This window comes from Oncorhynchus mykiss, chromosome 12, assembly GCF_057628025.1.
Source record: "Oncorhynchus mykiss isolate SJ-2025 chromosome 12, ASM5762802v1, whole genome shotgun sequence".
Classification (NCBI taxonomy): Eukaryota; Metazoa; Chordata; class Actinopteri; order Salmoniformes; family Salmonidae; genus Oncorhynchus; species Oncorhynchus mykiss.
In genome coordinates, this window is record NC_143033.1 from 23770924 (window position 1) to 24059281 (window position 288358).

The window sequence follows — 288358 nt, forward strand, 5'->3', positions numbered from 1 at the left end:
GACAGTCTCCTGGATCTCCTCTTCAACGTGGTCACTCTTGATCCAGCGGAGTATGTGGGGAAGGTGTCCATGCTTTCCATCCAAGGTCTCCTGTCTGTCCTGAAAAAGAGAAGGCCATAGCTGGACTAGTATCCAACTTCAATCGTAGGGGTGACTGAAGCCAAGTGAGTGACTGCAACCTGTTTGATTGAAGCCGGGGACATGGGACCCCCTCATCTCCCGCTCCCCTCCCCATCAATCTATGTAGTTGGTTGCATTTCCTAAAGCACAAGTAATGGACTTTTATGTGATATTACATCACATTTTGTTACTTTGTGTTGAAGAAGGTGCAACAGCGCCTCTTCAACCTCAGGAGACTGAAGAAATGTGGCTAGGCACTTAAAACCCTGACAAACTTCTAGAGATTCACAATTGAGAGCATCCTGTTGGGTTGTATCACCGCCTGGTATGGCAACTGCACCGCCTGCAACCGCAGGGCTACAGCACCCGATGTCACAGGAAGGCCAAAAAGATCATCAAGGACAACAACCACCTGAGCCACTGTCTGTTCACCCCGCTATCATCCAGAAGGTGAGGTCAGTACAGGTGTATCAAAGCTGGGGAAGAGAGACTGAAAAACAGCTTCTATCTCAATGCCATCAAACTGTTAAATAGCCATCAGTAGCACCTTAGAGGCTGCTGCCCTATACGTAGACATTAAATCACTAGCCACTTTAATAATGGAACACTAGTCACTTTAATAATGTTTACATATTTTGCATTACTCATCTCATATGTATATACTGTGTTCTATTCTACTGTATCTTAGTCTATGCCGCGCCGACATTGCTTGTCCAAAACTGTATATATTCTTAATTCCATTCCTTTACTTTAGATGTGTGTGTATTGTTGTGAAATTGTTAGATATTACTTGTTATATATTACTGCATTGTTGAAACTAGAAACACAAGCATTTCACTACACCCACAATAACATTTGCTAAATACCTATATGTGACCATTAACATTTGATTTGATTTGGATTTGATACTATGACTCAGGCTTTACCAATTCTTGCGAAGTGTATCAGTGAACTGTATTCTGTAATTAGTTACAAAACAATATAATGCAATTGTGAATAGCTGCTGTTTGTCTGATATCCAACAGTCCATGATCAGCTCTGTTGACCATGAGAGCATTTTGCAGAGAGTATGGGGTGAAGCATACTATTTAGGCTCGGAATGAAATGTTTACCTTGTTACCTGGCAACAACAACAATGGTGTTTTAAAGAGCTGTCAGTCAAGGTGAGCCTGTTCTTTCAAGGCATCCTGATAGAGATGAGAGAAAAGCTACAATATCTTCAATTATGAGCATTTTACTAGGGTAAAAATATTATGAGTGATTTTGGTCATTCAAAGGCTATTATTACTTGGGTAATAGGATGACTGTGAGGGACCTTTAAGAGTTTAATTGGTTTCTGTTCTAATTATCTGGTACGTTCCTTGTTGTTATTTCAATAGCTAATTTACACATAATCCCTGGGTTTGGTTGGGGGGAAGAGAGGGTAATTACCAGTATTGTGGTGCTAGAGTCTAACCTACCACACATAATTCCTCTTAGCCTTTCCCCCCACCCTTACATCCACCCCATTTCACTGCATTGTTTTCCCATCTGGACACCGAAAGTGACACATCAGACAGGCTTTTACTGCTCAGTGCTGGGGTCCAGAGTCAGGACCCTATATCAGCTCTTCACAAAGGAACCCCAACACTCTCCATTTGAGCTCTCTATCACTCTCAGATAACAAAAATAAAACAGTAATACAATTATTTGAGGGGGAAAAAAGCAGGTAAATCCAACAAAAAAAGAAACGTCCTCTCACATTCAACTGCATTTTCTTTCAGCAAACTTAACATTTGGAAATATTTGTATGAACGTAATAAGATTCAACAACTGACACATCAACTGAACAGGTTCCACAGACATGTGATGGATAATGGATAATGTGTCTGAACACATAATAATGTGTCCCTGAACAAAGGGGGGGGGGGGGGGGGGTCAAAATCAAACATAACAGTCAGTATCTGGTCTGGCCACCAGCTGCAATAAGTACTACAGTGCATCTCCTGCTCATGGACTGCACCAGATTTGCCAGTTCTTGCCGTGAGATGTTACCCCACTCTTCCACCAAGGCACCTGCCAGTTCTGGGGGGAATGGCCCTAGCCCTCACCCTCCGATCCAACAGGTCCCAGACATGCTCAATGGGATTGAGATCCGGCTCTTCGCTGACCATGGCAGAACACTGACATTCCTGTCTTGCAGAAAATCACACACAGAACGAGCGGTATGTATGGTGGCATTGTCCAGCTGGAGGGTCATGTCAGGATGAGCCTCCAGGAAGCATACCACGTGGGGGGAGGATGTCTTCCCTGTAACACACAGCGGTGAGATTGCCTGCAATGACAACAAGCTCAGTCCAATGGTGCTGTGACACACCGCCCCAGACCATGACGGACCCTCCACCTCCAAATCAATCCCGCTCCAGAGTACAGGCCTCGGTGTAATGCTCATTCCTTCGACAATAAAAGCGAGTCTGACCATCACCCCTGGTGAGACAAAACCGTGACTCATCAGTGAAGAGCACGTTTTGCCAGTCCTGTCTGTCTGGCCCTCAGTCCAGCCACTCTCAGCCTATTGCGGACAGTCTGAGCACTGATGGAGGGATTGTGTGTTTCTGGTGTAACTCGGGCAGTTGTTGTTGCCATCCTGTACCTGTAGGTGTGATGTTTGAACGTACCAATCCTGTGCAGGTGTTTTTACACGTGGTCTGCCACTGCGAGGATGATCAGCTGTCTGTCCTGTCTCCATGTAGCGCTGTCTTAGGCATCTCACAGTATGGACATTGCAATTTACTGCCCTGGCCACATCTGCAGTCCTCATGCCTCCTTGCAGCATGCCTAAGGCACGTTCATGCAGATGAGCAGGGACCCTGGGCATCTTTATTTTGGTGTTTTTCAGAGTCAGTAGAAAGGCCTCTTTAGTGTCCCAAGTTTTCATAACTGTGACCTTAATTGCCTACCGTCTGTAAGCTTTTAGCGTCTTAACGACAGGTCCTGAAAAAGGGTTGTTTCTTTTTTTGCTGAGTTTATATTTGTTGCCTCTCCCAGTATGACTGCAGAAGCCGAGCGAGGCGCTGCCAGTGGTGTTTTCACGCTTTAATTAGACTGTGTGATTTCCCTTTCATAGCGATAAAGTCATAGAACACTGTTATTCTACCCACAAGCAAGCATTTAAGGCCCTCTCTCGTCCGTCATTCAGCAAATTAGATCATGACTCCATACTGCTCCCTATTTACAACCAGAAGCTCAAACTGGAAGTACCCATCACTCACTCCGTTGAGAAATGGTCACTAGAATCAAAGATTATGCTACAGGACTGCTTTGCTGATGCTGATTGGAAAATCTTTTAGAGACTCCGCCGATAACCACCTCCGTCACCGGCTTTATTAGGAAATGCATCAGTACGTCATCCCCACAGTGAAGGTTCTCTACTTCCCCAGATTAACACTGAGGTTGGTGCTAAACTAAAGGGCAGTGCTGTGCCACCACACATAGGGCTATTAGAGACAACCCTGAGGCTACAGTTGAGAACAATAATAAGTACAAGAAGTCCTGCTCTGACATCCAAGGAGTCATAAAACGAGCGTAAGGACAATATAGGACTATGGTGAAATCATATTACACAGGTTCTGACATCCACCGCATGTAACAGAGGCTCCAGTCCATTACGGATTACAAAGGAATCCATGACCTACCACACGAACTCAATGCATTTTATGCACGCTTCAACTATTATAACATCGTGCCGGGTGTGAAGGCTGCCACCGAAGCAGAGGACTGGGCGATCTCATTCTCTGAGGCCGACGTGAGTAAGGTCTTTGGGTCAACACCTGCAAGGCGGGAACATGCCCAAAGGTATTCCGTGGTGCGTTCTCAGAGCATGCGCAGAACAGCTGGCAGACAAATTAACTATAATTTTTTACCTCTCCTTGTCCCAGCCTGTAATCCCCAAGTGTTTAAAGATGACCACCATAACTCTAAGGATTCCTGTCACAATGACTACCACCCTGTAGCACTCACATCTGTAATCATGAAGTGATTTGAGAGGCTGGTTATAGCCTTCGTAAGGATCGGTGTCCTGGTGAATTCTGGTGAAACTGGAGGGCGCACAATTCAAATAAATAATCATAAATATTATGGATTTTAAACATTTTGCTACATACAAGTATCTATATCTGCTGAAAGCTTAAATTCTTGTTAATCTAATTCCACTGTCCGATTTACAGTAGCTATTACAGAAAACAGCTAAAACATGCCATGCGATTATTTGAGGACGGCGCCCCACATCAAAATATTTTTCCACCGGCACAAGTTTCATAGATTCACATATAACAATTAAATATTCACTTACTTTTCGAAAATCTTTCTCTGATTTGTCATCCAAAGGGTCCCAGCTATAACATGTAGTGTCGTTTTGTTAGATAAAATCCTTCTTTGTATTCCAAAAAGCCTGTTTAGTTGGCGCCACAGATTTGAGAAATCCACTCGTTCAACTTGTAGAGAAAGGAATCCAAAAATCTACCCCTTAACTTTGTTTCAACAAGTCAAAATATGTTTCTATTTACTCCTCAGATATCGTTAAATGTAATCAAACTACAATATTTATTTCGAAAGAAGTATGTTCAATAGGAAACGCGCAAACATGAATTTCCAAGACTGTGTCCTTCTACTAAAACTGATATTTCTTATTCGTTTTTGAAGTTACAAGCCTGAAACCTTGAACATAGACTGCTGACACCCTGTGGAAGCCATAGGAATTGCATCCAGGGAGCTAATTTTTAATATGACCTTTGTCTTGCATTTCTAAGAGGATGGTCTCTCTCTCAAAAAAATTCAATTTTCTTTGGATTTTCTCTTTCCATATCTATTGTGTTATGTTCTCCTATATTATTTTAACATTTCTAAAAACTTCAAAGTGTTTTCTTTCCAATGGTAACAATTATATTTATATCCTGGCTTCAGGGCCTGAGCTACAGGCAGTTTACTTTGGGCATGTCATTCAGGCAGGAAGTGGAGAAAAAAGGGGCATAGCCCTAAGAAGATTTATGAAGAAGATGTACAATCCCAAACACTCTAGACCCACTCCAATTTGCATACCACCGCAACAGATCCATAGACAACGCAATCACAATTCCACTGCCTTATTATCCCACCTAGATGAGAGGAGTACATACTGTATGTGAGAATGCTGTTTACTGACTACAGCTCAGCATTCAACACCAGTGTCCCCTCCAAGCTCATCACCAAGCTTAGGACCCTGGGACTGAACACCTCCCTGTGCAACTGGATCCTGGACTTCCTGATGAGCCGACCCCAGCTGGTGAGGGCAGACAACATCACCTCCGCAACTGACCCTCAACACAGGGGCCCCCCAGGGGTGTGTGCTTAGTCCCCTCCTGTACTCCCTGTTCATCCACGGTTGGGTGGTGATGCACCACTCCAACACCATTATCAAGTTTGCTGACAACACGACGGTGGTAGGCCTGATCATCAGCAACAATGAAACAGCCTACAGGGAGGAGGTCAGTGACCTGGCAGTGTGGTGCTGGAACAACAACCTCTCCCTCAACGTCAGTAAGACCAATGAGCTGATCGTGGACTACAGGAAACAGGGCGGGGGGGCATGTCCCCATCCACATTCGGGGGCTGCAGTAGAGAGGGTTGAGAGCTTCAAGATCCTCTATGTCCAAGTTACTAAGAACTTAAAATGGTTCACACACGCACACAATGAAGGCGTGACAGTGCCTCTTCCTCCTCAGGAGGTTGAAAAGGTTTGGCATGGGGACTCAAATCCTCAAAAAGTTCTACAGCTGTACCATTGAGAGCATCTTGACTGTCTGCATCCCTGCTTGGTATGGTCCTGCCACCCACCACTCGCCAACCCCTCTTTACGCTGCTCTCTGTTTATCATACATGCATTGTCACTTTAACCATGTCTACATGCACATACAACCTCAATCAGCACGACTAACCGGTGCCTGTATATAGCCTCGCTACTGTTATAGCCTCGCTACTGTTATTTTCCATTGTCTTTTTACTGTTGTTTTTATTTCTTTACTTACCTAGTGTTCACCTAATGCCTTTTTAAAAAATTGCGCTGTTGGTTAGAGCCTGTAAGTAAGCATTTCACTGTAAGGTCCTGTAAAGTCCTGTTGCACTGTTGAATACCTGTTGTATTCGGTGCACGTGACAAATAAACTTGGATTTGATTTATGGCAATAGCACCGTCCTCGATCGCAGAGGGTGTTGTAGACAGCCCAGTACATCACTGAGACAGAGCTCCCTGCCGTCCAGGACCTATACATTCCATCAGGTGGTGTGAAAGCATGGCACGAAAAATCCTAAAATACTCCAGCCACCCAACCCATAGACTGTTCTCTCTGCTTCCACATGACAAGTGGTACCGGTGCATCAAGTCTGACACCAACAGGCACCTGAACAGCTTCTATCCCTAAGCAATAAGACTGCTAAATAACTTAAAAGCTGGCTCTATGCACCCTCACAAGTCCCTGCACACTCACGTACACTGACACTGCAAAACACACACAAACACTCACTTCCTTTATCTAAAAATGGATTCAATAAAAAATGTTACTCATCAATCTACACACTACCCCATATTGACAAAGCAAAAACAGGTTTTTAGAAAATGTAGCAAATGTATAAACAATTAAGAACAGAAATACCTTATTTACATAACAATTCACAGTCTTTGCTATGAGCTCATGTGCATCATGTTTCCATTGATCATCCTTGAGATGTTTCTACAACTTGATTGAATTCAATTGATTGGACATTATTTGGAAAGGCACACTGTCCCACAGTTGACAGTACATCTCAGGATTGTGTCGAAGTAAAGATCTGAGGAAGGGTACCAAAACACGTCTGCAGCATTGAAGCTCCCCAAGAAGACAGCGGACTCCATCGTTCTTAAATGGAAGAATTTGGACCCACCAAGACTCTTCTTAGAGCTGGCCGCCAGGCCAAACTGAGCAAACGGAGTAGAAGATCCTTGGTTAAGGAGGTGACCAAGAACCCGATGGTTACTCTGAAAGAGCTCCAGAGTTCCGCTGTGGAGATGGTTGTCCTACTGGAAGGTTCTCCCATCTCTGCAGCATCCCACCAATCAGGCCTTTATGGTAGAGTGGCCAGACGGAAGCCACTCCTCAATAAAATGCACAACATCCTGCTTGGAGTTTGCCAAAAGGCACCTAAAGGACTCTCGGACCATGAGAAACAAGATTCTCTGGTCTGATGAAACCAAGATTGAACTCTTTGTCCTGAATGCCAAGCGTCACATCTGGAGAAAACCTGGTACCATCAATATGGTGAAGCATGGTGGTGGGAGGATCATGCTGTCAGGATGTTTTTCAGCAGCAGGGTCTGAGAGACTAGTCAAGATCAAGGCAAAGATAAACAGAGCAAAGTACAGAGAGATCATTGATGATCTCCAGAGCGCTCAGGACCTCAGACTGGGGCAAAGGTTAACCTTCCATAAGGACAACGACCCTAAGCACACAGCCAAGACAAGGCAGGAATGGCCTCGGGACAAGTCTCTGAACATCCTTCAGTGGCCGAGCGAGAGCCCGGACTTGAACCCGATCGAACATCAAATCAAATCAAATGTATTTATAAAGCCCTTCTTACATCAGCTGATATCTCAAAGTGCTGTACAGAAACCCAGCCTAAAACCCCAAACAGCAAGCAATGCAGGTGTAGAAGCACGGTGGCTAGGAAAAACTCCCAAGAAAGGCCAAAACTTAGGAAGAAACCAGGCTATGAGGTGCGCCAGTCCTCTTCTGGCTGTGCCGGGTGGAGATTATAACAGAACATGGCCAAGATGTTCAAATGTTCATAAATGACCAGCATGGTCAAATAATAATAATCACAGTAATTGTCGAGGGTGCAACAAGTCAGCACCTCAGGAGTAAATGTCAGTTGGCTTTTCAGGCCGATCATTCAGAGTATCTCTACCGCTACTGCTGTCTCTAGAGAGTTGAAAATAGCATGTCTGGGACAGGTTTGATAAGAACATGTTTGTTAATGAGAAAATTTTGTATTTTTTTCCTTTCCTGAAATATATATATATATACGTTTCTTTCACGCACATGCATGCATGCAGGCACACACAACTAACACAAACTAACAAATACATGCACACACATGCACACATGATGAAGCAGCACACTCACACTGACACATAGTCATGCATTTAATTAAATGACTCTTACAGAGGAGATTAATTTCATGATGTGTTCTTGTTTATTATAGGCGTCTAATGGGCCCTCATCTCACACACTTTAGATTAGATTAAACACTTAGGTAATACTTTCAAATGGATTCCGTGGTCAGTGTGGCACTAATGATGTGTTTTTTAGATCTACAGAGTGCCACAGTGTTTTGACAAAAGACTGCATCCTTCCTCCCCTCTAAGTGAGACTATTGATTTCCATGAATACAGTCAGTCTTTCACATATTGGTTAACAGTGAGTGTTGGACCACAACCTAAAAATAGGAAAACCCCAAAAAGTGCAGTCCTACATCAAACCTTACACAGGCAGCACAAACATAGAGATAAGTAAAGGTACACCTTTTAATCACGGAAATTGGGGAGTCTTGACATTGCAATAATGAATATTGACAGAAAATGTGTAACATTTTCCTGCTGCTCATCAGGTTGCATTGGAAATCAAATTAATTTCTCCACCCTGGACGACCACCTCACCAGCCTGACAAGAGTGATGGATGGCACATGATATTCATTTTCCCTCATGTTATGCAATCTCATACTCCTATGCACATTCTGTTCACCTAATAGCTGCACCAGAAGAACAGAAACATAGTTATCATTACTGTAAGTATAACCACTCACATTTTAACAAAGACTAGCTAGGTAGATGTTGAAGTAGTACATAACTTGATTAATAGCTGGGAACCCATTCAATCAAATGTATTTATGAAGCCCTTCTTACATCAGCTGATGTCACAAAGTGCTGTACAGAAATCCAGCCTAAAACCCCAAACAGCAAGCAATGCAGGTGTAGAAGAATGGTGGCAAGGAAAAACTCCATAGATAGGCCGGAACCAAGGAAGAAACCTTTTTATTTTATTTGTATTTCTCATTTACAATTGCAACCTGGCCAAGATAAAGCAAAGCAGTTTGCCACATACAACAACAGAGTTACACATGGAGTAAAACAAACAGAGTCAATAATACAGTAGAAAAATAAGTCTATACAAAATGTAAACAAACGAGGTGAGATAAGGGAGGTAAAGGCAAAAAAAAGAAGAAAAAAGGCCATGGTGGTGAAGTAAATACAATATAGCAAGTAAAACACTGGAATGGTAGATTTGCAGTGGAAGAATGCGCAAGGTAGAGTTAGAAATAATGGGGTGCAAAGGAGCAAAATAAATAAATACAGTAGGGGGAGAGGTAGTTGTTTGGGCTAAATTATAGATGGGCTATGTACAGGTGCAGTAATCTGTGAGCTGCTCTGACAGCTGGTGCTTAAAGCTAGTGAGGGAGATAAGTGTTTCCAGTTTCAGAGATTTTTGTAGTTCGTTCCAGTCATTGGCAGCAGAGAACTGAAAGGAGAGGCGGCCAAAGGAAGAATTGGTTTTGGGGTGACCAGTGAGATATACCTGCTGGAGCACGTGCTACAGCTGGGTGCTGCTATGGTGACCAGCGAGCTGAGATAAGGGGGGACTTGACCTAGCAGGGACTTGTAGATGACATGGAGCCAGTGGGTTTGGCGACGAGTATGAAGCGAGGGCCAGCCAACGAGAGCGTACAGGTCGCAGTGGTGGGTAGTATATGGGGCTTTGGTGGCAAAACGGATGTTCCTGTGATAGACTGCATCCAATTTATTGAGTAGGGTATTGGAGGCTATTTTATAAATGACATCGCCGAAGTCAAGGATAGGTAGGATGGTCAGTTTTACAAGGTTATGTTTGGCAACATGAGTGAAGGTAAAGAAATATAAAGCAAAGGAGTTTGACACATACAACAACGCAGAGTTACACATGGAATAAGCAAACATACAATCAATAAGACAGTAGAATAGTCTATACACAGCATTTTCAAATGAGGTAGGATAAGGGAGGTAAGGCAATAAATAGGCCATGGTGGCAAAGTAATTACAACAAAGCAGTTCAACACTGGAATGGTAGAATGTGCAGAAGATGAATGTGCAAGTAGAGATACTGGTTTGCAAAGGAGCAAGATAAATGAATAAATACAGTATGGGGATGAGGTAGGTAACCTAGAGAGGAACCAGGCTATGAGGGGTGGCCAGTTCTCTTCTGGCTGTGCCGGGTGGAGATTATAACAGAACATGGCCAAGATATTCAAATGTTCATAGATGACCAGCAGGATCAAATGATAGTAATCACAATAGTTGTCAGAGGGTGCAACAGGTCAGCACCTCAGGAATAAATGTCAGTTGGCTTTCATAGCCGATCATTCAGAGTATCTCTACCGCTCCTTCTGTTTCTAGAGAGTTGAAAACAGCAGGTCTGGGACATGTAACACGTCCGGTGAACAGGTCAGTGTTCCATAGCCGCAGGCAGAACAGTTGAAACTGGAGTAGCAGCACGACCAGGTGGACTGGGGAGTCATCAGGCCAGGTAGTCCTGAGGCATGGTCCTAGAAAAATAGAGAGAGAATTAGAGAGAGCATACTTACATTCACACAGGACACCAGATAAGAGGAGAAATACTCCAGATATAACAGACTGACCCTGGCCCCCTGACACATAAACTATTGCAGCATACATACTGGAGGCTGAGACAGGAGGGGTCGCGAGACACTGTGGCCCCGTCCGATGATACCCCCGGACAGGGCCAAACACCACTAGAGGGATATCTTCAAGCACCAATTTACCATCTTGAGACAAGGCTGAGCATATCCCACGAAGATCTCCCCATGGCACAAACCCAAGGGGGGGCGCCAACCTGGACAGGAAGATCACGTCAGTGACTCAACCCACTCAAGTGACGCACCCCTCCTAGGGACGGCATGGAAGAGCACCAGTAAGCCAGTGACTCAGCCCCTGTAATAGGGTTTGAGGCAGAAAATCCCAGTGGAGAGAGGGGAACCGGCCAGGCAGAGACAGCAAGGGCGGTTCGTTGCTCCAGAGCCTTTCAGTTCACCTTCACACTCCTGGGCCAGACTAAACTCAATCATAGGACCTACTGAAGAGATGAGTCTTCAGTAAAGACTTAAAGGTTGAGACCAAGTCTGCATCTCACATGGGTAGGCAGACCATTCCATAAAAATGAGCTCTGTAGGAGGAAGCCCTGCCTCCAGCTGGTTGCTTAGAAATTCTAAGGACAGTAAGGAGGCCTGCGTCTTGTGACTGTAGAGTAGGTGTAGGTATGTACGGCAGGACCAAATCGGAAGGATAGGTAGGAACAAGCCCATCTAATGCTTTGTAAGTTAGCAGTAAAACCAGGCAGCAAGCAGGAGGTAGCCTAGTGGATAGAGTGTAGGACTTGTAACCAAAAGGTTGTGTGATCAAATCCCCAAGCTAACAAAGGAAAAAATATGTTGTTCTGCTCCTGAACATGGTAGTTAACACATTGTTTATAAGCTGTGATTGAAAGTAAGAATTTGTTCGTAACTGATATGCATACTTAAATAAAGGTTAAAAACAGCAAGCCAGTGTAGAGAGACTAGTACTGGAGTAATTATTATGTTTTTTGAATCAACGCAGTGAGTTTCTGCGCAGCAGCTTTTTCTACTTTTAAGTGAGTTTTGTACACAACTGGTGGATAGAGAGACGTTTATTATGTTCAACATAGGAGGGCCAAGCACAGGAAGCAACTCTTTCAGTAGTTTAGTTGGAATAGGGTCCAGTATGCAGCTTGAACGTTTAGAGGCCATGATTATTTTCATCTTTGTGTCAAGAGAAATACTATTAAAAAACTTGAGTGTCTCCCTTGACCCTAGGTCCTGGCAGAGTTGTGCAGACTCAGGACAACTGAGCTTTGAAGGAATATGCAGATTTAAAGAGGATTCCGTAATTTGCTTTCTAATTATCTTTTTAAAATTGTATTATTATTATTATTATAAAAAAGAAAATCCCGTTATTTTACCAGGTAAGTTGACTGAGAACACGTTCTCATTTACAGCAACGACCTGGGGAATAGTTACAGGGGAGAGGAGGGGGATGAAAGAGCCAATTGTAAGCTGGGGATTATTAGGTGACCATGATGGTTTGAGGGCCAGATTGGGAATTTAGCCAGGACACCGGGGTTAACACCCCTACTCTTACGATAAGTGCCATGGGATCTTTAATGACCTCAGAGTGTCAGGACACTCATTTAACGTCCAAACCGAAAGATGGCACCCAACACAGGGCAGGGCCCTGGGGCATTGGGATATTTTTTTTTAGACCTGAGGAAAGAGTGCCTCCTACTGGCCCTCCAACACCACTTCCAGCAGCATCTGGTCTCCCATCCAGGGACTGACCAGGACCTTCATGATCTTTTCCTCAAAGAAGTTCATGAATTTATCACTGCTGAAGTGAAAGCCATCCTCTCTTGGGGAATGCTCCTTTTTAGTTAGCTTTGCGACAGTATCAAAAACACATTTTGGATTGTTCTTTTTTTTTCCTCAATAAAGTTATAAAAATAGGATGAGCGAGCAGCAGTGAGGGCTCTTCGATACTACACGGTACCTTCGATCCAAGCTAGTCTGAAGACTTCCAGTTTGGTGTAGTGCCATTTCCAATCCAATTTTCTGGAAGCTTGCTTCAGAGCTCGGGTATTTTATGTATACAAGGGAGCTAGTTTCTTATGACAAATGTTATTTTTTTTAGGGGTGCGACTGCCTCTAGGGTATTGTGCAAGGTTAAATTGAGTTCCTCCTCAAACTCATATATTTTCTGTGGTCAGGTGAGTGACGATAAGTGTCTCAACATATTTAATTGACATAGATTTTGGTTGGATAAAGAGACCGAGAGAGGGAAGGAAATAGACAGGCAGACAGACAGACAGACACATGGGCAGGAAGACAGACACACAGACAGACAGACAGACAGACAGACAGACGCCCCTAGCCACGAGACAGGTCATATTTTTATGCTGGTGGAGTTTAGCAAGGTCAGGGCTACATTAAGCTAGCTAATATAACCCCTGGCTGGCTGTTGGTGGGTGCTGTGTTTATGCTGACCAAATACATTTCACCCCATCACAGATAGTCAATCAGCAGCGAGGTTGACAGCGTGGATTGATTACTAGACATGGGTGGTACTTGGGTGTATATATGTATGTATCATTTGTGTGTATTGTGTTTATTTACTTAAGTATGTGAGACTATTCAAAGCCTGTCTACTGAGATACAATGCAGATGCTGTTCAACTGAATGCTCTGCGTGATTTTATGTTTGAGATAACACTTTATCATTATTCTGACAAAACAGTGACAGAACTGAAATGAAGTGGAAGTGAAGTGGAGTGGAATCTTGTTTGAATCTTTAAATCAGTTATTTGTCATATCAATTGAATTAAAGGGGTCATTTCATTCAATGTACTCAGCTAACAAAAAAAACCCTCATGAATTCTGAGGGAAACCAATGCAAATTAATTTAAGTTTAACACAAAGCAGAATCCAATTCCAAACCCTGCAACTTTTGATTGATTCATAAAAAAGGTGATCCTGTAAATGAGGGAATAGAAAGGATGCCCATGTGTCCAGACAACAATCTATATTCTTTGCCTCACCCTGTAGGGCCTGTGAAAAGACTTGCCTGTGAGTGAAGTTTGAGGTCTGGGGTGTATCTGCATGTGGGTGAGAGTGTGTGAGAGCATGGTGAAAGGATATGTTGAGGTGGTGTTAAATATACTGTATTTACAAGTTCAAAATTGTCTAAAACTGAGTTTGAGGGTGTGATCGGTGCTACCCGCATAAGAATTCTAAGTAGCTTGTATTCTAAGGATCATAAATATCATTACTTGGCTTTGCTGCTGCAGACTGCATCCCCAGCCGCATCCTCAGAGCATTCGCAGACCAGCTGGCTGGTGTGTTTACGGACATATTCAATCAATCCTTATCCCAGTCTGCTGTCCCCACATGCTTCAAGAGGGCCACCATTGTTCCTGTTCCCAAGAAAGCTAAGGTAAATGAGCACTCACTTCCGTCATCATGAAGTGCTTTGAGAGACTAGTCAAGGACCATATCACCTCCACCCTACCTGACACCCTAGACCAAATCCAATTTGCTTACTGCCCCAATAAGTCCACAGACGACGCAATCTCAACCACACTGCACACTGCCCTAACCCATCTGGACAAGAGGAATACCTACAGTGCCTTGCGAAAGTATTCGGCCCCCTTGAACTTTGCGACCTTTTGCCACATTTCAGGCCTCAAACATAAAGATATAAAAGTGTATTTTTGTGTGAAGAATCAACAACAAGTGGGACACAATCATGAAGTGGAACGACATTTATTGGATATTTCTAACTTTTTTAACAAAACAAAAACTGAAAAATTGGGCGTGCAAAATTATTCAGCCCCTTTACTTCCAGTGCAGCAAACTCTCTCCAGAAGTTCATTGAGGATATCTGAATGATCCAATGTTGACCTAAATGACTAATGATGATAAATACAATCCACCTGTGTGTAATCAAGTCTCCGTATAAATGCACCTGCACTGTGATAGTCTCAGAGGTCCGTTAAAAGCGCAGAGAGCATCATGAAGAACAAGGAACACACCAGGTAGGTCCGAGATACTGTTGTGAAGAAGTTTAAAGCCGGATTTGGAAACAAAAAGATTTCCCAAGCTTTAAACATCCCAAGGAGCACTGTGCAAGCGATAATATTGAAATGGGATGAGTATCAGACCACTGCAAATCTACCAAGACCTGGCCGTCCCTCTAAACTTTCAGCTCATACAAGGAGAAGAATGATCAGAGATGCAGCCAAGAGGCCCATGATCACTCTGGATGAACTGCAGAGATCTACAGCTGAGGTGGGAGACTCTGTCCATAGGACAACAATCAGTCGTATATTGCACAAATCTGACCTTTATGGAAGAGTGGCAAGAAGAAAGCCATTTCTTAAAGATATCCATAAAAAGTGTCGTTTAAAGTTTGCCACAAGCCACCTGGGAGACACACCAAACATGTGGAAGAAGGTGCTCTGGTCAGATTAAACCAAAATTGAACTTTTTGGCAACAATGCAAAACGTTATGTTTGGCGTAAAAGCAACACAGCTCATCACCCCGAACACACCATGCCCACTGTCAAACATGGTGGTGACAGCATCATGGTTTGGGCCTGCTTTTCTTCAGCAGGGACAGGGAAGATGGTTAAAATTGATGGGAAGATGGATGGAGCCAAATACAGGACCATTCTGGAAGAAAACCTGATGGAGTCTGCAAAAGACCTGAGACTGGGACGGAGATTTGTCTTCCAACAAGACAATGATCCAAAACATAAAGCAAAATCTACAATGGAATGGTTCAAAAATAAACATATCCAGGTGTTAGAATGGCCAAGTCAAAGTCCAGACCTGAATCCAATCGAGAATCTGTGGAAATAACTGAAAATTGCTGTTCACAAATGCTCTCCATCCAACCTCACTGAGCTCGAGCTGTTTTGCAAGGAGGAATGGGAAAAAATGTCAGTCTCTCGATGTGCAAAACTGATAGAGACATACCCCAAGCGACTTACAGCTGTAATCGCAGCAAAAGGTGGCGCTACAAAGTATTAACTTAAGGGGGCTGAATAATTTTGCACGCCCAATTCTTCAGCTTTTGATTTGTTAAAAAAGTTTGAAATATCCAATAAATGTCGTTCCACTTCATGATTGTGTCCCACTTGTTGTTGATTCTTCACAAAAAATACAGTTTTATATCTTTATGTTTGAAGCCTGAAATGTGGCAAAAGTTCGCAAAGTTCAAGGTGGCCGAATACTTTCGCAAGGCACTGTATGTGAGAATGCTGTTCATCGAATACAGCTCAGCATTTAAAACCATAGTACCCTCCAAACTCGTCATCAAGACCCTGGGTCTCGACCCCGCCCTGTGCAACTGGGTACTGGACTTCCTGACTGGCCGCCCCCAGGTGGTGAGGGCAGGTAACAACATCTCTACAAGGGTGCGTTCTGAGCCCTCTCCTGTACTCCCTGTTCACCCACAACTGCGTGACCATGCACGCCTCCAACTCAATCATCAAATTTGCGGACGACACTACAGTGGTAGGCTTGATTACCAACAACGACAATACGGCCTACAGGGAGGAGGTGAGGGCCCTCGGAGTGTGGTGTCAGGAAAATAACCTCACACTCAACATCAACAAAACAAAGGAGATTATTGTGGACTTCAGGAAACAGCAGAGGGAGCACCCCCTATCCATATCGACAGGACAGTAGTGGCGAGGGTAGTACATTTTAAGTTCTTTCTTTCTTCACAGACAGCGTCGTGAAGAAGGCGCAGCAGCGCCTCTTCAAACTCAGGAGGCTGAAGAAATTCGGCTTGTCACCAAAAGCACTCACAAACTTCTACAGATGTGCAATCGAGAGCATCCTGTCGGGCTGTATCACTGCCTGGTACGGCAACTGCTCTGCCTACAACCGTAAGGCTCTCCAGAGGGTAGTGAGGTCTGCACAACGCATCACCGGGGGCAAACTACCTACCCTCCAGGACACCTACACTACCCGAGCCACTGCCTGTTCACCCCGCTATCATCCAGAAGGCGAGGTCAGTACAGGTGCATCAAAGCAGGGACCGAGAGACTGAAAAACAGCTTCAATCTCAAGGCCATCAGACTGTTAACAGCCACCACTAACATTGAGTGGCTGCTGCCAACAAACTGACTCAACTCCAGCCACTTTAATAATGGGAATTGATGGAAATTGATGTAAAAAAATGTATCACTAGCCACTTTAAACAATGCGACTTAATATAATGTCTACATACCCTACATTACTCATCTCATATGTATATGTATGTACTGTACTCTATATCATCTACTGCATCTTGCCATCTTTATGTAATACATGTATCACTAGCCACTTTAAAACTATGCCACTTTTATGTTTACATACCCTACATTACTCATCTCATATGTATATGAGATCTATTCGAAGAACCTCCCTAAAGTCTAGAACCACATTTCTTTGAACCTGTAGCAAGTTGAGCACCAATGCAAGAAATACTCCCACGGTGAAAAGGACTAGATACCATCTACTGCATCTTGCCTATGCCGTTCTGTACCATCACTCATTCACATATCTTTATGTACATATTCTTTATCCCTTTACACTTGTGTGTTTAAGGTAGTAGTTGTCGAATTGTTAGGTTAGATTACTCATTGGTTATTACTGAATTGTCGGAACTAGAAGCAGAAGCATTTTGTAACACTCGCATTAACATCTGCTAACCATGTGTATGTGACAAATAAAATTTGATTTGATTTGTATTGGTCTACTCTTGCTTGGTTAGATGTGAACCAGCCATTGAGTCAATCTTTAACTCTTGTGATATTTAAATAGATATAGGCCTAGTTATGAAATGCAAGCATGAGATGATGCATAGTGCAGGCTTATGTATAGAAATGAGGTACACTGAGTGTCATCGGTGTTATCAAGGATGTTACCAGAAACTAATTTCTGTGAATTCTATGTATCTCTGTCGCTCATTGTTCCTGTGTCTTCATGCAGATTGATGTCATGGTAAAATTAAAGTTTAAAAAAATAGTCTTCAGTGAGCAACACCCGAGTCCCTTCTCTCTAAAGTAGGGTCCATATTAATGATGATTCACAGGGGGAATGTAGATGGTTTTGTTTATTGTTATAGGAAAATGTTTGCATGAATTAAACAGCTGCCTAATGAATCTCTCATCTCGATTCCTAATTCGGAGATATATTGCATCTTTGTGGAGCAGATATCAGTGGAACCATGGCTGGGCGGTGGGAGACTGGGGCTGTTTGGACTGGTGTTGCTGTGAGGGATGTGGATGTGAAGTGGACAAGCAGAGCTGTCGGGGCAGCTGAGGTGTTAGGTATGTACTGGGTGGATGAAATGTCAGGGAAGTGGCATCTAATGGGTGTTTCGACCTTATGGTTGTGACATTTTCTCATGATGTTTGGGTGTGGAGGTACTGTAAAGGTTTTGGATGACGTTAGTGTGTGTAGACGTGTTGATGAAGGTCCATTAAGGGGTACGAGATGGTGGCTGGTTGAGACTATTCCAATTATTGGTATTCGTCACAGGGAAGATTTGCCCAGAAATCCTGTAAATAACAACAAAAGCAACACAGAATGGGGACATTGTGTGTTAACTTCAACAATTAGGCTGGCATGGACACAAATATGTGGCAAAACGATGGTCGAAGGCACAACATATCATCACGCTATTGTGATAATCAGATGCAAAGCATTTGTTGGTATCCCAATCATTTTTAGGCCACTGCGAATGTAGTCCATGCATTCATAAATAAATCTATGCATAATGTGGAAAAATAGCCTTGCTTTTCAGCCAAATCCTGTCTTAATTAGCTGTAGCTCGCTACTGTTTCTCTGCTTGAGGGTGTCCTGTTGTTATCAAAGCATGGAATTATTTATTCACACATAACTAACACCTCTGTTTATTTTTAAGCTCCTCACTGAGAGACGCTAATTATCAAAGGATAAACTCTCCTTGCCTCAAAATGGGGATAAACAGTGAACCTATTATTTAGTGATGGATGGAATTAATTATTTTCTGGTAAGGTCATTAGACCTTGTAAACAAGTGAGAACAGGCTTTGAGGTGCTACACTTCATCAAATATATTTTGTTTTAAAAGGTAATGCAGTTACAGAATCTATAAATGTTAAATGAGTTTTATATATTTTGTTTTAAAAGGTGGGTCTAATGTAGCTCATTTCTTTCTTTTTTTTCTCCAAAACTGTGATGTTGTGGTAATAATTCCTTATCCTTCCCCAATGATTTAGTCATGATCTGATTATATGTTGTTCAATAATCTGGTTTTGAAGAGACCACAGCTTCAGCAGTAAACTGTTACTGTCACATGAACTGTCTGCTGGCTGTGACAATGTTTGATGGGATATACATTATTACACAATTATTTACATTTTTGAGCAACAAAGACAGCTCACTTCACTTGCATGTGAGGTGAAATTGTGTGCCTGTGCCATGTCCTGACCATAGAAAACCTGTATTTTCTGTGGTAGAGTAGGGTTTTTTGTTCTTGTTTATATTGTCTATGTGGGGTTCTAGGTTTGATTTTCTATGTTGGTGATTTGTATGACTCCCAATTAGAGGCAGCTGGTTATCGTTGTCTCTAATTGGGGATCATACTTAAGTGGCATTTCCCCCCCCCCACACCTATGGGATATTGTTTATGTTTAGTTGCCTGTTAGCACAAAATTTGTCGTCACGGTTCGTTTGGTCTTTATTGTTTTGTATTTTGCTTAAGTTTCACTTTATTCATTAAAAGTATGTGGAGCTGCGCCTTGGTCCGACCATCATTATTATGAACAACGTGACAGCCTGCCTTACATTATCCGAGATGGTGCCTTAAATATCTTGTCAATGAATTTGGGAATTATAAAAGTGGTGTTACACTTCCTGGGTGTGAGAGTAAGTTAGGGAGAGGCTGGTGGAGAGGATGATTGATATGTCTCTGAGAGCGTGTGAGGGAAACACTAGCAGAGAAAGACAGTGATTAAAATAGTCTTTGAGTCATAGAGAGCAAGTGATTGAGCAAGTGGTGGAAAGTGACAGAGTGAAAGTGATTGAAATCGAGTTAGTGTTGTTCCTAATGATGGAAAGACAAGTCGCAGGAGAGAGAGCGTATAGCTGCACCCCAAACCTAATCATCACATTGGCCCTATCACCATACTCACTTCATGTAGCACGCTACCTCTTCTAGCCGCTCTGACTGGAAGCCACGGGTAGCTAATCCTTAATGGAGAGATACGGTATTATTAATGCTGTTTAATTACACATGCTAATCATTTTATTGGATGGATTCGTGGACCTAAGCACGTTGGAAAGCTGTGACCTGCACATTAGTGAGCCATGCTTCATAAAAGTGCATTTGAGAGTAAAATAACTGCTGTTGAATTTCTGCCTGAATATTCATTATTATTGTGCAGTACTAAACCAAACATGGAAATACATGCACTGTATGATGATGTAAATAGTACTGCACTGCCTATTCAGATTAGAAATGCTGCAGGTAGAGTGCACTCATCTGTCTCAAATTGCTTTACAATTTACTTTGTAGAAGAAGTTGGTTCAATTTGACAGAGGTTAATGGTCTGTAATATGATAAGACACTGGCATAGGCATGTCAGATCACTTGTGAATACATAATCTGTCTTTACCTCTTGTGCATCACGAAAAGAACATTCTGTCATTGAGCAAGACAACACCAATCAACCATGTGCTTGACAATAAACAGGGAGTCCAAGTGGAAAATATTAATGCGGTTGTTGATTCGATACAGCCCATTGATTAAGACAGAGAAGCACATCTCAGCAGTCAGACAGCTCAATCTAGAACTCTCTTCACACCTCCCTCATATTTCCCCAACGGCACCCTCTCAGAACCAAATCAAAAATAAGCCATCAACAACACACAGTTCATTACAGGCCTGGAGACTGCATGCGCCCTTAGTCTAGAGTAGACTTCAACACAGCAACAGATATGTGATCTACAGTACCATAACATCGAAATGCATTTGCTTTTGAACCTGATCTTTAATTTCCCATGTCCTTCAATTACAAGTAATAGAAGTATGCCCTGTATGATGAAATGAGAGCAGTTCTGTTTGCAGTGTCTCTACAGGCTGGTGCTTATTGTGGAGTCTGAGAAGTAAATAGCATGGAGAGGATAAATAGGTCTCGCTGGCATATGCCTATATGTTGACATTTCTTATGCAGAAGCATAGTCTTTTTCCCCAAATAGACTGTATCAGAATATCTGTTGGCTGAAAATGAAAGCAGGTTATGTTGCTTTATTGTGCATCCAACTACATCTCTCACTGACGGAGAAGCTTTAGGCTGCCAAGGGGAGGCATTTGGGAAACGACACAGAGAAGGCAAAACTCATTTTTATTCGAGCTGGCTTACCTTTGGGACTTTTTTCTCTCCCATTCAGATACTATGGGATTTCTTGACAATGGGACCACCTGACAACAATACATTAAAGTGCCTGCTAATGGGTGCTACTGTGTTTGAATATTTGGTGTAAAACTGCTTGACGTCTTTGCAAGAGTATCATTAGCCTTAAAATACTGAAATACCATGCAAAAAGCCTGTCAAAATGTCTCACCCACAGTAGTTTACCAATCAATTCTAAGCCCGCTTTGCAATTTCAATCAACCAATATGGTATGAGTTGTCATTGTCATTTCCTCAGACACAACAAATGTCTCTTGGACGCTGCATAAGGCTCATGACACTGCATACGGCTCATGATAAGATCACAACAGCAAGCTGGTTTGGGTAGAAGACAGGGCTGGGAAACACCAACACATAGCCCAGGCACGGAGAACAAGTATATGGCTCAATTGATTTTGTTTCACTTAGCCCTGTCTTGTAAGAGATGAGGACTGGTGTGTCTATTTCAGCACTGGCATCATCTGGACCCAAGTCAGCTAATTTCCAACTTCCAAAAGACTAATCAAATCCAAGTGCCAAGATATACTGCCAAGTGCCATGCTACAGGGTTCTCCCTCACTGTGTGCAATTGGTTCAACACCTGTTGTAACTATATGCTTCACAAGTGACAGAGAAGTGGAATTAGGCTTTTGAAAGGGCTTTGTTGAGATTGGTGGGACGATGGCACTAATTGTGGGTTTCAGAGCTGTCCTCAGTAAACACTTGGACTGCAAACAAACCAGCACTCCTTAGTGTGGTTGAACTCTTAGCACGTATATCACGTTAGCACATAGGGCTCACCGATTGGTGTCACCTCGTTAGTCAGTATGTGTTACACCTGTGCTGGTTTGTCATCTCGTTAGTGGGAAGGTGTTTCACCTCTGCTGTCCCAGGTGCTATTTAAGAGTGGCTGGCCCATTGCTCCAGTTCTCTTGTGAGAAGTGGAGGGTCAACACCTTTACTTGGCTCTCCCTATTTGATTTCTAGAAAAACATGCATTTGTCTGATCTTCCCTGTTTTAATTTTGCAAAAGTTTTTGGTTTGCTTCCTGTCTATAATTTTGGTGTGGGTTTTCCTTTCGTTTGCCTCTTAGCGGGTAAATTTAGTTGATACTCATGGTGGGTGTCTTTTTTAGGTCCCAGTTGTGGAGTGTCTTTCCGTTGTGGAGTGTCTTTCAGAACCCCTCCTAACCCCACCTGTTTCGTTTGGTTGTCAGTGACTCTGTTAGTTCCCACTTCTGTTTGAGAGACTGAGAGACATTATTGGTTTTCTTGCTGGGGAATGTGAAACCTTTGACTGACGGCCTTTTGTCTACTGTGGTCCTAGTCCACCTATTGGGATATTTTATAGGTGTATGTTGTACAGTCTGTTTCAAATGGCCGGTCCCAAGGTCATGTTCCTTTGGTGATACTGGCATTTGTAATCACACTTAGCAGATGTTACTGTCTTCAACGTAAGTGTTAAAGTTATAGCTCAATTAGTTTGATCCATTCCACAGGCCATGTAGTCATTGAGGCATGATGGCATGTTTTATTTGAATGTGATTTCCACTGGTGCTGCAGTGAGGTGTCACTCAGTGCCATTTTGAAGCAGACGCCAACATAGATGGGGAATGAGGAACTTTTCATGTTTAATTAATAATGCTAATGAAACTTAATTAGTGCAGCTTATGAACCAAGCATTCAAATGAGAGATGAGTTTTATCCTTAAATAACAAGCCTCCTGCGCTGGATTTGTGTCCTATTAAATGCTAATTAGACTGCACTAGGGACAGTTACTTTAACGTGTGAAGATCTTTTAAATCTTCTGCACAGCGGCGGATCCTAAGCCCTGTTTGTGCATGTATGTTAACAGTATTTCTCTGTATGTGTGTAGATGTAGGTCAGTGGTCGTGTTTACGTATTGTGTGAGTATTTTGGCAGGGAGCTGATTCACACTACCGCTCACAATTTTCACACTAACTTGGCAGGGAATATTTTCAATGACAGCCCATGTCTTTAGACCAGTTTACAATGTACTGTAGCCTATTTATGAAGTAAACAACAACAAACATACTGTATGATGATCATTATCAACAGACATTTGCTTAGCCAATTTTTTTACTCACAAGCTTGTACAAGTGGAATCATCTGCAATTTTTTTTTTTTTAAAGATGGTATTTCACACTCCAATTAGTATTTTCATTAGCGAGCTAGGTCATCAGAGAGCTCTTTCAATGTGTGAATAAGAGAAAAGCTGTCTTGAGCTCAAGTGAATCGGATAACTACTAAAACTGACCCGGAGGGCATTTTATGCCATTTGTGCTCCAGTGCTACATAAATACTGTTTAGTGTACTCTACTGTTAGTCTAGATGCAACTGCTACTAATGCCATCAGTCTAATTATGGCAAATTGTCACACATGAGAAACTTTCTTAAGCAACTTAATCTACCTGGAAATTATTATTGATAGTTACTGACCTTTTCTAAGCATCAGTTGTACAGAACATTTATCAAATGCTATTATATTTATGCTTTGAGATGCTATGAAAAGAGCTATAGAAATATTTGTGATGATTAATACACTTATGCTAAAATGTGTGTTCTATTCTACTGCATCGTTTACTTTATATTTGTATTGCATTTTATTTCTTATTGTTGCATTGTCGAAGGAACCTGCAAACATTTCATTGGATGGTGTATACCATGTGTATCATGTACATACGACAAATGAAACTTAATTGTATCATCTGCTAAGAAGTGGTTGGCAGGCAGGAAGGCAGTTCACTGTTTGTAGACCTACTGCAGAAGGTGCTAGACTGTCACATTGAGTGTCGTTGTCTCTTGTTTCCTAAAAGCGCAGCGACAGCCCAGCTCATCTGTGGAAAATGCCATTACGCCCCGCAGGGAAGGTCTTGTGATCGGCTTCAAGTCTGTGATCCTGCCCCCAAGTGCTGATTCTATCTCAACATAAAGCCATTAGCCAGATCTGCATCACAAGATGTTGAATGCCGGAGGCCATTTACTTCTCCACAATTATTGCAAATTAGCCCTGGTTTTAGAAGATAGGAAATACTGGCTTTATTACAAATATATGACAAACCCCATAGCTGTTGCCAATAAGAGGACTTTACAAAGTACTAGTGTGTGTGCGTAATTCAGTGAGTGTGTGTGTGTGTGGGTGGATGGGTCGGTGGGTGAATTGGTGTATGTGTGCGCTCTGTGTTACATGGACTATCAGTTTGGCAGACGCCTGCGGGGTTTGGTGTGTTGCCATGGTGACATGAGGAAGGCATGAAAGAGCAGTAATGTTTGCCCAATAGGACCCGTTTCAATTGGACTGAAGTAATGAGAGCCTTCTCATCACAACTTCTTTGTTAATAATAATCCTCACCTCAGAGAAACTGCAAGCTTGAAAAATAAGAGGTAGGCAAAATAAAGTACAACGGAATGTACGTTTGCTGAAAGAAGTAATAAAAATGGGTTTGGTTTCCCAAAAGCATCATTGTTAGAACTATAGGATCCTATGGGCCAGCGTAACACATTGGTGCTCCGTTGCTGAACTACTCAGTGCATCTTTAAATTACTGATGACCTTGTATATTTGCCTGCAAACATACCCTGAAATATATCTGCTCTTTTACATTTAGTTTGATCATGATGTTATTTCAAGCTATCATGTATGACAAATGTAATGTAGTTTACCAATACTCTAACAGTGATAACACGAGTGAAAGTTTACAAGTGATTGTAACCTTTTCTGATATGCATTTAATCAATATTGCAAATCAACAGTGGTGATTTTTTTGACCATTTCCAGACAATCTTTTTAATCAAATCTGAATCAAAGGGTAACTAGGCAACAGACACAGCATGATATGACCACTTGGGTAAGTGTCTACAAGTGAGCTTCATATTCAGGTTTATTTTCTACCCTGTCTTACTTTTTTCTATGACAGGTCTCAGCTCTCTTTTCACAGCACCGCTGTACTTTTCTTTCTCAACCTAACACTTACCCAGCATGGCCCTGTAAATGGGTAACCATGGCACTCGGTCTGGGGGCTGCAATTCCACATGCTTTTTATAGGTGTTTTAAGCTAAACTATGGAAAATGTACATTATCACCATGGAGCTTCACTAAGATTGCTCTGAAGTCCTACCAGAGCATTAGTCAGTCACATTTTTAGTTGTGTATTCATATGGATGGTGATGAGAACATTTTCTAGAGTTCATCATATGGCTCCTCTCTGCCTCTTCGTCAAGATGATATGCATGCATTAAACATGGCTTTCAGCACCTGATTAGAAGGCCCATTGTCTACAGGGCTTGGGTAAGGAGCAGGCACAGATGCAGAAGATTAGTCAGGGTTACTTCTATCAACTCTTCCAAGATGTTATATGAGTAAAGTCTTTGGTCTGGTATAGATAAGATATGACTACTTCCAAAAGCTTTTTGGCTGTCTTGTGGATGTCTCTTAGTGGATGTGACATCTTCGTCAAGGAAGCGTTTATATCTTATAATGCTTTTATTTGCATTTAGCCAAACTGTGATTGGCGTAAAACTTGTTTTAGTTGTTTTTAGAAAACCAGTAGCCAGGTGCAGATCTGTGAGGATAGTGCTTCGGCAGAGATCCTCATGTGAGCAGCTGGAGTTGCATCATTTCCTCAGCGCGAACCCTTGCGGTTACGCAGACGCGCACACACAGCACCCCTCCTTTCCCCACCTCCATCCCCAAACCACGTGTGCCTGGACTGGAGGTAGGGAGGGAAGCCACTGGACTGGAGGTAGGGAAGGCCTAGCACATCTGGCCTCCATCAGCTGCCATGTTTATGGGAAGGTGAGAATAAGGACATTATCTCATATGATGTGACTACATTCATCAGAACTACTGATGGAATTTCATAGCATGCCTTTGATGCTATACAGTGGAAATAAGTCTAAAACAGTTTTTTTGGTATGTGCTCTGGCATTGACCTTTAAGTGTAAGGATGACTTAATTTCTTTCTGACAGGTGATTTGTGAGGTACAGTGCCTTGCGAAAGTATTCGACTCCCTTGAACTTTGCGACCTTTTGCCACATTTCAGGCTTCAAACATAAAGATATAAAACTGTATTTTTTTGTGAAGAATCAACAACAAGTGGGACACAATCATGAAGTGGAACGACATTTATTGGATATTTCAAACTTTTTTAACAAATCAAAAACTGAAAAATTGGGCGTGCAAAATTATTCAGCCCCTTTACTTTCAGTGCAGCAAACTCTCCAGAAGTTCAGTGAGGATCTCTGAATGATCCAATGTTGACCTAAATGACTAATGATGATAAATACAATCCACCTGTGTGTAATCAAGTCTCCGTATAAATGCACCTGCACTGTGATAGTCTCAGAGGTCCGTTAAAAGCGCAGAGAGCATCATGAAGAACAAGGAACACACCAGGCAGGTCCGAGATACTGTTGTGAAGAAGTTTTAAAGCCGGATTTGGATACAAAAAGATTTCCCAAGCTTTAAACATCCCAAGGAGCACTGTGCAAGCGATAATATTGAAATGGAAGGAGTATCAGACCACTGCAAATCTACCAAGACCTGGCCGTCCTTCTAAACTTTCAGCTCATACAAGGAGAAGACTGATCAGAGATGCAGCCAAGAGGCCCATGATCACTCTGGATGAACTGCAGAGATCTACAGCTGAGGTGGGAGACTGTCCATAGGACAACAATCAGTCGTATATTGCACAAATCTGGCCTTTATGGAAGAGTGGCAGGAAGAAAGCCATTTCTTAAAGATATCCATGAAAAGTGTTGTTTAAAGTTTGCCACAAGCCACCTGGGAAACACACCAAACATGTGGAAGAAGGTGCTCTGGTCAGATGAAACCAAAATTGAACTTTTTGGCAACAATGCAAAACGTTATGTTTGGCGTAAAAGCAACACAGCTCATCACCCTGAACACACCATCCCCACTGTCAACATGGTGGTGGCAGCATCATGGTTTGGGCCTGCTTTTCTTCAGCAGGGACAGGGAAGATGGTTAAAATTGATGGGAAGATGGATGGAGCCAAATACAGGACCATTCTGGAAGAAACCCTGATGGAGTCTGCAAAAGACCTGAGACTGGGACGGAGATTTGTCTTCCTACAAGACAATGATCCAAAACATAAAGCAAAATCTACAATGGAATGGTTCAAAAATAAACATATCCAGGTGTTAGAATGGCCAAGTCAAAGTCCAGACCTGAATCCAATCGTGAATCTGTGGAAAGAACTGAAAACTGCTGTTCACAAATGCTCTCCATCCAACCTCACTGAGCTCGAGCTGTTTTGCAAGGAGGAATAGGAAAAAATGTCAGTCTCTCGATGTGCAAAACTGATAGAGACATACCCCAAGCGACTTACAGCTGTAATCTCAGCAATAGGTGGCGCTACAAAGTATTAATTAAGGGGGCTGAATAATTTTGCACGCCCAATTTTTCAGTTTTTGATTTGTTAAAAAAGTTTGAAATATCCAATAAATGTTGTTCCACTTCATGATTGTGTCCCACTTGTTGTTGATTCTTCACAAAAAAATACAGTTTTATATCTTTATGTTTGAAGCCTGAAATGTGGCAAAAGGTCGCAAAGTTCAAGGGGGCCGAATACTTTCGCAAGGCACTGTAAATAGTCATTTTAAAATAGGAGTGGTCTTGTTCAGATTGATACTAAAACTCCCTCTCCTCCCAGTTGGTGAAAGGTGGGTGTGTGGGGTACAGACTTTAGCATTAGGTAATACACTGACACCCCGCTCCAGACTGTTCACATTATGAGATCAAAGGGGTATTGCTCATATAAACAACACAGAGCAAACATCAAAGCAGTAGCTTCCATGTACTTTACCCGTGCGATCGCCATTCATGCATTACCCCTCTTTTCTGTGTTTACCACCTCTATTTCACACACAAATATCTTGGTCTGCCATCCCAATCTTTCCAACAACACAATGAGTGTAATGTAAGGGAACGGTTATCGGTCTGAAATGCGGATTTGTTTTATCCTCATAGGGAAAATCAACACACATACCGGTGTATAAGCTATAGTATGAACATACTGGGATATTCACCTACACAATCATTTAAATTAATCCAGGCATGTTATAGTGCATTTTGTTGCAGTAATATGACAATTGGATTTTGTCTTTGATTATGTACCACAAAGACCCCTTAGGTAAGACACATTTATAGTTTAACTAAGTTCTCCCTCCCGAGTCGCTACATGCAGGAGTTTAAAAGTGAAACATAGCAATTCATAGTGTATGTGGTAGTTGTAAAGCTTTCTGCTGGCCTAGGGGTGATAATACAGGAGCAGGCTGACATTATGCTACTTTGAAATCTGTCAGTGATAAGGTGTGGGATGTGTCAGAGACAGGAACGTGTGGAAATGATAGACCCGTGCTGATACTGAAATAAGATATTCATTGTTAGAGTTTAATCTGTGCCTAGTGTATGGGATATTATGCCAAAATTGTACTGCATGGAGCCAAATAGTTGTTAAAGTAAATTTAGTTTACTTGTAAAACACAACAAGATGAAATAATACAGTTATCTGTTTCTCTGCAGTTAGCCTGATATTTATCATTATAAACCAGGTAGTTTGAGCCCTGAATACTGATTGGCTGAAAGCCGTGGTATATCAGACCATATACCATGGGTATGACAAAACATTACTTTTTACGTTGGTAACCAGTTTATAATAGAAATAAGGCACCTCAGGATTTTGTGGTATATGGCCAGTATGCCACGACTAAAGGCTGCATCCAGGCACTCTGCACTGCGTCGTGCGTAATAATAGCCTTTAGCCATGGTATATTGGCCACATACCACACCTCCTAAGGCATTTTTGCTTAAATATATAATTACCAACCAGCACCTGATGCTGCATAAATTAATGGGGTTTCCAACGGTAAGGATCAATCCAAGGCAAAAAATAAGCTTAGTAAGACTAATGACATCTAGAACTAGAAAACTATAATGAAATATACTGTATTTACTAATCCATTCAAATCTGTGCTGATTTAAGACTTCTGCTGGAAAACCATTTTAAAAGGAGGACCAAAACATAATTTGCTGGGGTTTTTTTCTGTGTTTGTTCAGTGTTTGGTATATGAGAGTAAATTAGTGCAGACAATACAGCCCCACTTGTTTACTATCAGTCATGTTCCTCTTTCTGCTGCACATCTGTTGCTGTGGGGATCATAGAGATCTAATCCCACTTAATAGCCCAGTGGCATATAGCCTGAGAGCTTAAAAACAAACGTATGTGAGACGAGTAAACAAAGAGCTAAAAATGGAAGGGGAGCACTAGCTTGCGGCATGTTCACACAATTACAATACATTATTGCTCAACACCAACCCTAAGAGAGAGTTATGCATGCATTATGTAGGCTATTGTGTGCAACACGGAGGCTACCTTTATTACAAAGAACTACAGACATAATGAAAGTTGGTGAGACCTGAGAAGAATAGCAAGAGATGATAGGGGGAGAGGGGAGACATCACACAAAGGTTTCAGTGTCTAAAGTGCCGCCCTAACATCTCCCATTCCTCCTGTTAAAATAAGATCACTGAAAGTGCATGTTTATTAATCCTATGTAAAGGGGTTCTGTTTAAGGTAGGGTCTCTGAAAACCCACTGCTCACAATGTGGCTGTAGCATGTCTCTCATTACCTTATGTCATGTACATGTTTATTTTTAGACCATTCTTTTTGATCCAAAAGGCTTCAGAGACCCCTCCATCTCAGAAGCCACAGGATCTTGCGCTCGCTCTAAACATTTAACTATGTTTAATAATACGTGGTCTAATGCCCCTCCCATACCCTTTTCATGGGCCACTTATGTGATTATCGAAAGTGCCCTTCCACTCAGTCTTTATAGGTTTCTTCGACTGATCTAAGTTCTCCTCCTACTATCAAAACGGTCCTATTAAAAAGCCCCCCCTTCATGTTCAAACTCCTTCCAACAACAATTCCACCTCAACCAGGCTATTCTTCATCCACATTGTCCTGTTCTTGGCTGAGGAAATGCCCAGTGCTCATTAAAGCTTAATGTCATGCCCTGATCTGTTTCACCTGTCCTTGTGCTTGTCTCCACCCCCTCCAGGTGTTGCCCATCTTCCCCACTTATCCTTTGGGTGTTTATACCTGTGTTTTCTGGCTGTCTGTGCCAGTTGGTCTCGTTTCTCAAGCTTATCAGCGGTTGTCCTGTCAGCTCCTGTCTTTCACAGCCTCTCTTTTTCCTCATCCTCCTGGTTTTTGACCCTTGCCTGTCTTGACCCTGGACCCACCCGCCTGACCACTCTGCCTGTCCTGTACCTTTGCTCCTACTCTGGATTATCGACCCCTGCCTGCCTTGACCTGTCGTTTGCCTGCCCCTGTTTTTACAATAAACATTGTTAAGTCACACCTTACCTTGATACCTGATACTTAATACAAGTTGAATTCATCAGAGGTGGGGTAGAGGAGCAGCACATGGTTTTACCCATTCCACTTTTGTAGTGGCTATTTAGTGTTTGAACTATAGCCCTACACCACACTGGTCCCACCATGACAAGGCCAAACCTGCCTCCCCCTGCTTTGATCAAGTTTATATTTGGGCCCCATATAGCAAAGCAGCTAGCAAATAAAATTAATTCCTATAGGATGCCATAACATGAGACCATTTGGAATAGGAGAAGTGATGCTCATTTAAAAACTCATCTGGCTGCCCTGACATGACGTTTCTCAGCAAGAGTAATGGTCAGGGGCTGCTGTCGGCTGGTAAAGCAATCACCCCAGTCTAGGGAAGTTCTGTTTCAGATATTACAGGAAAAAGCCCATACACATCTGTCTCCCTGCTAGACTAACACACTCTCATTGAGTCTTTTGGTGCCTCCTCGTCTAGTTCTGTCTTCTCCCATCCTTCCGCCATTCTTCATCCCACTGTCCTTTTATTCACTGCCAAGCTTCTCCCACCAAGGCTCTGTGGTTTTCTTTAGAAAAGGGAGGCATGTGTGTGTATGTGCCCAAGAGCATGTGAGGCAAGGTAATTAATGATCGACAGCTGCTGAACAGATTAGTGGGTAAATCATTCAACCTTTGAAGCTGTCAATCAGGGATGTCCCTGCCAAGCCCACCCCCCCACCCAGTACTAAACTGATAATTAATGTGTCAATATGAGGAAAGGAAATCAATAGAACATTCACACATTCCATTTGTTTTTTTTCACGACAACACAGGAGTATGATTACTAGGAGTAACTCTTACATTGATATTTAACCTGATTGTCTTGCATGATCCACAAGCATGATTGGCATGCAATACATTTAATCAGTGTGCTTGGTACTGACAGCATACTCATGTAATGATGGTATTGATTTTGGCAGACGTGGTTGGCTGCTCATCAGAATATAATCCATATTAGGCTGCTCAACCTGATATTTATATTTCTTAATTCCATTCTTCTAGATATGTGTATTGTGGTGAATTGTTAGATACTACTGCACTGTTGGAGCTAGGAACACAAGCATTTCGCCACACCCTCAATAACATCTGCTAAGTACAGTGCCTTGCGAAAGTATTCGGCCCCCTTGAACTTTGCGACCTTTTGCCACATTTCAGGCTTCAAACATAAAGATATAAAACTGTATTTTTTTGTGAAGAATCAACAACAAATGGGACACAATCATGAAGTGGAACGACATTTATTGTATATTTCAAACTTTTTTAACAAATCAAAAACTGAAAAATTGGGCGTGCAAAATTATTCAGCCCCTTTACTTTCAGTGTAGCAAACTCTCTCCAGAAGTTCAGTGAGGATCTCTGAATGATCCAATGTTGACCTAAATGACTAATGATGATAAATACAATCCACCTGTGTGTAATCAAGTCTCCGTATAAATGCACCTGCACTGTGATAGTCTCAGAGGTCCGTTAAAAGCGCAGAGAGCATCATGAAGAACAAGGAACACACCAGGCAGGTCCGAGATACTGTTGTGAAGAAGTTTAAAGCCGGATTTGGATACAAAAAGATTTCCCAAGCTTTAAACATCCCAAGGAGCACTGTGCAAGCGATAATATTGAAATGGAAGGAGTATCAGACCACTGCAAATCTACCAAGACCTGGCCGTCCCTCTAAACTTTCAGCTCATACAAGGAGAAGACTGATCAGAGATGCAGCCAAGAGGCCCATGATCACTCTGGATGAACTGCAGAGATCTACAGCTGAGGTGGGAGACTCTGTCCATCGGACAACAATCAGTCGTATATTGCACAAATCTGGCATTTATGGAAGAGTGGCAAGAAGAAAGCCATTTCTTAAAGATATCCATAAAAAGTGTCGTTTAAAGTTTGCCACAAGCCACCTGGGAGACACACCAAACATATGGAAGAAGGTGCTCTGGTCAGATTAAACCAAAATTGAACTTTTTGGCAACAATGCAAAACGTTATGTTTGGCGTAAAAGCAACACAGCTGAACACACCATCCCCACTGTCAAACATGGTGGTGGCAGCATCATGGCTTGGGTCTGCTTTTCTTCAGCAGGGACAGGGAAGATGGTTCAAATTGATGGGAAGATGGATGGAGCCAAATACAGGACCATTCTGGAAGAAAACCTGATGGAGTCTGCAAAAGACCTGAGACTGGGACGGAGATTTGTCTTCCAACAAGACAATGATCCAAAACAGAAAGCAAAATCTACAATGGAATGGTTCAGAAATAAACATATCCAGGTGTTAGAATGGCCAAGTCAAAGTCCAGACCTGAATCCAATCGAGAATCTGTGGAAATAACTGAAAACTGCTGTTCACAAATGCTCTCCATCCAACCTCACTGAGCTCGAGCTGTTTTGCAAGGAGGAATGGGAAAACATTTCAGTCTCTCGATGTGCAAAACTGATAGAGACATACCCCAAGCGACTTACAGCTGTAATCGCAGCAAAAGGTGGCGCTACAAAGTATTAACTTAAGGGAGCTGAATAATTTTGCACGCCCAATTTTTCAGTTTTTGATTTGTTAAAGAAGTTTGAAATATCCAATAAATGTCGTTCCACTTCATGATTGTGTCCCACTTGTTGTTGATTCTTCACAAAAAAATACAGTTTTATATCTTTATGTTTGAAGCCTGAAATGTGGCAAAAGGTCGCAAAGTTCAAGGGGGCCGAATACTTTCGCAAGGCACTGTATGTGACCAATAAAATTAGATTTGCTTTGCTTTGCTTCAGATCTAACGCCATCTCGTGTAAATCATCTTGTAGAATTGCACAAAAAGGAAAGGCAAGAACTTCAATAAATAATGATTTAATACATCATTCATAAATAGGCAACATATCGCTGATTGTCGAGCCAATAAGATAGTTATGGAGGATAACTAGGATAATGTCACATCTCGTTTGCCTAACACGCAATCATTTCAAGCAGCTGAAATGACAGCAAACTATGTGCATTTTCATTTGTTTGACCTTTGTTTCTATTGCCAATTCTTTGGATATACAGTGCCTTCTGAAAGTACTCAGATCCCTTGGTATAACTCTAAAAGCTTGGCACACCTGTATTTGGGGAGTTTCTCCCATTCTTCTCTGCAGATCCTCACAAGCTCTGTCAGGTTGGATGGGGAAAGTTTCTGCACAGCTATTTTCAGGTCTCTCCAGAGATGTTCGGTTGGGTTCAAGTCCAGGCTCTGGCTGGGCCACTCAAGGACATTAAGTGACTTGTTGCAAAGCCATTCCTGTGTTGTCTTGGCTGTGTGCTTAGGGTCGTTGTCGTGTTGGAAGGTGAACCTTTGCCCCAGTCTGAGGTCCTGAGTGCTCATCAAGGATCTCTCTGTACTTTGCTCCATTCATCTTTGAATTATACTTTTTTATTTATTTAACTAGGCATGTCAGTTACGAGCATATCCTTATTTACAATGGCAGCCTACACCGGCCAAACGCGGACGGCTCTGGGCCAATTGTGCGCTGACATATGGGACTCCCAATCATAGCCGATTGTGATATAGCCTGGGTGTCTGTAGTGACGTGTCTTAGACTGCTGCACCACTCGGGAGCCCTGATCCATTGCCTCGATCCTGCCTAGTCTCCCAGGCCCTGCCGCTGAAAAACAGCCCCACAAAATGATGCTGCCACCACCATGCTTCACCTTAGGGATGGTGTGAGGTTTTCTACGTACATGGCGCCTGGCATTCTGGCCAAAAGAGTTCAATCTTGGTTTCATCAGACCAGATAATATTTTTTCTCATGGTCTGAGAGTCTTTAGGTGCCTTTCGGCAACCTCCAAGCAGGATGTCATGTGCCTTTTACTGAGGAGTGGCTTCCATCTGGCCACTCTACCATACAGACCTGATTGGTGGAGTGCTGCAGAGATGGTTGTCCTTCTGGAAGGTTCTCCCATCTCCACAGAGGAACTCTAGGGCTCCTCCCTGACCAAAGCCCTTCTTCCTCGATTGCTCAGTTTTACTGGGTGGCCAGTTCTAGGAAGACTCTTGGTGGTCCCAAACTTCTTCCATTTAAGAATGATTGAGGCCACTGTGTTCTTGGGGACCTTCAATGCTGCATACATTATTTAGTACTCTTCCCCAGATCTGTGCCTCGACACAATCCTGTTTCGGAGCTCTCTGGACAATTCCTTTGACCTCATGGCTTGGTTTTTTCTCTGACATGCCCCGTCAACTGTAGGACCTTATATAGACAGGTGTTTGCCTTTCCAAATCATGTCCAATCAATTGAATTTACCTCAGGTGGACTCCAATGAAGTTGTAGAAACATGTCAAGGATGATCAATAGAAACAGAATGCTGCTGAGCTCAATTTAGGGTCTCTTATCAAAGGATCTGAACCCTTATGTAAATAAGGTATTTTTGTTTTTTGTATTTAGTATATTTGCGAATAAGGCTGTAAAGTAAAACAATGTGGAGAAGTCAAGGGGTCTGAATACTTTCTGAAGGCACCATATGCATTACAATGATCCTGATAAATGAATTTGCCTGGATCAGAGAAGTTGTCAGCACAAAGCAGGTCCGTAGCTTCAAACTAGGTCACCGAATGTAAAAAATGTTAGGAACTCAGTCGGTGTCTCATCTTACTGTTGAGAATTAGAATAGTAGAATACACAAGGTGCAATTTCGAAATTTGGTTGTGCAACAGAAGTTTTCCTCTTGTTATATGTGACTTACTGACAGTCATTCAATTATCCCATGTCTGTTAAAATGTTTTAGATTTTTGAAATAGGCTATCTGAACTTGTAGTAATTACCAACTGGGAACGCAGGGCATGTGCCCAGGAGCCCTGACCTTCAGGGGTTCACGATTGATTTGGTTAGTCACGCTCATTAACATAAGTCATGGCAAAATGTGTAGAATTGCAGGAAATTTGCTGTAAAACTGCAATAAAGAAATGTACAACTCAAGCATAGGGGGTGGGGATAACAAACAAAAAAGCAACATGTTGCACAGGTCGGATAGGCACGCAGCAAGGCTTATATTAACCCCACTGTACCAAACCAAATTCTAGGCAAGAATCATGGGGAAATATTGTCTACACACTTTTTTTCGGGGGAGATTAAGTTAATACATGTCTGGCCGGGCTGTGGATGCTCATTGAGACTTGAAATGTAATTATGGCATTATGGTGTCGTGTTAATTATCAGAAATAAATAACGGCTATCAACCAATCAACGTCCAGGATCCAAAATTACCGTTTTATAGTCATTCTATGAAACTTCCACTGTTTTTGCTGCCTATTCTTATTCGGTTGGATGACAATGATAATTTTTTTCTAATTGCTCTGCCTATTTGATAGAGTGCTAAAATACACTATGCACAATAAAACTTGTAGTAATCCAAACACAACGGAAGCATATTGAAAAATAGTTTGTCGGATGTCTGTCTCTCTACCGAAATGCATGAGCATTAGACTGGCGTGTGTGATAAAGTGTCATTTTCAGTGATAATTAACTCATGCCCTCTTCCTCTTCCTTTTCAACCTGGTTTGCTTACTCAAGCGTTTCGACACACTGCTTGGCGCATAACTACATGCCTGTTTGGACATGACACAACCTTATGACACTAGTCACGAGATTAACAGAATAACACCTGCCTCTACCAGCTCCTGCCATACATACTGTAACTTGACACAACACAACCCCCGCATGCCATCTGCAGAACCTGTATAGATTAGTTCCCTATAACCATTAGAATGAATCAAGGATAGTCTTTCTTCACATCTGAACTGAACAGGCATTAAAGCACAGATCTGTGAAGGCTATTCATTGGCTCACATAGAGTAGCCTGGTGGAATGCTGAAGGCAAACTCATTTAGAGAATCACCATGTGTCATTTAGGTGCGTTGAGACCTTCAAGGGATGTCAAAAACAGATTTCTTAGGTCCCAGGCCACCACACAGACAAGGTTATGAATATTTAAAGATATATTTAATCAAACAACTATCTTGGGTTCACACCATTCACACACGCATTCACACCAACCATATGTTCAGTCCCAGAGATATAGTCGTTAGGTAGTCGTTCCGTCATCAAGCGTCTGTGGAACCCAACCCATGGTCCGGTCCAATGCAGATGATAGAGAGGGGAGAGGAAAACATGCATGAGGAGGGAGACATGCTGAACAGACGTATTCAACCAAACTCACAAGTATGGTCCCCCTCTGGTTGCAAAGTCATCGGCGGTTGAGTGGGACATAGTCCCGGTGACGGTATCGCTTTCCCAAAAGCATCTTAAGGCTAAGTTCATCGTTAGAACCTTCGTGGGAGCATCGTTAAATCTCCAAGCTGTTTCCCAAAACCACTGTTATTAATGTTGCACTTGAAAACACTCAATCTAACGCCTGCCTCAGACCACTTGTAGAACAGCTAAGTGCGTTGTTAGATGCTTTTTTGCCCTCCCACATCACTTTCTACACAGAAGATCTCCGTTAAACATAGAATCACATGGTTTATCCATCTCTCTGATGCCATAACTTTAGAAAAAGGTTGATTATAATACAAAGTTACCAATTTCTTTGCAATTGATACAAACAAGCAGCGTATGAAAATATGCTTCAAATGAAATAACTGCATTAAAACATAAACAGTAGGCTTTAGGCCTAGCTATTTCAATCACACTGAAATACATTTCAAGTTCAATCAATTGAGTTCTAGTTGTAAGCTACTGTCTGTAATGTGTCTCAAGATATTTAATGATGTGTAGTCTAACGTGCGCAATGATGTGCTAAATTGTTTATTTAATGCATTTTATTGGGTAAGCATTAGAATAAGCTGCCTCAATATTTGCAGCCGTAGGTGGCAACATCTCTCTAGGAGCTAAATCATTGTCAGTATTGTGAAATAATTGTAACGTTAGGTAAGATTTGAGTAGAGAAAGCTGTTACCTTCTGCCGTTGTAGGGAAGTTGCATAATTAAAACACTTGTGAGCCTAAATGTAATCGCTATCGGGAAACCGGATCTCCAATTGGGAGAAAAACAAGGGAGAGCAACACGTGACACATACTCTCTGTTTCTGTTCTAATGTGTTGCTCTCTTCCCTTCCTTTGGGCCTCCTCTCATAATATGCAGATATGGGGACATCAGGAGAGCTGTGTGGAGAATCAAACAGCACTGTAGTATTTCAAGTGGCTAATCAAGAGATCAAACCAGCCACTGTCTCATCCCTTGTCCTGTCAGACCCAATTCTGCCTGGACCGTTAGCTATGGTTTCCACTTCTGCACTCATCTCTCTCCCTCTCCTTTTGCCAGTCCAAAACAATATCTTAATTTCAGTTGTGATCACTAATGCCAAGAGATTGCGCAAATTTATGTTGAATGAGCAAAAAGTGCATTTTCAACGGTACCCTGTCCCACGGTCTAGGTTTGAGAGGAAACAAGTACACATTATTAGGTAATTATGATGTTCAAGCTCAGGTATTATTTGTCACATGCAAGCCCTACCCAACAGTGCATTATTCAATATCAACTAACAATTAAAAAAAAAAAAAAAAAAAAAAGAGAGCAAGCTATATACAGGGTCAGTGCCAGTACCAAATGTACAGAGATACTGGAGTAGTGAGCAAGACATGTACACGCTGTATAGGCAGGGATTAGGAAGAAAGTGATAGGTACCAGGATAGATAATAATACTAATAGTACACAGCATGGCAGTAGCATAAGTGGTGGGTGGTTGGGTGTTCCCGTGGTGGTGAGTGTGTGTGTGATAGGCAGATATACAGTACATGTAAACAGGGCTGAAAAGTGACTTGTAGCAGGAATATCTAAATACTTGCAATAATATATACATGTAAACAGGAGCAATAGTGAAAAGTAGCAGCATAAATAGATACAGTGCCTTGCGAAAGTATTCGGCCCCCTTGAACTTTGCGACCTTTTGCCACATTTCAGGCTTCAAACATAAAGATATAAAACTGTATTTTTTTGTGAAGAATCAACAACAAGTGGGACACAATCATGAAGTGGAACGACATTTATTGGATATTTCAAACTTTTTTAACAAATCAAAAACTGAAAAATTGGGCGTGCAAAATTATTCAGCCCCCTTAAGTTAATACTTCGTAGCGCCACCTTTTGCTGCGATTACAGCTGTAAGTCGCTTGGGGTATGTCTCTATCAGTTTTGCACATCGAGAGACTGAACATTTTTCCCATTCCTCCTTGCAAAACAGCTCGAGCTCAGTGAGGTTGGATGGAAAGCATTTGTGAACAGCAGTTTTCAGTTCTTTCCACAGATTCTCGATTGGATTCAGGTCTGGACTTTGACTTGGCCATTCTAACACCTGGATATGTTTATTTTTGAACCATTCCATTGTAGATTTTGCTTTATGTTTTGGATCATTGTCTTGTTGGAAGACAAATCTCCGTCCCAGTCTCAGGAATTTTGCAGACTCCATCAGGTGTTCTTCCAGAATGATCCTGTATTTGGCTCCATCCATCTTCCCATCAATTTTAACCATCTTCCCTGTCCCTGCTGAAGAAAAGCAGGCCCAAACCATGATGCTGCCACTACCATGTTTGACAGTGGGGATGGTGTGTTCAGGGTGATGAGCTGTGTTGCTTTTACGCCAAACATAACGTTTTGCATTGTTGACAAAAAGTTCAATTTTGGTTTCATCTGACCAGAGCACCTTCTTCCGCATGTTTGGTGTGTTTCCCAGGTGGCTTGTGGCAAACTTTAAACGACACTTTTTATGGATATCTTTAATAAATGGCTTTCTTCCTGCCACTCTTCCATAAAGGCCAGATTTGTGCAATATACGAATGATTGTTGTCCTATGGACAGTCTCCCACCTCAGCTGTAGATCTCTGCAGTTCATCCAGAGTGATCATGGGCTTCTTGGCTGCATCTCTGATCAGTCTTCTCCTTGTATGAGCTGAAAGTTTAGAGGGACGGCCAGGTCTTGGTAGATTTGCAGTGGTCTGATACTCCTTCCATTTCAATATTATCGCTTGCACAGTGCTCCTTGGGATGTTTAAAGCTTGGGAAATCTTTTTGTATCCAAATCCGGCTTTAAACTTCTTCACAACAGTATCTCGGACCTGCCTGGTGTGTTCCTTGTTCTTCATGATGCTCTCTGCGCTTTTAACGGACCTCTGAGACTATCACAGTGCAGGTGCATTTATACGGAGACTTGATTACACACAGGTGGATTGTATTTATCATCATTAGTCATTTAGGTCAACATTGGATCATTCAGAGATCCTCACTGAACTTCTGGAGAGAGTTTGCTGCACTGAAAGTAAAGGGGCTGAATAATTTTGCACGCCCAATTTTTCAGTTTTTGATTTGTTAAAAAGTTTGAAATATCCAATAAATGTTGTTCCACTTCATGATTGTGTCCCACTTGTTGTTGATTCTTCACAAAAAAAATACAGTTTTATATCTTTGTTTGAAGCCTGAAATGTGGCAAAAGGTCGCAAAGTTCAAGGGGGCCGAATACTTTCGCAAGGCACTGTATACACTAGTGGTAATGGCAATCATTATTTAATTAACAGCAGCGTAGTGGTAGTACTAAACCTAATTACTAATCATTTTAGCAGCAGCATAGGTGTGGGGGAGCAGTACTTGTTAGCCATTTAACAATATTTTGGCCAGGGATAGAAACTTTTTAGGACTATTGGTCTGAGCCTTGATTCACTGGTACCACCTTCTGGATGGGAGCATGGAAAACAGTCCGTCTCTCAGGTGGTTGGAGTCTTTGGCAGTTTTTCTGGCCTTTCTCAGATACCGCCTGTACGTCCTGGATGGTTAGGAGCTCACCCCCAGTGATGTGCTGGGCTGTTCGCACCACGCTCTGTAGGGCCTTCCTGTCAATGGCGGTGCAGTTACCATACCAGACGCCATCTTTATCCTCTCTTGATCCTCTCCACTGCGGCCCCGTCGATGATGATGGGGGTGAAGTTACCGTTTTACAGTGTAATGTCTGAATTATTAGCAGGAAGGTGTAGCAAACTGTACAATGAAGCACAAACACAAACTCTTGAATTCCCTTCAAATTGTTAGTGAATTATACATTTTAAACAAATCGACAAAGCTCTTGCATGTAATAGCTTTTGTGATAAAGACACATTGCAAGAGATCATCAAACATATTTCGTGAAGAATTCTATTCTCCTGTTCGAGTGCAAATGTATATTGTGTGCTGAAATGTTAAACCCATCTCCTCTCTGAACAAATGCATAATCAAACAGCTTTGTTTGTGATTCACAAACTATTACAATGTTTTCCCTCTCTTCCTCATGCACGCGCACACACACACACACGCACACGCACACACACACACGGACTGAACACACTGTACAGTACATCATTATAAAGTATTTTTCCATTAAAATCTGAACTACAGGTGATTGACAGCAGGGTTGGCTGCCATTACCACAAATTGTACTGCAAATTAGTCACCTGTGTCACACAATCAGGAAACAAAAGCTTCCTGATTCTAAGAAAGTGTCATGCGGTGGAGTAGGTCATTTGTACTCAGACATTATCACTACCCACAATGAATCTGTTCAGTGGCTGCTTTAACCCAAAGAGATCTTGAAAAATGAACACCTGGCCGAAGTGTGGGAATCAAACATGGGGATGGTATATTTCATGGTTACTCTAGGAGCTCAAAATCTTGTGAACATCTTGGGGCTGTAATCAATGAGCATTGTCACCAAATGATTGTAAATAAATGTCCACCTACGTTGAGAGGTCTTTGGAGGAAGAATGTCCAAGGAAAAGCATGTGAAATGTTGTTGCTGTGTTGGAAACACACTTAAACTTTGCCCTTATTCATGACTCCAATTTAGCCTTGTGAGGAAAATTCCCCAAATCTCCAACACTGCCCAAATGCTCTGTCTAAATGCAAATATGCCTTGCACACATTACAGTTTCGGAAACATTTGGAACTTAACTTTCATATAAAATAATAATAGTTTAGGAAAATTGCACCCAGCTTTTTTTTTAAAGAACACCGCCTCCAACCGAGACTACACTTCCTCCCATCCATATTTTTTTTGCTTCAAACGTCTCCAGTGGAACGTAACTGGGGAGGAAGTTTGGTACCTCAGCTGGTGGTTGTGTTTTTTTTTATTCTGATGGGTGCAACCAGGATGCAGCTTTGCTAAATTGGGTACTGTAAGTGTATATTTTGTGTTCAAATGATTATTTCTCCCTGATGTGAAAGGTTTCCAAAACTGTAAGTGAGTGAGGATTATTAACTTTTCTAAATGTTAAAACAGAGCATCGGGATAATAGCTCATTGATCCAGCTGTGGGCCATACCATACGTTCAATTGAGAACTCAAGGGCTGGGTATACCTAGCCTGACAACTCAAACTAAATTCTTCCACTGCTCTGTCGTTTGCTACATACAGTGCCTTGCGAAAGTATTCGGCCCCCTTGAACTTTGCGACCTTTTGCCACATTTCAGGCTTCAAACATAAAGATATAAAACTGTATTTTTTTGTGAAGAATCAACAACAAGTGGGACACAATCATGAAGTGGAACGACATTTATTGGATATTTCAAACTTTTTTAACAAATCAAAAACTGAAAAATTGGGCGTGCAAAATTATTCAGCCCCTTTACTTTCAGTGCAGCAAACTCTCTCCAGAAGTTCAGTGAGGATCTCTGAATGATCCAATGTTGACCTAAATGACTAATGATGATAAATACAATCCACCTGTGTGTAATCAAGTCTCTGTATAAATGCACCTGCACTGTGATAGTCTCAGAGGTCCGTTAAAAGCGCAGAGAGCATCATGAAGAACAAGGAACACACCAGGCAGGTCCGAGATACTGTTGTAAAGAAGTTTAAAGCCGGATTTGGATACAAAAAGATTTCCCAAGCTTTAAACATCCCAAGGAGCACTGTGCAAGCGATAATATTGAAATGGAAGGAGTATCAGACCACTGCAAATCTACCAAGACCTGGCCGTCCCTCTAAACTTTCAGCTCATACAAGGAGAAGACTGATCAGAGATGCAGCCAAGAGGCCCATGATCACTCTGGATGAACTGCAGAGATCTACAGCTGAGGTGGGAGACTCTGTCCATAGGACAACAATCATTCGTATATTGCACAAATCTGGCCTTTATGGAAGAGTGGCAGGAAGAAAGCCATTTCTTAAAGATATCCATAAAAAGTGTCGTTTAAAGTTTGCCACAAGTCACCTGGGAGACACACCAAACATGTGGAAGAAGGTGCTCTGGTCAGATGAAACCAAAATGGAACTTTTTGGCAACAATGCAAAACGTTATGTTTGGCGTAAAAGCAACACAGCTGAACACACCATCCCCACTGTAAACATGGTGGTGGCAGCATCATGGTTTGGGCCTGCTTTTCTTCAGCAGGGACAGGGAAGATGGTTAAAATTGATGGGAAGATGGATGGAGCCAAATACAGGACCATTCTGGAAGAAAACCTGATGAAGTCTGCAAAAGACCTGAGACTGGGACGGAGATTTGTCTTCCAACAAGACAATGATCCAAAACATAAAGCAAAATCTACAATGGAATGGTTAAAAAATAAACATATCCAGGTGTTAGAATGGCCAAGTCAAAGTCCAGACCTGAATCCAATCGAGAATCTGTGGAAAGAACTGAAAACTGCTGTTCACAAATGCTCTCCATCCAACCTCACTGAGCTCGAAATTTCAGTCTCTCGATGTGCAAAACTGATAGAGACATACCCCAAGCGACTTACAGCTGTAATCGCAGCAAAAGGTGGCGCTACAAAGTATTAACCTATAAGGGGGCTGAATAATTTTGCACGCCCAATTTTTCAGTTTTTGATTTGTTAAAAAAGTTTGAAATATCCAATAAATGTCGTTCCACTTCGTGATTGTGTCCCACTTGTTGTTGATTCTTCACAAAAAAATACAGTTTTATATCCTTATGTTTGAAGCCTGAAATGTGGCAAAAGGTCGCAAAGTTCAAGGGGGCCGAATACTTTCGCAAGGCACTGTACATTAGACTGAGATTACCATGGAGTCGTTTGTGGTGATGAGGGGAGTTGTATAAAAAAAAGTAATCAGCGATTTGGATCGTCTCTAACAAATCCGCATATCAAAGCCAATGACAATTTTCAAACTCCGGTTTTACCCATGTGTGTTCTGGCTCTGGCCCAACCCATCAGACGGCCCTGAAAGTGTTCATATTCGGTGACGGGTTGGGGAGGTACTCAGATTCAGAGTCATTGCAGAGAAGAAACTGACGTCTGTGTGTATGGCGTATCATTTGGACGGAGCAAATAGTCTGGGTAGCCAAGCAAGGGTATACCCCCCTTGGGTTCTCAAGAGCAAACTTAAACTCAGATGCGCAGAAGAGGTGGGTTGTTGTATTTTCTAAATGAAACGATTGACTGACTGGACATAACAGTGGTCATAATTAACACCTTCATTAGGAATACAAAACACCCTCATCAACAGGTGGACACACATGACTGGATGGCAACTATTTTACATTGGGAAAGTGAGAGATCACCAGGCAGGACCTATCATGTCCACCCACAGGTGTTTCTGCTCATTAACGTAACCTATATGTGTCTGTCCTTCTCCAGAGGTCGTCACCACCAGCAAATGTTTGGGGGCTTGGAGTCAGACATGCAAATGTTTTAAGAATAACCGTGTGAGAGTCAGACATTGTTTAAGACCTGAATTTTGGCAACATGTCACTTCTGACCCCTCCGGTGTGCGTGGGTGGAAGCTTTGCCGTGATTGGCTGCGAGCCGCTATGCGTTTGAGTGGCAGCCCCTAATGAGTACCCTGGAGAGGTAACCCAACAGCGGTTTGTTTGCAGCTAATGAGAGACTGGAGGAGGAGTGTCGATCAGAGATGTGAACTCTGATAAAGGCTGCTTTTACCAGGGGTGGAAAGAGGGGAAATAATGTTTCCTCCAGAGTAAGACGTTCAGGACTCTCCTTTGTGTCAGAGCATTGTGTTTGACTCATTGTTCCTGGGCCACTGCTTATGCTCAGCAGCTATGATCACTGGTGTCAGTGGCAAGGAAGGAGTGTGGGGGGAGGACTGGGAGGCTGGGCTGTTGAGAGAGACATGATTTATAGCGCAAGGCAATGTTATTTAACTAAACCCACCTGCATCTTTTAATTGATAACTCACAGTATTAGGAGTTTGTGAGGTTCAGCAATGCAATGGTTGGTTAAGAACCTGTTCCAAATTGTCTGTTCACAGAGACCACTGATGTGCTACCCTTTCATCAAATGGGGACTAGGAGACACGTGACTGGGCTATAGATATACTGCCCCAATGAATCATCAAATCAAATAAAGATTCCATGTGTACAGTAGCCTGCCTATTTTCTATTATTTTGGACAAGATGGCAGCATGGTTTATTAATTCTGTTTCTCCCTATAAACTAGTCACCTCAGGGTGGCGCCAAAATAGCAAAAAGCACCTATTGTGCTTTTCTCTGTTGAATTGGATTCCATTACACTCAAACTAATGCCAAAAGCTGATAAATTGAATATATCAACAAGTAAATAATCACATATGTGAGTAGAGGTTTTTAGAAGTTTGTGAAAAACATTTATCATGAGGTTATTGACGCATGACATCACACCTGGAACCTATCCATCTAGAAACACCCTTCTGGAGATGGAATATATAACAAATAACTTATGAGCTTAAGTAGCCTAAAATAATAATTCATTTCAGCAACCCTTTGTTTTAACATATAGCCTAGTGTGGAAGTTCCAACATTATGATTTCGGTAGTTGATAAAATCCCAGTGTAAGTCTCAAGTCATTGTCCAGTGTTCAGCCTGTGGCATAAAGTGATGTGGATGAGAAGTTGCTGAGGCTGAGAGCGGTTTCGTGGCTGGAGCTCCACCTCCTCCTACGCTCTGATGCGCGGTCTAGAGAGCAGAGCAAGTGCTGAAAAATTATCCCAACTTGCTTTCTCATAGCAAACGTGCTTCGTTTAGGCTACTCCTCTCGGCGACATATTCCGTTCTGTGATGAAGACAAATTAGTGACATTTTATACGCGTTTTAAAATATCGTTGAATCTGTATTTCGCAATGGTTGAGAAACTTGTACCTTCGTCAAAGATGAGCGCATATCTTCGTTAAGGTGCATTTTTTTTTAGAGTAGAGAAAAGCAATTGAACGTCACGGCCAGAATCCCAAAGAGTTCATTAGTATTGACTATCTATAAAAACGAAATAAATATATTGATAGCTTGATTTGTGGTATTTTCCTCGGTCAGAAAAATAGCGTTTTTTTTGCCAGTGGTAACATTGATGGCTGCATAATGACATGGGAATGAATTCTTCGAATTTAAATGACAAGTTATCTATGGTCCTAATGGATTTTCTCTCAACTGGGGATTTTTCTCCGTGATACAGTATTTGAAATCATTCATTGAGACTGAGGTTTGAGGGTTAGATACCTGCCTCTCGGACTACAGAAGGAAAAACAAACCCAGGCAAGATTTGTGTTACGCGGAAGACCACCGGGGAAGAGGATCCTAAGTCTTTGGCTAAGGTAAATATATTTGCATAAAACCAGAATAATGCCATCCATGAGAAATGCTTGTGCAGTATGTCATGTTTAAGCTAAAAATCAGCCGTTCTTTCTCTATTTCTAAATGGATTATTATGTTAAGATCATTAATGGCTGTAGGCATAATTGCTAATACATTTGTTTTTAGGTCAGCATCTGTGTTATGTCCAAAAACCAAATAACCAAATACTGGTAAACAACCTAGTTCTATACAGATAAGGCTACAGTCAGTCACTATAACCTAGTGTACATGTTTACACATTAAAAGATTGATAATGCAAACCACTCCCCATTAGTTCGTTTCCCGAGAATCCGATTAATCAGGTGCAAGAGCTTGAATCAGACACTTGTGTGACTAAAAGCCCTTAAAGGTATGGAGTCATCACTCTACCCCCCCCCCCCCCCCCCCATCCCCCACCCCCCACACCCCCCTCTCACTTCCCGCAGTGAGGGCAAGAGATCTCCTATCGGTCAGCTCTCTGCAAATACTGACCAGACATTCAGACCACATTCGTTTAACATCGCCTATCAAGATAACCAGCGCACATATTAAAATTAATTTTAACAATAAATTATTTGTTATACATGACTCAAGACGCAGCTTTTCAGTGCATCATTTTATTTTACAGAGACTGGAATCATTTCATTAGTGATTCACACCTATGCTCTGTCCATACTGTACCTTCATAGGGGCTACCCCTCCCACATATATTGACCAACAATACACATGGGCAGAGTATGGGTAAGGATTTTTTCTCTTGGTGATTAGCTAACACATTATTGTTGTCTTGTCAATAGGCATATACAGTCTATAGGCTGGCTACTCAAATCAATTTGATGTGTATAAACTAGCTCTACAGGAATTAGTTTAGTCAGAGAATCTAAGGCTGTGTTTACACAGGCAGCCCAATTCTGATCTTCCGGTAATTGGTCTTAGATATTTTCACAATATATTTTTCAGAGCTGGGATTGGGTGGGGACAGGGACAGGGAGCCCAATTTAAGATATTTGTTTGAACTAATTGGTCATTTGACCAATCTGATCAGTACTGAAAAATATCAATATTGGTCCTGTACACAGATTCGCAGATGTTATTGTAGGTGGCGTGAAATGCTTGTGTTTCTAGCTCCAACAGTGCAGCAATACACAAATCTGAGTCAGGCATCCCAGAGTCACCTCTTCACTGTTGATGTTGAGACTGGTGTTTTGTGGATAATATTTAATGAAGCTGCCAGTTGAGGACTTGTGTGGCGTCTGTTTCTCAATCTAGACACTCTAATGTACTTGTCCTCTTGCTCAGTTGTGCACAGGGGCCTCCCACTCCTCTTTCTACTCTGGTTAGAGCCAGTTTGCACTGTTCTGTTAAGGGAGTAGTACAACGCGTTGTTTGAGATCTTCAGTTTCTTGGCAATTTCTCGCATATAATAGCCTTCCTTTCTCAGAACAAGAATAGACTGACAAGTTTCAGAAGAAAGTCTTTGTTTCTGGCCATTTTGAGCCTGTAATTGAACCCACAAATGCTGATGCTCAACTAGTCTGAAGAAGGCCAGTTTTATTGCTTCTTTAATCAGGACAACAGTTTTCAGCTGTGCTTATCAGGATATGGTAAGAGCCAGATGCAGACCGTGTCGAAGTAACAATATTTATTACAGCAACAGAGGCAAAGGAACACAACGGCAGGCAGGCTCAGGGTCAGGCATAATGTTCAGGGTCAGGAAATGCAAGGGTCAATAACCAGGAGGGTGAGAAAAAGAGTCTGGTAAAAGACAGGTGCTGACAGGACAAACGCTGGTAAGCTTGAGAAACAAGACGAACTGGGAACAGACAAACCGATAACACAGGTGTAAATAAACAGGAGATAATGGGGAAGATGGGCGACACCTGGAGGGCGGTGGAGACAATCGCAAAGATTGGTGAAACAGATCAGGGCGTGACAGTGCTAACATAATTGCAAAACGGTTTTCTAAAGATCAATTAGCCTTTAGAAATGATGAACTTGGATTAGCTAACACAACTTGCATTGGAACACAGGAGTGATGGTTGCTGATATTGGGCCTGTGTTGATATTCCATAAAGAATCTGCTGTTTTCAGCTACAATAGTAATTTATAACATTAACGATGTCCACACTGTATTCAAGGACATTTCTAGGTGACCCCCAACTTTTGAATGGTAGTGTAGGTATATATAAACACACACACACACCTATATATATATATATATATATATATATATATATATATATATATATATATATATATATTGTCACGACTTCCGCCAAAGTCGATTCCTCTCCTTGTTCAGGCGACGTTCGGCAGTCGACTTCACCGGTCTTCTAGCCATCGCCGATCCACTTTATATTTTCCATTTGTTTTGTCTTGTTTTTCCGCACACGTGTATTTAAACCTCTGTCCCCCCCATGTCTGTGTGTGGAATTGTTTGTTGTTTCGTGTATGTGTACATCAGACTGGTTTGCGCCGGGTTATGTCAACCCGTATTTGTTTATTGTTCTTAGTGCCTTGTGTCTGTTCGCCGTAATAAAGGGCTCCGTTTGCTACCCAATTCTGCTCTCCTGCGGCTGACTTCCCTGCAGCCGGTTACGCATACATTACATATATATATATATATATATATATATATATACATATACATATATATATACATATACATATATATATACATATATATATATATATATATATATATATATATATATACATATATATATATATATACATATATATATATATATACATATACATATATATATATACATATATATATATATATATATATACATACATATACATACATACATATACATATATAGGGTGAGCCATGACTAGAATACAGTATGTATGTACACTACCATTCAAAAGTTTGGGTTCACTTAGAGATGTCTTTGTTTTTGAAATATATATTTTTTTTTTGTCCATTAAAATAACATCAAATTGATCAGAAATACACTGTAGACATTGTTAATGTTGTAAATGTCTATTGTAGCTGGAAAAGACAGATGTTTTAATTGGAATATCTACATAGGCGTACAGAGGCCCGTTATCAGCAATGATCACTTCTATGTTCCAATGGCACTTTGTGTTAGCTCATCCAAGTTTATCATTTTAAATGGCTAATTGATCATTAGAAAACCCTTTTGCAATTATGTTAGCACAGCTGAAAACTGTGGTGCTGATTTAAAGAAGAATAAAACTGGCCTTCTTTAGACTAGTTGAGTATCTGGAGCATCAGCATTTGTGGGTTCGATTACAGGCTCAAAATGGCCAGAAACAAATACTTTTCTGCTGAAACTCTTCAGTCTATTCTTGTTCTGAGAAATGAAGGCTACTCCATGTGAGAAATTCCAAGAAACGTAAGATCTCGTACAACACTGTGTACTACTCCCTTCACAGAACAGTACAAACTGGCCCTAACCAGAATAGAAAGAGGAATGGGAGGCCCCGGTGCACAACTGAACAAGAGGACAAGTACATTAGAGTGTCTAGTTTGAGAAACAGACACATCACAAGTCCTCAACTGGCAGCTTCATTAAATAGTACCCACAAAACACCAGTCTCAATGTCAACAGTGAAGAGGCAACTCCGGGATGCTGGCCTTCTAGGCAGAGTTGCAAATAAAAAGCCATATCTCTGGCCAATAAAATTAAAAGATTAAGATGGGCAAAATAACACAGACACTGGACAGAGGAACTCTGTGGGTCCTGTAGATACAGTATACTGGAAGGCAGGCAATGTGCCCCCAGTGATGCATTGGGCTGAACGCACAACCCTCTTGAGAGCCCTGCGGTTGCAGACGGTGCATTTGACGACAAGATGCTCTCAGTGGTGCATCCGTAGAAGTTTGTGAGGGTTTAGGCTGTTGTGCCGCCTTCACTAAACTGTCTGTGAAGAGGGACCATTTCAGGTCGTCAGTGATGTGCACGCCAAGGATCTTGAAGCTTTTGACTCTCTCTACTGCTTCCCCGTCAATGTGGATTGGGGTGTGCTCTCTCTGCTGTCTCCTTTAGTCCACAATTAGCTCTTTATTTTGTTGACATTATGGGAGAGGTTATTTTCCTGACACCGCACAACCAGGACTCTCACCTCCTCCCTTTAGGCTGTCTCGTTATTGTTTGTAATCTGGCCTACCACTGTTTGAGTTGGAGATGTGCGTGGCCATGCAGTCAAGGGTGAACATGGAGTCCAGGGTGGTCTGAGCATGCACCCCTGTGGCGGAGGTGTTGTATGCCTACCTCAACCACTTGGGGTCGGCCCGTAAAGAAGTCCAGGACCCAGTTGCACAGGGAGGGGTTCAGACCCAGGGCCCTGAGCTTAAAGATGAGCTTAGAGGGCACTATAATGAAGGCTGAACTGTAGTTGATGAATAGCATTCTTACATAGGTTTTCTCTTGTCCAGGTTGGAAAGGGCAGTGTGGAGTGCAATAGAGATTGCGTCATCTGTGGATCTGTTGGGGCGGTATGCGAATTGGAGTGGATCTAGGGTTTCTCAGATGATGATGTTGATGTAAGCCATGACCAGCCTTTCAAAGCACTTCACTGCTACGGACGTGAGTGCTACGTGTCGATAGTCATTTAGGCAGGTTACCTTGGTGTTCTTGGGAAAAGGGACTATGGTGGTCTGCTTGAAACATGTAGGTATTGCAGACTCGGTCAGGGACAGGTTGAAAATGTCAGTGAAGACACTTGCCAGTTGGTCAGTGCGTGCTCTGAGTACATGTCCTGGTAATCCATCTGGCCCTGCGGCCTTGTGAATGTTGTTTAGTTCCGTTCGCTTTCTTGGGAACAGGAACAATGGTGGACATCTTGAAGCAAGTGGGGACAACAGACTGGGATATGGAGAGATTGAACATGCCCCTAAACACTCCAGCCAGCTGGTCTGCACATGCAATGAGGATGTGGCTTTGGATGCCATCTAGGCTGGCAGCCTTGTGAGGCTTAACCCGCTTAAATTACTTACGCACGTTGGCCACGGACAATGAGAGAACACAGTCCTCGTGAATTGCGGGTGCCCGCGTCGGTGGTTCGATTTGAAAAGATCTGATGTGATTGGTCAAAAGACCAATTAGTGGGAAAAAATAGCGGTATTGGGCTGCCTGTGTAAGCGGAGCCTGAATGAAGCAACTGACAGACTCGTGGTGTTGGGTTCCCTTTTCAACCATTGTGTTTAAAACATTTTTTTATGTGTTTATTGGTAAGCTGCTTCTGGTATGTTTTAGAGTCAGATGAGCTGATAAAGTTCTGTGTTTGTGTACATATTATATGTGAGGTATGGGTATAGCTTGAGGCTAAAGCCAGGGTTTTCATCGTCGGCCATTCAAACCTGTTGATTCAATCAGACTGCCATTCCCCTGATGTGTTATCTTCAGCCATTGATTCATCAAATGTTTTAGCATTTCCATCCATCCCAAAAGCAACACTGAACTACAGTACATATTTATATGTCAGACAGTAAGTCTTGAAAGGCTTTGCGGGACGAAGGCTTACCATATAAAAACAAACAAAATTTGACATGCTTATTAATGATTTAATTCAATCTTTCAATGATTGATTTACTCAACTTTGAGCTACACACATTCTTATAATTCAGTACTGTGTGTTTGTGACAGAGTGATTTAAACTCTACTATTTCTAAGGTAACAGGGTGATTTAAAGAGAAATGTGTTGCCATGTGGTATAAAGCCAAGGAATGAAAACCGTTATTTCCATAGCAATATAGGCCTACTGTATATTTGGAATGCAATCATTGTGAAGCAGAGGAATGATGAGTCAGTTAATGATGCATAGCTGGTGAGGCTCATCCCATAACCTGTTGATGATCATGATCTTTCAGTGAACAGGCTGTGGGGGAAGAGAAAAGGTCACTGCCACACGGAAGACAGATGTCACCAGAATGGCTTGTACAAGCTGTTGATAAAAGCTGCTCGTGTTGCAGCTGATAATGAAAATAGCTGACAAACATCAGGATAAGATCATTTTCATGTCTATAATTTTTCACTGCATGCCAAAGGTTATAATCTCTATGGCATTTTGATGAATGGAGAGACATGATTTCAGAGAACAACTCAACACACAGAATCCTTGGGTTGCTTTTCTGACCCAGTAATGGCTATTGCTATGGTTGAAATTATTCAACATGGTCTGAGTAGCTGATATTCTTCTTCGAATATTTTGTCTCACTCAATATGATAGAAATCCACTTTTAAACAGATTCTGAACTCTGGGACTACGTTTTATTAATATTTACTTGTAAAACAGCTGGAACTGCATGAGTAATTTAATATCACAATTTCATGAGATTTTGTTTATTTATTTTCTTTGGTGAATTTCACACAAGCCATTTCCCTCATTACCCGCTCTGGCTTTTCCACAATTCCAGTGCTGTTGAACTCACCCTCTGTTGAAGGGATGCTCCCAATTTGAAGTGCTGCGGCCCTCAAAAGCACGCTTCATTGCAGTCCAGGTTGAGTTGTAATTGTGTTTCTGCTCTTATCTGTTATATGAAAGCGTATAGACTCTTATCTGAAATGGAAACTAGGCTTAGACTCTTCAGTGGAGTAGAGTCCACTCATAGGTATGAGTAAACTATGTTTGTTACTTGGTGTAGCCTATAGCCTCTAATCTGGAATTGAGGATTCCATAGACTATCTGACAATGAATGTGTGACTATAATCCGAGTTGCTACTGTCCACACACTCATACAGAATACAATGTTTGTGTACCTGATCTGGAGTAGAGACTGTTGAAATACTATTGTTGTAATTATCTCCTTGTAAGTGATGATGTGATCACTTCTAATGAGTGTTTGGAGAGTCTCTTATCTAAAGGGAAGTGTGGTTGGTGCTTTATTAAGGAGACTTTAAATTACCTCTTAGAGACATTCATTCACTGTATGGAGACTCCTGACACTTATTGGGGGTGGGTATTATAGGATTTAGCTTAATTTAGAGGGTAGTATTTATAGTAGGGGGGTAGTATTTATTTATTATTTATTTATTTTAGCTTCTAGTATTTTGGATCTCTTTGGATCTGTTTTAGACAAGTCATCCAAGAAGCTTTTGAATTATTATCACGTTAGTTAATACAGTACTGTCGTTCTGGATATTAGGCCTATTGTTTGCAAATGGATGGCTGACTTGGAGGACGATGAGGCTTGTTTATGATTACTATTAGGTCTATCTACAAAAGGCATAGAGGCCATATTGTTTAGATCTTTCTAGTACAGTAGCTCAGTTCACTGCAGCTCTCATCATGCTCCTTAGTAAAGTAAACGGACGGTGGGACGAACGGAGACCGATCCACAGTTCCCTCCCCGATTTCATCGTTGGGGACAACAATTTTTAAGGAGATATTGTATGGGATCAGAACTTTTGAACTTGTTGACTGTCTTTATCAGCGAGGGTGGATATGGAGGATGATAATGCACTTTAGATTACCTAGCTCTCTTTGTCTTTAAATTTGTCTCCACATTGTCAGCGCATGGTCTATATCAGGCTAGAAAAGTAATATATTCTCTGATCTCCTCCGATTAAATGTTTATGTTACATCTCAATAGATTGCAACATATTTAGTTTGTGTGTAGTTGTAGTCTATGGTTTAAAAAATGGTGCTTTACATTGTACTTTCTAATCATGCTTTTACCTCACAAGCTATCATTCAATCCACATTGATTGGAGGCTGCCCTGCAAATGTAAAAAGGGACACATCAATAACTAAGCAATTAGCGCATCAATAACCTGCACTTCCAATCTTATTGGATCCAGAAGAATTGGATTTCTAATTGGATTTCTATACATGCTTGTGTTTTGCTGTTTAGTTTGAACACGTATTTGCTTTGCTCTGCTTTGGAACAATGTTACATGCACGGAGGTGTAGAATTCTGACATATACTGCTAGAACTCTCACACAGAAAATAATTAAAGTCTAAAGTTTGCAGCCCCCAAAAATAGTGAATTCTTTAGCTTGGAGAATATGGATCAAAGCAGAAGTTAAACTAGTGGGTAGTGATTAATGAGGAGGCATGGCAGGTTAGAAATAAAACATGAACATTACAATGTGTAAATTAGGCCATAACAGCAGAGTAGGATGGATTTCTCATCAGCTCTAAAGTAAAGCTGTATTTTGTGATAAGGCGTAGGCCAGGCCTGCTAATCTGCAACATGTTCCACATGAAGCCAAACAATGGTGTGCGGCTGCCTCTGGGAGACTCTGGGTGCTGCACCTGGAGTCTTGGGTGGAACAGACCTCTCTAGTATCGCTCTAGTATTCGATCAGTCCAATTCTGAAGCTTTCAGTCTCGTCGTTACATCACGTCTTCGAGGTTAAGAAACATAATGTGTGTTTTTTTTCCAACGGTGTTGGATCTTTTCTGTGGTGTTGGGTCCACAAGCTGCTTCTGAACACATTTAATGATGTCTAGGAAACTCTCTAACCTTGAACCATCACACTCTTCTAGCTCTTTAAGGCTCGTGCATTGGATCTGCATTGTATTGTACAGCTGCTGTAATGTACACTGGGCCTCTTTCACTTTACTTACTTTCACTTCTGTGTAAGCTCTGGAAATCAAATATGTATTACATATGTTTTCAATACAGGCTTTTGTCATTTTTGATATCCTCAGCACTGTGCTGAAGATCTGTCTTAGTGAATGAAAACAGTATAAAACTGCTGCAATAGCTACATTTTCAATGGGTTTAATTAATGTGGCAAAAATTAAGGAGGGGAAATCATCTGAAATTCTGAGCTGCTGTTACAGTGGGGCAAAAAAGTATTTAGTCAGCCACCAATTGTGCAAGTTCTCCCACTTAAAAAGACGAGAGAGGCCTGTAATTTTAATCATAGGTACACTTCAACTATGACAGACAAAATGAGGAAAAAAAAATCCAGAAAATCAAATTGTAGGATTTTTAATTTATTTATTTGCAAATAATGGTGGAAAATAAGTATTTGGTCACCTACAAACAAGCAAGATTTCTGGCTCTCACAGACCTGTAACTTCTTCTTTAAGAGGCTCCTCTGTCCTCCACCTGTTACCTGTATTAATGGCACCTGTTTGAACTTGTTATCAGTATAAAATAACCCTGTCCAAAACCTCAAACAGTCACACTCCAAACTCCACTATGGCCAAGACCAAAGAGCTGTCAAACGACACTGAATCTGCAATAGGTAAGCAGCTTGGTTTGAAGAAATCAACTGTGGGAGCAATAATTAGGAAATGGAAGACGTACAAGACCACTGATAATCTCCCTCGATCTGAGGCTCCACACAAGATCTCACCCCGTGGGATCAAAATGATCACAAGAACGGTGAGCAAAAATCCCAGAACCACACGGGGGGAGCTGGGACCTGCAGAGAGCTGGGACCAAAGTAACAAAGCCTACCATCAGTAACACACTACGACGCCAGGGACTCAAATCCTGCAGTGCCAGACGTGTCCCCCTGCTTAAACCAGTACATGTCCAGGCCCGTCTGAAGTTTGCTAGCGAGCATTTGGATGATCCAGAAGAAGATTGGGAGAATGTCATATGGTCAGATGAAACCAAAATATAACTTTTTGGTAAAAACTCAACTTGTCGTGTTTGGAGGATAAAGAATGCTGAGTTGCATCCAAAGAACACCATACCTACTGTGAAGCATGGGGGTGGAAACATCATGCTTTGGGGCTGTTTTTCTGCAAAGGGACCAGGACGACTGATCCGTGTAAAGGAAAGAATGAATGGGGCCATGTATGGTGAGATTTTGAGTGAAAACCTCCTTCCATCAGCAAGGGCATTGAAGATGAAACGTGGCTGGGTCTTTCAGCATGACAATGATCCCAAACACACCTCCTGGGCAACGAAGGAGTGGCTTCGTAAGAAGCATTTCAAGGCCCTGGAGTGGCCTAGCCAGTCTCTAGATCTCAACCCCATAGAACGTCTTTGGAGGGAGTTGAAAGTCCGTGTTGCCCAGCAACAGCACCTAAACATCACTGCTCTAGAGGAGATCTGCATGGAGGAATGGGCCAAAATACCAGCAACAGTGTGTGAAAACCATAATTTGCAAATAAATTCATTAAAAATCCTACAATGTGATTTTCTGGATGTGGGAGAACTTGCACAATTGGTGGCTGACTAAAAACTTTTTTGCCCCACTGTACATGATTCTACATTTCCATGACTGACATTATCATCCCTAATGGTTAAATTGTGGATTTCAAAATATAAGCTTGAGTGCTGATGTCACGCCCTGACCTTAGAGAGCCTTTTTATTTCTCTATTTGGTTAGTTCGGAGTGTGATTTGGGTGGGCATTCTAGTTTTTCTATTTCTTTGTTGGCCGGCTTGGTTCCCAATCAGAGGCAGCTGTCTATCGATGTCTCTGATTGGGGATCATACTTAGGCAGCCTTCTTTCCCACCTTAGTTTGTGGGATCTTGTTTTTGTGTAGTGCCTGTGAGCACTCCATTCGTTACGTCTCTTTTGCTGTTTATTTTTTTTGTCGGTGAGTTTCATTTTAATAAACATGTGGAACTCTATGCACGCTGCGCCTTGGTCCGCTCATTGCAACGAACGTGACAGAAGATCCCACCACCCACGGACCAAGCAGCGTGCCCAGGAGGAGTGGAGGACATCCTGGACGTGGGATGAAATCATGGCAGGAGACAGGAGCCTGCCATGGAAGCAGGCGGAGGCAGCAAATGAGCAACAGCGACGACGCCGGGGTTCGCGGCCACAAAGACAGCCCAAATTTGTTTTGGGGGGGCACACGGGGTGGTCGGTGGTGCTAAGGTGTGAACCAGAGACAACCTGGGAGGAGGTAGAGAGGTGGTCGGTCGACCCAGGAAGAGTGCCAGAGTCCGCCTGGGATTCAATAGAACTGTGCGAAGAGGGATACCGGAGAATGGAGTTGGCGAGGAGTATGTGGCGACGTAGGCATTTGGAGGAGCGTGTCACCAGTCCGGTGCCACCTGTACTGGTCCCACGCATCAGGCCTCCAGTGCGCCTCCACAGTCCAGTACGTCCTGTGCCTGCTCCTTGTGCTCATCCTGAGGTGCGTGTCACCAGCCCGGTACCACCAATGCCGGCCTCACGCACCAAGCTTCCGGTGACAGTTCCCAGTCCAGTGCTTCCGGCGACGGTCCACAGTCCGGAACCTCCAATGAAGGTCCACGGTCCGGAGTCTCCAGTGGTGATTCATGGCCTGAAGCCTCCAGTGATGATCCATGGCCCGAAGCCTCCAGTGGAGATCCATAGCCCGGAGCCTCCAGCGACGGTCTGCAGTCCGGAGTCTCCAGCGATGGTCGGCAGTCCGGAGTCTCCGGCAACGGTCTGCATTCCAGAGCCACCAGCGACGGTCGGCAGCCTAGAGCCTCTAGCGCGGGTTCCCAGTCCGGAGCTTCCTGCAAGGGTTCCCAGTCCGGAGTCTCCTGTGAGGGTTCCCAGTCCGGAGCCTCCGGCAACGATCTATAGTCCGGAGTCTCCGGCGACGATCTATGGTCCAGCGTCCCCGGGCGACGATCCATGGTCCGGAGCCTCCGGCGACGATCCACGGTCCGGAGCATCAGGTGAAGATCCACGGTCCGGAGCATCCGGCGACGATCCACAGTCCGGAGCATCCGGCGACGATCCTCTGTCCGGTTCCTCCGGCGGCAATCTACGGTCCGGAGTCCCCGGCGACGATCTACGGTCCGGTTCCTCCGGCAACGATCCACGGTCCAGAGCCTCCGGCGACGATCCACGGTCTGGTTCCATGGAAGCGGAGGGATCAGCGAGCGGAGCGGGGTCTACGTCCTGAACTGGAGCCGCCACCGAGGTTAGATGCCCACCCGGACCCTCCCCCATGGAGTCAGGTTTTGCGGCCGGAGTCCGCACCTTTGGGGGGGATACTGTCATGCCCTGACCTTAGAAAGCCTTTTTATTTCTATATTTGGTTAGGTCGGGGTGTGATTTGTGTGGGCATTCTAGTTTTTCTATTTCTTTGTTGGCCGGGAATGGTTCCCAATCAGAGGCAGCTGTCTATCATTGTCTCTGATTGGGGATCATACTTAGGGAGCCTTTTTCCCACCTTAGTTTGTGGGATCTTGTTTTTGTGTAGTGCCTGTGAGCACTCCAGTCGTTACGTCTCGTTTGCTGTTTATTATTTTTGTTGGTGAGTTTCATTTTAATAAACATGTGGAACTCTATGCACGCTGCTCCTTGGTCCGCTCATTTCAACGAACGTGACAGCTCCTTGCTCTCTTTTTGTTCCCAGTACAGCACTAAGATGAGGAGAAAATCTCCAACATCTGAACCATTGTGTTTCAATAACTGCAAAGATTTGCATTTTGGAAAAGGCCCTGTTATATATACACTTTTGAGAGTCAAACATTTTTACAGTGACAATATTGCTTGGGAGAAAACATGTTGTACTGCATGTATAACTGTTGTTTTCAGAGCACATTAAATATATCTGATAATCCCTTAAGCCCAAGTAAAAATTGAAGTGTTATTTTTTTCCCTCTTTCTTTGCAGGATAGTAATCTGGTGATGGACTTCATGGAACTGCACATGGGAGCGGTTTTGTTGTGGGTCCTGGTGTTGGATTTCTGTGGTTGGGCTGAGGCTGGTATCCTGTACCGTGTCCAGGAGGAGCAGCCGCCCAGCACGCTGATAGGCAGCCTGGCATCAGACCAGGGCCTGCCAGACTCTGGTCACCTTTACAAGCTAGAGGTGGGCGCTCCATACCTGCGTGTAGATGGGAAGACAGGGGACATCTTTACCACAGAAATTCCCATAGACAGGGAGACACTGAGAGCCTGCCGCAGCATGGTCAGGGGCAAACCCTGCTTCCTGGAGTTTGAAGTGTCTGTCACAGACCTTATCCACAACCAGAGCCCCAGGCTCATCGAGGGTCGCATCGAGGTCCAGGACATCAACGACAACACTCCGCAATTCCCCTCCCCCGTGCTCACCATCTCTGTCCCAGAAAACACCCACATGGGGGCGCTGTTCTCCATCCCCCTCGCCACAGACAGGGACTCGGAGAGGAACAGGGTGGCCGACTACGCCCTAACCGCGGGGCCAGATGCAGCGACTCTCTTTGGCCTGCAAGTGTCAGAGGACAGGGGAGAGAAGCTGCCCCAACTCATCGTCCTGGGAAGTCTGGACCGGGAGCTCAAGGACAGTTACGACCTGAACATTAAGGCTGTGGATGGAGGTAACCCCCAGCGCTACAGCAGTGCCTTGCTGAGAGTGGTGGTTGCTGACGCAAACGACAATGCGCCAAAGTTTGACAAGGCCACATATGAGGCTGAAGTGTCAGAAAACAGCCCTGTGGGACATTCCGTGTTGCAGGTAAAACGTTTAAATCTTGCAGAGTGATCAGTGTGTTGTGTACGCTACTGCATAGATTTATACAACTCTTACTATGAAAAGACATAGTGGTTTGTATATCCACAACTCTGGATATGGCATGTAGTGCTGGGTTTCTAAGCTTTACCATGATGAAATGCCTGAATTTCCATGTTCTCAGAATGGCATCTTATTGAACTGTTGCCAAAAGCAGCAGAGGCAATTTATTGAAAGTTTTTTGAACAAGTAGCCCACTCAGGAAATGTTCTTCCTGAGTGGGTGTTTTGGTTTACAGATTTTGAGCTGAAAAAAACCCTCAGTTGACATTTGCATCCTTTACAAGCATGTGTCTCTGAAGCTGAGATGGTGTGTTTACATATTATGGCAAAATATTTTTAATATGCACATTTAGACGCCCTTATCTCCCACCTGCTGTAAGCTAACTTCAATGACAAACCTAAACCCCTTACCCATACCTCCATTTGCTAACATAATCCCTGAATTCTTACCCTTATTCCAATGTTTTACATAATCCCTTGTCTCTGATTGCAGGTGAAAGCCAATGACTCTGACATGGGCCCCAATGGAGAGATAGAGTATACGCTACACCAGGCATTAGACCCAGTGCCAAAACTCCTGCGAATTGATCGTTCCACTGGCATCATCTATGTCAAAGGGCCTTTGGATCGGGAAGAAATCAGCGATTTGACATTCTACGTAGTGGCCAGAGACAAAGGTCCCCAACCCAAAAGTTCCAAGACCTTTGTTACTATCGAGGTGACTGACCAGAACGACAATTCCCCTGCTGTGGAGATCCGTGGGATCGGCCTGGTGAGCCACAGTGACGGTGTGGCCAACATATCAGAGGACATGCCCGTGGGCACGGCGGTGGCCTTGGTCCAGGTGTCTGACAGGGATGAGGGGGAGAATGCAGTGGTCACCTGTGTGGTGGCAGGGGACGTGCCTTTCCAGCTGCGCCCGGCCAGTGAATCGTCCACTGACAACAAGAGAAAATATTTCCTGCAGACCACCACCCTCCTGGACTATGAGAAGGTAAGGGAATACCGTGTGGAGATTGTGGCTGTTGATTCTGGCAATCCAGCTCTCTCCAGTACTAACTCATTAAAGGTGCAGGTGACTGATGTTAATGACAACTCTCCAGTGTTTTCCCTGACCCTGTTCGAGGTGAACTTTACAGAGGAGAACCAGCCAGGGGACAAGGTTGTGGACGTGGTTGCCACAGACCCTGACAGCGGCACTAATGCTGAGCTTGTCTATAGCATCGTAGCAGACACATCTACTAGAGGCCTGTTTGAGATTGACCCTGACTCAGGGGAGGTGAGGGCACAAAGCCCCCTGGACAGAGAACATAGAGCGCATTATGAGTTCAGGGTCACCGCAGCCGATAAAGGCTCCCCCAGTCACAGAGGAACAGCCACGGTCGTGGTCAATGTGCTCGACCGCAATGACAATGACCCTAAGTTCATGCTGAGTGGCTACAGTTTCTCTGTTCTGGAGAACATGCCCCCACTCAGCGCTGTTGGGATGGTGACGGTGCTGGACATAGATCAGGGAGAGAACGCAAGAGTGCAGCTCTCTGTGGAGCCAGACGGAGGAAGGTTTGTGGTTCAGAACGGAACAGGAACCATCCTGTCCAGCATCTCCTTTGACCGGGAAAAGGAGAGCAGCTTCAGCTTCCGTCTGAAGGCCGTGGATGGGGGAGAGCCTCCCAGGTCCTCCTATGTAGGCGTTACCATCAATGTCCTGGATGAAAATGACAATGATCCTGTGGTCACCAAGCCCTCCAACTCCTCCTTCAGACACCTGTCCCCTCTAGGTTCCCCAGACAGCCTTGTGGAGCTAGTGGAAGCTGAAGACCTGGACACTGGGCCAAATGCAGAGCTGGTCTTCAGCATCACTGGTGGAAACCCTTATGAACTCTTCAGCATCTCCTCCACTACTGGGGAGATCACCCTGGCCAAGGAGCTGACCCAGAAACATGGTGGGCTCCATCGACTGGTGGTTAGGGTGAGTGACAGAGGCAAGCCTACACGCCACACTACTGCCCTGGTGCACATCTTTGTCAATGAGACCATCTCTAATGTCAGCCTGGTGGAGGCACTGGTGGGACACAGTCTCTACACGCCTCTGGAGACAGACATCGCTGGTGACCCTGACTACGGCCTTGCCGCCCAGCGCAGTAACATCCTGTATGGCAGCCTGGCTGGAGTGGCAGGCGTTGTCATGGTGATTGTGGTGGTGGTGGTTATCCGCCACCGCATTCAGAGGGAGACGAAGAGTGGCTACCAGGCTGGCAAGAAGGAGACCAAGGACCTTTACACCCCCAAGCAGGGGCCCAAGAACGGCAAAGGCAAGAAGGGCAGGAAAGGAAAGCCCTCTAAGTCCCCCAAGCCCTTGGGAGAAGAGGAAGAGGTCAGCCTCCAGAAGAGTCTCAAGTTCAACCTGGATGGGGTCAACGACAGCCCCAGGATCCACCTGCCCCTGACATATCCCCCAGGTAGCCCTGACCTGGGCAGACACTACCGCTCCAACTCTCCCCTGCCTTCCATCCAGCTGCAGGCCCAGTCACCGTCGGCCTCCCAGAAGCATCATGTGGTCCAGGACCTCCCTGCCACTAACACCTTCGTAGGGATTGGAGGAGATGACAACTCAACAGGTTCAGACCAGTACTCGGATTATAGCTACAAGGCCAGCCAGCCAAAGTACAACAGCAAACAGGTAAGAGTCAGTTTATTTATTATTGTCTCTGACAATGGTAGGAGGTAGTGTGTTGTTAGTGGAACGGCTGTGATATTTAAGGCTATTGATGGGGGTCTTAAGCTTGGAAATTCCAGCAGAAAAATGATCAAGCAGTACTTTCAGAATGCTCTTGGCTGCCTACTTTTTACCGCTTGATTTACACACACAATCAGTACTTCAAAAAGGCTTTAGCAATTAGGATAATGTACATTCACTTTCAGGGAGAAAGGGCACAAGAAATAGCTTTTGGTCTCTTTTAGGGAGGTGGAGCGGAGCCTGCCTCTCCTGCCTCTTCTCTCCCCTTTTCCCCTGGATTCATTAAGCTAGCTGGTGAACAGAGGAGGTGAGGAATAGGGCGAGGTCCATGTCTGAGTGACTTACTCTTACACTTCTGCCTGACCTCGTGCCCTGCAGACCATACAGGTCATATGTTCTTATCTTCACACTGCACTTATCTTCACACTTCACACTGCACTCCGCCTAGGCTAGGCTCTGACCCTTCTACCATTGCCATGGAAACATAAATATTAATTGGCTCAGAGAGGATTAGAATGCAAAAATACATTAGGGACAGTATGTCTGTCCTTGTGCATACTGTATGTACTGATTGTGTGCGTCTCTGCAAGTCTATTAGCTTAACCTACATGGTACAGTATGTTCAAGAATTGATCATATTGTTAAGGGGAAATGGGTGACTGGGCTCTTTATATGTGTGTGACACTCTAGCCCAGTCAGTTACCACTGGTTGGCTAGTGGCTGGTTGGTAGTTTCAGCAGATGTTGTCTGACAGTTTGGCCGATTGCAAGCCCCTGTGGGTGAAGAGAGTTAGAAGAGAGAACAGCCACCCACTGTCACCACTGTGTCAGTGATGGACAGCATATGTGAGCAAAGTGACAATGGAATGCAGCCCAGCAGTGGGTTTGTTTGTTTGGGTCTATGTGAGTACGTCTGTGTCGAGGTAGGTTTTGGGTATATCTGAGGAAATAAATGTCTAGTCCAGCTACACGCTACTGCTACTGTGTTTTGTGCACCTGTGTATCACGCTAGCCTCTCCATCTCGGTGTTTGTGTTTCTCTGCGTGACTGTGTATAGTGTTCGAGATGTGTGTGATTTGATTGACAGGTGGCTTTAAAAACACGGACAGATGATGAAACTCATGTGACATACCTTAGCAGATGTTACCTCCATGTATGGCATCCCCATTCACATCAGGAAGAACAGATTTACCCAAATAAATAATTAAGTTGCTGCCTAGTGGAGTGACAAGTGTGGTGTGGAGAGCTTACTCTAGTCATCCAGGCTGCTCTCAACAATGGCTCACATTTTCAGTGGAGATGTGCTCAGGTGTCTGAGCTTCTCAAAGATTTTGGCAGTGTTGAATGTAAGCACACTGGTGCTGCCATTCTCTGTCAGCACATATTTATATCTCTGGTGGTTTCACCTCTTCTCTATTTAACTCCAAAACTGGATGCAGGGCAAGCATGTTTGACATGGAGGATGATATCTAAGAGTAAACAACCACTTCATTTTCCAGTGACATGATCTGAAGCCTATACAGAGCTGTGTGAGTGAGTGAGATGTTACGGCAAGGTGGGATCTTACGGTTGGGTTGAGGGATATGTATATATGGGTTTTCCCAACACGCTCTCCCTCATTCCAAATGTGTGAAATTACGTGGTGGTTAACGGGGAGACCACTAGCTCACATTGAGCCCAGAGTGTTGATAATTAGCCCAAAGATCTGACACCTTTTTTTTCAAATAGCATTTTAATGATGTGTCCCTCCTCCGTAGGAGAGAAATAACCAGTGTGAGAGATATTAGCACACAGAGAAAGATCAAGGGAAAGGCCTTCCCAGTTCATTTGTAAGTGGGCGTGAGGAGCACTTGTGAAGCTGTAAATCTGTACTTAAATTAAATCCACGCAATTAAAATGCCTTATTAGTCAGACATAGCTAAATGTTGTCCCCCTGTGGGGCTCCGCCATCATCTCGGCCACTGCAGCGGGCAGCTCCCTAACTCCATCTTCAGCCAACCTGAAGGATTCTCAGAGAGGATTCAGGGCTAGCCTTAATTAACCCTACTTTATTATTAAACTGGCCATGCAATGGGTGTACTCTAGGCATCCCTGTGAGCTAGGATTACCCCAGTTTGAGTTCGCTATCTGAGAGGTGAATAGATGCATTTCAAGGGGCGAGGCCAGGAGCAGAATCTCCTCTCCATCTCCTCAGATGTTTTACAATGCCGTCACGCCTAATACTCTGTTTATCACTTTCTCTCTTTCTGAGACCACAGAAACTCTCAGTTCAGAGCAAATCCATGCCATCCATGATGTAGACTTTCCCTCTCTTCTGCTCTCTCTTACTCTCTCTTACTCTCTCTTTCGCTCTGTTTCCACCCCCCCACCCTCTCTCTCGATCCATCCATCTGGATAGCACCCTTATCAGACACACACAGTGCAGAGACATCTTCTACTATCTGATTCAAAACACTACCAGACATTTCCCACTAACATCCTATGTAGCAGGAAACAATGTAGAATTAGGAGGAAGTATTTCATAGCAGACCAAGACCCTAATTTACCCTGAGTGGAAAGACGGATCAATTGTCAGCAAATATTTTGTTAGTAGATACTGGAGAGAGATGTCCCAGTGAGGGAAATTCACCAGGTAATGAGTCATTCTAATACACCTGGAGCCACAGCAAGCCTCCCACTGGGGTGATCGAGTCAACACAGTGAGGACAAGGAGGAAAGCAGAGAAGCAAACAACTTCAATTAGCACACTGACTCTAATGAAATTGAGGGTCTTCGAACCGGGACATAGGGATTGATTTAATTGACATAGCATTCTTAGAATAGTCGAGGCTTGCCATCTGACCTGGTTGGCCTGGCCTTGCATTAAGGGATTGGCAAAGACCTCAGAGATTGACTTGCCGGGGATGGTTGGTCTCGGAGACCCTATATTGGGTGTGAATGGTGAGAATGTAAAGTGAAATCACAGTGCACTCTGCACTGCCGCTATGTTGAAGTGGGCAATTTACAACTAACTTTCCTTTGATTACCTGTTATGAGAGATTACAGCTGGAGACCAAGTGAGGCTCCCAGGGCACATTCAAACCCACAGCCTAGCCAGAGCAAATGTACAGACAGGTTGTCATGGTAACTAATATGTGGCACCTGTACACAGGAAAAATGACGATGATAATGATCTTCATCCCCAATGTGCCCCCTTATAATATGACTCCCTTTTCCCCATGTTGATTGGATCAAATTACCTGGCAATGCAGGCAGAATAATATTAGAAAGTGACACTCTCCCAGCATCTATCTGAAACTAAAGTAAAGCTAAGCCTTTGGTTGCCTATGTTCCATTCTCATTTCTCTGCAGACAGATGCTTTCTGTGGGCTGCCCATGGTCAGATTCCCACTTTTATGTAAAAATACAAAGAGAAGCTCCTTTAGGTAAAACTCTGTGGAGGCTCAGGTCCCTGATGGCATTGCCTTTAGCTCAGATATTTTATCACCACACATCCCAGCCTCCTTACCTTCTGCCAGGCGGATTAGTGCTTTTATCAATAAGCAGCTTAGCGCCAAAGCGTCCCTCAATAATGTGCCACGGTATTTTCTCTCCTGCTGGTTTAACTTCTAGACTCCTCTCTCGTCCCCATCTCTCTCTATCTTCCTCTCTTTCTCTTGCACTCTTCCTTCTCTCTCTTCCTTAGAAAAACTAACTCTGAATATTGTTCATTCTCCTCTCGTCTGTAACTTGGAGCAGTATGAAATCTGTGTATTGTGTAACTAAGCTAATTTTCAAAAGAGAACTGTTTTCTTAAGGCCAGATAGCTATCGTGTTTACTTAGTCAGTGAACGCGCTCCCATCTCTGCAGTGAGGGAATTGAAAAAGATAAAAACCCAGACTAGACTGTCTCTAACCAAGCATCAGGATGGTGCATGCCAATGGAAACATACAGAACCTCCAGAATGTTTAACATTGCAGAGGTGTTTTATCCCTTGTACACAGAGAGAGTGATGGAGAGAGGGGGGGGGGGGGGGTGGTGGTGGTGGGATGAGACGAGGGGTGAATGAGTGAGAGGTGAAAAAAGGAAGAAATAGGGAAGGGTGTGTATTTGTCTACAGGTCATATTAGGAACCCAGACAGAGACAGAAAAGTGGGGAGGAGAACAACAGACCCGTCCGACATGTAACCCCATTAGAGGTCCTGTATAGAGCACCATAAAATCCATTTAGACCCATTAGGAAAGTATACAGTCACACATACACCTTGAAGGCCACTCAGCCACAGAGGTGCCCAGTTACACAGATTCAATCAAGCTTATTTATTTAATTGTAGATTTAAATGTCATATTTTGCATAATACCCAAGTCAGCATAAGGCTATATTTCACTGGAAATCTTTACACCCAATGGATTTTATTCGTTATGCTGTGATATCTGATTACATGAGGCTCATTTTAATACATATGTATTAATTTGATAATACCAATTCATACAGTGTTTCAATAAGTTAGCCAGGACATGGATTGTTGGCAGTAATTGTTGTGATGTAGATTTTATTGGTAACCGTTATGCACATGACTGATTAGTTTTCTCATGTGTTTACAGTGTTTTTATCTCTGAAGTTGATTCCATATTCTTCATTAAGGCTGATTTGCTTTCATGAGGTCTGGGCTTGGCAGCAACTTCGGTTATATGAGATGCCCGTAGTAAAACGTCATGTAACCAAGAAAAAAATGCCCAACATTAAAGATGAATGACATGAATAATGTAATATACTCTGACTTAAAAGCAGAACAGAATGCATCAGAAATAGTGTATTGTGTGCTTGTCCTGAAGTGTACCCCACTTAACTCCACTGCAACATACAGCACCTCCACTAGCATCTCCTCTAGCACCTCCTCTCTGTACTCATTTCTGGGGGAACACTGTATGCAGCTGTGAGGGCTCTGCCTCTCGAGTGATTAGTGCAATGCTAATTACGTTTCATGAGTTTGACCCAAATCTTTGAAAGGCAGACGTGTTTTAGGCAGCGATTGGGAATTTCTAAATCCAAAATAGCTGATTCCCTGACTTGGCCGTAAATGATTGTTTCCTGGTGCATCGCTGTGGATAATGATCCACTTTTCAAAATCACCCAAAAGCCCTGAAAAAAACCCACTCTTCAATAAGTAATTGCATAATTTCATTTCCCTTGCTGACCAATGCTGGCTGACATGAGAAGTGATCATTATTTCTTTCTGTGTCTTCGCCACACTAGGGACCAAAGATACTAAAACATTTCATAAATATTGAACCCTGCTGGCTCTTGGGTTGCTGCTGTTTCATGTTGGCCCTGAAGAACATGACTTAATAGCATAAATCTTTGAAAATGGGATGATAGGGAAGAACTTAGCATCTATGACAATGGGAATTGTTCTGATGGCTCGACCTGCCTGTATCAGTCATACACAACTTTGTTGAACTCAATATGTTCCAGCATGACAGATGAAAAGAATCCTTGGAATAGATGAAGACAAAACCTTCAATGCTCAGCTTTAATGGCCTATGCGACCAACTATTTAATTGTGTTTCTTAGTCAAAAGGACAGTTTATTGTGCATGCTGCTCTGAGACATGTTAATGTATTTCAATCTCTTTCGGCTTATAACGCATGAGAGTGGCTCTGAATGTATTTGTTTAGCCTACGGTGAAATGTAATGATCAGTGCATGTATTTTAATTAAAGGTGTTGGCTAATATTCCTCAGGCTAGGGCCTGTAGGGCATGCAGGTGTTATCAGGGTGCTCCAACTCAGTCTTGATTAACCTTCTGAAGATATCTGTCCGTTGCTTAATTGGTATGCAGCAGAATCATGATTATATTGGGGAATACTGATTTACTGTAGGTATGATGAATAGCTTGTGGCTGAAGTCTTTAACATTTCTCAATGTTAACGATTTTTCTCAATGTTATGGTTTCATCGCAATATCATGTTTGGAAATCCTTTTAATACAGTATGAAGTCATTATTTTATGTTATTAATGCATTTCTTCTCTCTACCAAATGGAGCTCCTTTCACTATATTGACATTACCAAACCATTACCTACTCAGATGTTTGTGCTTTAGGCCTACAGAGAGATTATTATGTTCATGGTGGTTTTACACTGTTATCTCCACACAGGGCAAATTTTAGAGGGAGAAGATCAGATATGAGTGGGTCTGTGTGTGAGAGAGAGATGGAAGAAACACCAGTGTTAATTATCTGTTTAAAAACACCTGTCTGGATGATGAAATCCAATTAAAGTGCTTTAAATCAAGCAAGAAAATCTGATAAATATTGTAGTATGTGAGGCGATAAGGAGATAGGATTGAATGGGAGAGACAGGCATGAGATGGGTAATTTGCCTCAGTGTCTCTGTCTATTGCTGGTAAAATACTCTTCCTCTTCCGCTCTCCCACCGTAGGACCAGCTCTCCCACTCTCCCACTGTAGGACCAGCTCTCCCACTCTCTCACTGTAGGACCAGCTCTCCCACTCTCTCACCGTAGGACCAGCTCTCCCACTCTCTCACCGTAGGACCAGCTCTCCCACTCTCTCACCGTAGGACCAGCTCTCCCACTCTCTCACCGTAGGACCAGCTCTCCCACTCTCCCACTGTAGGATCAGCTCTCCCACTCTCTCACCGTAGGACCAGCTCTCCCACTCTCACCGTAGGACCAGCTCTCCCACTCTCCCACTGTTGGACCAGCTCTCCCACTCTTTCACCATAAGACCAGCTCTCCCACTCTCTCACCGTAGGACCAGCTCTCCCACTCTCTCACCGTAGGACCAGCTCTCCCACTCTCTCACCATAGTACCAGCTCTCCCACTCTCCCACTGTTGGACCAGCTCTCCCACTCTCTCACCGTAGGACCTCCCACTTTCTCACCGTAGGACCAGCTCTCCCACTCTCTCACCGTAGGACCAGCTCTCCCACTCTCCCACTGTTGGACCAGCTCTTGGCTGGAGGAGACCACTATAGAGGACCCAACACAAACACATAACCTCTAATAATACACATACTATAAATCATAATACAAATATTACCCTAGTTGTTTAATTGCTCAGGAGACATCATTATCCAGCATGGCTGAATAACATATCTCTGGGTTTTACATATTACACAGTTGAGTGCACACCACAGACAATTCAGGTTAATTACCGTCGCTCAAGGATACACAGTGGTGTCCCCATCTGAGGATTGAACCTGCAGCCTCCAGCTCTTAAGTCTGGTTGCCACATATGCCATGCCAAATAGGTTTTTTCTCTGCTTCGAAACAGAGGACGCAGACTACACCATTCACTACATGGAGGTGGTCGCAGGCGACTCTCAGCCAATAAATGAGTTTGTCCAATTCTGCCTGCGATGCATCAGGAGTGCTATGTCAGCATCCACTCTGCTCCTGGACCAGGGATACATACAGGGAGGAGGGAAGGGGGGCCATGGGTGCACTGGGCAAACGGAACCGCTGTTTTACAGCTTCACCAAAGCAAAACGTCCATTTATCCTCTCCAACCGCCATCTTTTTTTCATTAGGGCATTCAGGCTTTGTAAGAATCAATGAGATTATATGGACATACTTTATTATCAAACACTTAACAAACACACTCCAATATGATAATTCTGTCAATTACGTTTTTATATTTGTGTTCTAAATGAGATGTCAATAGCATTGCTTAGCGGTAAAGTATTTTTTTACGTGGAACGAGGCTAAACATTCTAGGACTTTCCATTCTGGATATATGCCTATATACTGTACTGAGTGTCGTTACAATACTGTGTCCATGCAAGCAGAAAGAATACTGTGTGTACAAAATGAACTGTAGCTCAGGGTGGATCCTCATCTTCAGTTCTGGAATGAGGGGCAAGTGTAGGGAGGTGGATGGATGGATGGGAGTATGGTTGGATGGAGTGGAGGGTGGATGGAGTGTGTGTGTGTGTGTGTGTGGGGGGGGGGGGGGGGGGGGGGGCAGGGCCTGTCCTCGCTTTTATGAAGGAGAAGCAAACCAATCTGACAGTGACAAATGAACCATCTCCTCTCCCCCAACTGCCAGCCTCATCCCTCTCAACCTCCTCCATCACCCTTATAATCTTTATTTCCTCCCTCCCTGACTCTTATATCCACTATCCACCTGTCCTAGATACTGTATACTCCTTTATTTCCACTTCTCTCTTGCTTTTACTCTCTTGCATTTACTCTCTCGCTCCTGCTTCTGCTCTTACTCTCTCTCTCTCTCTCTTTCTTTTAGCCTCCCTCTCTCCTCTAACTTGCTCTCATTCTCCCTTCTCCTTCCTTGTTGTATAAGCACAGGAAGCTTTTGCCATGGAAAAGGTCTTTGTACATGATATATATATATATATATTATTCCCGTGTGACTAGCCTAATATTCGAGCTACTAATACAATTTAAATCCCATAGATTGCCTAAGGCTGTATCACAACTTATATTGCATTTCAATAGTATGGTTACAGTCTAGTGCTATTTGACTAAAGGCAGGATAAAAGGTATATTTCATCTGTGATTATTGTTGAGCTTTAATCATCATCCTGCTTCTCTAATAGACTTTCTTTGCTTGAGTGTTGAAATGGGATGCCAGGCAGAGAAGGCAATTAATTGCTTGGCTTCCTTTGCTGTTGTTCTTTCAGCCCTGTTGTTCTGTGTATTGGGCTGAAGCCTGATAAGGGAGAGAGCAGCAGGGCCACCGTGATATGCTGTGGAGCTGTCTGTCTTAATCTTCCCAGATCCACCATGCCCATGCTAATTCAGCAGCTCCAGTCTGCTGAAGACTACCCATTGTTAGGCAATAGTAAGAGGACTATAAAATCCAATATGATCAACACAATAGAGTAGAGCAGTTACAGTACAGCCTGTACAAAGCCTACACATTCTTGTTCATAAATGGAATACAGCGAGCAGGCAACTGATAGTTTATTATAATGCAAATTGTAGGGCCTATACTGCAATAGTATACCATGCAGTGCAGTGCATACAAGATGAATGCAAATCTATCAGAATTGCCAGAGAAACTATTGCATATACAGTATAATGAAATCCGAGTAAAGAAGTGTATGTATCAATCAACATATGGTCAAAACTACAAAGATTATAAAGATGGATCACCGGCCCAGTATGGACTTTCATTTAGAGAAGGGTCCGTTGTGGGCAATGGAAGGCATGACAGATATCACGCGAATATTGTTTACCAATTCTAGTGCAATTTAGCAAGGCTGATAAAAAAAATATTTAAAAAATAAACCGTATTTGCTTCCTACTTTTACATTGCACAGTCAATATTATGCAGCTCTCAATTTACTCATTTGTTGATCTCAGTGTTTTTTGTGTTTGCTATTGGCAACTGTTTCCATGTAAACCAACATTATCTTGACATGCCTACCGATTTAGAAATCAGATTTTATCTTTCGCCTCGCCTTCTTGTATTCATGTCAGTGTAAACAAAGCACTCCCAGCGAAGACTGAGATGGTGCACCATAGGATTTTTTTGCTCTCTCAACAAAATGAGTATCAGAAACTGCAGGAAATCTCCCTGGGACGGATTGTCTCTGATCTGCAGCCATATGAAATGTCACCTGAGATTTGATAAGTATTATATGAAGCAGCCAGTCCCCTTTGGAGATTTCCACTGAGCCACAACATAGTGTCTGCTATTGTTCTGCTGATAGAATTGTGCCTTTCTGTGTGTCATTGTGTGATAAAGCTCATTATTATCCCTGGAGATGATTGTCACCCTCTATTGATACATTACTGAAGGACTCATTATGCTGTTTAACTGTTGGCAGAAAAGCTATGGAACATGTTGACAGGGTTCATATATCTCATTCATACAGATCATTCATTACAGGTCACGGAACGGTTCAATTGTGTGCAAAGTTGTCAAGGCAAAGAGTGTCTACTTTAAAGAATCGCAAATATAAAATATATTTGGATATTTTTAACACTTTTCACTACGTGATTCCATACGTGTTATTTCATAGTTTTAACGTCTTCACTATTATTCTACAATGTAGAAAATAGTAAAAATAAAGAAAAACCCTGGAATGAATATGTGTCCAAACTTTTGACCGGTACTGTATATTCGTAAGCTATTTGTATACATTTGCAAAGATGTCTAAAACCTGTATTTGCTTTGTCATTATGGGGTATTTTGTGTAGATTGATGAGGATAAAGCTGTAACGTAACAAATGTGAAAAAAGTAAAGGGATCTGAAAACCTTCCGAACGCACTATACACTGTATATACAGCGAGGGGAAAAAGTATTTGATCCCCTGCTGGTTTTGTACGTTTGCCCATTGACAAAGAAATGATCAGTCTATAATTTTAATGGTAGGTTTATTTGAACAGTGAGAGGCAGAATAACAACAAAAAAATCCAGAAAAACGCATGTCAAAAATGTTATAAATTGATTTGCATTTTAATGAGGGAAATAAGTATTTGACCCCTCTGCACAACATGACTTAGTACATGGTGGCAAAACCCTTGTTGGCAATCATAGAGGTCAGGCGTTTCTTGTCGTTGGCCACCATGTTTGCACACATCTCAGGAGGGATTTTGTCCCACTCCTCTTTGCAGATCTTCTCCAAGTCATTAAGGTTTTGAGGCTGACGTTTGGCAACTCGAACCTTCAGCTCCCTCCACTGGTTTTCTATGGGATTAAGGTCTGGAGGCTGGCTAGGCCACAGAATAACTGGGACCATAGTCACTCCAGGACCTTAATGTACTTCTTCTTGAGCCTCTCCTTTGTTGCCTTGGCTGTGTGTTCTGGGTCATTGTCATGCTGGAATACCCATCCACGACCCATTTCAATGCCCTGGCTGAGGGAAGGAGGTTCTCACCCAAGATTTGACGGTACATTGCCCCGTCCATCGTCCCTTTGATGCTGTGAAGTTGTCCTGTCCCCTTAGCAGAAAAACACCCCCAAAGCATAAGGTTTCCACCTCCATGTTTGACGGTGGGGATGGTGTTCTTGGGGTCATAGGCAGCATTCCTCCTCCAAACACGGCGAGTTGAGTTGATGCCAAAGAGTTCCATTTTGGTCTCATCTGACCACAACACTTTCACCCAGTTGTCCTCTGAATCATTCATTGGCAAACTTCAGATGGGCATGTATATGTGCTTTCTTGAGCACGGGGAACCTCTTGGGCGCTGCAGGATTTCAGTCCTTCACGGCATAATGTGTTACCAATTGTTTTCTTGGTGACTCTGGTCCCAGCTGCCTTGAGATCATTGACAAGATCCTCCCGTGTAGTTCTGGGCTGATTCCTCACCGTTGTCATGATCATTGCAACTCCACGAGGTGAGATCTTGCATGGAGCCCCAGGCCGAGGGAGATTGACAGTTCTTTTGTGTTTCTTCCATTTGCGAATAATCACACCAACTGTTGTCACCTTCTTACCAAGCTGCTTGACGATGGTCTTGTAGCCCATTCCAGCCTTGTGTATGTCTACATTCTTGTCCCTGACATCCTTGGAGAGCTCTTTGGTCTTGGCCATGGTGGAGAGTTTGGAATCTGATTGCTTCTGTGGACAGGTGTCTTTTATACAGGTAACAAACTGAGATTAGGAGCATGCCCTTAAAGAGTGTGCTCCTAATCTCAGCTCGTTACCTGTATAAAAGACACCTGGGAGCCAGAAATCTTTCTGATTGAGAGAGGGTCGAATACTTATTTCCCTCATTAAAAAGCAAATCAATTTATAACATTTTTGACATGCGTTTTTCTGAGTCAGGTTTGTAGGCCTCCTTGCACGCACATGCTTTTTCAGTTCTGCCCAAACATTTTCTATAGGATTGAGGTCAGGGTTTTGTGATGGCCAATCCAATACCTTGACTTTGTTGTCCTTGAGACATTTTGTCACAACTTTGGAAGTATGCTTGGGGTCATTGTCCGTTTGGAAGACGAGCTTTAACTTCCTATCTAATGTCTTGAGATGTTGCTTCAATATATATATACATAATTTTCCTACCTCATGATTTAATCTATTTTGTAAAGTGCACCTGTCCCTCCTGCAGCAAAGCACCCCACAACATGATGCTGCCACCCCCGTCTTTCACGGTTGGGATGGTGTTCTTCAGCTTGCAAGCCTCCCCGTTTTTCCTCCAAACATAACGATGGTCATTATGGCCAAACAGTTCGATTGTTGTTTCATCAGACCAGACCAAAAAGTACAATCTTTGTCCCCATGTGCAGTTGCAAACCATAGTCTGTTTTTTTAATGGCGGTTTTGGAGCAGTGGCTTCTTCCTTGCTGAGCAGCCTTTCAGGTTATGTGGATATAGATACTTTTAAACCTGTTTCCTCTAGCATCTTCACAAGGTCCTATGCTGTTGTTCTGGGATTGATTTGCACTTTTCCCACCAAAGTACGTTCATCTCTAGGAGACGGAACGCGTCTCCTTCCTGAGCAGTGTGACGGCTGCTTGGTCCCATGGTGTTTATACTTGCGTACTATTGTTTGCACCGATGAACATGGTACCTTCAGGTGTTTGGAAATTGCTCCCAAGGATGAACCAGACATGTGGAGGTCTACAATTTTTTCTGGGGCCTTGGCTGATTTCTTTTGATTTTCTCATGTCAAGCAAAGAGGCACTGAGTTTGAAGGCGGGACTTTGAAATGCAGAGTTTGAAGGTAGGCCTTGAAATGCATCCACAGGTACACCTCCAATTGACTCAAATGTTGTCAATTAGCCTATCAGAAGCTTCTAAAGCCATGACATAATCTTCTGGAATTTTCCAAGCTGTTTAAAGGTAGTAAACTTAGTGTATGTAATCTTTTGACCCACTGGAATTGTGATACAGTGAATTATAAGTGAAATAATCTGACTGTAAACAATTTTTGGAAAAATGACTTGTGTCATGCACAAAGTCGATGTCCTAACCGGCTTACCAAAACTGTAGTTTGTTAACAAGAAATTTGTGGAGTGGTTGAAAAACAAGTTTTAATGATTCCAACCTAAGTGTATGTAAACTTCCGACTTCAACTGTGTATGTATGTATGTATGTATGTATGTATGTATGTATGTGTCACGGTTTTCTAGGTGTGAAGGAGAGTCAGACCAAAATGCGGCGTGGCTATTGAGATTCATGTTTAATAAAACAACGTAAACACGAATCAATACAAAACAATAAACGTACCGTGAAAACCGAAACAGCCTAAACTGGTGCAAACTAACACAAGACCGTTACAAGGACAATCACCCACAAAACCCAACACCAAACAGGCTACCTAAATATGGTTCCCAATCAGAGACAATGACGAACACCTACCTCTGATTGAGAACTATATCAGGCCAAACATAGAACTAGACATGTAACATAGAATGCCCACCCAGCTCAGACAGTAAGTATATATATATATTTAAATGACAGTGTATATAATACAATATAGGTGAGGGCATTGGAAATGCTTTTGGCTGTTAACCTGCTTCTGTTTTGTAGGTGGCACTGTGTGCGCTCTTTTTAAAGTATGGGTCACAATCTCTCAAAGGCCCTAGGATACAGGTGGACAGGGGTGGTCTGCCAGTCACTGGATCGACACGCTAACTTGGGATGGGGGGGGGGGGTTAGCGGGTGGATTAGTGGAGAACAATTTTAGGTTTTCTCAGCAGCAGTGAAAATATATGTACAGAACATGTACAGCTACTGTACATGGACACTCAATCATTATGGAATTGTTAAGTTTACAAAAATATTTTATGAAAAATAGTATTTAAACATGTATCTAATTTTGGTAAATGGGGAAATTAGTATAGCCAGTTATAATTGTAATGGCTAAGCAGATAATAAGAAAAGACGATCAGTATATATACCTGGCTAAAAGAGAAGGGGGAGGGGGGAGGGGGAATATACTTCTCCCATGGGCAAAGAAAGTCAAAAGGGGTAATGATATTAATTAACAATAATTTTCATCCGAATGTGCAAACTGTCCAAAAACAGCATCCAACAGATTCTGGATCATGGTGTTTCGGAGTCAGAGGTTTGTGTAAATCGCTGATGTGCCAGCTATTTTGCAGATCTTTGCCTTGATGACAGCTTTGCACACTCTTGGCATTCTCCTCAACCAGCTTCACGAGGTAGTCACCTGGAATGAATTTAAATTAACAGGTGTGCCTTGGAAAGAAATTCCACAATATAACTTTTCACTTAATGCGTTTGAGCCAATTAGTTGTGTTGTGACAAGGTAGGGGTGGTATACGCAAAGATAGACCTATTTGGTAAAACACCAACTCGATATTATGGCAATATCAGCTCAAATAAGCAAAGAGAAACGACAGTCCATTACGTTAACACATGAAGGTCAGTCAATCTGGAACATACATTTCAATAACTTTTATGGTTTCTTCAAGTGCAGCTGCAAAAACCATCAAGCGCCCTGATTAATCTAGCTCTCATGAGGACCGCCACAGGAAAGGAAGACCCAGAGTTACCTCTGCTGCAGAGGATAAGTTCACTAGATTTACCAGACTCAGAAATTTCAGCCCAAATAAATGCTTCATAGAGTTCAAGTAACAAATTCATCTCAACATCAACTGTTAAGAGGGGAATGCGTGAATCAGGCTTTCATGGTCGAATTCCTGCAAAGAAACCACTACTAAAGGACACTAACAAGAAGAAGTTAGACTTGCTTGGGCCAAGAAACACGAGCAGTGTACATTATTCCGGTGGAAATCTGTCCTTTGGTCTGATGAGTCCAAATGACTGTTGTGTCTTTGTGAGATGAAGAGTAGGTGAATGGATGATCTCCGCATGTGTGATTCCCACGGTGAAGCATGGAGGAGAAGGTGTGGGGGTGCTTTGCTGGTGGCACTATCAGTGATTTCTTTCAAATTCAAGGCACACTTAACCAGCATGGCTACCACAGCATTTTGCAGCGATATTATCACGCCCTGACCATAGAGAGCCTTTTTATTCTTTATTTTGATTAGGTCAGGGTGTGACTAGGGTGGGTGATCTAGTGTGTTTATTTATATTTTGGCCTGGTATGGTTCCCAATCAGAGGCAGCTGTTTATCATTGTCTCTGATTGGGGATCATATTTAGGCAGCCATTTCCCTACTGTGTTTTGTTGGATCGTGTTTGTGTGTAGTTGCCTGTGAGCACACCACAGCTTCACGTATCGTTTGCGGTTTATTTTTTTGTGCGTTTCATGTCAATAAACATGTGGAACCCATCACGCTGCGCTTTGGTCCGAATGGTCTTACGACGATCGTGACAGATATGCTGTTTTTCAACAGGACAATGACCCAACACACCTCCAGGCTGTGTAAGGACTATTTGACAAAGAAGGAGAGTGATGGAGTGCTACATCAGACGACCAGGCCTCCACAATCCCCTGACCTCAATCCAATTAAGATGGTTCGGGATGAGTTGAATCGCAGAGTGAAGGAAAAGCAGCCACCAAGTGTTCAACATATGCGGGAACTCCTTCAAGGCTATCGGGCAAAAGCATTACAAATGAAGCTGGTTGAGAGAATGCCAAGAGTGTACAAAGCTGTCATCAAGGCTATTTTGAAGAATCTAAAATATATTTAAAATTGTTTAACACTTTGATGGTTACTACATGATTTCATATGTGTTATTTCATAGTTTGATGTCTTAACTTTTATTCTACAATGTAAAAAAAAAAACTTGAATGAGTAAGTGTGTCCAAACTTTTAACTTTTGATATATATATATTATTTTAAACCTAACCCTACAATCCCTCCCCTAATTGGAGTAAACTATTAGACAACACTTAGGCTTCTACTTCCAGTTTATACATACTATATATATTTTACTGACACAGTATTTTACATTAGTTATATTTTGTTTGTTTTTTGTCCCATTCTTTAGCTATCCTCAACCCTTCCCATCTATCTCTGAACACCATCCAGTTGCCATATATTTTTCAACTGTGCTGTGATGTTTCACAAAAGTTCTGAACCTTTCTATTCTCATAGTTTCTACAGATTGTAAGTTAAATAAACATTTTTGCGAAGATTATTTTTATATTATTGATGGATTGACTAGGACACAGCATTGCAATGTGCAAAGTTATTAACTCCTAAACCTGCGACAAAAAACAAGCTACAAATGGAGTGTACCAAAACAAATTATCTAATGATTCTGTATCTTTGCAGCAATAGTTAGGATGGTTGTATCCCCCATATACAGTATATAACATTCTATTGGGTGTAATATTTTGTATAAAAATGTAAGTGGAAAAGCTCTTACACTGTTAAGGCTTCTAGGAGTAGTGGGTGGAGGAGTCAGGCTCAGAGAGCAGGTTTTGTTCCAAACGTGGATCTTTATTCCAAAGACAATGAACAACGGACATGTCAAACACAAGGGCGCATGAAATAACCAGTCCAAACAAACAGGACTAAACTGTCCGGAAAAATAGAATCCACAAATAATCCAACACCATGAACAGAAAACAAGCCCGCACAATAGCCGGCGGGCCTAGTGCCCTTAAATAGCCCACAAACAAAACTAAACTCAAAACAGGTGTAACCAATCAGACCAAACTAACAGAAACAAAAAAGGGAATCGATGGCAGCTAGTAGGCCAGCGACGACGACCGCCGAGCGCCGCCCGAACAGGAAGAGGCACCATCTTCGGCGGGATTCGTGACATACACAATATGACCCTAGATACATTTTTTTAGCAGTTCATAAATCATGTGCCATGGAATCGGTACATAAAAAATCTCTTTCCAGCCATGTTTTTGGCCCTAAATTAAACTAGAATACTTTTTTATTTATCACAATTTTCTTTACCCAATTTTGGTATGTAATGCAGGGCTGACAGACAAGTTCCTTACTTTCTTCCCCTTACACTTGTCTCTTACATTGTTGCGGTAATTTTGGGCAGACATTTCCATATATTTTTGTCTGTTGCGTGTGTGACAACTCCACCAGTCCTATTTATCATATAATTGACAATGATTATACCGTTTTTAAACATGTTTTTTTCTATCAATTAGTGTATTTGAGTTTAACCATAATATTTGTTCTGTCATTTCTGGTGGATTAAATAGAAATTGTAACCAATGTTCTATGACTTGTTTAAATAAATATTTTGTAGATTTAATTTTCAAATAGCCGAAAGTGAAAGGTTGTAATCTGAATAAAGGGAAAAAAAGGCCATTCCTACTAATCTGCTAGATAACCAGTTTGGTTACTTTTGTATGACTGAAGCCTTTAGTTAGAGGTCTAATGCTTTCATATTTAATAATTTCTTCCCCCTCGAGTTTATATCCGTTATATAAATAGCCCTATTTAATTTTAGGCAGGTATTTCCTTTCCATAGGAGCAAGATCTTATCTTCTTTTCTATTTATTTAATTTTTTACACCTTTTTCTCCACAATTTTGTGATGTCCAATTGGTAGTTACAGTCTTGTCCCATCGCTACAATTCCCATATGGACTCGGGAGAGGTGAAGGTCGAGAGCCGTGCGTCCTCTGAAACACGACCCCACCAAGCCACACTGCTTCTTGAAACAATGCTCGCTTAAACCGGAAGCCAGTCACACCAATGTGTACACCTGGCGACAGTGTCAGCGTGCACTGGGCCCGCCACAGGAGTCGCTAGAGCATGATGGGACAAGGACAAGCCAGCTGGATGAAACTGGGCTAATTGTGTGCCGTCTCATGGGTCTCCCCGTTGGGGCCGGCTGCGAAGCAGCCTGGGATCGAACCAGGATCTGTAGTGACGGAGCTAGCACTGCGATGCAGTGCCTTAGACCGCTGCGCCACTCAGATGTCCGATCTTATCTACTTTAGCTAACTTTATATTTATTTTGAGATATGAATACTGTCGTGGAAGTTCTAAAGAATCAGGAGAGACTTGGATAATTCTTCAAGCAATCAAACACTTTATTAAATTATTGTTAACAAGGGAGCAACACACACATATTTACCTTAATTTAACTAGGCAAGACAGTTAAAACTTCTTTGGGGTAGGGGGCAGTATTGGGAATTTTGGATGAAAAACGTGCCCAAATTAAGCTGCCTTCTACTGAGCTGTAAAAGCTAGAATGTGCATATAGTAGTAGATATGGATAGAAAATACTCTGAAGTTTCCAAAACTGTTTGAATGATGTCTGTGAGTATAACAGAACTCATATGGCAGGCAAAAACCTGAGAAGAAATCCAGCCAGGAAGTGGGAAATCTGAGGTTTGTAGTTTTTCAACTCAGCCCCTATTGAAGATACAGTGGGATATTAGTTATGTTTCACTTCCTAAGGCTTCCACTAGATGTCAACAGTATTTAGAAACTGTTTTGAGGATTTTACTCTAAAGGTGGGGCTCATAAGAGCTCTTTGAGTGAGTGGTCTGGCAGAGTGCCACAGCCTCCGTCTGGTGCTCATTTCTACAGACAAAGGAATTGTCCGGTTGGAACATTAATGAAGATTTATGTTAAAAACACCCTAAAGATTGATTCTTAAAAACGTTTAACATGTTGCTATGGACTGTAACTGAACTTTTTTTCACTTTTCGTCTGAAACTAGTGAGTGCTCTTAGTGAGTTTAGATTGTGTACTGAACGACCCAACAAAAGGAGATATTTTGGCATATATTATGGACATTATCGAACAGAACAAGCATTTATTATGGACCTAGGATTCATGGGAGTTCATTCTGATGAAGATCATCAAAGGTAAGTGAAAATTGATCATGTTATTCAGACATCTGTTGACTCCAACATGGATGAAATCTGTTTGGCTTGATTTTGTCAAATCAAATCAAATATTATTTGTCACATACACATGGTTAGCAGATGTTAATGCGAGTGTAGCGAAATGCTTGTGCTTCTAGTTCCGACAATGCAGTAAAAACCAAAGAGTAATCTAATCTAACAATTCTACAACTACTACCTTATACACACAAGTGTAAAGGGATAAAGAACATGTACATAAAGATATATGAATGAGTGATGGTACAGAACGGCATAGGCAAGATGCAGTAGATGGTATACAGTACAGTATATACATATGAGATGAGTAATGTAGGGTATATAAACATAGTGGCATAGTTTTAAAGTGGCTAGTGATACATGTATTACATGAAGATGGCAAGATGCAGTAGATGATATAGAGTACAGTATATACATATACATATGAGACAAGTAATGTAGGGTATGTAAACATTATATTAAGTGGCATTGTTTAAAGTAGCTAGTGATACATTTTTTACATAAATTCCATTATTAATGTGGCTGGAGTTGAGTCAGTATGTTGGCAGCAGCCACTCAATGTTAGTGGTGGCTGTTTAACAGTCTGATGGCCTTGAGATAGAAGCTCTTTTTCAGTCTCTCTGCCCCTGCTTTGATGCACCTGTACTGACCTCGCCTTCTGGGTGATAGCGGGGTGAATAAGCAGTGGCTCGGGTGGTTGTTGTCCTTGATGATCTTTATGGCCTTCCTGTGACATCGGGTGGTGTAGGTGTCTGGAGGGCAGGTAGTTTGCCCCCGGTGATGCGTTGTGCAGACCTCACTACACTCTGGAGAGCCTTACGGTTGTGGGCGGAGCAGTTGCTGTACCAGGCGGTGATACAGCCCGACAGGATGCTCTCGATTGTGCATCTGTAGAAGTTTGTGAGTGCTTTTGGTGACAAGCCAAATTTCTTCAGCCTCCTGAGGTTGAAGAGGCGCAGCCTGTGTGGGTGGACCAATTCAGCTTGTCCGTGATGTGTACGCCGAGAAACTTGAAACTTACTACCCTTCTACCCTCTCCACTACTCTCCACTACTGAGCGCCGTACTCAGATTATGCTTTTTTCGGTAAAGTAAAAAAAATATCTGACACAGCGTTTGCATTAAGGAGAAGTGTATCTATAATTCAGTGCATAATTCTGGTATTTTCATCAACATCTATTATGAGCATTTCTGTAACTTGATGTGGTTCTCCGCAAAAATCACCAGATGTTTTGGAACTACTGAACGTAATGTGCCAATGTCAAATTAGATTTTTGGATATAAATATGAACTTTACCGAACAAAACATACATGTAATGTGTAACATGAAGTCCTATGAGTGTCATCTGATGAAGATCATCAAAGGTTAGTGATTAATTTTATCTTTATTTCTGCTTATCGTGAATCCACTCTTTGGTTGGAAAATGGCTGAATGCTTTCTGTGACTTGGTTCTGACCTAACATAATGAATGATATGTTCTGCTTTCGCCGAAAAGCGTTTTTGAAATCAAAGACTGTGGTTGGATTAATGAGAATTGTATCTTTAAAATGGTGTAAAATACTTATATGTTTGAGGAATTTTAATTATGGGATTTCTGTTGTTTTGAATTTGGCGCCCTACAGTTTCACTGGCTGTTGAGAGGTGGGATGCTCACGTCCCGAACGGTCCCAGAGAGGATTTTAAGAACAAATTCTTATATTCAATGACAGCCTAGGAACAGTGGGTTAACTGCCTGTACAGGGGCAGAATGACAGATTTGTACCTTGTTAGCTCGGGGATTTGAACTTGCAACCTTTTGGTTACTAGTCCAACACTCTAACCACTAGTTTACCCTGCATCCTCAAATTCACTATATAGGGTGAATCGATTGAGTGCTCGAATAATACAGAAACTCAAGGGGTTGATATAGAAACCCCAAAACGGCTTAGTCATAGTTGGTTCCACCCCTCCCCGCAGATCAGGGCATCATAAGCTACCTTGTTTTCTTCTTGCCGCCAGGTGTATCATGTCATTGCGCACAAAAAAGCAATAACGGCAGTTCTGTTACTCTTTTCTCTACCAAGCTAGCTTCCATTCATTTCTTTCTCCCCACAGCTGTGCCCTTGGAAGATAGTAAATGAACAGGATGGACTGAAGAACTGTGGTCAATCTCAGAGGCTCTTTGTCTTATGCCGTGTGACCAGGTTACTCAGAAGCAAAAATGATTGGAAACAATACAGGTCTCAATCTTCCTCAAGTTTATCTCTATCTCATGAACTTGACTGCTTACCTAGACCAGCTGCAGGGAGTGAACATGGAAGAGATGGACCATCCTTTCTCAGAAGCACAGCATTGGCACTAAAGAAATGTCTTTACTATTTTTAAGGATATGAATAGTTAACTATTAATATTAAACAATTCTTTAAGTGCATGAGGGTGATAGGTTGTAATGTGATTTCCTTTACGATCCATTGAGGTATTTAAAACCATATTATAATCTCCCACCATAATAATAAAGTATTGTATTGCTTCTAGGCTTGATAAATTATTTTATACTGTATATATTTTCAAAGAAGTATGGATCGTGATTATTTGGACCATATAAATGAATGAACAAAATATGTTTATGGTCCATTAACAATACATCTAGCTTGCGGATCTGTTTTTGGACAGTTTGCACATTCGGATCAAAATTATTGTTAATTAATATCATTACCCCTTTTGACTTTCTTTGCCCATGGGAGAAGTACAGTGGGGCAAAAAAGTATGTAGTCAGCCACCAATTGTGCAAGTTCTCCCACTTAAAAAGATGAGAGAGGACTGTAATTTTTTGACTATGACAGATAATATGAGAAAAAAAATCTAGAAAATCACATTGTAGGATTTTTAATGAACTTATTTGCAAATTATGGTGGAAAATAAGTATTTGGTCAATAACAAAAGTTTCTCAATATTTTGTTATATACCCTTTGTTGGCAATGACAGAGGTCAAACGTTTTCTGTAAGTCTTCACAAGGTTTTCACACACTGTTGCTGGTATTTTGGCCCATTCCTCCATGCAGATCTCCTCTAGAGCAGTGATGTTTTGGGGCTGTTGCTGGGCAACACAGACTTTCAACTCCCTCCAAAGATTTTCTATGGGGTTGAGATCTGGAGACTGGCTAGGCCACTCCAGGACCTTGAAATGCTTCTTACGAAGCCACTCCTTTGTTGCCCAGGAGGTGTGTTTGGGATCATTGTCATGCTGAAAGACCCAGCCACGTTTCATCTTCAATGCCCTTGCTGATGGAAGGAGGTTTTCACTCAAAATCTCACCATACATGGCCCCATTCATTCTTTCCTTTACACGGATCAGTCGTCCTGGTCCCTTTGCAGAAAAACAGCCCCAAAGCATGATGTTTCCACCCCCATGCTTCACAGTAGGTATGGTGTTCTTTGGATGCAACTCAGCATTCTTTGTCCTCCAAACACGACGAGTTGAGTTTTTACCAAAAAGTTATATTTTGGTTTCATCTGACCATATGACATTCTCCCAATCTTCTTCTGGATCATCTAAATGCTCTCTAGCAAATTTCAGACGGGCCTGTAAATGTACTGGCTTTAGCAGGGGGACACGTCTGGCACTGCAGGATTTGAGTCCCTGGCGTCGTAGTGTGTTACTGATGGTAGGCTTTGTTACTTTGGTCCCAGCTCTCTGCAGGTCATTCACTATGTCCCCCCGTGTGGTTCTGGGATTTTTGCTCACCGTTCTTGTGATCATTTTGACCCCACGGCTTGAGATCTTGTGTGGAACCCCAGATCGAGGGAGATTATCAGTGGTCTTGTATGTCTTCCCTTTCCTGATAATTGCTCCCACAGTTGATTTATTCAAACCAAGCTGCTTACCTATTGCAGATTCAGTGTCGTTTGACAGCTCTTTGGTCTTGGCCATAGTGGAGTTTGGAGTGTGACTGTTTGAGGTTGTGGACAGGTGACTTTTATACTGATAACAAGTTCAAACAGGTGCCATTAATACAGGTAACGAGTAGCCTCTTAATGAAGAAGTTACAGGTCTGTGAGAGCCAGAAATCTTGCTTGTTTGTAGGTGATCAAATACTTATTTTCCACCATAATTTGCAAATAAATTCATTAAAAATCCTACAATGTGATTTTCTGGATTTTTTTCTTCTCATTTTGTCTGTCATAGTTGAAGTGTACCTATGATGAAAATGACAGGCCTCTCTCATCTTTTTAAGTGGGAGAACTTGCACAATTGGTGGCTGACTAAATACTTTTTTGCCCCACTGTGTGTGTGTATGTATATATATATATATATATATATATATATATATATATATATATATATATATATATATATATATATATACACATTTGAAGTCGGAAGTTTACACACACTTAGGTTGGAGTCATTAAAACTTGTTTTTCAACCGCTCCACAAATTCCTTGTTAACAAACTACAGTTTTGGTCGGATAGCACATCTATTTCATGCATGACACAAGTAATTTTTCCAACAATTGTTTACAGACAGATTATTTCACTTATAATTCCCTGTATCACAATTCCAGTGGGTCAGAAGTTTACATACACTAAGTTGACTATGCCTTTAAACAGCTTTGAAAATTCCAGAACATATGTCATGGCTTTAGAAGCTTCTGATAGGCTAATTGACACCATTTGAGTCAATTGGAGGTGCACATGTGGATGCATTTCAAAGTACTGCCTTCAAACTCAGTGCCTCAAGCCTCTTTGCTTGACATCATGGGAAAATCAAAAGAAAACAGTCAAGACCTCAGAAAGAATTGTAGACCTCCACATGTCTGTTTCATCCTTGGGAACAATTTCCAAATGCCTGAAGGTACCACGTTCATCTGTACAAACAATAGTATGCAAGTATAAACACCATGGGACCACACAGCCATCATACCACTCAGGAAGGAGATACGTTATGTCTCCTAGAGATGAAAGTACTTTGCAGCAAAAAGTGCAAATCAATCCTAGATCAACAGCAATGGACCTTGTGAACATGCTGGAGGAAACAGGCACAAAAATATCTATATCCACAGTAAAACGAGTCCTATATCGACATAACCTGAAAGGCCGCTCAGCAAGGAAGAAGCCACTGCTCCAAAACTGCCATAAGAAAGCCAGACTATGGCTTGCAACTGCACATGGAGACAAAGATCGTACTTTTTGGAGAAATGTCTCCTGGTCTGATGAAACAAAAATAGAACTGTTTGGCCATAATGACCATCGTTATGTTTGGAGGAAAAGGGGGGGCGGGGCTTGCAAGCCGAAGAACACCATCCCAATCATGATGAACGGGGGTGGCAGCATCATGTTGTGGGGGTGATTTGCTGCAGGAGGGACTGGTGCACTTCCCAAAATAGATGGCACAATAAGGTAGGAAAATTATGTTGATATATTGAAGCAACATCTCCAGACATCAGTCAGAAAGTTAAAGCTTGGTCGCAAATGGGTCTTCCAAATGGACAATGACTCCAAGCGTACGCGCAAAGTTGTGGCAAAATGGCTTAAGGACAACAAAGTCCAGGTATTGGAGTGGCCATCACAAAGCCCCAACCTCAATCCTATAGAACATTTGTGGGCAGAACTGAAAAAGTGTGAGCGAGCAAGGAGGCCTACCGAACCTGACTCAGTTACACCAGCTCTGTCAGGAGGAATGGGACCAAATTCACCCAGCTTATTGTGGGAAGCTTGTGGAAGGTTATCCGAAATGTTTGACCCAAGTTAAACAATTTAAAGGAAATGCTACGAAATGCGAATTGAGTGTATGTAAACTTCTGACCCACTGGGAATGTGATGAAAGAAATTGAAGGGGAAATAAATAATTCTGTCTACTTTTTTCTGACATTTCACATTCTTAAAATAAAGTGGTGATCCTAACTGACCTAAGACAGGGATTTTTTACTAGGATTTAATGTCAGAAATTGTGAAAAACTGAGTTTAAATGTATTTGGCTGAGATGTATGTAAACTTCAGACTTGCATATCTTCATTTATTTCCACAATGAACTAATAATATGTCTAATAATGTAGGCAAGTCATATGAAGGAATGTTATCTATAACCAGGACTGGCATTACATTTTGTTTTTGTTGGCAAGCAATTATTGTGATTCATCCTATACAGTCTCTAACACTATTACCCCTTAGCAACAGATGTGGATACATACACACACACTCTCACCACCCTTTCCCCACAAACAATCACAAGCTCAGATGTTCAATAGTTTTTCCTTTCCCGAGCCCAACTCGAGAAGAGTTGATGTGCAAGTGCATACAGTTGTAGCTGTATGTATCTTTAGCAAGAATGGGGAGATTTGCTTAACCAATGTAAAGTCCTAGCTGATGGAGCTCAAATACACCCCTTTCCCCTGAAAGACACACATGCTGTACTCCGTTGTGACCATTTTCCCAAGCATCTCTGAGCAGTCAGACCTTTTGATTATTTTGTGCCACCAGGGACACAATAATTTGCCCCCTCTCTGATTGTTCGAGTGTGACCCCCTCCCCATGGGTTATCTGCAGCTAGTGTTGCCAGCACTGCCGCTACCTGGGTGGGAACTCCACCAGACTACACACAGGCTAGGTACAAGGTTGTCAAGCTTTGAGAAATTCCTTGTATAATATGCTCATCCACCCGGGGGCTTTGGCTTTGTTGGACCAACCCTGCCAGGCAGGCTCAGACTCTTGAAGGGGCTGTGCTGTTTTAGTCGGTCTCTGACCGTGTTTATCTTTTTGTCTTGGCTGCGTTTAGGCTACTTGCAGTATGCCTATAACACATAAGGTCGCTCAGGTATGTGTCTAGGGTATAGGGTTGGGGACCGTTCCATCATGATAGGATAATAAATAAATAGACTATTTGTAATTTATTTTAAAATGTATGTCCCATATCTGCACAAAATTGAAAACTCTCTTGGTCATGGGCTCTGGCATTTGTAACCATTTTCCTTTTTCACTCACTTAACTCACCACACTTTTCCAATCACAAAAACACACACCCCCTCTTCCATCACAATACACCCACACATACCAACATACTGTGCCTTCTATGTCCTCTGTTTGCTGTGTTTGTATCACTACCATGTTGATTGTTACGTAATTTCCCTTTTCTGAGTGCTTTTGTGTTCTAGTTACTTATATTTGAAGATGTATTATTTCAATAATTGTCCTTCTAATGCTATCTTTTCTATTTTTCTAAACACTATCAATAAAGTTGAATACTAATTATTTTACAACACTCCCTGTCTTGAATGGCATAGTGTATTTGTAGTTTATTTCTTTATTCATTGTTGTATTTTGTTTCCCATTTTTTTTGTACAATTCCTACCATGGATAGTATTGGGTGTTCCATTAGTATTTAGAATAGCCATGGAGTAGTCTTGGTGTCTCAGAACAGTTGGGTTGTCAATGAACATTTATCATTGCTACAGTTGTATACAGGAGATTGTTATTATTATTTGTATTTTCTTATTCACATTTTTTTTACCTGCACTGTAGGAGCTCGGAGCATAATAATTTCACTGTACCCTGCGACTCTGTTCATTTGACTAATAAACTAATTTAATCTAATCATACAACAGCATCATTGTTAAGTATGAGACATTTTAAAAACCATCTCATAAAGGTACTTACTGTCTGTCCATATACTCAGTCTGGGTTCTGTTCCTCATCCATGTGTATCTGAGGCTATAACTAGATACACTTGCCATACACCTGGCCCACTGACCCAGAACGTTCCGGGAAGGATGTGTGAACAAACAGCAATTTATTTCCAGAAACAAGGCAGCATTATGAGAAAACGTCTCCTACTAAACACCAGATAATGGATACAGCCTCAATTAGCTTCAACCTATTGTATCAGTGGTGGCCAACATTCAGTCGATTCTGTCAATAAAGCCCAACAGCTACTCTGATTAAACCAGAAATCAGTAGAGCAGGGAGAATGTTGTTATCTGTGTGTTATCGGGCTGTCTAGAAAACATTGTCCCCCTGATATCAATCAATCAGCTTAATCAAATGTTTGTGTAGAGATCTTTAACACACTCATTTGGCACAGAGAAGTAGAGTTAATAGAAAGATGCAAAGCAATGTTTGGGCTGTGAATTCGAACACACACAGAAACCTCATCAAATGAACACGCTGTCAACTACACTCTGGGACCCACCCTGTGAAATACATAAACTCCCTCAAACACACCCATATCTGTGCGTGCAATGCTAATATGTCAGATTTGAGTTTCGACACACAGTTTGTGTTATATGTATGAGTGTAATAAGCCACTGTGTTTGATTATTACTCTTCATAAAGCCAAGTGTCTTTGATCAAGGTTCTCTGTGAATTTGTGTAAATGTCTTAAAGCCTATGTATAGGCCACATTACATTTGAGTCATTTGGCCGACATCCTTATCCAGAGTGACGCTCAAGGGCACATCAACATATGTTTTACCATGTCGGCTCAGGGATTCAAACCAGCAACCTTTCGCTTACTGGACCAATGCTACTTGCCGTCCCATCTCTGCCTATAGTGTATCTGTTATCATGGCACTGTATGCGTACGTTTTGGGTCAGCCTGTTAATTTGTTTCGGGTCTTTGTGTGTTTTTGACAAAGCCCAATTTACGATTGCCTGCGTGAGCACACACAACCAATGAATCTGATAATGACTTTTGGTTTATTTCATTAGCTGTGTGTTTTTGATACAATCTGATAACAGTTCAGTGTGTGTCTAGGGCTCTGTGCGCGTTTGATACAGCCTGCATATTTGACTATAGCAATTTGTGCATTGCTTGATTACGGTTCTGTGACTATGTGCTATTTATTTTTCCAGCTGAGGGCTTGTTTGTCTCTCTCAGCCTTTGTGCTCTGCTGTTGGCCACAGTCACTGGCTCAGAAACAATTACCTATGGGGAACCCTGATGACTTGAACATAATTCAATTCCTTCTCCTTGATTTCACTGGTAATAATGCTTACCAGAAAATAGTGTGGTTATATCTGCTTGGAAAGATACCTCCAGAGAGCCCCAGTGAATGCTACCACCTTTCCCTTTTAAAGGAGAACTTCATCTCTAGCTCACCTGGGGCGGGGATAGCATAGAGCACTCAGAGAGACAGAGAGGGTATGTGTGGTATTACTTGATCAATAGAGAGACAGTTGGGTATGTACAGTATGTTGAAGAGGAGAGTTTATATTGTGTTTAAGGGTATGTGTGTTTGAAAGGATTGATAAGAACCACCATGGAGAGTGGGAGGAGGGTGAAGAGAGACAAGCACAGACATGGCCATGTGGAACTACAGGATTGTAGCTTTTCACCTGAGGATTGGGGTCAGATAAAGGTAGAAGGATGGAAGTTAGAGGACAAGGAGCTGAGGCGAGAACGCGTCCCTCACGTCTGAAATGGAGGGGTTGCTAAGATACTGGGGAAAAGAGAGGGGGTGCTTTCTCAGTGCATTAAAGAGAGACTGTGTGAATGTAATGTCATGCAGACCAGGGCAAATTATTGTAGAGTACTTCAGCCTAGGATTGAATGGTAAACATGCCCAGAGTAAAGCAAAGGGTGGTTGGGGTATATAGCCTAGTACTGTTTCATCATGGGAACTGAAGCAGACAGCAGGTATCCAGGAGCCTTTCCCTCTCTCACATGTGAATTGAACTGGACACAGTAGAACACACTGGGATGGTGTCAAAAGGAAATGACCATTACACACAACCTTAGAAGCTCTGTGTATGCATCATTTAAAGGGAATATGTATCAGTAATTGGCAAGGTTTAAACATCTTGAGCTGAGCTAATAGAACAGTCTCCTCTCTAATGTAAGTGTGTCAGACATGGTCTTCCACCCAGCGGGCAGTGAGTGACAGAGAGCTGAGGAGAGTTGGGAAAGCCTGTGAGGAGAGGGCGGAGAGAGAAACAGTGGAGAGAGAAAGGATAATAAAGAAAATGCACTCTTATTATCCTCTTGTCTGGGTGGCAGGTAGCCTAGTGGTTAAGAGGGTTAGGCCAGTAACCGAAAGGGTGCTGGTTCAAATCCCTGAGCAAACTAGGTAAAGCATCTGTCGGATGTGCAAGGCACTTAATTGCCCCTGTAAGTCGCTCTGGATAAGAGTGTCTGCTAAATTACTAAAAGGTCTGTGTACCTGAAGATGTTGTGATGACCAGGAGCTGGGTAATGTCTCTGCTGTTTAGCTACTGTGGTTTATTCCACTCCCTTTCTTCAATATTCATCTGAAGGATAAACCCGCTGTTAAAAGCTCCATAGCAGCCCAGAGTATTATTTGCTTTTCTGCTCTGATCTTAACCCCCTAGACCTTTACAGCAGCACTATTAGGTATATTAATTCATGCATTCTCCCATCTTCTATTCTGGCTCAGCAGTGTAACTGTGCATGCGTGCCTGCCTCACCCGAGCAGTCATGTAATAACAGTAGATGGGGGCAGTGAATATCCTTAACAAAAAATTGCTTTCCAGATAAACCAAGCAGCTGGCTAGTGTCTTAAAGAAAACGTTATAGCATAGCTACACTGCAGTGCTTTACTTGGACTGAAATATGTGCGTATATTAATATCTGGGTTCTGGTACTGTTTATATTTAGTTGCAGGAGCTCAAGCAGTAGAAATTCTGAGGTTCCCGTCCTCAGCGCCGGTTAGCTCCAGTCCAAGTCAAGCACTGTCTATATGCATTTACTGTAGCAGCAGTGCACCGCCACTGCTATATTGTGGCAACCCCAAAAAATAAATATAAAAAATATCCTGTTGCCGCTGAAAAAAAACCTAGGGGAAACACTGACACTTTTAGAGCATGTTGAGTTCACCACTCAGCAATTTGGGAAGGCTCTTGAATGGAGTCACATGTAGAGTTAAAAGGGAATAGGAAAGAGTTGTTGTTGGACCCTTATTGAAGACGCTCCCATTACACCTCTAATGCAGGCCGGGGCTGTCCAGTCCATTCATGAATCACATGGGTGAGGAGGGAGGCGCAAGAGAAAACCACCAATTTAAATTAAGCAGGAAGCTGCTAGTTTCTGTCGCTGAGTCACCCAGCCCAGCACTACTCCCAGTTACCTGCTTTATGTCCGCCAAATGCTTGCTCAATGAGGAGAAATGCTCTCTTTATTTATGAAAGGATGGGGGAGTTAGTATAATGCAATGTTAAAGTACATACATTTAATTTCTCCCTATTGATTTGAGATGGTCACCTGGATTTGGGTTTAGGTATTGATCAAAGATGTTAGGGATGGGATGGTTAGCTGGTGCAGGGAAATCGTTGTTTATAATGTCTGTATTGGATTTAGCACACCCTCCTGGGACACTCCAGACACCCTCACATCAAAATGCCACTAAAATGCCAGCAGCGAAATAGAGGCATTTTTCCTAGACTCTACTAACGTTTGAAAAAAATAATTGGCAGGATTCCTCGAGTGGTTCATTATCTCCAGCAAATATCAACATCCTCTTCTGAGCCACATCAGTAGATCTGATTAGCAATGGCATCAAATCAAATTTAGATTAAATATAAATTATTTTAAACAAGCCGATTGTCTCGTATTTTTTTTCTAGTATTGTCATCCATATAATGGAGTTGGAGCTGCAACTTTATTTCAAAACGTGCTTTTTATTTGATGAAGTGTATCGAAGGCAGCAGCTACTCCAGTCAGAGGCAGCAGCTACTCTTCCTGGGGTCCGAATAGTTCCTCTATGTTTTTTCATCTTTTGTCTTTTGAAATTAACTCTTGCAGTGTATCTTCTCGTATGTCTTTCTGTGCGTTAATGGTGAAGTCATATGTTAGGCTAATACACAGAAAACACTTCTAGAAATGTCACACTGACTGGTTTAATCCTTAAGTAGGATGCTTTTGGATGAGAAGATTGTGGTCTATGAAAAAGTTTTGTAGATTTAATGAAAACAGGAGAAGCTAGCCAGTAAACTCAACCAACCTTCCCCTAGTGAAACCTCAGTTGCACCTTGCTCATGCGTGTGTGGGGATGTCTTCACCCTGCTGTGTTGGGAATTACCAGGGATGTCACGGTACAGTATCATCCCGACACTATATTATCACAATACTTAGGTGCCGATGCGAAATGTATTGCGAATTCTGTTGCGATTTGATATTACAAAATATTGTTTGCTATATGTCTGCTGCAGAGACATGAGAGCATGAGTTTTGATTAGTCATTGAAAAAAACAGCTGAAAACACATTGGCTCGCTATTTAAAAATAAGTTGGAGAACAAACTATAGGATGGTAAATATCGGAGTTTTGGTGAAGGTACAGCCAACTAGCGCTACCGAATGCTACATATTTGTATATATATGAAGTCACAGTGTCGATATATTGTTCAAAATAATTGTGTTTTTTTCCCCCCCATCACTAATAAGAATGTCCAATTTGTTGTGTTTCTCTGCTAATAAAATTGGGGTAATGTCACTTAATACCACTGATGTGGATTTTTCACAAAATACTGGTATTGTATTGTACATGCACATTCCCTATGTTGTCACTAATTGCAGCCTAACTTGTCACCTAAATGATACCTCTATAAAGAGCTGTAACACAGTGTACTGTAATACTTTTTGATATGGCAACAATCCACACAATTAATACATGACTGATATCACACATGGACCTTTGCACACACACTTCCAGAAATCCATATCATCCGCACATATTGAGGGATCTTTGTGTCAGTTGAGTGTTTTCCAAAGAGTCCCAGAGGGATATTCTAGCCTCTATTTCCATCACCATGAATATACAATGACAGCCTAAATGACTGAGGATATTTATCAAGAATCCAATCAGCCGTAGTTCTGTTAAATTGGCCCTCATTGTTCTATGGGTTTCAAAACTGGTCCTGTTGTTGAGAGTGTATCACGGATCAAGGTAAGACCCAAATGCAGACTGTGTGAAGTAACAATGTTTATTGTAACAGGGGCAGGCAAGCGACAGGTCAAGGCAGGCAGGGGTCGATAATCCAGAGCAGGAGTAAAGGTACAGAACGGCAGGCTCAGGGTCAGGGAGAGGCAGAGTTCAGTAATCCAGGGGTGGAGCAAAGGAACAGGATGGCAGGCAGGCTCAGGGACAGGCAGAGTCGTCAGGCAGACGTGCTCGGAGTCAGGACAGGCAAGGATCGAAACCAGGAGGGCGAGAAAAGAGAAACTGGAAAAGGCAGGAGCTGAGAGACACAAAATGTTGGTAGGCTAGAACAAACAGACGGAAACCCAGTGGGGAAGATGGGCGAAAGCTGGAGGGGGTGGAGACAAGACAAGGACAGGTGAAACAGATCAGGTTGTGACAGTACCCCCCCCCCCCCCCCCCCTCTCTAGGGATGCCATTTGGCATTCCACCTGGGCAGATACCTGGTTGACTGGGGTGCTGGCGGTGAAAGTCTGCGATGAGGGCCAGGTCCAAGATGTCTTTACAACACCTCTCTTCCGGGCCATAACCCTCCCAGTCAACCAGGTACTGGAAACCCCTGCCCCTTGGTCAAACCCTCGGGAGGCGTCTCACCGTGTACGCTGGCTGGCCATCGATGACACGGGGGGTGGGATGAGCTTAGAAACTGAAGACACGTGGCAGTCAGACATGGTTTTGACTCTAGATACAGACAAGGTAGGAAAAATACAGAGGACGAACAGCAGAGGTGCTGATGATCTTGGAGCGGATGGGAAAGGTCTCGGCTTCTGGGGTTGTAACCGTGGCACTATAGCGGCGTGCCAGCCCCTCAGGCTTGACCTTCTTGGATACCAGTTGGTGCTGCGGAAGCGAAGTGGCCCGGATCTTACTGAACCCCTCCCGGAGTTCCTGGTCCTCTGCGAAGCTGGCGGAGAGGTCTGGGGCAATTTCCGTGCCCCCAGGAAGACGTCCTGGTGCATGCAGAGCTGTCAAAAGGCAATGAGTGTGGCAGGACGGGCTCCAGCCCATGATGGCACCAGTAGCCCAGTCAATGGAGGGATTGTGTCGCTGGAGCCAAGAGAATCCCAATACCACGGGAATCTGTGGAGACTCAACCATCAGGAATTGGATCGTCTCGCAGTGGTTCCCTGACACTCGTAGGTTGACGTGGGTGACCCGGTCTATATAGTGCCCATACCACCCATGGGAATAGAGAGGGGTTGAGTGGGATGCCCAGCTTGGATGCCAGGGAAATGTCCATGAGACTCACATCGGCTCAATGAGTACCTGGAGAGACTTGGACTAGTCACCCCCACAGTAGGGTGGTATGGGAGAGGGGGGCGAGTAAGGGGAGAAGAACAATTATATTTAAGACCCACCAGTGTACTCACTCTCTTGAAGGGACAGGTAGACACAAAATGACTGGCAGCACCGCAATACAGACAACTCTGGGTCTCAAGTCTGCGTACGCGTTTGGCTGGAGACAGCCTAGCCCTGCCGAGCTGCATCGGCTCAGGAAGAGGTGAATCAGCAGTCTCCGGAGGCTCTTGGAGGGACTTGGGTAAGCTCGGATCCTCTCGGGGATGTAGACACCGGGGACTTCCGGAGTTCATCAGCTGCAAGGTGGGATCCCTGAGTGAGCGATTGGGACCTCTTCTCCCTCCTATGTTCCTGTAGCCGACCATTGATCCAGATGGTTAAAGCGATGATTGAGTCGAGATCCATTGGTAGTTCTTGGGCTGCCAGCTCATCCTTTACCTCCTCCGATAATCCGTGCAGGAACGTGTCGAACAGCGCTTCCGCGTTCCAGGTAGCCTCCGCTGCTAGTGTGCAGAACTCCACCGCATAGTCTGCCACACTGAGGGTGTCCTGCCAAAACTACTTCAGGGCAGCCTCTCTCCCAGACCGGCTCCACACCGGAGCCTCAAACTTTTCTCACCTCCGCCACGAATACCTCCAGACTGAGGCAGATGGTGGATTGTTGCTCCCACACTGCCGAAGCCCAGGCGAGTGCCCTACTGGACATCAGCGTAATAATGTACGCTATCTTCGATCGGTCCGAGGAGAATGAAGAAGGCTGCTGCTTGAAAACGAGGGAGCACTGGGAAAGAAAGGCCCGGCAGGTTCTGGAATTTCCATCGTAGCACTCTGAGGGAGGTAAGCGGGGTTCCGGGAAACAGGGGTGACTGCGCTGCTACCAGCAGGGTTACAGAGGGGCTGAGAGGTTACCGTCATGGTAGCCTGCCTAGTAGGCAACCCACAGAATTGCTCCCACAATGTGTCCAAGGTTAGGTCGGGACGTTCAGCCACGTCCTGGAACCCTTCCATCAGACCGCGAAGAATCTCCTCGTAACTACCAATGGTGGCTCCTTGGGAGGAGATGGTGTTGCGGAGCTGGTCCAAGTCTGCTGGGTCAGTCATGGCCAGTTCGTACTATCACAGATCAAGGTAAGACCCAAGTGCAGACTGTGTGAAGTAACAATGTTTATTGTAACAGGGGCAGGGGTTGATAATCCAGAGTAGGAGCAAAGGTACAGGACGGCAGGCAAGCTCAGGGCAATGGACGGGCAGAGTGGACAGGCAGGCGGGCTTGGAGTCAGGACAGGCAAGGATCGAAACCAGGAGGGCGAGAAAATAGAAACTGGAAAAGGCAGGAACTGAGACACAAAACGCTGGTAGGCTAGAACAAAATAAGACGAACTGGCACAGACAGACAGACAGAAAACACTGGTATAAATACCCAGAGGATAAGTGGGGAAGATGGGCGACACCTGCAGGGGGTTGAGACAAGGACAAGGACAGGTGAATCAGATCAGGGCGTAACAGAGTGAGTCCAGTGCAGGCCTATGTGAATGAGGCCCTTTTAGTTTGCACTGACACGCTTTAGCCTCTGACTGACTGACATAGGAAACACATCTATCTACATGGATGCAGTGGACAGTTTAGAAATCAGGTTGTGTAAATGTGCTGATGGACAGGGTCTAACACTATGGTCTTTATTTACGTGCCTCCTTTGCTCTGCAGTGGTGGGCATGATGCTCCTGGAAATGTGATTTTAATGTCTTGTCTATCCGCTTTTTAGGATTTGCAGTATAGTGGATCACATGCATTTGAGTCTTGCCACACTTAAGAGATCAGCAGTCCAATGGGATGCCCATAACACCGAGAGCCCTCCCCTTTTCTCTCACATCCATCTGTCAAGTGTCTTACCTTCAGATTGGCAAGGTGCATTTAGGACTTCATAGAATCCCAGTAGTCTTTTCTAATGCACATGGGGAAATGGAGCCAGATTGACACTTGGGAGAATAGAGCTTTTATTCATCCATTATAACGTGGAAAACAGATCATAGACACTGATGATGTGAGGCAGAGCAAGGATTATAGTTGTTGTTGAAATTGAAATGAAGGCTAAAGACAGTCTTTTTGTTTCCTAATTCATGTGGCGACAGCAAGCATACAGCACCCTGTTCAAAATTCAATAGCATAATGAAAGCATTGTAAATTGTAAAGAGAACTTAGGCCCAGTATTTATAGGGAAAACAGGCTGTGGAGTACCCATGGTAATTATAAAGCATTTCAATGCTGTTGATATACTAATGACTATCCATTTTATTAGGCTTTGATCCCATGGGCCACCTGCTCTCTCCATTCACTGGCCTGTTGTCAGAAGAGGCCTTATTTACTACAAATGGTTAAAAGAAAAGCAGCCTAATTGCCCAGGGCATAACTTAACATATGTATAGGTGGCCGTTTGGATGGATGGGGAAACTCACTTTCCAGGAACTGATTACATATACAGTGGGGCAAAAAAGTATTTAGTCAGCCACCAATTGTGCAAGTTCTCCCACTTAAAAAGATGAGAGAGGCCTGTAATTTTCATCATATGTACACTTCAACTATGACAGACAAAATGAGAAAAAAAAATCCAGAAAATCACATTTTTAGGATTTTTAATGAATTTATTTGCAAATTATGGTGGAAAATAAGTATTTGGTCACCTACAAACAAGCAAGATTTCTGGCTCTCACAGACCTGTAACTTCTTCTTTAAGAGGCTCCTCTGTCCTCCACTTGTTACCTGTATTAATGGCACCTGTTTGAACTTGTTATCAGTATAAAAGACACCTGTCCACAATCTCAAACAGTCACACTCCAAACTCCACTATGGCCAAGACCAAAGAGCTGTCAAAGGACACCAGAAACAAAATTGTAGACCTGCACCAGGCTGGGAAGACTGAATCTGCAATAGGTAAGCAGCTTGGTTTGAAGAAATCAACTGTGGGAGCAATTATTTGGAAATGAAAGACGTACAAGACCACTGATAATCTCCCTCGATCTGGGGCTCCACGCAAGATCTCACCCCGTGGGGTCAAAATGATCACAAGAACGGTGAGCAAAAATCCCAGAACCACACGGGGGGACCTAGTGAATGACCTGCAGAGAGCTGGGACCAAAGTAACAAAGCCTATCATCAGTAACACACTACGCCGCCAGGGACTGAAATCCTGCAGTGCCAGACGTGTCCCCCTGCTTAAGCCAGTACATGTCCAGGCCCGTCTGAAGTTTGCTAGAGAGCATTTGGATGATCCAGAAGAAGATTGGGAGAATGTCATATGGTCAGATGAAACCAAAATATAACTTTTTGGTAAAAACTCAACTCGTCGTGTTTGGAGGACAAAGAATGCTGAGTTGCATCCAAAGAACACCATACCTACTGTCAAGCATGGGGGCGTAAAGGAAAGAATGAATGGGGCCATGTATGGTGAGATTTTGAGTGAAAACCTCCTTCCATCAGCAAGGGCATTGAAGATGAAACATGGCTGGGTCTTTCAGCAGGACAATGATCCCAAACACACCGCCCGGGCAACGAAGGAGTGGTTTCGTAAGAAGTATTTCAAGGTCCTGGAGTGGCCTAGCCATGATCTCAACCCCATAGAAAATCTTTGGAGGGAGTTGAAAGTCCGTGTTGCCCAGCAACAGCCCCAAAACATCACTGCTCTAGAGGAGATCTGCATGGAGGAATGGGCCAAAATACCAGCAACAGTGTGTGAAAACCTTGTGAAGACTTACAGAAAACGTTTGACCTCTGTCATTGCCAACAAAGGGTATATAAAAAACTATTGAGATAAACTTTTGTTATTGACCAAATACTTATTTTCCACCATAATTTGCAAATAAATTCATTAAAAATCCTACAATGTGATTTTCTGGATTCTTTTTCTCATTTTGTCTGTCATAGTTGAAGTGTACCTATGATGAAAATTACAGGCCTCTCTCATCTTTTTAAGTGGGAGAACCTGCACAATTGGTGGCTGACTACATACTTTTTTGCACCACTGTATACCACTAGCACAAGGTAGGCTATTCATAAAGGACATATAAATAACCACCATGCAGATGGGATGTAATATTACTACAATAAGGAGGTGTCAATCAATGCATGTGTTTATTGATTGTTATGTCTCTGGAGTCTACAAAGCCCTGTTATGTTGTAAGGTTTGCTTTTCTAACATGACATTATACAAGCTTACAAAAGCAAAGGTAATACATAAATGAATCTTGTTTGTCAGTGTGTTCTGTAAACCCCCCCCCCCCCCCGTACATACTTCATAGATAATAAAGAGGCTGGAGGGGGAGGCAGCAGCGACTGAGGAATCATGGGCTGTCAGAACCATGTCTGTCTAAGCTTCCGGAATCCAGGAAGCTAATGCTGTTTGATGTATTAACCATGAGGGAGGGGGCAGTGTGTGTATGTGTCCGTGTATGCAGGTAAGAGGGAGGGCAACTGATACTTTTTGTAAAAATGATGTATTAATCATGAATTTGTGTGATTGAGAGGCTCAGTGTTGGGTTGGTTGAGCACTGAATCCACCTTCAATCAATATCTCATTAGGGTCTCTTTGAGTAAACACTGTTTGATCAGTTCATTGTTCAGTGTGAAATTAACAGGGCTTATTTGTGAGCAGCATAGAATGAGAGGTGTGGATGTGCGTGAGTGGGTACATCTGTGTATGTGTGTGCACGTGTGTCCATCACATCACGGGGCGGCAGGGTAGCCTAGTGGTTAGAGCGTTGGACAAGTAACCGGAAGGTTGCAAGTTCAAACCCCCGAGCTGACAAGGTACAAATCTGTCGTTCTGCCCCTGAACAGGCAGTTAACCCACTGTTCCTAGGCTGTCATTGAAAATAAGAATTTGTTCTTAACTGACTTGCCTAGTTAAATAAAGGTAAAATAAAAATAAAATAAATAAAAAAAACTTGTCAGCTCGTCAGTTATCTATTAATTTTATGGTTGAGTCATGGTAATCTCTTATGCACTCTGGACATGTGTTAGTAGTATCCAACTCACTAATGACCATCAAGTGGCTAATGGCCTGGTACTCGGGGCTCTATTGTCCCTCTAACCACTCTGACATCAATACAAATGAGATCGAAAATCACGTCAAACACTAATCATCAACACAGTATTGCGCTTTTAAAGCTGACCTCACTGTAATTGATCAATTTGAAGAAAGAAGTTCAACAACAGGTTGAAACTGAGGGGAAAGCATGGTCATTGTGGATGTTGTTTCAAAGCCTTACACAATGAAATGGACAGCACTTTCCAAGGTGATGATTAATTCAAAACATCAATATGCATATTAGAGCTTATGCATACACATAGGCTTATACAGTATATGAGCCAAAAACGGAATTAAAATAATGATTGTGCAATACATAGCCTATCGCATATTACGCATGGTATACATTTTTTTAAACAAAAATGTAAGATGTCTTTGGTACATAATTGGTCTAGTATACTCTAAAATTAAACTAATTGTAGTATTCACCTTTGACTGTGGACTATGTTATTATGCATACTGGATGGACTGGTTATCTTATGCCATTTGCCAAACTTACTATCCATGAGTCCGGGAGAGAAGTATGGGCCTAGGCGATGCTGTTGGTTCATTGATTGTGCAGAGCCGCTTACGGAGTTAGCCTACAATTACAGTGAATTTGATTTTGAATTGTCGAGTAATTGGGCATTTTTTATATTTCCATAATTAATAGGCTGACATTAGCTTTAGCAACATATCTCACCGCCGTGCGTTTCCAACTTCTCTCTCTCCTTAACTCCATTCTCAAGTGCACAGAGAGAGGGACTGGCTTAATTGACATTCACGTCATCGGCGCCCGGGGAACAGTGGGTTAACTGCCTTGCTTGGGGGCAGAACAACAGATTTTTACCTTGTCAGCTCAGGGATCCGATCAAGCCTGTTACTATTGATGTTCACAAACAGATTTCAATTGATTTCCCACATTAACCACTGGGTAGCTGCAGGAACAGGGTTGGAGAGCCCATGGCATGCAGAGTTTGGGCGGAATATCACCTGTCATGAAACGAGAGTCTGCATGCTCCTCAAACAGTGGCTATACAAGAGCATGCAGATTACGTCTTTATTCCCCTGCCCCAGGGAGCCATTCTAAATCCCCCCCAAAAAATCAGGTATTAGTAAAGACAAGATTAAATTCAGAATAGTCTGATAGATGAAAATGCACTGCTCAAAAAAAAGGGAACACTTAAACAACACAATGTAACTCCAAGTCAATCACACTTCTGTGAAATCAAACTGTCCACTTAGGAAGCAACACTGATTGACAATACATTTCACATGCTGTTGTGCAAATGGAATAGACAACAGGTGGAAATTATAGGCAATTAGCAAGACACCCCCAATAAAGGTGTGGTTCTGCAGGTGGTGACCACAGACCACTTCTCAGTTCCTATGCTTCCTGGCTGATGTTTTGGTCACTTTTGAATGCTGGCGGTGCTTTCACTCTAGTGGTAGAATGAGACGTCTACAACCCACACAAGTGGCTCAGGTAGTGCAGCTCATCCAGGATGGCACATCAATGTGAGTTGTGGCAAGAAGGTTTGCTGTGTCTGTCAGCGTAGTGTCCAGAGCATGTAGGCACTACCAGGAGACAGGCCAGTACATCAGGAGACGTGGAGGAGGCTGTAGGAGGGCAACAACCCAGCAGCAGGACCGCTACCTCCGCCTTTGTGCAAGGAGGAGCAGGAGGAGCACTGCCAGAGCCCTGCAAAATGTCCTCCAGCAGGCCACAAATGTGCATGTGTCTGCTCAAATGGTCAGAAACAGACTCCATGAGGGTGGTATGAGGGCCCGACGTCCACGGGGGGGGGGGGGGGGGGGGGGTTGTGCTTACAGCCCAACACCGTGCAGGACGCTTGGCATTTGCCAGAGAACACCAAGATTGGCAAATTCGCCACTAGCGCCCTGTGCTCTTCACAGATGAAAGCAGGTTTATACTGAGCACATGTGACAGACGTGACCGAGTCTGGAGACGCCGTGGATAACGTTCTGCTGCCTGCAACATCCTCCAGCATGACCAGTTTGGCAGTGGGTCAGTCATGGTGTGGGGTGGCATTTTTTTGGGGGGGGCCCTCCTTGTGCTCGCCAGAGGTAGCCTGACTGCAATTAGGTACCGAGATGAGATCCTCAGACCCCTTCTGAGACCATATGCTGGTGCGGTTGGGTTCCTCCTAATGCAAGACAATGCTAGACCTCATGTGGCTGGAGTGTGTCAGCAGTTCCTGCAAGAGGAAGGTATTGATGCTATGGACTGGCCCGCCCGTTCCCCAGACCTGAATCCAATTGAGCACATCTGGGACATCATGTCTCGCTCCATCCACCAAAGACTGTCCAGGAGTTGGCGGATGCTTTAGTCCAGGTCTGGGAGGAGATCCCTCAGGAGACCATCCGCCACCTCATCAGGAGCATGCCCAGACGTTGTAGGGAGGTCATACAGGCACGTGGAGGCCACGCACACTACTGAGCCTCATTTTGACTTGTTTTTAGGACATTACATCAACGTTGGAGCAGCCTGTAGTGTGGTTTTCCACTTTAATTTTGAATGTGACTCCAAATCCAGACCTCCATGGGTTGATAAATTTGATTTCCATTGATCATTTTTGTGTGATTTTGTTGTCAGCACATTCAACTATGTAAAGAAAAAAGTATTTAATAAGAATATTCCATTCATTCAGATCTATGATGTGTTATTTTAGTGTTCCCTTTATTTTTTTGAGTAGTGTATGATCACTTGATGAAGAAACAATGTTTGCAGCAGAGGCACAGAGCACAAACTTTTTTTGCGATGTTCCTTAAAACTTCTTAGGGCTGCAATCCCGTTAATGGGATCGATATGACAACAGCCAGTGAAAGTGTAGGGTGCCAAATTCAAAACAACAGAAATCTCATAATTAAAATTCCTCAAACATACATGTTTTAAAGGTAATCTTGTTGTTAATCCCACCAAAGTGTCCAATTTCAAATAGTCTTTACAGCAAAAGCACCACAAACGATTATGTTTGGTCACCACCAAGCCACAGAAAAACACAGCCATTTTTCCAGCCAAAGAGAGGAGTCACAAAAAGCACAAATAGAGATAAAATGAATCACTAACCTTTGATGATCTTCATCAGATGACACTCATATGACTTCATGTTACACAACATGTATGTTTTGTTTGATAAAGTTCATATTTATATCAAGAAATCTGAGTTTACATTGGCGCGTTACGTTCACTAGTTCCAAAAACATCCAGTGATTTTGCATAGCCACATAGATTCAACAGAAATACTCATCATAGATGTAGATGAAAATACAAAATATACACATGGAATTATAGATATACCTCTCCTTAAAACCTCTTGGGGATAGTGAGATGCTAGCGTCTCAAGTGGCCAATTGCCTCGGGAAATGCAGAGCGCCAAATTCAAATAAAACGCTATAAAACTCAAACTTTCATTAAATCACACATGCAGGATACTCAATTAAAGTTACACTCATTGTGAATCCAGCAAACATGTCAGATTTTAAAAATGCTTTTTGGCGAAAGCATGCGAAGCTATTATCTGATAGCATGCACCCACCTGAACCAGTTGTAAACAAAAGAACTAGCGTAGCAGGCGCTACACAAAACGCTGAAATAAAATATAAAACATGCATTACCTTTGACGAGCTTCTTTGTTGGCACTCCAATATGTCCCATAAACATCTCAATTGGTCCTTTTTTTTCGATTAATTCCGTCCATGTATACCCAAAATGTCCATTTATAAAGCAGGTTTGATTCGGAAAAAAACAGCTTGCCAAAACACAACATCACTACAAAACATTTCAAAAGTTGCCTATAAACTTTGCCAAAATATTTCAAACTACTTTTGTAATACAACTCTAGGTATTTTTAATTAAACGTTAATAATCGATCAAATTGTAGACAGGGCAATCTGTATTCAATACAGCAACAGCAAGTAAACAAAACATGCACCTTTTCCCCTCTTGCGTAACTCTCAACAGTGTAACGTTGTTCCAGGATGTGCTTCTTCTTCGTTGCACCAATGATTAACTTCAACCCAATTCCAAAGACTGGTGACATCCTGTGGAAGTCGTAGGAACTGTAAAATGGTCGCTATCAAATATCCCTTGGAAAAGACAACTGAGGGAACGGTCAGAGGCAAAAAATAAAAAACATTCGGAACAGTTTTTCCTCTAGGTTTTGCCTGCTACATAAGTTCTGTTATAGTCACAGACATGATTGAACCAGTTTTAGAAACTTCAGAGTGTTTTCTATCCACACCCAATCATACGCTTATAATATATTCCTGGCATGAGTAGCAGGAAGTTGAAATTGTGCACGCTATTCATCCAAAAGTAAAAATGCTGCCCCCTATCCTTAAAAGTGTGTCAGATTTCAAAATAACTTTATGGAAAAAGCAAGCCATGCAATAATCTGAGACGGTGCTCAGAAAAATAATAAAATTATCGGCCATGTTGGAGTCAACAGAAACCAGAAATAACATTATAAATATTCCCTTACCTTTGATTATCTTCATCAGAATGCACTCCCAGGAATCCTAGTTCCACAAAAAATGCTTGATTTATTCGATAATGTCATTTATTTATGTCCAAGTAACTACTTTTGTTAGGGCTTAAGTATACAAATCCAAACGCTCGTGCAGGTCCCGCATAACTTCGGAACAAAAACTTCAAAAAGTTATATTACAGGTCTTAGAAACATTTCAAACTAAGTATAGAAATCGATCTTTAGGAATTTTTCATCATAAATCTTCAATAAAGTTCCAACCGCAGAATTCCTTTGTGAGTAGAAAAGCCATGGAACGCATTTCGATATCATGTGAAATGCGCGTGACCAGGAAATGGCTCTATGCAAGTAACCATTCAGCCCCACAACACAGTAGAAGCCTCATTCAAGTTTCTAAAGACGGTTGACATCTAGTGGAAGCCCTAGTGGAAGCCCATCCATATCCCACTGTGAATTCAATAGGGGCTGGGTTGAAAATCGACCAACCTCAGATTTCTCACCTCCTGTTTGGATTTCTTTTCAGGTTTTTGCCTGCCATATGAGTTATGTTATGCCCACAGACATCATTCAAACAGTTTTAGAAGCTTCAGAGTGTTTTCTATCCAATACCAATAATAATATGCATATATTATTAACTGGTACTGAGGAGGAGGCCGTTTACTTTGGGCACCTCTGGGCACCTTTCATCCAAGCTACTCAATACTGCCCCTGCAGCCATAAGAATTTGAATCAATCAACAGCCTATAGTCACATCATGCAACACATATAAACTCAGCAAAGAAAGAAACATCCCTTTTTCAGGACCCTGTCTTTCAAAGATAATTCATCAAAATCTAAATAACTTCACAGATCTTCATTGTAAAGGGATGAATTTTGCTGAAAATAAACGCAGTTGACAGTGAGAGGACGTTTATTTTTTTGCTGAGTTTGTATCATTCACAAATAAATGGCCAAATTACTCTAAATCTACCGTATAGCACCTGTTTCTAATGATCCCTTTCCCGCACAACATAGTCACTTCATATGCGCACTCGCTCCAGAATGGGAAAAATATATAATATCTTAATATAAATTAAAATCATGGGGCTTATAAGCATATCTTGTCTGCTACATTAACAATTCTACAGCCTATGGCATGACGCATAGCAAGATAACATACAGTAGGAAAATACATTTTCTTCAGACCTGCCTAAAATAAATAATGGAACTATTGTGATGGTGTATATTACATTTATTTATTATACTTTTTAAAATGTATACTTTTTACTTTTTAAAATGTAAAAAAAAATGTACTTTTTAAAATGTATAAAAATATAACTACAACCATGTAAAGTGTTGATCCCATGTTTCATGAGCTGAAATAAAAGATCCCAGAAATGTTCCATACGCACGAAAAGCGTATTTCTCTCAAACAGCATGATAGTTACACAGGGGCACCTTGTGCTGGGGACAATAAAAGGCCACTCTAAAATGTGCAGTTTTGTCACGCACCACAATGCCACAGTTGTATCAAGTTGAGGGGGCATGCATTTTTTTATTTATTTCACATTTATTTTACCAGGTAAGCTAGTTTAGAAAAACTTCTCATTTACAACTGTGACCTGGCCAAGATAAAGCCAAGCAGTGCGACACAAACAACAACAGAGTATATCGAGCTCACAGTCAATAACACAATAGAAAAAAAGAAAGTCTATATACAGTGTGTGCAAATGCCGTGAGGAGGTAAGGCAATAAATAGGCCATAGTAGTGAAGTAATTACAATTTAACAAATTAACACTGGAGTGATAGATGAGCAGATGATGACGTGCAAGTAGTGATACTGGTGTGCAAAAGAGCAGAAAAGTAAATAAAAACAATATGGGGATGAGCTTTGTAGCTTTACAGATGGACAATGTACAGCTGCAGTGATCAGATAGCTGATGTTTAAAGTTAGTGAGGGAAATGTAAGTCTCCAGCTTCAGTGATTTTTGCAATTCGTTCCAGTCACTGGCAGCAGAGAACTGGAAGGGAAGGCGGCCAAAGGAGGTGCTGGCTTTGGGGATGACCAGTGAGATATACCTGCTGGAGCGCGTGCTACGGGTGGGTGTTGTTATCGTGACCAGTAAGCTGAAGTAAGGCGGAGCTTTACCTAGCAGAGACTTGTAGATAACCTGGAGCCAGTGGGTTTGGCGACGAGTATGTATTGAGGGCCAGCCGACTAGAGCATACAGGTCGCAGTGGTGGGTGGTATAAGGGGCTTTGGTACAAAAAACAAACAGATGGCACTGTGATAGACTGCATCCAGTTGCAGAGTAGAGTATTGGAAGCTATTTTGTAGATGACATTGCCGAAGTCGAGGATTGGTAGGATAGTTAGTTTTATTAGGGTAAGTTTGGCGATGTGAGTGAAGGAGGCTTTGTTGTGAAATAGAAAGACGATTCTAGATTTGATTTTGGATTGGAGATGTTTGGTATGAGTCTGGAAGGAGAGTTTACAGTCTAGCCAGACATGTAGGTAGTTGTAGTTGTCCACATATTCTAGGTCAGCACCGTCCAGAGTAGTGATGTTGGTCGGGCGGTCGGGTGCGGGCAGCGAACGGTTGAAAAGCATGCATTTGGTTTTACTAGCGTTGAAGAGCAGTTGGAGGCCACGGAAGGAGTGTTGTAAGTCATTGAAGCTTGTTTGGAGGTTAGTTAACAAAGTGTTCAAAGAAGGGCCAGATGTATGCAGAATGGTGTCGGCTGCGTAGAGATGGATCGGGGATTCACCCTCAGCAATTGGCATGCTGACTGCAGAAATGTCCACCAGAGCTGTTGCCAGAGAATGTAATGTTCCTTTCTTTACCATCAGCTGCCTGTTTTAGAGAATTTGGCAGTAACCGGCTACAGTGGCAAAAATGCACCTTCGATTGCCGCTGGCATGCTGGAATAGTGTGCTCTTCACGGATGTATCCCGGTGCATGGCATTGTGCTGGTGAGCGGTTCGCTGATGTCAACGTTGTAAAGAGAGTGTCACATGGTGGCGGTGGGGTTATGGTATGGGCAAGAATAAGCAAAAGACAAAGAACACAATTGCATTTTATCAATGGCAATTTGAATGCAAAGAGATACCGTGACAAAATCCTGAGGCCTATTGTCATGCCATCACTTCCTGTTTTAGCAAGAAAATGCATGGCCCCGTGTCACAAGGATCTGTACACAATTCTTGGAAGCTGAAAAGTATTCCAGTTCTTCCATGGCCTGCATACTCAGACATGTCACCCATTGGACATATATGACAGCGTGTTCCAATTCCCGCCAATATCCAGCAGCTTTGCACAGCCATTGAAGAGGAGTGGGACAACATTCCAGAGGCCACTATCAACAGCCTGATCAACTCTCTGTGAAGGAGATGTTGTGCTGCATGAGGCAGATGGTGGTTACACCAGATACTAACTGATTTTCTGATCCACACCCCTCCATAGATTCAGGCCTAATGAATTTATTTCAATTGACTGATTTCCTTATATGAACTGTAACTCATTAAAATCTTTGTTGTATGTTGCGTTTATATTTTTGTTCAGTGTAGATATTCCAAAGGCACGCATCAGCGGCTTGTATGCAACTTGAATGTGCTTTTAAAAAAGAATGGTCATTTTGCATGACAGGAACCGACTGACATAATTTCATGACCAACACAGCCCTATCAGCAACGATATTAACAGATGTACAGTTGTATTTTCTGATGAAGCCCTGTTTTGATGTGTAATTTATTGAATAGTTATTAGGGGACACATGCAGAATGAAAATACATTTGTTTTACCTACAGAGTTCCTATCCTGCCGATCACTCTTGTCACGATGTTGGCCTGTGGGTAAAGGTTTATGACCCCCCCATGAATACCTTTCTCCCTTCCCTCTCTCTCTGACTCTACTGAAGGACTCTTGAATAGCCTTTGTTAAACATAGAGTCTGGGAATATCAAACAAGTGGGGGAAAGGAACCATATTTCGGTAATAGATCCAGTTGAAAATATGCGTTGGTACTTAATGAATATCTCCTTTGTCCAGCTCGAAGTCGGTAACAAAAAGGGAGACAACATGGAAATGAGGAATAACAAAAATATATGTATTGACTGAAGTAACCTAAGACAATTAACAATGTTGTGTGTAGTCAGTAATCTGCAGTGTAAGTGAGTGGTTGCGTGCATAGATGTGATAATGAGGGGTGTTGAAAGGTGTCAAACCAAACAAACAAAAAATATACACAATATAACAATTGGTTACGGGATCGTAAAATGGCAGCCATCTCCTTCGGCGCCATTATTGTTTGATGTTGCCAATTATTTTAATGATTACTTAATTGGCAAAGTGGGCAAATTTAGACAGGAAATGCCAACAACGAACAGTTAGCCAACTTACTGGTGCATAAAAAAAAGCACTGTAAGTTTGCTGGTGGTGTGGTAGAGGTGGAAAAATAATTATTATCGATCAATGACAAACCTCCTGGCTTTGATAACATTCATAAGATTGTCATATAGCAGATGATCTTCTCCAGAGCACATTACAGCTTTCCACAAAGTCTGCTCAGGGAATCAAGCCAGAAACCTTTTGGTTACGATCTCAATGCTCTTAACCACTAGACTATCTGCCACTCATAGGAGTGGCTATAGAGTAAGCTACCATCCTCAGTAGCTTTCCATCTATCTTTCATATACGAGCCTAAAGCACAGTCTTTGTCCTCAGGCCTGGACGGAAGCCAAAGTCATTCCAATACCCAAGAGTGGTAAAGCGGAATGTACTGGTTCAAACAGCAGACCTATCAGCTTGCTGCCAGCTATTAGCAAACTGTTGGAAAAAATTGTGTTTGACCAAATACAACCCTATTTCTCTGTAAACAAATTAATTGACTGATGATTGGTTGAAAAAAAATGATAATAAGAAGATTGTGGGAGCTGTACTGTTAGATTTCAGTGCAGCTTTTGATATTAATGACTATAACCTGTTGTTGAGAAAACATGTGTTATGGCTTTTCAACCTCTGCCATATCGTGGATTCAGAGCTAGCTATCTAATAAAAGTCAAAGGGTTTTGCCTGTTAAGGTATAGGGGGCAGCATTTTCACTTTTGGATAAATAGCGTGCCCAATTTCAACTTCCTGCTACTCATGCCAGGAATATATGCTATGATACGTGTGGATAGAAAACACTCTGAAGTTTCAATCATGTCTGTGACTATAACAGAACTTATGTAGCAGGAAAAACCCAGAGGACTAACTGTTCAGATTTGTTTTTCTTTTTTGCCTCTGACCGTTCCCTCTGTTGTCTTTGCCAAGGGATATTTGAGAGGGACAATTTTACAGTTCCTACGACTTCCACTGGATGTCACCAGTCTTTGGAATTTGGTTGAGGTTAATCATTTGTGCAACGAAGAAGAAGCACATCCTGGAACAAGGTTACACTGTTAAGTGTTGCGCAAGACGAAAAAAGGAGCATGGTTTGTTTACTTGCTGTTGCTGTATTGAATACAGATTGCCCCGTCTACAATTGGATCGATTATTAACGTTTAAAAATACATAAAGTTCTATTACAAAAGTAGTTTGAAATATTTGGGCAAAGTTTATAGGCAACTTTTGAAATGTTCTGTAGTGACGTTGTGTTTTGGTAAGCTGTTTTATTCTGGATCAAACGTGCTTTATAAATGGACATTTTGGGTATACATGGATGGAATTAATCAGGAAAAAAGGACCAATTGTGATGTTTATGGGACATATTGGAGTGCCAACAAAAGAAGCTCGTCAAAGGTAATGCATATTTTATATTTTATTTCAGCGTTTTGTGTAGCGCCTGCTATGCTAGCTCTTTTGTTTACTATTGGTTCAGATGGGTGCATGCTATCAGATAATAGCTTCTTATGCTTTCGGCGAAAAGCATTTTAAAAATCTGACATGTTTGCTAGATTCACAACGAGTGTAACTTTAATTGAGTATCTTACATGTGTGATTTAATGAAAGTTTGAATTTTATAGCATTTCATTTGAATCTGGCGCTCTGCATTTCCCCAGGCAATTGGCCAGTTGAGACGCTAGCGTCTCCCTAACCTCAAGAGGTTAATGGAAGCTTCTCTAATGTCAAACATGTAAAGTGTGGTGTACCGCAGGGCAGCTCTCTAGGCCCTCTACTCTTTCTATTTTTACCAATGACCTGCCACTGGCATTAAACAAAGCATGTGTGTTCATGTACGCTGATGATTCACCCATATATGCATCAGCAACCACATCTAATGAAGTCACTGAAACAAAGAGTTGCAGTCTGTTTTGGAATGGGTGGCCAGTAATAAACGGGTCCCGAACATCTCTAAATCTAAGAGCATTATATTTGGTATAGATCATTCCCTATGTTCTAGAACCCAGCTGAATCTGTTAATGAATAGTGTGGCTGTTGAACAAGTTGAGAAGACTACATTACTTGGTGTTACCTTAGATTGTAAACTGTCATGGTTAAAACATAAAGATTCAATGGTAAAGATGGAGGTCTGTCTGTAATAAAGATATGCTCTGCTTTTTTGACACCACACTCCACAAAGCATGTCCTGCAGGCTCTAGTGTAACTTGTCTTGATTATTGTCCAATCATATGGTAAAGTTAAGCTGCAGCTGGCCCAGAACAAAGAGGCTCGTCTTGCTCTTAACCTTTTGTGACTAGGGGGCAGTATTTTCATAACGTTCCTGTAGTAAACGGGATATTTTGTCAGGACAAGATGCTATAATATGCATATAATTGACAGCTTAGGATAGAAAACACTCTAAAGTTTCCAAAACTGTAAAAATATTGTCTGTGAGTATAACAGAACTGATGTTGCAGGCAAAAGCCTGAGAAAAATCCAAACAGGAAGGGACTCTTATTTAGAAGGCTGTGCGTTCCTATGCGTCCCTATTGAGCAGTGAATCAACCAGATTACTTTTTCTATGGCTTCCCTAATGTGTCTAGTGTCACAATACATAGTTTCAGGCTTTTACTTTGAAAATGAGCCTGAATGTCAACATAGCGTCAGTGGTCAGCTGAAGTCTCTCATAGTGTTTGATGCGTAAAGGACAAATACGGCCATTGTTTCTCTCACCTACTAAGAAGCCACCAGTCCCGGTTGATATATTATCAAATAGATATTTGAAAAACACCTTGAGGATTGATTATAAACAACGTTTGCCATGTTTCTGTCGATATTATGAAGCTAATTCGGAATATTTTCGGCGTTGTAGTGATCGCAATTTCCGGTCGATTTCTCAGCCAAACGTGAAAAACAAACGGAGCTATTTCACCTACAAAAATAATATTTTTTGGAAAAAAGGAACATTTGCTATCTAACTGGGAGTCTCGTGAGTGAAAACATCCGAAGCTCATCAAAGGTAAACAATTTAATTTGATTGCTTTTCTGATTTCCGTGACCTAGTTACCTGCTGCTAGCTGGACAAAATGCTATGCTAGGCCATCAATAAACTTACACAAATGCTTGTCTAGCTTTGGCTGTAAAGCATATTTTGAAAATCTGAGATGACAGGGTGATTAACAAAAGGCTAAGCTGTGTCTCAATATATTTAATTTGTGATTTTCATGAATAGGAATATTTTCTAGTAATATTTATGTCCGTTGCGTTATGCTAATTAGTGTTAGATGATGACAACGGTCCCGTTCACGGGATGGGGTGTCACTAGAGGTTAATTGTAATCTGATGGCAATATTAATACTATGCATTCCAGTCTCTCTCGGCTGAGATTTGAGGAAAGACTGACTGCATCACGTCTTGTTTTTATAAGAAGCATGAATGTGTTGGAAATTCCAAATTGTTTGTATAGTCAACTTACACACATCACTGACACACACACACTTACCCTGCCAGATATGCCACAGGGGACATTTCACAGTCCCCAGGTCCAGGACAAATTTAAGGAAAGGTACAGTATTATACAGACTCATGAGTGCATGGGACTCTTCCATCTTATATAGTGCAAGTGAACAGCAAACCTGTTTTCAAAAAACAAACAAAGCAACACCTCACGGCACAACGCCTCTCCCACATGTGACTTACATGTATGTGTAACTGATCAATACACACACACACACACACACACACACACACTACAGAATGTTTTTCAATATATGTAAATTGTAAAGTCTTTTTCCGTATAACACATACAACACGTACCCAAGTAAGACTAGCTGTATCCATTGGCTTCGGCTAATGGGGATCCTAATAAATCAAATCAAATGATTATACCATATGAATGGATGTTACCGTCTGAGATCTCAAAACTGTGTTTTATATACCATGCCCATAGGTCTACATCCCCTTGGATTTCTTGACATTTTATTGTGTTACAAAGTGGGATTAAAATGGATTGAATTGTAATTTTTTGACAACGATCTACACAAGAACTCTGTCAAAGTGGAAGAAAAATTCTAAATTTTTTTAAGATTTAGGAAAAATAAAACACTAATATACCTTCATTAGATAAGTATTCACCCCTCTGAGTCAATACATTTTAGAAACACCTTTTGTTGCGATTATAGCTGTGAGTCTTTTTGGGTAAGTCTCATAAGAGCTTTGCATAGCTGTATTGTGCAATATTTTGGCATTATTCATTTGAAAAAATTAATTCAAGCTCTGTCAAGGCGTTTGGGATCATGGCTAGACAGAAGTTTTCAGATTTAAGTCAAAACTCAGGAACCTTCACAACTCCAGTGTAGATTTGGCTTTGTGTTGTAGGTTATTGTCCCGATGAAAGGGGAATTACTTTACCAGTGTCTGGTGTAAAGAAAGGCTTAACTTGTTATGGCTGCAATCCCACTAACGGGATAAGTGTCATCAACAATCGCTGAATAGCATAGCGCCACATTCAATAAATATTACTAAAAATATTTATATTCATGAAATCACAAGTGCAATATAGGAAAACACAGCTTAGCCTTTTGTTAATTCACCTGTCATGTCAGATTTTGAAATTATGCTTTACAGCGAAAGCAATCCAAGCGTTTATGGAAATGTATCGATCGCACGATAAACCATTAAGTACACTTAGCATTAGGTAGCTTGGTCACGAAAATCAGAAAAGCAATCAAATTAATAGTTTATCTTGGATGATCTTCGGATGTTTTCACTCACGAGACTCCCAGTTACACAACAAATGTTCCTTTTGTTCCATAAAGATTATTTTTATATCCAAAAATACCTCCATTTGTTTGCCGCGTTATGTTCTGAAATCCACAGGAAAGAGCGGTCACGACAGCGCAGACGAAAATTCCAAATAGTTTCCATAATGTCCACAGAAACATGTCAAATGTTTTTTATAATCAATCCTCAGGTTGTTTTTAAAATATATAATCGATAATATATCAATCGCAAATGTCTTTCACAGTAGGAGAGGGAAAAGCACTACCTATCCGAAGTCTGTTGCGTGAGCAAAACTCATGTGACCACTTGACGCGATGTTATCGTTCTGGCTAATTTTTCAAAATAAAAGCCTGAAACTATGTCTGAAGACTGTTGACACCTTGAGGAAGTGATAGGAAAATGAATATTTTTCATATCCCTTTAAATCCAGCAAAGGGAGGCTATGTAAGATGGAGTTTTCAAAATAGAAGCCACTTCCTGTTTTAATTTTCCTCAGGGTTTCACCTGAAATATCAGTTCTGTTATACTCACAGACAATATTTGGACAGTTTTGGAAACTTTATAGTGTTTTCTATTCAATACTAATAATAATATGGATATATTAGCAACTGAGACTGAGGAGCTGGCCGTTTACAATGGGCACCTTTTCATCCAAGCTACTCAATACTGCCCCTGCAGCCATAAAAAGTTAAGCAGGTTTTACTCTAGGATTCCAGTCCTACAGCTCAGTTCTACAGCTCAGTTCAGGCGGACATCATCTTTGATGTGTCTGGGTGGTTTAATAGATCATCCACAGCGTACTTATACACGTAACCTTGCTTACATATATATTAAATGTCTGATTTGTTATTTTTACCCATCTACCAATCAATGCCCTTCTGTATGAGGCTTTCTAAAAGCTCCTTCAAATACAGTACTTGACTGAGGGATGTTACAGATGTATGTATGGGGGACAGAGGAAAGGGTAGTGTGGTGGAATATTCTATTCAAGTACAATCATCTTTTTTCAATATTGATTAATTATTGCAATAATGAGACTAGTCACACCAAGCAGCCTACCCTTTACAGACCATGCTATTTCTTATATAGCTGATACCAAGAAGGCTTAGTCATGGCTGGTTCCACCCCTAACATATAGATTGGGTCACCATAAGCCACTTTAGGTTCATATCCTGTGGTTATCTGCACGGGGCTGTTGTTTAACCCCCAACCCGGCTTAGTTTCCAAGATTCCAGGAAGATGAGACAATGAGGGATTGTTCTAAACTCTTCCAGGCTATCACACCACATATTGTCTATGGAATGGCATATTTAGGTATTTATCACCAAGTCATTGTCAGCTCAAGCTATCTCTAGCAAAGCCCAATTTTCCTTGACCATACAACCAGACTAACTGCAGGAAGCTAGAGTGGAAACCACCACTTTACAGAAACACAGAATTAAACAGAACAGAAATGTCCTACTATTTGTTAAGTATATAATCATTAACTATTAATATCAAACAAATCAAGTAAATATGTAATATTTCTATCACAGTAGTCATTGTCAACCCCTATTATTTCACTCACAGTGAGTCCATATCACCTATTATATGATTTGTTAAGCCAAATTTTACGAATTGTAAAAATGTGTAAAATGTTATTTTCTCTTTGACATTATGCAGGTCAATGACACAACGTTACAATTAAATCTATTTAAGGTTCAAGGGTGTGTAGACTTTCTAGCCACGTTTTAAGATGACCTCCATCATTCCTGCTCCCAAGAACTCTAAGGCTGCATGCCGCAATGACTACAGCCCTGTAGCACTGACATCTGTAATCATGAAGTGCTTTGAGAGGCTGCTTATGGAACACATCAACTCCATCATCCCAGACACACTAGATCCACTCCAATTTGCAAACTGCCGCAAAAAATCCATAGACGATGCAATCTCAATTGCACTCCACACTGCCCTCACCCACTTACATGAGAAGAATACCTATGTGAGAATGCTGTTCATTAACTCCAGCTCAGTGTTCAACATCATTGTCTCCTCCAAGCTCCTCACCAAGCTTAGGACCCTGGGACTGAACACCTGCCTCTGCAACTGGATCCTAGACTTCCTGATGGGCTGACCCCAGGTGGTAGGGGTAGACAACATCACCTTCGCAATGCTGTCCCTCAAATCAAATTGTATTTGTCACATACATTGGCAAGAAAAAGTATGTAACCCTTTGGAAATACCTGGATTTCTGCATAAATTGGTCATACAATTCGATCTGATCTTTATCTAGGTCACAATAGACAAACACAGTCTGCTTAAACTAATAACACAAACAATTATATGTTTTAATGTCTGTATTGAACACACCGTGTAAACATTCACAGTGCAAGGTGGGAAAAGTATGTGAACCCTTGGATTTAATAACTGTTTGACCCTCCGTTGGCAGCAATAACCTCGAACAAATATTTTCTGTATTTCCGATCAGACCTGCACAATGGTAAAGAGGAATTTTGGACCATTCCTCTTTAAAAAACTGTTTCAGTTCAACAATATTCTTGGAATGTCTGGTGTGAACTGCTCTCATGAGGTCATGTCACAGCATCTCAATTGGGTTGAGGTCAGGACTCTCCAGAAGGTGTGTTTTCTTCTGCTCAAGCCAATCTGTTGTTGATTTACTTCCATTTTTGCGTTGTTGTTATGTTGCATCACCCAACTTCTGTTGAGCTTCAATTGGTGGGCAGATACCCTTACATTCTCCTGCAAAATGTCTTGACAAACTTGATAGCAAGTTGTCCAGGCCCTGAGGCAGCAACTTTGGTGCGAAAAGTGCAAATCAATCCTGAAACAACAGCAAAGGACCTTGTGAACATGCTGGAGGAAACCGGTACAGAAGTATCTATATTAACAGTAAAACAAGTCCTATATCAACATAACCTGAAAGGCCGCTCAGCAAGGAAGAAGCCACTGCTCCAAAACGACCATAAAAAAAGCCAGACTATGGTTTGCACCTGCACATGGGGACAAAGATCGTACTTGTTGGAGAAATGTCCTCTGGTCTGATGAATCAAAAATAGAACTGTTTGGCCATAATGCCAATCGTTATGTTTTGAGGAAAAAGGGGGAGGCTTGCAAGCCGAAGAACACCATCCCAACCGTGAAGCACGGGGGTGGCAGCATCATGTTGTGGTGGTGTTTTGCTGCAAGAGGGACTGACGCACTTCACAAAATAGATGGCATCAGGTGGAAGGAAAAGTATGTGGATATATTGAAGCAATATCTAAAAACATCCTTCAGGAAGTTAAAATTTGGTCGCTAATGGATCTTCCAAATGGACAATGACCCCAAGCATTCTTCCAAAGTTGTGGCAACATGACCTAAGGACAACAAAGTCAAGGTATTGGAGTGGCCATCGCAAAGCCCTGACCTAAATCCTGTTGAAAATTTGTGGGAAGGCTACCTGAAACGTTTGACTCAAGTTAAACAATTTAAAGGCAATGCTACCAAATACTAATTGAGTGTATATAAACTTCTGACCCACTGGGAATGTGATGAAAGACAAACAAAAAAAAATCAATCATTCTCTCTACTCTTATACTGACATTTCACATGCTTAAAATGAAGTGGTGATCCTAAGTGACCTAAGACATGGCATTTTTACTTGGATTAAATGTCAGGAATTGTTTAAAACTGAGTTTAAATATATTTGGCTAAGGTGTATGTAAACTTCCGACTTCAACTGTATGTATAAGATGAGTAAAGCAAAAATATATATCTTTTTTTTAAGTGACTAATGTTCCATTATTAAAGTAGACAGTGATTTCAAAAGCAGCCTCTAAGGTGCAGGGTTACGTAACCGGGTGGAAGACGCCTACGGATGGCTATTTAACAGTCTGATGGCCTTGAGATAGAAGCTGTTTTTCAGTCTCTCGGTCCCAGCTTTGATGCACCTGTACTGACCTCACCTTCTGGATGATAGCGGGGTGAACAAGGAGTGGCTAGGGTGGTTATTGTCATTGATGATCTTTTTGGCCTTTCTGTGACATCGGGTGCTGTAGGTGTCCTGGAGGGCAGGTAGTTGACCCCCGGTGATGTGTTCGGGAGACCGCACCACCCTCTGGACAACCCTGCAGTTGCCGTACCAGGCGGTGATACAGCCCGAAAGGATGCTCTCAATTGTGAATCTCTAAAAAAGTTTGAGGAGTTTAGGTGCCAAGCCAAATTTCATATGTCTCCTGAGATTGAAGAGGCACTGTTGCGCCTTGTTCACCACACTATCAAATCAAATGTATTTATATTGCTTTTTCTACATCAGCTGATATATCAAAGTGCTGTACAGAAACCCAGCCTAAAACCACAAACAGCAAGCAATGCATGTGTTGAAGCACGTTGGCTAGGAAACACTGACTAGAAAGGCCAAAGCCTAGGAAGTAACCTAGAGAGGAACCAGGCTATGAGGGGTGGCCAGTCCTCTTCTGGCTGTGCCAGGTGGAGATTATAACAGAACATGGCCAATATGTTCAAATGTTCATAAATGACCAGCATGGTCAAATAATAGGTCTGGGACAGGTAGCATGTCCGTTGAACAGGTCAGGATTCCATAGTCGCAGGCAGAACAGTTGAAACTGGAGCAGCAGCACGGCCAGGTGGACTGGGGACAGAAAGGAGTCATCATGCCAGGTAGTCCTGAGGCATGGTCCTACGGCTCAGGTCCTCTGAGAGAGAGAAAGAAAGATAGAAAGAGAGAATTAGAGAGAGCATACTTAAATTCACACAGGACACCGGATAAGACAGGAGAAATACTCCAGATATAACAAACTGACCCTAGCCCCCCAACACATAAACTACTGCAGCATAAATAATGCAGGCTGAGACAGGAGGGGTCAGAAGACACTGTGGCCCCATCCGATGATACCCCCGGACAGGGCCAAACAGGAAGGATATCACCCCACCTACTTTGCCAAAGCACAGCCCCCACACCACTAGAAGAATATATTCAACTACCAACTTACCATCCTGAGACAAGGCCGAGTAAAGCCCACAAAGATCTCCTCCATGGCACAACCCAAGGGGGGGCGCCAACCCAGACAGGAAGATCACATCAGTGACTCAACCCACTCAAGTGACGCACCCCTCCTAGGGACGGCATGAAAAAGCACCAGAAAGCCAGTGACTCAGCCCCTGTAATAGGGTTGGAGGCAGAGAATCCCAGTGGATCCTACTATCTGTGTGGGTGGACCATTTCAGATTGTCTGTGATGTGTACTCAGACGAACTCAAAGCTTTCCACCTGCTCTACTGCAGTCCCGTCGATATGGATAGGGGTCTGCTCCCTCTGCTTTCCATGACCAGCTCCTTTGGTTCGTCGACATTGGGCCCTCACCTCCTCTCTGTATGTTGTCTTGTCATTGTTGGTAATCAGGCCTACTACTGTTGTGTCATCTGCAAATTGATGATTGAGTTGGAGGCGTGCGTGGCCATGCTGTCATGGTTAAACAGGTAGTACAAGAGAGGGCTGAGCACTTACCCTTGTGGGGCCTCTGTGTTGAGGATCAGCAAAGTGGAGGTGTTGTTTCATTCCTACCAGGTACAACCCCAAATCTGTAAACACGGACACCCTTATAGATATCATCCTAACTAACTCGCCCTCCAAATACACCTCTACTGTTTTCAATCAAGATCTCAGCGGTCACTGCCTCATTGCCTGCATCCATAATGGGTCTGTGACCAAACAACCACCTCTCATCACTGTCAAAGGCTCCGTGAAACACTTCTGAGAGCAGGCCTTTCCAATTGACCTGGCCGGGGTTTCTAGGAATGACATTGACCTCATCTCTTCAGTAGAGCATGCCTGGTTATTCTTTAAAAGTGCCTTCCTCACCATCTTAAATAAGCATGCCCCATTCATTTTTTTAACTAGGAATAGAAAAAGTCCTTGGTTCACACCAGACCTGTCTGCCCTTGACCAGCACAAAAACATCCTGTGGCGTTTTGCATTTGCATCGAAATATATACTCAGGCAGTTAGGAAAGTTAAATATACACAGGCAGTTAGGAAAGCTAAGGCTAGCTTTTTCAAACAGAAATTTGTATCCTCTAGTACAAACTCAAAAAAGTTCTGGGACCCTGTAAAGTCCATGGAGAATAAGAGAACCTCTTCCAGCTGCCCACTGCACTGAGGCTAGGAAACACCACCGATAAATCCACTATAATTGAGAATTTCAGCAAGCATTTCTCTACGGCTGGCCATGCTTTCCACCTGGCTACCACTACCCGGTCAACTGCCCGGCACCCTCCACAGCAACCCACCCAAGCCCCCACCATTTCTCCTTCACCCAAATCCAGATAGCTGATGTTATGAACGAGCTGCAAAATCTGGACTTCTACAAATCAGCCGGGCTAGATAATCTGGACCCTCTCTTTCTAAAATGATCGGCCGAAATAGTTGCAACCCCTATTACTAGCCTGTTGAACCTCTCGTTCATATTGTCTGAGATTCCCAAAGATTGGAAAGCTGCCGCGGTCCTCCCCCTCTTCAAAAGGGGTGACACCCTAGACCTAAACTTCTACAGACCTATATCTATCCTACCATGTCTTTCTAAGGTCTTCGAAAGCCACATCAACAGATTACCGACCATTTCGAATCCCACCGTACCTTCTCCGCTATGCAATCTGGTTTCAGAGCTGGTCATGAGTGCACCTCAGCCATGCTCAAGGTCCTAAACAACATCATAACCACCATCGATAAGAGACATTACTGTGCAACCGTATTCATCGACCTGGCCAAGGATTTCGACTCTTGTCAATCACCACATTCTTATTGGCAGACTCGACAGCCTTGTTTTCTCAAATGATTGCCTCGCCTGGTTTACCAACTACTTCTCTGATAGAGTTCAGTGTGTCAAATCGGAGGGCCTGTTGTCCGGACCTCTGGCAGTCCCTATAGGGGTGCCACAGGGTTCAATTCTCGGGCCTACTCTCTTCTCTGTATACATCAATGATGGTGCGCTTGCTGCTGGTGATTCTCTGATCCACCTCTACGCAGACAACACCATTCTGTATTCTTCTGGCCCCTCTTTGGACACTGTGTTAACTAACCTCCAGACGAGCTTCAATGCCATACAACTCTCCTTCCGTGGCCTCCGACTGCTCTTAAATGCAAGTAAAACTAAATGCATGCTATTCAATCAATCACTGCCCGCACCTGCCGGCCCGTCCAGCATCACTACTCTGGACGGCTCTGACTTAGAATACGTGGACAACTACAAAAACCTAGGTGTCTGGTTAGACTGTAAACTCTCCTTCCAGACTCACATTAAGCATCTCCAATCCAAAATTAATTCTAGAATCGGCTTCCTATATCACAACAAAGCATCCTTCACTCATGCTGCCAAACATACCCTCGTAAAACTGACCATCCTACCGATCCTCGACTTTGGGGATGTCATCTATAAAATAGCCTCCAACACTCTACTCATCAAATTGGATGCAGTCTATCACAGTGTCTTCTGTTTTGTCACCAAATCCCCATACACTACCCACCACTGCGACCTGTAAGCTCTCGTTAGTTGGCCCTCGCCTCATACTCGTCGCCAAACCCACTGGCTACAGGTTACATACAAGCGTCTGCTAGGTAAAGCCCCACCTTATCTCAGCTCACTGGTCACCATAGCAGCACCCACCCATAGCACGCGCTCCAGCAGGTATATCTCACCGGTCACCCCCAAAGCCAATTCCTCCTTTAGTCGCCTTTCCTTCCAGTTCTCTGCTGCAAAAATCACTGAAGCTGGAGACTCATATCTCCCTCACTAGCTTTAAGCAGCTTACAGATCACTGCACCTGTACATAGCCCATCTATCTACCTCATCCCCATACTGTATTTATTTATTTATCTAGCTCCTTTGCACCCCAGTCTCTCTACTTGCACATTCATCTTTTGCACTTCTGCACTTCTACCATTCCAGTGTTTAATTGCTATATTGTAATTACTTCATCACCATGGTCTATTTATTGCCTTAACTCCCTTATCTTACCTCATTTGAACTCACTGTATATAGACTTTTTGTTTTCTTTATTTCCACTCTATTATTGACTATGTTTTGTTTATTCCATGTGTAACTCTGTGTTGTTGTATGTGCCGAATTGCTATGCTTTATCTTGGCCAGGTCGCAGTTGCAAATGATAACTTGTTCTCAACTAGCATACCTGGTTAAATAAAAGTGTATTTAAAAAAAAAACAGATGGGATAGGGCAGTGTGCTGTGCGATGGCAATTGCATCGTCTATGAATCTATTGGGGTGGTAAGCAAATTGAGGTGGGTCTAGGGTGTCAGGTAAGGTAGAGGTGATATGATCCTTAACTAGCCTCTCAAAGCACTTAAAATGACAGAACTCTCCTTCCGTGCTATGGGGAGATAGTCATTTCATTCAGGTACCTTTTCTTTCTTGGATACAGGTACAATGGTGGACATCAAGAAGCAAGTGGGGACGGCAGTATGGGATAGGGAGAGACTGAATATGTCCATAAACCCTCCAGCCAGCTGGTCTGCACATACTCTGAGGATGCGGCTAGGGATGCCGTCTGGGCCACGGAGAAGGAGAGCCCAAAGTTCTTGGTAGCAGGCTGCGTCGGTGAAACTGTGTTATCCTCAAAGTGGGCGAAGGCGTTTAGCTTGTCCAAAAGCAAGACGTCGGTGTCTGAGACGTGGCTGGATTTCACTTTGTAGTCCGTGATTGTCTGTAGACGCTGACTCTCATGTCTGAGCCGTTGAATTGCAACTCCACTTTGCCTCTATACTAACGTTTTGCATGGGGGGCCTCATAGGGGTGTCTGCTTGGTCCCCTCCTATACTCCATGTTCACCAACGACTACGTGGCCACGCACGACTCCAACACCATCATCAAGACACAACAGTGGTAAGCCTGACCTACAGGGAGGAGGTCAGGGACCTGGAAGTGTGGGGATGGAACAACAACCTCTCCCTCAACGTCAGTAAGACCAAGGAGCTGATCGTTGACTATAGGAAAAAGGGGGGGTCATGCACCCATCCACATCGACGGGAGCAGGTCGAGGGCTTCAAGAAATGAACTTCAAAAATCTATACATAACAGTAAATAAGGTTATCCAAACAATAATTACATCCCTAGAGCAGTAAAAAAATATACATGCACTTCCGTTCAAAAGTTTGGTGTCACATAGAAATGTCTTTGTTTTTGGATGATGTTTTAAAATAACATCAAATGGATCAGAAGTACAGTGTAGACATTATGGCTGCAATCCCGTTAACCTGTAGTGACGCCCAGCCCGTGAACGGGACCGTTATCATCATCTGACACTAATTAGCAAAACGCAACGGACATAAATCTTCCTAGAAAATATTCCTATTCATGAAAATCACAAGTGAAATATATTGGAACACAGCTTAGCCTTTTGTTAATCACCCTGTCATCTCAGATTTTCAAAATATGCTTTACAGCCAAAGCTAGACAAGCATTTGTGTAAGTTTATCATAGCCTAGCATAGCATTATGAAGAACTTCAAATCAAATCAAATCAAATTTTATTTGTCACATACACATGGTTAGCAGATGTTAATGCGAGTGTAGCGAAATGCTTGTGCTTCTAGTTCCGACAATGCAGATATTTTCACTCACGAGATTCCAAGTTAGATAGCAAATGTTCCTTTTTTCCAAAAATATTATTTTTGTAGGCGCTCTGTTTGTTCTTCACGTTTGGCTGAGAAATCGACCGGAAAATGCGGTCACTACAACGCCAAACTTTTTTCCAAATTAGCTCCATAATATCGACAGAAACATGGCAAACGTTGTTTAGAATCAATCCTCAAGGTGTTTTTCACATATCTATTCGATAATATTTCCACCGGGACAATTGGTTTCTCATTAGAAGCGATTGGAATAATGGCTACCTCTGTACTTTACGCAAGATTTACGCAACTACTACCTTATACACACCAGTGTAAAGGGATAAAGAATATGTACGTAAAGATATATGAATGAGTGATGGTACAGAACGGCATAGGCAAGATGCAGTAGATGGTATCAAGTACAGTATATACATATGAGATGAGTAATGTAGGGTATGTAAACAAAGTGGCATAGTTTAAAGTGGCTAGTGATACATGTATTACATAAAGATGCAGTAGATGATACAGAGTACAGTATATACATATACATATGAGATGAGTAATGTAGGGTATGTAAACATTATATTAAGTAGCATTGTTTAAAGTGGCTAGAGATGTATTTTTACATGAATTTCCATCAATTTCCATTATTAAAGTGGCTGGAGTTGAGTCAGTGTGTTGGCAGCAGCCACTCAATGTTAGTGGTGGCTGTTTAATAGTCTGATGGCCTTGAGATAGAAGCTGTTTTTCAGTCTCTCGGTCCCTGCTTTGATGCACCTGTACTGACCTCACCTTCTGGATGATAGCGGAGTGAACAGACAGTGGCTCGGGTGGTTTTTGTCCTTGATGATCTTTATGGCCTTCCTGTGACATCGGGTGGTGTAGGTGTCCTGGATGGCAGGTAGTTTGCCCCCGGTGATGTGTTGTGCAGACCTCACTATCATCTGGAGAGCCTTACGGTTGTGGGCGGAGCAGTTTCCGTAGCAGGCGGTGATAATCCCACCACAGTGTCCGATTTCAAATATACTTTACAGCAACATAGCCATTTTTTCCAGCAAAAGATTTTCCAGCCAGAGTCACAAAAACCACAAATAGAGATACAATTAATCACTAACCTTTGATCATCTTCATCAGATGACACTCATAGGACTTCATGTTTCACAATACACGTGTGTTTTGTTTGATAAAGTTCATATTTATCAAAATATGAGTTTACATTGGCGCGTTACATTCACTAGTTCCAAAAACATCCAGTGATTTTGCATAGCCCCATCATTCAACAGAAATACTCATCATAAATGTAGATGATAATACAAGTTATACACATGGAATTATAGATATACCTCTCCTTAATGCAACCGCTGTGTCGGATTTAAAAAAAACTTCACAGAAAAAGAAACCCATGCAATAATCTGAGACGGCGCTCAGAAGTAAACGTCACAATAGCCGCAATGATGGTGTCAACATAAACAAGAAATTACATGATTAATATTCCCTTACCTTTAATGATCTACATCACAAAGCACTCCAGGAATCCCAGGTCCACAATAAATGTTTGTGTTGTTCAATAATGTCCGTTATTTATGTCCAAATACCTTCTTTTGTTGGCGCGTTTGGAATACATATCCAAACGCTCATTCTGGTCAGCGTTACATCGGACAAAAACTTCAAAAAGTTATATTTCAGGTCGAAGAAACATTTCAAACTAAGTACAGAATCAATCATTAGGATGTTTTTAACACATAGCTTCAATAAAGTTCCAACCGGAGTATTCCTTCGTGTCTTCATGAGCAATGGAACGCAAGTGGGTACCATGAGAAATAAGCATGATCAGAAAATGGCTGACTGCCAGACACCTGATAGATTCTGCTGTCATTCACTCCCACAACACAATAGAAGTCTCATTAAAATGTATATTGATGGTTGACATCTAGTGGAACCCCTAGGCAGTGCAACATCATTAATATCTCAAGGGGATTTCATCAGGGACTCTGATGAATACATACAAAGCTCAAATTTCTCCCTTCCTGTTTTGATTTCTCCTCAGGATTTTGCCTGCCATATGAGTTCTGTTATACTCACAGACATCATTCAAACAGTTTTAGAAACTTTAGAGTGTTTTCTATCCAATACTAATAATAATATGCATATATTAGCAACTGAGACTGAGGAGCAGGCCATTTACTTTGGGCAACTTATTCATCCAAGCTACTCAATACTGCCCCCCAGCCATAAGAAGTTAATCTTGTAAATTACTATTGTAGCTGGAAACAGCAGATATCTTTATGGAATATCTACATAGACGTACAGAGGCCCGTTATCAGCAACCATCTCTCCTGTGTTCCAATGGCACGTTGTGTTAGCTAATCCAAGTTGATCATTCGAAAACCATTGTGCAATTATGTTAGCATAGCTGAAACTGTTGTTCTGATTAAAGACGCAATAAAACTGGCATTCTTTAGACTAGTTGAGCGTCTGGAGCATCAGCATTTGTGAATTCAATTACAGGCTCAAAATGGCAAGAAACAAAGTGCTTTCTTCTGAATCTCGTCAGTATATTCTTGTTCTGAGAAATGAAGGATATTCCATGCAAGAAATTGCCAAGAAACTGAAGATCGCGTACAACGCTGTGCACTACTCCCTTCACAGGACAATGCAAACGGGCTCTAACCAGAATGGAGTGGGAGGCCCCGATGCACAACTGAGCAAGAGGACAAATACGTTAGAGTGTCTAGTTTCAGAAACAGATGCTTCACAATTCCTCAACTGGCAGAATCATTAAATAGTTCCCGCAAAACACCATTCTCAATGTCAACAGTGAAGAGGCGTCTCCCGGATGCTGGCCCCACTGGTGGACTCCAATCAAGTATTTGAAACATCAAGGATCATCAATGGAAACTGGATTAACCTGAGATCAATTTCGAGTCTCATAGCAAAGGGTCTGAATACTTATGTAAATAAGATAGCTTTTTTTTTTGCAAACATTTCTAAAACCTGTTTTCACTTTGTCATCATGGGGTATTGTGTGCAGATTGATCAGGATTTTTAAAATCCATTTTAGAATAAGGCTGTATTGTAACAATGTTGCTTCTACACCTGCATTGCTTGCTGTTTGTGGTTTTAGGCTGGGTTTCTGTACAGCACTTTGATATATCAGCTGATGTACGAAGGGCTGTATAAATAAATTTGATTTGATTTGAATGGGTCTGAATACTTTCCGAATGCACTGTACATTTATACTGACTCTACAAACACCCACGTACATACAATCATCAAGTATGCTACTGCTACTCTGTTTATCATATACAAAGGTTTGTTGACACCCCTTCAAATTTGTGAATTTGGCTAATTCAACTGACTGGTGTGTAAAATCAAGCACACAGCCATGCAATCTCCATAGACAGACACATTGACAATGTTATTATTGAAGAGCTCCTTGACTTTCAACGTGGCACCATCATAGGATGCCACCTTTCCAACATGTCAGTTTGTCAAATTTCTGCCCTGCTAGATCTACTGTAAGTGCTGATCAACTGTAAGTGCTGTTATTGTGAAGTGGAAACGTCTAGGATTAACAACAGCTCAGATGTGAAGGGGTAGGCCTCACAAGCACACAGAAAGGGATCGCTGAGTGTTGAAGCGCGTAGCGTTTACAAATCGCCTGTCCTTGGCATTGTCAGCACAATAACTGTTCATTGAGAGCTTCATGAAATGGGTTTCCATGGCCGAACAGCCACACACAAGCCTAAGATCACCATGCGCAATGCCAAGCTTCAGCATTAATCACGCTTCATCACCTGGCAGTCCTGAGGATGAATCTGGGTTTGGTTGATGCCAGGAGAACGCAACCTGCCCGAATGCATAGTTCCAACTGTAAAGTTTGGTGGAAGAGGAATAATGGTCTGCAGCTGTTTTTCATGGTCTGGCTAGGAACGTTGGTTCCAGTGAAGGGAAATCTTAACCCTACAGCCTACAATTACATTCTAGATGATTCTGTGTTTGCAACTTTGTGGCAACAGTTTGGGGAAGGCACTTTCCTGTTTCAGCATGGCAATGCCCTGTGCACAAAGCATACAGAAATGGGTTGTCTGGATCAATGTGGAATAACTTGACTGGCCTGCACAGAGCGCTGACCTCATCCCCATCGAACACCTTTGGGATGAATTGGAACGGAATTGGAATGGACTGCGAGCCAGGCCTAATCGCCCAAAATCAGTGCCCGACCTCACTAAATCTCTTGTGGCTGGATGGAAGCAAGTCTCCGCAGCAATCTTCCAACATCTAGTGGAAAGCCTTCCCAGAAGAGTGGAGGCTGTTATAGCAGCAAATGGGGGGGACCAACTCCATATTAATGCCCATGATTTTGGAATGAGATGTTCGAAGAGCAGGTGTCCACTTTTGATCAGATAGTGTGTATCCTGATGCCTAGTCACCTTACCACTATACATATCTACCTCTATCGATCCAGTTTCCCTGCACATTGTAAATATGGGATTGGAACATAGTGTATATTGTATGTATATAGTATGTGTATATAGTATGCTTACTTATTTTATCGTGTTCTTATTTTTATATCTTGTGCTTTTTTGTTCTACCCTGTTATTTTTAGTATTACATTGTTTTTCGATTACTGCATTTTTTGTTAGATCTTGCAAGAAAGGCACTTCACTGAACTTGTGCATATGACATTAAAACTTGAACCTGTAGGCACTGTAATGTCCCCAGCACAAGAACTGAGTCTGGTAAGAGTACTTTTAGCTTTGCTGCCCCATCTTTGAACACTTTTCTGAAGGACCTGATGATTTCAAATCCCAGATTGGAGGGCTGCTGAACACGAATTGCACATGTTTTTATGCCTGGTTTTTGGAGATCTTTATGCACTTTGCACTTGTTTTAACTTGTGTTGTATCACATGTGTTTTCCTAAATGTGTGCTGCTTTCTTGGCCTGTGCTCACTTGTAAAATAGATGTAAATCTCAATGTGACCTCTGTTGTTAAAATTCCAAAAATAAATATATATATATACAGTGCCTTGTGAAAGTCCCCTTGAACTTTGCAACCTTTTGCCACATTTCAGGCTTCAAACATAAAGATATAAAACTGTAATTTTTTTGTGAAGAATCAACAACAAGTGGGACACAATCATGAAGTGGAACGACATTTATTGGATATTTCAAACTTTTTTAACAAATCAAAAACTGAAAAATTGGGCGTGCAAAATTATTCAGCCCCCTTAAGTTAATACTTTGTAGCGCCACCTTTTGCTGCGATTACAGCTGTAAGTCGCTTGGGGTATGTCTCTATCAGTTTTGCACACCGAGAGACTGACATTTTTTCCCATTCCTCCTTGCAAAACAGCTCGAGCTCAGTGAGGTTGGATGGAGAGCATTTGTGAACAGCAGTTTTCAGCTCTTTCCACAGATTCTCGATTGGATTCAGGTCTGGACTTTGACTTGGCCATTCTAACACCTGGATATGTTTATTTTTGAACCATTCCATTGTAGATTTTGCTTTATGTTTTGGATCATTGTCTTGTTGGAAGACAAATCTCCGTCCCAGTCTCAGGTCTTTTGCAGACTCCATCAGGTTTTCTTCCAGAATGGTCCTGTATTTGGCTCCATCCATCTTCCCATCAATTTTAACCATCTTCCCTGTCCCTGCTGAAGAAAAGCAGGCCCAAACCATGATGCTGCCCCCACCATGTTTGACAGTGGGGATGGTGTGTTCAGCTGTGTTGCTTTTATAGAAATGACAAAGTGTAACCCTATAGCTGGTGCACAGCAGTAGCAATATATATTTTACTAAAAAATCTAAACTCCACATGTGTATCCACAATTCATTTTCATCAGAAAGGAATGTTTATGGTTAACTTTGTGTGTGAGAAATATTACTGTTTTCAGATTTTTTCTTCATAGATTTTCATTGTGTATTAAAATGGCTTTTGATGCAAAACGCTATATATTAATTGTTTAGCCGGAATGGAATGTTCGTATCATTAATCTATTCTCATGCTATGGTGTTTAGTTAGAGTAAGGCCCAGTCCCAAAAGGCATGCTATTACTTATATATTGCACTACTTTTGACCAGAGCCCCGATTTAATTTTACTGTACTGCATTGATGAATGTTTTAATGTATATATTTTTAAATATTGATTTCACAAATGTATAATTTGTACAATTATTTGACTGTGTAAAACTTTGCCTGCAGTGCACGTTTTTATATTAAAGAGTGAGGTGGAAATATATTTTTTTGCAACAGATTGTGATAGTTTAATTTCAGAGAGACAAACAAATACTTCTGTAATTTAGCAACCCCATGACATGATTGGATGGTGAAAAAACACAACAATCTCCTTAATAAGTTCTTTAAAGAAATAAAGCTAAATTACCAGCATTTCAGAAAATGGATATATAGCGTTTTAGAATTATACTCTTCAATTACAGTCAGCTATGGACAGCTTCTTTACCACCTACACCAGTCGGCAATGTTGCTTTGCTGCTATTGTAATTACCATGCAGAACATAGAGGATGCTCTTTCTTCAAGTCTTTCCCCACCTTAGCAAATAGTTTAAAGGCTTAAGTGTAACAGTACATGCATGTTGTAGCCTGTGGGTAACAGGGACGTATTAATAGTTTGACATTTTAATTCACATGAAAGGAATTCTGTTTATGAGTGCAGTGATAACTTGTACCTCTAGAGTCCCTAATGCATCCAACTGCGTTCATTAAAAGTTCAAGAAAAACTTGACATGCTGGCTATATCAACTGCAACGTGATACTGTATATGCATTGAACTTAAGTGGATAACAATCTTTCCACCATATGAAACAGTATGCTTTGCCATATGATGACTCCTGTACCCTGCCTTATACACCATAGACATTATAACATGAGTTAACCTCTCAGAACCACTGACTCATTCCACACCCTGTCCTACTTGACCATACTTAACCACTCACTAAATCCATAGTGATGAAACTAACTTTTCAAGCATGCATCAATCTGAACATCAAAGACTCAAGTCATTTCTGAAGCTTCAGCAGTATTTTTCTAACAGGAGATGACAGAATGGCCCACAGTACTTATAGGGTTCATCATTCTTGTCCTCTGATGACCAGCATTTGACATGATGAGCCATGAATATGTCAGATATGACTCAAATGAGCTTTGAAGGGACATTGGGATAGAATATGTATGCCAGATATTGTGCTTAGGGACTTCCACCATGGCCCAGTGTCATTAGTTCAGCCATCATTTAATCAGATCTGTCATCAATCTCATGCTGGATCTATTTCAACACTATCACATTTTTATCCTACAGCCTAGCCTGCACACTCTTATTAGTTATTGTGACCAACTCAAACTACTCACCTGAAGACATAAGTTTCATTTTTAAAACCATAGCAATGCTCCCAGCAAAAAAGATAATATAGACTATTACTATTATAGACTATAGACTATTACTACGTCTGTCCATTTAGTTTGCTTTTGTGGCTTCATGGCCAGACGATAGTTGACATGTTTGTGTGGGTTTATTTAACAGACTCTGAGCACGTCGCTAAATTACGCAACTTACGTTTTAGAGAGATAGTAAAAATCCTTTCTTAATTGCAAAGCCCTCAGAGATTTACTGCACCCTGCAAACGCATGCACATGAGTGAGCACTTGTCCAAACCTTTCAGCCCTACCTGCATTCACACTTAATTGAAAATACTGAATCAATGCATTCTGATTACAAGGCTTCACTGTATAGTTTGTTTCTCGCTTACGACAGTGCTTTGAAGCCTTAACCTGTATTTTTCCTCGCTGAAACTCGTCACCTCCTACTCCCCACAGCCAGCCCTGTCCCTATCAATCATTAATCAGCTTTTAATTCATCAAAGGGCTACTGTGATATTCTGGCAACGTCATGATACCATACCAGTAGACTTCCATTCATTGTGCTAATGCTAGTTAGCATTGGCTCGCAAATCTACAGTACCGCTAACTTCCTTCATAGTGGATGCAGAGACATGTTTATTTAAATCCATGAGGTCATCTGACTCTGGGTAAGTAAATTCCAGAATCTTGCAGTATCCCTTTAAGTAGAGAAAGTTGCAGATTTATCAGCCTGGCATCTATCTGAGCCTGGCATCTGTGCAGCATGCTGGATAAACACTGCTACAATATACTGTATGTACCACTGGATCATCTGGTCTATTTGTTTTCTAGGCTTTGATACTTCTCAGGCTTTGATACCCTTGCTTTTTCAAGACTAGATTCTATCTAGCCTGCCCAGTCATGTGATTGATTGGCCATAGACAGACACAGCACATCTCGCTAGCTCATATAGAATAATCTCTTGATCTGATTACTTTGGTATGTCATTTGGGGCCCCGCAGAATCCCCTGGTCTGCTGAGATAGTGAGGGAACATGTCCCACTGCTTTGGCAGTGGCAGGGTGCTTGTAGCCAGAAATGAAAAAAGCCAGCTCCGGAACTAATTAAGCCCTATTGTTTTTGTCATCAGTTCCTTGATTTGATAAGATGAAGGGACACACAGAATGCCCGTCAATTGTTTCTAACGGATTACTTAGAGCGCATGAATGAGTTGCAGAAGCATTTCCAAGAGTCCCTGTCTTTTTAAATGACTTGTCAATCAGAACATCACATCTCCTATGCAGGCTAACAAATGAAGAAGGGTGCCAAGGCTATGAGAATCTATTAATAGAGTTACTGGGAAAAAAAGATGAAGAAAAAAAAGACAATACCCGAGGAAGCCCAGAAGAAAAGTCTTAAGCATGCTTGAAGGCTTTGTCATTTCACTTCGCAATCCCATTATGTTCCACTTTTAAGCAATTGGAGTCTATGTGCATGTCTCCCAGCCAGATGCTGCAGGAATAGAGATATTCACTCTGAAAGATGGAATAAGGTATCCACTGGAGAGTGAATATTGAGGATTCATTTATCTCTCTCATTCCCTGCCCTCTCTTTCTTTCTTCCTCGCTCTTTCTCCCTCTCCAACTCTCTCCTGCTCACCATCTTGCTCGTTCCCTATCTGACATGATATTTAGGCTGCCTCCCCTAATCTGTCACTCAGCATTTCAAAATGGGGGGGGGGGGGGGGGGGGGGGGGGGGGGTTGGGGGGGGTGGTGGTGGTCATGTTGTACAGAGGGTTTTTCTACTATTCTCGTAATGTTTAAGGTATTGTCAATGATGACAATTACTGTAATTTTATACTTTTGTAGATTTATACAGCATTTTCTCTTCTTCTATAAAAGCCTCCCTTGTTTGTCATTTCAGCCCTAAGTCTCTTAAAACAAAACGATTGGAGATTGAATGAGACCCACTGCCTCATATGGAATGCCTCATATGCCCCAGGGAGAGGCAGAGAGAACAGGAGTGGGAGAGATAGGAGTGAGGTCAGGAATAAGACACTCAGTTCCACTAAGGTTGGAATGGAGTGTTCCAAATGTGTTGTGAAAGCAAACATATACAGTGCATAGTACTAGTATGTTTTCACCTTTTCAAGTTGCAGAGTCCAATGCTGCCCTCTTTTATCATTCAGTGTTGAGGAATACATACGGTGCTGATGGAAGTCTGACTTTTCCCATTGAATCACAGTTTGTGCCTTTCGGATGTTATGAAATGGGTTTTCTGCTCATCTTAAAGAAAACGGCAGATGTCTCAGTGGACTTGTGATATGAAAAATTCAATTTAAAAGGATGAGAGAAAGAATGGGCACGGCCTATTTTCATTCCCCCACACCAAGAGATATGAGAATGATGTTCTATTGTGAGGGGGAAATGATGCCAATCGTACTGTAGAGAAATTCCTTCATAATTAAATTCAATTTCCTCTAAATCCCAATAGCAAGCTACTCTGCCAAAGAGAGCAAGAGTGACAGACACAGAAAGGGAGGGATACAGAGGAAGATGGTGCGGGAGAGCGGTGTGGAAAGAGATTGAGACAAAAGGAGAGAGAGAGACAGGGAGGCACATAGAGATGGAGGGAGGGGAGGATTTTTACAGAGAAGTAGATAGAATTGCATGGAGCATGGAAAAGACAGCAGAGAGGGAGAGAAAGAGAGAGGGGTTTATAGGGGTAATGGTTTAACTAGGGCAATCATAGCAAAAGTACACATTTTATAGTGAAGTGGCAGTAAATGGTCTATCAAGTAATGTAAGCAGAGCTTTTTTTGGAGACCAGTTGTTTACCAATTTACCCTTATTCCAACTGATCAAAGTCAGATGATTCACTTCCGAGCAAGTTCTAGCATGGGGGATGCCGCTTGGGATCTATTTTGGTTCACAGTATGTGTGTTAGAAGGTCAAGGATTTTTCTTGAAAGTTAATCTGACAAATTGGATTAGATTAATTATACTCATTTGACATAGATTTGCCAAGATCAATTAAATCATAATATAACAACATTTAACACCTGTGTGTAACTCTCCACACCTTTGAGGAGTTCTGTAAAGCAAAACTTGTCTCTTATGTAATACTGTCATATAGGTTTATAGCAGTATATACAGAACCCTGTTCAATTCAAACTCATGCATTAGTTAGAGAGACCCTGTATGTATTGCTAATTCTAACAGTTTGTTAGTGGCCCTGCATGTAAATCTTAGCAGCATTACCAGTTAGTTGTAGAGTGTTGTGAGTGCGCTGTGGCTCTGGCACTCTGGGCGTGTACGCGGGGATCAATGAGCCGCTTCCTCTGAATTCATGGAGGAGAGCACAGGAAAAATGAGCTACACGAACAAATATGACAATGAAGGAGTACACCTCTGAAGAGATGCAGCAAGCATAAAATCATAGAAAGTGAAGCAGAAGCGTAAGAATTGCATACGGTTCTGTTTTTATTTTCGATTTCACTCCTGTCTCCTCTGTTACCACCACAAACCCCTCTCGTTTTATTTCCTGCTCCCTCTCTCTTTCTCTATCATATAGTTCTGTTTGTACTGTAGGTGCAATAGCTTGGAGGCAAGCAGTGTGAAACGGGAGTCTTCAAATAATCCAGGCTTATCAATGAGACACAGCTACCAGAAAACTAGAGGACAAGAGGAAGAGGGGGGAGGGGGACAGAGTCAGGAGGCAGGGACAAGAAGCAGATAGGGGAGGACAGGGGAGGACAGGGGTAGGAGGCTGGGTTAACAAGCAGAGGGGGAAGGGAGGGGGACAAGGGCAGGAGTCTGGACCAACAACCAGAGGGGGCAGGGAGGGGGGCAGGAGGCTGGGGCAACAAGCAGAGGGGGGAGCGAGGGGGAAAGAGGCAGTAGAAAACCTAAACAGTATATTTTACCTTCAGCTTCCCTATCAAATTAAAAAAATTCAAACAGAAAGCTGAAGAAAATGAACAACAATGACATATGGTTGGATGAAGAATGCAAAAACCTAAGAAAGAAATTCAGAAACCTATCCAACCAAAAACATAGCGACCCAGAAAACCTGAGTCTACGCCTTCACTATGGTGAATCACTAAACCAATACAGAACTTCACAACGGAAAAAGAAGGAACAGCACGTCAGATATCAGAACTACAGCAAAAACATATACATGATCAAATACAAATCTTAGAATCAACTATTAAAGACTACCAGAACCCACTGGATTTTCCAATTACGACTCTCTTGATGCGGATCCTTTGTTCAGACCTCCACCCTGGACATGGGATCTTATCCCAGAGGCCGAACGAAAATAACGCTGTCGCCGCAGGAGAGGCAGACAGAGTGGCCTACAGGTCAGACTTAGAAGGCGAGCACACCATCCACCGCTTCTGAGCATATTACTCGCCAATGTCCAATCTCTAGACAACAAGGTGGACAAAATTAGCGTCACGAGTTGCCTTCCAGAGAGACATCCCTCCAGGACACCTACCGCACCCGTTGTCACAGAAGGCCAAAAAGATCATCAAGGACAACAACTACCCGAACCACTGCCTGTTTATCCCGCTATCATCCATAAGGTGAGGTCAGAGCAGGTGCATCAAAGCTGGGACCGAGAGAATGAAAAACAGCTTCTATCTCAAGGCCATCAGACTGTTAAACAGCCATCGCCAACATACAGACTCAAATCTCTGGTCACTTTCATAAATGTAATAAATGGATTTAATAAAGGTATCACTAGTCACTTTAAATAACGGCACTTTAATAATGTCTACATATCCTACATCACTCATCTCATACCATCTACTGCATCTTCCCTATGCCGCACAGCCTTCGCTCATCCATATATTTATATGTACATATTCTTATTCATCCCTTTACATTTGTGTGTATAAGGTAGTCAGTGTGAATTTGTTAGATTACTTGTTAGATATTACTCCACTGTCGGAACTAGAAGCACATGTATTTTGATACACTCGCATTACCATCTGCTAACCATGTGTATGCGACCAATAACATTTGATTAAATTGAATGAACTACAGGACAAAATACAAACCCTCCAACCCAACGCCTGTGGTGTTGATGGTATCGTCAATGAAATGATAAAATATACAGACAACAAATGCCAATTGGCTATACTTAAACATCATCCTTAGCTCTGGCATCTTCCCCAATATTTGGAACCAATGACTGATCACCACAAATTTGATCCCAATAACTATCGTGGGATATGCGCCAACAGCAACCTTGGGAAAATCTCTGCATTATCATTAACAGCAGACTTGTACATTTCCTCAGTGAAAACAATATAGTGAGCAAATGTGAAATTGGCTATTTACCAAATTACCGTACAACAGACTACATATTCACCCTGCACACCCTAATTGACAAATAAACATGCCAAAACAAAGGTAAAGTCTTCTCATGCTTTGTTGATTTCAAAACTCAATTTGACATGAGGGTCTGTAATACAAATTGATGGAAAGTGGTCTTGGGGGGGGGGGGAAACATATGACATTATAAAATCCATGTACACAAACAAGTGTGCACTTAAAATTGTCAAAACACACACCTTTCTTTCCACAGGGCCGTGGGGTGAGACAGGGACGCAGGTTAAGCACCACTCTCTTCAACATCTATATTAACGATTTGGCGAGGGCACGGCCAGTATGCAGCACACGGCCTACTAGAATCTGAAATCAAATGTCTACTGTTCGCTGATGATCTGGTGCTTCTGTTACTAACCAAGGAGGGCCTATAGCAACATCTAGATCTTCTGCACAGATTCTGCCAGACCTGGGTCCTGACAGTAAATCTCAGTCGCCAGGACCACAAATAGAAATTCCATCTAGACACCGTTGCCCTAGCGCTCACAAAAAGCTATTCATACCTCAGCCTAAACATCAGCGCCACAGGTAACTTCCAAAAAGCTTTGAACGAGCTGAGAGACAAGGCAAGCAAGCCTTCTATGCCATCAAAACGAGCATAAAATTTGACATACCAATTAGGATCTGGCTAAAAATACTTTAGTCAGTTATAGAACCCATTGCCCTTCATAGTTGTGAGGTCTGGGGTCTGGTCACCAACCAGGAATTCACAAAATGGGACAAACACCAAATTGAGACTCTGCATGCATAATTCTGCAAAAATATCCTCCATAAAACACCAAATAATGCATGCCGTGCAGAATTAGGCCGATACCTGCTAATGATCAAAATCCAGAAAAGAGACTTTAAATTCCCCATCCACTTAAAAGGAAGTGATTCCCAAACCTTCCATAAAAAAGCCATCACCTACAGAGAGATGAACTTGGAAAAGTGTCCCTTAAACAAGCTGGTCCTGGGGCTCTGTTCACAAACACAAACAGACCCCACAGAGCCCAAAGACAGCAACAAAATTAGACCCAACCAAATCATGAGAATACAAAAAGATAATTACTTGACACATTTTGAAAGAATTAGCAAAAAAATAGAGCAAACTAGAATATTATTTTGTCTTAATCAGAGAGTACACAGTAGCGGAATACCTGACCACTGTGACTGACCAGACTCAGTGAGCATAGCCTTGCTATTAAGAAAGGCCGCCGTAGGCAGACCTGGCTCTCAAGAGAAGACAGGCTATGTGCACACTGCCCACAAAATGAGGTGGAAACTGAGTTGCAGTTTCTAACCTCCTGCCAAATGTATGACCATAGAGACACAGATTTCCCTCAGATTATACAGATCCACAAATAATTAGAAAACAAACCCAATTTTGATAAACTTCCATATCTACTGGGTGAAATACCACAGTGTGCCATTGCAGGAGCAAGATGTGTGACCTGTTGCCACAAGAAAAGGGCAACCAGTGAAGAACAAACACCATTGTCCATAGAAACCATATTTATTTATTTATTTTCCCTTTTGTAATTTAACTATTTATTTACTTGACACATTACTAACTAACTAAATAATCACAGAAACAAACAAACAGTAAAAAAATGGTTAGTAACAATGACAGGAAAGTCCCTAGTGGGATAAGCAGATATGACAGCTTGGTAGACAAAAGGAAAGGGACGGGACTGTGAAAGAGCGGGAAAGATAAAAATAGATTCATTACACAGTCTATAATTATATTAATTGAAATGCTAATCACTTCACACATCAGCATCACATGTTTTGGTCTTAGAAATTCAACCACTTGCATGGTCTGGTGTGAATTTCATCAAGAGTAGGTTTATATGTTTCAGTAGGAAAGGGCGGTTCCATGATGCTGACATAATGTCTATGCTCACGTGGTCATGGCCACTGATTAGTTAATCTTTATGAAAATCTATACTCTAATTTAGAAGGTTAAAATCACATTACATCTTTTCACAAATAGTTTAATGTTTAATCACATACGTTTCACAATATTTAGATGTAAACCTGACAGCTGGGAAATGTACACTTTAAGAGAAAGTTATTGTCACACCCTGATCTGTTTCCCCTGTCCCTGTGCTTGTCTCCACCCCCTCCAGACGTCTCCCGTCTTCCCAATTACCCCCGTGTATTCATACCTGTGTTCTCTGTCTGTTTGTTGCCAGTTCGTCTTGTTCGTTCAAGCTTACCAACGTTTTTCCTGTCAGCGCCTATCTTTTTCCCAGCCTCTCTTTCCTCGTCCTCCTGGTTTTTGACCTTTGCCTGTCCTGACCCTGTACCTGCCTGCCTGACCTCTCTGCCTGACCCTGAGTCTGCCTGCCGTCCTGTACCTTTGCTCCACCTCTGGATTACTGAACTCTGCCTGACCCTGAATCTGCCTGCCATCCTGTACCTTTGCCTTACCCTGGATTTTTGACTCCTGCCTACCTTGACCTCTCTTTGCCTGCCCGTTGCTACAATAACCATTGTTACTTCGACAGTCTGCATCTGGGTCGTACCTTGATCCCTGATAGTTATGTGTTTCCTGTCCTTCATGAGATCACCAAATGAAACACACTCAACATAACTGTCCCTTAAGTGTCCACGGATCATTCCCACATTCTCAAAAGTAGAAAGAATGTTTAATTATCCCATTTTTGGGGATTTAGGAGTTTGGTCAAGTGAAGTCCTTTGTTCTCTCTCTGTGCTCCAGGGGGAGAGAGTCTTTGCCAAGAATTTATGACCTTAGATAACAAAACCTGGGTTTAAGAGAGAGTGTGAGAGAGAGAATCTACACCAAGAAAGGGCCACGTCATGACACGTGTTAGGACAAAGGAAGAGAAAACCTTTGTTTATGTAAGGGGATATGGAGGGAGGGGCCCCATTATATGGAAAGAGAGGAGAGAAGGAGCAAGTAGATGGCTAGATTAACCATCTGCTACATCTTGCCATTCAGTGAGGTATTGTATTGTATTCATGCTCTTCACTGTCCCTGAGAATACCGTACTCTCCATGGGAAACCCTTTCTATGCCGAGGAAATGCACTTAACGAGTGCACCGGCCTTGAAATGCCATAATGTTGTCACAGTGCTACCATGCATTACTGCAGCCAGCCTCAGCGAGTGTGAATGTAGCTGGCACATCTAATGACGAATCTCACAGTTCACACCGTTTCATATGACAGGATGCAGGAGTAATGGTGTGAATGAACTTGCATACAAAAAAGCTCTCCCACCAGCCTCCCTGGCCAATGCTGAGCTGAGAATGTCTCTCCTTCCATTAGAGCAGCACTTCAAATCAGACCACACCTAAAGTGAGAGGAACATACTGATCCCAGTCTGTTCCATCAGCCAGCTATTGGCTACAGGGCATCATTTACACTCTACTGTGCCAGGTCAAGCAACTCCTCAGTCTGGGACTCAAACTCTCTGATTCTGACAAATTCCATCTGTATGTTCTCTTTGCACTCCTATCATGATCATTCCATGTGACATTGATCAACTCCTGATCATTCTATATGACAACGATCAGATTATCAGATACTCATTTTACATCAAATCAAATCAAAGTTTATTTGTCACGTGTGGAATTCCACAAGTGTAGATCTTACCGTGAAATGCTTAACCAACTGTTAAGAAAATATTTACCAAATAAGCTAAATTAATAAAAAAAAGCATATAAACTCAGCAAAAAAGAAACGTCCTCTCACGGTCAACTGCTCTTATTTTCAGCAAACTTAACATGCGTAAATATTTGTATGAACATAACAATCAACAACTGAGACATAAACTGAACAAGTTCCACAGACATGTGGAAATGGAACAGAATTGGAATAATGTGTCCCTGAACAAAGGGGGGGTCAAAATCAAAAGTAACAGTCAGTGTCTGGTGTGGCCACCAGCTGCATTAAGGACTGCAGTGCATCTCCTCCTCATAGACTGCACCAGATTTGCCAATTCTTGCTGTGAGATGTTACCTCACTCTTCCACCAAGGCACCTGCAATTTCCCGAACATTTCTGGGGGGAATGGCCCCTAGCTCTCACCCTCCGATCCAACGGGTCCCAGACGTGCTCAATGGGAATGAGATCCGGGCTTTTTGCTGGCCAGAGCAGAAGATCGCTTGTCTTGCAGGAAATCACACACAGAACGAGCAGTATGGCTGGTGGCATTGTCATGCTGGAGGGTCAAGTCAGGATGAGTCTGCAGGAAGGGTACCACATGAGGGAGGAGGATGTCTCCATCTCCCCTGGTGAGACAAAACCGCGACTCGAGAAGAGCACTTTTGGTGGGTTTGTGCCCATAGGCGACGTTGTTGCAGGTGATGTCTTGTGAGGACCTGCCTTTACAACAGGCCTACAAGCCCTCAGTCCAGCCTCTCATGGACAGTCTGATCACTGAAGGAGGGATTGTGCGTTCCTGGTGTAACTCGGGCAGTTGTTGATGCAGTCCTGTACCTGTCCCGCAGGTGTGATGTTTAGATGTACCGATCCTGTGCAGGTATTGTAGACACATGGTCTGCCACTGCAAGGACGATCAGCTGTCCATCCAGCTGTCCATCCTGTCTCTCTGCAGTGCTGTCTCAGGTGTCTCACAGTACGGACATTGCAATTTATTGCCCTGGCCACATCACAAATTTATTTGTCACATACACATGGTTAGCAGATGAACCTGTTGAAGCGAGGCGTTAACTCCCTCTAAACTTTCAGCTCATACAAGGAGAAGACTGATCAGAGATGCAGCCAAGAGGCCCATGATCACTCTGGATGAACTGCAGAGATCTACAGCTGAGGTGGGAGACTCTGTCCATAGGACATAAATCAGTCGTATATTGCACAAATCTGTCCTTTATGGAAGAGTGGCAAGAAGAAAGCCATTTCTTAAAGATATCCATAAAAAGTGTCGTTTCAAGTTTGCCACAAGCCACCTGGGAGACACACCAAACATGTGGAAGAAGGTGCTCTGGTCAGATGAAACCAAAATTGAACTTTTTGGCAACAATGCAAAACGTTATGTTTGGCGTAAAATCAACACAGCTGAACACACCATCCCCACTGTCAAACATGGTGGTGGCAGCATCATGGTTTGGGCCTGCTTTTCTTCAGCAGGGACAAGGAAGATGGTTAAAATTGATGGGAAGATGGATGGAGCCAAATACAGGACCATTCTGGAAGAAAACCTGATGGAGTCTGCAAAAGACCTGAGACTGGGACGGAGATTTGTCTTCCAACAAGACAATGATCCAAAACATAAAGCAAAATCTACAATGGAATGGTTCAAAAATAAACATGTCCAGGTGTTAGAATGGCCAAGTCAAAGTCCAGACCTGAATCTAATCGAGAATCTGTGGAAAGAACTGAAAACTGCTGTTCACAAATGCTCTCCATCCAACCTCACTGAGCTCGAGCTGTTTTGCAAGGAGGAATGGGAAAACATTTCAGTCTCTCGATGTGCAAAACTGATAGAGACATACCCCAAGCGACTTACAGCTGTAATCACAGCAAAAGGTGTCGCTACAAAGTATTAACTTAAGGGGGCTGAATAATTTTGCACGCCCAATTGTTCAGTTTTTGATTTGTTAAAAAAGTTTGAAATATCCAATAAATGTCGTTCCACTTCATGATTGTGTCCCACATGTTGTTGATTCTTCACAAAAAAATACAGTTTTATATCTTTATGTTTGAAGCCTGAAATGTGGCAAAAGGTCGCAAAGTTCAAGGGGGCCGAATACTTTCGCAAGGCACTGTACATATGAGATGAATAATGTAGGGTATGTAAACATTATATCAAGTAGCATTGTTTAAAGTGGCTAGTGATATATTTTACATCCATTTCCATCAATTCCCATTATTAAAGTGGCTGGAGTTGAGTCAGTGTGTTAGCAGCAGCCACTCAATGTTTGTGGTGGCTGTTTAACAGTCTGATGGCCTTGAGATAGAAGCTGTTTTTCAGTCACTCGGTCCCTGCTTTGATGCACCTGTACTGACCTCGCCTTCTGGATGATAGCAGGGTGAACAGGCAGTGGCTCGGGTGGTTGTTGTCCTTGATGATCTTTATGGCCTTCCTGTGACATCAAGTGGTGTAGGTGTCCTGGATGGCAGGTAGTTTGCCCCCGGTGATGCGTTGTGCAGACCTCACTACCCTCTGGAGAGCCTTACGGTTGTGAGCGGAGCAGTTGCCGATACCAGGTGGTGATACAGCCCGACAGGATGCTCTCGATTGTGCTTCTGTAGAAGTTTGTGAGTGCTTTTGGTGACAAGCCGAATTTCTTCGGAGGCATCTTCACGATGCTATCTGTGTGGGTGGACGAATTCAGTTTGTCTGTGATGTGTACGCCAAGGAACTTACTACCCTGTCCACTACTGTCCCATCGATGTGGATAGGGGGGTGCTCTCTCTGCTGTTTCCTGAAGTCCACAATCATCTCCTTAGTTTTGTTGACGTTGAGTGTGAGGTTATTTTCCTGACACCACACTACGAGGGCCCTCACCTCCGACCTGTAGGCCGTCTCGTCGTTGTCGGTAATCAAGCCTACCACTGTAGTGTCATCCGCAAACTTGATGATGGAGTTGGAGGCGTGCATGGCCACACAGTCGTGGGTGAACAGAGAGTACAGGAGAGGGCTCAGAACGCACCCTTCTGGGGCCCCAGTGTTGAGGATCCGCGGGGTGGAGATGTTGTTACCTACCCTCACCACCTGGGGGCGGCCCGTCAGGAAGTCCAGTACCCAGTTGCACAGGGCTGGGTCGAGACCCAGGGTCTCAAGCTTGATGATGAGCTTGGAGGGTACTATGGTGTTAAATGCTGAGCTGTAGTCGATGAACAGCATTCTCACATAGGTATTCCTCTTGTCCAGATGGGTTAGGGCAGTGTGCAGTGTGGTTGAGATTGCATCGTCTGTGGACCTATTTGGGTGGTAAGCAAATTGGAGTGGGTCTAGGGTGCCAGGTAGGGTGGAGATGATATGGTCCTTGACTAGTCTCTCAAAGCACATCATGATGATGGAAGTGAGTGCTACGGGGCGGTAGTCGTTTAGCTCAGTTACCTTAGCTTTCTTGGGAACGGGAACAATGGTGGCCCTCTTGAAGCATGTGGGAACAGCAGACTGGGATAATGATTGATTGAATATGTCTGTAAACACACCAGCCAGCTGGTCCGCACATGCTCTGAGGGCGCGGCTGGGGATGACGTCTGGGCCTGCAGCCTTGCTAGGGTTAACACGTTTAAATGTTATACTCACGTCAGCTGCAGTCAAGGAGAGTCCGCAGTGAAGTAGAGTCTGCATGTTTTGGTTGCGGTCCGTGTCAGTGGCACTGTTTTGTCCTCAAAGCGGGCAAAAAGTTAGTTAGTCTGCCTGGTAGCAAGACATCCTGGTCCGTGACGGGGCTGGTTTTCTTTTTGTAATCCGTGATTGACTGTAGACCCTGCCACATACCTCTTTTGTCTGAGCCGTTGAATTGCTACTCTACTTTGTCTCTATACTGATGCTTAGCTTGTTTGATTGCCTTGCGGAGGGAATAGCTACACTGTTTGTATTCGGTCATGTTTCCGGTCACCTTGCCCTGGTTAAAAGCAGTGGTTCGCGCTTTCAGTTTCACGCGAATGCTGCCATCAATCCACGGTTTCTGGTTTGGGAATGTTTTAATCGTTGCTATGGGAACGACATCTTCAATGCACGTTCTAATGAACTCGCTCACCGAATCAGCGTATTCGTTGTTGTTGGACGCAGTGCGGAACATATGGAATCAGATTGGTCGGACCAGCGTTGAACAGACCTCAGCGCGGGAGCTTCTTGTTTTAGCTTCTGTCTGTAGGCAGGGAGCAACAAAATGGAGTCGTGGTCAGCTTTTCCGAAACAGGGCGGGGGAGGGCCTTATATGCGTCGCGGAAGTTAGAATAGCAATGATCCAAGGTTTTACCAGCCCTGGTTGCGCAATCGATATCCTGATACAATTTAGGGAGTCTTGTTTTCAGATTAGCCTTGTTAAAATCCCCAGCTACAATGAATGCAGCCTCAGGATATGTGGTATCCAGTTTGCAAAGAGTCAAATAAAGTTCGTTCAGAGCCATCGATGTGTCTGCTAGGGGGGGAATATGTACAGCTGTGATTATAATCGAAGAGAATTCCCTTGGTAGATAATGCGGTCGACATTTGATTGTGAGGAATTCTAAATCAGGTGAACAGAAGGACTTGAGTTCCTGTATGTTGTTGTGAACACACCACGTCTCGTTAACCATAAGGCATACGCCCCCGCCCCTCTTCTTACCAGAAAGATGTTTGTTTCTGTCGGCGCGATGCGTGAAGAAACCAGCAGGCTGCACCGATTCCGTTAGCGTCTCTCGAGTGAGCCATGTTTCCGTGAAGCAAAGAACGTTACAGTCTCTGATGTCCCTCTGGAATGCTACCCTTGCTCGGATTTCATCAACCTTGTTGTCAAGAGACTGGACATTGGCGAGAAGTATGCTAGAGAGTGGTACGCGATGTGCCCGTCTCCGGAGCCTGACCAGAAGACCGCTTCGTTTCCCTCTTACGATGTCTTTGTTTTGGGTCGCAGGCTGGGATCCATTCCGTTGTCCTGGGTGAAAGGCAGAACACAGGATCCGTTTCGGGAAAGTCATATTCCTGGTCGCACTGATGGTGAGTTGACGTTGCTCTTATATTCAGTAGTTCTTCCCGACTGTATGTAATGAAACCTAAGATGACCTGGGGTACCAATGTAAGAAATAACACGGAAAAAAACAAAAAACTGCATAGTTTCCTAGGAACAAGAAGCGAGGCGGCCATCTCTGTCGGCGCCGGAAGTACTACAACTAACCTGTACCCCCATGCAACATCACGTCAGCATGGCAGACGTGCTGTTGCCTACCCAGTCCTCAAGCCTTCTTGCAGCATGCCTAAGGCACGTTCACGCAGATGAGCAGGGACCCTGGGCTGATTTCTTTTGGTGTTTTTCAGAGTCAGTAGAAAGACGTCTTTAGTGTCCTAAGTTTTCATAACTGTGACCTTAATTGCCTACCATCTGTAAGCTGTTAGTGTCTTAACGACCGTTCCACAGGTGCATGTTCATTAATTTTTTATGGGTCATTGAACAAGCATGGAAAACAGTTTTTAAACCCTTTACAATGATGATGTATGAAGTTATTTGAATGTTTACGAATTATCTTTGAAAGACAGGGTCCTGAAAAAGGGACGTTTCTTCTTTTGCTGAGTTTATTAATACAAACATTTGAAAATGCAACACAATAACATAACAATAATGAGGCTATATACAGGGGGTACAGATACCGAGTCAGTGTGTGGGGGTACAGGTTAATTTAAGTAATTTGTACATGTAGGTAGGGGCTAAGTGACTATACATTGATAATAAACAGCGAGTTGCAATAGTATACAGACAAATGGAGGAGGGGGGGCAATCAATGTAATAGTCCGGTTGCCATTTGATTAACTGTTCAGCAGTCTTCTGGCTTGGAGGTGGAAGCTATTAAGGAGCATTTTGGTCCTAGACTTGGCGCTCCGGTACCACTTGCTGTGCGGTAGCAGAGAAAAAATTCTCTGAATTGGGTGAGTAGAGTCTCTGACAATTTTATGGTCTATCCTCTGACACCGCCTGTTATATAGGTCCTAGATGGCAGGAAGCTTGGCCCCAGTGGTGTACTGGGCCGTACGCACATCCCTCTGTAGTGCCTTATGGTCAGATGCCGGGCAGTTGTCATACCAGGCGGTGATGCAACCGGTCAGGATGCTCTCGATGGTGCAGCTATAGAACCTTTTGAGGATCCATGCCAAATCTTTTCAGTCTCCTGAGGGGGAAAAGTTTTTGTCGTGCCCTCTTCACAACTTTCTTGGTGTTTTTGGACCATGACAGCTCGTTGGTGAAGTGGACATCAAGGAACTTGAAACTCTCAACCCGCTCTACTACATTCCCGTTGATGTTAATGGGGGCCTGTTTGGCCCGCCTTTTCCTGTAGTTCACAATCAGCTCCTATATATTGTTCGCATTGAGGGAGAGGTTGTTGTCCTGGCACCACACTGCCAGTGCCCTGACCTCCTCCCTATAGGCTGTCTCATCATTGTCGGGGATCAGGCCTAAGAACTGTTGTGTCGTCAGCAAACTTAATAATGGTGTTAGAGTCATGTTTGGCCACATAGTCGTGGGTGAACAAGGAATTACAGGAGGGGACTAAGTACACCCCCCTGAGGGGCCCCAGTGTTCAGGATTAGCGTGGCAGACATGCTGTTGCCTACCCTTACCACCTGGGTTGGCCCGTCAGGAAGTCCAGGATTCTGTTGCAGAGGGATGTGTTTAGCTTAGTGATGAGCTTAGTGAGCACTATGGTGTTGAACGCTGAGCTGTAGTCAATGAACAGCATTCTCACATAGGTGTTCCTTTTTTCCAAGTGGGAAAGGGCAGTGTGGAGTGCAATAGAGATTGCCTCATCTGTTGGGCTTGGTATGCGAATTGGAGTAGGTCTAGGGTATCCGGGAGGATGTTGTTGATGTGAGACATGACCAGCCTTTCTAAGCACTTCATGGCTACCGGCATGAGTGCTACAGAGCAATAATCATTTAGGCAGGTTACCTTTGCTTCCATGGGCACAGGGACTATGGTTTTCTAATTGAAACATATAGGTATTACAGACTTAGTCAGGGAGAGGTTGAAAATGTCAGTGAAGACACTTGCCAGTTGTTCCGCGCATGCTTTGAGTACACGTCCTGGTAATCCATCTGGCCCCGCGGCTTTGTGAATGTTGACCTGTTTAAAGGTCTTGCTCACATCGGCTACCGAGAGCATTATCACACAGACATCCTGAACAGCTGGTGCTCTTGTGCATGATTCAGTGTTGCTTGCCTCGAATCGACATGAAAAGCATTTAGCTCATCTGTTAGGCTCACGTCACTGGGCAGCTTGCATCTGGGTTTCCCTTTGTAGTCCGTAATAGTTTTCAAGCCCTGCCACATCTGATGAGTGTCAGAGCCAGTATAGTAGGATTCAATCTTAGTCCTGTATTGAGGCTTTGCTTGGTTCGTCTGAGGGCATAGCGGGATTTTCATATATTGCGTCCGGAATGGTGTCCTGCTTCTTGAAAACGGCAGCACTAGCCTTTGGCTCGATGCGGATGTTGCCTGTTATCCATGGCTTCTGGTTGGGATATGTACGTATGGTCACTGTGGAGACGACGTCATCAATGCACTCATTGATGAAGCCGATGACTGAGGTGGTATACTCCTCAATGCCATTGGACGAATCCCGGAAAATATTCCGTTCTGTAGTGTAGCATCTGCGTCATCTGACCACTTTCGTATTGAGCGAGTCACTGGTACTTCCTGCTTTAGTTTTCGCATGTAAGCAGGAATCAGGAGGTGTCAACAGTGTGCGCAACTGGTTAACTGAAGTCAGGTGCAGGAGAGCAGAGATGAGTGAACAGGCACACTTTATTTTTCAGAAGGAAAACAGTCTGACACAACTGCTTAACGACACTCCCACCAAAGGCAAAAGCGAATAGCACACTCGTCACACAAATAATGTACAGCATACAATACCACGGGTTCCAAACAAGACCCGGTGAAAAAGACAGCATGATGCGTCACACATGACATGTAACAAACAATTACACACACAGACATGGGAGGGAACAGAGGAATCCCAAGATCCAATTCTTTGAGTTTCCAGCCTCCAGTCCTACACAATCTCCTCCAAGTCGCCTCTAGCCCTCAGAATTGACCCCGACTGCCAGCGCAACGCCCCCTCTGTCTCCTCTCTGTACCCACTCCAGCCCTGGTGGAGTAGCTGTGTTCTGACTAAAAATGAATCTTATTTCCCATCTGCGTAGCCCTAGCCTCCCAGTCTACCATACATAGCCTACCCAGGGAAATGCTGACTCTCGAGCAATGCCTACAAGAGCAGTTTTAGCAAGAATCTATATTTAAACAACGCACCCTTATATTTAAATAGTAATGTGTCTGCTTAGGATACCCTTAATCACAGTTTGAGAGGTCTCCTTGAGAATACCATTACCTCAGTCCGTTCTAGTAAAGCAATAAACGGCTTGATTGAAATATCACAATAACAATGCTAACCCACGTCCCAATAAAAGTCTGTATACTAAGTACATTATATCCGAGTTGCAAGGTACTTGTAGGCCTTAACACAGATCAAACAATGCAATTTGCATTCTTCATGAGGCATGGTATTCTTTCATACAGTCGATCAAGCAATTCCATTTGCAATTCTCCACATTTTTCACGGTAGATAAAATAATGTCACTTACATTTACGTATCACCAGAAGTGCGGCGTGCATGTTTTTATTACAGATAAAAATCAAAATAAATGTATGTTTATTTATTAACTAGGCAAGTCAGTTAAGAACAAATTCTTATTTACAATGATGGCCTAGAAACTGTGGGTTAACCGCCTTGTTCAGGGGCAGAATGACAGATTTTTACCTTGTCCGCTCTGGGATTTGGACTAGCAACCTTTTGGTTACTGGCCAAATGCTTTAACCACTAGGCTATCTGCCCCCCCCCCCCCCCCCCCCCCTTCAAATAATGTAATTAAGGGAGGAAACACATGTTATGCCCTAAGACACACACGTGCACATTCAAGCACAGACTCACAAACACATACTGTACATATACACACACATACATAGAGAGTTTTTATTAAGTGTCTGCATAGTTAGAAAGCATCGTGTTCAGTTAGGTTTAAATTGATGGCTAACACTTAATTGTCCCAGGGCAAATGGGCCATGTGGGAGGAAGAAGTGTACATGCAGTGGATGTGGGGCCACACTTCAGAATACAAATAGGAAGTACTGATTGTGAGTGAAAGAAAGAATGAATGAAACAGAGAGGAAGAGCAAATTAATGGTTGATAGATAAAAAATGATTGATAATAATAAAACCATCCTGAGAGCATTAGTGGTCCGGTAGACTTGATTAACAACCCAGTGTTGATAGCTCTATGAACACTCCAAAAGCAGCCCTGTATGGTTCCTGTATATGTGCTAAAATGACTGGCATATCGCTTCCAATCCCTGCTAAAATGGATCTGTTCTGCGTAAGAGAACAAGGGAAGAAAGAGAAGGGGAGAGTGGAGTACAGACCTGGGTTATTGATCTCTACCACAAACTCTCAGCAGAACAGAATAGGCAATAAGGACTTTTCTGCTACACCAGTGGTTTCCTCAGTTTTACGAGGGGTGTTTGTGTGCGTGGGGGTGGGGGAGTGTACTGTATGTGGGCCATGAGTAGTCATCTTTCCATTGTTGAATATGGCGACTGGCCATTTAGTAAACTGATCTCTGCAAGGGGGGAATTCATCTATTAAGAAGGTTTATGTTAGACTTTTATGTTGATGGAGATATTTTCTGATTTCAGCTACCCCATCGCAGAGTGACATTCTCCACAGCCAATCCGGTGCAGAATCTGCAGGATGCATCTCAGCACAGTTACTATGACAGCGGCCTGGAGGAGTCAGAGACGCCCAGCAGTAAGTCATCGTCTGGCCCCCGTATCGGGCCCCTGACCCTGCCTGAGGATCACTACGAGAGGACCACCCCAGACGGCAGCATTGGGGAAATGGAGCACCCTGAAAATGGTACGATCCTGTATTCTCTGTGAGTTTCAGTGTGTGTTGTATGTAATAGTAGTTGTTAGTCTGGTGTTTGTAAAGTGTTTTGTGATTCGGTTCAGGGTTGTGACCTGAGGTGGGGATGTGTTTGTTTGTGCTGTGTGTGTGTGTGTGTGTGTGTTTGTTTGATTGTTTATTAAAGGGTGGTGATGTGCAGACAGTGTTAGTGACAGTGATGTGTGTTGTGTTTGCAGAGTGTTGTATTGATATGTTAGCTGTTGTTTTGGCTGCTGGGGCAGATAGATAGATTAATAGATCTGTGTGTTGTGGAGTCAGCATTCAGTGTCTCTGTCTTTTACCTCAGCAGCCCCTCTGCTCTCCTCTCTCAGAGCTCTAAGTCATTCCTAATGACCCTCTCACACAAGCGTGCTAATTTAAAAAACAGACTACTGGAGTATCTGGGTAGACAACATTGTGTTTGTCGTAAACATTTACCCCTCCTTTACGCCAAGCTTTCTCTCTGCAGCCAAATGTAGCTAGGTGTTCCAGATCTAGAGATATGCATTCCCTTTGCTGTGTACCGTATACAGTGCTCAAACAACAAAACTAAATCCATATAAGCTGTGCACTATGCATAATACACACAGATGTCTAGGTCCATGGAAAAACCTTTACCCATAGTAAAGAGTGATAACCCAATCAAGATCATCCATGCACCCGTAATAAGAACCATAGGTCCTTAACTCAAACATGTCCATAACGGAAATAAAAAATGACCTTTGTTACACTTGTTCTCTGAGCATACTGATTGACAAATCTGACTGTTTTAAGTTGGCCAAAGTGTTTGTCTACAATGTGAGTTCTTGATATTGTACTATATTTAGTCTTTGGACGAATGGGGTTACTGTTTTTTTACACATTTCATGAATCAAGTCATGTGAATACATGTTCACATGATCAGATCTTAATAATATTAATACAGGCAAGCCCCATATTATTTTGGAAGACTTCATTCTTCTTCTTCTTGCTACCGCGGATATGGTTGGGACAATGTTGGGGGAAAAGGCCAGAAAAAACTATACAGACAATGCCTTCATCAAACAACACTATTTCACGACTCATCAGTGACATAGCAGTAGATATTTTTGAAACAATTACTGCTTAGCATATAAGCCAGTGAATTGTATGCGTTACCGCTGGATGAGCCAACAGACGTGGCGGGCCTGGCACAGCTCCTGGTATATGTCCGTTACATTTATGGGGGGTCAATTAAGGAAGACATCCTCTTCTGTAAACCAGGACAACAGGAGAGGATATTTTAAAGTTCAGGACAGCTTTGTGACATCAAATGGACTTTGGTGGTCAAGATATGTTGGTATCTGTACTGATGGCGCAAAAGTCATGGGAGAATGTGGAGTGGTAATGCGCGTGCAAGCAATTGCTTCCGACGCCACTTGGGCCACTTGGGTACACAGCGTGCATCCAACCAAGAAGCCAGCCGCACCAATGTGTCGGAGGAAACACCGTGCACCTGGCAACCTTGGTTAGCACGCACTGCGCCCGGCCCGCCACATGAGTCGCTGGCGCGCGTTGAGACAAGGATATCCCTACCGGCCAAGCCCTCCCTAACCTGGACGACGCTAGGCCAATTGTGTATCGCCCCATGGACCTCCCGGTTGCGTCCGGTTACGACAGAGCCTGGGCGCGAACCCAGGGTCTCTGGTGGCCCTTAACCACTGCGCCACCCGGGAGGCCTCATTGTATGAGTTTTTGTGTGCAACTGAACTCAAGTTTACAGACAATGTCAAATGTGATATAACGAAGCACCTGAGTGAGTTGGGTGCGCAATTATGTAAGTACTTTCCAGAAACAGATGACACAAACAACTGGATTCATTATCCCTTTCATGCCCAGCCTCCAGTCCACTTACTGAACAAGAGAGCCTCATCGAAATTGCAACAAGCGGTTCTGTGAAAATGTAAATGAATCAGAAGCCACTGCCAGAGTATCCTGCCCTTTGCAACCACGTACCTATGTGCGAGTGGATTCTCGGCCCTCACTAGCATGAAAACTAAATACAGGCATAGACTGTGTGTGGAAAATTATTTAAGACTGAGACTCTATCGAATACAACCCAACATTGCAGAGTTGTGTGCATCCTTCCATGCACACCCTTTTCATTAATCTGTGGTGAGTTATTCACAATTTTATATGTAAGATGGTTCAATGAAGAGCAAAATTATTGATTATTATATTATTATTTGTGCACTGGTCCTATAAGAGCTCTTTGTCACTTCCCACGAGCTGGGTTGTGACAAAAACTCACACTCATTCTTATGTTCAATAAATGTATTGTATAGTGTGTGTGTGGCAGGCTTACAATGATGGCAAAAAAATACATTTGAGAGTGCGCTGGCCCTGGTGCTAGAGGGGGTACGCAGCTGGATGTTTAATGTTTGAAGGGTTAAACGTTTGTGAACCACTGGCCTAGACCTATATACTGTATATATACAGCATTTTCTCTTATTCATAGATCTCAAACATGTTTTGAATAATTGTCTGGACAAATATATATAAACAAAATCAAAAGAAATCTACACACACACTCTCTCACACACACCCCTAGAGTATATGCAGTATAAGAAAACCCAATGCAAGTCAATGTCAATGGTATATTTCCATGGAAACGGCAGATTTTTTATGGAATATCTACATAGGCTTATAGTTTGAGAAACAGACGCTTCACAAGTCCTCACCTGGCAGCTTCATTAAATAGTATCCGCAAAACACCAGTCTTAACACCATACTTGTTCTGCGAAATGAAGGCTATTTCATGCGAGAAATTGCCAAGAAACTGAAGATCTCTTACAACGCAGTGTACTACTCCCTTCACAGAACACCCCAATCTGGCTCGAACCGGAATAGAAAGAGTGGGAGGCCACAGTGCACAACTGAGCAAGAGTACAAGTACATTAGAGTGTCAAGTTTGAGAAAGTGATGTCTCACAAGTCCTCAGCTGGCAGCTTCATTAAACAGTACCCTTAAAACACCAGTCCCTTTGCCAACAGTGAAGAGGCAACTCCAGGATGCTGGCCTTCTAGGCAGAGTTCCTCTGTCCAGTGTTTGTGTTATTTTGCCCATCTTAATCTTTTCTTTTTATTGACCAGTCTGAGATATGGCTTTATCTTTGCAACTCTGCCTAGAAGGCCAGCATCCCAGAGTCCCCTCTTCACTGTTGACTTTGAGACTGGTTTTAAGGCTATTTTGAGCCTGTAATCGAACGCACAAATGCTGATGCTCCAGATACTCAACTAGTCTAAAGAAGGCCAGATTTATTGCTTCTTTAATCAGAACAACAGTTTTCAACTGTGCTAACATCATTGCAAAATGGTTTTCTAATGATCAATTAGCCTTTTAAAATGATCAACTTGGATTAGCTAACACAAAGTACCATTGGAACATAGAAGTGATGGTTGCTGATAAGGGGCCTCTGTACGCCTATGTAGATATTCCGTAAAATATCTGCCATTTCAAGCTACAATAGTCATTTACAACATTAACAATGGCTACACTGTATTTCTGATGAATTTTATGTTATTTTAATGGCCCCAAAAATGGCTTTCTTTTAAAAACAAGGACATTTGTGACGTGTGCTCCCTCCCCAACCTCTACATCATCAGGCTGCTTGTTATGGCGCACACCTGTCACTATCGTTACATACACCTGCGCGTCATCAGAGTCACCTCTACTCCAACACCTCCTTGATTACACTCCCTGTATACAGTTGAAGTTAGAAGTTTACATACACTTAAGTTGGAGTCATTAAAACTTGTTTTTCAAAAACTCAACTGTAGATTTGGCAAGTCAGTTAGGACATCTACTTTGTAGATTTTTTTCACTTATAATTCACTGTATCACAATTCCAGTGGGTCAGAAGTTTACATACACTAAGTTGACTGCCTTTAAACAGCTGTTAAAATTCCAGAATATGATGTCATGGCTTTAGAAGATTCTGATAGGCTAATTGACATAATTTGAGTCAATTGGAGGTGTACCTGTGGCTGTATTTCAAGGCCTACCTTCAAACTAATTGTCTCGTTGCTTTACATTATGGGGAAATCAACAGAAATCAGCCAAGACTTCAGAAAAAAAATTGTAGACCTCAACAAGTCTGGTTCCTCCTTGGGAGCAATTTCCAAACGTCTGAAGGTACCACATTCATCTGTACAAACAATAGTATGCAAGTATAAACACCATGTGACCACGCAGCCGTCATACCACTCAGGAAGGAGACACATTCTGTCTCCTAGAGATGAACGTACTTTGGTGTGAAAAGTGCAAATCAATCCCAGAACAACAGCAAAGGACCTTGTGAAGATGCTGAAGGAAACAGGTACAAAAGTATCTATATCCACAGTACAACGAGTCCTTTATCGACATAACCTGAGAGGCCGCTCAGCAAGGAAGAAGCCACTGCTCCAAAACCACCATAAAAAATACAGACTACGTCTTGCACATGGGGACTAAGATCGTACTTTTTGGAGAAATGTCCTCTGGTCTGATGAAACAAAAATAGAACTGTTTGGCCATTATGACCATCGTTATGTTTGGAGGAAAATGGGGATGCTTGCAAGCCGAAGAACACCATTCCAACCGTGAAGCACGGGGATGTCAGAATTATGTTGTGGGGGTGCTTTGCTGCAAGAGGGAATGGTGCACTTCAAAAAATAGATGGCATCATGAGGGATGAAAATAATGTGTATATATTGAAGTAACATCTCAAGTCATCAGTTAAAGCTTGGTCGCAAATGGGTCTTCCAAATGGACAATAACCACAAGCATAATTTCAAAGTTGTGACAACAAAGTCAAGGTATTGGAGTGACCATCGCTACGCCCTGACCTCAATCCCATAGAAGATTTGTGGGCAGAACTGAAAAAGCATGTGCGAGCAAGAAGGCCTACAAACCTGACTCAGTAACACCAGCTCTGTCAGGAGGAATGGGCCAAAATTCACCCAACTTATTGTGGGAAGCTTGTGGAAATGTTTGATCCAAGTTAAACAATTTAAAGGCAATGCTACCAAATACTAATTGAGTGCATGTAAACTTCTGACCCACTGGGAATGTGATGAAAGAAATAAAAGCTGAAATAAATAATTCTCTCTACTATTATTTCACATTCTTAAAATAAAGTGGTGATCCTAACTGATATAAGACAGGGAATTTTTACTAGGATTAAATGTAAGGAATTGTGAAAAACTGAGTTTAAATGTATTTGTCTAAGGTGTATGTAAACTTCCTACTTTAACTGTATATCGCTCCCTTTGGTTCCTTCCACAGGCGTTATTGTTTCTGTTTCAGTTTCCTGTTTGTGTGTAGTTCATGTTTCTTGTTTTGCATTATGTTTCATTTATAAAATTATTCACTCCCTTAACTTGCTTCCCGACTCCCAGCGCACGCACACGTTACAACATTTCTAAGTGACCACAAACTTTTGAGCGGTAGTGTGTGCATGTGTGTATATATATGTGTATATTTACAGTTCCAGTCATAAGTTTGGACACACCTACTCATTCAAGGGTTTTTCTTTATTTTTAATATTTTCTACATTGTAGTATAATAGTGAGGACACTGGTATGGCCCCTTGGCAGATGTTGAAGAATGAGCTGGCTGCTTCTTGTCCACTGACTGGGTGGTCGAAGATTTGTCACACCTCAGCATTGAAAGCTAATATTCAGCTGCAGGATGGTGGCTGCTGTTCCCACAACGCCGTTGCCCACGCCAGGGCCTTGCCTGAGAGTACAGAGATTATGGTTGCGATCATGGCCCGACTGGTGTGGAACGAGGAGGACCGTAGTTCGAACACCAGAGAGCACTGAGAGAGGAATCCCTTGCATCCTCCCGGGTGGCCGTCATACCGCTCAAGGGCTGGGATCTTGGTACAGGTCCCCTGGAGGAAATACGGCAACGCCTGTAGCACTGGATGATGAACATTGGGCATTGGCTCCTCCTGGGTTGGAGTTGGACTGTGTTTGGAGGGAGTCGGTAAGTGCCCGGAAGGTTTCTGATATCTGGAAGAGTTGTTCTTGCTGCCACCCCAGCAGTGCTCCTTGGTGGGTTACAACATTCTTGATCTGGGTGATCACTTCTGGCTCCATGTTGTGGGCTGAAGCTTGCTGTGTCATGGGGAGGTTGGAGAAGAGACAGGTGCAGAGAAGAGACCAGATGAGGAATCATAAATCAAGCTTCAGCAAAGGACAACAGAAAACACATTTAATTTAAGTGGGAAATCATAAGGGTCTATGTCGCCCAATGGTGACAGGTGGAACCATGACAATGAAGGTCAGTCAAGAACTTTGAACATTTCAAGTGCAGTTGCAAAAACCATCAAGCATTATGATGAAACTAGCTCTCATGAGGACCACCACAGGAAAGGAAGACCCAGAGTTACCCCTGCTGCAGATAAGTTAATTTGAGTTAATTGCACTTCAGATTGCAGCTCAAATAAATGCTTCCCAGAGTTCAAGTAACATCTCAACATCAACTGTTCAGAGAAGAATGTGTGAATCAGGCCTTTATGGTCAAATTGCTGCAAAGAAACCATTACTAAAGGACAGCAATGAGAAGAAGAGGTGTTTGGGCCAAGAAACATGAGCAATGAACATTACACCGGTGGAAATCTGTCCTTTGGTCTGATGAATCCAAATGTGAGATTTTTGGTCCCACCTGCCGTGTCTATGTGAGACGCAGAGTCGGTGAACCGATGATCTCCACATGCGTGTATCCCACAGTGAAGCATGGAGGAGGAGGTGTGATGGTGTGGGGGTGCTTTGCTGGTGACAATTATTTAGAACTTAACCAGCATGGCTACCATAGAATTCTGCAGCGATACACCATCCCATCTGGTTTTGTTTTTCAAAAGGGCAATGACCAGACATTCCTCCTGGATGAGTAAGGGCTATTTGACCAATAATGAGAGTGATGGAGTGCTATATCAGATGACCTGGCCTCCACAATCACCTGACCTCAACACAATTGAGGTGGTTTGGGATGAGTTGGACCCCAGAGTGAAGGAAAAGCAGCCAACAAGTAATCAGCATATGTGAGAACTCCTTCAAGACTGTTGGAAAAGTATTCCAGGTGAAGCTGGTTGACAGAATGCGAAGAGTGTGCAAATCTGTCAATGCAAAGGCTGGCTACCTTGAAGAATGTCAAATATAAAATATATTTCGATTTTTTTTAACACTTATTTGGTTACTACATGATTCCATGTGTTATTTCATAGTTTTTCTACAATGTAGAAAATAGGAAAAATAAAGAAAATACTAAACTATTGACTGGGACTGTACATAAAAGCAATATCTAAGGAAATCCACTCACACACACTCCTAGAGTATATTGTACAGTTTTAACAAATCCAATGCAAGTCAATGGAGAGTGAGGCATTCTAAAGCATTCTCCCTCTTTCTCTCCCTCTCTCACAAGCACACGTGCACATGCTGTAGCATGCCTCATTCTCTATGGATTTGCATTGGATTTGCTTGTACTCTATAATATACTTTAGGAGTATGTGTCTGTGTGTGAATTTCATTAGATTTCGTTTTTTTATATTGGTCCAGACAGTTAAGATTGGAACATGTTTAAGATCTGAGAAAGAGAGAGAGAGAGAGAGAATGCTGTAAAATCACTCATTCTCCAGTCACCATTGAATTTGCTTATACTGCATATAATCTAGGGATGTGAGAATGTGTGGACTTCTTTCGATATATATACCGAACAAAAATATAAAACTCAACATTTGAAATATTGGTCCAATGTTTCATGAGCTGAAATAAAAGATCCCAGAATTTTTCCATACACACAAAAAAATGTATTTCTCTCAAATTTTCTACAGAAATGTGTTTACATCCATGTTAGTGAGCATGTTCTCCTTTGCCAAGATAATCCATCCACCTGACTGGTGTGGTATATCAAGAAGCTGATTAAACAGCATGATCATTACACTGGTACACATTGTGCAGGGGACAATAAAATGCCTCTCTAAAATGTGCAGTTTTGTCACAATGCCACCAATGTCTCAAGTTGAGGAAGCATGCAATTGACATGCTGACTGCAGACACGTCCACCAGAGCCGTTGTCAGATAATTTTGTTAATTTCTCTACCATAAAGATGCTCCAACATTGTTTTAGATAATTTGGCAGTACGTCCACCCGGCCTCGCAACCCTCAGACCACGTGTACTCCCCGTGGAGTAGAAAAAAGGTATGTGATTGTAGGTGCGGGTAAGGATGACAGAGGCAGAGATTATTACAGTTTACAGGGAATTTATTCTTCCTTCACACGATAAGGTGGGGAAAAAGGGCTGGACGGAACCAAAGCAAAGGTTAAAGTTTGCCCTTCTCCTGCCTTACCTGCCTACCCACTGGTTACCTTTTCTTAGCGCCACCTGGCGCGCTAACCAAAATACAGGGGGTGGTCCGCCCAGTCATACCTAGTGTGCATAGACATAGTAAATACTACAGGTATATGTATGCCCGCAGGGCTCTTGCCTAAATACAGGGGGGAAGGCGCACACACACACAAGGTGCCTTCCCCCCCTGGGAACAAATGAAACAGAATCATTCAAATTTAGTGAACAATTTAAATAAACCAAAAACACCAGGTACTATGGTATACACATACCACTAAAGGAGCAGCTACCAAAAAAAAAAAAACAATTCAACAAATTTACCAGCTCAACAACCTTCACAGGACATACAAAGAAGCTCCCTCTCCTAACAAAGGAACACTGGCTTTTCAAGCTGCAGAAGAAGTCAGTAATTGCAGACAGTTGTATCCCCTGACGAGAGGGTGGGGTGAGAGCTCCAACTAGTGATGGGCCGACCAATCAGCTGCTTTGGAATCCAGGAAGCCATTTCCTGAAATACACATATACACAAACACAAACCCACAACAACACAGAAACTGGGGAATGTTACAACAACTGAAAAATGTATGCACAAACTGTCAGAAACCGTCTCAGGGCAGCTCATCTGCATGATCATTGTCCTACCCAGGGCCTTGAACTGCCGGCAGTTCGGTGTTTTAACCGACGGTGAGCAAATGCTCACCTTCGATGGCCACTGGCATGTTGGAGAAGTGTGCTCTTCACGGATGAATCCCGGGTTTCAACTGTACAGGGCAGATACGGCGTGGCGTGTATGGCGTCATGTGGGAGAAATGTGGGTGAGCGTTGATGTCAAGGTTGTGAGCAGAGTGCCCCATAGTGGTTCTGGGGTTATGGTATGGGCAGGCATAAGCTACAGACAACGAACACAATTGCATTTTTTTCGATTGCAATTTGATTGCACAGAGATACCGTGATGAGATCTGGAGGCCCATTGTCATGCCATTCATCCGCAGCCATCACCTCATGTTTCAGCATGATAATGCACGGCACCATGTTGCAAGGATCTGTACACAATTCCTGGAAGCTGAACATATCCCAGATGGGGGTCACACCAGATACTGACTGGTTTTCTGATCCAAGCCCTTAACCTTTTATATAAGGCATCTGTGACCATATCTGTATTCCCAGTCCATAGAATAGGGCCTAATGAAATTATTTCAATTGACTGATTTCTTTATATGAACTGTAACTCAGTAAAATCTTTGAAATCGTTGCATGTTGCATTTATATTTTGGTTCATATATTGGTTCAGTGTATATTGGTCCAGGCAATCAAAAAACCAAAAATTATTAAGATCATTTTGACTTGATTCTTGAAAATAAAATCTGTAACCCTAAATACAGTACTATACAGAAACTACTGACAATTGAATAATAGATTTGTCATATTTGGGCTTTGAACATTTTAAATAACAAAACTATAGGCTTTTAAACTATTTAATACATTTAATGTATTTCAAAAGTCATTTTTAAGATTTTTTAAATATAATATTATAAATAATGACAAACTTAAAATGTCAATGTGGCCTGTCTAGACACATGTACTAACTATGTTGACTCCAAATGTAATGCTTTTACACCAAACAGAATTTGTTCTGTTGCTCGTTTTGATATTGTACTAAATATAGTACAGCACATGTCAAACTCATTACATGGATGGCCAAGTGTCTGTGGGTTTTCGCTCCTCCCTTGTGCTTGATTGATGAATTAAGGTCACTAATGAGAAAGGAACTCATCCCCTCACCTTGTTGTCTAGGCCTTAATTGAAAGGAAAATCAAAAATCTGCAGACTCTAAGACCTCCATGGAATGAATTTGACACCCCTGTAGTACAAGTACACAAATGGGTTTTAAGTAACTCAATGTAATGCATTGTTAGTCCTGTACCACAATACACTAAATCATCCACTGGTTCAGTTATCTTTACATGCCAATAGTTTACTGTTCCACAACATGTTCTCATTGGTTTCATCTCCAATATTTCGCCTTTTTACCCATTCCACTGGTTTTATCTCCAAAGCAGTCTTTCTGTTTCCCATTTTTCTGGGTAAAACAAGGCTTCCTGTGGCCTTCTCCCAGAGCTTCAGTCTCCCCAAGTGGGGAGTGGCTGTCATCTGCCCAGCAGCAGACAGAGGAGAGAAAGGACATTTAGGGAGAGAAATGTCAGCTCCACCTGGGAATGCTATGTGTTAGTGGAGAGGATGAGTGATGGGCTAACAGTTGGAGTCAGTCTCCTGTTCGGTTTGTGAATTCACAGCCACTGCCCTCACACATTATATATTAAACATGCTTTAGTTTCTGGTGTGTTGTTGTGTTTTATTCTTTTACAGGCAGCTTATTGGCTGAGCATTAAAACAAAACTCCCTTCAAGGAAAATAGGACTTTGTTAGGCAGGTTTGCTTTGTTGTCGATTGCAGGAAGACAAGATTGTGATCGGAGCTTGAGCGGTTAAAGAATGAAAAGTCTGAGAGATGAGGGAGATGTTGGATCCTGACAGGCAGCTGGGACTGAGTCATCTTTGATAAGGATGCAAAGCCCACAGGGTGAGCACGTAGCAGCACGTAGGGACTGGGAGACTGGAAAATGAACCACTAACCATAGATAGACCTAATTAAAATGTGATTCTCACTTCAGGGAGATTACAGAGAAGGCCCACAGAAAAATGATGGATGAGAAATGAATGAAAAGAGACAGAGGGATTCCTCCCTCGCCAGATCCACCTGAATGGTGGTGGGGAGTCGTGTCTTTTTTCTGTTCTGTTAGAATGAAATTGAGTGACAGGGTGACAGGGTGTACTGATGCCTGGGATCATTCGTGGCTCACAAGATGATTGACAGATGGAAAGCAAGGAGGTGAGCACTCTGTCTCATAGCATTTAGAATGGATGAAAAGCAATATGTGAATTCGAGACACTCACCTTAAGCGTCGTTGGTCTGCAGACGACTGACGTGAATGTCATATACTATGCAGGGTGGCCTTTTGTCATGGGAAATCTGTGGAACAGCAGAATAAAACTGTTGTTTATGATCGACTTAGGGCTGGCACAATTACGTATAATCATGTAAACGATTATTATAGATGAAGACTGTCATGGAAATTAAATGAATCTGGGCAGCTGACTGAAGACAGGACAGCCAGGCATTCGTGCAATGGAGTCCGTATCCAGGGTAACACGGACTCTGTAGAACATGATGAAACTTTGTTTTTCCTTGTTTAAACAAGCAAAGTGTTGTAGAAATGAGTATTTGGTGGCCTGGACAATGCCCCCTCCCTGCAGCATCAGCACATGCGGTCAGGAGCAAATGAGAGGAGATAATGTGCATTTTAAAAATTATATATATATATATATATATATATATATATATATATATATATAGTACCAGTCAAAAGTGTGGACACACCTACTCATTCAAGGGTTTTCTTTATTTTTACTATTTTCTACATTGTAGAATAATAGTGAAGACATCAAAACTAGGAAACAACACATATGGAATCATTTACTAACCAAAAAAGTGTTAAACAAATCAAAACATATTTTATATTTTAGATTCAAAGTAGCCACCCTTTGCCTTGGTGACAGCTCTGCACACTCTTGGCATTCTCTCAACCAGCTTCATGAGGTATTCGCCTGGAATGCATTTCAATTAACAGGTGTGCCTTGTTAAAAGTACATTTGTGGAATTTCTCTCCTTATAATGTGTTTGAGCCAATCAGTTGTGTTGTGACAAGGTAGAGGTGGTATACAGAAGATAGCCCTATTTGGTAAAAGACCAAGTCATTATTAATTGCAAGAATCAAATCAAATCAAATGTATTTATATAGCCCTTCTAACATCAGCTGATATCTCAAAGTGCCGTACTTAAACCCAGCCTAAAACCCCAAACAGCAAGCAATGCAGGTGTAGAAGCACGGTGGCTAGGAAAAACTCCCTAGAAAGGCCGAAACCTAGGAAGAAACCTAGAGATGAACCAGGCTATGAGGGGTGGCCAGTCCTCTTCTTGCTCTGCCGGGTGGAGATTATAACAGAACATGGCCAAGATGTTCAAATGTTCATAAATGACCAGCATGGTCTTATAATAATAATCACAGTAGTTGTCGAGGGTGTAATAAATCAGCACCTCAGGAGAAAATGTCAGTTAGCTTTTCATAGCGGATCATTCAGAGTATCTCTACTGCTCCTACTGTATCCAGGGAGTTGAAAACAGCAGGTCTGGGACAGGTAGCACGTCCGGTGAACAGGTCAGGGTTCCATAGCCGCATGCAGAACAGTTGAAACTGGAGCAGCAGCACGGCCAGGTGGACTGGGGGACAGCAAGGAGTCATCATACCAGGTTGTACTGAGGCATGGTCCTAGGGCTCAGGTCCTCCAAGAGAGAGAAAGAAAGAAAGAGAGAAAGAGAGAATTAGAGAGAGCATACTTAAATTCACACAGGACAACGGATAAGACAGGAGAAGTACTCCAGAAAAAACAGACTGACCCGAGCCCCCCGACACATAAACTACTACAGCATAAATACTGGAGGCTGAGACAGGAGGGATCAGGAGACACTGTGGCCCCATCCGATGATACCCCCTGACAGGGCCAAACAGGCAGGATATAACCCCACCCACTTTGCCAAAGCACAGCCCCCACACCAGTAGAGAGATATCTTCAACCAACAACTTACCATCCTGAGACAAGGCCGAGTATAGCCCACAAAGATCTCCGCCACGGCACAACCCAAGGGGGGGCGCCAACCCAGACAGGAAGATCACGTCAGTGACTCAACCCACTCAAGTGACGCACCCCTCCTAGGCACGGCATGGAAGAGCACCAGTAAGCCAGTGACTCAGCCCCTGTAATAGGGCTAGAGGCAGAGATTCCCAGTGGAGAGAGCGGAACCGGCCAGGCAGAGACAGCAAGGGTGGTTCGTTGCTCCAGAGCCTTTTCCCATTCACCTTCACATTCCTCGGCCAGACTAGGTATGACCTACTGAAAAGACGAGTCTTCAGTAAAGACTTAAAGGTTGAGACAGAGTCTGCATCTCTCAAATGGGTAGGCAGATCATTCCATGAAAAAATGGAGCTCTATAGGAGAAAGCCTTCCCTCCAGCAGTTTGCTTAGACATTCTAGGTACAATAAGGAGGCCTGCGTCTTGTGACTGTAGCGTACGTGTAGGTATGTACGGCAGGACCAAATCGGAAAGATAGGTAGGAGCAAACCCATGTAATGATTTGTAGGTTAGCAGTAAAACCTTGAAATCAGCCCTTTCCTTAACAGGAAGCCAGTGTAGGGAGGCTAGCACTGGAGTAATATGATCACATTTTTTGGTTCTAGTCAGGATTCTAGCAGCCGTATTTAGCACTAACTGAAGTTTATTTAGTGCTTTATCCAGGTAGCCGGAAAGTAGAGCATTGCAGTAGTCTAACCTAGACGTAACAAAAGCATTTTTCTGCATCATTTTTGGACAGAAAGATTCTGATTTTTGCAATGTTACATAGATGGAAAAAAGCTTTCCTTGAAACAGTCTTGATACGTTTGTCAAAAAAGAGATCCAGAGTATTTTATTTTATTTATCTGTTATTTTACCAGGTAAATTGACTGAGAACATTTTCTCATTTGCAGCAATGACCTGGGGAATAGTTACAGGGGAGAGGAGGGGGAATAATGAGCCAATTGTAAACTGGGGATCATTAGGTGACCATGATGGTTTGAGGGCCAGATTGAGAATTTAGCCAGGACACCCTACACAGGGCAGTGTCCCCAACCACTGCCCTGGGGCATTGGGATATTTTTTAGACCAGAGGAAAGAGTGCCTCCTATTGGCCCTCCAACACCACTTCCAGCAGCATCTGGTCCCCCATCCAGGAACTGACCAGGACCAACCCTGCTTAGCTTCAGAAGCAAGCCCGCAGTGGTATGCAGGGTGGTATGCTGCTGGCTAACGCCAAGGTCCTTCACAGTTTTATTTGAGACGACTGTACAACCATCAAGATTAATTCTCAGATTCAACAGAATATCTCTTTGTTTCTTGGGACCTAGAACAAGCATCTCTGTTTTGTCCGAGTTTAAATGTAGAAAGTTTGCAGCCATCCACTTCCTTATGTCTGAAGCACAGGCTTCTAGCGAGGGCATTTTGGGTCTTTCATTGAAATGTACAGCTATGTGTCATCCGCATAGCAGTGAAAGTGAACAATATTTTTTCGAATGACATGCCCAAGAGGTAGAATATATAGTGAAAACAATAGTGGTACTAAAACGTGTCCGTGTAGACCAATTTGGGTTTCTAATCTCTCCAAAAGAATGTGGTGATCGATAGTATCAAAAGCAACACTAAGGTCTAGGAGCACGAGGACAGATGCAGAGCCTCGGTCTGAGGCCGTTAAAAGGTAATTTACCACCTTCACAAGTGCAGTCTCAGTGCTATGATGGGGACTAAAACCAGACTGAAGCATTTCGTATACATTGTTTATCTTCAGGAAGGCAAAAAAACAAAGAAATGTTAGTCCATCATTCCTTTAAGATATGAAGGTCAGTCAATGTAGAAAATAGTAAAAATAAAGAAAAATGACAAATGGAATGAGTAGGTGTGTCCAAACTGGTACTGTATGCATACACAGTATATACAGTACCAGTCAAAAGTTTGGACACACTTACTCATTCAAGGGTTGCTTTTTGTTGTTGTTGTATTTTCTACATTGTAGAATAATAGTGAAAACATAAAAACTATGAAATAACATATGGAGTCATCTAGTCAACCAAAAAATGTTAAACAAATCATATTTTATATCCTTCAAAGTAGCCACACAAAGTAACTTTTCCAACAGTCTTGAAGGAGTTCCCACATGGTTAGAGCATTGGACTAGTAACCGGAAGGTTGCAAGTTCAAATCCCCGAGCTGACAAGGTACAAATCTGTCATTCTGCCCCTGAACAGGCAGTTAACCCACTGTTCCTAGGCTGTCATTGAAAATAAGAATTTGTTCTTAACTGACTTGCCTGGTAAAATAAATAAAAAAATATGTTGAACACTTGTTGGATGAACCAACTCATCCCAAACCATCTCAATTGGGTTGAAGACTGGTGATTGTGGAGGCCAGGTCATATGATGCAGCACTCCATCACTTTCCTTGTTGGTCAAATAGCCTTTACACAGCCTGGGGTTGTGTTTCGGGTCATTGTCCTGTTGAAAAACAAATGATAGTCCCACGAAGTGTAAACTAGATGGGATGGCATATTGCTGCAGAATGGTGTGGTAGCCATGCAGGTTAAGTGCGCCTTGAATTATAAATAAATCACTGACAGTCTCACCAGCAAAGCACCCCCACACCATCACACCTCCTCCTCCATGCTTCACGGTGGGAAGCACACATGCAGAGATCATCCGTTCTTCAAAAGTTATAGAAATTTTCCGGAATGTCATTTCTCTTTGCTTATTTGAGCTGTTCTTGCCATACTATGGAGTTGGTATTTTACCAAATATAGCTTTTTTCAGTATACCACCCCTAACTTGTCACAACACCACTGATTGTCTCGAACGTATTAAGAAGAAAAGAAATTCCACAAATGTACTTTTAACAAGGTACACCTGTTAATAGAAATGTATTCCAGGTGAATACCTCATGAAGCTGATTGAGAGAACGCCAAGAGTGTGCAGAGCTGTCATCAAGGCAAAGGGTGACTACTTTGAAGAATCTAAAATATATTTTGATTTGTTTTTTGGTTACTCCATGATTCCATATGTGTTATTTCATACTTTTGAATGTCTTCACTATTATTTTACAATGTAGAAAATCCCTGGAATGAGCATGTGTATCCAAACTTTTAACTGGTACTGTATATGCCAGTATGTATGTATATCGTCTCCAAGATGGCATAGCAGTTCAGATGTATTTTTGTCCTCGTCCTGTCGTGTATATAAATATATAGATATATTTACAACTTTTTTTTCACATACATTTTTAATTTTCCAAAAACTAATCTTCAGAACACTCTCCTGCAATCTGCTTCACCAATTTATATTTATATAAAAAAGTATTATTTACCTCAGATCTGTAATCCTCCGAGAGGCTAGCCAGAAATTAGCCAGAAGCTAGCCGGGAGCTAGCCAGAAGCTGGTTCAGAAGCTACTCTGAAGCTGGTTCAGAAGCTAGTTAGCTTATTTACTGGCTAATCGTTAGTACTCAGCTAACCACGGTTTGTGATCATCGGCTGTCCTTTGGCTCGAGAATCTATCGCCAGTTTTGTACGGCGCGGTGCAGCGCAGCGCGGCTCGGAACATACCGGATTTCGGCCGCTGGCTCTGGACATCCATACCTGGATCTCACAGCTAGCTTGCTGCTATCCGTGTGACTATCGGCTTTCGTCGATTCCGGAGCTAACATCAATTGTTCCGGAGCTAGCCAGCTGAAGAGTTCCATCAATCACTCCTGGGCTGCAGTCACCTATCCGGACCCGTTTTGCTGCCTACGCGGAGCCCCACCGGGCCTTCACAGTTGGACTGCCGACGTTGTCTACCCGAGGGAATTGTCCGGCTGGCTCCTCCGGCGCAACGTTGCCTGGACGCCCATCTGCGGCCTGCTAGCCGTTGGCTATCTTATCGGCTGCTATCTGAATAGACAATCGGACAATTTTTATTTTATTTTATTGTTATTTATTTATTTATTTTTCTTCTTGGGCCTCTATAACTATATCTATTGTTTTTATTTTTGTTGTTGTTGTGTGATTTGGATTAATCCCCTCTACCACACGGAAACCCACTAATCTACTGACGGAACGCAAGAGTTGGCTAATAACAGACCTCCATTCTATGCTAGCTTGCTCCTATGCTAGCTTGCTACTGATTTAGCTGCCTAAATCGCCGTGACCCCCAACCAACCTCTCCACTCACTGGACCCTTTTGATCACTCGACTGAGCATGCCTCTCCTTAATGTCAATATGCCTTGTCCATTGCTGTTCTGGTTAGTGTTCCTTCCAGTTCTCTGCTGCCAATGACTGGAACGAACTACAAAAATCTCTGAAACTGGAAACACTTATCTCCCTCACTAGCTTTAAGCACCAACTGTCAGAGCAGCTCACAGATTACTGCACCTGTACATAGCCCACCTATAATTTAGCCCAAACAACTACCTCTTTCCCTACTGTATTTTATGTATTTATTTATTTTGCTCCTTTGCACCCCATTATTTTTATTTCTACTTTGCACATTCTCCCATTGCAAATCTACCATTCCAGTGTTTTACTTGCTATATTGTATTTACTTTGCCACCATGGCCTTTTTGCCTTTACCTCCCTTATCTCACCTCATTTGCTCACATCGTATATAGACTTGTTTATACTGTATTATTGACTGTATGTTTGTTTTACTCCATGTGTAACTCTGTGTCGTTGTATGTGTCGAACTGCTTTGCTTTATCTTGGCCAGGTCGCAATTGTAAATGAGAACTTGTTCTCAACTTGCCTACCTGGTTAAATAAAGGTGAAATAATTTTTTTTTTTAAATACAGTAAGGGCGGAAAAAAGTATTTGATCCTCTGCTGATTTTGTACTTTTGCCCACCGACAAAGAAATGATCCGACTATAATTTTAATAGTAGGTTTATTTGAACAGTGAGAGACAGAATAACAACAAAAAAATCCTGAAAAAGGCATGTCAAAATGAGAGAAATAAGTATTTGACCCCTCTGCAAAACATGACTTAGTACTTGGTGGCAAAACCCTTGTTTCTTGTAGTTGGCCACCAGGTTTGCACACATCTCATGAGGGATTTTGTCCCACTCCTCTTTGCAGATCTTCTCAAAGTAATTAAGGTTTCGAGGCTGACGTTTGGCAACTCAAACCTTCAGCTCCCTCCACAGATTGTCTATGGGATTAAGGTCTGGAGACTGACTAGGCCACTCCGGGACCTTAATGTGCATCTTCTTGAGCCACTCCTTTGTTGCCTTGGCTGTGTGTTTTGGGTCATTGTCATGCTGGAATACCCATCCACAACCCATTTTCAATGCCCTGGCTGAGGGAAGGAGGTTCTCACCCAAGATTTGACAGCACATGGCCCTTCCATTGTCCCTTTGATGTGGTGAAGTTGTCCTATCCCCTTAGCAGAAAAACACCCCCAAAGCATAATGTTTCCACCTCCATGTTTGAAGGCGGGGATGGTGTTCTTGGGGTCATAGGCAGCATTCCTCCTCCTCCAAACACAGCGAGTTGAGTTGATGCCAAGAGCTCCATTTTGGCCTCATCTGACCACAACACTTTCACTCAGTTGTCCTCTGAATCATTCAGATGTTCATTGGCAAACTTCAGACGGGCATGTAAATGTGCTTTCTTGAGCAGGGGGACCTTGCAGGCGCTGCAGGATTTCAGTCAATCACGGCGTAGTGTGTTACCAATTGTTTACTTGGTGACTATGGTCCCAGCTGCCTTGAGATCATTGACAATATCCTCCCGTGTAGTTCTGGGCTGATTCCTCACCGTTCTCATGATCATTGAAACTCCACGAGGTGAGATCTTGCATGGAGCCCCAGGCCGAGGGAGATTGACAGTTCTTTTGTGTTTCTTCCATTTGCGAATAATCACACCAACTGTTGTCACCTTCTCACCAAGCTGCTTGGTGATGGTCTTGTAGCCCATTCCAGCCTTGTGTAGATCTACAAACTTGTCCCTGACATCCTCGGAGAGCTCTTTGGTCTTGGCCATGGTGGAGAGTTTGGAATCTGATTGATTGCTTCTGTGGACAGGTGTCTTTTATACAGGTAACAAACTGAGATTAGGGGCACTCCCTTTAAGAGTGTGCTCCTAATCTCAGCTTGTTACCTGTATAAAAGACACCTGGGAGCCAGAAATCTTTCTGATTGAGAGGGGGTCAAATACTTATTTCCCTCATTAAAATACAAATCAATTCATAACATTTTTGACATGTGTTTTTCTGGATTCTTTTGTTGTTATTCTGTCTCTCACTGTTCAAATAAACCTACCATTAAAATTATAGACTGATAATTTCTTTGTCAGTGGGCAAACATACAAAATCAGAAGGGGATCAAATACTTTTTTCCCTCACATTTTTCCCTCATTTCTATATTTTTTTGCTATTCAAATGATTAAAACCGTTACCGTGGTCATTTTGCTGAGCAATAACCGTCATCTAAAATTCCATGACCATCAAAGCCCTAGATCAGGGTCCCCAACTGGCGGCCTGTGGTTGGTTTTATTTGGCCCCCCAAGTTTTCCGAGCAAAACATGTATGTTTTCTGTATCTGTTTTTGGATAGGGGGGTAGTAGTTTATGTCCCACTTTGACTTTGGCTGGGTGAACTGATATTCAGTCTGCATAAGCAGCTTGAAGTTAGGATGACTCAGTAATGATATGATTCACCATTGTCTTTCACATGGAGATCATATTAAATTACTTTGAAATTGTTTATTAGTATTCTAATTCCTAATTTTGTGGTCTTTTGTAACATGTTCCCCTTTGTTCGTGAAGGTTGGATGAAGTTAGTCTTTCTGAAAAGAAACTGAAAATAGACCTTCAATTAACTTTGCTACAGTACAAATCACAAATCTTTTTGAGTGCCAACGTGCATCTCAAACTACTGTGGTAGAGCTCTAAAACACCTTTCAATTTCATAAAGCTTTCTTACAAGTAATATCTACCCTAATACAAAACATGCTCTCCATATGTGAAACAATTTTCTCCTAGTTTGCCCTGTCTTGTCTAATCTAAATGACCCAAGGAACTATGTACGCTGTTTCTTGTAGCTTTTTAATTGGTCACTATATCAGTGCTGGTTATGTGAAAGCATTGGGGTTGATACTGTGTAATGGAATGTGTTCTCTTACTCCAATGGAATAGGCCTGTGTAGTGTTGTATGGTTGGGAGTATGCGGTCCTTGACTCAGGCTCTGGATCACTGATAGAGATGGAAGCATCCACTCTCCTGGCGCTAAGACTCTTGTCTTCAGAGAGCAGGTTCAGACAGAGTTAATAAAATCTGTGATATTTGATTTATGCTACATAATCTGCAGCTATTGATTTCTCTAGTTGACCTTAGCAGTAGGCCTCTGTATTTCCATTCTTGACTCCGGGTCTGTGTTGGAGTGCCCAACATTAAGTTTCTTTCTCCTATGTGCATGTGCATAAACACTGCTTTATTCACCCTCTTCACACTATAGTCAGTGTTTCCCTTGGGGAGGGGGGGTCTTCCTGGGGCATACATTTATACATCTATTAATAGGGTTGGCTACACTTCCAGGATTATAAGCAAACTTGGAGCTTTCCCTGACGATCTGATGTTGTAATGACCCACTGTGATCTTAAAAGTACATCACGTCAAAAACAAAATATATTTTTAAATGTTTTTCTATAGACACGCGCCTTTAAGATCAGAGTGACACATTACAACATCAGATTGTCTGACCAACATCAGAATATAGGGGAAACACTGCTATAGCACATCTAAAATAGTGGGAGTGATTGTTTGAGTGTGCTTGTGCAAGTGCGTAATTCGATTTCTGAATATTCTGACACTGTTCCTAATCCTTAGCAGTTTTCAAAGCCAGACTTTGGAGAATATCATAACTCATCTACCATTGTCTGAATGTGAGTTTTCTCAGAAAATCATTAGGCATATTAGACAGCTTAGACCTGTCAAAACAAAATCAGCGATGAAAGTCAAGGAATGGCATCCAGCTAGTGACAGCATTCCATTTCCACTTCCTTCAACACTTAATTGAGTTGTTGTGACTTTGTTTCATACAATTTGTGAAGTGCCTCCAGTCTTTTTATGTCATGATTATTAGAAGACTTGATCATCACAGCTTTTATTTGCTAATTTCCATCGTCTCTAAACCAATGAAGCAGTAACCCAGACCAGTAATGAGCCACAGCGCAGCCATTGCCTCACATTACTAATGACCTGTAGTGTCTTTGACACTACACTGTCCCAATTACATCCTCTCTGTCTAGGTCACTGAGAGTGCCCACTGCCCAACAGCCTGAGTGTGCCCACTGCCCCCACTCATATATGATACAGTCTGGGTCAGCGATTGCAACATTATACTCTGTGCCAGTGGTGACCAGCAGTATACTTAGTATACTCATATACTCTGGGTCAGTGATAACAGTACTCCCAGTATTCCAGTCATGTTCTCCTCTCCCCCGGGTTGATGATGACTCCCACTGGGATCATTGCTCAGCCTCCTGGCTGTGGTGGCATGGGCGCTGGCACTGATAGGACCCGTGGTGTACACACACACACACACACACACACACACACACACACCCACACACACACACACACACACACACACACACACACACACACACACACACACACACACACACACACACACACACACACACACAGTCACTCTGGGTGCCCCAGATGGAGGCATTTCCATGTGGCTAGGTGCCCAGCATGGGGCCTCACTGTGCTATGTCTGCCTCTGTGCGGACTCACTGCACATATGGGCCAGTGAGAGGGAGAGATAAAAATGGAATTTGCATAATAAAGAGGATCTTTAGCGATGCTGTGTGATTCTTCTCCCTCAAATGTATCAGATGATGTGTGTAGCCTAATATTTTTTTATTTATTTTTTTGTCAGAGATTTTTACCTGTGATTGTTGTAAAGCACTGAACCTCCCTTCTGCCCAACAGCCTAGATATACAGTAACTCATTAATGGCCCCATGCAGTCTTTTTAATGTTATTTTAAAATCACCACTGTATGTCTAATAACACACTGTGTGTGTTTATTGCATGAAAATAACTCCAAATATGTTTTTATCATTTATTTTCCTCAGCTTCATTTTGCTATTGAAATGCTCAGTCTGATTGTGTGGGCATGTTGATATTAATGTTTATATATTTACATATAGAGTCCTGATTGGCGGATATGATAATCTGGACCAGGGGTGTCAAACTAATTTTGTGCCGGGGGCCACATTCTGTTCGGAAGGCCTCACTGAAGATGTGTTATATTTCAAACAAAAAAATCCCAACTTGGTTTGCTTATCGCTGTATTCTCGCGTGGACAAATTTTGACGGGAGTGGAGCATCTCGCATCACCTCTTCGTCTCAGTCTCGAGCTGGACAGCCTCTTCGTCTTGAGCCTGACAGTCAAGAAACTGTATGAATGTAGGCCCATTATCATTTCTACACAGATTAAATTTGTCTTTAGTCATTTTTAAGTGTATTGACTTCATTCTTTTGCTCAAACCACCCTTGGGCCGGATTGGAGCCAAATAAAACCACCCTCAGACCAAATTCAGCCAGTTGGGGAACCCTGCTCTACAGTTTACCCATTCAAAGTAGGAGGATCCATATGCAAATAAAAGATGACTGGTCATTTGTCAGAATAAACAGATCCGATTGTGACATGCTGTTGGCCAATTTAGTTTTCTCCAAGGCTCTTACACTAATCAAATCAAATCAAATCAAATGTATTTATATAGCCCTTCGTACATCAGCTGATATCTCAAAGTGCTGTATAGAAACCCAGCCTAAACCCCAAACAGCAAGCAATGCAGGTGTAGAAGCACTAAAAGGGCATTGTCATTTTCACAATTACAGAGTGTTATTTCTCGGCATCATAGTGTGTTAATATCTTAAAAACAAATAAGAAAATCGCATTTTTTGACAGTACTGCCACTTTAATGTAACACTGTGGTGCCATTCCTTGGGAATGTGTCTCTGAGTGCGTGGGTGTGGGTGTATTCATGTTTTTCTGTCTGTGTGTGTATGTGTGTTTCCCTGTGTATGTACTGCACTGCTTTGTGTTGTGTGTGAGTTTAGTAGAACAGTGAGTGTGATATGGAAATGGACAGAAGGCGAGAAAAAGAGGGAGAAGAGGGGTACATGGAGAAAGAGACAGACTGAGAGACAGAGTGTGAGTCTGAGGGGGCTTGTTTGTCTTGCGGGTGCCAGTTTGGGCTGCTGCCTGGGTGCCAGAGTGACGTGGCGATCCGGGGGAATGGTTTTGCTCAGGCAGATGGCACTGGGCCTTGTCAGAGTCCCGGCCTGTTAGTAGAATTGATTGCAAGGGCCTCTGCCAGTCTCTCCTAGGACTGTGGCCTATGCCAGCATATCCTGGGACTACCATCACCCTAGAGGAGACAGGTCATGTGATTCAGAGCTTTTTTGGGGGCTGGGTGAAAATGTTTGAACAATGGCCTCCCATGCAAAGGGTCCCCCGAGGCATGTTGTCATGGGCAATCTGGTCTTAATACAGAGCACATTCTAGCACAGCCATTCTGTTCAGCTCCAATCAGCTGCTGCTGTTTGTTGCCCCTATTTGTATCTTTACTGCAGAGCCAGCAGGTCGGTGGTAGAAAAGTGCCTTACAGTAGCAGAATTACATTCTCTAACCTGGCAAGCGCTTTGACACTACTGACAATGATTCACCCTGTCCTTTTCTGGTTAGTTTATGGGACAATAGAGCTGAATACAAAAGTCTCACGTAGGGGCAGCAGGTAGCCTAGAGGTCAAGAGCACTGTGCCAGTATCCAAAAAGTTGCTAGTTTGAATCACTGAGCCAACTAGTTGACAAATCTGCCAGAGTGCCTTTGAGCAAGGCACTTAACCATTTTGCCCTGGATAAGAGTGTCTGCTAAATGACTAAAATGTTGTGATGTGTCATATTTATAGATGTCTCTAGAGGCCCCTCTATGGGTCTGGATAACTCCTATCTGTCTGTGGTCACTGGCAACATGATCCTAACCCACACACTCAGAAAATTCATCGAACCACTCACTGCAATGGCTGTAAAACTATACCCCCTAAAGAGAAGAGAGAACATTAGGATCTACCGTATCATATAGGAAATGATATGGCTCATTGTCCTTCATGGTTGATTGGCATGAAAGCACATGACACAGATTGCAGTAACAACTACATTAGGATGCTTTATTATCAAATTATACCCATTGCCAGAAATTCACACTATTTTGTCTTCCACTTAAAAATATTTCCCCAAAGTTTCATAAGTCAGTGAGGCCAGTCCAGTTTGCTGTAAGACTATAATAACACTGTTTATAATAGCAATATTTTTGACAGAACCTTGAATTCATTTTGGCTGCATTCCATGTTGCATTTGAAATGGATGTCAGGAAGATTGCTCTGTGTTTCCATTTCTTCACTGTTGTGTTCATCAAAGACACGTTTTGGTTTTCATCCACAGTATTACCAGAAGAACACAAGTCAGGAGGGACATGATTGACTCAAACAGGGCTTATTAACATTCTTATGTTCTACTTCTTGACATTCTTTCTGTTTCTATTGATCCCAATCCTCTCCACTTGAATTTAACACTGGGTGAAAAAATAAGCTTCTTTAAAGCCATGCCAGTGCTGTAAAACATAGATTATCACTATAAATTGATGTAGCTATTTGTCAGAGCACGTGAATATGAATACACATTAGCTCCCCTAAATAATCTTTCTAACTACAGTCTCCAAGTATTAAATGACTGCTCTTAATACCACACACACACTATAAATGTCCGGCTTTACCGCTAAGCTTGTAAAGTGGACGAGTATGCCAGTATCTCTAAGCTCTATATACTGTACAGTCTGTTTGCATATATTATTTTAAGAGGAATCATTCTCTCTGTCCATTGAAAGCTTGGATAGGTTTGCGCCTGCTAACACCATATCAGTAGGGACTGGCGAGCTGAAGCTGCAATTTTGGAAGTGATGAGATGTGTGCGAGCTGGGTCCTGACAGTATGTGGTTATAATGAAAAGGGGAGAATAATGTCTCCATTAGTCTAACTCTGCTCTCAGCCACTGGAGAGGGCCTATTCGGCTTGGGGTCCCACCGTAGCAACAGGGGTGCAGAACCAGGGAGGGGGTAATTAGAGGATCAGAAATAGAGAGTGGTGGTGAGTCTTATTGGCGCTGACTTTCCCAGCCCAGTCTCACCCATCCCTGGGATCATAGAGTGTTTGCTGCCCCAGTTGGGCTGCTCAAACGGGGATCAGAGAGAGGGCCCAGGGATCATCTCTCCATCACAGTGAGACGAGGACCGAAAGCTGCTCAATCGCTCTCTAACTAGTGCACTGCCATGCCATGATGGATGGCACTTGAGGGACTGGAACTGTGTGGGTCTGCCATGTACTTCCTTATTTCCAGCGAGTCACAGAGGAATGGAGACGCTCTGGCCTTTAAGACTTTCTCACAGCCAGTGGAGGGTGTCCCACAATTCACTGTGGTTCATGACCCCTGCAAATGTTCCCAAAACACAAAAAACTCTCAAGTTTTGAGGCTGATTATACAATGTTTCTTTTAGGGTGCAAAAAAAACATTTACCTGAAGTTACAAGGACGTTACCAGAACACATTTCGTCTGTTCTTTGAAGGTTCCCAGAATGTTTCATTAGGTTGTGGGAACAGTCTAGTGGGAACATTATGGGGACATCCCAAAAGACAAGAATGTTACCAGAACCATTTTCTCTGTTCTTTAAAGGTTCCTAGAATGTTTATTTAGGTTGTGTGAACATTGTGGGGATATGACAAGAGACCAAACACTAAAACTGTCCAGCTGTGCTGACATTGAGGTAATGTTGGTATCAGGGTTCACAAAACATTCTTTTGATGTTGACATAACAGCATTTGAGTTCTTTAAACGTTCCCAGAATATTTAATTTGGTTGCGGGAACATTAAAAGAGAGAGATTCCCATAACACACAATATGCTCAGGTGTGATGACATTCATACAGTTTAAGTTAGGTTGCACAGGACATTCCCTTAATGTTGCAATAAGATTGTTGTGATATTCACAAAGGTTGCACAGTACATTCCCACAATGTTCCACAATTTCCAAATGAGACCGTTTTTAAATTTATTTTTGTATTTTTTATTTAACCTTTATTTAACTAGCCATGTCACTTAAGAACAAATTCATATTTACAAGACAGCCTACCAAAAGGCAAAAGGCCTTCTGCAGAGATGGTGGCTGGGTTTAAAAATAAATTAATCTAAAATATAGGACACTACATAAAGAGTGACCTAACACAACAACATAGCATGGCAGCAACACAGCATGGTAGCAACACAACATGACAACAACATGGTAGCAACACAAAATGGCAACAGTAGTGGCACAAAACAAACATTATTGGGCACAGACAACAGAACAAAGGGAAGGAAGTTAGAGACAACAATACATTGCACAAAGCAGCCACAACTGTCAGAAAGAGTATCCATGATTGAGTCTTTGAATGAAGAGATTGAGATAAAACGGTCCAGTTTGAGTGTTTGTTTATGATGTTCATAGAATATTTGTTTGAGGTTTAACTTGATATTCCATTGATGTTCACGCAATATACATTTTACCCTGTCTTGGAGGACCTAAGAACATTTCAAGACCATTTCGAAAATGTTATATTTAAATGTTATATACCTAATATAACCACAACATTCTCAGCATGCGAAATTGTCGCTCCTTAAAGCATAAGAAAGCAGATTGGAATACATCCCCACTTGTTTCTCTCCAGATGTAATGGCAATTTCTATTTGATAACTGTATTGTAGGCCCACTACAAGGTGATACAGACACACACTGCATTTTAATTTAATTTAACACAGCATTTAATCAAACAAGCACAACCATCCATATTTTTTACACTTTGTATGTTGACAAACTGCCCATTATTTAATTAATAGAACATTTGGACAGCATTTAATCATACAAACGCAACCATATTTTTTACAATTTATTTGTAGTCGGCAATGTTTGGCTCCCAAGTGAGGTCTTTTATCCTCTGTGCCACCAGGGAAGCTCTCTTGCGTCTTCTTTTTTTTCGGTATATAGCTATGGCAGTACTGTCAATCAGGAATTCCATGCTTCCTTTTAAGGCTTCTTAGACATAACTAACCCAGGGAAATACTGGTAACTGGGTTATTCACCATCACGTCACCCATTCTCTTAAATACTGCATACTTCTGGGCCCATATTTGCAAGGTATCCAAGACTATGAGTGCTGAAATAGGATCACTTTTGCTTTTCAGATCATGAAAAAATTGACAGCGGGGACCATGTCAAGCGTCTCAAAGAAGGAATTATATTGGGTGTCTTATTTTTTACAGTTAATCCAAATTCTGCATTTCTGACTGGATTTATTAATCTGGATAAAATAATTAAATCCGCTTTTAGTAGAGTGTTTCTGAGTCTCAGTTTCACCATATTTTTTCAAAAGAAACATGGATCTGCAAGCAGGTCATTAACCCTCTGCTCACCAAGGGATAGTGCAGCGGTCTAAGGTGCTGCATCTTAGTGCAAGAGGTGTCACTACAGTCCCTGGTTCAAATCCAGGCTGTATCACATCCGGCTGCGATTGGGAGTCCCATAGGGCGGGGCACAATTGGCCCAGGTTTGGCCAGGGTAGGCCGTCATTGTAAATAGGAATTTGTTCTTAACTGACTTGCCTAGTAAAATAAAATGAAATAATAGCTGTGCCCTTGCAGGGTTTTTGCAGTCAAATATGGTCAATTAGGACACAGAACAATTTCTTAAAATGTTTCCATCTTCCTCGTGTGATGTGTACTTGTAACACTGTATTTTATTTATTTTTTCTTATCCAAAGTGACTTACAGCACTGAGTGCATGCATTTCTTCCATAATGGTCCCCCATGGGAATCAAACCCACAACTAGGGCTGTGGCGGTGATCGTATTACTGCCACACCGGCGGTCACAACTCATGAAGGCAGTCATATTCCATGTGACCGTTGAGTCACGGTAATTAGGCTTCTCCAAGTTCTGATATGGCTGATGGTCATTAGTAACCTACCAAACTTGTTAACTGCCTGATACTCAGCACTCTATTATCCTTCTAATCATTTTGACAACAATTAAAATGTTATCGAAAATCTAATCAAACACTTTATGAGAGCCCATGAGCTCATGAACTCTATAGGCTATGCAATTGCGAGAGAAAACATAGTGACGGCCTCTATTTAAAAGAGGAGGATCCCTTTAGCTTTCTGTAGGCTAGGCCTACTATAACTTTCCTAATATTAAGCACATTGCTTATCTTTACAACAGCAGTATCACCTACCAGGCTGGTATGAAAACGAACCACAGGAAAAGCGTCCTCCAATTCTTTTCATTTTTTTTGGTCCATTCTAAATCAAGACAAATTTTACAAATACTGTATATGATTTAATATAGGCCCATAGGCCTACATGTTTTGATAAGATTTGTATCACAACTAAAGTGTCCAAATAACTTAATCCGCTTTACAAGGGGTGTAGAGCCTAACTGGCATACATAAGCAGCGAATGAGTTTCAAGTTTGGGGAAGAATATTTTCACCATAAAAATGCACCTTTATAATAAAAGCATTGCGTGCATAATTGTATTTGTGGTGACTTTTGATAATGGTGTTTTCCCCTAATGGAACATTCGCACATATAGCCTACTGTCGTGTGCACACTGCTGCGCTTATAATGTGAAGAAATAGCCTTATACTTTATCAACATTTTAAGCTAAACATTCTGATCTGTTGTGTCAGCCACATTGCGTAAAAAAGTGGTTTTGATGCTAGTGGTTGTATTAATTTGGGATCTATCGAATCCAACAACTGTCCCAGACTATGTTTGGAATATTTATTTCTTGCACAGAACAGGTCGACTTTTCTACTATGGGGAATAGACGATTGACTTAGGCTTAGGCTTTTGCTGTTCGTTAGGCCTACTCATCTTGTTGGATGACAAAAAGTACATGTGGACAGTTCTTCCAATTTCTTCAATATGCGCCTCGGAATTGGATAAGCACGCATGCAGTTGCATCTCCGATGTGTCTGTCTTCACTTGTAGCCTGAGAGAAATACCCGATCACGTGATGGAGAACCATGTGAGTGAGAGCTGATTCAGAGTGCGCAACACTTAGGGAGAAGGGCACAAAGGCATGCATTTTTTTAGGGTGCATTATGGCCACATAAATGGGATGCCGCCGTGAAATTCGAGGCATTATCATGTGCTTGTCAAATTGTGAATGGGTGACTGATGAAGTGTGTACAGCCTGTGCAAAGAAACAAACCAGAGCTCATGCCTTTCAAGACACTTTTTTTCAAATCATCATTAGAGTTGCATCATGCAGTCAATGTATTAAAAATCTAAACATATAGTCCAATGTTTGTAGAACAACCACCAGTGAAGGGCAGGTGGGAGCTTTGTTATGGTTTTAAAGGCCATTTTAACTAAACATTTGGCCTCACAGAAACACCTGAGCCATTGTGTCTCAGTTCTGCCACATCTGAGCCACACTTAGATGTGCAGTGGTTTTTGTACTTTATGATTATTTCTGTCCCAGGATTCCAAGGATTTCTCCAAAGGACTTCTGCGCTGACCTCTCTTCCTCATGGCTTAAAGTCGGTCAGAAACACAGGGAGCTGAATGAAAGGGATTAGTCCACAGGTGGGAACAACAAGGGAGGGTGGGAGGGGCGGGCTGGCTGGCTGGCAAGGGATGACTGGACTTCAGAGGAGATCTAATGAAGCTAAATCCCAGAGTTGCTGCTGCATTTCTCAGAAGATCGTTATGGGTGAGAAAGTAGACCAACAATTAATCAGATATTCTCTTGAAAGTTACTCACTTCTCATTTTTTGTGTGAAAAACTTAACATGCTGAGTTTTGCTTCCTTAGCCTGAAGAAAGGATGCACAGAGCAGCTAAAGACTGGAGGACGGGCAGGAGTAATCACTGGGAGGATATGTTGCTTTGCCTCTCCTCTCAATCAGTGTCTCAAGATCTCAAAGAGCTTCCCCAAAATTCCCATGGCAATTTGGACGGATATTTAATGAGAGCGTATGCAGAATTTATATGCTGTCCTAAATCCACCTAAGCACATCAGAATTATATTTATTGAAAACAAGGAATTTCTTGTATGAATTAGATAAGTGAAAAATGTGTATATTTCTTGTGCATTTGTGGTTATTTGTGTGTTGTTATGTAAAGATAACTATCAAAATAATGGAAACACCAACATAAGGTGTCTTAATAGGGCATTGGGCCATAACAAGCCCCCTTTATGCTCCTTTGAGACCCCTCTTTCAAAGTCATTGAGATCTCTTACTCTAGCCATGGTAGCCAAAATAATGGTTAGCTGGAAATGTTTATACATGAATCTAAGTATGGTGGGATATTAATTAATTAATTGATTAATTAATTAACTCAGGAGCCACACCTGTGTGGAAGCATCTGCTTTCAATATACTTTGTATCCCTTATTTACTTAGGTGATTCCTTTATTTTGGCAGTTACCTGTACATATGTGTTTAGCCACAAATTGTATTCCCCTCTTTTTTCCTCTCTCCCTCATTTTGAGGGTGAGAAAATGTCAGGTATCTCTGCCTACCAAAGGGAACTGTTGTGAATGCTTTAGTAAACACACTCAATGTCACTGAAAAACTAAAAAAACAAGACCCAGGAATGTTATTTTTCCCACTATGCATGAACAAATCACTATCTATTTACAGACTATTTTGATATCACACACCATCTCTATATTTAGAATACCTAGAGTAACAATATCTGCATGAATGGGGTCTTGTTTCCACTGTCTGTGGGTTGCCTTGAATACATGTTTAATTCACAAATTAAACATTTTGCATTAACCACAATTCTATATACAGTACACGTCAAAAGTTTGGGTATACCTACTCATTCAAGGGTTTTTCTTTATTTTTACAATTTTCTACATTGTATAATATTAGTGAAAAGATCAAAACTATGAAATAACACATGTAGTAACCAAAAATGCGTTAAACAAATCAAAATATATGTTATATTTGAGATTCTTCAAAGTAGCCAGCCTTTGCCTTGATGACAGCTTTGCATTCTCTCAACCAGCTTCATGAGGTAGTCACCTGGAATGCAATTCAATTAACAGGTGTGCCTTGTTAAAAGTTAATTTGTGGAATTTCTTTCTTTCTTAATGCATTGTGTTAATCAGTTGTGTTTTGACAAGGTAGGGGTGGTATACAGAGGGTCCTCCTCAGAGGAGGAAGTGGAGGACCATCCTCCTCAGTGAATTTCCCAAAACTAAAAATGGTAAAACATTGAAAAAGTTATCCATTTTTTATTAAACTATTGTAAATGTATTCACGTCACCAATAATTGATTAAGACACTGTTTTGCAAAAATGTCTACAGTAGCCTCAACAGCACTCTGTATGGTAGCACCATGGTGCAGGACAATACAAAACCCAGGAAGCTCTTGGTTAGACCCCCATCCCTAGACTAATGACCAATTCCAGAGGCCCGCCTGTTTAACTGCTTACTGATTATTTACTGCATGATTGAAGCTGGTTGACATTAGTTCAATTAGCTATGTTGACTAGGACATTACTTTAGCTAATATGGGGACAACGATGTAGGCTGTGTGTAGCAGTTATGATATGGTTTGGGGAGAAAAAATTGCCTTGTCATATACAGCTGATGTGTTGTTCATTGAAGTCCACAAAGGGAAAAGGTGATAGGAGGAGAGCATAGAGGCTAGAATGAATACAACGTGGCTGCTACGTATTAAAGTGAACTGTGTTTATGTGTAATCAGGGGTGTATTCATTCTGCCGATTCGGTTGAAAAACATTTCTTAAACTGAATCAAACAAAACGGGGATAAAAATACATTAATTTGTCCAATAGAAACTCTTGTTTGCAACTGTTGGGCTAATGATTACACACTAGATATGCTAGATGCAGGCAAGAGTGTAAAGGCGCTATTGAATGTGCCACTGTCTGTCATCTAAAAATGTATCTCGACCTGTGTGCACCTACATTGTAAACTTTAATTCATTGGCTAGGTTGTAGCAACCTCATGATGGGTATAGGGAAAATGTGAGTTTCATGTAGTAGCCTAAACCTATCAATGTTACATTGAACTGGGTGAATGGAATATGAATGACAGTCATCCAACATGCTGTAATAGAAATAAGGCCATAGTCATGAACAAAAAAATTGTCCTGCCTCATCATCAACGACACTGGCTGCCACTGGCGGTATACAGAAGACAGCCCTGTTTGGTAAAATACCAAGTCCATATTATGGCAAGAACAGGTCAAATAAGCTAAGACAAATGACAGTCCATTGTGACATTACAGTCAGTCAATGCGGAACATTTGAAGAACTTTGAAAGTTTCTTAATTTGCAGTGGCAAAAATCATCAAGTGCTATGATGAAACTGATTCTCATGGAAAGGAAGACCCAGAGTTACCTCTGCTGCAGAGGTCATTAGAGTTACCATTCTCAGAATTCGGCAATTAACTGAACCTTAGATTACAGCCCAAATAAATGCTTCACAGAGTTCAAGTAACAGACACATCTCAACATCAGCTGTTCAGAAGAGACTGAGTGAATCAGGCCTTCATGGTTGAATTGCTTCAAATAAACTACTACTTAAGGACACCAATAAGAGGAAGAGACTTGCTTTGGCCAAGCAATGGACATTAGACCGATGGAAATCTGTGGTTTGGTCTGATGAGTTCAAATTTGAGATTTTTAGTTCCAACTGCCGTGTCTTTGTCAGACGCAAGGCAGGTGAACGGATGTTCTCTGCATGTGTGGTTCCCACTGGGAAGCACGGAGGAGGTGGTGTGGGGGTGCTTTGCTTGTGACACTGTCTGTGATTTATTTTGAATTCAAGGCCCACTTAACCAGTATGGCTGCCACAGCATTCTGCAGCGATACACCATCCCGTCTGGTTTGCGCTTAGTCCCACTATCATTTGTTTTTTCTACAGGACAATGACCCAACACACCTCCAGGCTGTGTAATGGCTATTTTAAGAAGAAGAAGAGTGATGGAGAGCTGTATCAGATGACCTGGCCTCCACAATCCCCCAACCTCAAACCAATTGAGATGGTTGGAGTGCAGAGTGAAGGAAAAGCAGCCAACAAGTGCTCAGCATATGTGGGACCTCCTTCAAGATTGTTACAAAATAATTATAGGTGAAGCTGGTTGAGAGAATGCCAAGAGTGTGCAAAGCTGTCATTAAGGCAAAGGGTGGCTACTTTGAATTATTTCAAATATAAAATATATTTAGATTTTGGTTACATGATACACCATAGGTTACATGATACACCATAGGTGTTATTTCATAGTTTGAAATAACACCTTTCATAGTTTGAATGTCTTCACTATTATTCTACAATCATAGAAAATAATAAATAAATAAAAACCCTTGAATGAGTAGGTTTTTACAAACTTTTGACCGGTACTGTACATATGCAATTGGAAGACCACACGGTCAATCCCAAGCCATAATGTCTTTATTTTGTTTTCTTCCATCTCTCTATGAATTGTGGGTATCTAAGGACTATTCCCTATCAATCACAAGTGTTGTGGCACACACTGGAAAGCAGCCGGTGGGGAGAGGGAGCATTTGCAATCAGACAGTGAGGAGCAGTGTGAAATCTCTGGAAGAGCAGCTTCCCCCAATGCCAGTGGACAGGGGATCAGTCGACGAGAGAAAGCCTGCCTCAGACACCCAACCCCTCCCACTGGCACCCTGATGCAGCATGCATGCAAGCCCACCCCTCCCATGTGTCTATCAGCTGAGGGGGTTAAGCTCTGCACGCAGCCCCCTCCCTCTTCTCTCCTCCATGGCCCTGCATGGTAGAGTGCATGTTACACCAGTGTGAAGGAAGTGCATTTGGAATCAATGATGAAGTTCACTGGGAATCAAAGAACGAGAGGTGGATGTGATAGTGAATGTGGCTCAGCAGGGTTTCCTGTTGTTCAAGGCTAAGTGTGTCTGATGTAATAAAAGGAATATATGAAATGTAAAATTAAAGAGACTAAGTGAATGAGCGAGAGTAAGAGCTGCATTGGCTGAAACTGTCCAGAACACATCCGGAGAGTCCAGGATTTTATGTGCAGGGAGAAAAATAGCATTGAGTCACCTCTCTTCAAAACCAAATCACCTGCTCTCTAAATCCAATCACCTCCCTGTTAAACCCAGTGCCCTACAGTGCTGTGGCTCGCCCATCCGCTCTCTCTGGGCTGCCCGCTCTCCTCCTGCTCCCGGCCTATTGGAGCTGCACTATCCAGACTGTAAACTCTAAAGGGTTTGTTCCAGACATAGACCTTGATTTACTTCAGGCTCCACTCCAGGAGAAAACAGGCTTCCAAAAATCCCCTTTTTCACTTGCCTGTCTTTGGCTGCTCCTTTAATCTACTGTGCAACTCCTTTGATGTGTCTTCCATGTCCACTGTGTGTTTGGGGTCTGTTTATTTCAGCATTGTGAGCTGGGCTGAGTTGATGTGCACGGTAGGTAAAAGGGTTAATACAGTGGCTTTGTGTTAAAGGGAACTGGGAGGCTCCTGTTCCCTGTGTTGTACAGGTGGAACAGCCCAGAAGTCCTGCCTAATGCCTGCATCAGGGCTGGCTGTGGGTATAGACACAGAGAGACTGTTTGGGAACTGGTCCCCCTGGGGCTTTTCTGCAGGCATACAGACTTCCATCTGCAGATTCAAGGCAAACACATCTGTGTTACTAAGTGTTGCTATGCTAGCTCTGCTTGTTTCTATGTGAATTGAACATAAATCTGAACTGACAAAATTATGTTATTTGTGTTTTGGGGGTTCATAGCTAGGTATTTTCAAGCTGAGGTACAAATTTACTGAGGGGTTGTTCCCTTTGACCCAGTCACCATACCTTGTATTTTCTGCCCAAAAATGGTGTAGGTATACAGTACAGCTATATCCAGCTATTGATTTGAATCAACGCTGTTTGGAAGGAGGTCAGTAGGTCGTGGACCTATTTAATAATTAGGAATGGTACAATGAAAAATGGATCAGAATCAGGGACATGGACTCATTTCAGACCTGCCAGTCAATAACTGCCATACCACAATGGATTTACCCTGGGGCCCCACAGGGATCTCTCTGGAGCCACATGTAGCATTGTGCGTTGTCTGATCATTACGCGTGATTGTGTGTTAAACTTTTATTTTATCCTTGGAAACACATTGGGGGCACCATTTTTACCCAGTACATACTAGATGGCAACCTACATACAGCACAATACAGCCACGGGGCAGCACAGAACATGCAAACAAGCACACACAGATATACAAAAATAGGATCTTAATTTGACCTGTTTTGTAACGGCAAAAGAATCCTGCAGCAACAGGATTTTAACGTTTAGTCCATAATGTTGCTTGATCGGTGGTTAGGCTATTAGCTGGCCAAAAGTAGGCTATTGTGTGTTTTATGCGGTGCAGGAAAATTCTCAGCAACAAAATAGTGATCAAATGAAGATTCTGTATCAATCAACACTAGACACACAGTCGTAATCATTGCTCAATACTTATAGCAATGATTGCCCAATGCAGTGAAGGACTTCATAGAACACATTAACTACATCTCGGCTCCTCTAATATCAACCACCGGACTGCACATGCTGTAGCATCCACGTCACAGTGCATAGCAACAGCTACATAGCAACAGTTGTACTGTGCATAGTAACAACTGTAAGTTAATTAGCAAACACGGGGTTATGAGAATAATTTTCTACTCCTCATGTTTTCTACTCCCGATTAGATGTCACAGTAACCTTGTTGTTTATTCTCAGTCAACAGTGAGGGGCTATATCTGCAGTTAAACTCCCTCTGTTGTCTTTTTCTGTTAAACATTTGAACCTCTCTGAACATGGGTGTTTATCTCTCCTCTCCATGTAGATATGCGTTCCATTCCTGATGTGGCCATGACTGGTAACTGTACTCAGGAGTGCAGTGAGCTGGGTCACTCAGACGCCTGCTGGATGCCTGGGCAGCCCTCCCCAGTGCGCAAGACCAGGAATCCCCCCAAACTCTCCACCTTCGTGCCTTACCAGGAGAGAGGGAGCCTGGGCCGCCTGGCCAACGGGAGCGCCAGGCCGGGTGGCGAGGAGTACCGAGCCAGCATTCTGCCCTCCCGTAGTGCCTATTCCAACAGCGGCCATGCCCCTAGGCAGGACTGCCCAAAGGAGGAGGTGCCCCTGAGCGTGGCCTCTGAGTTCCTGCCCACCTCCCCTCCTAGCCACACCCCCAAACAAGAGATCTACCTGTGAGAAAGCCCCACCTCCCACATCTGATTGGTGCACAGATAGAGGAGGAGCCACAGAGACACACCCACTTTAGAAAAAGAAACATGCTCTTAGAGGATCTGAAAAGTCAATTTATTGAAATAAATACCCATTCTGTAGGAAATATGGGATGTGATTTGTGGAATCATTGGTATGTGCAATAGGAGTTTTTCATTTTATTTATTTACATATTTATTGGTTTATTAATGTATTAATTAGTTAATGGATTTATTTATCAATGCAGTTTCTTTGAAAGCATTGGTTAAACACTTGTGGTAATATCACACTAAATCAACATACAATCAATCCCTAAAACACTAGTGATTTTCTTAGCTAAGCCCTAACCTGTTGTGATATGTTCTCTGGAACATCCAATGTGTGATCAGTGCCATAACCAGATAACATTCATCTGACAGGCAATGAAGCCCTAAGGGTAGACTTAACATTTTTGATTAACAATCAAATGGAATGATCTTTCTTAATGTACAGTGCTGTAAATACATGTGAATGGTGTACACTGTATCTTGTATATATTTCTGTCTGGCTCAAGCTGATAACAATAGCCTCAGAATTTTAGCATTTGAGCTTTTCTTTGCTGCTGCTGTTTAACACTTGATTGAAATGTTTTCCAAAAACTTGGACGGAGAGTGTGGAAAGGCACTTGAATTAATTAATCAACTACACACACATCTGTGACCCCCAATCATGATAGAACCATAGCATGTTACCTCATGCTCCCTGGATAGCTATTAAGCCAAACCCCTAGCTCACATTCTGATAGTGTTTGCCCCTCTCAGAGTAGAGCCTCTGGTTCCCCACCTACACTGTAGATGAGAATATATATATTCTCTGTTCTGTGTGAAAAGCTCCTCTTCAATGCCTCCCTATGCCTGAATAACACTGAGCTAATCAGTTGCTCTCCACATAGAGGTCACCATTACATTCAACCTTGTGTCTCTAGCCTCGTTAGGTTTTCTCCTCACGATCCGCGTGAATTTCAATAGTTTTACTCCGCCTAAGGAGTTATTCACACGAGTTTCAGCGCAGCACTTTTCAGTCCTGAGAGCCACTAAGGTGACTTAGAGTGCTGTGACTGAATTCCTCTGTCTCTCAGAAACTATGCTTTTTACATCTACATCCTGATAGGTCTCCTTGTGTTGGTCTCACGTCTTTAAAGGAAGGCTACAGTAATCATCTGGGACTAATTTTTATTTTACCTTTATTTAACTAGGCAAGTCAGTTAATTAAGAACAAATTATTATTTACAATGATGGCCTACCCCGGTGACGCTGGGCCAATTGTGCACCGCCCTATGGGACTCCCAATCATGGCCAGATATGATACTGGATTTGAACCAGGGACTGTTGTGATGCCTCTTGCACTGGCATGCAGTGCCTTAGACCACTGCGCCACTCAGGAGACCTTTTGTTTTGGTGAAGAAGAAAAGTGGTCACTCAGGTCACCATTTTGTTTAAACATAATTTACCTGTTGCATCCATTGGTGCATGTTATAAACAATGATGACATGTTGCCATTTCAAATAAAGTTAAATATTGGTTGCAGGAGTCATATATTTTCAGTCCAGTTGACATTCATAGAGTTCAGGTTATGTTACGTTGTTCCTCATTTTTCAATTGACAATTAGATAGAGGACATTCCTGTTGGATACAGCAGCAGTCTTTGACAAATACTTATTTTCAAAGTCATTTAAAAGCAGACATCTGGAGGACACAGGAACAGTAGTATGTAATTGGATGATGATAACGCCACTGGCCCGCCTCGCAGCACAGTAGTATTACTCATAGCTTTTGATTTGTACACTGATTCGATTCGATTTGTATCTTAGCCCCTGTTTTGACCACAGTGTATTTCTATGGAGAGAGAGACAGTGGGTCTGGTCTGAGCAAGGGGTGGAAGGGCCTGGAAGGGAATGGATGCTGGGCTCCCATAATTAGTTTGTGTAATGAGTCCTTAGCCAGGGCATATGTGAGCATACAGCCTGAAGACAACACAGCAGCCACATAATCCAAATCCATCTGCAAAACTACAGTAATTTAAAAAGCGGTATTTTTATCTGGACTTACCTCATCCCACCGCCGTTGGCAACACATGTAGAATAATTCAACTCAAAACATGTGGAAATTACTGGACATGGCTATGAATAAATAAGGCAGGTGATTATCCTAGCCTTGAGGGGTGAACAAGCACATTATGCTGTTTTCAAAGCCATTTAGCCACTGAAATAAAATCCAGCAAGAGTCATAAAACACGATGATGAAGCCTTTTGGTCCCCCCCCCCCCCCCCCCACCACCACCCAACCCCCTCTCAAAGCAGCTTCACTGAGCTAGAGCAGCGGGTGAGTTCACTGACCTGGAATTATTAATATGTGTGAAAGATTGCGATGAGTGATAAAGCCAACGTCATACAGCCTCAACACTGCCTTTGTCTCCTATGCTCTGTCTGACTCCTTTCAGATTCGCTGATTCATCTGACTCCAGCCTGAATCTGGCATAAATCAACAGGCTTATCTCTTTACTAATCACTTGGTCTGGCTGAATAACTTGGTGTGGCTTCTCTCTGGCATGTCTGAACAACTGATTTTGACTGAAGCCCTTATTCAAATCAAACCACTGGGTTTGAGTGCTTACCAACACCCGTGTTTGCATACACATTTTTTTTTCAGCCAGAATAACTGTGTTATACCTTTTTCTCTCCAGCCTATATCAATTAGTATGTTTGAATATCCTGAATCACATGGTTTTACCTGTCCTTTGAACTCATACTTAATTTATTATTTGTGTTGACTGCTCTCTAGAAAGCAGGATGGTTGTCAAGTCCTGGATCAAAGCATTAATAGTATGAAAACCCTTGATACACTCCACAGTATGTCCAATCATGTGTAGTTTGTATGTTTTATGTAATGTCAAGTTCACCTGAGTATCCTCTGCCTCTCTGTAGTGGTCTTGTAAGGTGATTGTGGCTGTGGACTGATGGACATGATGAGATACTGGAGAATAGGCAAAGGAGTTTTCTCTAAGACTAAGGGCTGGATTCAATCCATATCGCCGAAGTATCGCGGAAGATCCCCGTTAAAATGTAAAGGTAATGCCGACATATGCAGCGTTTACCGTGAATGCAGTCTCTGGAACATTGCCTATTGTCAGTCGTGCTATAAAGTGGGTCTTCAGCGCTACGGATTGAATAGAGCCTTAAGCCTCCTTAAATAGAAAATCAAAGTGAGCTATGACAAATCTCTCTTGAAAGTGTACTGTACATAGATCTACACATCCCCATGTGTGCTGTCAAGCAGGCTATGAGTTTAGCATGAATTCCAAAGATAATTAGTAGTGTTTTTGATGAGATCTTAGTGCTGGTTTTGGTTCAAGAACCCTCTCCCCAAGGAGCTGACATTCACTGCACATTTCATCACCATCAGAGACAGTTCTACACAGTAAAATAAAGACAAGCTGCCTTGAAAGTGTGTCGTTGCAAGAGAGTACCAAGTTGTTATCCTAATTGTTGGTTATATTTATATAGAACAAAATGCTTGTGATGCCATGTTTTTGTACAGTTTTATGTACATGCAAGTGAAGCTTTTTAAAACGTATTACAAAAGCCGATGGCATATAAAAATTGTAATGTGTTTCTTGATATGTGCACATTTTGCCTTGGTTGGATTGATCTTTGCTGAGTCGGTGTGAATGTGGCCGTTCTATGCCTGCACCGTAGTCCTTCACTGGCTCCCTGCTCCCGAGGACTTTATCAGACTTTATGTTGATCGTGAACAGTGGATTGTCGGATCCTACCTATTTGTTCAATTCCAATGTGTTCCATTTCGTTCTGTTTTTGGCATGTTGAGAAAATTCCCTTGTAATAAGTCCTCAAGAACTTTGTAATAAAATTAGTCCAGGAAAAATAATGCTTTCAGTGACTTATTGAGTGTTGAGTATGTTTATTGATAGAATAGCGGAGTAATTATTTCCAGTGGTACATGTGTCAACTACGTTAATTGTGTAAATTAACTACAAATCCCATCATATGTAGCTTGGTAGTGTTTTGTATGTATATAGCATCCATAGGTCATGACTCATACCCTCTACTCCTGCAGTTTGCAATTTTTAATTGTCCCCAAATGTTGTCTGAAAAGCATGTTCTCTCTCTCTGCTATTATCCATGGCTTTTTTGACTAGGTAGGTATTACATTTCAGCATTGTGTTGAACGACGACTTACCTGACACCTCCAGGACCTATCTGGGCCTGCAAATGGCTCCTGTATAAGGACAAGCCATTGGATTTCAGAATTACACTGTAGTGCTGACTGTCTATCAATCAATTATTAATGTGTCTGCGCTCTGCAGATATGAAGGAAACTCTCTCAGTTGAGGGATGTGCTGGCTCAGTGTTAGGGATATTATCAGATTTTAGGACTCATGAAAGTGTCTACATTGTTATTCAGAGAAGTCACTATGTGTTTTGCTAGATAACCATAGAGAGAAAGACCTAAGAACTCACAATAATCAACCATAAAATAAAGATTTTATAACATTGTTATTCAGAGAAGTCACTATGTGTTTTGCTAGATAACCATAGAGAGAAAGACCTAAGAACTCACAATAATCAACCATAAAATAAAGATTTTATAACATTGTTATTCAGAGAAGTCACTATGTGTTTTGCTAGATAACCATAGAGAGAAAGACCTAAGAACTCACAATAATCAACCATAAAATAAAGATAAGACTATGAAGATTGCACTGTCAAAAATTGATATCTTCATCCATACTACATGCAGTGGTTTCCGATACTTTTTAGTATGTAAAAAATTACTTCCCAGTCTTATGATGAATACTATTAGAGCTATTTACAAAAACTCATAGAATAAACTCAAACTGGTCAGAGATTTTTAAAAACAGTGGTCAGAAAAGCACAGTGCAACCTCAAAGCGGACCATGGAAGTTGAGGCAGACCAAACTGACCCCTTCTGGATGCTAAAGAGACTACAATGTGAGCTTTTGGACACAAATAATGAGACAATCAGAGAGGATATGGAGGAAAGGTACAGTCATCCAAACTTGGGACTCCCAGACAGCTATATATTGCATTTATTTTTCTCTCTCTTCACATCCCTATTCATTAGATTTCTCAACGTGAAGATAGAGTTTGTGAATGCCATTAGATGACTACTGTTGGTGATACAACGTCATGTTACATATTGTGTTGCAGGAATTCTAGCAGGGAAAACACGGTGATCCTGTAGCCTTTTCTTCAAGATTAAACTACCCCTTGGCTACTGCCGCTGTTGATCTGCCGTTGCTATGGAAACCTGGCCGCTATATCTCTCTTTCACCCACGCTCTTCTCCCCTCGCTTCGTTAAGTGCTTTGCTGCTGGCAATTAGAAATAAAACCAGCGGCAGGGCTGGCTGCTTTGAAACATACTCTCCAATTAAACACTGTCGAATAGAAATGTTTCTCAGAGCTACATCCTCTCTATATATAATACACCATTTGCCCCACAGCCATGTTTCTAAAGCCTGAACTGTGTGCTGCTTGCTTTGGAAGATGAATGTGTCCAAAAGCCATATTTCTTACAAATATACTAAAACAAATCAAATCAAATCAGTCACAGGCTCCGAATACAACAGGTGTAGTAGACCTTACAGTGAAATGCTTACTTACAAGCTCCTAACCAACAATGAAGTTTCAAAATTAATACAGATAAGAATAAGATATAAAAGTAACAAGTAATTAAAGAGCAGCAGTGAAATAACAACAGCGAGACTATATACAGGGGGTACCGATACAAAGTCAATGTGCGGGGCACAGGTTATTTGAGGTAGTATGGACATGTAGGTAGAGTTATTGAAGTGACTATGCACAGACGACAACAGAGAGAAGCAGAGTAGAGAGGGGGTGGGGGGGGGCACTGTAAATAGTCTGGGTAGCCATTTGACTAGATGTTCAGGAGTCTTATGACGTGGGGGTAGAAGCTATTTAGAAGCCTCTTGGACCTAGACTTGGCACTCCGGTACCACTTGCCGTGCGGTAGCAGAGAGAACAGTCTATGACTAGGGTGGCTGGAGTCTTTGACAATTTTTAGTGCCTTTCCCTGACACCGCCTGGTATAGAGGGCCTGGATGGCAGAACCTGGGTCGTTCGCACTACCCTTTGTAGTGCCTTGCGGTCGGAGGCCGAGCAGTTGCCATACCAGGCAGTGATGCTCTCGATGACCGCATTTATGAAATGGATCAAGTTCCAAGTTTAGCATGTTATTGTTCCAAATGCCATGTTATCAGAAGGGCAAACCATGCTCTTTTAGGCAGTGACATGTTTCTAACACCACGTAATAACACCTACATTTATTTTGGGAAAAAACAACTTTTCTGGTTGATTGATCCAGATGTGTGTCCATGTGTGTCCTGGTAATGCACATGTAAACATTTTGTTTTTCTTTTTTCCCCCTTGGGGATTTATACAGTAGTTACAGTACTTACCACATGCAGATAAACATTAATTCAGATGTACCTTCAATTACAAATATTTAATCATGCATGACTGTACTAACAGAGCATATATTTTAGTAAAGGTTTGTGGTTCGTAAACCCTGGTGTATAGTTGTAGCCAGCCATTTGTATTACTGTCTTATGTATTGCCTTCCATACACTAAAGATGTAATTGCTGCATTAAAATCAATGGAGCCATTTAAAGTGGATCATCATTACAGGAGTTTTTGTGTAAAGTCGATAACTACACTTGAGAACAGCATGTCCTGCATAAACCAACTTCATTTTTTAAAACACACACACACATAGAGAAACACTACAGCACACACAAAAGCCACTGAGCACAGCCTGATTTACATTTGGTTGAGTTTTCAACTAACGTGAATTCATTGTGAAATCAACAAACATTTCACCATGTCATTGGATTTAGGTTAAATGTGGGTGAAAAAAGCCTAAATGTCCTGAAGTGAATTACTTTTTGCAAATCCAATCAGTTTTCCACGATGATTCAACATCACAATGATTGTTTTGGTTGAAATTGGAAACAGCGTTGATTTAATCAGTTTTTGCCAAGTAGGAAATTGGTTCTATGAGGAAAAAAACACATTTATCAGGCCTTTTCTAAAACGCATGAAGTTCAGCCTCTACTTTGTTGTGTCTATGAACGCTCTCTCCTGCTCGTGTAAGTCTATTCGTGCCCACCTGATCTACAATCTCCCAATCATCTGTGATTCCTGAAATACCTGTGAGCCTTCTATTGGCTGTGACACAGCTCCCCTATTATAGTCACAGACCACTCGGAGAGAGGTCCCAGCTCACACCCAACACTGTTCCCTGACTTATATACAACCATCACCACTAGACCCAAAAACATCAGGAATCAATCACATGTCCAATTGACCACTGTCAACATCGTGTGTACAGATGGGATCCAATGGGATCACCCAGAGTCAGGTTCAGTCTCCGAGGCACTCAGCCAGGCCCACACACTCAAAGTTGTTAAATTGTACAACTGAAATATTCACCAGTGAAAATGCACACAGCGATGAATCTCTTATGACATTGGATTGTTAGATTGGAATTGTGTTAGCAGTCCGCAACATGTAGGCCTATTGCTTTTCCATGATGATTTTAAACTGTAGTATATCCTATTCCCAGTGGCGCGTATTCATGTAAGCCAAGCTTCACCCCAAAAAAATGTTTAAAAAAAGTTATGAAATAAAAAACATACTAAATAATGTATCTTTTGTTTCTCTGTGTTCCAGAAATGTTCTTCAATTTGCAGAACTGAATTTATCTCACCTGAAAAAGCTGTATAGCCCATCTATGCCTTATGGTTAAAAAGAGTATGACACTGTTGCAGCCTGTCACATTGAATGCAAGGGAAATCAGCAAGCATTTGGCCTCCTCTGATTAAACAAGTATGAAATAATAGCCAATTAGCGTTGAGCTAAACTGAGTGAGCTCAGCTGTGAATGGTACTGGCACACCAAAAGAAAGTATCAAGGGAAGCGAGTTTGGATTTGGCTTGTTAACTAGCTGGCCTGGTGCAACGTTACCCATGAATCAAAGTTAGGCTTGCGAGCAAGCATTTTAGTCAGGTAGCCTAGGAAAACTAAAACTAAAATTGTACATGACAGACTCACAGACCGTTTTGGCGACATGAAAGAGGAGACAGAATTGGCATTTCTCTACAAGTAGGGTGAGTCAATGTTATTCTACTTGTATGCACGCACGCACGCACACACGCACGCACGCACACACACGCACACACGCACACACGCACACAGAAATCAGTTCCATGGGACAGCCATATCATATTTAGCTTATGTGGACTAAATGGACTAAATTGTTTTTCTTATCTTTTAGTTGTCATTGTATTAGACTAACCTGCTTGACTATACTGTAGGTCATTTAACTGTTTGGTACATGCAATATGTTTTGTAGACTTCACAGGGCAGAATTTGCTCTCTGGTTTTGAGATAAAAAAAATAAATACGTATATATATGCAGTATATATATATTTAACTTTTATTTAACTAGGCAAGTCAGTTAAGAACAAATTCTTATTTACAATGACTTTCGAGAGACAATTGGTTAACTGCCTTGTTTAGGGGCAGAACGACAGATTTTTACCTTGTTAGCTCGGTGATTCGATCTAGCAACCTTTCGGTTACTGGCCCAATGCTCTAACCACGTGCCGTGATGAAACAAAGGTGTGGTTGAATTTATTCTGTCACTGTTTCTTCTTATTGTCTCGACCTTAGAGCTATACAGTACCAGTCAAACATTTGGACACACCTACTCATTCAAGGGTTTTTCTTTATTTTGACTATTTTCTACATTGCAGACATCAACTATGAAATGATTCTTCAAAGTAGCCACCCTTTTTCTTGATGACAGCTTTGCATACTCTTGGCATTCTCTCAACCAGCTTCACCTGGAATGATTTTCCAACAGTCTTGAAGGAGTTCCCACATATACTGAGCACTTGTGGGCTGCTTTTCCTTCACTCTGCAGTCCAACTCATCTCAATCCATCTCAACTGGGTTGAGGTCGGGTGATTATAGAGGCCAGGTCATCTGATGCAGAACTCCATCACCACACATGCGCAGATCATCCATTCACCTACTCAGCGTCTCGAAGAGACACGACGGTTGGAACCAGAAATCTCAAAAAGGACAGATTTCATAAAGTCTCTTCTGAACAGTTGATGTTGTGCAGTGTCTGTTACTTGAACTCTGTGAAACATTTATTTGGGCTGCCATTTAGGAGGCTGGCAACTCAAAATAACTTTTCTGCTAAAGCAGAGGTAACTCTGAGTCTTCCTTTCCTGTGATGGTACTCATAAGAGCCAGTTTAGTCATAGCGCTTCATGGTTTTTGCGATAGTGAGAGAAAAAAAGTTCTGGAAATGTTCCGTATTGACTGACCTTCATGTCTTGAAGTAATGATGGACTGTCATTTCTCTTTGGTTATTTGAGCTGTTCTTGCCATAATATGGACTTGGTCTTTTACCAAACAGGGCTATCTTTTTTTTTTTTTACCTTTATTTAACTAGGCAAGTCAGTTAAGAACAAATTCTTATTTTCAATGATGGCCTAGGAACAGTGGGTTAACTGCCTGATCAGGGGCAGAACAACAGATTTGTACCTTGTCAGCTCGGGGGTTTGAACTTGCAACCTTCTGTTTACCACCTCTACCATGTCACAACTGATTGGCTCAAACACATTAGAAAGAAAGAAATTCCACAAATGTACTTTTAACAAGGCACACCTGTTAATTGAAATGCATTCCAGGTGACTATCTCATGAAGCTGGTTGAGAGAATGCCAAGAGTATGGAAAGCTGTCATCAAGGCAAAGGGTGGCTACTTTGAAGAATCTCAAACATAAAATATATTTTGATTTGTTTAAGACTTGTTTGGTTACTACATGATTCCATATGTGTTATTTCATAGTTTTGATGTCTTCACTATTATTCTACATTGTAGAAAATAGTACAACAATACAGAAAACCCCTTGAATGATTAGGTGTGCGCAAACCTTTGACTGGTACTGTATATCACGGTGTCAAGGCATATGAACTAACATGTTACATGGATTGCAATATGGCTTTTTCGTCTGGCTTAGCTTCCCCAGTGATTTTACCCACTCACTGCAACTGACTATTCCCACTGTGTGCTGTCTCCTATCCGTTCCACTCCGTTCCCCCACAGGTTAGCTCTGTCTGTATTGCTTAATTGTTGTAGGATCTGAATACACGGTGCATTAAGGAGGTATGGCTGCAATCCCCAATTTATTGCAAACAGCTAATGTTAGGCCATTGTAATTATGTGTCTTGCTGCAGTAATCAAAAGATGACGAAATCACCTTACATAAAAAAACACAATCCATTTTTGTTGCAACAAAAACTGTTACTGAAATAATTTGTTTTCACAGTACTTACCAATTCAGAAGACATCCATTCACATTCACATCACATTAAAGTTGATTAAGTATTACAAAGTGACTGTTAGCCTCAATTTCCACTCCTGTGGCCTCCAATCACCGGCAGCTGGTGGCACCTTAAATCATAGTAATGATAGTAATAGTAATCATAGTAACAGTAAATCATAGTAATGGCTGGAATGGAATCAATGGAATGGTATCAAGCACATCAAACACATGGCTTCCATGTGTTTGATACCATTCCATTCACTCCATTCCAGCCATTATTAATAGCCGTCCTCCCCTTGCCAGCCTCCTGTGCCTCCAATAGGATATTGTCACACGCAAATAATATTGAAGCACAAAAAAGTGATTTTGTCCTGGATTTGATTAGCATAGTATGCTTAATTAATTACTTTATTGTGTATTTCATATTTCTTATTCTTATTTCTCGTGTGCTTTTTTCTAGGAGTACAATGTTATTGATTACTGAATTGCTGAGTTTTGAGTTTGCAAGAAAGGCATTTCACTGTACATGTGCATGTGACATTAAAACTTAAAACATATCAGGGCCAACAGTTTTCAACAGGCAGCAAAAAGCTGTTTGTACAGTAAAGTAACAAAAAATTGTGTTTTGCAGGCAGTTCTCCTCCATTGTACTGTTTATAAAGAACAAAGTGAAACAGTACAGCTCTAACATCACTACAGATCCCACATTAATGAATATGACCACACTTTAATGAATTCAATGCCCTGTGATTCAGACAGACCGATGGGATAATTTAAATCTCATTATGGGGTCTATGTAAGATGTTTACATTATGTTTTTTTATCGCCCTCTACCCAAGGCCAAGGTTTAGCATTATAAATCATACAGGGTTATCAGCTATACGTTAGGGATTAACGTGCAGTACTATAGCCTGAAAAAAGGCATGTTGAACACTACAGGATCTCTGTGTCAGCTGGGAGAGCTTGCTTACCACTTCCCTCCCTGCCTGCCGTGGCCTGCCTCGCAGGATACACTTAAACTGCTCCACATTTACATCTCCAAACCTGAGAAACATGACACTTAGGCAGTAATCTAATTAACCACAACTATAAATCAAAATGGAATTAGTGCTGTGTACCTTTTGCAAAGATGTCGTACTTTGCAGCCACAATGTATGCAATAACACAGACAGGCTCAGGATATACGGTTCTGACTCATCATCTGGTCTTTACTAACATACTTTCAGGGCATAATATTCTCATGTAGTGGAAGAATGAGAAAAGGTGATACTCGCGACTGGTGGCTGGCTGGTGTGGGAGCACAGCGTGATGACTCAATCACGATTTATGGCATTGTTTGAATGGTAGGCCATCTGTGGGCTATCACAGGGGTCAAAAACACCATATCTGTGTCAATTTCAATGAAGAAACGTTCCCACGGAAGTCCTGGGGTCACTAACGCCAGGAGAGGTGCGATGACTGATGAAACCTTGAATTGACTAAATTAATGTTACTGTGTGAATTACATAGTCATGTTTGGATTGTTTCAATAGTTCATAAAGAGTTATGCATTTTGATATACTTTAAGTGCTATGGATTTATTGTTACAGAGAAACTGTGTTATTCTGTTCGTTGGATGGCAGATAGTTCAAAGAGGAGCGACATACGGTGTTGAGGTGTGATGATTAGATCAAAGAATGTGTGTGTTGTTTTCATGCCTTTGTTTGAATGTTTTGGGCCATGCAAAGGGTTGTTATTTAGAAGATGGGAGATACTGGGATTTGGCACTCTGGAAGAATAAAATATGGGATTGGTAAACCAACCTCCTGATGCATGTCATAGTGGTGAATTATCTAAGCCATTAAGACAGGATATTTTGTATTCCTTTTATCATGAAGATTTCTCATATGTACCATTTGTTAATTGTAGTCTTATTGTGTGACTGTAAAAAATCGGATTACTTTACTTCGGATAATTCCTTTAATTATTATTTGGTGAAATGTCTAATGGTAAATGTTATTCACAATATAGCATGTATGCTCGCAACTTTGGCTATACCCATTGGATACGATTATGGGCCTATAGCATTCACATAATAATTGAGTCAGATTGATAAATAGAGTTTATTATTATTCAACACAATGGAGACCCCACAAACCTACATAATGGTTGGATAATTTCCAGCAAACTATCAATAATGACTCACCAGTTGATGGGGAATTATATATTACACATCATCATAATGCATACCCATAGAGGTTCATAATCTACCATCACAGTTCATTATGTTCTACCTCCATAGTCTTGCATCCTCTCATGGCCATTTGGACTCCCCTCATCATGCTGTCCCCAAGCCTCATATAATGTATTCACAGTTCCATCTTATAAATTCACAGTCACCACAGTGACATCTGAAGAGCTACCTACTCTACGCTCTTGTATCAGCTACAGGCTCTGTCAGTGGCACTCCACAGACTCTTAATATCAGCAGCCGATTGATATTAATCTCTTCCAACAGCTGACCTGGCTCCTCTGGAGTGGCAGACTCTAACCTTTAGGAGTGGCTGACCCATATCTTCAGGGACAGCCAGCTTGGACTAGGAGATGAGACTGAGCATGTACTCACAGTAAAGCCACTGAGTTCAAGAGATGCCCACGGCTGTCAAGCCCTCTGAGCTAAGCCCGCGCCTCACTTGATGGTCAGTCATCTATTTCTCCTCCTTTGGTCAACGGTTTAGTTTCAGCTCTGTGGCCAATCATTTATTTCTGGTCTCATGGTCAGCCATTTATTTCTGGCCTCATGGTCACTCATTTATTTCCGGTATTGTGGTCAGTCGTTTACTCTATTTATTTCCAGTAGTATTGTCAGTTACATATTTTTGGTTTTGTGGACCATGATGGAACCTTGTGCTGCAATACATTATGGTGTTCTATGTATCTATGGGAACCATTTTCCTGCTAGCTTTTATTAATCGGAAGGGAACTTTTTTAATCCAGTGGTGTTTCTGTCAGAAGTGATTGCTTTATGCATCTCTCTAACGTCAATATGCCTTCTATAGCCCATGTCCCACACCCCATACATGCGGATACCGCACCTAGGTTTACTGGTGCCTCCAGAGATGAAACCTCTCTCATCGTCACTCAATACCTAGGTTTACCCCCACTGTACTCGCACCCTACCATACCTTTGTCTGTACACTATGCCTTGTATCTATCCTACCACAGCCAGAAATCTGCTCCTTTTATTCTCTGTTCCCAAAGCACTGGACGACCAGTACTTATAGCCTTTAGCCGTACCCTCATCCTACTCCTATTCTGTTCCTCTGGTGATGTAGAGGTTAACCCAGGCCCTGTGTGTCCCCGGGCAGTCTCATTTGTTGACTTCTGCAACTCATAAAAGCCTTGGGTTTATGCATGTTAACATCAGAAACCCCCTCCCTAAGTTTGCTTTATTCACTGCTTTAGCACACTCTGCCAGCCCTGATAATCTAGCCATGTCTGAATCCTGGCTTAGGAAGGCCACCAAAAAGTCTGAAATTTCCATCCCCAATTACAACATTTCCGTTGTAGAGACTGAACTGAAAAAGGGGGTGGAATTGCAATCTACTGTAGAGATAGCCTGCAGAGTTCTGTCATACTATCCTGGTCTATGCCCAAACAGTTCGAACTTCTACTTTTAAAGATCCATCTCTCCAGAAACAAGTCCCACATTGTTGAGCACTTGTTATAGACCCCCTCAGCTCCCAGCTGTGCCCTGGACACCATAGAGGAATTGATTTCCCCTTATCTATCCTCAGTTTGTACTTCTAGGTGACCTAAATTGGGATATGCTTAACACCCCAGCCGACCTACAATCTAAGCTAGATGCCCTCAATCTCACACAAATTATCAAGGAACATACCAAGTACAACCCCAAATCCGTAAACACGGGCACCCTCATAGATATCATCCTGACCAACTTGCCCTCTAAATACACCTCTGCTGTTTTCAACCAAGATCTCAGCGATCACTGCCTCATTGCCTGCATCTGTTATGGGTCCGCAGTCAAACAACCACCCCTCATCACTGTCAAACGCTCCCTAAAACACTTACAGACCTACAGTTGAAGTCGGACGTTTACATACACCTTAGCCAAATACATTTAAACTCAGTTTTTCACAATTCCTGACATTTAATCCTAATAAAAATGTCCTGTCTTAGGTCAGTTAGGATCACCACGTTATTTTAAGAATGTGAAATGCCAGCATAATAGTAGAGAGAATGATGTATTTCAGCTTTTATTTCTTTCATCACATTCCCAGTAGGTCAGAAGTTTACATACACTCAATTAGTAATTGGTAGCATTAGCCTTTAAATTGTTTAACTTGGGTCAAACGTTTCGGGTAGCCTTCCACAAGCTTCCCACAATAAGTTGGGTGAATTTTGGCCCATTCCTCCTGACAGAGCTGGTGTAACTGAGTCAGGTTTGTATGCCTCCTTGCTTGTACACACTTTTTTAGTTCTGCCCACACATTTTCAATAGGATTGAGGTCAGGGCTTTGTGATGGCCACTCCAATACCTTGACTTTGCTGTCCTTAAACCATTTTGCCACAACTTTGGAAGTATGCTTGGGGTCATTGTCCATTTGGAAGTTGTCGTGGAAGATTCAGAATTCGTTGGTAACATATGTAAGATGTTTTATATTCATCAAATGTGTGTCAATTACTTCTCATCGAGAATGTTATTTTTGTATAATACTGTGGCAGGGTTTGTAGTATCTGTTCTATGTCAAGACTAAGTTGCATGGGCCGCAGAGAGGGGAGAGGTCAAAGTATCATCATGTGTAAACATATCTCTTTGCTCCACAATGTCTGTGTACCAGTCAGTGTGTCTCTGTGATCTTGTCAAGATAGGATGGATTTGATATATGCCTGTTGATATGGAGGGTTGGTTTATGGTTCTGGGGTTTGAGTAAGGAGACAAAGCTGAACGATTTATTTGGTCTATGCTGTCTTATCCTGTGTGTGTCTTTACTATAAAGGACCTCATTTGAAATGTGGAAGGGGCTCTCAGAGAATTCATTGTTAGACACTGAATTGCCTGAGAGTCACAGGATTGTGATAGAGCTCATATAATTAAAGATGGACTTTGATAACTAACTCTGACTTGTGTGTGTGGTTTGCTCCCATGATTTGGTAAATAGAGGAAATTTCCACGACAAAGTCCTATTTGCGACCAAGCTTTAACTAACCTCCAGACGAGCTTCAACGCCATACAACACTCCTTCCGTGGCCACCAACTACTCTTAAATGCTAGTAAAACGAAATGCATGCTATACAACCGATCGCTGCCCGCACACACCCGCCCGACTAACATCACTACCCTGGACGGTTCTGACTTGGAATAATGTGTACAACTACAAATACCTAGGTGTCTGGTTAGATTGTAAACTCTCCTCCCAGACTCACATTAACTTCTTTGGGATAGGGGGCAGCATTTTCACTTTTGGATAAATAGCGTGCCCAATTTCAACTTCCTGCTACTCATGCCAAGAATATAAGATATGCATATTATTAATATATTTGGATAGAAAACGCTCTGAAGTTTCTAAAACTGTTTGAATCATGTCTGTGAGTAGAACAGAACTTATGTAGCAGGCAAAACCCCGAGGACTAACCATTCAGAATTACTTTTTTTAGGTCACTGTCTATGAAATTCTCATTGGGAAACGAGATTTCTAAGGCACTTGTTTGCAGTTCCTACCGCTTCCACTGGATGTCACCAGTCTTTGGAATTTTGTTGGGGTTATTCCTTTGTGCAATGAAGAAGTACAGCCATCTTGGAACAGGGTAACGTAATGTGTAGTGTTTGAGAGTTCCGCAAGACTTGAAAAGTAGCGTTAGTTTGTGATCCTCCTGTATTGAAAACAGATAGACCGGTCTTCAATTTGGTCGATTATTAACGTTTAAAAATACCTAACGTTGTATTACAAAAGTAGTTTGAAATGTTTTGGCAAAGTTTACAGGTAACTTTTGAGATATTTTGTAGTGACGTTGCGCAAATTGGAAGCTGTTTTTTTCTGGATCAAACGCGCCAAATAAATGGACATTTTGGATATATATCAACGGAATTAATCGAACAAAAGGACCATTTGTGATGTTTATGGGGCATATTGGAGTGCCAACAAAAGAAGCTCATCAAAGGTAAGGCATGATTTATATTTTATTTCTGCGTTTTGTGTGGTACCTGCAGGGTTGAAATATGCTATTCTCTCTTTGTTTACTGTTGTGCTATCATCAGATAATAGCTTATTATTATTATTTTTTAAATCTGACATGTTGGCTGGATTCACAACGAGTGTAGCTTTAATTTGTTATCTCACATGTGTGATTTAATGAAAGTTTGAATTTTATAGAATTTTTTTATTTTATTTGGCGCTCTGCATTTTCCCTGGCAATTGGCCAGGTGGGACATTTGCGTCCCGCCTATCCCAGAGAGGTTTAATAGCCCATCCAACCAACTACCTACCTCATCCCCATATTTGTTTTGTTTTTTCTGCTCTTTTTCACACCAGTATTTCTACTTGCTCTTCATCTGCACATCTATCACTCCAGTGTAAATTGCCAAATTGTAATTACTTCGCCACTATTGGGCTATTTATTGCCTTACCTCCTGACTTCAACTGCACACACTGTATACAGATTTTTCTATTGTGTTATTGACTGTACGTTTGTTTATCCCATGTGTAACTCTGTGTTGTTGTTTTTGTCACACTGCTTTACTTTATCTTGGCCAGGTCGCAGTTGTGAGAACTTGTTCTCAACTGGCCTACCTGGTTAAATAAAGGTGAAAAAAAATGTTGTTGATGGATATGTACGGACAGATAGTGTAGGATTGTGTCCACTAAGTGGTGTATATAAGCTTAGGTCTCTGGAAGTGGATACATGAACAATTGGACAGCAGCAGCCTTGTCTGTTGAAGTGTTTGTTCAGACAAGAGGAAGAGCAACTTGTTAGCTCTTAGCTTTGTGTTTATGGAGACAGTTGGGGAGTTCAAACAGCAAAACTGTGATTGGTTGATGCCTGGCTAATGGGTTTGTAAAGATGTTTGTGTGGGATACAGATAGAGAGCACTGCGTTAGGTTGGGGATGCTGTAACTGCCAGAGAAAGCAGAATTGACAGCTCCTGCAAAAAGGACAGACAGCCTACATGATGGAGGGGAGAAAGGATTCTCATTTAAAAGATGAATGCTGACAGGGACATTCCCAGAGGACCTGTTCCTTCTGTCCAAACGGAAATCAAAAGGAGCAGCGCTTCTGATTAACTACATACCTGGGCTGTTAAGCAGCTTTATATTAAACTATTTCTACAGGTGTGTCTGTATCATAGAAGCTCATCAGAGGTGGAAGGGGAGGACCATCCTACTTATCATTTTTAGATAAAACTATACTAAATATATTCACCAAATAAATGTTTAAAACACACTGTTTTGAATGAAGATCTACAGTAGCCTAGTCAGCACCCTCTAGGGTAGCAGGAGGACAGCTAGTTTCTGTCCTTCTCTGGGCACATTGACTTCAACAGAAAAACTAGGAGGCTAATGGTTCTCATCACTGGTGGAACAAGTACCCAATAGTCATACTTGAGTAAAAGTAAAGATACATTCATAAAAAGTAAAAGTGAAAGTCACCCAGTAAAATACTACTTGAGAAAAAGTCTAAAAGTATTTGGTTTTAAATATACTGAATTAAATATCAAAAGTACATGTAAATGCTAAAATATACTTCATTATGAAAAGTAAACGTATAATCATTTCTAATTCCTTATAAAAAGAAAACCAGGTGGCATCATTTTCTTGTTTTTTAAATTTACGGATAGCCAGGGGCACACTCCAACACTCAGACATAATTTACAAATGAAGCATGTGCGTTTAGTGAGTCCGCCAGGTCAGAGGCAGTAGTGTTGACCAGGGATGTTCTCCTGTTTAGTGTGTGAATTGGACCATTTTCCTGTTCTGTTAATAAGCATTCAAAATGCAACCAGTACTTTTGGGTGTCAGGGAAAATGTATGGAGTACATTCCTTTCGTTAGGAATGTAGTGAAGTAAAAGAAAAAGTAGTCAAAAATGTAAAGAGTAAAGCAAAGTTCAGATACCCCAAAAATCTACTTAAGTAAAAGCATGTGAAAGTACTACTTAACCTGTCTACGATACTGGTTCCCAATTGGGGATCAACCCTCCCACGTTCAGCTGAAACGGTGGCGCATGGAACGCAAAAATATTCTTACAAATATTTAACCTCCACACATTAACAAGTCCAATAGCTCAAATGAAAGATAAACACCTTGTTCATCTAGCCAGCAAGTCAGATTTCTAAAATGTTTTACGGCGGAAACATAGCACATATATATGTAAAACCACCACCAGACACAGCTCATTTGAATAGCCAAAACATGCAATCAACAAACGCAGGATTAAAAAATAAATCGCTCACTAACCTTTTGAAAATCTTCATCAGATGACAGTAATATGACATGTTACACAGTACATATTTTCTTTTCAATAATATGCCATTTATATCCATAAATGTCCATTTACAGTGAGTTCACGTTCAGAAATTACTCAAAAATGCCCGCAGGAAATCTATGTAGCGCGGCAAGATAACGTAAATAGACATCATAAACTTTGACTAAATATACATGTTCTACATATAGTTAGAAAGATACACTGCTTCTTTATGCAACCGCTGTGTTAGATTTATTTTTAACGTTACAGAAATCGCACACTATTCCATATGCTGAGACAGCGCTCAGTTCCAAGCTACATTTCTACGTAATGTTGGAGTCAACAGAAACACAGATTTAAGCATAAATATTCCCTTACCTTCGATGGTCTTCGTTCAGAATGTTCTGGAAGGCTTCATACTTACCCAATACATCGTTTGGTTTCAAGTCTTGCGTCTTTGTATTAGCTACTGCTAAAAACATCAGCTGAAATGCACCCAAAACGTCCTCTGGTCCGGAAAAGTTGCGCATCAAAACTTCAAAATTACATATTATATGTCGACTAAACAGGTCAAACTAAGTGCAGAAGCAAGCTTTATGATGTTTTAGACACGCAAAACAAACTTCAATTCAATCGGCCATCGTCTGCCCTTCTCCTGAGTGCTGGAACAAAGGAATGGCTGGGACCAATTCGCGCCCATACGCACAGCCTATTCTCTCGTGGCACGCACTAATTTCACTCCCATAGGGTCAATTCTCGATTTCGCGATTTGAACGATTCAAAGCTCTACGGAAAGAGGACATCTAGCGGAAGAGATAGAAAGTGTCCCCAGAATCATAACTGGTTGGGAAGGGTGGGGGCCATGACGTCAAAGTTGCTCCAACTTTCATGGCCACAAAAACTAGTTTGGAAGAATGCCTGCCCTGTGAGTTCTGCTATACTTACAGACATAATTCCAACGGTTTTAGAATCTTTAGAGTGTTTTCTATCCAATAATAATTTTTATTTGCATATATTAGCAATTTTTGACAGATTTTTTTTCCAGTTTACTAGGGGTACCCAATCTCTCCAAAGGGGGCGTATGTCTGCCATATCCTTAACAGGTTTTAAGTACTTAACTTCCATAGATCTACACAGTAATGTTGCTGACTTCCGGAGAACGTCCTCCAACCTATCTGAGCTCTTGCAGTATGAACTGATATGTTCAGTCCATCCAATCAAAGGATCAGATAATGAATCTAGTACTGTAAGCATAAACTACAGCTAACTAGCTAATACTGCATTGCATAAAGTTTTATTTTTATTTTTTATTTCACCTTTATTTAACCAGGTAGGCTAGTTGAGAACAAGAACAAGTTCTCATTTGCAACTGCGACCTGGCCAAGATAAAGCATAATGTGTGGTGAGTAGTTGACTCAAAGAGAGAAATTAGCCAAACACTTTTGAACAGATTAATTACTTCAAAAATTAAGGACAAGCAGCAGAAAAAGAGAGGGAGAACAAGCTATGTTTCATGGTATTTTTTTTGACATGTGTTAATTTACCTTTCACTTACTTAGCTAATGCAAGCTAATTTAGCCTACTAAACAACAGTACTAAAACAGAGAGGAATGCTATTTATGTTAGGTAGCTGACTAAGGCTATCCAGCACTGCAAATCTTCCAAGCCAAAGTAAGCTTTCGGTTTTATTAATTTATTGCCACTGGAGCCTGCCAATCTACTACTAATCTACCAATCTGCTAATCTACTTGCTGTACATTGTACTGCGTGATTGTAGACATTGGATTGTTGGTTTACTAATGTGTTGGTTGTAGTTTGTTGACTATAACATTAATATGGTGACAATATGGTGACAACGATGTAGGATGTGTAACGGTTTTGGTAAGAAGGTTTGGCTTGGAGAGGTTTTTGCTCCTGCTCACAGACAGCTGTTGTGTTGTGCACTGAAGTCCACGAGAGAAGAGAACGGGTGAGAGGAGGAGAAGCGAGAAGGAATTACACCACAAGCATAGTGATGATGCTTTGGCTTCTATGAAAATGGACTGTGTTTGTGGGTGATCAGGGGTGTTTTCATTCTGTCGATTAAATTGCAAAACATTTCCTAAATGTAATGAAACGGGGAGGAACCTACATAATTTGTCCAATAGAAATGATCACTCGACCTGTGCACCTACTGAATGTTATGATTATAATTAATTTGTAGGCTAGGTTGTCTCAATCTCAGATACAGTGCATTTGTGAAAGTATTCAGACCACTTCACTTTCTCCACATTGTTACGTTACAGCCTTATTTTAAATATATATTTTTTATTTAAATACTCAATCTACACACAACACCCCCTAATAACAAAGCAAAAACTGGCTTTTAGAAATGTTTGCAAAAAAAACAAAACTTTCAGGCCCTTTGCTATGAGACTTGAAATTGAGCTCATCTGTTTGATCATCCTTTGATCATCCTTGAGATGTTTCTACAACTTGAATCGAGTCCACCTATGGTAAATTCAAATGATTGGACATGATTTGGAAATGCACACACCTGTCTATATAAGGTTCCACAGCTGACAGTGCATGTCAGAGCAAAAACCAAGCCATGAGATCAAATGAATTGTCCGTAGAGCTCCAAGACAGGATTGTGTTGAGGCACAAGAAGGTTCCATTGAAGGTCCCAAAGAACAAAGTGGCCTCCATCCTTCTTAAATTTTAGAAGTTTGGAATCGCCAAGACTCTTCCTAGAGCTGTCCGCACAGTCAAACTGAGCAATCGGGGGAGAAGGGCCTTGGTCAGGAAGGTGACCAAGAACACATAGAAGAACCTTCCAGAAGGACAACCATCTCTGCAGCACTCTGCAGCACCAATCAGGCCTTTATGGTAGAGTCGCCAGATGGAAGCCACTCCTCAGTAAAAGACACATGACAGCCCGCTTGTAGTTTGACAAAAGGAACCAAGACCATGAGAAACAAGATTCTCTGGTCTGATGGAACCAAGATTGAACTCTTTGGTCTGAATGCCAAGCGTCACGTCTGTTTTTCAGTGGCAGGGACTACCTAAATGACGCAGACCCGTAGCACACACGTCTGTTGCCATGAAGTGCTTTGAAAGGCTGGTAATGGCTCACATCAACACCATTATCCCAGAAACCCTAGACCCACTCCAATTTGCATACTGCCCAAGAAGATCCACAGATGATGCAATCTACAGTGCCTTGCGAAAGTATTCGGCCCCCTTGAACTTTGCGACCTTTTGCCACATTTCAGGCTTCAAACATAAAGATATAAAACTGTATTTTTTTGTGAAGAATCAACAACAAGTGGGACACAATCATGAAGTGGAACGACATTTATTGGAACCCCTCTTTTTTGCTGCTGCTACTCTCTGTTTATCATATACTATGCATAGTCAATTTTAACTATACATTCATGTACATACTACCTCAATTGGCCCGACCAACCAGTGCTCCCTCACATTGTCTAACCGGGCTACCTTAAGTGTTCCAAGATGGCATAGCAGTCAGACGTCCTCATCTTGTCGTGTCCCTTGTATATACACTGCTCAAAAAAATAAAGGGAACACTAAAATAACACATCCTAGATCTGAATGAATGAAATATTCTTATTAAATACTTTTTTCTTTACATGAATGTGCTGACAACAAAATCACACAAAAATGATCAATGGAAATCAAATTTATCAACCCATGGAGGTCTGGATTTGGAGTCACACTCAAAATTAAAGTGGAAAACCACACTACAGGCTGATCCAACTTTGATGTAATGTCCTTAAAAGGAGTCTAAATGAGGCTCAGTAGTGTGTGTGGCCTCCACGTGCCTGTATGATCTCCCTACAACGCCTGGGCATGCTCCTGATGAGGTGGGGGATGGTCTCCTGAGGGACCTCCTCCCAGAACTGGACTAAAGTATCCGCCAACTCCTGGACAGTCTGTGGTGCAACGTGGCGTTGGTGGATGGAGCGAGACATGATGTCCCAGATGTGCTCAATTGGATTCAGGTCTGAGGAACGGGCGGGCCAGTCCATAGCATCAATGCCTTCTTCTTGCAGGAACTGCTGACACACTCCAGCCACATGAGGTCTAGCATTGTCTTGCATTAGGAGGAACCTAGGGCCAACTGCACCAGCATATGGTCTCACAAGGGGTCTGAGGATCTCATCTCGGTACCTAATGGCAGTCAGGCTACCTCTGGCGAGCACATGGAGAGCTGTGCGGCCCCCCAAAGAAATGCCACCCCACACAATGGCTGACCCACCTCCAAACCGGTCATGCTGGAGGAAGTTGCAGGCAGCAGAACGTTCTCCACGGCGTCTCCAGACTCTGTCACGTCTGTCACATGTGCTCAGTGTGAACCTGCTTTCATCTGTGAATAGCACAGGGCGCCATTGGCGAATTTGCCAATCTTGGTGTTCTCTGGCAAATGCCAAACGTCCTGCACGGTGTTGGGCTGTAAGCACAACCCCCACCTGTGGACGTCGGACCCTCATACCACCCTCATGGAGTCTGTTTCTGACCGTTTGAGCAGACACATGAACATTTGTGGCCTGCTGGAGGTCATTTTGCAGGGCTCTGGCAGTGCTCCTCCTGCTCCTCCTTGCACAAAGGCGGAGGTAGCGGTCCTGTTTCTGGGTTGTTGCCCTCCTACGGCCTCCTCCACGTCTCCTGATGTACTGGCCTGTCTCCTGGTAGGGCCTCCATGCTCTGGACACTACGCTGACAGACACAGCAAACCTTCTTGCCACAGCTCGCATTGATGTTCCATCCTGGATGAGCTGCACTACCTGAGCCACTTTTGTGGGTTGTAGACTCCGTCTCATGCTACCACTAGAGTGAAAGCACCGCCAGCATTCAAAAGTGACCAAAACATCAGCCAGGAAGCATAGGAACTGAGAAGTGGTCTGTGGTTATCACCTGCAGAACCACTCCTTTATTGGGGGTGTCTTGCTAATTGCCTATAATTTCCACCTGTTTTCTAATCCATTTGCACAACAGCATGTGAAATTTATTGTCAATCAGTGTTGCTTCCTAAGTGGACAGTTTGATTTCACACAAGTGTGATTGACTTGGAGTTACATTGTGTTGTTTAAGTGTTCCCTTTTTTTTGAGCAGTGTATATATTTACACCTTTCTTCACATATCTTTTATATATTCTCTTTCCAGAAACTCAACTTCAAAACACTCTTCTGCAACCCGCCTCACCAATTTAAAAAAAGTATTACTTACCTCAAATCTGAAATCCACAATAGAAGCTAGCCAGAAGCTAACCAGAAGCTAGCCAGAAGGTAACTAGAAGCTAACCAGAAGCTAGCCAGAAGGTAACTAGAAGCTAGCCAGAAAATAGCCAGTTTACTGGCTAACGTTAGTATTCAGCTAACCACGGTTTGTGGTCATCAGCTATCCTTTAGCTCGAAAAGTTATCGGCAATTTTGTACAACGCGACCCCGGCATTGAACATACCGGACCTATTTTTCTCTCCATATCCCCGGATTTCAACCGCAAACTCTGGACATTTACACCTGGATCTCGCAGCTAGCTAGCTACTATCAGTGTGACTATTGGCTTACGTCAATCCCGGAGCTAGCCAGCTGAAGAGTTCCGTCAGCCACTCCTGGGCTACAATCACCTATCCGGACCCGTTTTACTGCCGATGTGGAGCCCCACCGGGCCTTCACGACTGGACTACCGACGTTATCTGACCGAGGGAGTTATCCAACTGGCCCCTCCGTCTTGACGTTACCTGAACGCCCATCTGCTGCCCGCTAATCGTTAGCTTTCTTATCGGCTGCTATTTGAATAGGTCTATCGGACATTTATTTTCTTGGGTCACTATAACTATATCTATTTTGCAATTGGATTGATCCCCTCTACCACACGGAACCCCACTAATCTACCGACGGAAACGCACAAGGTGGCTAAAAACAGACCTCCATCCTATGCTAGCTTGCTACCGATGGCCCGGCTAGCTGTCTGAATCGCCATTACACCAACCAACCTCACTACTCACTGGACACACTCGACTAAGCATGCCTCTCCAATCTGTTAGGGATAGGGGGCAGCATTTTCACTTTGGATGAATTGCATGCCCATGGTGAACTGCATTCTACTCTGTCCTATATTGCTAATATATGCATATTATTATTACTATTGGATAGAAAACACTCTGAAGTTTCTAAAACTGTTTGAATTATGTCTGCGAGTATAACAGAACTCATAGGGCAGGCAAACTTCCAAACAGGAAGTAGAAATTCTGGGGCTGGTTGATTTTCAACTCATCGCCTATTCACATCAAAATAAGATATGAATATGTCTACACTTCCTATGCCTTCCACTAGATGTCAGCATTCAGTAGAATATGGAATGGAGCCTCTGGTGTGAACTTTGACCGAATGAGAAGTGAATGAGTCACTGTCCATACAGAATGCTATTTCCTGGTTGCGCAATTGTCTGTTGATATCACCTGTGTTCCATTTGACTGCAGACGAAAACGAATGCTCCGTTTGGAACGTTATTGGATATATATGAAAATAACATCCTGAAGATTGATTCTCTACTTAGTTTGACCAGTTTCTTCGACCTGGAATATATATTTTTGAAATGTTCGTCCGATTTCGCCTGGACCAGCGCCAGCATTTGGGCACGTGAGCTGAAAGTGGTAGCAAATGCAGCTAATTGGACACTAGTTAATGGATGTTATGGAACAAAATAACAATTTATTGTGGAACTAGGACTCTTGCACTGCATTCTGATGAAAGATCATCGAAGGTAAGGGAATATTTATTATGTAATTTCGTACTTCTGTTGACTACAACATGGCAGAGAAATATATTTACGTCTTAGCGCTGTTTTAGATTATTGCATGGGATGCTTTTTTCGTAACGTTTAAAAAAAATCTGACACAGCGGTTGCATTAAGAAACAGTGTATCTTTAATTATATGTAAAACATGTATCTTTCGTCAAAGTTTATGATGAGTATTTCTGTTATCTGATGTAGCTCTCTGTAATTACTCCAGATATTTTGGAGGCATTTCTGAACATGCCTTCAATGTAAACCGATATTTGTGGATAGAAATATGCATATTCTCGAACAAAACATAAATGTATTGTGTAACATGATGTCATATGAGTGTCATCTGATGGAGATTATCAAAGGTTAGTGATTCATTTTATCTCTAATTCTACGTTTGTGACTCTATCTTTGGCTGGGGAAAATGGCTGTTTTTTTTTATTTGGTGGTGATCTAAATATATGTTGTGTTTTCGCTGTAAAACATTTAAAAAATCGGACATGATGGAAAGTTAAATATTTCAAAAAAAGATTTCTGAATTTCCCGTGCCACCTTTTCAGCTGAATGGGGGGGGGGGGGGGTGGGGGGGGGGGCTTCTAGCCATAACAAGTTGTTAATTAATTTTAATATCATTATGCCTTGTCCGTTGCTGTTCTGGTTAGTGCTTATTGGCTTATTTCACTGTAGAGCCTCTAGCCCTGCTCATTATACCTTATCCAACCATTCAGTTCCACCACCCACACATGCGATGACACACCTGGTTTCAATGATGTTTCTAGAGACAATATCTCTCTCATCATCACTCAATACCTAGGTTTACTTCCACTGTATTCACATCCTACCATACCTTTGTCTGTACATTATACCTTGAAGCTATTTTATCGCCCCCAGAAACCTCCTTTTACTCTCTGTTCCAGACGTTCTAGGCGACCAATTCTCATAGATTTTAGCCGTACCCTTATCCTACTCCTCCTCTGTTCCTTTGGTGATGTAGAGGTGAATCCAGGCCCTGCAGTGCCTAGCTCCACTCCTATTCCCTAGGAGCACTCTTTTGATGACTTCTGTAACCGTAATAGCATTGGTTTCATGCATGTTAACATTAGAAGCCTCCTCCATAAGTTTGTTTTATTCACTGCTTTAGCACACTCTGCCAACCTGGATGTTCTAGCCGTGTCTGAATCCTGGCTTAGGAAGACCACCAAAAATTCTGAAATCTCCATCCCTTACTACAACATTTTCAGACAAGATAGAACGGCCAAAGGGGGCGGTGATGCAATCTACTGTAAAGATACCCTGCAGAGTTCTGTCCTATTATCCAGGTCTGTACCCAAACAATTTGAACTTCTACTCTTAAAAATCCACCTCTCTAAAAACAAGTCTCTCACTGTTGCCGCCTGCTATTGACCACCCTCTGCCCCCAGCTGTGCTCTGGACACCATATGTGAACTGATTGCCCCCAATATATCTTCAGAGCTCGTGCTGCTAGGTGACCTAAACTGGGAAATGCTCGAGGATAGGGAGACGCTAGCGTCTCAACTGACCAATTGCCTGGGAAAATGCAGAGAGACAGATTCAAATAAAATGTTATAAAATTCAAACTTTCATTAAATCACACATGTAAGATACTCAATTAAAGCTACACTCGTTGTGAATCCAGCCAACATGTCAGATTCTTAAAATGCTTTTCGGTGAAAGCATAAGAAGCTATTATCTGATAGCATGCTCCAATCTGAACCAGTAGTAAACAAAAGAGCTAGCGTAGCTGAAATAAAATATAAAATATGCTTTACCTTTGACAAGCTTCTTTTGTTGGCACTCCAATATGTCCCATAAACATCACAATTGGTCCTTTTTTTTCGATTAATTCTGTCCATGTATACCCAAAATGTCCATTTATAAAGCACGTTTGATCCAGAAAAAACAGCTTACCAAAACACAACGTCACTACCACTAACATTTCAAAAGTTGCCTATAAAATTTGCCAAAATATTTCAAACTACTTTTGTAATACAACTTTAGGTATTTTAACAAAAGGCTAAGCTTGTGTTTGAATATATTTATTTAATTTCATTTGCGATTTTCATGAATAGAAAAAGTTGCGTTATGCTAATGCACTTGAGGCTATGATTACGCTCCCGGATACGGGTTTGCTCGTCGCAAGATGGCACATTCATAAAAAAAACACTGATTTTGCAAACTACTTTAATGATATTTTCATTGGCAAGACAAGCAAACTTAGGGATGACATGCCAGCAACAAACGCTGACACTACACATCCAAGTATATTCGACCAAATTATGAAAGACAAGAATTGTACTTTTGAATTCCTTAAAGTCAGTGTGGAAGAGGTGAAAAATATTGTTGTCTATCATCAATGAATAGCTACCGGGGTCTGACAATCTGGACGGAAAATTACTGAGGATAATAGCAGACAATACTGCCACTCCTATTTGCCACATCTTCAATTTAAGCCTACTAGAGAGCGTGTAACCTCGTGCCTGGGGGGAAGCTAAAGTTATTCCGCTCCCCAAGAATAGTTAAGCCCCCTTTACTGGTTCAAATAGCCGACCAATAGGCCTGTTATCAACCCTTAGTAAACTTCTGGAAAAAGTGGTGTTTGACCAGATACAATGCTATTTTACAGTAAACAAATTGACAACCAAATTTCAGCATGCTTAAAGGGAAGGACACTCAACAAGCACAGCACTTACACAAATAACTGATGATTGGCTGAGAGAAATTGATGACAAAATGGTTGTGGGGGCTTTTTATTTGATATATTTCAGGTAGGCCAGTTGAGAACAAGTTCTCATTTACAGCTGCGACCTGGCCAAGATAAAGCAAAGCAGTGCGACACAAACAACAACACAGACTTACACATGGAATAAACAAGCGTACAGTCAATAACACAATAGAAAAAAGATAGTCTATATGCAGTGTGTGCAAATGGTGTGAGGATGTAAGGCAGGGGTGTCAAACTCAAATACCCAGTGAACCAAAATGTAAAACCTGAACAAAGTCACGGGCCAACATTGAACAAATTAACCTTTTAATATGGACCCAAACAAGTTTTGCTTTAACATTGAATATGGAACAAGCATCGCTTATTACCATACAATATATAATTTAATAGTGGAGACATGCAAAATCGAATTTCAAATGAAAAAACACATCAATGGCATTCATTTATTAAATAAATAAAATGTAAAAAAAATTGTATGCCTCTTTTCTATTTGCAGCCTTCTGATTTAAATACCAAAATAAACTTTTTCCACTGGCTAATAATTTTACAAATAAAATGATAATAAATCAATCAACCATTCAAGCCCATGCCTTGTAGCAAGAAAAAGTGCATAAAGAAAACGTTAATTATTGCACACTGGCCTAATCTGATGTGCCCAAGCCAGATACCTGGCATCTCTTCTTGGATGCTAGTTCATCAATGTCTGGGCTCAAGCTCTGAGCTGAAGAAATCCTCAGTATCGAGCGAAGATGTTCATCAGTCAGACGTCTCCTGTGAGTTGTTTTGGTCATCTTCATCGAGGAGAAAAGTTGCTCGCATAGATAAGTGCTGCCGAACATGGAGAGCATCTGAGCAGCTTGGGTGCGGAGCTGAGGCATTGTGTCAGGGATGAACCGTTTAAACTGTGCGGCGCCCACAGCATCATACTTTGACTTCAGCGTGTCGTTGCACTGGAGTTCAATCAGCTCCATTTGGATGTTGGTTGGTGCATTTTCCACATCAACTGCGAAGGGATTACTAAGCAGTTCAAACTTGCATTTCTGGGCATCGAAGTCGGCAAATCGCCGGCTAAACTCAGCGGCGAGAACACTGAGTTTTTCAGCAAACTGTGCGCTTTTATGGATTGGCAGCAGGGAAAATGGCAAGGGTTTCCTTGCAGCATCTGATTCTCCCACAGGCACAGTTTAGTTTTGAAGGCCCTCACTGCAGCGTACATGTCTGTGATGATGCGCCCCCGCCCCTGAAGCTGCAGGTTCAGCGCATCGAGATGGCTCGAGATGTCACAGAGAAAGGCCAGCTCACACAGGAACTTTTGCTCCCGGAGCTCTGCTGTATCCTTCCCTTTGGTTTCCAGGAATTGACATATTTCCTCACGCAGCTCGAAACATCTGTTCAGTACTTTTCCTCTGCTTAGCCATCTCACCTCTGTGTGATACGGCACGTCTGCGTATTCCGAACCACACTCCTCCAGAAAATATTTAAACTGGCGGTGATTTAGACCTTTGGCTCTTATAAAGTTAACTACCTGTGTTACTGTGGTCATAACATGTTCCATCTTTAGGGCTTTGGCACACAGTGCGTCCTGATGTATGATGCAGTGGTAAACAGTTAGCTCACCTGCACAGTTCTCTTCCCGCATCTTCTCCCGAACCATGCCCACCAGTCCACTCTTTTTACCTCACATCGCTGGCGCACCATCTGTCGTTAATCCAACGAGTTTATCCCACGGCAGCTTTATTTCAGTTACACATTTGGAAACCTCCTCAAAGATTTCCTTTCCTGTGGTTGTGCCATGCATTGATTTGAATCCTAATAGCTCCTCCGTAACACACAGATTTGAGTCCACTCCACGGATGAAGACTGACAGCTGAGCAGTATCAGATGCGTCGCAGCTCTCATCCACAGCGAGGGAGAACGCAACTAAATCTTTTCCCTTTTCCATCAGCTGGTCATACAGATTGGTGGCAAGATCACATGTGTGATCAGCTACTGTGTTCCTGCTCAGGCTCACGTTTGAAAATGCTTGTTTTTTCTCTGGGCATACGAGGTCACAAACCTTCATCATGCACTTTTTCATGAACTCTCCCTCATTAAAGGGCCGGGCTGATTTTGCGATCTCTGCTGCCACTATATAACTAGCCTTTACAGCAGCCTCGCTTTGTGATGTGGCTTTTTTAAACATATTCTGTTGTGAAACCAAACTTCTTTTCATCTCCTCTACGTTCTGGCTCCTTTGAGTCATGTCCAGGTCCTTGTATTTGTCATGGTGTTTCGTTTCATAGTGTCGTCTAATGTTGTACTCCTTACTTACAGCCACGTTGACTCCTCAAACAAGACAAACAGGTTTGTCTTTTACATATGTATACAGATATTCTGCCTCCCACTTGTCCAGAAAGCTCCTGTTTTCTGCCTTTCTTTTCGCCATTTTTGGGAAGGGTTAGCTCGCTGACAGTTGTAGCGTCTATGTTGCTATGACTACTGTCACAGAGGAGAGAGCGTTTCTGGGTCCTGTCCTGATTGGCGCGCGAAAACAGCAGAGCATTATGGGATTCGTAGTATTAGTGGTGAATGCGCTGTATAATACCGGCGGGCCAGCTCTAGTAGTAATTTGGTATTGTCTCGCGGGCCAGAGTTTGACACCCATGATGTAAGGCAATAAATAGGCCATAGTAGCAAAGTAATTACAATATAGAAAATTAACACTGGAGTGATAGATGAGTAGATGGTGATGTGCAAGTCGAAATAATGGTGTGCAAAAAATCTGAAAAGTAAATAAAAACAATATGGGGATGAGGTAGGTAGATTGGGTGGGCAATTTACAGATGGGCTATGTACAGCTGCAGCTATCAGTTAGCTGCTCTGATAGCTGATGTTTAAAGTTAGCGAGGGAAATATAAGTTTCCAGCTTCAGCGATTTTTGCAATTTGTTCCAGTCATTGACAGCAGAGAACTGGAAGGAAAGGCGGCCAAAGGGGGTGTTGGCTTTGGGGATGACCAGTTTGATATACCTGCTGGAGCGTGTGCTACGGGTGGGTGTTGTTATCGTGACCAGTGAGCTGAGATAAGGCGGAGCTTTACCTAGCATAGACTTATAGATGACCTGGAGCCAGTGGGTCTGGCAATGAATATGTAGTGAGGGCAAGCCGACTAGAGCATGCAGGTCGCAGTGGTGGGTGGTATAAGGGGCTTTGGTGACAAAACGGATGGAAATGTGATAGACTGCATCCAGTTTGCTGAGTAGAGTATTGGTAGCTGACATCGCCGAAGTTGAGGATCGGTAGGATAGTCAGTTTTACAAGGGTATGTTTGGCGATGTGAGTGAAGGAGGCTTTGTTTGCAAAATAGGATGCCGATTCTAGATTTGATTTTGGATTGGAGATGTTTAATATGAGTCTGGAAGGAGATTTTTACAGTCTAGCCAGACACCTAGTTATTTGTAGTTGTCCACATAATCTAAGTCAGAACCGTCCAGAAAATTGATGCTGGTCGGGTGGGCGGGTGCGGGCAGCAAAGCATGCATTTGGTTTTACTAAAGTTTAACAGCAGTTGGAGGTCACGGAAGGAGTGTTGTATGGCATTGAAGCTCGTTTGGAGGTCAGTTAACACAGTGTCCAAAGAAGGGCCAGATGTAGACAGAATGGTGTTGTCTGCGGTCTGAGGTGGATCAAGGAATCACCTGCAGCAAGAGCGACATCGTTGATATATACAGAGACGGAAGTCGTCCTGAGAATTAAACCCTGTGGCACCCCCATAGAGACTGCCAGAGGTCCGGACAGCAGGTCCACCGATTTGACACACTGAACTCTGTCGGAGAAATAGTTGCTGAACCAGGCGAGGCAATCATTAGAGAAACCATGGCTGTTGAGTCAACGGTAAGACTACGGTGATTGACTGAGTCGAAAGCCTTGGCCAGATCGATGAAGACGGCTGCACAGCACTGTATTTTATCGATGGCGGTGATGTTAGCGTTTAGGACCTTGAGCGTGGCTGAAGTGCACCCGTGACCAGCTTGAAAACCAGATTGCACAGCGGAGAAGGCACGGTGGGTTTCGCAATGGTCTGTGATCTGTTTGTTAACTTGGTTTTCGAAGACTTTAGACAGGCAGGGCAGGATGGATATAGGTCTATAACAGTTTGGGTCTAGAATATCACCCCCTTTGAAGAGGGGGATAACCGCGGCAGCGTTCCAATCTTTAGGGATCTCGGACGATACGAAAGAGAGTTTGAACAGACTGATAATAGGGGTTGCAACAATTGCGGTGGATAATTTTAGAAAGAGAGGGTCCAGATTGTCTAGCCCAGCTGATTTGTACGGGTCCAGATTTTGCAGCTCTTTCAGAACATCTTATATCTGGATTTGGGTGAAGGAGAAGCTGGGAGGCTCGGGCAAGTAGCTGCGGGGGATGACGAGCTGTTGGCCGGGGTTGGGTAGCCAGGAAAAAATCATTCCCAGCCGTAGAGAAATGCCTATTGAAATTCTCGATTATCGTGGATTTATCGGTGCTCACAGTGTTACGTAGCCTCAGTGCAGTGGGCAGCTAGGAGGAGGTGCTATTCTTCTCCATGGATTTGCAGTGTCCCAAAACTTTTTGGAGTTAGAAATACTGGATGCAAATTTTTGTTTGAAAAAGCTAGCCTTTGCTTTCGTGACTGACTGCGTGTGTTGGTTCCTGACTTCTCTGAAAAGTTATCGCGGGGACTATTCGCGGGGACTATTCGATGCTAGTGCAGTCCGCCACAGGATGTTTTTGTGCTGGTTGAGGGCAGTACGTTCTGGAGTGAACCAAGGGCTATATCTATTATTAGTTCTACAGTTTGTCTTGTTAGACTTCAGTGTGCATTTTGACATTATCGATCATGGTCTGCTGCTGGAAAAATGTATGTGTTATGGCTTTCCACCCCCTGCTAGAATGTGGTTAAAGAGTACTTGTCTAACAGAACACAGACTCTTTAATGGAAGACTCTCTAATAAAATACAGTTAGAACGAGGAATTCCCCATGGTAGCTGTTTAGGCCCCTTGCTTTTTTTCAATTTTCACTAACGACATGCCACTAACTTTGAGTAAAGGCAGAGTGTCTATGTAGTTCGTTTCAGAGTGGGTGGCAAGGAATACGTTAGCCCTAAATATTTCTAAAACTAAAAGCATTGTATTTGGAACAAAACACTCACTAAACCCTAAACCTCAACTAAATTGTGTAATAAATTATGTGGAAATTGAGCAAGTTGAGATGACTAAACTGCTTGGAGTAACCGTAGATGGTAAACTGTCATGGTCAAAACACATTGATGTAGTAGTAGCTAAGATGGGGAGAAGTCTGTCTATAATAAAGAGATGCTCTACCTTCTTAACAACACTATCAACAAGGCAAGTCCTACAGGCCCTAGATTTGTCGCACCTTAGCTACTGTTCAGTCATGTGGTCAGGTGCCACAAAAAAGTACTTATTAAAATTGCAATTGGCTCAGAACAGGGCAGCATAGCTGGCCCTTGGATGTAAGCAGAGAGCTAATACTAATAATATGCATGTCAATCTCTCCTGGCTGAAAGTGGAGGAGAGATTGACTTCATTGCTACTTTAATTTATGAGAGGTATTGACATTTTGAATGCACCTAGCTGTCTGTCTAAACTACTGGCACACAGCTCTGACACCCATGCATACCCCACAAGACATGCCACAAGAGGTCTCTTCACAGTCCCAAAGTCCATAACAGACTATGGGAGGCACACAGTACTACATAGAGCCATGACTACATGGAACTCTATTCCACATCAAGTAACTAATGCCAGCAGTAAAATTGAAAAAACAGTTAAAAAAACACCTTAGGGAATAGCGGGGACTGTGAAGCAACACAACATTGGCACACACACACACACACACACACACACACACACACACACACACACACACACACACTAACATATGCACTATACATACACATTGATTTAGTACTGTAGATAGGTGGTAGGGGGGGAGTATGGGCCTGAGGGAACAGAGTGTGTTGTGAAATATGTGAATGTATTGTAATGTTTTTAAAATTGTATAAACTGCCTTAATTTTGCTAGACCCCAGGAAGAGTAGCTGCTGCTTTGGCAGCTACTGATCCATAATAAATACAAATACATTGAGCTGGGTGAATGGAATATGAATGACCGTAATAAAAATCAAGCTCATTAAAAAAATTGTCAGTGAAACTTTATTTGGATAGACCATCTGTAGATGCTGTACAGACTACCTACAAACCCTAATCTTGAACTAAATATGTATTCTATATGTATTCCTTCTAAAATGGCAGGTGCACACCCATACTTGATTTGATTGAAGTTGTGAAAGTTGTTCAAAGGTAGACTCTTTGACTTCATTTAAAGTATATGATGCAGGCGTTCCTATTATTGATTTATTAATTAATGCATTTCAGTCTACTGTATTTCTCTGTTATGAATCAAAAAGTGATATTTCTCAATTCATGTGAGCAACAGTGTCATGATCTTTCAGGGAGAAATTATTTATTTCAGAGAAAGGATCTTTCTGGAACATGACTCTTTGTATTTTATGGTAATTCCATATCCAACACATGCCTACATTTATAAAGCTGACACACAAAACAAAGCATGATCACGTTCTCATATTATGACAGGTTTACCCCGCAAATGTCAGCTGTCAACGATATCAAAACTATAACTTCCTTTTACAGTGACATAACTCTCTCTCTGGTGAGCTATTTCACTCAGAATGAAACCCACTTTCTTGCTGTCTATCAGATCTAATTAGACCTCACACATTTTCTCCCTGTCGATCTTGACTAATTAAAAGTCTCATTCTTCCTCTCTCCCTGTGTCCATCTCCTTCTCCCTCTAAGTAAAAGTCTAACCACTCTTTCCATCTCCCTGCAGCTCTTAACCGAATAAAACCCTCTCTTTCTCTCCCCTCCATGTCTTCACTAAATTAAACAGAGATGTTGGTAATTGAAGATCATTGTCTCCCTCCTTGGGCTGTCAGAAGTCTCAATGGCCTAACAAAATACGCCTCCTCGAAATCTAAACCCAGCTTGTTTGCTTTCGGCATTATCCTCGAACTCCACAAAGCCTTTTGGAATTTGACTTTTTCCTTTCATAGATACTTGCTCGGTTTCTCTCTCACTCTCCGTGTATCTCACCTGTTTGCTGCACCAGTGCTGGTAGTTTTGGATCCCCTTTGGGAGGCTTCTCTTTGTGGTTTTGGTTTTGGATTTGCCTAACGTTCTGTTAATCTAGGGAGACACAAACAGTCTGTTCGGTAAGGGAGATTCAAACATCGCAGCTACTTACTGACCCACACCATCATATCTCTGTTGTAGGTTCCATAAAGCAGTGCAGTACAATCCAAATGCAATAGGGTACTAGGCATGTTTCTCTCAGTACCATTATATTACACATGTTTGATGGAAATGTGTTTTTAGTAGGCCTGGGAATTGGGGAGGTAGTTTACAACTGGCTCTCAACTGCTTTAGCTTCACAGAGTGGATGTATTACATTTTGTTCAGGGCTTTATTTTTCTGGGTTTACCCACAGGATAAAAATTGCTAAATGTTATGGAAGTGAAAGAGAAAAGCACTTGATAACCTTCTGACTTCCTCTTCATATTTTCCTGTAAGAAAGGAAAAGTACCCTCGTGGGAATATACAGTAAGTTGTCTGCATAAAGAATTGAGAAGTGCGAGGAAGATATCCTTTTTTCTGTAACACTAACCATTTATCCACAAAGTCCTCTTTTGTTGGAGAATATGTGAAGCCAAAATTCATTTTTAAATGTAAAAAAATTCAGCTGAACTGATGTTTCATTTTTATAATGAGTTGTTCCTTCACATTTGACTAAACTTGTATTTTCTCCCAGCTCTTGTGAGAACATTGTAGCTCTCTCCATCTCTCATCACAGCGAGAGTGAAGACGATCTGACAAGCGAGGTCAAGTTCCTTTGATTCAGCCTGGAAATGAAATGAATAAAGCTACAGCTTCTAAAGCCAATTACTTAAATATTGCCTGTTTACTTTGCTTCTCATTTCAAGCGGATGTGGTGACAGTGTGTGTTGTTATCAGACAGTGGTGATGCAATGGCCAGTCCGTTTCCATTTGAATAGTTTTCTTCCAAAAAATGTGTGTGCTTTAATCTACAGTCATGGTGAGGTAACTTTAATGCCCTGTTGTGCCTTAGCCTGTTCCCATGGTGACAAAGCATGCAGATAGGGAACGTTAACTCAGAGGGTCTTTGCAGTATTTCGATGAGTCACTGGATGCTGGTGACAAATCAACTGCATGCCTTGGGGCGATAGGAGAGCAGAGCACTACAGCCGCTCATGCAAAGCAGTGTTTCAGTCCTGCCAAAGTGAGATTCATATCATGAGCATACACGTTTTCCTGAAAGAAGGAGAAAAGCTGCACAGCATCAAAACATCCACTCAAAACCAGTTGAGGGAGGTAATATTTAGAGGGAGAAAAGTAACAGTATAGATCGCATCCTGCTTAGGCGGAGGTGTTGCTAACATTTACGATAGCACATTTCAATCTACAAAAAAAAAGATATTCGTCTTTTGAGCTTCTAGTCATGAAATCTATGCAGCCCACTCAGTCACTTTTATAGCTACTGTTTACAGGCCTCATGGGCTATATACAGCGTTCCTCACTGAGTTCCCTGAATTCCGATTGGACCTTGTAGTCATGGCAGATAAGATTCACATTTTTGGTGACTTTAATATTCACATGGAAAAGTCCACAGACCCACTCCGAAAGGCTTTCGGAGCCATCATCGACTCAGTGGGTTTGTCCAACATGTCTCTGGACCTACACACTGCCACAGTCATACTCCGGACCTAGTTTTGTCCCGTGAAATAAATGTTGTGGATCTTAATGTTTTTCCTCATAATCCTGGAATATCGGTCCACCATTTCATTATGTTTGCAATCGCAACAAAATATCTGCTCAGACCCCAACCAAGGATCATCAAAAGCCGTGCTATAAATTCTCAAACAAACTAAAGATTCCGAGATGCCCTACCAGACTCCCTCCACCTACCCAAGGACGTCAGAGTACAAAAATCAATTAACCACCTAACTGAGGAACTCAATTTAACCTTGCGCAATACCCTAAATGCAGTCACACCTCTAAAAATAAAAAACATTTGTCATAACAAACTAGCTCCTTGGTATACAGAAAATACCAGAGCTCTGAAGCAAGCTTTCAGATGGAAAGAAATGGCGTTAAACCAAACTGGAAGTCACACGACTAGCTTGGAAAGACAATACCATGCAGTATCGAAGAGCCCTCACTGCTGATCGATCATCCTATTTTTCAAACTCATTTGAGGAAAATAAGAACAATTTAAAATGTATTTTTGGTACTGTCGCAAAGCTAACTAAAAGCAGAATTCCCTAAGAGAGGATGGCGTTCACTTCAGCAGTGATAAATTCATTAACTTCCTGGAGGAAAAGATCATGATCAATAGAAAGCAAATTACGGACTCCTCTTTAAGTCTGCGTATTCCTCCAAAGCTCAGTTGTCCTAAGTCTGCACAACTCTGCCAGGACCTAGGATCAAGGGAGACACTCAAGTTTTTAATACTATATCTGTTGACACATTGATGAAAATAATCATGGCCTCTAAACCTTCAAGCTGCATACTGGACCCTATTCTAACTAAACTCCTGAAAGAGCTGTTTCCTGTGCTTGGCCCTTCTATGTTGAACATAATAAATGTCTCTCTATCCACCGGATGTGTACCAAACTCACTAAAAGTGGCAGTAATAAAGCCTCTCTTGAAAAAGCCAAACCTTGACCCCAAAAATATTTAATAATGTCGCCCAATATCGAGTCTCCTATTCCTCTCAAACATTTAAAAAAAGCTGTTGAGCAGCAACTCACTGCCTTCCAGAAGACAAACAATGTATACAAAACATTTCAGTCTGGTTTTAGACCCCATCATGGCACTGAGACTGCACTTGTGAAGGTGATAAATTACCTTTTAACCTGTTGGATCTCTAGGGGCGCTATTTAATTTTTGGATAAAAAACGTTCCCGTTTTAAGCGCGATATTTTGTCACGAAAACATGCTCGACTATGCATATTCTTGACAGTTTTTGAACGAAAACACTCTGAAGTTTCAGAATCTGCAAAGATATTGTCTGTAAGTGCCCCAGAACTCATTCTACAGGCGAAACCAAGATGAAACGTCAAACAGGAAATGAGCAGAATTTCTGAAGCTCTGTTTTCTAATGTCTCCTTATATGGCTGTGAATGCGACAGGAATAAGCTTAGACCTTCTGCCGTTTCCCCAAGATGTCGGCATATCATTTGTAGGCATATCATTGGAAGATTGACCATAAGAGACTACATTTTCCAAGTGTCCGCCTGGTGTCCTGCGTCGAAATTGGTGAGCAAAGCCAGCTGCAAGTTTTTTTCCATTTGATTGAGAGGAGAAACCATGCTTCCACGAACGATATATCATCGAAGAGATATGTGAAAAACACCTTGAGGATTGATTCTAAACCACGTTTGCCATGTTTTCAGTCAATATTATGGAGTTAATTTGGAAAAAAGTTTGCGTTTTGAGGACTGAATTTTCAGGGTTTTTTTGTAGCCAAATGTGATGTACAAAATGGAGCTATTTCTAATACACAAATAATCTTTTTGGAAAAAACTGAGCATTTGCTATCTAACTGAGAGTCTCCTCATTGAAAACATCCGAAGTTCTTCAAAGGTAAATTATTTTATTTTAAGGATTTTATGTTTTTGTTGAAATGTTGCGTGCTGGATGCTAACGCTAATGCTAACGCTAAATGCTACGCTAGCTAGCTACTTTTACACAAATGATTGTTTTCCTATGGTTGAGAAGCATATTTTGAAAATCTGAGATGACAGTGTTGTTTACAAAAGGCTAAGCTTGAGAGATGGCATATTTATTTCATTTCATTTGCGATTTTCATGAATAGTTAACGTTGCATTATGGTAATGAGCTTGAGGCTGTAGTCACGATACCGGATCCGGGATGGGGAGATCAGAGAGGTTAATGGCGTCAGACTGAGGCATCTGTCCTCGTGCTACTAGACCTTAGTGCTGCTTTTGATACCATCGATCGCCATATTCTTTTAGTGAGATTGGAAACCCAAATAGGTCTACACGGTCAAGTTCTGGCCTGGTTTAGATCTTATGTGTCGGAAAGATATCAGTTTGTCCTCTGACAAATCAACTGTACATTTCGGTGTTCCTCAAGGCTCCGTTTTAGGACCACTATTGTTTTCACCATATATTTTACCTCTTGGGAATGTCATTCGGAAACATAATGTTAACTTTCACTGCTATGCGGACGACATACAGTACGTTTCGATGAAACATGGTGAAGCCCCAAAATTGACCTACCTGGAAGCCTGTGTTTCAGACATAAGGAAGTGGATGGCGGCAAATGTTCTACTTTTAAATTCAGGGAAAACAGAGATGCTAGTTCTAGGTCCCAAGAAACAAAGAGATCTTTTGTTGAATCTGACAATTAATCTTGATGGTTGTACAGTCGTCTCAAATAAAACTGTGAAGGACCTCTGTGTTACTCTGGACCATGATCTCTCTTGACAAGTATATACAAGTATAGCTTTTTTCCATCTATGTAACATTGCAAAAATCTGAAACTTTTTGATGCAGATAAATGTATCCATGCTTTTGTCACTTCTAGGTTAGACTACTGCAATGCTCTACTTTCCAGCTGCTATCTGGATAAAGCAATAAATAAACTTAAATTAGTGCTAAACACGGCTGCTAGAATCTTGACTATAACACAAAAATTTGATCATATTACTCAGGTGCTAGCCTCTCTACACTGGCATCCTGTTAAGGAAAGGGCTGATTTCAAGGTTTTACTGCTAAGCTACAAAGCATTACATGGGCTTGCTCCTACCTATCTTTCCGATTAGGTCCTGCCATACATACCTACACAAAAGCTACGGTCACAAAACGCAGGCCTCCTTATTGTCCCTCTAATTTCTAAGCAAACAGCTGGCGGCAGGGCTTCTCATACAGAGCTCAATTTTTATGGAATGGTCTGCTTATCCATTTGAGAGATGCAGACTCGGTCTCCACCTTTAAGTCTTTATTGAAGACTCATCTCTTCAGTAGGTCCTATGATTGAGTGTAGTCTGGCCCAAGAGTGTGAAGGTGAACGGAAAGGCAATGGAGCAACGAACCGCCCTTGCTGTCTCTGCCTGGCCAGTTCCCCTCTATCCACTGGGATTCCCTGCCTACAGCCCCATTAACCTGTTTGGGATAGGGGTGCAGCATTTTCACGTTTGGATGAAAAGTATGCCCAGAGTAAACTGCCTGATTCTCAGTCCCAGTTTCTAGTATATGCATATGGAGAGAAACACTCTGTGGTTTCTAAAACTGTTTGAATGATATCTGTGAGTGTAACAGAACTCCTATGGCAGGCGAAAACCTGAGAAAAATCCAACCAGGAACTGGGAAATCTGAGGTTTGTAGTTTTTCAACTCTTTGCCTATCGAATACACAGTGTCTATGGGGTCAGATTGCACTTCCTAAGGCTTCCACTAGATGTCAACAGTCTTTAGAACCTTGTTTGATGCTTCTACTGTGAAGGAGGTGGGAATGAGGGCTGAATGAGTCAGTGGTATGGCAGAGTGCAATGAACTCGTGACGCGTGTTCACATGAGCTTTAGCTTGAGTTCCATTGTATTTCTGAAGACAAAGGAATTCTCCGGTCGGAACATTATTGAAGATGTATGATAAAAACATCCTAAAGATTGATTCTATACTTCGTTTGAGATGTTTCTATGGACTGTAATGGAATTTGACTTGACTTTTAGTCTGCTTGTGCATCATGAATTTGGATTACTGGGCTGAACGCGCTAACAAAAAGGAGGTATTTGGACATAAAGATGAACTTTATCGAACAAATCAAGCATTTATCGTGGAACTGGGATTCCTGGGAGTGCATTCTGATGAAGATCATCAAAGGTAAGTGAATATTTATAATGTTCTTTCTGACATCTGTATTGCCTGATTTGTTGTACTCAGATTATTGCGTGGTTTGCTATTTCCGTAAAGTTTTTTTGAAATCTGACACAGCGGTTGCATTAAGGATAAGTATATCTTTAACTTCTTGGTGACAGGGTATTTTCACGTCCGGGTGAATTGCATGCCCAAATTCAATGGTTTCTCTCTATGTTTACGGAGGTGCTATCCTCAGATAATAGCATCGTTTTGTTTCGCCGAAAAGTCTTTTTGAAATCTGACATGTTGGCTGGATTCACAACAAGTGTAGTTTTAATGAAAGTTTGATTTTTATAGTAATTTATTTGAAATTGGCGCTCTGCTGGTCGCTAGCTTTTGATCCAGAAAAACACCCGTTCCAACTTGCAAAGTGATTACAAAATATCTCAAATGTTACCTGTAAGCATTGTCCAAACATTTCAAACTACTTTTTTAATACAACTTTAGGTATTTTTTAACGTAAATAATCAATAAAATTGAAGACGGGATATACTGTGTTCAATACAGGAGGAAAACAAAGTGGAGCGTGCTTTCAGGGCACGCGCCTCTAACAAAGAGCCGATTAAAAATCTGGATTCCCAATGAAAACCCATTGAATAGAGAGTGACCTCAAAAAAAAAATCTGAACGGTTTGTCCTTTGGGTTTCGCCTGGCAAATAAGTTCTGTTTTACTCACATACATTATTCAAACAGTTTTAGAAACTTCAGAGTGTTTTCTATCCAAATCTACTAATAATATGCATATCTTAGCTTCTGGGTCTGAGTAACAGGCCATTTACCTTGGACATGCTTTTCATCCGGATGTGAAAAACTGCCCCCTGTCCCAAAGAGGTGCTGTATTGCACTTGTGAAAACTACATATTTAGAAAATATATTTTTGAATTTCGCACGCTGCCTTTTCAGCGGAATGTTGTCAAGGGGTAACGCTAGCGGAACCCTTAGCTGTAAGAAGTTTAAAGGGCCTGAGTCACTGGCTTACTGGTGCTCTTCCATGCCGTCCCTAGCAGGGGTGTGTCACTTGAGTGGGTTGAGTCACTGACGTGATCTTCCTGTCCGGGTTGACGCCCCCCCCCCCCCCCCCCCCCCCTGGGTTGTGCCGTGGGGGAGATCTTTGTGGTCTATACTCTGCCTTGTCTCAGGATGGTAAGATGGTGGTTGGAGTAATCCCTCCAGTGGTGTGGGGGCTGTGCTTTGGTGTGCGTGGGGTTGTTGTTTGGTCCTGTCCGGTGGAATTGTCAGACGGGGCCACAGTGTCTCCCGACCCCTCTTGTCTCAGCCTCCGGTATCTATGCTGCAATAGTTTGTGTCAGGAGGTTAGGATCAGGCTGTTATATCTGAGTATTTCTCCTGTTTTATCCAGTGTCCTGTGTGAATTTAAGTATGCTCTTTCTAATTCTCTCTCTCTAATTCTCTCTTTCTTTCTTTTTCTCTCTTGGAGGACCTGAGCCCTATGACCATGCCTCAGGACTACCTGGCTTGATGACTCCTTGCTGTCCCCAGTCCACCTGGAAATGCTGCTGCTCCTGCGGCTATGGAACCCTGACCTGTTCACCGGACGTGCTACCTGTCCCAGACCTGCTGTTTTCAACTCTCTAGAGACAGCAGTAGCAGTAGAGATACTCTGAATGGTCGGCTATGAAAAGCCAACTGACATTTACTCCTGAGGTGCTGACCTGTTGCACCCTCTACAACCACTGTGATTATTACTATTTGACCGTGCTGGTCATCTATGAACATTTGAACATCTTTGCCATTTTCTGTTACAATCTCCTCCCGGCACAGCCATAGGAGGACTAGCCACCCCTCATAACCTGGTTCCTCTCTAAGTTTCTTCCTAGATTCTGGCATTTCAAGGGAGTTTTTTCCTAGCCACTGTGCTTCTACACCTGCATTGCTTGCTGTTTGGGGTTTTAGGCTGGATTTCTGTACAGCACTTTGTGACATCAGCTGATGTAAGAAGGGCTTTATAAATACATTTGATTGAGATGTGTCAGTGTGACCATATTTAAGTGTTATTGTATTTTCAAAGATTATGTTCTAGGTCAGATAGATCTTCCTGTTCTTATCATTGTTAGACTTGGGCTCCTCAACCTTATCCATCCAAGATATCCTAAGCTATTCTATGGCCAACACATTCTCATTCATAGTCATGTTTGAAAATACATTAGTTCAGACTTCTGCATTATGCATGGGGCTAGATTAATTTAATACAGTTTAACTGGAAGAGTCTAGGACAGCTAACAATCTGGTATCAATATTACTATTCGTTACTCTGAAACTGAAAATTACAACCTTATTTATTATTCTGCAGTATCATTGACGTATTCAAATATGACAAAGAGGGATACACAGTGCATTCGGAAAGTATTCAGACCCGTTCACTTTTTCCACATTTTGTTACGTTACAGCCTTATTCTAAAATGTATAAAAATGTATTTCTACATATAATACCCTATAATTACAAAGCAAAAACATGTTTTTAAAAATAAAACACTGAAATATCAGAGTTATTACAGCCTCGAGTCTTCTTGGGTATGACGCTACAAGCTTGGCACACCTATATTTATGGAGTTTCTCCCATTATTCTCAGCAGATCCTCTCATGCTTTGTCAGGTTTAGAGACTTGTCCTGAAGCCACTCCTGCATTGTCTTCGCTGTGTGCTTAGGGTTGTTATCGTGTTGGAAAGTGAACCTTCGCCCCAGTCTGAAGTCCTGAACACTCCGGAGCAGGTTTTCATCAAGGATCTCTCTGCACTTCTCCGATAATCTTTCCCTCAATTCTGACTAGTCTCCCAGTCTCTGTTGCTGAAAAATGTCCCCACAGCATGATACTGCCACCACCATGCTTCACCGTAGTGAATGTGCCAGGTTTCCTCCAGATGTGACGCTTCGCATTCAGGCCAAAGAGTTCAATCTTGGTTTCATCAGACCAGAGAATCTGTCCTTAAAAACTTCTAGTGACTCTGAAACCCAGGTCCGGGAGCGTAATCATCGCCTGACACTAATTAGCATAACGCAACGGACATAAATCTTCCTAGAAAATCTTCCTATTCATGAAAATCACTTGTGAAATATATTGGAACATTGCTTAGCCTTTTGTTAATCACCCTGTCATCTCAGATTTTCAAAATATGCTTTACAGCCAAAGCTAGACAAGCATTTGTGTAACTTTATCATAGACTAGCATAGCATTATGCCTTGCTAGCAGCAGGCAACGTTGTCACGAAAATCAGAAAAGTAATCAAATTAAATCGTTTACCTTTGATGAACTTCGGATGTTTCACTCACGAGACTCCCAGGTAGATAGCCAATGTTCATTTTTTCCCAAAATATTATTTTTGTAGGCGAAATAGCTCCGTTTGTTCTTCACATTTGGCTGAGAAATCGCCCGGAAATTGTGGTCACGACAACGCCGAAAAATATTCCAAATTAGCTCCATAATATCAACAGAAACATGGCAAATGTTGTTTATAATCAATCCTCAAGGTGTTTTTCTAATATCTATTCGATAATATATCCGTCGGGACAATTCGTTTTTCAGTAGGACCGATTGGAGTAATGGCTACCTCTGTATTTTACGCGAGAATCTCTCTCGGAGCCACCATGTGACCACTTCCGCAATGTAGCCGCTTATGGCTGTTCTTCCACATAAATGCGTAAAACTATGTCACAATGCTGTAGACACCTTGGGGAATACGTGGAAAGCATAAGCTCGTTGATGGCACATTCACAGCTGAATAGGGACTCATTGGAACGCAGCGCTTTCAAAACCTGGGGCACTTCCGGACTGGATTTTTCTCAGGCTTTCGCCTGCAACATCAGTTCTGTTATACTCACAGACAATATCTTTACAGTTTTGGAAACGTTAGAGTGTTTTCTATCCAAAGCTGTCAATTATATGCATATTTTAGCATCTTGTCCTGACAAAATATCCCGTTTAAAATGGGAATGATTTTTTTCCAAAAATGAAAATACTGCCCCCTAGTACCATTATTAAGGTGCCTTTTGGCAAACTCCAAGCAGTCTTTCGTTAGCCTTTTACTGAGGAGTGGCTTCCGTTTGGCCACTCTATCATAATGGCCTGATTGATGGAGTGCTGCAGAGATGGTTGTCCTTCCAGAAGTTTCTCCCATCTCCACAGAGGAACTCTAGAGTGACCATCCCTGGTTCTTGGTCACCTCCCTGACCAAGGGCATTCTTTGCTCAGTTTGGCCGGGCGGCCAGCTCCTGGAAGAGTCTTGGTGGTTCCGAACTTCTTCCATTGAAGAACAATGGAGGACACTGTTGTGATGACCCTCTCACTGTCTGCCAAATTCTGTCTCTTTGCTCTTGTTTTCCTTATTATGATGTCGGTGGGTGGAACTGGTAGGGTCATAAGTGAAATGGGACACCTGGGCTCGGGTGTGTACGCCGAGGAGACTCTCTCCACGCAGACACACTGTTATTTTTGGTTCTAGCATTTTGTGGCTTGCTTATTTTGGCACCTCTCAACATCCCTCATCATCACCATCTATGCATGCAACTACTCACTTACACTACTGAATACTGATTACACACTCCATTGTTAATTGTATATAGGTTACTTTATTTAATGCATATCTTTTTGTTATTCCTTGATCTCCAAGTTGTCTCACTTTTTGTTACCGGCTATGAGCCGGTTCATGACACTGTGTTCTTGGGGACCTTCAATGCTGGAGACCTTTTTTCGTACCCTTCCCCAGATCTGTGTCTCGACACAATCCTGTCTCGGAGCTCTACGGACAATTCCCTTTATCTAATGGCTTGTTTTTTGCTTTGACGTGCTCTGTCAATTGTGGAACCTGATATAGTCAGGTGTATGCCTTTCTAAATCATGTCCAGTCAATTGAATGTACCACAGGTGGATGACCATCGAGTTCTAGAAACATCTCAAGGGTGATCAATGGAAACAGGACGCACCTGAGCTCAATTTTTTGTGACATACCAAAGGGTCTGAATACTTATGCAAATAAGCTATTTCTGTTCTTTATTTTTAATAAATTAGCAACATTTTCTCAAAACCTGCTTTCGCTTTGTCATTATAGTGTACAATCGTGGCCAAAAGTTTTGAGACTGACACAAATATTAATTTCCACAAAGTTTGCAGCTTCAGTGTCTTTAGATATTTTTGTCTTTTTCAAGACCTCTGCAATCCTCCCTGTCATGCTGTCAGTTAACTTCTGGGCTACCAGGAGACAGGCCAGTACATCAGGAGACGTGGAGGAGGCCGTAGGAGGGCAACAACCCAGCGGCAGGACCACTACCTCCGCCTTTGTGCAAGGAGGAGCAGGAGGAGCACTGCCAGAGCCCTGCAAAATGACCTCCAGCAGGCCACAAATGTGCATGTGTCTGCTCAAACGGTTAAAAACAGACTCCATGAGGGTGGTATGAGGGCCCGACGTCCACAGGTGGGGGTTGTGCTTACAGCCCAACATCGTGCAGGACGCTTGGCATTTGCCAGAGAACACCAAGATTGGCAAATTCGCCACTGGCGCCCTGTGTTCTTCAGAGATGAAAGCAGGTTCACACTGAGCACATGTGACAGACGTGACAGAGTCTGGAGACGCCGTCGAGAACGTTCTGCTGCCTGCAACATCCTCCAGCATGACCGGTTTGGCGGTGGGTCAGTCATGGTGTGGGGGTGCATTTCTTTGGGGGGGCCGCACAGCCCTCCATGTGCTCGCCAGAGGTAGCCTGACTGCCATTAGGTACCGAAATTAGATCCTCATACCGCTTGTGAGTCCACATTCTGATGTGGTTGGCCCTGGGTTCCTCCTAATGCAAGACAATGCTAGACCCTAATCCAATTGAGCACATCTGGGACATCATGTCTCGCTCCATCCACCAACGCCACGTTGCACCACAGACTGTCCAGGAGCTGGCGGATGCTTTAGTCCAGGTCTGGGAGGAGATCCCTCAGGAGACCATCCGCCACCTCATCAGGAGCATGCCCAGGCATTGTAGGGAGGTCATACAGGCATGTGGAGGCCACACACCACTGAGCCTCATTTTGACTTGTTTGAAGGACATTACATCAAAGTTGGATCAGCCTGTAGTGTGGTTTTCCACTTTAATTTTGACTCAAAACCCAGACCTCCATGGGTTGATCAATTTGATTTCCATTGATAATTTTTGTGTGATTTTGTTATCAGCACATTCAACTATGTAAAGAAAAAAGTATTTAATAAGAATATTTCATTCATTCAGATCTAGGATGTGTTATTTTAGTGTTCCCTTTATTTTTTGGAGCAGTGTAGCATCGTTTGCTTTCGCTGTAATTTTTTTTTTAAATCTGGCACATTGGCTGGATTCACAACAAGTGTAGCTTTAATTTGATATTTTGAATGTGTGATTTCATCAAAGTAGAATTTTTAGACAAATTTATTTGAATTTGGCGCTCTGCATTTTCACTGGATGTTTACCAGGTGGGACGCTACCAACCCACATATCCCAGAGAGGTTTTAACAAAGTACTGAGTAAAGGATCTGAATACTTAGTTTTTTCTTTTAATACATTATCAAAAAAATCTAAAAACCTGTTTACACGTTGTCATTATGGGGTATTGTGTGTAGATTGATGAGGAACGTTTTTTATTTAAAAAATGTTAGAGTAAGATTGTAACGTTAACAAGATGTGGAAAAAGTCAAGGGATCCAAATACTTTCCGAATGCACTGTATCTGATAGCATTATTGTACATGGCAACATTATAAGACCACCATGTTTATGAAATACACCACTAAATGTCTTTTGACACTATTTCTAATTGCAATGTGAATGAGCGACAACTATATTTGGGTGGTTTATTCGTATCTGATAATGTTTGGATGAGCCACGAGGCATGCTGAGTGGGGGAATGAGGAAGGAAGTAGAGCAAGGCTAGATGTCTGTGTCCTCCAGCACACTGACAGACGATCTCTCATGCCACTTTATTATCTGTGGGAGTAGTTATGAGAATTACAGCTGTGCTTCAAACAAACGCTCCATTAATCATGTCAAAGTGCTCCAAAGTTATATCATTATATTTTATGGATGGGGAAATTGTGTACGGATTGTTGAGGATGATATGTGTGCATTGTCACCTGTGCGGAGAGTGTAGTGCAAATGTGATTGTAAATTACTTTGTTAGATGTGTGTCACACCCTGATCTGTTTCACCTGTCTTTGTGCTTGTTTCCATCCCCCACCAGGTGTCTCCCATCTCCCCCCCATTATCCCCAGTGTATTTATACCTGCTTTTTCTGTTTGTCTGTTGCCAGTTCGTTTTGTCCCATCAAGTCCTACCAGCATGTTCCTGTGTTTCCTGTGATCTAGTTTTAGTTTTTCCTAGTCTTCCCAGTTCTGACTTTTCAGCCTGTCCTGACCCTGATCCTGCCTGCCTGTCCTGTACCTTCCTGACTATGATTTGGATAATGACTCTTTGCCTGCCTTGACTTACCTTTTGCCTGCCCCTTGTACTATAATAAACTCTGAGACTCGTACTATCCGCCTCCTGTGTCTTCATCTGGGTCTTAGCAGGAGCCCTAATAGTACGAACTGGCCATGACTGACCCAGCAGACTTGGACCAGCTCTGCAATGCTGTCTCCTCCCAAGGAGACACCATTGGAAGACATGAGAAGCTACTGCAAATCCTTATGCAGGGAATCCATATCCTGGCAGAACGCTTTGACCGTACTTTCAATACATTGTTGAAGCAATTCCGCAGCTTCCCTACTAGGTACCAAGCCACTACAGTAATCCCCCAGACTCTCAGCAACCCCGCCGCCAGGGACGCTTCTTTCCAGCCTACCCCGGTATCCCGAGAACCTCGCTTACTTCCTCCGGAGCGCTACGCTGGAGATTCGGGAACCTGCTGGGCTTTTCTCTCCCAGTGCTCCCTTTTCTCTCCCAGTTCTCCGTTTGCCTCAGTCTAGAGGAGTTTGTGGCGGAGGTATAAAAAGTGTTCAATTCTCCGTTGTTCAGGAGAGAGGCTGCTGGTAAGACTACAGGGTGGATTTTTGCACGTTGGCTACTGAGAGTGCCTGGAAACCGGAAGCCCTTTTCGACATGTATTTTCACAGATTATCAGAGGAGGAGGTTAAAGACGAGCTCGCAGCCCGGGAGCTTCCCATGGATCTCGACTCCCTCATCGCCTTGACCTTACGGATCGATGGGCGGCTACAGGAACGTAGGAGGGAGAGGTCTGTTCCCGGTCACACTTGCTCGTCCACTGCTCCCATCTCACCCCAGAGGAATCCTAGAAGTTCCCGAGATCCACCTTCCGAGGTCACCCGATTGCCCAGGGAAATCACAGAGGGTGGTCAACTCGCCTCCCCCAGAGCCCAAGTTACTGGGAGGGCTAGATTGTCTCTGGATGAACATTTACACAGGATGTGCACCAGGAACTGTCTATATTGTGGGACTACAGGACTTTATATTTCCACCTGTCCATTAAAAAGCAGTATGGGGATTTTACAATCTCCCTTCATTCGTACCTCTCTCCATGCCACCCTGTTGTTGGGTGACCAGGCCTCATTGACTCAAGTCCGACGAGAGCTTTGTTGATGTGACTTTTGTGTTGTAGCTGGGAATCTCCACTCAACCCCTCTCTATTCCCATGGACCTCAGAGTGCTAGATGAGTGCTCTATTGGCAGTCACCCGCAATACAGTTCCTATCAACCTACGAGTATCAGGAATTCACACTGAGTGTTTGCATTTCCTGCTCATAGAATCTCCCGGATTGTACCCGTTGTTTTTGGTGTATTCGTGGCTCCAGAAGCACAATCCCCTGATCGACCTGGCTACTGGTTTTATTGTGGGTTGAAGCACGCTCTGCCATGCGCAGTGTCTGAAGTTAGCACAGCCTGCCCAAGACGTCTTCCTGCAAGCTTGGGAGAAGGCTTGGATTTCTCCGTCATTCCCGCGGAGTACCTGGACCTCCGGGAGGTCTTCAACAATGCCTGCGCTACGTGACCTTCTCCAGGGCACTACACCACCATGGTGGCAGCTTTAACACCTGTTGGGTCTGAAGACCAAGGCTACGGAGGAGTACATTGAGGACTCTCTCGCTGCAGGGAATATTATCGAACAAAACATACATGTAGTGTGTAACATGATGTCCTATGAGTGTCATCTGATGAAGATCATCAAAGGTTAGTGATTCATTTTGTCTATATTTCTGCTTTTTGTGACTCCTATCTTTGGCTGGAAAAATGGCTGTGTGTTTTTTCGACTTGGCTATGACCTAACAATCATATGTGTTGCTTTCGCTGTAAATCATTTTTTAAGTCGGACACGATGGGTAGATTTAAAGGATGTTTATCTTTCAGTTGCTGTATTGGACTTGTTAATGTGTGAAAGTTACATATTTCTAAAAAATATTATTTCCTAATAATTGCGCCCACAGTTGATTTCTTCTAACCAAGCTGCTTACCTATTGCAGATTCAGTCTTCCCAGCCTGGTGCAGGTCTACAATTTTGTTTCTGGTGTCTTTTGACAGCTCTTTGGTCTTGGCCATAGTGGAGTTTGGAGTGTGACTGTTTAAGGTTGTGGACAGGTGTCTTTTATACTATACTGAAGTTCAAACAAGTGCCATTAATACAGGTAACGAGTGGAGGACAGAGGAGCCTCTTAAAGACAAAGTTACAGGTCTGTGAGAGCCAGAAATCTTGCTTGTTTGTAGGTGACCAAATACTTATTTTCCACCATAATTTACAAATAAATTAATAAAAAATCCTACAATGTGATTTTCTGGATTTTTTTTCTCATTTTGTCTGTCATAGTTGAAGTGTACCTATGATGAAAATGACAGGCCTCTCTCATCTTTTTATGTGGGAGAACTTGCACAATTGGTGGCTGACTAAATATGTTTTTGCCCCACTGTATTTAGTGTTGTTTTGTCTGAAAATAATGAAAAAAATTATGTTTCATAATTTTTATTTTTAGGAAATTTCAGTAAGAAGGAAGGTCCTCCCCTTTCTCCTCTGAGGAGCGTCAACTGATGGCATGTTTGTTGGAGGGGTGCAAGTTCTGTGAATGGTCAATGTCATTCCTGTATGGATGTTGCTTGTGCTGATTTTTGGAGGAAGGAAGCTCTTTGGCGGCTGTTAAAACGTGGGAGATGCCTGGACTGTTACAATAACTTTTTTTTCCAAGTTGGTAAGTATGTGACCTGTACAGTATTTGGGTGAATGGGGGTGGACCCTATTGAAAGTATGTGTTTAATTGAGCATAGCCTGATCATGGTGTGAAACAGGTATGTATCAAATTACATGTATTTGTCAGGGTGTTGCTAGGATCAGGATGTTGATGCATTTTCAAATGTGACATGTACTTAACATTAATGTATATGTGGATGTAAGTGTGTAAGGTGGTGGCTGAACTTATGTGATTGCATAAGAGTCATAGGCTATTGTAACGGAACACCTATTCTAATGTATTTGAGCATTTGTATAGCTCTATTGTAATGTGATAATGAATGGGGTGCAGGCTAATCTAATGTGAGTGTGTAAGAGATGTTGTTGGCAGGCTCTCCTAAAGTAACTTGGTATGCTGCGTTGATTCCACCACAGAGGCAGGAGTACAGAGATGTAGCCATGGAGGTGACTTGCACCACTGTAATGTATTAACTCCGTCATTTGTGTCTCAGTGCGAGGCCATATATCCTGTTTAAGAGTGACACCTTTCCTCCCTCGTTGTACAAGGCAGCACAGCCACTCTGACGGGGACTTGAGCATGCCGCACTGATGGATGTGCTTGTCAAGGCAGCTCCAGGCTGATCTGCTCCCCACACAATGCACAGGGCTTGGGAACACTCTAGGCACAACACAATCACAACACATGACACTGCAATACAATCACTCCCCCTGATCTGTGTGTACTGCAGCATGTCTGCATGCCACCTAGTACGGTCAGTCACATCCGTAGTTGAGGAACACAACCACTTCATGACAAAATGCCTGCTGTGATTGATGTAATCTTATACCTCAAACATAATACATTCTTTGGGAAATATATTAAAACTAGTTTGAAGAACAAAGCACATGATATAGAAAGTTAACATTAAGAATACAAATATTCAATGCATGGAGAAGAAAGATGTGCAGAGATGTAGTATCCTGGATAGGTCCCATCAGTTGTGTTTACCTAATGCTCCGTAGATTATGAAAGGTCACATGAACAGTACTGTGCTGATATAAATATACATATAAACACAGTATCAGAAGTTTGGACCCACCTACTCATTCAAGGGTTTAATTTATTTGAACTATTTTCTACATTGTAGAATAATGGTGAAGACATCAAAACTGGTGGCACAGCGCCCTTAACCACTGCGCCACCCGGGAGGCCCAAAACAAGTACATTTCTAAGTGACCCCAAACGTTAGAATGTTGGGTTGTGCCATGGCGGAGGTCTTTGTGGGCTATACTCAGCCTTGTCTCAGGATGGTAAGTTGGTGGTTGAAGATATCCCTCTAGTGGTGTGGGGGCTGTGCTTTGGCAAAGTGGGTGGGGTTATATCCTTCCTGTTTGGCCCTGTCCGGGGGTGTCCTCGGATGGGGCCACAGTGTCTCCTGACCCCTCCTGTCTCAGCCTCCAGTATTTATGCTGCAGTAGTTTATGTGTCGGGGGGCTAGGGTCAGTTTGTTATATCTGGAGTACTTCTCCTGTCCTATTCGGTGTCCTGTGTGAAGTGTGCGTTCTCTAATTCTCTCCTTCACTCTTTCTTTCTCTCTCTCGGAGGACCTGAGCCCTAGGACCATGCCCCAGGACTACCTGACATGATGACTCCTTGCTGTCCCCAGTCCACCTGACTGTGCTGCTGCTCCAGTTTCAACTGTTCTGCCTTATTATTATTCGACCATGCTGGTCATTTATGAACATTTGAACATCTTGGCCATGTTCTGTTATAATCTCCACCCGGCACAGCCAGAAGAGGACTGGCCACCCCACATAGCCTGGTTCCTCTCTAGGTTTCTTCCTAGGTTTTGGCCTTTCTAGGGAGTTTTTCCTAGCCACCGTGCTTCTACACCTGCATTGCTTGCTGTTTGGGGTTTTAGGCTGGGTTTCTGTACAACACTTTGAGATATCAGCTGATGTATGAAGGGCTATATAAATACATTTTATTTTATTTGATTTGATTTGTGTATATATAGTGCCTTCAGAAACACCCATTGACTTTTTTGACATTGTGTTGCATTGCAGTCTGAATAAAAAAAATATTAAATGGACATTTTTTGTCACGGGCGTACACACAAAACCCCATAATGTCAAAGTGGAATGATGTTTTTAAATTTATTTACAAATAATTAAAATTGAAAAGCTAAAATGTCTAAGTCAATATGTATTCCACCCTTTGTTATAGTAAGTTTTTTTATTTTTTTATTTTTATTTCTCCTTTATTTAACCAGGTAAGTTCTCATTTACAACTGCAACCTGGCCAAGATAAAGCAAAGCAGTGCGACACAAACAACAACACAGAGTTACACATGGAATGAACAAGCGTACAGTCAACACAATAGAAAAAAAAGAAAGTCTATGGCGTGAGGAGTTAGGCCATAAATAGGCCATAGAAGCAAAGTAATTACAATTTAGCATATTAACACTGGAGTGATAAATGAGCAGATGATGGTGTGCAAAACAGCAGAAAAGTAAATAGAAACAATATGGGGATGAGGTAGGTAGATTGGGTGGGCTACTTACAGATGGACTGTGTACAGCTACAGCGATCGGTTAGCTGCTCAGATAGCTGATGCTTAAAGTTAGTGAGGGAAATATAAGTCTCCAGCTTCAGTGATGTTTGCAATTCGTTCCAGTCACTGGCAGCAGAGAACTGGAAGGAAAGGCAGCCAAAGAGGTGTTGGCTTTGGAGATGACCAGAGAGATATTCCTGCTGGAGCGTGTGCTATGGGTGGGTGTTGTTATCGTGACCAGTGAGCTGAGATAAGGTGGAGCTTTACCTAGCATAGACTTATAGATGACCTGCAGCCAGTGGGTCTGGCTATGAATATGTAGCGAGGGCCAGCCGACTAGAGCATACAGGTCGCAGTGGTGGGTGATATAAGGGGCTTTGGTAACAAAACGGATGGCACTGTGATAGACTGCATCCAGTTTGCTGAGTAGAGTATTGGAAGCTATTTTCTAGATGACATCGCCGAAGTCGAGGATCGGTAGGATAGTCAGTTATACTAGGGTAAGTTTGGCGACGCGAGTGAAGGAGGCTTTAATGCGAAATAGAAAACCGATTCTAGATTTGATTTTGGATTGTAGATGTTTAACATGAGTCTCGAAGGAGAGGTACAGTCTAGCCAGACACCTAGTTATTTGTAGTTGTCCACATATTCTAAGTCAGATCCGTCCAGAGTAGTGATGATAGTCGGGCGGGCGGGTGCAGGCAGCGAATGGTTGAATAGCATGCATTTGGTTTTACTTGTGTTTAAGAGCATTTGGAGGAGACGGAAGGAGTGTTGTATGGCATTGAAGCTCGTTTGGAGGTTAGTTACCACAGTGTCCAAAGAAGGGCCAGATGTATACAGAATGGTGTCGTCTGCGTAGAGGTGGATCAAGGAATCACCAGAAGCAAGAGCGACATCATTGATATATACAGAGAAAAGAGTAGGCCCGAGAATTTAACCCTGTGGTACACCCATAGAGAACCCCAGAGGTCCGGACAACAGGCCCAATGATTTGACACACTGAACTCTGTCTGCGAAGTAGTTGGTGAACCAGGCGAGGCAGTCATTTGAGAAACCAAGCCTATTGAGTCTGCCGATAAGAATACGATGATTAACAGAGTCAAAATCCTTGGCCAGGTTGATGAAGACTGCTGCACAGTGCTGTCTTTTAGCAATGCTGGTTATGATATTGTTTAGTACCTTGAGCGTGGCTGAGGTGCACCAGTAACCAGCTCGAAAACCGGATTGCACAGCGGATAAGGTACAGTGGGATTCGAAACAGTGATCAGTTCATTAACCTCTCTAGGGGGTGTGGGACTCTAGCGTCCTACCTGGCCAACATCCGGTGAAATTGCAGAGTGCCAAATTCAAAAACAGAAATTCTAAAAATACAATTTTTGAAAACAAAATTGTTATACATCAGCTTAAAGATTAACTTCTTATTAATCCAACCGTTGTGTCAGATTTCAAAAAGGCTTTACGGTGAAAGCATACCATCGGATGACAGCGCCCAGCACACAAAACATTACAGTTACCAGCCAAGTAGAGGCTGAAAATGTGATAAAATTAACCACTTACCTTTGATGATCTTCATATGGGTGTACTCACAAGACTCCCAGTTACCCAATACATTTTTGTTTTGTTCGATAAAGTCCCTCTTAATATCAAAAAATCTCCAAAAATCCAATGGCTCCAATAGGGTCACAACAGGCAGAAGAAAAATCCCAAAAGTGTCAGTAAATTTCGTAGAAACATGTCACACGATGTTTATAATCAATCTTTAGGTTGTTTTTAGTCATAATAATCAATAATATTTCAACCGGACAATAGCTTCGTCAATACAAAAGAAAAACAAGAAAGGTGCACTCTCGGTCGCGCATAGTAAACAGCACTGGGACACTGCAGGGTCCACTCATTCACAGTTGTTTTACGCTCTCATTTTTCAGAATACAAGCCTGAAACAATTTCTAAAGACTGTTGACATCTAGTGGAAGCCATAGGAAGTGCAATCTGAGTCCTAAGTCATTGGATACTGTAAAGGCAGTCAATGGAAAACTACAAACATAAAAAAATCCCACTTCCTGGATGGATTTTGTTCAGGTTCTCACCTGCCATATCAGTTCTGCTATACTCACAGACATTATTTTAACAGTTTTGGAAACTTTAGAGTGTTTTCTATCAAAATCTACAAAGTATATGCATATACTAGCATGTGGGCCTGAGTAACAAGCAGTTTACTTTTGGCATGCTTTTCATCCGGAGGTGAAAATAGACATTAGAGAGGCAGGGCAGGATGGATATAGGTCTATAACAGTTTGGGTCTAGAGATTGCCATTCCTTTGAAGAAGGGGATGCCCGCGGAAGCTTTCCAATCTTTAGGGATCTTGGACAAAAAGAAAGAGAGGTTGAACAGACTGGTAATAGGGGATGCAACAACGGCGGCGGGTAATTTTAGAAAGAGAGGGTCCAGATTGTCTCGCCCAGCTGATTTGTACGGGTCTAGGTTTTGCAGCTCTTTCAGAACATCTGCTATCTGGATTTGGGTGAAGGAGAAGCTGGGGAGGCTCGGGCAAGTAGCTGCGGGGGATGCTGTTGGCTGGGGTTGGGGTAGCCAGGAGGAAAGCATGGCCAGCCGTAGAGAAATGCTTATTGAAATTCTCGATTATCGTGGATTTATTGGTGGTGACTGTGTTACCTAGCCTCAATGCAGTGGGCAGCTAGGAGGAGGTGCTCTTGTTCTCCATGGACTTTACAGTGTCCCAAAACTTTTTGAAGTTAGAACTACAGGATGCTATTGCAGTTCTCCACAGGATGTTTTTGTGCTGGTCGAGGGCAGTCAGGTCTGGAGTGAACCAAGGGCTATATCTGTTCTTAGTTCTACAGTTTTTGAAAGGGGTATAATAATTTAAGATGGTCAGGAAATTACTTTTAAAGAACGACCATGCTAAATAAGTTCAGGAGTAAAGATTTGCTCAACAATAAGTTGCATTGACTCACTGTGTGCAATAATAGTGTTTATTAATATTATTTTTTATGTTTAAGGATCCTTAGTCGAGCACTGAATTTCAAGTAGATATTCAACCACAAAGACCATGGAGGTTTTCCAATGCCTCGCAAAGAAGGGCACGTGTTGGTAGATGGGTAAAAATGTAAAAAGCAGACATTGAATATCCCTTTAAGGAAAACTGAGGATGGATCAACAACATTGTAGTTACTCCACAATGCTAACCTAATTGACAGAGTGAGAAGAAGGAAGCCCTTACAGAATAAGAAAAATATTCCTAAGCATGCATCCTGTTTGTAACAAGAACCTAAAAAATGTGGCAAAGCAATTCACTTGTCCTGAATACAAAGTGTTATGTTTGGGGCAATTCCAATACAACACATTACTGAGTACCACTCTCCATGTTTTCAAGGATGGTGGTGGCTGCATCATGTTCTGGGTGTGCTTGTAATCATTTAGGACTAGGGAGGCTAAGCACATGCAAAATAGGATAAACTGGTTCATTCTGCTTTCCATGACACACTGAGATAAATTCACCTTTCAGCAGGACAATAACCTTAAACACAAGGCCAAATCTACACTGGCGTTGCTTACCAAGAAGAAAGTGAACGTTCCTTAGTGGCCGAGTTACAGTTTCCACTTAAAACTGCTTGAAAATCTATGGCAAAACTTGAAAATGGTTGTCTAGCAATGATCAACACCCAATTTGACATAGCACGAATAATTTTAAGAATAGTGGGCAAATATTGTGCAATCCAGGTGTGTCGAAAGTTCTTTGAGACTTAGCCAGAGAGACTCACAGCTGTAATCGCCGCCAATGGTGATTCTAACATGTATTGACTCAGTAGTTTGAATATTTATGTAAATTAGATGTTTCTGCATTACATTTTTAATACATTTAAAAAATTTAGGTTTTCACTTTATGGGGTATTGTACTGTATGTAGATTGGTGAGAAAATAAACACATTTAATACCATTTGAATTCAGGATGTAACACATTAAAATGTGGAATAAGTCAATGGGTATGAATACTTTCTGAAGGAACTATATCATATTCATAGGCAACAGTGATGTTTCTATCTTTAACTTGACCTACTGTAAAATGTAACACAGATCAAAGATTCTGACATGATTGTTTAACAAGTTGCAGACCCATGACCCATGTTGTGTGTCACTATGGAAATGCAGTACAGCTTTTCTTCAGATAAAATTCACAACCACATTTCCTCAATCATCCCTCTTGCTCAGCCAATCAACTTATATCATAACATAATGCAGGAATGTTCCATTTCCCTCCACAGATCATATGATGAGATCACTCAGTGCCGATCAGCTCAGCCTATTTCTTACATCACTGACTGACGCGTTACTTTAACAGGATATAGCCCAAGTTCAACATGACAGTCTCTCAATGTCCCCATTAGGAGATCAAGATCCCTTATGATTCATGACAGACAGGCAGGAGAGCATGCTAATTGGTGAACATGGAAATCCCAGCGACCATCGCTTTTCCCTGCAGGATCAGTGGCTGTGTGATTGTCAGAGGGGGGAGATGCATCTGTTGGCAGTCCGCCACTAATCCTATTGCTACTATCCCTTTCTACTTGTGTCACGTGCACATCAAACTTACACGCCAGGCAACGTGTGAGCAAGCACCACTGATGAAAGTCCAACGTCTCTGCTGCTCTACCCTGTTGAGTCCCAATCATCTCATCATGGCCAGTACTGTCAGCCAGTTTCTTCTCATGTAAGCCTCACTTGCAACTTGAGACATCAGGGCATAACAGGCCACTGGATGGACATACAACAATTTGTATGCCAATTTTCAACCTTTTGAATGTTAAGGAAGTAGGTTCTCTGGATTTTATTGCTGCTTGTAGAGATTCACACAGCCTTTGATATACTGACATTATGATGACTAGTGCTGTTAGTTAGGGAGTCATCTGATTGGGGAGAGTGAGTCACTACCATCATTGGCTGTAAGCCATACTCAGAATTTATTATCAAAACATCATGTTTCATTGTTTGCACACCCTTAGTCTCCTGATTCACTGTATCCTTCCACTGCAGTGTCCCATCTCAGACCCCAAAATCTATGTTTTTGTGTGTGTTTTTTATGGTGAAAGTGCCAGTGGAATCAGCAAAAGGCATATCCATCCGGGACAGAAATCAATGAGTCCCATTCACCAGAATGCTCTGGTGAAATTTGTGACAGCTGGTCTGATTGAAGATTGATCACAAGATATAATCTGAGTGGTCCATCATAAGACAGCCTTTGGTGTTTATGGGCTGTCACACTGACAATGTGCACAGGGTCCCTCTTAAGGTCTTGCCAATAAAATTGTTGTCTCAAAACATTTACTGAACTGCAAAGTCAGGAGACTTTTTGTGCAGGACCATTACGGAGTGACACTGGAGGATGACAAGACAAGGTCTCTGCTGAGTTTAATAATACTAAAATAATAATGGTGGCCTGCAGAAAATATACGACTTCTCAAAATGGAATGCCAGAGTATGCATAATGAATCATGGGGCAAAGAACTTCAAACTTTTTAAACATCTTATGAAGATTAAAATGTAAAGATCTGATCAAAAATGCTCACAGTGTGTTTTAGTCACTTAGAGATCATGAAATATTTCCTAGGGTGCAATGAAGCGACCAGATGAGTGTAGTGATGAGGGACTCACAGGCATAGCCATAGCACTCACATTAGACAGACCATCACCAGGCACATTGATGCACAGAGAAACACTCACCAGACATGCTTAGGAGGCGATTAGTACTCTCAAGTGGTACACTTCAGTTTCAGTACGGAGCCAATAGCAATGTACACTTTATGAACTGAGATGCACTGTCCATGAAAGTATATATGAGTATTTTCTGAAAGTTATTGTTATTATAATGTGGAAACAATGTTAGATTATTTTGCTCCATAAACAATATCCATTATTCACAGAAGTTCACATGCAAAATAAACATTAGAATAGTGATGTATTGTTCTTCATGCAATAAGATATTCCTGGGGTGTGTATTATTTAAATGAAGAATGTATGACTGAGCATATAACTACATAACATAACAACGAACACAACTACTAATAATCTCTGTTCCCCTCCTTGCGTATACAGCCAACTTTTTACTTCTGGTTTTGTTTTTGCAGATGTCAATGTTTTCATCCACAAAAGACAGGTGAAAATGTCCTAGTGTTTGAGATCACAGGCTGCGGTGCAATCGCTTTGGTCAGCACTTTCATACAATAATGACTACAAAGAGGAGGGAGACTCTGGATGTGAAGTGTCACACATAGCTCGGTTTAATGTGGTCCGTTTACCACACACTCTCTATTCCATACACAGCCGTGCCTTTCAATGTTGCCATATGGCACCCGGAGATGCCTAGCTTGAGACATCAGAGAACATCCTCAGATCAGCTTCCAAATCTCTCCTAGAGAAGAGTCAGTGACAATCAAGATAGAACATTCCAGTATATTCCATTCTAATTTATCCTAGACCTCCGGATTTGGTGATTAAATATTATCTCGCTTTCTATTACAAAGTCTAAAATGAGAATATACTATACTGTACATGTATGCATATAGAAATGATTTGTTGCACATATTCTGACCCCAAAAAACAAATGAAGAAAACATTTTGCTTTTATGGTGTGATATATGTGATGGGATATAGTCCAATGAATCTCTGGCATACAATAGTTATTTGGACTGCAGGCAGCAGGACTCTTGTTTTTGTGTGAGTGAACAGCCATGTGTTTAATCATCAGTCTTGTAATTTGGCCTATAAAGAGTGTCATCATCCTAACATGTTATGCTCAGTGGGGAAGGACTTGGCTCCCGGTGAAGCTGCACATGTTGGAGTTTCAGGGAGTTGGCATTCAGTACAAGATGTGAACTGTATGTGTCTCGCCTGTCTGTCAACAGTCATAGACGAGCGTACACTTTTACACTTGAGTGTAAAAAATGAAAAATAACTGCAGAGTGAGGGAGAGCTTATGTAAATAAGTATTTAGGTATTTCTGTTTTATTTGTTATTTTATTTAATACATTTTAGAATAAGGCTGTAAAGTAACAAAATGTGGAAAGAGTCAAGGGGTCGGAATACTTTCCAAATGCACTGTATATAAGAAGTATCAGTACCGAGTTGTTGTTTAGGGGTAAGAGGTACTTGAGGTAGATATGTAGTACATATCATATGGGTAAAGTGACTAGGGAAAAATATAGATAATAGACAGTAGCAACAAAGTGTGTGGTGAATGTGAAAGTGTGTGTGTGTGTGTGAGGGGGGGGAGAGAGTATTTGTTTGAGTGCCTATTATATCATCACTGAGTAATAATCACTGTAATTAGTGAGAACAGACACAGCCTTCTCTATCTGTTCAGCTCATGTGAAAATGCATTTGATAATAGAGAAAACAGATTGTTTTGCAGCAAAGATTACTGTGAGTTTAAACCAAATCAGCTGGTGGGGGGGAACTCTCTTCTGGTTTGAGGCAGCCAGCAGAAAAGAGTCTCTGGTGGTCCATTCTGTTTGTCTGCAGTAATTAACTGGAGGTGAAGATTAAGCCTGATTCCTCCCACAGAGTGTGTGCAATACATCATGCTGAATTCATACACTGAGCTGAGCTGGAAGACAATGAGCCTCATTTATATCATCTGCCCACGCTGATCCGGAATAGGATTGACCACAATCAAAAACGCACACTAATCTATCCAGCTGGCATTTGCCATCAATATTTACCACACAGCCACCATCGGCTTGACAATTATATCTGGAGGCATGAGATGGAGCGAAGAGATTTGCAATCTGAATACTAGCAACATGTTGATGGGAGGGACCAGACAGTCTCTCCCTTCTGGGGGTGCAAGGCACTGTTACAGGTTGTTGAGGAGCATCCCGCATAGACTCATACTGGATCCCAACCATGCTCACATTGCAATAGATTATTCTCAAAACAGAAGGGTAATATCCATGATGATACTGTGATATTCCATAACTTTTTATTTATTTCATCATCGGGTATTAAAGCACCTAATCATTCTGATGCACACTTACCCAAAGATAGATCTGTGTGTGAAAACAGATGCCACAACACAACTGCTATGTATTCCTGTACCTTCCCATAGAAAATTGCTCAGCCTTATACAACCAGTTACTGCCGCGGAACGGTTTGATTGGTTTAGTACATGGGGTGAAAAGCTATGCAGAGCAGTTGCGATTGTGCTTCAAAAGGTTCTGGACAGTAGGATATTTCCACCAAAGTTATTTAATACAGAATGTGCTCTTGGCTTTTCTGATGTATTTGTATTGTGAGTCATTTGGAGTGAAGTGTGGTGGGCCTGTCTCTTTTATGATAACATATTAGCAGCTCCAAGAAGAATTCTGAACTATAGCAGAGAGGAAGAGGCGAATTAAGAGGTTTCACTCTCTTCAAAATCTGTCCAAAATAAGCACAATGCATTTCTATGGGCTTATTTTGGACCTAAATATGCAGCCTGCCTTTCTGCCTTTGGGACAACGGCTTCCATTGTTAGGGTGGAAACATGATCATCTCGTCATTACATACAGATCTCTGTCTGTATGTTCCAGCCCCTGGTTCATTCATTATACATCCATTGCCCTGCCTGTGCTACTCACACTACCTCATGTACTGCTCTCCTCTTTCCTCCCCATGTGCCGCCCAAGCCAGAGTAGGGGTCTGCGAGTTGAAGCTCCTGCTATTAACAGAACTGACTCCAGTCAGGAGCGCATCCCAGGGAGAACACACCAATTCCATTATCTCAGCTGGACGGAAGCCATTCTCCCACCGCCAAGCTGCAGCCAAAGTGCTCTGAGCACTGAGCCCACGGCCCCGCTGGACAGAAACACATGTTTAAAAAGTTCTCTCTGTAGCACAGCACAACCAAAGCATTTCTGCTTAAAATATTAATCTGGCTTCAACGCTGGAAACCACATTTTAATATTTTCAAATAATGTACTTATGTTTCTATTTTTTTCTGTTATATTCCACAAATATTTAATCTGTTTTTCATTTTTCCAAAGTTCAGTGAACTCCTGTGAACACTTACAAAAAAAGACTGCAGTTTTGAAACTGTGGTATTTTGGACTCAGTAATTACAGAATAACTGCAGTTACACTGCAAAATTACGGCAGTAAAAAATGTGTAGTTCGCAAACCTCCACAGTCATTGTCGCAATGTAAATTCACTCTGTACTTTCATGGAAAAAACACACAGAAAATATGAAATTTGTTCAAATCATATAATGCAAAGACTGCTAAATATATTTAAAGTTTCGGACTACAGCACATTTTCTTTACTACTTTGGCTATTCATGCAGCTCATCAATTGTGACGTTCGTCATTAAGGGGAGACCAAGGCGCAGCGTGATTTGGGTTCATCATATTTTATTAAAATGTGAACCAGCGAAAAAAAACAATAAACACAACGAACGAAAAGCTTTGTCATGCAAAAATATGCAACCAAACAAAGACGAGATCTCACAACTGAAGGTGGGAAAAAGGGCTGCCTAAGTATGATCCCTAATCAGAGACAACGATAGACAGCTGCCTCTGATTGGGAACCATACCAGGCCAACATAGAAATACAAAAAGTAGACTACACATAGAAATAATAAACTAGAACACCCCACAGTCACACCCTGACCTACTCCACCATAGAAAATAAAGGCTTCCTATGGTCAGGATGTGACAGTAGCCAGCCCCCCCCCCCCCCCCCCCCCCACCCACAAAGGTGCGGACTTCGACTGCAAAACCTGAAGCCAAAAGGGAGGGTGTCTAGTGTTGGTAGCGGCTCTGGTGCAGGACGAAGAACCCTCTCATCCCGCAGATCCGCCAGCATCGGAGGCGGCTCAGGTGCTGGACGAAGAACCCGCTCATCCCGCAGATCCTCCAGCATCGGAGGCGGCTCAGGTGCGGGACGAAGAACCCGCTCATCCCGTGAATCCAGCCATGGACCCGGGCTGGACACTGTGCCTGGACTGGGTACCAGCACAGAAGAAGACTCTGGCCTTGGCACTGGATTGGACGCCATGCTTAGACTAGGCATTGGCGCAGGAGAAGGCTCCGGCCATGGAGCTGGAGGTTCCGGACCGTGGACCATCTCAGGAGGTTCAGGACCGTGGACCGTCTCAGGAGGTTTTGTACCAGGGACCATCGCTGGAAGCTCCAGACCGGAAACCGTCGGCGGAAGCTCCGGACCGGGAACCGTTGCCGGAAGCTCCGGACTGGGAACTGTCGCTGGAAGCTCTGGACTGTGGAGGAGCTCTGGAGGCCTGATACGTGAGACCGGTACAGGTGGCACTGGGCTGATGACACGCACCTCAGGGCGAGTGCGGGGAGGAGGCACAGGACGTAATGGACTGTGGAGGCGCACTGGAGGTCTAGAGTGTAGAGCTGGCACAACCCGTCCTGGCTGGATGCCCACTTTAGCCCGGCAAGTGCGGGGCGCTGTCACAGGACGCACTGGGCTGTGAGAGTGCACACGAGACACAGTGCGTATCACCGCATAACATGGTGCCTGAACGGTAACACGCTCCTCAAAGCAAGTGCGGGGAGTTGGCTCTGGTCTGGAACACGGCTCCGCCAACCACCCCATGTGCCTCCCCAAATTTTTTGGGGGGGCTGCCTCTTGTGCTTGCGTCTTGGTTGCGAACCCCGGAGTCGTCGTTGATCCTCCTTCGCTGCCTTCCATGGCAGGGTCTTGTCCCCTGCCATAACCTCTTCCCATGTCCATGATGTCCTCCACTCCCTTTTCTCCCGGGCCCAGTATCCCTGCTCCTCCTGGCCACGCTGCTTGGTCCTTTGGTGGTGGGATTTCTGTAACGTTCATCGTTAAGGGTAGACCAAGGTGCAGCGTGATTTGGGTTCATCATACTTTATTAAAATGTGAACCATCGGAAAACAACAATAAACAACACAACGAACGAAACGCTTCATCGTGCAAAAACATGCAACCAAACAAAGACAAGATCCCACAACTGAAGGTGGGAAAAATGGCTGCCTAATTATGATCCCCAATCAGAGACAACTACAGACAGCTGCCTCTGATTAGGAACCATACTAGGCCAACATAGAAATACAAAAACTAGACTACACATAGAAATAATAAACTAGAACACCCCCCCCCCCCAGTCACGCCCTGACCTACTTACTCCACCATAGAAAATAAAAGCTTTCTATGGTAAGGACGTGACATCAATACTCAGCTGGAGTGCAGTACATACAGTATCACAAGGATGCCAGCTCATCTTTTCCTGGTGTGGGTTGTAGAAGTTTCTAAGCCAGAGCTGTTACATCAGCATGGCCGATTAGTTTGAAACCATCATTTTCAGTCCCCTAATAGAAGCAATAATCCATTAGAGGTACACTATTATCACTCTGAGTGATTTACCTGAAGAGCATCACTCAACCACTCATAATACTCCTTGGAGCTAATCCTGCATAAAGAACAAAAACATCACCAATTCACAACTTTCAAAATGTACAACAACCTCTTACTACAAATCACATACAACCAAGTAAAGTGGATAACATTGAAGAGTTGATGGTATACCATTGTCGCTGTTTTTGGATCTGTGTCCATTGGTCATCATGATAAACATTCCAAAATGTTGATACAATAGAAAATGTGTGGGTGAATAACTGTAACGCAGTGAAATGTTGAAAAAGCAGTACCCTCACACCAATAACCAATATTGAAACAATATTTGTTATTGGTGTGAGGGTACTGCTTTGTTTCAGAATATCATTTTGCTTAGGAAAGAGACCTGAAGTCACAGTGCCTCAGGAGACCATATCTTGATATTTCAAGATATATATACAGTACATATATATACAGTACCAAATATATACAATTCCAGTCAAAAGTTTGGACACACCTACTCATTCAAGGGTTTTGTGTTATTGCTACTATTTTCTATACTGTAGAATAATAGTGAAGATATCCAAACTATGAAATAACATAGGCCGTCATTGTAAATAAGAAGTTCCCACATATGCTGAGCACTTGTTGGCTGCTTTTCCTTCACTCTGCAGTCCAACTCATCCCAAACCATCTCAATTGGGTTGAGGTCAGGTGATTGTGGAGGACCTCAGCACTCCATCACTCTCCATCTTCGTCAAATAGCCCTCGAACAGCATGGAGGTGTGTTTCAGGTCATTGTCCTGTTGAAAAATAAATGATAGTCCCGCTAAGCGCAAACCAGATGGGATGGTGTATCGCTGCAGAATGCTGTGGTAGCCATGCTGGTTAAGTGTGCCTTGAATTCTAAATAAATCACTGACAGTGTCACCAGCAAAGCAGCCCCACACATCACACCTCCTCCTCTCTGCTTCATGGGGGGAACCACACATGAGGAGATCATCCGTTCACCTACTCCGCATCTCACAAAGACTCGGCGGTTGGAACCAAAAATTTCTCATTGGAACTCATCAGAACAAAGGGTAGATTTCCATTAGGCTAATGTCCATTGCTCATGTTTCTTGGCCCAGCAAGTATTTTCTTATTATTGGTGTCCTTTAGTAGCGGTTTCTTTCCAGCAATTCGACCATTAAGGCCTGATTCAGACAGTTTCCTCTGAATAGTTGATGTTGAGATGTGTCTGTTACTTGAACTCTGTGGAACTTTTATTTGGGCTCGAATTTCTGAGGCTGTAAGGAACTTTAATGAACGTATTCTATGCAGCAGAGGTAACTTTGGGTATTTCTTTCCTGTGGCCATCTTCTTGAGAGACAGTGTTATCATATAGCTCTTGATGGTTTTTGCGACTGCACTTGAAGAAACGTTCAAAGTTCTTGAAATGTTCCATATTGACTGACCTTCATGTCTTAAAGTAATGATGGACTGTCGTTTCTCATTGCTTATTTGAGCTGTTCTTGCCATAATATGGACTTGGTATTTTACCAAATAGGGCTATCTTCTGTACCACCTCTACCTTGTCACCACACAACTGATTGGCTCAAATGCATTAAGAAGGAAAGACATTTCACCTCTTAAGGATCCACCCCCTTTTTTTCAATTTTTGCCTAAAATGTTATACCCAAATCGAATTTGCTTGTAGCTCAGGACCTGAAGCAAGGATATGCATGTTCTCGATACCATATGAAAGGAAACACTTTGACGTTTGTGGAAATGTGAAATGAATGTAGGAGAATAGAACACAATAGATCTGGTAAAAGATAATACAAAGAAAAAAACATGTTTTTTTGTACTATCATCTTTGAAATGCAAGAGAAAGGCCATAATGAATCATTCTAGCCCAGGCTTTGGCCAAAAGATGGAAGCAGCATTCATACATTTTCAAGTTCATAATTGCGCACTCTCCTCAAACAATAGCATGGTATTCTTTCACTGTAAATTGGACAGTGCGTTTAGATTTACAATAATTTAAGCTTTCTGCCCATATCAGATTTTTTTATGTCCTGGGAATTTATTTTGTTTCTTATAACCTCATGCTAATCACATTAGCCTACGTTAGCTCAACCATCCCGAGGTTGGGACACTGATCCTGTAGAAGTTTTAACATGACGCACCTGTTAATTGAAATTAAATCCATGTGACTACCTCATGAAGCTGGTTGAGAGAATGCCAAGAGTTTGCAAAGCTGTCATCAATGCAAAGGGTGGCTAATTTGAAGAATCTCAAATATAAAATATATTTTGATTGGTATAACACTTTTTTGGTTACATATGTGTTATTTCATAGTTTTGATGTATTCACTATTATTCTACAATATAGAACATAGTAAAAATAAAGAAAAACCCTTGAATGAGTAGGTGTGTTCATTTACTGTAAATTATGCTATAATATGATTGTCACAACTTCTGTAGAAGCCTCTACTTGTTCGGGCGCTGCTCGGCGGTCGACGTCACTGGTCTTCTAGCCATCATTGATCCATTTTTCATTGGTTTTGTCTTGTCTTCCTACACACCTTGTTTCAATCCCATTCATTACCTGTTGTGTATTTAACCCTCTGTTTCCCCTCATGTCTTTGTCAGAGATTGTTTTATGTTCATTATTCGTGTTTTGTATTTGGTGCGCGACGGGTCCTCGCACCCACTTTGTTTCATTGTATTTTGGGGTTTTGGAGCTATGTGTTTTAAGTTATTAAACTACTCCATTCCACCAAGTTTTGATTCTCCTGCGCCTGACTTCCCTGCCACCTATACACACGACTGTGACAATGATATGCTCATGTTGTTATAGAAATGATCAAGTGCAAACGAAAAAAAAGGAACAGAATGCTGTGTGCAGTATTTTGTCTTATAAAAACTAGAGGCAAATTATTACTGATTAGGGTTGCCGTTGAAACATGTCCAATTTGTGTTTACTCTCTGTACAGCTCAGAGAAGACATCTTGTCCTTTCCTTTTCTCAGTGGTATTGACATGTTGTGATCTGATCTTCTTTATTTTTCACATCCACACTATTAGCAGGTACATTTGACTTCCCTGAGGCCAAATGGAAGTCTTTGGGAGCTTTGTTTACTATTAAAGATACCTAGATGTGTGTATTTGTGAACATGCTGTTGCCACTGCAAAAAGGCACTCAATCAGATGTCAGATGGCCACATTCAAAATGACAAGCGAAAATGAGAGACAAGACAAGCAAACCCCTGTGCTTCCTTACTATAAGGAAGAGAACACTGCTCCCATTAAAGTCAAGGACGGCTCATAATTGTGTAAGTCTGCGCGTGTTTGCGTTAATTTGTGTGTGCGTACGTACTTGTGTGTGTATGAGTGCATGCCGTGTGTGTTTGTGCTAGAGATATAGGGTGATTGATGGCAGAGATGCACTGGGAGCAGACCTCTGTAAAGGGATGTGATTGTGGATTAATCCTTGGACACAAACTCAGATGGATGAGCTTCTGCCTTCCCTGATAACTCAAACTGTCAGACCACAAAACAAGGCTTTCCTCACATAATGCCTTTCAATGAACTCAAGAGCAATTTGCTTTGTGGGTAAGCATAACTTACTTTACCCCTTTGAAACATCCTTTTTTATGCCCTGTCAGACATTTTTTTCTATTAAGAATTTCCATTTCTCACAGTTTTTTCAGTCTCTTTTTCAATGTTTTAGTGGTAGTAGGAGAATGTTTGTTAATACTTTTTACACTCTGGAGTTTTAGAAGCACATCTTTGAGAGATTCTAAATCTAATTTTGTAGGAGCTTCATTTTAAAATAGCCAGACAGAATGAACCCATACATTGAAATTATTGACAACCTGACAACAGTAGCTATCTAATAATCAAAATGATTTCTGCAGTTTACGGAATATTTTTAAGAAACTTTTTAAACTTAGTATGCATTAACTGGGTAAAGTAATTTCATATTCAAAACATTGTATATATATGGTAATGATGAATGGTTTTTCCAATCGCTATTCTGTTTATTTTGCTAACAGTTATAAGCATTGCTATTCTAAACATAATTGAGCAATGAAAAAAGGAAATTGTTTGCCTTTGATGGGCTAAACATGCCACATTTGCATGGTAAGTGGAACAAACTTTGATTTTGCTCAACACAAAATGTCCCCTTTATTATGTGACCCTCAGATTCAGAGCAGGATGAATGAATCATTGGCATGTTAATTACTGTAAATAGGTTTGAATGTGTATGTTTGGAATAAAAGGTTTACTAAAGTAAACACCCTTTGTATGAATATTTCACAAAATGTTAATCTTATCAATTTGCATAATGTATAGTACTCAATCGTGTCAAAACCTTGGGATAAAAACAGAATAATAGCAGATTTTTTCTGTCACTACATATCAGACAATACTGTATGACTTTCATGTCAACTACATTTAGAGCAGATGGGAGTAAAATGTATTCTAATTATAACTGGTTGGTGAACCATCCACAGAGAAGAGAGGAACCAAATAAAGAACATTTAACAGCCTTCACACCAAAGCAACATGCAGATAGTTCTATTTTATTTGTGCTAAAACATAAGAACAAAAAACCTGAACACCATGAACCATGAACACAATAAACACACAATTACCCCCAACCATTTGGTACAGTTAAAGCTTTCTACAATATTAACACATTTTGAGCATGGCAATATAAACATGTTTATTTATCCTTTCAACAAGCTAAGTAGTCAAATCAACTACAAAAATAACAAAAATGCCAATGGCAACGACAATTTATTTAAAAATGTGTATGGATGCCCACAAAAAAATGAAAGGCCAATGAAAATAAATGGTGTGGATGGTGACAGCCTGTGCTTGATTGATTGTTTATGAAACATCTGTCAGTCAATCCCTTTAACTCAAAGGCATTCAAAATACAGAGTGGCTACATTGCAAATTCTCTGGACGCCTCTTCCTGATAGCTAAACAACCAAACCTTCATTCTAGAATAATCTGTAAAAATCATATTTGGCAGCGATTACAGCTTTGAGTCTTTCTGAGTAAGTCTTGAAGAGTTTTCCACACCTCGATTGTGCTATATTTGCCAATTATTCTTAAAAAATTATTTAACCTGTCAAATTGGTGGTTGATCATTGCTAGATAACCATTTTATTTTCAGGTCTACAATATCATTTAAAGTAGATTTAAGTCAAAACTAACTCGGTCACTCAGAAACATTCACTGTCTTCTTGCTAAGCAACTCCAGCGTAGATTTAGCGTTGTGTTTTAGGTTATTGTCCTGCTGAAAGGTGAATTCTTCTCCCAATGCCATGTTTTCCTATAGGATTTTGCCTGTGCTTAGCTCCATTCTGTACATGTTTTTTTCATCCTGAAAATCTCCCCAATCCTTTACAGTTTCAAGCATACCGATAACATGATGTAGCCACCACTATGCTTGAAAATATGGAGTGGTACTCAGTAATGTGTTGTATTGGATTTGCCCCATACACTTTGTAATCAGGACAAAAAGTGAATTGCTTTGCCACATTTTTTTGCAAAATTACTTTAGTGCCTAGTTGCAAACAGGTGAAATCCCTGAGTGGACTACTTCTCTGGCCCCTGAGTTAGGCAGGATGCCTGTATCTTTGTAGTGACTGGGTGTACTGATACACCATCCAAAGTGTAATTAATATATTCACCATGCTCAAAGGGGTATTAAATCTGCTTTTTTACCCATCTACCAATAGGTGCCCTTTGCGAGTCATTGGAAAACCTCCCTGGTCTATTTGGTTGGAATTTAATGCTTGACAGAGGGACCTTACAGTTAATTGTATGTGGGTGGTACAGAGATGAGGTAGTCATTCAAAAATAATGTTAAGCACTATTATAGCACACAGGGAGTCCATGCAACTTACTATGCACATTTTTACTCCTGAACTTATTTAGGCTTGCCATGCTGTAACAAAGGGGTTGACTACTTATTGACTCAACACATTTCAGCTTTTAATATGTAATTAATTTGTAAAGATTTCAACAATCAATTCAGAAACAAAATGTGGAAAAATGTGTGTGAATAATTTCTGAAGGTACTGTAACAATTGTATGTTCTTTGTAGTTAAAACTCAGGACATTTGGCGCCCAGAGGTGGAACAGGCTTCTCTGGCAAATTGCAATCATGTGCTACCTATTAAATAGTTTTTCCCCAAAGCAATGTGTAGACTGTGTCCTGCTTATGAAGGTGTACACCCTAAATCCTAAATTATCCTAATATACAGAACATTCGGAAAGTACTCAGACCCCTTGACATTTTCCACGTTGTTAGTTTACAGCCTTATTTTAAAATTGATTAAATAAAAACATTTCCTCATCAATCCACACATAATACCCATAATGACAAATCAAAAACAAGTTTAGGCATTTTTACAAATGTATTAAAAATAAAACAACTGCAATATCACATTTACATAGGTATTCACATCCTTTACTCAGTACTTTGTTGAAGCACCTTTAGCAGCGATTACAGTCTCGAGTCTTCTTGGGTATGACGCTACAAGCTTGGCACGCTTGTATTTGGGGAGTTTCTCCCATTGTTCTGAGCAGATACTCTCAACTTCTGTCAGGTTGGATTGGGAGCGATGCTGCACAGCTATTTTCAGGTCTCTCCAGCAATGTTAGATTGGGTTCAAGTCCAGGGTCTGACTGGGCAACTCAAGGACACTCAGAGACTTATCCCAAAGCTTCCATTGTCTTGGCTTTGTGCTTAGGGTTGTTGTCCTGTTGGAAGTTGAACCTTCACCCCAGTCTGAGGTCCCGAGTGCTCTGGAGCAGGTGTTCATCCACAAACTCCCTATTTGTACAATGTTCTGATTCATCTTTCCCTCGATCCTGACTAGTCTCCCAGTCTCTGCCGCTGAAAAACATCCCCACAGCATGCTTCATCGTAGGGATGGTGCCAGGTTTCCTCCAGATGTGACGCTTGGCATTCAGTCCAAAGAGTTTAATATTGGTTTCATCAGACCAGATAATCTGTTGGTGGCTTTTGGCAAACTCCAAGTGGGCCTTTTACTGAGGAGTGGCTTCTGTCTGGCCACTCCACCATAAAGACCTGATTGGTGGAGTGCTGCAGAGATGGTTGTCCTTCTGGAAGGTTCTCTCAACTCGGCAGAGAAACTCTGGAGCTCCATCTGGTTCTTGGTCACCTCCCTGACCAAGGCCCTTCTCCCCTTCTCCCCGGATTACTCAGTTTGGACAGGCAACCAGCTCTAGGAAGAGTCTTGGTGGTTCCAAACTTCATCCATTTAAGAATGATGGAGGCCAATGGAGGCCAATGTGCTCTTCGCAACTTTTTTTTTCAATGCTTTTTGGTACACTTGCCCAGATCTGTGCCTTGACACAATCCTGTCTCGGAGCTATATGGACAATTCCTTCAAGCTCATTGTTTGTTTTTTTTTCTCTGAAATGCACTGTCAACTGTAGGACCTTATATGGACAGGTGTGTGCCTTTCCAAATCATATCCAATTGTTTTTGAATCTCATAGCAATGGGTCTGACTACTTATGTAAATAAGGTATTTCTGTTTTTGATTTCTTATAATTACTCCCCAAAATTCTACAAACTTGTAGTTGCTGTGTCATTATCCGTATTGTGTGTAGATTGAGTTGGGGTAACAAATGTAACATTTTAGAATAAAGCTGTAACCAAAAAAGTGTTTAACAAATCAAAATATATTTTATACTTGAGATTATTCAAAGTAGCCTTGATGACAGCTCTGCACACTCTTGGCATTCTCTCAAACAGCTTAATTAATAAGGTAGTCACCTGGATTACATTTCCATTAACAGTTGTGACTTGTTGAAAGTACATTTGTGGATTTTCTTTCCTTCTTAATTTGTTTGAGCCAATCAGTTGTGTTGTGACAAGGTAGGGGTGGTATACAGAAGATAGCCCTATTTGGTAAAACACCAAGTCCATATTATGGCAAGAGCAGCTCAAAAAAGCAAAGGGAAGTGCAGTTGCAACAATCATCAAGTGCTATGATGAAACTGGCTCTCATGAGGACCGCCACAGGAAAGGAAGACCCAGAGTTAACTCTGCTGTAAAGGATAAATTAGAATTTACAGCTTCAGAAATTGCAGCCCAAATAATGATTTGGGATTAGTTGGACCGCAGAGTGATGAAATAGCAGCTAACAAGTTTGCAGTATATGTGGGAACTCCTTCAAGACTATTGGAAAAGCATTCCTCATAAAGCTGGTTGAGAGAATGCCAAGAGTGTGTAAAGCTGCCATCAAGGGATAGGGTGGCTACTTTGAAGCATATCAAATATAAAATATAGTTTGATTTGTTAAACACTTTTTTGGTTGCAGCCTTATTCTAACATTAACACTTTTGTGACGATGATCCACAACCAGGACATCCCGTGGTCATTCTTGTGGTGGGTTGCAACTTGCAAAATCTTTTTAGGTCTACTCACGCTCCTCTCCAGAATTCAATGTCTACGTTTTACTACCCACCAGTCCTGTGAACCATCATTACACACACCTGGCTTTCATCATTACGCACACCTAGACTTCATCATTAAGCACACCTGGACTACATTACCTCATTCATTACCTCCCCTTCATCTGGCATTCCCTTAGGCTCCTTCCACCGGCAGTATTTTTTCTGTTGCTCGTGTCTAGACGCGGCAGGCAATGGAATTGGCCATGGCTGTCTGGGAGAGAGGAGAGGATGAGCTGGATTCATATGAGGGGTTCATAGCTCGGTTCAGAGGTAACTTCGATCATCCACTGGAGGGCAGAGAGGGGGATGAGCACCTACTCTTAGCTACGGCTGGAGGAGCAGACGGCTCCCGAGTACGCCCTCACCTTCCGGACAGTAGCAGCATCCAGAGGATGGAATGAGCTGGCGCTTGGTACGTTATTCAGAAGAGGACTGCGCGAGGAGGTTCAGACAGAACTGGCCTGTCGAGGCGACAACCTCTCCTTGGACACACATCGTGATGGCCATCTGTCTGGATAATCTTCTTCTGGAGCATCGGCACTCTTATTGCTTCTCTCCCTCCCTCAGTGAACACTTTGGATCCGAGCCTGAACCCATGGAGGTAGGAGTCACACGCCTCCCGGCGCCGGAGCGATGCAGACGGAGACAGCTGAGGCTCTGTCTCTATTGTGGTCAAGGAGGGCACCAGCTCCAGCGGTGTCCGGTACGTTCCAACTCAGGATCCACGAGAGCAGAGAGGCGGTCACGTGATCTTCCACCTCCTGGGGCAGGTGTGGGTATCCCCTATTCATCACTTTCTGCCAAACCCTTTTTAATGTCGATCGAACTAGTTGACTGTCCATCATGTACTGTTTCAACAGCTTAAGTGGATCCCGGTGCCGCTGGGAACTTTATTGACCAGACCCTTGCCTCCTCTCTCAACATCACCTCATATCCGCTCTCCTCTCCTTTCCCGGTTCAAGCCCTCGATAATTGGCCATCAGGTTCCGGGACCATCACACACATCACCAAACCACTCACCCCCACCTTGGAGTCAGGAGAACATCCCCTTCTTCATTAACAGTGAACCATCTCACAAGATCATCCTCCGCCTCCCTTGGCTTCAATGCCACAACCCCACCATCTCATGGTCGAGGATCAAAATCAAGACTGGGCACCCGAATGCTGGAGGATCTGCTTCCCTGTCCCCTGTGGTTCCAATTGGTTGAGAGTCCTGTGGTTGCCCTTCAGCCCCACATCCTGGATGTGTACCAGGACCTGCGGGAGGTATTTTCCAAAACCTGTGTCACCTGTCTCCCTACTCATCGCCCCTGGGACTGTGCCATTGACAGGCTCTGTGCCCCCGCACAGACGCATCTACCTTTGTCGGTGGCTGAAACCCAGGCCATGGAGGAATACATTCATGAGGTGCTCCAATAAGGTTTCATCCACACGTCCACTTTTCCTATGTCGGCAGGTTTCTTCTTCATGGCCAAGAAGGATGGAAGGTTACACCCATTTATTAATTACAGAGGATTCAATGAAATCACCACCAAGTACCGCTAACCTCTTCCGTTGGTGCCGGCAGCCATCGAACAGCTCCACGTGGCTAATTTTTTTACCAATTTGGACCTGCAGAATGCATACAGTGCCTTGCGAAAGTATTCGGCCCCCTTGAACTTTGCGACCTTTTGCCACATTTCAGGCTTCAAACATAAAGATATAAAACTGTATTTTTTTGTGAAGAATCAACCACAAGTGGGACACAATCATGAAGTGGAACGACATTTATTGGATATTTCAAACTTTTTTAACAAATCAAAAACTGAAAAATTGGGCGTGCAAAATTATTCAGCCCCCTTAAGTTAATACTTTGTAGCGCCACCTTTTGCTGCGATTACAGCTGTAAGTCGCTTGGGGTATGTCTCTATCAGTTTTGCACATCGAGAGACTGACATTTTTTCCCATTCCTCCTTGCAAAACAGCTCGAGCTCAGTGAGGTTGGATGGAGAGCATTTGTGAACAGCAGTTTTCAGTTCTTTCCACAGATTCTCGATTGGATACAGGTCTGGACTTTGACTTGGCCATTCTAACACCTGGACATGTTTATTTTTGAACCATTCCATTGTAGATTTTGCTTTATGTTTTGGATCATTGTCTTGTTGGAAGACAAATCTCCGTCCCAGTCTCAGGTCTTTCCGTCCCAGTCTCTCCGTCCCAGTCTCAGGTCTTCTTCCAGAATGGTCCTGTATTTGGCTCCATCCATCTTCCCATCAATTTTAACCATCTTCCCTGTCCCTGCTGAAGAAAAGCAGGCCCAAACCATGATGCTGCCACCACCATGTTTGACAGTGGGGATGGTGTGTTCAGCTGTGTTGCTTTTACGCCAAACATAACGTTTTGCATTGTTGCCAAAAAGTTCAATTTTGGTTTCATCTGACCAGAGCACCTTCTTCCACATGTTTGGTGTGTCTCCCAGGTGGCTTGTGGCAAACTTGAAACGACACTTTTTATGGATATCTTTAAGAAATGGCTTTCTTCTTGCCACTCTTCCATAAAGGACAGATTTGTGCAATATACGACTGATTTTTGTCCTATGGACAGAGTCTCCCACCTCAGCTGTAGATCTCTGCAGTTCATCCAGAGTGATCATGGGCCTCTTGGCTGCATCTCTGATCAGTCTTCTCCTTGTATGAGCTGAAAGTTTAGAGGGACGGCCAGGTCTTGGTAGATTTGCAGTGGTCTGATACTCCTTCCATTTCAATATTATCGCTTGCACAGTGCTCCTTGGGATGTTTAAAGCTTGGGAAATCTTTTTGTATCCAAATCCGGCTTTAAACTTCTTTAAACTTCTTCAACTTCTTCTTCTTCTCTTGTTCTTCATGATGCTCTCTGCGCTTTTAACGGACCTCTGAGACTATCACAGTGCAGGTGCATTTATACGGAGACTTGATTACACACAGGTGGATTGTATTTATCATCATTAGTCATTTAGGTCAACATTGGATCATTCAGAGATCCTCACTGAACTTCTGGAGAGAGTTTGCTGCACTGAAAGTAAAGGGGCTGAATAATTTTGCACGCCCAATTTTTCAGTTTTTGATTTGTTAAAAAAGTTTGAAATATCCAATAAATGTCGTTCCACTTCATGATTGTGTCCCACTTGTGGTTGATTCTTCACAAAAAAATACAGTTTTATATCTTTATGTTTGAAGCCTGAAATGTGGCAAAAGGTCGCAAAGTTCAAGGGGGCCGAATACTTTCGCAAGGCACTGTACATCCGCATCTGATGGAAGACAGCTTTTAGCACAATGTCTGGTCACTACAAGTACTTGGTGATGCCATTTGGCTTAATCAATGTTCCGTCAGTGTTTCAGGCATTCGTCAACGAGTTGTTCTGAGACATGCTCGGACGCCAGGTGGTCGTGTATATCAATGACATCCTGATCTACTCGGCTACATTGGAGGATCACATCACTCACATTTGAGTAGTCTTGGAACGCCTCCTCGCTAACCAACTGTTTGTCAAGGCAGAGAAATACCAGTTTCATGAGGAGGCTGTCTCCTTCCTCTGCTACTAAATCAGCCCGCAAGGAGTTAAGATGGACGTCAAGAAGGTAGATGCGGTCAGGCCATGGCCAGTCCCAACCACCAAAAAAGGGGTTTTCCAACTTCTACCGCCATTTCATCAGGAACTTCAGCTCCATCGCCACTCCTCTCACCTCTCTCCTAAAGGGTGGTCCCCATAGGTTAGTGTGGAGTCCAGCAGCTGGCGAGGCCTTCATCCTACTGAAGGGACATATCACCTCTGCCTCATTGCTCAAACACCCAGATCCCACGATATCCTTTGTGGTGGAGGTGGACACTTCAGAGGTGGGAGTGTGTGCAGTTCTGTCTCAACAATGAGGTAATCCACATAATTACTGTGTGCGTATTACTCTAAGAAACTGTCCCCTGCATATAGGAAGTACAACGTCGGTGAACGAGAGCTCCTGGCAGTGAAGTTGGCATTAGAGGAGTGGAGACGAATGGGTGCCAAGGACCCATTCGTTATCCTCACCAACCATCGGGACCTGGAACATACAGACAGTGAGGAGGCTGAATCCGCACCAAGCATGATGGGCCCTTTTCTTTGACTTCACGTTGACCTATCACACAGGTTCAAAGAACACCAAAGCTGATGCCCTGTCCCATCTCTATGATTTGGGAGAGGGTCCTGTCCAGATTGCATCCATAATCCCTTCCTCTCGAGTTGTAGCCCTTGTAGTCTGGGACCTAGATGTGGACATCTGCCAGGCTCTGGAGAGGGAGCCGCACCAACTACCTGTCCCCCTGAGCGCATCTGCGTTCCCACAAAGATAAGGGATCGGCTGCTGACCTGGGCGAACACAGCTGTCATCGTTGGACATCCAGGTATTTCTCAACCTACCCAATTTCTGAGAAGTATTGGTGGCCTAACTTGGCGCAGAACGTTAGTCGCTACGTCAATTCCTGTTCCTTATGTGCTCAAACCAAGTCCCCCCGGCATGTTCCAGCAGGGAAACTCATTCCCCTTCCCGTGCCTCAGAATCCCCGGTCTCATCTATCCATTGACTTATCACTGATCTCTCCTCTGACGGTTTCACCACCATTTTGGTCGGTGTGGATATATTATCTAAATCCTGCCATTTCATTTCTCTCTCTGGTCTCCCTACTGGAATAGTCGCTGAGGGACTATTCCAGTAGGTCTTCAAGCATTATGGCCTTCCGGAGGACATTGTCTCCAATCGTGGGCCCCAATTTACATCACAGGCATGAAGCTCAGGGTCAGAGTCAGCCTCACTTCAAAGCATAGGCCTCATTCCAACGGGCAGGTGGAGAGGATGAACCAGGAGCTGGGGAGGTTCCTGAGCAGTCCGGACCGGCAGGGAAAGTGGGCCTGATTCCTTCCATGGGTGGAGTACACCCAGAATTTGTTAAGTACTCCACTGGGCTGACTCCCTTCCAGTGTGTTCTGGGTTTTCAGCTCGGGTAGATCCCGGGCCAGACTGAAGCTCCTGCGGTTGATGAGTGGTTCAGGTGCGCAGAAGAAGTGTGGAGTGAGGCTCACGTGAGACTCCAGCGTGCTGTCCACAGTCAGAAGGAGCAGGCAGACCGCCACCGCAGTGAGACTTCCATGTTCCATGCTGGCTGATGCTGTCCTCCACGACACCCCTTCGCCCCACCTGGAAGTCACGGGAGCACCCGCCTATTCCGTCAGAGGGGTCGGCTCCTGAACCTGGTGGACTGGGATGGATACGGCCCAAATCAAAACAAATTTTATTGGTCACATAAACATGGTTAGCAGATGTTAATGTGAGTGTAGCGAAATGCTTGTGCTTCTAGTTCTGACAGTAATATCATGCAGTAATATCTAACAAGTAACCTACCAATTTCACAACAACTACAAGTGTAAAGGAATCATTACGAATATGTACATATAAATATATGGATGAGCGATGGCCGAACGGCATAGGCCAGTTGCAGTAGATGGATAGATATAGAGTACAGTAGATACATATGAGATGAGTAATGTAGGGTATGTAAACATTATATAAACTGGCATTGTTTAAGTGACTAGTGATACATTTATTACATCCAATTATTAATTATTAAAGTGGCTAGAGATTGAGTCTGTATGTTGGCAGCAGCCACTCAATGTTAGCGATGGCTGTTTAACATTCTGATGGCCTTGAGATAGAAGCTGTTTTTCAGTCTCTCGGTCCCAGCTTTGATGCACCTGTACTGACCTCGCCTTCTGGATGATAGCGGGGTGAACAGGCAGTGGCTCAGGTGGTTGTTGTCCTTGATGGTGTTTTTGGCCTTCCTTTGACATTAGGTGGTGTAGATGTCCTGGAGGGAAGGTAGTTTGCCCCCAGTGATGCATTGTGCAGATCTCACTACCCTCTGGAGAGCCTTACGGTTGTGGGCGGAGCAGTTGTCATACCAGGCGGTGATACAGCCTGACAGGATGCTCTCAATTGTGCATCTGTAAAAGTTTGAGTGTTTTTGGTGACAAGCCAAATATCTTCAGCCTCCTGAGGTTGAAGACGAGCTGTTGCGCCTTCTTCACCACGCTGTCTGTGTGGGTCGACCATTTCAGTTTGTCCGTGATGTGTACTTCGAGGAACTTTCCACCTTCTCCACTACTGTCCCGTCGATATGGATTGGGGGGTGCTCCCTCTGCTGTTTCCTGAAGTCCACGATCATCTCCTTGGTTTTGTTGACGTTGAGTGTGAGGTTATGTTCCTGACACCACGCTCTGAGGGCCCTCACCTCCTCCCTGTAGGCTGTCTCGGAACTTAAAACTTTCCACCTTCTCCACTACTGTCCCGTCGATATGGATTGGGGGTGCTCCCTCTGCTGTTTCCTGAAGTCCACGATCATCTCCTTGGTTTTGTTGAAGTTAAGTGTGAGGTTATGTTCCTGACACCACGCTCTGAGGGCCCTCACCTCCTCCCTGTAGGCTGTCATTATTTGTAATCAAGCCTACCACTGTAGCGTCGTCTGCAAACTTGATGATTGAGTTGGAGGCGTGCATGGCCATGCAGTCATGGGTGAACAGGGAGTACAGGAGAGGGCTGAGAACAAACCCTTTCGGGGCCCCAGTGTTAAGGATCAGCAGGGTGGAGATGTTGTTACCTACCCTCACCACCTGGGGGCGGCCCCTGAGAAAGTCCAGGACCCAGTTGCACTGTGCGGGGTCGAGACCCAGGGCCTCAAGCTTAATGACAAGTTTGGAGGGTACTATGGTGTTAAATGCTGAGCTGTAGTCGATGAACAGCATTCTTACATAGGTATTCCTCTTGTCCAGATAGGTTAGGGCAGTGTGCAGTGTGGTTGCGATTGCTTCATCTGTGGACCTTTTGGGGCAGTAAGCAAATTTGAGTGGGTCTAGGGTGTCAGGTAGGGTGGAGGTAATACGATCCTTGACTAGTCTCTCAAAGCACTTCATGATGATGGAAGTGAGTGCTACGGGGCGATAGTTGTTTAGCTCAATTAGCTTTCTTGTGAACAGGAACAATGGTGGCCCTCTTGAAGCATGTGGGAAGAGCAGACTGGGATAGGGATTGATTGAATATGTCCGTAAACACACCAGCCAGCTGGTCTGCACATGCTCTGAGGACACGGCTGGGGATGCTGTCTGGGCCAGCAGCCTTGCCAGGGTTAGCACGTTTCAAGGTTTTACTCACGTTAGCTGCGGTGAAGGAGAGCCCACAGGTTTTGGTCACGGGCCGTGTCAGTGGCACTGTATGTACTCAAAGCGAGCAAAGAAGTTGTTTAGTTTGTCTGGGAGCAAGACATCAGTATCCGCGACGTGGCTGGTTTTCTTTTTGTAGTCTGTGATTGACTGTATACCATGCCACATATGTCTTTTGTCTGAGCCATTGAACTGCGACTCTACTTTGTCTCTACACTGACGCTTAGCTTGTTTGATTGCCTTGTTGAAGGAATAGCTACACTGTTTGTTTTCGGTCATGTTTCCTGTCGCCTTGCCATGATTAAAAGCAGTGGTTCACACTTTCAGTTTTGCACGGACACTACTCCTACGTTGCATCGTTCCATGTTATATTAAATTTACCACCTGCTTTTATGACTCCCAGCGTCTATGTTACAAATCCTTCGAAGATTGAACTCATTAGAGGGGGACAGTCATGACTGACCACGAGAATAGAAATAGGTCTGATCAGGTTTGCAATGAAAAACTTCACCTTTCACCTGTCGAGGGGGAGGAAATAATTAGTTGGGATTGACACTCACCTCCTGTTGTAAACCAATGGAGAAAATCCAGCTCTGTTCACTCTAAATGCACAAGTGGAATGTGCTTTGTCTCAATAGACCTTTGCTGCTGAAACTCTAAAACTTACAAAAGTGAATACTGAATCAATATTTGGAACGTAGAACATGGGCAATGGTCAAAGGCAATCTATAGAACACTAATCAATCATTCATTCAAATGTATATATAAAGCCCATTTTACATCAGCCAATGTCAAATCAAATGTATTTATAAAGCTCTTCTTACATCAGCTGATATCTCAAAGTGCTGTACAGAAACTCAGCCTAAAACCCCAAACAGCAAGCAATACAGGTGTAGAAGCACGGTGGCTAGGAAGAAACCTAGAGAGGAACCAGGATATGAGGGGTGGCCAGTCCTCTTCTGGCAGTGCTGGGTGGAGATGATAATCTCTTCGGCTAGGGGGCTGTATTTTCACGTCCGGATGAAAAGCATGCCCAAAGTAAACAGCCTGCTACTCAGGCCCAATAGCTAGGATATGCATATCATTGGTAGATTTAGAAAGAAAAGTTTCTAAAACTGTTAAAATAATGTCTGTGAGTATAACAGAACTGATATGGCAGGCGAAAACTTGAGAAAAATCCATCCAGGAATAAAAAATTGAGGATCTAGATTTCTAAGGCACTTGCTTGCGGTTCCTATCGCTTCCACTACAGTCTTTAGAAATTGGTTGATGTTTTTTCAGAACGAGGGTCGAGTCAAGTGGACTGTTGTGGTTGGGGTGCGCAACCTGAAGGCTCGCTCCACTTTGTTTTTCTCCAGTATTGAAAACAGTTCAATTTTATCGATTATTTATGTTATAAAATACCTAAAGTTGTGCTAGGAAAGTTGTTTGAAATGTTTGGAACAAGTTTATATTAGATATTTTGTAGTCATGTTGCGCGAGACGGAACCAGTGTTTTTCTGGATCAAACGCGCCAAATAAATTGACATTTTGGAGATATAACAACGGAATTAATCGAACAAAAGGACCATTTGTGATATTTATGGGACATTTTGGAGTGCCAACAAAAGAAGATAAGGTAAGGCATGAATTATATTGTTATTTCTGAGTTTTGTGTCGCTCCTGGCGGGATGAAATATGTTGTTTGTTTGATGGGGTGCTGTCCTCAGATAATAGCATGGTTTGCTTTCGCCGTGAAGCCTTTTTAAAATCTTACACGTTGGCTGGATTAACAATAAGTGTAGCTTTAATTTGGTGTATTGCATGTGTGATTTCATGAAAGTTTAATATTTATAGTAATTGAATTGGAATTTGGCTCTCTGCCATTTCACCGGATGTTTTTCGAGGGCTTCCATCTAGCCGTAACAGGTTTTGAGAGAAGGATGCGATTTAAGAAGCTATAAGAGATAATTGTTTTCCATAACTTTGCAAAGTGAGTAATCACCACCCCAAAGTGAGGACAGGGAGCGTGTCAGCCTGCCAGAACCACCCCTTTCAAGCAAAAGGTATAAATTATGATTTATGAATTTACACATTAGACCAGAAAAGCGTGAAGATGAAACTGCGCGCTTAACTTCTTGATGCTACCCATCTCTTTAGCGGGATAATTGTCATCAACAACTGCTGAATAGCATAGCTCCACATTCACATAATATTACAAAAAAAATATATATTAATGAAATCACAAGTTCAATATGGCAAAACACAGATTTGCCTTTTGTTAATCCACCTGTCATGTCAAAAGCAATCCAAGCGTTTGTGTAAGATTATCGATCGCATGACAAAACATTAAGTACACTTGATATCAGGTAGCTTGGTCACGAAAATCAGAAAAGCAATCAAATGAATCGTTTACCTTTGATCTTTGGATGTTTTCACTCACGAGACTCCCAGTTACACAACAAATGTTCCTTTTGTTCCATAAAGATTATTTTTATATCCAAAGAAGTTTGTTTGGCACGTTATGTTCAGAAATCCAAAGCAAAGAGAGGTCACGACAACGCAGACACAAATTCCAAATAATATCCGCAATGTCCACAGAAACATGTCAAATGTTGTTTATAATCAATCCTCAGGTTGTTTTTAAAATATATAATGGATTATATATCAACCGCAAATGTCTTTATCAGTAGGAGAGGGAAAAACGATAGCTGTCCAAACTCTGTTGCGCGAGCAAAACTCATGTGACCACCTGACGCGATGTTATCTTTCTGGCTCTTCTGATATCCCTTTAAATGGAGCAAAGGGAGGCTATGGAACATGGAGTTTTCAAAATGGAAGCCACTTCCTGGTTTGATTTTTCTCAGGGTTTCACCTGCAATATCAGTTCTGTCATACTCACAGACAATATTTTGACCGTTTTGGAAACTTTAGAGTGTTTTCTATCCCAATCTGTCAATTATATGCATATTCTAGCATCTGGTCCTGAGAAATTGGCCCTTTGGAAACGTTATTTTTCCAAACATAAAAATAGTGCCCCCTAGCTTCAAGAGGTTAAAATGGTTTGAACTTCGAATCTCAACACGAGGTGGAGACAAACTCACCTCCCGGACAATAACTGGTACGGCTGATGAGCAAAGTATCTTCGGAAGTTAATTTAGGTGGGACCATCCTGTTGCTCTGCTCAAACCATCGTATTGCGCTACTCTCACCACCCCACTGGGGAACCATCAATACGGCTAGCTAGCCTATCTTCAAATAAGCATCTTCAAGAGCGAATGGGAGGAAAATCAACTCTGTAGTTCTGTTCAGGACCACACGACAAGTCACCGGAGAAGAGTTGTTTGAACCATTTTGGACAATCAGGGCTTTACCAGCGTGCCGTGACAAGGACCAACCCCCTTCCCAAGGCTGCTGAGAGATCCCAGGCAAATACAGGTATTTTACGTCAATACATTGTTTTATTGCTCAAAGCGGGCAGTGGTTCATGTGGAAAGTATATGGTTGTTGTGAGTGTAGTTTCTGAATGTGGTAATGTTAACTTCTTTCAGGCCATTGGGACACTAGCGTCCCACCTCGACAACATACGGTGAATTTGCAGAACGCGAAATTCAAAATACAAAAGCAGTAATATTAAACATTCATAAAAATACAGGTGTTATACACTTTAGCTTAGAATCTTGGTAATCAAACCACTTTGTCCGATTTACAATAGGCTTTACGGCGAAAGCATAGCATTTCATCATCTGAGGAAAGCGCCTCACCCACTTCCTGCATTAACATGAATTCATAACCTGCACAGGTGTCACAAAACTCAAAAATAGCGAAAACATAAATCACTTACCTTTGAGGATCAGTTTATTTGGTGCATTTGATTCAGAAAAACACCTGTTCCAACATGCCCACAAAGGAATCTAAAAAGTTACCTTTAAACTTCGTCCAAAGAATTCAAACAACGTTTCTAATCGAACCTCAGGTACCCTAATATGTAAATAATCAAATCAAATTTAAGACGGGATATACTGTGATCAATACCGGAGAAAAATAACTAGGAGCGCGCACTCATTCACGCACGCCAAAAGACTAGAGTCTTTCTGAGGGATACTATGAATACTTCTTCATTTTTCATGAAACAATTTCTAAAGACTTGACATCTAGTGGAAGTCATAGGAACTGCAATCTGGGTCCTAATTATTAGACTTTCCCATAGAAAAGCATTGAAAAGTCCAATGGCCTCAAAAATGTATCGTCCTCGGGGTTTCACCTGCCAAATCAGTTCTGTTATACTCACAGACATTATTTTAACAGTTTTAGAAACTTTAGAGTGTTTTTTATCCAATCATAGCTTCTGAGCCTGACTAACAGGCAGTTTACTTTGGGCACCTCAAACTTCCGAATACTGCCCCCTAGCCTTAAAAGTTAAGTCTCTGTCCTTCTCTCTCCTTAATAAGCATACATGTTGTTGTTATTCCGCCAGGGACCTGTTTTCAGCCTATTAAGTCTTCATTCAATAACTGATGCAGTGTGTGTGTGTGTTTATCCTGTGTTCCCATTTTAATTAGCTAGTAAATAAATAATTAAACCAATTTGTGTAGTACTGAATCATAAGTAATGCTCGGGTTTTTGCATGTGCAAGGAGTTTACGACTGTTCAGAATGGTGATATGATACAAGATTATGATTAATACCTATTATACCTAAAACATCTATAGAGTTTAATTTGGGAGAGGGTAACGCTTCCATGGAAGCCAAACGACACTGAGACATTCTTAGCAGACATAGAGGACGCCTTGGATGGCTACCCGAATGCTACAGATACTGACAGTCTTAACCTGTTGAAGTGAACGTCAAATAGACACATGACAAGATTTCTGTTCACAACAGCAACACGACCATGCAAAACTTGTCACGGCTTTGAAAATAGAATTCAGTGGCTCTGCAAATCGCGAACATGACAGGTCGCTGGCTAACACTGTCAAACAAGATCAGAATGAACACCCGCAAGCATACTACCAAAGGCTTCTTTCAGATTACTTTGGCCAACTCACTGAAACAGGATGGTAGAGCTATTACCATTCAAAGAAATGATTCTGTCGAACATGTATCCCAACTTCATTAACTGCTTGCTCCTTACAGCCCACGTATGTTTGACAATCTCAGAAATCAGAGAGCTTGCGAGCACAGCTTTTGAGGCATCAAAAGTCAAAATTACTGGAGAAAGGGACCGCCAAAATGAACTCTATTAGCAAGGACTTAATCAAATGACCCCCGCTCTCACTCGAAACCTAGTTCAGTGCCCGCTCGATCAAGAAACAAGCCCACGGGCTTTGGTTATAGACTCAGATACAAATGTTGCAACACACAAGGTAAGTAACATCGCAATAGCAGATTCCACTGAAACTCTGATAATGACCCACTTGATCACGAAGTACGCCAGTCTATCTTGACAATTGACACAGATAACACACCACACCATTGTGAACACCCACTCCACTTTGTTGGTGATATGACAAGGAAAATCAACTCAGAGGCCATACCTCAAAGAAGTCTTTGAGGACAACTTAACCTGTGATGCTCTGATCGATTCAGGCTTGACTATTTCCCTCATGTCTTAAACTATGCTGGACTAACTCAAAGGGCAGGGGACCCAGCAAAACATTGGTTAAAAATGAAACGATGCGACACTAAACTTTGAGGTTTCATTCAGGCTACCTCACCTCTCACCAGGCATCTCCTACTAAATCTGAACTTCCAGAGCATGTCACTTATCCACCCTGTGTGGCTAGCATTGACAATCCCCCCATGAGACTGTCAAACATCATGACAACACCATCCAGATGGGTGTTGCTGGGCAGCTTCAATGTGGTGCTCTTCTTCTCACTTTGCTTGGTCTGGTAGATTGCTGCTATAACTTGATGAGCCTTTACATACCTCGTCATTTCCTTGGCTCTCTTGTAGAGTGAATCCTTTGTTTTCAGTGCCATGATGTCTTTGAGGAGCAGATTCAATGTGTGAGCAGCACAGCCAATGGGTGTGATTTGAGGGTAGGACTCCTCCATTTTAGACCAAGCAGCCTTCATGTTCACAGCATTGTCTGTCACCAGTACAAATACCTTCTGTGGTCCAAGGTCATTGATGACTGCCTTCAGCACATCTGCAAGGTAGAGACCGATGTGTCTGTGCTCTTGTATAATACTCGTTGAGGGGTGGAGATGATGTAGTTAATCATTCCTTCCCACGAACATTCGAACCACCCATCAGAGATGATTGCAATACAGTGATGATGATGATCTATGATTTTCTTGACCTTCACTTGAACTCTGTATCCAGCAAATTAGTACATAAAGCATGTCTGGTTGGAGGGGTGTATGCTGAGCGAAGAACATTCAGAAAGCTCTTCCAATACACTTTGCCTGTGAGCATCAGAGGTGAACCAGTTCCATACACAACTTGAGCAAGACATTTATCAGCATTTCTCTGACTACGTTCCTCCATTCAGTCAAAAAAACCTTCTGATTCCAAGAGGACCAAGAGCTGTTGCTATCGATAAGGTGTCTGATTCATAATTTTCATCTTGAATAGAAGTAGAGGGACTTTTTTCAGATGCTTGTTGTGAGCGCTGAGGGAACTTTATGCACTTGGCCAGATGATTCTTGTCACGCCCTGACCTTAGAAAACTTTTTATGTCTCTATTTTGGTTTGGTCAGGGTGTGATTTGGGTGGGCATTCTATGTTAAATTTTCTATGTTTTGGCCGGATATGGTTCTCAATCAGGGACAGCTGTCTATCGTTGTCTCTGATTGGGAACCATACTTAGGTAGCTTTTTCCCACCTGTGTTTTGTGGGTAGTTGTTTTCTGTTTAGTGTTCTGCACCTGACAGGACTGTTTCAGTTTCGTTTTGCACTTTGTTATTTTTGTTCTAGTGTTCAGTTGTTGATAAAAATCATGAACATTTACCACGCTGTGCTTTGGTCCGATCCTTCATCAGATGACGACCGTTACAATAGTCTCTCGACCTGTGTACATACGTTATAAACTTTATTTACTAGGCTAGATTGTAGCAACCTCATGATGGGTTATGGGCAAATTCGAGGATCATATACAGTAGTAACCTAAACCTATCAATGTTACATTAAACTGGGTGAATAGCATATGAATCACAGTTGTCCAATATGCTGTGATAGAGATAAGGCCATGCTCATTAAAAAAAATGTGCCTCCCTAATCATAAACTGCACCGACCGCCACTGATGTACAGTACAACCTATTGAGAATGCATTCTCATGAATACTGAAACCCCCAGGAGTGAATATACGATTGCTGCTTAAAACCATTCCTTAAACCAGTTGACTCAGGCAAATATGACATGTATGTTGGAATGCATGTGTGGTTGCATCTGTGTGGGTGCGTGCACGGGTTTCCATATAAATTCCCCCCCAAAATTCTCCGATTTGATTGCTTTGTTCTGACCGGAATAACAGTGAACTCAAATGAAGCTACAAACAAGGAAGGACTGCTTTGGTACTGTACCATAACATTTACTAAATAAATAGCAAGTATTTACTGATAATGTCATCTGATGTCAATGTATGTGATGTTGTATCACTGAATATACACTACCGGTCAAAAGTTTTAGATCACTTATTCAATGGTTTTTCTTTAGAATAATAGTTTGTCCTTGTTCTGGAGTCCAAATTGGAGATTTTTGAGAGACACAGTGTGGGTGAACGGATGATCTCTGTGTATTTCCCACTGTAAAGCATGGTGTAGGAGGTGTTATGGTGTGGGGGTACTTTGCTGGTGACACTGTATGTGGTTTATTTAGAATTCAAGGCACACCTAACCAGCATGGCTACCACAACATTCTGCAGCGATACAACGTCCCATCTGGTTTGGGCAAAGTGGGACTATCATTTGTTTTTCAACAGGACAATGATCCAAAACACACCTCCAGGCTGTGTAAGGGCTATTTTACCAAGAAGGAAAGTGTTGGAGTACTGCATCAGATGACCTTGCCTTTACAATCACCCGACCTCAACTCAATTTAGATGGTTTGGGATGAGTCGGACTGCAGTGTGAAGGAAAAACAGCCAACGAGTGCTCAGCATATGTGGGAACTCGTTCAAGACTGTTGGAAAAGCATTTCAGGTTTAGCTGGATGAGAGAATGACAAGAGTTTGCAAAGCTGTCATCAAGGCAAAGGGTGGCTATTGAAGACTAAAACATAAAACTTTTTTATTTGTTTAAAACTTTATTGGTAACTACATGATTCCATATGTTATGTGTTATTTCATAGTTTTGATGTCTTCACTATTATTTGACAATGTAGAAAATAGTCAAAATAAGAAAAAGCCTTGAATGTGTAGCGGTTCTGAAACTTTTGACCGGTAGTGTATTTAAGCATTTTATCTGTAAATCTGAATGTTTAAAGACCAGTATTCTGTGAATACCAATATTCTGTCAGCCAAAATCTTTGTCTGTGATGCAAAAATGTGATTTTTTTTGTACATGCAATTCTGGAATCAGTTCAATGTTAGACCGTTGTTCTGCCACTGGGAAAAGAAAAGTTGTAGGAATTCCATTGCAAAGGTAACATGAATTAAGTCTTGTGTCGTATGTTGATGTAGTGTACGTTTCTTACCTCACACACACGCATAGACAAGCAGACACACACGCATAGACAATGTACAGTGTGCAAGGTTTTTGGTCAAGTGCTTTATAAGCCACTCACATACAAGCTCTCGACTGGGGAGATTCTAACAGTGGCCACACTGTTCCATTTTTATTGCCTTTAGCTAGTGTTTTGTTCCCCAGTTTCTGTGTTGTAGTTTGTGTATTTTAGTGTGTTTCAGGAGATGGCTTCCTGAAATCCCCCAGCAGCTGATTGGTCGACTCCACGATTAATTGGAGAGCTGACCCAGCCCCCTCGTTAGGATGCAGCTGTCTCCAATTTCCAATGCCTTCTGAAGCTATAAAAGGGGAGGCCCGGGGGCATACAGACTTGTTTTCGAGTTGCTGTGCGTTTTGTTGCCAACCTGTTTTGCTACCTGACAAATTTACGGTTTTTACTTTTTAATTAGCATTTATATTTTTGTTTTTTCCTCCTCAACTTTTTCACTCTGGACGCTTTATCTGGACACGATTCGTCAGGACCTCCAACAGCCGAAGCTAAGTAGTAACATTAACATGATGCCTTCTAATTGCAGTCGCTGTACTCGCCTTACGGTGAGGATAGCTGTGCTACAAGCCCAGCTTCTGACGCAATCGCTAGGCAAGGGTAATTTCAGTGTAGGAAAGGATGAAACCGCGTCTGTGCCACCAGTAAGTACAGATAGTAGTATAAATCCCCTGGCACAGTCCCCGCAGCCGGACAACTTTCTCACGGTTTCTGGAAGGAAATACACTTTCAACCGGTTTTCCCCATTAAGCAGCTGGTCGGAGTCAGAGGCCGAGTCTTCTCTGGTCTCTACTCCTCCCGTTACGGGGTCTGAGACACCGAAGCTTCCCACCATTAGCTCTGACAAATTGAAAACTCTAGTCATTGGCGACTCCATTACCCGCAGTATTAGACTTAAAACGAATCATCCAGTGATCATACACTGTTTACCGGGGGGCAGGGCTACCGACGTTAAGACTAATCTGAAGATGGTGCTGGCTAAAGCTAAAACTGGCGAGTGTAGAGAGTATAGAGATATTGTTATCCACGTCGGCACCAACAATGTTAGGATGAAACAGTCAGAGATCACCAAGCACAACATAGCTTCTACGTGTAAATCAGCTAGAAAGATGTGTCGGCATCGAGTAATTGTCTCTGGCCCCCTCCCAGTTAGGGGAGTGATGAGCTCTACAGCAGAGTCTCACAACTCAATCGCTGGTTGAAAACTGTTTTCTGCCCCTCCCAAAAGATAGAATTTGTAGATAATTGGCCCTCTTTCTGGGACTCACCCACAAACAAGACCAAGCCTGACCTGTCAGTGTAGTCAGCTCAGCTATCACCATTGAGACCGTGTCTGTGCCTCGACCTAGGTTGGGCAAAACTAAACATGGCGGTGTTCGCCTTAGCAATCTCACTAGGATAAAGACCACCTCCATTCCTGTCATTATTGAAAGAGATCATGATACCTCACATCTCAAAATAGGGCTACTTAATGTTAGATCCCTTACTTCAAAGGCAATTATAGTCAATGAACTAATCACTGATTATAATCTTGATGTGATTGGCCTGACTGAAACATGGATTAAGCCTGATGAATTTACTGTGTTAAATGAGGCCTCACCTCCTGGCTACACTAGTGACCATATCCCCTGTGCATCCCGCAAAGGCGGAGGTGTTGCTAACATTTACGATAGCAAATTTCAATTTACAAAAAAAATAGACGTTTTCGTCTTTTGAGCTTCTAGTCATGAAATCTATGCAGCCTACTCAATCACTTTTTATAGCTACTGTTTACAGGCCTCCTGGGCCATATACAGCGTTCCTCACTGAGTTCCCTGAATTCCTATCGGACCTTGTCGTCATAGCGGATAATATTCTAATCTTTGGTGACTTTAATATTCACATGGAAAAGTCCACAGACCCACTCCAAAAGGCTTTCGGAGCCATCATCGACTCAGTGGGTTTTGTCCAACATGTCTCTGGACCCACTCACTGTCACAGTCATACGCTGGACCTAGTTTTGTCCCATAGAATAAATGTTGTGGATCTTAATGTTTTTCCTCATAATCCTGGACTATCGGACCACCATTTTATTACGTTTGCAATTGCAACAAATAATCTGCTCAGACCCCAACCAAGGATCTTAAAAAGTCGTTCACAGACAACACAGATTCCTTGATGTCCTTCCAGACTCCTTCTGCCTACCCAAGGACGCCAGAGGACAAAAATCAGTTAACCACCTAACTGAGGAACTCAATTTAACCTTGCGCAATACCCTAGATGCAGTTGCACCCCTAAAAACATTTCTCATAAGAAACTAGCTCCCTGGTACACAGAAAATACCCGAGCTCTGAAGCAAGCTTCCAGAAAATTGGAACGGAAATGGCGCCACACCAAACTAAAAGTCTTCCGACTAGCTTGGAAAGACAGTACTGTGCAGTACCGAAGAGCCCTTACTGCTGCTCAATCATCGTATTTTTCTATCTTAATTGAGGAAAATAAGAACAATCCGAAATTCCTTTTTGATTCTGTCGCAAAGCTAACTAAAAAGCAGCATTCCCCAAGAGAGGATGACTTTCACTTTAGCAGTGATAAATTCATGAACTTCTTTGAGGTAAAGATTATGATTATTAGAAAGCAAATTACGGACTCCTCCTTAAATCTGCGTATTCCTTCAAAGCTCAGTTGTCCTGAGTCTGCACAACTCTGCCAGGACCTAGGATCAAGAGAGACGCTCAAGTGTTTTAGTACTATATCTCTTGACACAATGATGAAAATAATCATGGCCTCTAAACCTTCAAGCTGCATACTGGACCCTATTCCAACTAAACTACTGAAAGAGTGCTGTGCTTGGCCCTGCTATGTTGAACATAATAAACGGCTCTCTATCCACCGGATGTGTACCAAACTCACTAAAAGTGGCAGTAATAAAGCCTCTCCTGAAAAAGCCAAACCTTGACCCAGAAAATATAAAAAACTATCGGCCTATATCGAATCTTCCATTCCTCTCAAAAATTTTAGAAAAGGCTGTTGCGCAACAACTCACTGCCTTCCTGAAGACAAACAATGTATACGAAATGCTTCAGTCTGGTTTTAGACTCCATCATAGCACTGAGACGGCACTTGTGAAGGTGGTAAATTACATTTTAATGGCATCGGACCGAGGCTCTGCGTCTGTCCTCGTGCTCCTAGACCTTATTGCTGCTTTTGATACCATCGATCACCACATTCTTTTGGAGAGATTGGAAACCCAAATTGGTCTACACGGACAAGTTCTGGCCTGGTTTAGATCTTATCTGTCGGAAAGATATCAGTTTGTCTCTGTGAATGGTTTGTCCTCTGACAAATCAACTGTAAATTTCGGTGTTCCTCAAGGTTCCGTTTTAGGACCACTATTGTTTTCACTATATATTTTACCTCTTGGGGATGTTATTTGAAAACATAATGTTAACTTTCACTGCTATGCGGATGACACACAGCTGTACATTTCAATGAAACATGGTGAAGCCCCAAAATTGCCCTTGCTAGAAGAATGTGTTTCAGACATAAGGAAGTGGATGGCTGCAAACTTTCTACTTTTAAACTCGGACAAAACAGAGATGCTTGTTCTAGGTCCCAAGAAACAAAGAGATATTCTGTTGAATCTGACAATTAATCTTAATGGTTGCACAGTCGTCTCAAATAAAACTGTGAAGGACCTCGGCATTACTCTGGACCCTGATCTCTCTTTTGAAGAACATATCAAGACCATTTCAAGGACAGCTTTTTTCCATCTACGTAACATTGCACAAATCTGACACTTTCTGTCCAAAAATGATGCAGAAAAATTAATCCATGCTTTTGTCACTTCTAGGTTAGACTACTGCAATGCTCTACTTTCCGGCTACCCGGATAAAGCACTAAATAAACTTCAGTTAGTGCTAAATACGGCTGCTAGAATCCTGACTAGAACCAAAAAAATTGATCATATTACTCCAGTGCTAGCCTCTCTACACTGGCTTCCTGTCAAAGCAAGGGCTGATTTCAAGGTTTTACTGCTAACCTACAAAGCCCATGTAATGCTATCTCTCTGATTTGGTCCTGCCGTACATACCTACACGTACGCTACGGTCACAAGACGCAGGCCTCCTAATTGTCCCTAGAATTTCTAAGCAAACAGCTGGAGGCAGGGCTTTCTCCTATAGAGCTCCATTTTTATGGAACGGTCTGCCTACCCATGTCAGAGACGCAAACTCGGTCTCAACCTTTAAGTCTCTACTGAAGACTCATCTCTTCAGTGGGTCATATGATTGAGTGTAGTCTGGCCCAGGGGTGGGAGGGTGAACGTAAAGTCTCTGGAGCAACGAACCGCCCTTGCTGTCTCTGCCTGGCCGGGTCTCCTCTTTCCACTGGGATTCTCTGCCTCTAACCCTATTACAGGGGCTGAGTCACTGGCTTTACTGGGGCTCTCTCATGCCGTCCCTGGGGGGGGGTGCGTCACCTGAGTGGGTTGATTTACTGATGTGGTCATCCTGTCTGTGTTGCCCCCCCCCCTCCCCCCCTTGGGTTGTGCCGTGGCGGAGGTCTTTGTGGGCTATACTCAGCCTTGTCTCAGGATGGTAAGTTGGTGGTTGAAGATATCCCTCTAGTGGTGTGGGGGCTGTGCTTTGGCAAAGTGGGTGGGGTTATATCCTTCCTGTTTGGCCCTGTCCGGGGGTGTCCTCGGATGGGGCCACAGTGTCTCCTGACCCCTCCTGTCTCAGCCTCCAGTATTTGTTCTGCAGTAGTTTATGTGTCGGGGGCTAGGGTCAGTTTGTTATCTGGAGTACTTCTCCTGTCCTATTCGGTGTCCTGTGTGAAGTGTGCGTTTCTCTCCTTCTCTCTTTCTCTCTCTCGGAGGACCTGAGCCCTAGGACCATGCCCCAGGACTACCTGACATGATGACTCCTTGCTGTCCCCAGTCCACCTGACTGTGCTGCTGCTCCAGTTTCAACTGTTCTGCCTTATTATTATTTGACCATGCTGGTCATTTATGAACGTTTGAACATCTTGGCCATGTTCTGTTATAATCTCCACCCGGCACAGCCAGAAGAGGACTGGCCATCCCACATATGCTCTCTCTAATTCTCTCTTTCTTTCTCTCTCTCGGAGGACCTGAGCCCTAGGACCATGCCCCAGGAATACCTGACATGATGACTCCTTGCTGTCCCCAGTCCACCTGACTGTGCTGTTGCTCCAGTTTAAACTGTTCTGCCTTACTATTATTCGACCATGCTGGTCATTTATGAACATTTGAACATCTTGGCCATGTTCTGTTATAATCTCCACCCGGCACAGCCAGAAGAGGACTGGCCACCCCACATAGCCTGGTTCCTCTCTAGGTTTCTTCCTAGGTTTTGGCCTTTCTAGGGAGTTTTTCCTAGCCACCGTGCTTCTACACCTGCATTGCTTGCTGTTTGGGGTTTTAGGCTGGGTTTCTGTACAGCACTTTGAGATATCAGCTGATGTACGAAGGGCTATATAAATAAATTTGATTTGATATACCTGTAGTATATTCACTGTCTTGGCACACTAGGTAAGACCTGGGCGGACCACCCCCTGTATTTTGGTTAGGGCACCAGGTGGTGCTAAATTAGGTAAGTAGTGGGTAGGCAGGTAAGGTAGGAGAGTGGGCTTTGAGATTTACTTTCTTTACTTTGGTTCCGTCCAGCCCCTTCTCCCCATATTACCGTGTTACGGAATATATTCCTAGTAAATGGTAAATTCTCTGCCTTTTGTCATCCTTACTCACACCTACAGTCCATACCTCTTTCACTTCACAGAGAGTTGAGTTTTAGCAGGGTGTTGTGTTCCCTCTTCATAGAGGCGTGCGTAACATAATGGGGGCTCATCCTGGATCCTTCCATTAAACCCACTGAACCTTTCTGCTCTGAGCTCTCTGTGTTAAGTGATTGAGGTGTGATGGTGGGTTGAGAGTTTGGATGACTTGTTTAGTTTGTGTGTTCAGTAGATTGCTGTGTACAAGATAACTGCCCCAAGTTCTTTGAAGCGCCCTCTATTTTTTGTTTGGTGAGGTTTCGTAAAGTAGACCTTATAGCTATTTCTGACCATTATGGATTCGTTATCCCTGAGAAAGCCCTTAAGGCTGAGCTTTTGGTGCTAGTCAGGGAGGGTTTAATGAGAGAACGAATTCTCTCATTGCAAGGAGAGGAGACGGGTAGACCTTCCGTTGCCAAGTCGGAGGACAGGGCGGAGGAAGGGCTTGCTCGTACCCCCTTTACATTGCCCCGATTTGACCCTTTATCTTCTGCTTCAGGTCGTTCAGACAGGACCGCTAGGCTGAAGGTGAAAATGGCCCGTTTAGAAATGCAGCAAAAAGATAAGACAGATGAATTTTGAACTTGAAATAAGGAAAATAAAGCTGACAAGGAGGTGAGGAGCCGACAACTAGAGCTAGATGCTGGCTCCAGTGCGACTCCACAAGCTGCTCATCATCAAGCCCACTTCGATGTGAGTAAAAATATTGCTTTAGTCCCTCCATTTCGAGAGTCGGAAGTTGATTCCTATTTCTCTGCGTTTGAGCGCGTGACAGCTGCGCTGCATTGGCCACTCGATGTTTGGCCGCTCCTGTTGCAATGTAAATTGTCTGGGAAAGCCCAGAAAGAAGTAGCTGCTCTCTTCCTGGAAGACAGTTTACACTAAGATACCGTTAAAGCTACCGTGTTGCGGGCTTATGAGTTGGTGCCTGAAGCTTATAGACAGCGCTTCAGGAACCACAAGAAACTAGGGACAAAGAGTCTCTGTTTAATCGCTGGTGTTCAGCCAGCAAAGCTAACACCTTTTCTGATATTCGGGAGTTGATGCTGTTGGAGGACTTTAAAAGCAACCTCCCAGATAGAATTGTAGTTCATTTAAATGAACAGAAAGTGGCCCAAGCAGCAGTGTTGGCAGATGAGTACGCTTTGACACACAGGAATGTCTTTGGTGCACCTCGTTTTGAAGGACGGATGATTACGTCATCAGAGCCTCGTTCAGGACGCTTTTCCTCTGACAACCCTAAGCGTTTATGAAATCCGTGAATCTTTTTACTGTCACGAAAAGGGTCACGTGATTGCGGACTGCCCGGTTTTGAAAAATAAACCGAAACAGTCCCTGTCACCGTCCCCAAAAATGAAAAGTTTGGGTTTAGTCAAGTCTTTGGCTCGTCCATTGGATCGAGTTATTGATTCAGCATTTGAGAAACCGTATCCTGTCTATGCTCCGTTTATCTCTGCCGGTTGTGTTTCCTTAACCGGAGAACAAGCTGATCAAAAGCCTATCCAGTCAGTAATTGTTACTGATGCTTTACCCTGGTCTCCTGAAATGTAGTGTGGCTCGCATGTCATAATACAGGGTATAGAGACAAAAGCATTACCTGTACCACTACACTGGGTCCACTTAGTGTCAGACTTGGTATCAGGACATTTCCGTGTTGGTGTAGTGTCTACATTGCTACTACGGAACGATATTGCTGGTGGTAACGTTACTCCTGTGTTGGAGGTAGTAGACAACACATAAATCCGAACTACAGATGAGAAATTGGTTCAAGCATTTCCCCATGTTTTTCCTGCTTGTGTGTTAACGAGGGCACAATCTCGCAAGCTAGGAGATGTGGTGAGAACATATCAAAATAACATTTAGTTCAAGATTGGTGTCAAGATTTACTGCACTAACACCCTTGATTCTCTCAGCCCAAGCCTTCCACTAAGCCCTTTCTGCAAAGTGGATGTGAAGTGTGGGGATGAGCTACCGCCAGACCTCTTGGAGTTAGTCACTGGCACTAACATTTGCACTGGAGTGAGACAGAGCAAAGACGGGTGAATTAGTCTGTGTTCATACTGTAGTACAATATAAGGACTGTAGTGACTATCAGTCTAGGTTATAAAGGATGGCTGTCAATTTCAGACCAGGGGAGGCAGGAATCAATGGAGGAAGGATATAGTAGGTAGGAAAAGCAGGCAAAGGGAGAGACATCAATGATTGTTACCTGTTTACCAATCGTGTGCTTGGTTTAGAGAGAGAGAGGAATCTACAGAGAATAGCAGTGGCAGCATGTTCTGCAGTGGAGAACGTGTGTACCGTATGCTTGTGTTTTGGTCAATTTGAAAATACACAACCAATATCCCCGTGGGTGAAGTCGTAAAACATTTTGTTGGACCGGCAGAAACGTGTTTTTTTTCATCTCCCAACTGTTGTATTCATGCAATGTTAATGTACTTTCGTTTTAGACTTCTCAAAACAACAAGTGAGATTAACTCTGTGTGCCAGAATACATTATACTGTTCGTTGTCTTGTCAGACTTGTTGATGTATTCTGATATGACTGAAATGTTGCAGCCTCATATATTGTACAATACATTCATCTTTTTCTCTTGTCTTTAATGTTTGTCTTCTCTTAACTCTGGCAACCAACAAATGAGCCAGCATCCATCACAGCATAATGGTAAGAGGAAGAATCTACCCCGACCTGACATGCATCAGTTTGAGCAGAGATTTTCTAAATATCCTTCAAGACTGCCCCTCACTCAGGCGTTCATACCAAATGCATCATTTATTTGATAAGTACAACAAAAGCCACTTATGGACTACATGCAATATTAATGGAACAAGTAGGAAAAGGTCTTGAATGGTGATGGACAAAGGTAACATTTTTCTTTAATATTCTAAGTGGATTTTCTGAGGAAATAACATAAAGGTATATCTTATGTATCTCTGAAAGAGTGTGCCTTTATCTCCTGTGGTGAGTGGGCCAAGCTCTCATGGATATATTTTTTTGACTTCTTCCACCAGGAGTCTCAATTTGGATGTCTTAGATTATTATGACTGATGGCTTTTTGAGGCCTAATTAGACTCAAACAACAATCATACACTGCTCAAAAAAATAAAGAGAACACTTAAACAACACAATGTAACTCCAAGTCAATCAAATTGTCCACTTCGGAACCAACACTGATTGACAATAAATTGCACATGCTGTTGTGCAAATGGAATAGACAACAGGTGGAAATTATAAGCAATTAGCAAGACACCCCCAATAAAGGAGTGGTTCTGCAGGTGGTGACCACAGACCACTTCTCAGTTCCTATGCTTCCTGGTTGATGTTTTGGTCACTTTTGAATGCTGGTGGTGCTTTCACTCTAGTGGTAGCATGAGACGGAGTCTACAACCCACACAAGTGGCTCAGGTAGTGCAGCTCATCCGGGATTGGTACATCAATGCGAGCTGTGGCAAGAAGGTTTGCTGTGTCTGTCAGCGTAGTGTCCAGAGCATGGAGGCGCAGACAGGCCAGTACATCAGGAGACGTGGAGGAGGCCGTAGGAGGGCAACAACCCAGCAGCAGGACCGCTACCTCCACCTTTGTGCAAGGAGGAGCAGGAGGAGCACTGCCAGAGCCTGCAAAATGACCTCCAGCAGGCCACAAATGTGCATGTGTCTGTTCAAACGGTCAGAAACAGACTCCATGAGTGTGGTATGAGGGCCCGACGTCCACAAGTGGGGGTTGTGCTTACAGCCCAACACCGTGCAGGATGTTTGACATTTGCCAGAGAACACCAAGATTGGCAAATTCGCCACTGGCGCCCTGTGCTCTTCACAGGTGAAAGCAGGTTCACACTGAGCACATGTGACAGAGTCTGGAGACACCGTGGAGAACGTTCTGCTGCCTGCAACATCCTCCAGCATGACCGGTTTGGTGGTGGGTCAGTCATGGTGTGGGGTGGCATTTCTTTGGGGGGCCGCACAGCCCTCCATGTGCTCGCCAGAGGTAGCCTGACTGCCATTAGGTACCGAGATGAGATTCTCAGACCCCTTGTGAGACCATATGCTGGTGCGGTTGGCCCTGTGTTCCTCCTAATGCAAGACAATACTAGACCTCATGTGGCTGGAGTGTGTCAGCAGACAGCACCACAGACTGTCCAGGAGATGGCGGATGCTTTAGTCCAGGTCTGGGAGGAGATCCCTCAGGAGACCATCCGCCACCCCATCAGGAGCATGCCCAGGCGTTGTAGGGAGGTCATACAGGCACGTGGAGGCCACACACACTACTGAGCCTCATTTTGACTTGTTTGAAGGACATGACATCAAAGTTGGATCAGCCTGTAGTGTGGTTTTCCACTTTAATTTTGAGTGTGACTCCAAATCCAGACCTCCATGGGTTGATAAATTTGATTTCCATTAATCATTTTTGTGTGTTTTGTTGTCAGCACATTCAACTATGTAAAGAAAAAGTATTTAATAAGAATATTTCATTCATTCAGATCTAGGATGTGTTATTTTAGTGTTCCCTTTATTTTTTTGAGCAGTGTACTTTAAGTCCGAAAATAAATATTTCAGTCACTATTCAATTTAATGACTGCGATTACGTACCACAGTTGTAACTATGGGAGTATAACTGTATAGAGAGCACTGTAATCCTTTGCCATACACAGCAGGCAGTCAATTTGGCAAATTCTTTATTAAAAACTGTCTGGTGTAATGATGGTATAACACATTATAGATCATCTCTATATGGCTATTGGTTTGCCTAACCATTTCCTGTGTTGACAAGGCAAGGCCTTGACAGTATAGTGTAGATATAATAAGAGGTAGGAGACAGAAACTGATCATGGGGGATATCATTTCCAAAGGTATTCTAATCTTAATTAAGGAAATACCTTTTTACTGTACGTTATTGTGATTTAGATATGTATAATTAATCCATGAACAGGTGTTTGACTGCCTAATGCAATCTTTTTGTTTCTAATTCTTACATATGTAGAAATGTCTTTCGATTTAAATTTTTGCTATATTTCCCTTGTGAGATGAAACAATAAGCAAGCAGCCTATTTGCCCATTGGCGGGTGCCTTCATTTATTGTTACAACGCAAATAGTTGATGATTCTTTATTTTCACTGTCGCGGGATCTCTCATAATTCCTTCAGCCTCAAATTGTCCCGTCTCTTTCCTGTGCAAAACCTAGCCATAAACTATACAATTTGATAAGTATGAGTTCTCACAGCGGTTTTGTTTGTGCTTTGATGCTGCCGTGCAACTTTATGATGGTACAGTACACTGTTCATGGGATAGTGGTGTAACTGTGATGATTCAGTGATGACTCAGCCATGTCCTTGCGATCATCTATTGAACAGTCTGTGATGTCATTCTCATCACTCAAATGTATTTATAAAGCCCCTTTTACATCAGCAGATGCGATCATCATGATCTTGTAATGTTGCATTAATATATAGCATTTATATGACACATTATAAGGTGTTTTACGTTGTGCATGTAGAAATTCACCTAATCCACAAAAAAATATTTTATGGTACTGAGTGCTGATGTTCTATACTGAATATAATTAATTTGAATGTGTTTGCCTTTGACAGTGCCTTTTAGATCCTGGCTGTTCTGAGCTCTTCACAAAGGCATCTCCTTGGCTAGTCCTGCACATGTGTTGGATAATACTTGTCCACTCACCTCCTGAACTGTGCTCGAAGGTGAAGTGACAGATTCCGTTAGTAGGTTAGTAGGCTTTGCACACGGCACTGAGGCAGTATCACACAAACTGATGATTAAAACCACACTCAGACAAGACAAGCCCCAACTTCTTATAATTGAGATTACTATGATGTGACGTACAGAGGGAGCCTATACCTTAGGAAATAAGATGAGTCAATTATTCATACACCCCACAGGATTAAAAATGATCCATGTTCAAGCCAATTTCCGTTTGTTGACCCTAAGGTAATTGAGTATGAGTGGCTCAATGACATGGGCTGTCCTGCTGTCCCGTTTGGGAGGAAATGGAATTTAGTTTGGTGACACAGCAGACAGGATCTCTTCAAGCACATGCATAACTAATTCCATACACACCAAAGGGGTCAGGATTAATTTGTATTGTAAAATAGGCTCATGATAATGAACAATGCCTCTACTACTATTAACGCATTGAAAAATGGATGCTAGTCATTATGAAGCATGGTGTAGTACAAATGTCATCTGTATATAACCATAGTTTGACTACACCATTGGCAGGCCACCAGTCTACAAAAGTGTTCACCAGAAGTTTGGTAACTATAATGTTGAAGTACAACCATGTTTGTGAATGTGCTTTTGTGCTTCCCCCTTGAGTTCTTTGACTCTGCTACTTTAGAAAAAATGACTTCCGTTTTTCACAAATGTAAGTATGCCAATGTGATTGGAACATCCACAGA

General features: G+C 42.3%; 1 protein-coding gene and 1 long non-coding RNA gene across 2 annotated transcripts; both read left to right on the top strand.

The window, feature by feature from the left end:
• The first annotated feature begins 45490 nt into the window (after positions 1-45490).
• On the top strand, positions 45491-190214 carry LOC110537229 (protocadherin-1). Its single transcript, XM_021623109.3, has 5 exons — positions 45491-46176; positions 58694-59515; positions 60065-62251; positions 149629-149848; positions 185912-190214. Exons 2-5 carry the CDS (start codon positions 58709-58711, stop codon positions 186280-186282), a joined length of 3585 nt encoding a protein of 1194 aa, XP_021478784.2. The 5' UTR covers positions 45491-46176; positions 58694-58708; the 3' UTR covers positions 186283-190214.
• A 43844-nt stretch (positions 190215-234058) lies between these two features.
• On the top strand, positions 234059-240078 carry LOC149979105 (uncharacterized). Its single transcript, XR_016484798.1, has 2 exons — positions 234059-237399; positions 237697-240078. It is a non-coding gene; the product is annotated as an uncharacterized LOC149979105 (long non-coding RNA).
• Positions 240079-288358: the final 48280 nt, after the last annotated feature.

What these genes read in the sequence shown, in the direction of transcription:
- LOC110537229 (XM_021623109.3), top strand. Translation starts at nt 58,709, where the DNA reads ATGGACTTCATGGAACTGCACATGGGAGCGGTTTTGTTGTGGGTCCTG. An exon ending in TGGGACATTCCGTGTTGCAG is followed by an intron (nt 59,516 to 60,064) that starts GTAAAACGTTTA and finishes CTCTGATTGCAG; the next exon opens with GTGAAAGCCAATGACTCTGA. An exon ending in AATGGAGCACCCTGAAAATG is followed by an intron (nt 149,849 to 185,911) that starts GTACGATCCTGT and finishes CTCTCCATGTAG; the next exon opens with ATATGCGTTCCATTCCTGAT.